We start from the raw sequence: 236,899 nt of genomic DNA on the forward strand, positions 1-236,899 counted from the left end.
CTCCGTAAGAGCAGTCAGACTGTTTCTCTCTGTGCACTTCTATTTCAGCACACGTTTCATAAGCACCTAACCCATAATTTCCCACTGATCCCACTGAATGTCAAACCTATGGCTTCAAGCGCTCCAGGCTGAAGCGTTGGCCTGTGCACAACTGCCTAGTGCTCCAGGTGACCTGAAGGGGCAGCAGCACCAAATATTTCTGGGGCGCAAAACTGGAAGGAGTTAACTGTCTCTAGTCATCAGGACTCTTCATTCTTATCACTGAACACCCTGCATGCTTGTCTTGAAAGGGACATATCGGTCACATTGCCAACACAGTGCTCATAGGTCTCACCTATTTCTCAACAAGACCATGGACATATCCAGAGGCACAAAATGGAGGTCTGCTTAACACCTTTCAGCTTATTTTAAGGCAACTAACAATAATAATATTTCATTTCCTATGAAATGCTAAACAGGGTACCAGGATATTACAGAGAAACCAGGTCTATCTCAGGCAAACAGGTATATACTTTCCCGAACTTAATGAGATTGAAGTCACTGGGGCAGACATTAAGTGCTGACTACACAAAAGCTGTTACTCTCTCCACTTCACCGCTGGGACACTAGAGCACCTTCTCATGCTCCCTGCACCTGTGGGCGGCATCATGACCCAGTTCTCGTCAACGATTCGTAAGCAGATGCTACTGGGTGGGACTTTGGAGAAAGCTTCTTGGAGCAAGCAGACTGGCATCCCCTTCAGCTCTTGGCCAGTCAGGCTTTCCCTTTCTATTTTCTTTTCTTTTTTTTATATTCAAAAATGATGGCTTGATATCCAATAGTCCTCTTCCAACAGTGAAGAATGAGGAAAGATGGCAATAAAGATGCCTAAATGTTTGATGTTTGATGGTATTGTTGACATTGTGGAGTAGTTTCAACAGTCTCTGAAAATCTGATCATATATATATAATCTTTCTCTGTTCAAGTAACAGGTTTACTTCTTCACTGAAATGCAGCCAAGTTCTTTCAGTATAGAATACCTAACACTCATTATACCTATAGAAGTGCTTCTCTCTCTACCAGTCTCTGTTAACTCTCACTAAGTTGCCCTAAAATAGAAATAGAATGGTAATGACTTAGGACTGGTATATGTCACATCTAAAGTTCCATTTGAATTCAGTAATTTAAAAAACAAAAACAAAAACAAAAAACCATTACCAGGACACCTTCGTGGTTCAGTCCATAGAGCGTCTGACTCTTGATATTGGCTCAGGTCATGATCTCGCGAGTTCGTGGGATTGAGCCCTGCATTGAGCTCCGTGCTGACAGCGTGAAGTGTGCTTGGGATTCTCTCTGTCCTCTCTTTCTGGCCCCTCACCCCGCTCTCTCTCACACGTGTGAATTCTCTCTGTCTCTCTCTGTCTCTCTCTCTCTTAGAACAAATAAATGAACATTTTTTAAAAAGATTCTCTCTCTCCCTCTTCCCCTCACCCCCATTCACATGCTCTCTCTATATATAAAAGCTTTTTTAATTTAAAAACACTACCAAGAAATCTTAATATATTTACTTTATTTTCCAATTATTGAGTATTTCTTAAAGGCTGCCTGATATTTAATCTTAATGCATGTAAGTCTGTATTGAAAACTGCTTGAAGGCAAATACAGGATCATATACTTTGGCTGACCTTATGAAATTTGTCAATAATTAAATGGAAGCACTTAGCACATCCTTTTAATTTTCCCAATATCAGGAACTGTTAGAAGTGTTTTCTTAAAGATTTATGTTTTAAATGTTTTTAAAAGTTCTAGGGGCGCCTGGGTGGCGCAGTCGGTTAAGCGTCCGACTTCAGCCAGGTCACAATCTCGCGGTCCGTGAGTTCGAGCCTCGCGTCGGGCTCTGGGCTGACGGCTCAGAGCCTGGAGCCTGTTTCCGATTCTGTGTCTCCCTCTCTCTCTGCCTCTCCCCCGTTCATGCTCTGTCTCTCTCTGTCCCAAAAAAATAAATAAACGTTGAAAAAAAAAATTTTTTTTTAAAAAAAAAGTTCTAAAAACTTTCTCTGATTCAACTTATTCCAAAAATTAGCTTGAAAAGTAGATTTCCTTCTTTCTTAGTTTAGGTAAACTGAGTTTTATATCCTTTAAATTTTTTTAAGTTGATTGGCAAGAAGCCAGCTTTCAAAACTTTCCAAATTAGCCACCTGACTTAGTTATAAAAAGAAAAAAAAAAAGCAAATAATTCACTTGAATCCCTCCCACAAAAAAAGCTGTTTTTTACTTTCCTTAGAGTAGATCTGCTTTTAAATGAGAAGATGATTGTAAATCCTGGTGAATTGCTCATAGACTGTGTTATATTGTTCCCTGGGATGAACTTTAAAAGGCATCTTGTGATTTATGTGTTTGTGATCAAAATAAAGACAGCCTTTTACTGTGGGAGCAATCTGAATCCTATTTTATGTGCTTAGTCAAATGCTAGGTATACGACTGAAGCAGAGGAATGAAGAAAAGAGCAACATTAGGTCTCGGCACTGGAATTTACCTGGATCTGTAAGATCTAAGCACGGATCACTTGATTGCTCACACACTATTCTGCTAGGATCCACTTGATAATTTCTACGCGTGGATCAGTCTCTTCCCCCAACCACACTGGGTTGCTGGCGGGCAGGAGATGTGCCTTTGATGCATCATTTTCTATCTTCCCTGCATGACGTGCTCCTGGGCACATAGTTGAAATGGAATGAATACCATTGAAATGATTGTCTGACACCTCATAAATTGATAGCTTTTTGGGGAGAGGAAGCCCTTCCAGTGATTACTAAAGGGAGGAGAATAGAGTGTCCTTGATTTCCAGTGTCTGTAAGCACATATTTAATAAGACAGCTTCTCAAGGGCATTTCTTTCCACTTTGAAAATTACTTGGAAAATATTTAGCACCTGTTCTTGGAATCAGTCTTGACTTGAAAGAAAATGCCCATGTATTCTTTCAGAATTATTTCTTCTGTATTCTTCCCTTTCCTTATTGTATTCTCATACTGCCAAAAACAAAAAAACACACAAAACTTCAATAATCTCGATCGTGCACTAAATTAAGCAATCCTTTCCCTTGACTTTAATGCCTCCAGTGTGCCCTTCTAACTTCATCAGCTACTACAATTATTTGTTCCAGCCATATAACCTGAAATAGTCCCTACACGTAATTCGTGCTTTCCTGCTTCTCACTGTCTTGCTACCTGAACACTTTCCTACAACCTTCGCCGGTCCTGATTCTACTCCTCTGTGATGACGTCATCCTCCATGCTCTTCTTAAAGGGATACGAGCTCTTTCATCCTTAAAACCTCCTTGGTCTTTTGTAAGGCTTCCTAGGGCTCTTGTTTGATTTTGTCATAGGAAGTGAGAAGATATCCTTTACGCAGTTTCCTCAGCCTATCCTACAGGACTAGAAAACCCCAGCTATTCCTTGGGCACTGGGCCTGGAACAGCAAGTTCTCTCCGTGTTGGCACTGAACCCTCACCACAACCTGTATTACCATCTCCCTTTTACAGATGAATTAAAGCTAAGTAGAGGGCGGGGACTCAGATTTAGGCTTACACATGGGGTGGCCGACAGCCCTGATTTGCCTGGCGTGAGGAATTTCCCGAGATGCTGGACTTTTCAGCACTAAAACTCAGACAGTCCTAAGCAAAACAGGATGGGTGGTCACTCTGCTGACAGAAGTTGTGTCCTCTCATGAACAGTCAGTGCATACCTCACACCCAAAGGCCCAGAGGTGGGAGAAAGTGGCCATTATGGTCCAACAGGCAGGAGCTTCCCCTTCCTCACACTCACCCCAGTCTGCCCCAGTCCTAGGCAGAGCTGGGTCACAGTGACCTGCGGCCAGGAAGGGAAGCCCAGACCGGGGTGTGGCTGGAGGAAGTCTCTCCCACATCTACGCTCCCCAGCTCCTCCCCCCTAAGCTTCAGTTGGTTTCTCTCAGAGACATGACTGCCAAATTTTGAGGACTTTGATGGCTTACTGGGTACTAGCTAGATACCTGCACTCTCACCCACTAAAGGGAGAAACACAACAAAATGCAGGTCCTTGCAGAGTTGCAAGAAGATGCTGGAGAAATACATTGTACCCAAACACTTGATGGACCAAGTCACTCAATCCTTTCAGACACACCAAAGCAAGGCGTAACTCCTCTGGAAACCCAGACTGCTCCAGAAGTACTGACAGACCCAAGGCTGACAATTCTGTACATCTACACAGGTGCAAACAGCAACCATTTGGCATAAACTGGTCATCTAACGCTACTCGCCCCAACGCATCCCAGATAGCCAAGGCATGCAGAAGCAGGCCAGACTGACATTTCCTGGAACTTCAAGTCTAGTGAAGTTCCCCATGGTTTATTTGGGCCTAATTACGATGTCGATCCTCAGACTCAAATGTTCCCAATCCTGTTTGCCCATTATAATCACCTGTGAAGGGGCACCTGCGTGGCTCAGTCGGTTAAAGCATCCGACTTCGGCTTAGGTCATGATTTCGCGGCTCGTGAGTTTGAGCCCCACGTCGGGCTGTGCGCTGACAGCTGATAGCCTGGAGCCTGCTTTGGATTGTGTCTCCCTTTCTCTCTCTTTCTCTCTCTGCCTCTCCCCCGCTCACACTTTGTCTCTCTTTCTCTCAAAAATAAATAAACATTACAAAAAATCTTTTTTAAGAATCACTTGTGAAGATTTTGGGGCGCCTGGGTGGCTCAGTCGGTTAAGCGTCCGACTTCGGCTCAGGTCATGATCTCACGGTCCGTGAGTTCTAGCCCCGCGTCGGGCTCTGTGCTGACAGCTCAGAGCCTGGAGCCCATTTCAGATTCTATGTCTCCCTCTCTCTCTGCCCCTCCCCTGTTCATGCTCTGTCTCTCTCTGTCTCAAAAATAAATAAATGTTAAAAAAAATTTTTTTTTAATTAAAAAAAAAAAAGAATCATTTGTGAAGATTTTAAGCCTACAGATGACCTGACCTTTCCCCAGGCCAATTAAATCAGAAGGTCCAGAGCATTGCACAAGTGAATGTAACATGCAGACAGGGTTAAAAGCCATTGCTCTAGCTCAGTGACTCTCAGTGTGCCATCCCGGGCTGGCATCACTGGCAGTTTGTTTTTATGCTAACAGGTAAAATTATGCTATAGGATAAAACGAACTCTGTGTTTCCCTTGACTCTCATTAGAGTAACAGAGGTGTCTCCACCCATGGGAAAATGACCCAAGAGGCAGAGTTTGGGCAAAAAAGATTTAATAAACTATGTATCAGAAGACGTTTACCATAGAAACACGGCTGTGTGATACTTAAGCCACAGGATTTCCTCTACCTGTCTGCATTTTCCTTCATTGGAGCCATCTCCATCGTTCTTGGTCTGCAAGCATTTTCCCTAAACTTGAAAGTCTACTGAATGAGCACTCCCACGTCTCAGATTTAGCTTCCCACCATGACCTGGAGAGTTGCCTCTCAAAGAGCTATAATGTTTCAACACCCTATCCTTAGATGCTTTTATCACATAGTCTAAGTCTTGCTGGAGCTCCCCAGCCTTGAGTTAAGTATCGGCCTCCTATTTACACTCATTAAATTGGACTCACAACGTTGGCAAAAGAATGTCAGGATGCTGTTTTGTTAATTTCAAATAATTTATAGAAAAAAATTTTATTGGAATGGATACTCTGAAAACGTTGTGGTCCGGATTTTCTAACATTTACTTTTTAAAATTATCTTAATCACAGTAATTATTTTTCTAATGTTACATTAAAAGTGGCAGTTTAAAATGTTGGACAGGAAGATGTAATTTAATGAAGGGCATCTTTCTCCACATTGACATGGATGTTAAATCTTTTTTTTTTTTAAGATTCTAATGTGGCCTAATTACTTTAATTTAAAATTCTGGGTATGCATGTTTTATTCATGACTTTCTAGATGATTGAGAAAGTTTTTGCAGCTCCTTTGAAGCTCTAACTTTGGAAATATAACAAATAATGAAGCCATCATATTTTCAAAATGCTCAGATAGAGGAGACTTTTGAAAGACAGAGTAATTGTGAATCAAAGCCTAATCAGCTGCTGTGAAATGAGTTTTTAATTATTACATTGCCCCTGATATGCTGGAGTTCAGCAAGGTTAGGAAAATGACCTCACACACATTTCCTCTGAAAGGGTAGAATGTTTTTTCCCTCGCAGCACATCACCTTGAATATTCAGAAACTAAGTTGTTCTGCTTCCCGTGAAGAACCTCTCAGAAACATTTTTTCACACCGACCTTTGACTAATCTCACACACAAAAAACGAAAAGTGTCACTCATTTCTTCTCTTACTAAAATGCATTATCTTTGCATGGACATAATGGCTTCTGAGTCAGAATACTCACCGACTCCCACTGGAAAATTCACATTTTCCAAAGTCGTTTGTAAGTTTATTAAAGAGGATATGAGAAAGGGTGCTCAAAGCCTAAATCTTTAGATTTCAGAGTTCTGGATCAAAATAACTGGTTTTATTTCAGGGGCCAAAGATAATACAGATTTTCTTTTTTTTTTTTTTTAATTTTTTTTTTTCAACGTTTATTTATTTTGGGGACAGAGAGAGACAGAGCATGAACGGGGGAGGGGCAGAGAGAGAGGGAGACACAGAATCGGAAGCAGGCTCCAGGCTCTGAGCCATCAGCCCAGAACCTGACGCGGGGCTCGAACTCACGGACCGCGAGATCGTGACCTGGCTGAAGTCGGACGCTTAACCGACTGCGCCACCCAGGCGCCCCCAGATTTTCCCTTCCAGAGAAGTGTGGGTTTACACAAGGGATCTCTCTGGACAGTCAGTACCTGACGTCTCTTGAAGTCAAGTTCAACTCAAATTTCCCATTTTTAGCAAGTAGTAATCTGCTTGAGTTGAGAGCAGAAGAGACATGATGTACACAACTTCTCAAACCTCCAGTCTCCAGTGTAGATATTTACACCTATATTCTAATTTCTGGTTACTAACTCAAACTGAGAGATCAGAGCTTAAACATTTACAGTTAGTTCCCTAAGAATCCAAAGAAAATGAGTATACCAGCACATGTCCAAAGGAAAATCAAAAGACTTGATTTCAATTCCATTGCCAGTTTTCCTTTAGATTGGGGGGGGGGGTGGTGTGCATAGGGGAACTCTAGCCAAATGAAAATCTAGGTTCTACAAAGAAATGAGCACTCACATCTCAACCTCTTCTAAAGCTCTCTCCAGATAACTGTGAACCATGTTACCAATGTGATTTTTAAGGAAAGGCATTTAACTCATTTATTTGAAAGTCAAAACCTCTCCAGTTCCTTAAATATATATATTCAATCAAATCAAAGAAACAGGTGTAGATGTTGCATGAAGCATGACTCAGAGCTGCTACTGACAGTTTTCCCTTCTGAGGAATGCAAACAACCACAGGCTTGTTTAATGAGAATAAGTAGGACCCTGAAATAAGTGTTACTTATAGAAGAGTCATCATTAACATGCTGCACCAGAGGTGTGATTTGCATGAGCTCTGATTGCATTTGCTGGCTGTTCACGTATCTGTGCTGAATCAATGCCACTACATCAACACACAGGTTATCTTTTCCCCTCACTTTAGAATGGACTCAAATTCTGATTGAGAAATACAGCCCACGTGTCCCTCTACCACATGCTTTGTGTGAGCTACTTCTTGGCTGAAAAGGGAGATCAGTCAAATCTTACGCAACATTTCTAACGCTGAACAAACCCATGTCGTTTATTTCTTGAAAATGCTATCTGTGAAATGATCTGATATCTCTGCCATTGGAGATGAGTGCCATAAGAGCCAGCAGATTTACTAGAAACAATAAAGGTTAGCATTTATTGAGCAGTTACTAAGTGCCAGATCCTAAGATAAGCATTTAATCTCTCATTGAACTTTCCGGCAGCTGCTGTTAATAACCTCAGGTTGATAGGTGAGCAAACCTAGGCTTAAAGGGTGAACTTGCCCAATATCACAGGCTCTTCATTTGTGCAGTCAAGACTTGAACTCTGAAGTCCATGCTCTTAAACATACATTTTCCAGAAGCTGAATAGTCAACGTTCTCAGATTATGCAGACCCAACTGAAGTTAAATTAAAGACCTGCTCTGCTGAAAAGTGAAACTTCAGAAGTAAGACCACCTCATGGAGACAAAAATCCTTCAGAGGTGTCCTCAGCATCCGCAAACCAAACTGACCTCTCCATGACACCAAGTCCAGAACAGGACCTGAATTCCCACGCCCACACAACTGCATCTTGGTTATTCACATCCCGGGCACCCCCTGCTCTAGCCCTTAACTTCCAACCACAAGAAAGGACAATTTACAAAAAGAAAAAAAAATGATGCTTTTCCCAATGCACTGAAGCTCTGTTTCTGTTCAGAATTTCTCCTGTAGACACTGAAAACAGAGTGAGGAGTTGGTGAGAACCTTGTAAGCTAGTAACAATAACAGAACTGAAGAATTCCCCCCAATTCTTATTAAGCCATATTGACCACCTATACAACTGTACGGATAGTGCTAAACGCAAACATGTCTTCCCATACACACAGATACACCTATGTACATTAACACTAAGCTGATGGGCAGCTGTGCAATTAGAAATCGACCAACGTGCACGTGGAGGGCTTCTGTTGCACATGGCTATGGTCCCAGCTCCACCCACCCTCTGTTGGAATACAAGCAAGGCATTTGTGTATAATCTACTTCTCTAAAAAAGATTTTTAAAACTCAACTACTGTGAGCCCTAGCCTTTGTCAGAATATGGAGGGATTCCCTTGCCACAGATACCAAATACGGCAGTAACTGCAATTGCTAGAAGCTGTTCTCTGCTGAAACACACCTGTTACAACTGCAAAAAAAATCCAGATTAAAATAAGGGATCATTGTATGTAATTAAGAGATATTTGTGTGGCTGAATTAGAAACATATTGGCTCATCAATAACATACACTACATTCCACAATGAAGACTATTGCTTCTGGATATATCTGCCAAGTCCCATCAATTCAATCCACAAATATTTACTGAGTACCTACTAGGAGTATGGCACAAGGACGAACACTAGGGGATATAACATCATGAAGACAGGTGCTGCAGCAGCCCCTGCCTTCCCGCCCACCAAAATCATCCGCGTAGATAAAGTGAGATACGAACAGTAAGCAGAGCAGGCGAACACGTCTAAGCCTGGTCAGGACTCTGTCTCCCCACCTCGGGTGGGCTTACAGGCTCTTACTTTGGAGCACTCTGTATGAAGCTACTTAGGGAGGCCAGGCAGTAGTGTGGTACGCGTCATGGATGGAAGGACTCTCCTCAATGGAGCGGAGACTATGTGGTCTGAATACAGGACGCACAGTGCTGTTAGCCCGGAAACAGTCTCTCTTTTTTTTGTAAGATATGCGAATGAAGTGCTGGTGTGTTCACCAAGAGGTGGCACCTAGGTTTGTTCTGAGGAAATAAATGTACAGAGTCTTATGCACAGACCCGCATATAAATGGCCCCTGCATCTACATACAGGAGAGCTTTTTTGAACTCACACAGCTGTATGCAAGTCGCGCCAATTAGTTAAGACTCTGTCAACAGCTTGGATTTTTTTTTCACTTGTACATTTGAGACTTTTTGTTTTGCAAGATTAAAGTATGAAAGCTGCATACGCTGAGTTGGGAATGGGGAAAAAGAGCTCGTAAAAGGCAGTTGCTATCTAGAGGATGGCCTGTCTAGAAAATCCTACTGGGCTTGCTCTTAAAAATAAACTGAATTGGGATGCCTGGATGGCTCAGTCAGTGAAGCATCCGACTTCGGCTCCTAACTTCGGCTCAGGCCATGATCTCGCGGTTCATGGGTTCGAGCCCTGCATCAGGCTCTGTGCTGACAGCTCAGAGCCTGGAACCTGCTTCGGATTCTGTGTCCCCCTCCCTCCCTGCCCCTCCCCTGCTTGCACACACTCTCTCTCTCTCTCTCTCTCAAAAGTAGACTTTAACAAAATATATAAAGAACAGAATATTTCCATTCACAGTCAAGAGTCTAATGAGCATCAGGTAGGTTGGCTATAAAGACTTCCTCCCTCTGCGCTGGGCCTGTTAGCTAAATGGCTCCTCTGTCTCACTGCCTCACTCCTCCCCTCATTAATGCCCCCAAATATGAAACACATCCCTCTCTCCCACCTCAAACAAATGCTGTAGGAGGGATGTGATGCAAACATAACCAACCCTCCCTCTCCACCTGCACATTCTAATAGAACTCTTGGCTTCTGTTTATACGGGTTTCTTGTAAAACCTTTTTTACCTGGTGCCTGGCCTCTAGCCTCTACCTCTGAAAGTCACCCTAAACCACCACCTGGTCAATCTTCCCTCAACAATGATTGCAGCCTCCATTTACTCATCACTGCTGGCAGAGTAAAATCCAAAACTTTAATACGGCGTCTAAGCCCCACCATGTCAAGGCCCCTGGGGAACTACATGACAGCGGTGCCCCCTATCAAGGTCATTGTGAAGGTCAAGGACACATGAAACATGCCCACATATAATTCCAAATACACCTAGGGAGACAGGGTGTCCCCAGGGACATACAGACAAGCCTCATGTCGCTCTGTACATGTACATGAGCAAGCCTGGGTCTGTTTCTAACCTTGTCTGCTCTTTTCTGGGGGGCATCTCCCCTAATGAAGGCACCGAAGACTCATCTCTTAATTTTTTTTCTCATGTCTCATAAATTAACAGGAAAAGACCCACAAGCATTAAACAATTTGAAAAATGTCAAGATGACGTAGGTTTCCCTAAATTGCTAAGAGTTGTATAGAAGAGAATTCTCATTTGAAATGTACATGACTAGTCCTACTTCCCCCGAAGCCACGCAGGAATCATTATTCTACAAAAATGTAAGTAGAGCAAATCCTGGCTCTGCCTTCCCCCAACTTCCGACATTGGCTTCCCTCTTTTCTATTCTACTCCTGTCTTTATTACCCAGGATTTTAGCAGAATTGCTAAAGCTTGAGAATATTTTAGCGTTGGCATTTTTGAAAAATAACCACGCAACTTCCTGGAGCGCAATGCGGTGTAACCCACCAAACTTGGAAGTCCTTGAGAGTAAACGCTGTTTTAATTATATCTGTAGCTTCACTTTCTAGCCAATTGCCTGGTCATTATTAGGGTAAGAACAGGATGGGGAAAGCATGCGGTGGAAGGCAGGGATTTCAGCCCTTAATCTGTCACCTGCTGACTGTGATTTGGAGCAAAGCCCTTAACCTAACTCAGCCTGAGTTTGCTCAACTGCTAAAGAGAGGTTGTGATACCAGCTGCTTCACAGGACGTTGTTCTGAGGACTAAATGCGATAATGTATTACAATGTGGTTTATAAATGATAAGCACTGCATGATATAAGTTATGATTGCTCCCGAGTACAGGCTTAAAGTCATAAAATGAGTAGAAAATAAGACAGAGCTGAGCTACTGCAAAACAAACATCTCAATCACGAGTGACAATGCCAAAACCTGAAAAACATCTTATCCATCCGAAAGTCTTCCGGGAGCCTATCTGCACAAGAGAAGGGGAAATAAAAGAAGAAAATGCCTTGCAACTGTGGCAAACTGGATTTGGCTCCTATTCCGCTAAGAGAATTGGCCAAATCCAACAATAAATGGAAACAAATACTTTTGTTTTAGAAGTATGCAGTCAATATGTCAAAGTCATTTGGATTAGACTAACCCTCTAAATGAAAACAAGTATAAAAGATGGATAAAATACACAAAAGAGATATTGGGAGTCCTTAGAGATCAAGTAGGTGAGCCAGAACTTGAAGGACTAAATCCCAGACAGCAAAGGAATGCGGTGCGTGTGTCATAGGTAATTTTGGCATTAGCCTCCACGTTTACCCCCATACCATTTTCTGACTCATTGCATGAGAAATGAGCCAAACGCAAAGCAGTGGCCTGGAACTTGCAGCAGTCTCACTGAAGACGACTGACTGACTGATTGACTGATTGATTGATAACCAAATTTAAAGATTCCACAGGCAAATTTAATAGCATATGAAAAAAGAACAAAAAGGATCATTGACAAAATGGAAGGTAGGTCTGCAGAAATGTCTGCTTGAATCATGAACAGAAAAATGGAAGGAAAATACAGAAAAGAGCATCAGATACCGAGGAACACATCTTTCAATGTTCTAACATACATATGATTAGACTCTCAGAAGGAACGAGGAAAGAATGGGACACGAGCAAATGGAAGGCACAAATTACCAATGTGGGAAATGAAATGGGAGATGTTCCTACAGATGTTACAGATCCTTAAAAAGATAAGAGGATAGTGTGAAATGACACAATATTCGTGGATTAGAGTCTCAGTGTTGGACAGATATCATTCGCCCCCACATTGATCTAATGATTCAATACAATCATAATCAAAATTTCAGAAAGACAGTGTGTGGAAACTTAAAAAGGTGTTTTAAGATGAATATAAAAAAAACAAAGGTGCGCACTTGGGTGTCTCAGTCGGTTAAGCGTCCAACTCTTGACTCCAGCTCAGGTCGTGATCTCATGGTTCTTGGGTTCGAGCCCCACATCGAGCTCTGTGCTGGCAATGTGGGAGACTGCTTGGTATTCTCTCTTTCTCCCCTTCTCTCTGCCCCTCCCCTGCTCTCTCTCTCAAAATAAATAAATACACATTTAAAAAAAAAGACTAGGGACAAGAGTAGCAAAGACAATTTTAGAGAAGAAAAACCGCATTGGAGGGTTTATAGCAGAAGATACAGGACGTATTAAGATAAGCTATAAAATTATAACAATTGGGACCCCTGGTTGGCTCAGTCAATCAGCATGTGACTCTTGATCTTGGTGTCCTGAGTTCGAGCCCACGTTGTTCATAGAGTTTACTTTAAAAAAAATTTTTTTAATTAAAAATAAGTGGTAAAATTATAAGTTAAAATAGTGCATTATTGGCCCAAAGACAACAGATCAACAAAACTGAGTCCAGAAACCAGCGTATACATATATGGTCCGATAAGTGCCATCACAATGCAATACAGTTAAACAATATTTAGAATAAATGATGTTGGATCTTTGGATGTCCACATAGGAAAAAAGTTACTATTGAAACCATAATACTACATATATCATAATACCAAATATATATATATATATATCAGTTCAGGTTAGATCATAGCTCTGAATATAAAAGACAAATAATAAAGCTTCTAGGGGCTAACACAGAATATATTTAGGATATTAGCGTAAATCAAGATTACTTATATAGGATATGGAAGGAACATAAAGAAAAACAGTAACAAATTTAATTTCATTACAAAAAAGAAAGTCAATACAGCAAAAAATACCATTATAAGAGTGAAAGAGGCAAGCCAACAAGTGGAAAAAGATATTTGCAATATTCATTTCCAAGAACTCACTTCCAGAATATATATTAAGAAATATTACAAATCCACCAGAAAAAGACAGGAAAGCCAAATTTCAAAAATTGAACAAAAACTCTCAAATAGGTATTTTGGGTGTGTGTGTGTGTGTGTGTGTGTGTGTGTGTGTGTGTGTGTATGTGCGTGCGTTTTGGGAGTGTGTGTATATATATATGCGTGTGTATGTATGTGTATAAATGTGCATGTATGTATATGTATATATTCTCCAGATTGCCTAATAAGTACATGAAAAGATGTTTAGCATAATTCATCATAAGGAAAATGAGATACTACTACAATATCACATTTTTTAAATGACAACACCAAACGTTAGTAAAAACTTCAATCAGCTGGAACACTAGCAATGGGAGTGTAAGCTAGTAAAACCACTTCAGAAAACATTCTGTCAGTACCTGCCAAAGCTAAACATATGAATCCCTATTATCTGACAACTTTTCAACATAAAAGCATATATATATATATGAAAGACATATATATAAGAATGTTTACAGCAGCCTATGCATAAGTTTTCAAAGCCAAAACCAATCCAAACATGCATTAACAATATAAATGGTGGAATAGTCCTTTTTTTAATATTTTAAATTTTTTTAAGTGTTTATTTCTTTTTGAGAGACAGAGAGAGACATGGCATGAGTGGGGGAGGGGCAGAGAGAGAGGGAGACACATAATCTGAAGCAGGCTCCAGGCTCTGAGCTGTCATCAGAGAGCCCAATGTGGGGCTTGAACTCACGAACTGTGAGATCACGACCTGTGCTGAAGTCGGAAGTTCGCTCAGCCGACTGAGCCACCCAGGTGCCCCTGAATAAAACACTGTGCCACAGGGATCAGCAAACTATAGCCCGTGGATCAAATCCACCCATGCCCGTTTATGGTATTGTCTAAGGCTGCAGAGTCCTACAGCTGCAACATACAACGTAGAGCCTACAAGGCTGAAAATACTTACTAACTAAACCTTTACAGAAGAAGTGTGCCAACCTCTGCTATACAGCATACTTCTACTACCACACAGAACAAACCCCAGGAGATGTCATACTGGTGGGGGAAAGCCAGACATGAAAGAACGCACGTTATGATTTAATTTATACAAAGTTCAAACACAACTAAAATTAACAGAAGTCAGCCAGAAGTGACAGAGGCCACAAGGCTGGTTACATTTCAGGAAACATAATAACTTGTAAGAGCAACAGTGGAACTCACCACTCTCTTGAAATGTGACCCTGTCATTTAAAGCAAGCAGAACTATAGAGAAGTACCCACACTTGACTAACCTTTCCCACCACACCGTGCAGGCCCCTAGTAAATCTCTCAGAGGGTCAGATCACTCGCCTCCCAAGTTGGAAAGACAAAATGAAGCAAAATCAATCATTCAATAGCTGCTGGGTAGTTTAGATAGAACCTTGTCACAAATTTCTTCTGATCCCTATAGGTTTTGACTTCTTTATATTTGAACAGTAGGAAAAAAAAAAAACAACCAGTAGGAACAAAGAAAAACAAACAAACAAAAAAACACAACAAAGAACTACAACAATCTAAACTAAATAGTATTTCAGGGGTACCTGGGTGGCTCAGCCGGTCAAGCGTCCAACTTGAGCTCAGGTCATAATCTCCCAGTTTGTGGGTTTGAGCCCTGCATCAGGCTCTGTGCTGACAGCTCAGAACCTAGAGCCTGCTTTGGATTCTGTGTGTCCCTCTCTCTCTGCCCCTCCCCTGCTCATTCTCTGTCTCTCTCTCTGTCTCTCTCTCTCTCTCTCTCAAAAATAAATAAACATTAAAAAAAATTTAACGTGCTTTCAGTATCAACTAAAAGAATATGTCCATCCCAAATCCACTCCCTTATTGAGATGAGTGAATGGAATATTCCCTGAAGCTCGGAAGAGTATTGATTTCGGAACAATAATTAAAATCTAATGGACTTAATCAGTTTCACATAGAACTATAAATTTCATCTCAAGACATGATAAATCGCTGAATAAGAATATCTGACTGCTCATCTACTCAATTTTTAAAAATTCAGATTCCATTTTCTGACAATGTTATTCACTTTAACTGAGAGAAATATTCATACCATCTGAAGTGCTGGACATTTTATTCTAAGAAGGGGAGGGAAAAAAGAATCATTTGGTTCTTTATGGGGGTCAAATTATACATCAAATAAAGTATGAAGTTCCTTCACCAGATACATTTCATAAAGTTAAATGGTTCTTTCAAGATTATGCTGACAATAGAGTCTTCAGTCTTTGTTATAATATAGCCTACGACCTCACTAATAAGGATAATAATGTATCATCAAAAAATGCTGTTAATTGAAAACTGCAAGTCTAATTAAGCAGGGATGTGACCATGCATAACATATTATTAATGGAATGATAAGATTGCATTACACCAACTGCTACAAGGAAAAAACTACAAGGACGGTCCACAGTTCAAAGAGTCTTCACATCCATTTTGGCAAAAGTTACTGATGATATTTTCCTTTCATTAAACTGTAGGCTTCATAGCAAAATGACTTAAAACCAGAAGAAGAAAGTAGAGCCAGATTTAAAAGATGGGTCACAGGGCAGCTGCTTGGGATTCAATCTATAAAGAGTCCCCACACACGGCTGGAAGACATCAGAAATACGGGGCCAATTAACTCGTGTTTCCACGTGAAACTCTTTACATAACGGGTAAAATGTAAATCGGCCCCACTCCCAAAGAATTAGTTCCCTCTAATGAAAAATATAAATACTCCATCCTAGTGCTCACCTCTTTCCACGGAGTATTTTGTGATACACGCAGGCACATTCAGGAAGCTTGGGGGTCACTACTAGGCCTGGAACCAAACCTGGAAACAGCCAGCCAATAGTTACCGGAAGTCAGCAGTTACAGGCAATTAAATTTCAACACTGAAAGAACATGTGGTACAGAACTGCCTCTAGAGAAAAACGGATTTATTTTATTACCTAAATTTTAAATTCCATGCCTCCTAGGACGCCCCCTTGTAACGGGAAAAGCCTTTTTAAAGATCTAACAAGTAAACTGCACTACAGGAAAATGGAACTCATTTTGCTGACATTAAAAGAAAGTATCCAGGCCAAGATAATATACTGACAGCATGTTAAGATCTCCCCCTTCCAGCAGCTAGTACTTAAAATGTTAGATTAAAGACAATGGATAAAGATACAGATATGTAAACATATTTATTTGTTGAAGCCACGAAAGGAAAGCCTCCAAGAGTTAGAAATAGAGAGGAACTCACTAATAGATACTAAAGACTCACAGCTCAAAGGAATTCGGATGTGAGTTTGGGATACTGAGACTAAGGCCAATCCTGGTCTCGCAGGATTGCTTACAAATATAACGCCATCCAGGACAGGTGGCGCAAGGGCACCTAGGTGGCTCAATCGATAAAGCCTCTGACTCTTGGATTCAGCTTCGGTCACGATCTAGAGGTTCATGAGTTCAAGCCCCCCGGGTGCGCCCTACGCTGGCAGCACAGAGCCTATGGGGGTCCTCTCTCTTCCCCTCTGCCCCTTCTCCACTCATGCACACATGTGTGTGCTCTCTCTCATTCTCACTCTCTCAAAATAAAGAAAGAAACTTTAAAAATACAGATATGCATAATGAATTTCCTTTTAGAAAATATGAATAATGAATTTGTGTATCAGAATATAGTCACAGAAAAGGATAAAAATCTTACTTGATACAGTACAAATTTTCTCATTTAGCAATATCAAGGCTCAATCGGCATTATTGTCCTACAATTCAAAATCTAAGACCACTGTTTAATCTATGTTAACCACTGTCCTCACATCTTAGCCTTCTTACTGAATTTACATTCTTACTAAACTTACTAAGCTTACTAAAGTTTTTCATTTCAAGATCAGAGTCTGATGATGAACTGCAGAAAACTGTATTACTATTCCCACATATGCACAGTCATACATAAGAATTCAAAGCACTTTTTTTACTTCTTTTTTAACATTTATTCATTTTTTGAGAGACAGAGAGAGACACAGCATGAGCGGAGAGGGGCAAAGAGAGAGGGAGACAAGAGAATCCGAAGCAGGCTCCAGGCTCTGAGCTGTCAGCACAGAGCCCGAAATAGGGCTCGAACCCACCAACCTTGAGATCATGACCTGAACCAAAGTCGGACACTTAACCAACTGAGCCACCCAGGCACTCCTAGAATATTCTAAATAAAACTAAATTTAAAACAAAATTTTTAAAAATGAAATAAACAGAAAAACAGCTTTTCCAATTTCTTATATAAAACATTGTTAACAGAACAGTTCAGCAAAGACAGTTTTTCACCTTGAAGAGAAAGCTTGTAGCTGTAATTTTTACTTCTGAATAAGTTCTTCTGCCTGTATTGTAGGTGCTTCAATCTAATTGAAAATGAAACATCTCCAAGTTGGAGAAACAAAGTGACATTCAGAGCCTAAGGCTTGACTCCCACGTAATTCCACCAGTAATATTTTTAAGGCTGCAGAAAGCAGAAAAACACAGATATTTTGGCTTGTAGTATTAAATTTAATTCATAAAGTTTAGTAGCAATACTTCTGAGGACAGAGAAAAGTCAGCTTCCAATATGGTTAGTCCAGAAAAAGAAAGATATATTGCTGGTGCAAAAATTGCCTACTCAAAATTTCAAAGTATAGGCTTTAGGGCTCTGAAACACGGGAAGATATAAATACTTTATTATACATCTCATATTGCAAAAGTATCAAAAAGATTTCCTTGGGTTAATACAGCTACCTAAAATCAAAGAACAAAATAACAGAACAAAGAACGAAGGGAGTTTTTTTATTTTTATTAGTTCTCTTGTCATTCATAATAAATTAATAGAATTCTGGTTTTTCTAGCTTTCCGAAGAGATTTTATGAAACATATGAAACAGCTTAGAAACTAGCTTATTTTACAAAGAAGTGACACATTTTTAAGAGAATAAAGAGAAGGAAAGGCTTGGTTTCTGAGTATACGCACATATATATCATTTGAGGGACTCCCCAAGTGTAATAGAAACCACTTAACAAAGATCAAACCACATTCTTTCGTTGTATTCTGTCCCTATATCATTGTGCTGACACATTGGAGACTGTTATCCCCATTGAGTGAGTATAAAAATGAAGAAAATTTCTCCCTAATAGTAAATGTACCATCTTGCTCATTTTAGCATTTTATCTAATATTAGGGGCAAAAATGGAAACAACTTCAAATACTCAAGTAAGAACTTCAGAGGGAGTACGCAGTTTGCATTATAATGTATACCTGTAATAAAATAGCAAAGTGCTTTAAAAAAAAACATTAAGAGAGGAAAACAATTATATTTAAATTTAAATGAAATTCTGCATCCTTCATTTTTTAATTAATTTAATTTTTTAAATTAATTACTCTGTTTATTTATGTTTAGAGAGACAGCACAAGCAGGGGAAGGGCAGGGGGAGAAGAAGAGAGAGTGGGGAGAGCCCCATGCGGGGCTCAATCTCATGACCGTGAGATCATGACCTGATCCAAAATTGAGACTTGGTCGTTTACCCAACTGAGCCACCCAGGCACCCCTGAAATTCTTCATTTTTTTTTCAACGTTTATTTATTTTTGGGACAGAGAGAGACAGAGCATGAACGGGGGAGGGGCAGAGAGAGAGGGAGACACAGAATCGGAAACAGGCTCCAGGCTCTGAGCCATCAGCCCAGAGCCTGACGCGGGGCTCGAACTCACGGAGCGCGAGATCGTGACCTGGCTGAAGTCGGATGCTTAACCGACTGCGCCACCCAGGCGCCCCTGAAATTCTTCATTTTTAAAGGAGTATAATTTTTCCATGATCTACCTGGGTCAAATCCTATTTGATCTTTATAAAGATAGAAAAAAAGACCATGTTCAATCTTTTCAGATGCCCAGCCAACTATTTTCTCTATTAATGGTCTCTAATTTTCAGCCAACAGAAATAGATTCTGCTACAACATTTTTCTTCACTGTCGCCATCCCCAAATTCCTTATTTTTTCTGGTGCCCTCAGTGAGCACAAGATTTGATTAACACTAATTACTAGCATTTTTTTTCTACCAGATTACCAATATTAAAAATATAATGTGGCTTCATCAAATATGTTTGCAATGGCATAAAGCTTATTATAGCATATTTCTACACAGACAGAAGTGTAAACATTAAAACTGAAAAAAATTATTATAACACTGTATGTTAACTACACTGGAATTAAAATTAAATTTAAAAAGAATATTCTACATTTTGGTATCAGTGGTGGTTACAAAGAAACAAATGCATAAAATTTTTTTCAAACTATACACACAAATTTTTGTTTAAATTTTTATTTATTTATTTTGACAGAGAGAGATAGAGAGAAGGGAAGGGGAAGAGAGAGAGAAAGAATCCCAAGCAGGCTCCACACTGCCAGCACAGAGCCCAATGTGGGGCTGAACTCCGGAACCATGAGATCAAGACCTGGGGCGAAAATCAAGAGTTGGACGCTTAACCGACTGAGCCACCCAGGCACCCCCACACAAGTATTTTAAACCACAATTAAGGGAACAAGTGTTTACAATGATTATCTGATTATAGACATGGGTGATTCTTCTTTTTTCTGTATCTCTTTCCAAATTTTATACAAAGAATAAATGTCTTTTCTGTAATGAAAAAAAAGTGATCAATATGAATAGAACATATCTCAGAAAAAGAAGCCATAAGAGGGATATTCAACAAGAGTTGGATCATGGATGAATTTTTTCAGACCTTTAATAAACAGATATTTTGATCCTATGTATACTTTCCCAGGCCATAAAGAAATTTTACAGAGCCATCATAAGAATGATACTAAACTTAATAAATACAGAATAAAAAATAAACTACTAGCCAATCTTTTTATGATTATATATATACAGGTGCTAAATTAAATATTAGCAGGGGAGCCTGGGTGGCTCAGTCGGTTAAGCGTCCGACTTCGGCTCAGGTCATGATCTCACAGCTCGTGGGTTCGAGCCCTGCGTCAGGCTCTGTGCTGATGGCTCAGAACCTGGAGCCTGCTTTGGATTCTGTGTCTCCCTCTCTCTCTGCCCCTCTCCTGCTCATGCTCTGTCTCTGTCTCTCTCAAAAGTAAATAAACATTGGGGCGCCTGGGTGGCGCAGTCGGTTAAGCGTCCGACTTCAGCCAGGTCACGATCTCGCGGTCCGTGAGTTCGAGCCCCGCGTCGGGCTCTGTGCTGACGGCTCAGAGCCTGGAGCCTGTTTCCGATTCTGTGTCTCCCTCTCTCTCTGCCCCTCCCCCGTTCATGCTTTGTCTCTCTCTGTCCCAAAAATAAATAAACGTTGAAAAAAAAAATTAAAAAAAAAAAAGTAAATAAACATTAAAAAAAATTTTGTAATATTAGCATATGGATTTAAGGAGTTTTATTAACAGATTATAATGCCACGACCAAATAAGATTCTTATCAGGAATAAAAGGAGAGTTGAACACTGAAAGGCTGTTGGATGTAATACCTAATTATTCATAAAATTCATGATTATAGATGTAAGAACTCAAAGATATTTTCCTTAAAAAGCCATTAAACTCGTGTGAAAAGATGTAAACTGTTTGACTAAAATCAACTGCACAAAAAGCAGATTTCCTATCTAAAAAGAAGGTATAAATTAAGCAATAAATGAGTAGAAACTACAATTTTTAAAAGTGTAAGTGGGGATAGAGGGAAATAAAAGAAATCTTAAATAGGAAGACCTATTTTTAGGGGTGATTAGGGAATTATGAAGCCTCTTGAAATTACTCTAAGATTCGAGGTAATAAAACCAAAATTCCTGCAGAATTTCTTTCCTTTTTTTCCTGCCTTTCTTTTTTCTTTTGCTTGTTTTCACCTTGACAAAAAAAGAAAAAATCATTCCGAAGTTTACTTGAAAGAATTAATGTTTTAAAATTTAGGCCAGGAAAAAAAAGTATTAACATAAAAGTCTAATGACAAGTATAAATATACACTTGATCTTGAACAACACAGGTTTGAACTGCACAGATCCACTCATACACACTTTTTTATATCAGTACAGTATAGTATTATAAACCTATATTCTCTTCCTTATGATTTTCTTAATAACATTTTCTTTTCTCTAGCCTACTTTATTGTAAGAATACAGTATAGAATACATATAACATACCAAATATGTGTTAATGTTATGTTGACGGTAAGGTTTCTGGTCAACAGAATATCAGTGTTAAGTTTTGGGTGAGCCAAAAGTTACAGGCAGATTTCAACCTCGCAGGGTATTGGCACCCCTAACCCTGACAATTGTCCATGAGTCAATTTTACATTATAAAACTGTAATAATTAAAACAACATGGCATTGCATGGAGGGAGAATTGGACCAATAGAACAGAATTTTTAAATCTATAGAAAACCCCAAGTATTATTGTTAGTTTATCATCTAATGAAGGAGGTATTTCCATGAGAAAATGCTAGACCAGAAAAAGCATGGGGACAACTTATTAGTTATTTAAAAGGTTGGGGCACATGGATGGCTCAGTCCATTAAGCGTCCAACTTCGGCTCAGGTCATGATCTCATGGGGTTTGAATCCCGCGTCAGGATCTGTGCTGACAGCTCAAAGCCTGGAGCCTGCTTCAGATTCTGTGTCTCCCTCTCTCTCTGCCCCTCCTCTGCTCTCTGTCTCTCTCTCTCAAAAATAAATATTTAAGAAAATAATAATAAAAAAACTAAAATAATAAAACATGTCCACAAATTCTTAGACATTCATTTTTTCCAAGATGGAGCCTAATTTCTGTCCCCTTGAGTGTGGGCTGGATTTGGTGATTCACTTCTAAAAAACTTAGGGTAGAAATGGCAATGACTTCCGAGACTAAGCCATAGAAGACATTGTGCCTTTCCTCTTGATCTTGGATCATGTTCTATACAAAACATCAGTTGCCATGTCAAGGACACTCAGTCAGCCCTCTGGAGAGGAAGCAAATCCTTTGTCAAAAGCCAGCACCAATGTGCCTGCTTGGATGTGGACACTTTAGCTCTAGTGAAGGCCAGCAGACCCATGAAAGAACAGGAGACCAACTATCCTGTAGAAGTTTCCCTAAGTTCCTGACTTGTGGAAACCACTCAAGATAGTAAATGTTACTGTGATTTTAAGCAGCTATATTCTCAGAAATTTTGTTACCTATGTATCTAAGTAATACATATCTATGTATCTATTGTATCTAGATAATAGATACAATCTATGTAATAGATAAGTAATAGATATCTATGTAATATCTATGTATCTATGTAACAGATAAGCAATATACTTCTTGATTTTTATTATTATAAATATCCCTATAAAGAAATGTGTGTGTGTTTATGTATTTATATATAATTGCACTCTTGTGTGAACATATCTGTGGGTTAAATTCCTGGATATGGAATTTTTTGAATCAAGAGGTTTGCATCCTAAACATTTTGGTATATATGACAAGTTATCTTCCAAAAAGTAAATAAATTTATACCTCCCTTTGTTCACAATATTGTTAACAAAGGGTATTAAGTATTTTTAATTTTTTGCCAAATTGATGGATATTTGTTTTAATTTGCATCTCTTTAAGTGACAGGTTGAATATTTATAAGACTATCTGGCCATTTGTAGATCAAATGTTTGCCTATTTTTCATTCTGGTTCTCAGCCTTTCATTGATTCGTAAGTGCTGTCTGTAGTTGAAAATTTGCTTTTTGTTATAGCTGCGAATCATTTTCCCAAGTTGTCTTTGCGTTTTGACTTTAAATCAAACTTAAAATCTACTAGGGGCGCCTGGGTGGCTCAGTCAGTTAAGCGTACGACTACGGCGTCTGATTCACAAACTGTGAGTTCGAGCCCTGCGTTGGGCTCTGTGCTGACATCTCAGAGCCTGGAGCCTGTTGTGGATTCTGTCTCCCTTTCTCTTTGCCCCTCCCCCACTCATACTCTGTCTCTGTCTCTCTGAAAAATAAACGTTAAAAAAAAGAATTAAAAAAATCTATTAAAAACTTTATTAAACAATTAGTCTATTAAAAGCTCTATTAAACTTTTTTTCTGTATAGATTTATTTTTACAAAATAGGTGACCAAATTTATTTATCTTTTTATTTATGGGTTCTGGAGTTGTGGCATTCTTTGAAAGGCCTTCTTCATTCCAATACTATATTGAATCCACGGATTTTTTCCGTATTTCTTTTCTTTTTTTCATTTTTTTTTTCATTTTTTAATTTTTTTAATTTATTTATTTTTGACCATGAGGTCATGACCTGAGCCAAAGCTGGAGACTTAACCAACTGAGCCACCCAGGCGCCCCTTGCGAATGTATTTTAAAATCACTAGTAAAAAACTTAAATATTTATGAATGAAAGGCTGATTAAATCAATCATAACCATTATCTCTAAATATTTTTACAGCCTATTCCTTCAGTAAAAAAAAAAAAAGAAAGATAATTTAAACACATAATCCTGATATGAAAACATGAATTATATTTATTTATAATAATTAAATATACATCATATTTATAAGTGTTACTTTTATATTATTGTTTTCTATTATATATAATTGCATATAATTATGCATAATATAATTAAATACAATTAAATATATAATTACATAATTAAATATAAATTATTATTTTTATTTTATCTTATATTTATATACATATACCCTTGATAACATAGTGTGTATGCTACAAAATAGACACAAAAAAATTTTCCTCTTCAATGAGATAAACCTGAGTGGAAGAGCTAATAATATTTTCTTCCCACTTCCCAGTGAATCATCTTGAGGTGAATGTATGTACTTAAGGGACCACTGAAATAAATGTAGTCATTGAAAAATGAAATGACTCTATGAATACAAATGAGAGAAAGCATCCAAATCAGAAAAGCAAAATGGTAAACATCAGGTATCAGTTGATTCCATCTTTGTGAATAAAGAGCACACACATAGATGCTTACACACACACATAAAATAAATGAAAAACTGTAAGAGGGGCACCTGAGTGGCTCAGTCGGTTACATGGCTGACTCTGGCTCAGATCATGATGTTGCAGTTCATGAGTCAGCGCAGAGCTTGCTTGGGATCCTCTGTCCCCCTCTCTCTCTGCACCTCCCCTGCTCACGCACCCTCTACACTCTCTCTCCCCAAAATAAACAAACATTAAAAAAAATTTTTTTTTAAGCCAGAAAAGAAACTTAAGAAAGGTTATCTCTGGAAATCAGATTTAATCAGAATAGAGATGAGGGAAAAAAGCTTCATTTATCTTTTGATTCACTTCTATAACTTTTGAACTTAATATGCACATGTTTTCATTTTGATAATTACTTTCATTCTTTAAAGAAAATATATGCAAATTCACATAAATAAAAGCAATGCAACAAAAAATGAGTGAAGAACATGAAAAAATAGTTCTCAGGGGAAAAAATGTATAAAAATGCCTCTTGAGGGGTGCCTGGGTGGCTCAGTAGGTTAAGAGTCTGACTTTGGTTCAGGTCATGATCTCACGGTTTGTGGGTTCGAGCCCACATCAGGCTCTGTGCTGACGGCTCGGAGCCTGGAGCCTGCTTCGGATTCTGTGTCTCCCTCTCTCGCTGCTCTCCCCCAATCATACTCTGTCTCTCTCTCCCTCTCCCTCTCTCAAAAACAAATTTTAAAAAAATTTTTAAAAATGTTTTAAAATGTCTCTTGAACATTTTTTTTTCATGTCCAGTTTCATGTAAAAGAAGTGAAATGTAAATCAAAACTACACAGAAATAGCACTTTTCATCGACCAGATTGGCAAATACCCTGAAGTTTGATAACATACCGACTTGGTAAGGGGGAAAGTCACTTTCATTCATTGTTGTGAAGACTATAAATGAATATAACCCCCCTGGAGGGCCTTTTGGCAACATCTACCAAAATTTAAAATGCACATACCCTTTAACCCAGCAAGGCTACTTCATGAAATTAATCCTACAGGCATATGCAAATAACATATGTCCAAGGTTATTTGTTGCAGGATGGTTAATAATAGCAAAAGATGAGGTTGTCGTCGTCGTTGTTGCTGTTTTTAAATTCCAGAAGCAAACTTTATTTACTGTAGAAGTATCTTCACCTCAGGTGGCTTCACAGAAGCACCCAACCAGGTTTCTGGCTTTCTCTTGAATTACACTTTAGTCAGCAGTGGCATGTGTAATATTTTATCTTGCTCAGTTTTGTCTCTCGTTAAAACAGTTCATGAATCACATTTTATGGTTTCCATATAGGTTAGAGAATGAGTTCATTTGCATAGAGATCGAGTCCCTGCCGAATTTAGGAGACCACCTTTAAAATGGATCTCAAAACTCCTATCTTCTTGCTAAAACCCCCTTTCTAATATCACCTCCATCCCTACCTCCTTTTTTTTCATTCTAATTTCTTTCCGTCATCAAAACCAACAGCTGACATTTTTCTCAAGGCCATTTTCACAAGTCAAACAGATTTTCATTACTATGAAAGCTATTGCCTGAAGAGCTGCAAACTGGAAAGCCACATTAGAGTATGTGTTGTGGGCCACGGGCTGAGCCCATTCATTAGCTGGGCAACTCAGTCCCCAGCCTCCATCTTGCCCCAGCAGAATCCCAGATTACTACAGCAATGGAATGTCTTCTGACAAACAGCTAACTCTGCAAACGGTAAGCTTACAAATGCCAAGGGTTTGCTCGCGGAAGATGAGTATGAACCTCAATGTCCATTAACAGGTGTCAAGTACGATAAATTACAGTAAATCCTTTCTATGAATTACAAGACAGCGATTGGAGTAAAATCCTCTTTACATATACGTATATAAGCTCAAAAATATTATTAATTAAAAAAAGAAAAAGCAAGGTCAGAACTGGGTGCTACCATTTGGAAAACAACGTGGGGAGGATATGTATTCACATGTGCTTATTTACATATAAAATCACTGGAAGGAGACAGAAGAAACTAAATGTCAGTGGGGAAAAAATCTGAATGGCAGGTAGGCAGAGGGGAGAGGCAGACATTTCACTCTTCACACTTTTCCGATCTTTGATCCATTAAAATTAATACAATAACAAAGTACAGGATAATGATATTGGCTAACACTTAATTAAGAGTCACTTGCCTTGGGGTGCCTGGGTGGCTCAGTCAGTTAAGTGTCTGACTCTTGATTTCAACTCAGGGCATGACCTCACCTCACCATTCATGGGTTCGAGCCCCACATCACGCTCTGCGCTGGGATTCTCTCTCTCCCTCTCTCCGCCCCTCCCCCGCATGTGCTGTCTCTGTCTCTCTCTCCAAAGCTTTATTTATTGTTTTGGAGAGAGAGACAGAGCATGAGCAGGGGAGGAACAGAGAGAGAGGGAGACACAGAATCCAAAGCAGGCTCCAGGCTCTGAGCCGTCAGCACAGAGCCTGACGCAGGGCTAGAACCAATGAACCACAAGATCATGACCTGAGCCGAAGTCGGACGCTTAACCGACTGAGCCACCCAGGCGCCCCCCAAAAAAATCTGTTTTAATACTCACTTGCCTCATGCTAGACACTCTATTGTTTTATATATTATTGGATTTAGTTCACACATTTCACAGACGAGGAAACTGAAGCCCAGAGAGACTAAAAAGGAGCCAAAGACCTGCCAGTGGTCAGGGGTGGGCCTACTCTATTCTCCTAGGATTTCTGGGCCAGATTCTATGCTACCTCCCAACTAGAAAGATGTTAACAGTAACACTTTGTTAGAAGACACTCAGTCTTCATACCAGTCAACAATCATCAATACAGAAGTGATTTTTTTTTTCAGGGACAGTATCTTAAAAGACTTCATGGATGATATTTGAAGGAGTCACCAGAAATGCACCAGAACTGCAATGAAGAGACTCTGCCATAACTTTGATTTCTCTTGGGCTTCATTTCTACATATAGAAGATGGACTAAGGAAATATCCAAGCTTCCTTTCAAAATCCAAACCCAAGATGGGACGCAAGTCACCTGGACGATGACAAGCCCTCCAGCATTTGAGGGGCCACCCTTTTCTGTAAAGCCAAGTCAAGTGGTTTACGGGCCTACCCCAACCCATAGTGGAGGCTAGCCTCCCCACCTCTTCCCCTTTCCAAAGGTCATATTTCATGTGTAAGGCAACAATTGTTCTTTTGCACCCAACCGTAGCCAGACCACAAGAAAGCCTTATTCTCTGCTGCTGCCACTGACCTGCATGTGCTACAGGGGGCACGTGCTACATGGTCACTGCTACGAGCCTGGACACTGCACGTCTCTTTATCCCACTACCACACCATTCAACAAGAAACATTTTCAGGCATTACTGAAAGAATATAAAACAAGACAGGAACGGCTATAAAGCAATATTGAGGCCTTACTGCCCATGTAGCAATTTGAATCCTTTGCAGCATGAGGGGCTGAGGCAATGCCTATTTCTTTCTTTCTTTCTTTTTTTAATGTTTACTTATTTTTGAGAGAGAGAGAGAGACAGCCGAGGAGATGCAGGGAGAGAGAGAACAAAGGATGCGAAGCAGGCTCCACACTGACAGCAGAGAACCTGATGTGGGGCTCGAACCCATGAACTGTGAGATCATGACCTGAGCCAAAGTCAGAAGGTTAAGGACTGAGCCACCCAGACGCCTCTGTTTAGAATAGGCAACACCTATTCCTAATGCAGAAACAGGAGAAGCTCTCCTCATTCTTAAAGGTACAGTAACTCGTAGTTAGAAGAGGGACTTTGAAGTCAGAGAAGATTGGTTTCAGTCTGTGTGTTTCCCCGTGGGCTCCACATAGTAGAATGCCCAAGGAAGTGTCTACCTGGGAGGGTTCATGAGCTTCCTTGTATTTAATCACCCATCCCCTGAAGGTCATAAACTCAATAAAGAAGGAGAAAACAGCTTCTCTTGTTTCTCCTGATTAAAACATCATCTCTGTAATAGGTGAAAGCAAAGCCTTCAAGTTTCCAAGTGATTTAAAATCCCTTCTATCAACAGTGTGACAGAAAGCAAGAAAATTTACACACCCTTGGGGCAAGATAGTGGAAATATATTACTGTCCTATGGAGGTAAATGCAAATTGCTACTGGTGATTTTTTTTTTTTTTTTTTTTTTAAGTACAGAGGTAGGAGTAAACGCACTGGTCAAATCTCATAACAAGTATTACAGGGCACATGGTAGATCTTTTCCAGAAATAAAACGATTTCAAATCTTGCATTAGGAAAGGTAGGAACGATTTCATCATATCAATGATGCAACCTAGAGTTAGTCTCTCAAAATCATTTAAAATGATCACATGGAGAAGCCAAAGGGCAAAATAGTTGCCTAAATGGCATCTTGAATGATATTGACGGTCTCTCAGATTACCTCCAGCGTTCCATATTATTTTGCATTAACTCTTCCAGATAAGTACCTAAATTATGGTAAACAGTGTAAATTCTAGCACTGTCCTCTTAGAACTTCCATCCACTGCTGTTTTAAATTACTCAAGTCCATTCTTATATGGCAGCTGGCATTCTCCTTGACTTTAACAGATGAAAAGATAATTAGGGAAACGAATGGCTGTTTTTCCTACCTCAAGGACCTATTTTTGTAGGCCCATCACCTCCCCCTCCAACCCCCAAATGAAGATATTCTATAATATTTCCTTCAGAATTTGCCGGGCTTTCCTGGTAAGTTTCAAGGGCATCTAATCTTGCATCTAGTAATTTTCCAAAGGAGAGCATGCTATATATAATATTCCATGCCCAGTGGATTCAAAGATGGGTGTGAAGTCCAGTGTCCTAGAAAGGATGAGCAAGCACAAGATTCCCTGAAGTCAAGCCTGCGGTTAAGCCACTTTCCTGCCCCTCACCTTGGGTCCCTGGCAAGACAGCAGTGACCCTGAAGCCATTGCTTTGTCACTGGTAGGAGGCAGCCAGTGGACCTTTCACTAGCTGGGGTCCAAGATGCTGTGACTGAACCTCTGTGGTAGCAGAGTGTAACGAGGCAATCAGAATGCTTTTAGCACAATAATAGGTAGAAAGGTGTCCAAATTGGGAGCTCAGCTGCCTACCAGCTGTATAATCTTAATAACGTGGAGATAATACTTAAATCATGACTTCTCTTTGAGCAATAAATGAGTTTGTACTTATGAAGGACTTGGAACAGTGCCTGGCACAAAGTCACTCAATAAATGCATTAAGTACAATTAGCTATCGATACATTATTTTTGGTTCTTCAAAGTCCGGAGGCCCTGCCATGGAACAAGCTTTCTGACTCACATTGACATTCTTTGGGGCCAAAGCCATGAACTCTCTTGGATTAGGTGGTATGGTCCTCATTTTGTGAATGTCCTTTAAAACAGGCAGCAGGTACGTGGGTATGGGGAGTGTAATTATCTACCCATATGAGCCAGGCATTTCTTCCTTAATCACTTGTCCAATTCAACGCTAGATGGTTTTCTAAGGATGGGGAAATTCGACCATTCCTCTAACTGCAGCTGCCATTCTTTCTTTGCTTCCATCATCCAGTTCAGACGGATGGGGAGGGAAAGCAGTACCCCACACGCCCAACGAAGTCAGCTCCTGATGCAAATAGATGCCTTCTTTCCATCAGTTCTAGTCTTCACTTCCAGAGCCTGGCTGCGCAGCAGAGTGGGAGCTCCTTCATGACCTGAGCCTAAGTCGGATGCTTAACCGACTGAGCCACCCAGGCACCCTGAGGGGTAGTTCCTTCTTAGTAAGTACTAAAAGGGATGGAGGTCTGTCTGTTCCGTGGAAGTCTCTGTGGAACATGAGGCCACCCAGTACCAAATGCTCTCAGTCTTGGGCTTTTAGATCAAAATAATGAGACAATAAGAAACTGTTACATTTATACCTGTTTTTTTCCCTGGCGACTTCTTTACCTCCAAAAGCATTTGGAAGTTCCGGGTCACCTGCAAAATGTCAGTAAAGCTATACACAATGAAAGAAAGAGCCCTGAAGAGTCCCTTTTGGGTCCGGACAATAGAGGAAATAACATAGCATTGAGCCTTAAGAATGGCTACTGATCAAATTTAACCAGAGACAAGTTCGCCTGTCTTCCCAGAAAGAGTAAATAAGAAATAAAGTTGACTCAATTCATTTTGGCAGCCAACACACAGAATTCAGTTTATTTCTTTCTGTCCTACAGAATGTTTGTTGTTTTTTTTTAAGCAAAGAAAAAAAAAAAAACTACATGAAAGGAATTTGGCAAATCCCAGATCAATTTTTCAATAAATTCTCTGCCTCGTCCAAAAGCAGAACCAAGTTCACATCAGGCATAAGAAAACGAGGATAAATGCTAGACAATTGAAAATGTAATCACTTATGAATGTCCTTGAAGGCTATGACGTACTGAGTAACAGCCAGCAGGACTTTGGGAAAATTTTGCAAGTCAAGTCAGAATGCAAACATCCAGTCCTCTAATGGGGACACTCCCAGGAAACAAGATGCATTTGCTCTTGATTTGCGGTAAGTTTTTTATTCCATCGCATACAAAGTGATATGGTAGTAATCAAGGTGGCCCCCAACCCTAGGGTTTAAAATACACCTAAGCTCACATAATACAATAAGAAATTGTTTATCAACCATTATTTGATATATAATGTCTTATGTCTCGGATGTGGGGTTTATACATTTATCATTTCCTACACCCAATACACTGACAACTCTCCCCTCTACTGATAATTAAAAGAAATTATAAATGTCTTATGTGTGCAGCATAATTATCACTTTTACCTTATAAAATACAATTTGCTGCCCACACATTACCATCTTATCTGGCCATTTAACTACAGATAATGATCCTTTTATGAATCTAGCCCACAACCTGGACATTTTCTATCTCATGTTCCTTTGGACCCTTGCAAAAACAATATAGAATGCCTGTGGTGTAAAATTAGGCCTAAACTTAATTATCTTGCAGCCTATTTCCTGAGTTTAATTAACTTTTCTGAGTGGTTTCTACTGCAATGAGAACTAGGCCCATTTGGTATTATTTAGTGTCATAATTTCTCTTCCCGCTCAGTTCCAAGGACACCACAAGCTCCCTCCAGTCCTAATTGCCATGGCAAATGCAGAGATAGGAGAACTGAAAAGCAGCTATAACCAAAATTAAGAATGCGCTGCTGTGCATACTAATATAAGGATGGAAATCTATGAGTGTGCTATCTATAATCCCTTCTAGCCTCTAAATGAACTGACTTTAAATATTTAATTATCTTGTTAAGTAAATTCAGATTATAGATTCAAATCCTCGTCATTACAGATCATCAGGCTATTTCAGAAGTAGAATAAATGGAAGCCAGACCAACAGCCTTTTGTAAACTAGAATATGACACACAGTTTACAGTGGAAGCTGTTCTCCTTCTCCATAGCTTATGTAGACTCCTTCTCTGGACTCTGAGAAGACCAGGCATGACAAGACATTCCGCCTCTAGAAAATGTGTGGACCCTGCCCCATGAGTAGTAGAGTGAATGTGGCCTTTGGAGCCCAACCCATTGAAAGCAACGTGGACTGTTCATCATTAACGCTGCAGCCACTGGCAAGTTATTAGGTCTTTCACAGCCTAGACTGCCCACTGTTGAATGCAAATAATAGTAAATGCCCCACTAGTGGGTTTCAATGATTAAAGAGATAACCAGTGAGCTTCCCCTCCCCCTCTCCCCGCGCCCCCCCCCCCATATAAAATGTTTCAGAGAAGAAACCGTTGTGGGTTGACTTTTTATGTGCCAGTATATTTTGTGAATGGCTGAGAGAAGATACAAATGGGAAAACAGACTTGAAGGAGGAGGGGGCCTCTGCTGAGACAGGTAAGAATGAAAAATAAATTACAAATTTTTTTTAATAAAAAAATAAAGGAGAGGTTGGAAAGACCTAAACGTTATTGGCAAAAATAATAACAATAAATAAATAAATAACAGACAGACAGACAGGCAAGGCAGTAGAGGGAGGAAGGAAGAGAAAGAGAACATAAAACCCAGAGGTGGCTCAGTTGGTTAAGCGACCGACTCTTGATTTCGGCTCAGGTCATGATCTCACGGTTCATGAGATCGAACCCTGCATCCGGTTCCACACTGACAATGCCCTCTGCCTCTCCCCAGCTTGCTCACCGTGCCCTCTCTCTCACAAAATAAATAAATACACATTTTTAAAAAACAGATATTCTGACGTAAAGTACAAGAAAGAGGGCCACTATTTCTAGGACAGTCTGTGACAAAAACCAAGGAGAATTCAGGAAGAACAGAGGAGCCCTCCTACATCACTGTCTAGCACCCATGTCACGCTTCCATACTTATCCAAGATGTTGGTGCCACTCTGCCCAGAGCCTATCTTCACCCGAGCTAGGGCTGAGGAGCTGGTGAAGGACAGAGCTGAGAGATGCTTTAAACCTTTCTGATGCCACCAGGTACTTTGTGCCATGAAGTAACTCCCCTTCTGCCACTCATTCCCTCATTCTTACTGCTGGTCTTGTGTCGTAATGGGGATTTTCCTTGTTTTATACACATTTTATATCCTTAGTTCTACAATGGGGAGAATGTCTCAGCACTGTCCTGGGTCAGAGGAATGCCTTGACCTGGCTCCATTCCGGGGCTCCTTGGTCCCCCCTTGCCTAGCCATGGGGAATTCCCCTTCCGCACCAACATCCATCCTTTAACTGTCCAATCTAGGTGCAAGGGCAGGTAAAATGAGGTACGCTTAACGTTATTCTGAGCCATGAAAGCAGGTACCTCTACTCAAGGAAGACAGAACACAGAATGACATCAATGGTGATGGGCAGGCACTGGCCACGGGAGACCCCCACATGAGAGCAAAGGAAAGGACAATCACTGTGGATCTTTGGCTCAGATGACACACAGTGTGACAACTTTGGCTAACACCGATGCTAACAGAGGATGCTTGTGATGACCCTCCCTAAACTTTCAAGGGTTTTAGTTCAGGCTCTCAAACACTAAGTGTCTCGGGAAACATTCTGCTCCCCTGTGCTAAATGTCCCATATCTGAGTTTGTCGGAGTTGAACTAGGCAATGACATGGACTGAGATCCTGGCGTTTTTGTTACTGCTGTTGTTGCCATTTTCACATCCCCTCACGACCAGGAAGAACTCCCCCCCACACACACACATTCATCTTCTTGCTGCATTCATTCAGAATTTTCACAAATTTTTAATGTTTACTTATTTTTTGAGAAAGACAGAGAGTGCAAGCAGGGGAGGGGCAGAGAGAGAGGAAGACATGGAATCCAAAGCAGGCTCCAGGCTCTGAGCTGTCAGCACACAGCCCGACACGGACTCGAACTCATAAACCATGAGATCGTGACCTGAGCCAAAGTCGGACGCTTAACAGAATGGGCCACCCAGGCGCCCCTCCTTCAGAATTTTCAAATCGACCTTGTAGAGGGAAACAATCCTGAAGAATTAGTCCATTATCTGATTCCATTCTCCAAAAACAGAGAGTCCTGGAGAATCGAGGACCTATATTTTTCTCACCTTCAGTCCGACTCCGTGGCTATCAAAGGCCCTCACAGTCTAGGAACTAGTTCCTACTTTACGGTTAAATCAAAATACTTCGTCTTGAGACTTCTGGACCGAAGCACAGAGGACTTTGTACCTCAAGCGCTCCCACCGCATCTCTTTCCCCAGCCGGCCACACACTCTACTGCACAGGCCTTAAATCATCCCGCACACCCTGCTCTTGTACCTGCCAACATCATCCACTGCCTAAATGCAGCCAGCAGCTGTTTATTTACAATTAGATCTGCCAGCTGGAAAGCAAACATTCCGCGTTACCGAATCAATCAATGTTACAGGGAGAGAAAAAATCAGGTACAGCATGAAATGGGGGACAGGAACATTACATTATATTGCAGCTGTCCTTGTCCAATGCCATTAGATGTTCTCGGCACCAAGAATTAATATAACCACAGTCTATGATCAGCTGTCTTCTAGTCACGGATTTGACACCTAAGAAATACGGCCCGCCAGAGGGAAAGATTTGGGCCTTGGAAGCCCATGACCTTCATCTGATGACGTGAGCAATACTGACCTCCAGGGTGGTTCTCTATCATGGAACGAGGGCACGTCCCCCCTACACAATGTTTATCAATTGTATTTCCTCTTTTATCCAAGTGGCAGGTAGAGCTGAATCACACACACTGAGATCAGGCTTTCAAAATAGGATCGTATCACCACGTAGAGTATTTGGGGACGCTCTCTCCTTTTGGAAATATCAAAGAATGACGAGTATCTCCTCTTCATCATAAAGTGGATCAGCACAAGGACTCCTCCCATTTTTACTGATTTACAGAGGTAGTGCTGTTCAAGACCTTGACTTGACTTTGGCTGTCAAGCCACCGACTGAGCCTTGGTGAATTAACACGCTTGCCTAGTGCAGTCCGCAAAATTAGTAAAGCAAAAGGCAGTAACACTCTAGTAGGAATACAGCAACAAAAGCTTAACAGTATGATGGATGAGGCTCTTCCCTTATCTGCCTTATCTGTAGGCTTTTTGTTTGGTTGGTGGTGCCTTTTTTTTTTTTTTTAAATAGCAGTGGATGGGAATCAAGATGGGGAAGGAAAGGATACTAGACATAAAGTTGGAAGGTCACTAAACATGCAATTCCAGGACACAACCCAGTATTTGTAACCCACCAAAATTCCTTACGGAGGCATTCACACCATGCCCCCTAAAAGCCACTGGAGTTTGTGCAGCATTTGAGATAAACCCTGTTAATGCCCTCCTCTGGTCCTGGTGTGCCAGGAACTTGACGGTTTCCCCTCTCTGTGTGCTGGCTCCTAATGGGAAACTCCACAGCACTTTGTGTAAATACACAAACATCTGCCGTAGCCACGAAGAGCTTACTGAAAAAGTACAGCCAAGCCTGCTACAGACCCCCTCTGCCCTCATTAGAAAATATGCTGGCCGTCAACAGAAGTACAATAAAACTCGGAGAGCTTAAGGCATCAGGAAAAGACAGGGAAGGCCTTCAGGACAGTAAATAAAACACTCCTAGCCAAGTAGGGGATTTGGAGGAGTGGGATTAGACATTAGTGGACGCAGCGCCTGGTTAAGAGTTTCCTATTTTCTGAGTCCAGGCTTGCTTACAACCAAGGACCCACGCTCCACCCTTTGCATTTAAATACCCCAACCCCAAGGGTAATGATCTCCTTTTATACAATCTGATTCACTTAATGCTGCAAAGTAGCCTTATGAACACTGGGCTTCCTACAGTACACAGCAGAGGACAGGGTTTCAAAGTCTTCTCAGCAAATTAGGTTGGAGGTGCATGTAGGTAAACTGTATGAAGGCTCGGGCTGAAGCGAAGGCACTCAGACCATTGCAGGGCCTCTCCAGGTATGAGGGGATAAGGACCCGACCTAAAATGAGATCAGCACAAATTAAGAGAATGGTCCCAGGGGTAGGGAGACTGTATCAGCCAAAGGGCGCAGAGTGTGTGACAGTCATTAGCCTCGCTCTTCCTGGGACCAAATACGAACGTTGCAGATCGAGATGAAGCCTTTTCCTCTCTCACCACACCTCCACACACATACAGATTTTTTCCGATCTACTCAAAGTCACCATGTGTTCTCATGGTTTCCTTCATTCTTGGTTTCTTTTGTTTTGCTCCTGGAAGAATCCTTCTTTTCCCTCTCACCCTATTATACCCATTTCCATCCCTCATGACATCCAAGTAACAACATCATATTCATCTGGGTTGTCTGGGTTAATGTAACAAAAATGGGTTCTGACGAATTTTATCAAAGAAAAAAATTAGGTTTTTGGAAGGAAACAGGGTAGTAGAAGAAACGGAAGAGAAGATGAGCAACGAGATCTCAGAAAAGGATGAAAAGCAGGGTAATGCTGGGAAAATGCTAGACGCTCTCTTCAGAAGCACCAAAAGGATGAGTCAGATCCGCATGTCACTTTGCTCAGGATGTGATTTCATAGGTTGAGATTCCGACAGAGACTGCATGGAAGGTCCCCAATGCTGGTACCAAAGGAGGGTAGACTGGATGCTGGACAGGCACTACCATTGTATGTCCTCCACAGCCATACATGGACGTACTTGTACAGGCAGCAACAGCGTGAAGCCTAGAGAAATGACTTACCAGGCTCAGTTCCTTTTTCTTTTTTTAACGTTTATTTATTTTTCAGAGACAGAGCATGAGCAGGGGCGGGGCAGAGAGAAAGGGAGACACAGAACCCGAAGCAGGCTCCAGGCTCTGAGCTGTCAGCACAGAGCCCGACAGCGAGACGGGACTGAGTTACCCAGGCACCCCCAGGCTCAGCTCTTTAAAGCTCAAGTCCATCCCATTGCTCTTCATTTTATGGCAAAATGCTCCATCATCTGCATTTGGCACATTTTCTTTCTTTCTTTAGCACAGAAATTTCTTATTTCAGTATCAAACTCTCACACTGAACATTCCCTAGTTTTAATTCTCCACTCTTGCCCACTAGGTAATTCTGATTAATTCTGTTTATCATAAAAAGCAAGATAAGGCTATAGAAAAGGTCTCAAAGAAGGAAAGGAAAGGAAGGAAAGGGAAAGGAAAGGAAAGGAAAGGAAAGGAAAGGAAAGGAAAGGAAAGGAAAAGAAAACTCATCTTTAGGTGTATCAATGCTGTACATAAGAACTTTCTACAATATTGGAAATGTTCTAAATCTAGGCTAACCAAAACAGTAGCCACTGGCCAAATGAACCTACTGAGCCCTTGAATGTGACCTGTGAGACTAAGAAACTGAATTGTATTTAATTTTTATTAAGCTAAATATAAATCTAAATAGCCAAATGTGGCTAGTAGCTACCATATTGGACAGTACAGAATAGACACATAATATCCAAGAAATTCCTTCTTCTATTTATTTGGAGACCAGATAGCTTTTATGTCATGACTGTGGGATGTTAAAAGCTAAATTAAGTATATTTCTGAGAAAGTTAAAAGCAATTCTATACCCTCTGTACAACTGCAGCAAGTAAGGCACCTTGTGGGTCAATAACTCACCTGAACTATAAGCCATCCCCAAGGAAATACACAGAGCTGCAGGAGGTCCCAGGCCTCTAGCTCTGGCTCTCCCTAAGTATGTGACCTTGGGCAAGTCAGGCTTTCTTTTTCATTTCTTGAAAAGAAAGGGATCAGACTAGATGATTTCAGGTCCCTTTTCCAGCACTAACAGCTTTAATTTTTATTTGCGCCCACTAAAATCTAGAAACAATAGGGCAGGGGCTACAAACATGAATGGCGACGGTGTCCAGGCTTGTAAATGAATGAAACTTGCCTAGCAGGACCTGGAGCCCAGGGAACAACATATATCCCAGCCAATCACACAAGTGGAGATTCTGACTTTCAAAAAGACCTCAGAAATCCTCTTTTATTGTTGAAGTCTAACGCAATTTTTAGGAAAATCTCTGTGGCCTATGCAAATCTCATCCATGGGCAAGGTGTGGCATCCATTGCCTCCAATGTGATAGCTAAATATCTCAGACTCTCTTCCTTTAAGTGACCCCTACCCACTTCAGAATTTTCTGACCTCCTCCATAACCCCATATCGTCCTCAGTTTAAATTTATAATTCCAAGCTCCCCTACAAAGCTCCAAGCACAAATTAATTAAAATGTTAGATCAAGCCATATCACCACACGATTGTGAAAGTTGCTTTGTTGCCAATAACTAGAACAGACAGAAAAGTGATCATAATGTACCAAACGTAACTGAGGGATGCCCCCATTTCTCACTTTTGTGGTGTTATGAGGGGAGTTCAAGGCTTTTCTGATGAAAATTTGTGTTTTTCAGGAAACTCATTCAACATATGCTCCGATAAAACTGCAAATGATGACTGCCTAGAAAATTCTAACCTTCCACTAAAACAGTACTTGTCAACTCCACAAATATTGTTGCAGTAAAAGAGCAGAACCACCAGATGGCAGCATTATATCATTAAAAATTCTCAGTACTTGAAATTGAGGTAATGTTCACAAAAATTGTCTTGGCACAATTCAAATCAAGCTATGTGCTTTCTAGCTCTCTCCTTAGCTGATTAATTTCTTTAGAATTTATTTTTAATCGGGTCACCTGGGTGGCTCAGTCGGTTAAGTGTCCGACTTCGGCTCAGGTCATGATCTCGCGCTTCATGGGTTCAAGCCTTGCATCAGGCTCTGTGCAGATAGCTCAGAGCCTGGAGCCTGCTTCAGATTCTGTGTCTCCCTCTCTCTCTGCCCCTCCCCCACTCACACTCTGTCTCTGTCTCTCAAAAATGAATAAACATCAAAAAAAATTACTTTTAATCAACTATTATTGCTCAAAGTCTATTATTATTGTGGCTTAAGTCATTCAACCCAAAATGGGCCTCAAATTTTTACAATGTTCACTTATCGATACCTTTGGGGTTAAATGATATAAAATTGTATGAGGGGATGTTTTAATGAAATTTTTAGTAGCATTCCTGCCTATTAATCTGTTTGTATTACAGGTTCCTGGAAGTGATGACTGCCACATTTTGTGGGGGTTTTCTTTTGTTTGTTTGCTTTTGTTTGGTTGGTTAGTTTTTTGAAGTTTTTTTTTTTTTACTTTATTTATTTTGAGAGAGAGACATCGAGAAAGAGAACGAATCCCAAAGAGGTTCCACACTGTCAGCACAAAGCCTGACTCGGGGCTCAAACTCACGAACCATGAGATCATGACCTGGGCTGAAACCAAGAGTCAGACGCTTAACCTACTGGGCCACCCAGGTGCCCCATGAATACCACATTTTGTAAGAGAAATCCTGGATGGCTAGTACTCATGTTTTGGAGTCCCAGAAGTACTAAAGAGTAGCACAGAAGAGAGTGTAGAAAAAAAGCCAAGAACCTGTTTTAAAGTCCAGGATTCATAGCTCTGCGTGATCTGGAAATGAATTGCATGTTCAGATCTCAACTGTAGTGCTTAAAAAAGTGGCCCCCAGCAGCGTGAGAATCAGGCTCTCCTCCCCCAGCTCACCTTCACCCACTCATCCTCACTCGTTTTCAGTTTGCCACTGAAAATGGCCATCTCCTTACCATTGAAAACACAACATATAGTTTACTATGACAATTGTGTGTGCACGTGTGTGTGTAGATAAATGGATATCCATAATATCACCAAATATCCAGAAAGGGTTCTAATAATTTTCAATTGTGTCATAAATGTCCTCAGTTCTTTAAAAAACAAAACAATTGTGCATACCTTTTGCGATCACAGGCCCCTCCCCCTTACACAATTACATCTGGCTGAAGTCTGGCATTTGGACCTGGGGTTCCACTGTTGGGAACAGCAATGCCAAGGTCAATAGGCAGGTTTTTGACCTGGGCTGTTTGACCCTGAGGTCTCACTCCCAAAGTAACGCCTCGCAAAATGGAGGACAAACCTGGCCCATATCCATGCATAGAGGAGGCACAGAAGCAAATTCCTGGCAATTTCAAAATAGCCATTTTTATCCCTGACCCCTGGAATCATGAGTTCCAAACTAATGAAGCAATTCTGATACAAGCTTACTAATATTTTAGTTGTAAAGGAAAAACATATCTCTCTGTCCGTCTTTTTTTCCTCTCTTCATTTCATGAGACAAGCAGCTAATATATTGAATCACTCCAGTCCTTAAGGACACCAGCCAGCCCTAGAGAACCTTCTGAAAACATGAAGGAAGTTATGGACACTCCCCCCGCACACACACACACAAAGTCTGTAGGTGCTGAACCTGAAAGTGCACATTTTTAGAAGAGCTGGGGACAAGGGACCCACACTTGGCCCTAGTGTGAAGAACCTTTGGTACTTTTGATCTTCAGTCGGAGAGAGCCGTGCCGTGCACAGAGGAGAGATGCCACAACACGCTAAGCCAGGCAGAATGTGACTGACAAATATCCACTTCCTTGTCATTTCATTCTGTATTGTTCTGCTTTCCCCACACAGAGCCTAGAGGGGATCTGTGGTGTGTCTGAGAACCCGAGCAGAAAACTGTACCCATAGAAGTCACAGGGATGAAAGGTACAGCCCAGGAAATACAGTCCATGGTACTGTAGTAGCGATATATGGTGAGAGATGGAAGCCACAGTGTGCTGAGCAACACGCAACGTGTACAGCTGTGGAATCACTATGTTGTATTCCTGAAACTAAGGGAACACTGTGTATCAACTACACTTCAACAAAAAAATGAAACTACACAAATGATGAATGAAAGCAAGCAAGCAAGCAAGCAAGCAAGTTGCGGGGGGAAAAAAAGAAAAGAAAATCATATCCGGAAAACCAAGTAAGAAAGCCAAGATCAAGTGCCAGGCTCTCAGATTTTGCTGGTGGGCGAATAAATTGGACCACACCTTCTCTACAGGGCAACTTGGCCATCTACCAAGGGATTTAAAATTCTGCCCATGCCTTGACCTGGCACTCCTACTCAGAGAAATTTAGCCGAAGGAAATAATTATGCCTGCGCAGGTGGTGCAGCCGAAAGGGTAGTCATTACAGTGTTGTTTATAATTGAAAAATTAGAAATAAACTGCCCGATAATGTTGGAAATGTTAAACCAGCTATGGTCCTTCCATTAAGCAAAATAAGATTCAGCCTTTCCTACTGGTTTGATAAAGGCGAGTGGTGATGTTGGAATATGTTTAATATATTAAGTGGGAAAAGCAGATTTTAAAATACTTTCTAAATGGTTCTATTTTGGGGCGCCTGGGTAGCTCGGTCGGTTGGGCGGCCGACTTCGGCTCGGGTCATGATCTCGTGGTCCGTGAGTTCGAGCCCCACGTTGGGCTCTGTGCTGACGGCTCAGAGCCTGGAGCCTGTTTCCGATTCTGTGTCTCCCTCTCTCTCTGCCCCTCCCCCGTTCATGCTCTGTCTCTCTCTGTCCCAAAAATAAATAAACGTTAAATGATTCTATTTTGATAGTATCTATTTTGATAATGTACCCTGAAATGCTATCTGCAAAGTGGCTAATAGTAATGCCTTAGATTATATAATTATGGTTGGTTTTATATTTTGTCCCTTTTCCCTTTGATTCTTATTATTTCTCATCTGTATTCTTTTATAATAAATTCTATAATAAACACACATTGCTTATGTAATGAAAAATAAGTATGTTTCAGGGCACCTGGGTGGCTCAGTCAGTTAAGCATCTGATTTTGGCTTGATTTCACAGTTTGTGGGTTGGAGCCCTGCACCAGGCTCTGTGCTGACAGCTCAGAGCCTGGAGCTTGCTTCAGATTCTGGGTCTCCCTCTCTCTCTGCCCCTCCCCTGCTCATTCTCCCTCTCTCTCTCTCTGTCTCTCTCTCTCTGTCTCTCTCTCTTTCTTCCTCTCTCTCTCTTTCTTCCTCTCTCTCTCTCTCTTCCTCTCTCTCTCTCTCTCAAAAACACATAAACATAAAAAAAAAAATTTTTTAATATGTTCCAGACATGAGTAGAGTCTGAGGATCCTTGATCATTAAGGTCAGTGGCCAAAAAGGAAATTTGGAAAGGAAGAGAGATAGGCACCTGTCAAATATAAGCATCAACAGGAAAACTAAAACCAAGACGGCAACTATTCCAACATAGCAAAGCTTCAAGGTAGCAGCCAACCCCTGAAAGGAGAAATTCCATGAGCCACAGGGTCCACAGCAGGGACCAGAGATGCTACAATAAACAGGTGAGGTGACACACCCACCCAACCCCCTCTTCTCCTCCGACTGAAGCGATTCTTGATATATAACCTCTTTGTATATAAAGCTGATAATGAAATAAATCCAAGTTTCTAGAGCTTTACTAAAAGTGGCCCCAGGAGCACCTGAGTGGTTCAGTCGGTTGAGCATCCGACTTCAGCTCAGGTCATGATCTCACGGTTCGTGGGTTTGAGCCCCGCATCGGGCTCTGTGCTGACAGCTCAGAGCCTGGAACCTGCATCGGACGCTGTGTCTCCCTCTCTCTCTGCCCCTAACCCACTCACATTCTGCTCTTTCTCTCTAAGAAATAAATAAACATTAAAAAAAATTTTTTTTAAGTTACTCTAAAAGTCTTAGCCTTGGCAAAAAATGTTGATATCCCCAAGCACATGCCTTCCCTAGTCCAGAGAAAAGTGTCCCGTGTGTAAAGGAGAAATCCATACCCTTTCCTACCTAACGAAAATTAACAGCAGGCTCCAGCTTCTCTGTCAATGGTGGTTTTTAAAAGGAGACTTTGTTTCACAGAATGTTTGAACTTGTTCCCTTGTAAGTGTGAGCACGTTTAACTCAGAAACATGTTAAAATCTCAAAACAGGTTCCTTAGATTTGTGGGCCTCCAATGATTTTTTTTTTGTCCTATAATCTATGGTTCCAGGTCTGTCTGCCTTTCCACAATGGGCTAAAGTGCTCTGTGGACCCCATCTCCAAAGCACGGAAGTCTTGAGGGATGATCCACAAATCCATCAATGACACTCTCTTTTTGTTTAAAAAAATTGCCAATTCCCTATTTGCATGACTTGAAGACTATCCTTTGAGACAATATTAGCTGGGACCAAAACCTCAATGTCAAAGTTACAGGTAATTTGACTCACATTTGGAGCTTCCAAGTGGCAAAAGTAATAAAAACCCAATTTTCATTTATCTGGAATCCCTTCCTTTTCATTGGTTGTATCTGAGTTCAGGGGGATTCACATAAAGCTGAGCCCTTGAGTGCTCGGCTGGTTCTTCGGTCATGATTCATAAAGGTTCCCTCCAGGCTGCACCCAGCTGCCCCAAGGGCTGAGAGGAGTCACACCTTTTTGTGTGTAGAAGTTCATCAACATTGTGCCAACGGTTGTTAAACCATACACCAAGGGGTCTATCCAGATGTGATGAGTTCAACGTGCGTTGCTGGTGTAGTGGTGAGCATGGCCGCCTCCCCAATGTGATGCATTCAGGGAGTGAATCTCTAGCCTCAATGAAAAAAAAAGAAATCAGTCCACGGATTCTACAACTGGAAACTATCATTTTCTTTACCCAAGTACTTTCCCTAGGCCTTTCTGTACCAAAAATGAAAACAAACAAAAAAAAAAGCTAGTTGCAACTCATCTTTAGTCAACTCTCTCCAAGTTTCCAATTGTTTTTACATTTTAATGATGCTAAAGTACACACTCTGGAGTATAATTAATTTAGACATAGTACGTACTTGTGTGGCTTTAGGTCATACTGGTGTATGGGTTATCCCAAGGTTAACGCTACGTTCTTCCAAGGACAATACGGTGCCTCTTTCTCCTGTCAACCCAAGCTGTAGCAGGTGGTTGGTAAACGCAGGCCATCCCCTCTTTTCCTTGTGATGATGGAGCATACTGTCCCGAGTGTGGGCCCTGAACTCTGAGTGCTGGTTGAATACTGGCCCTACTGCTTCCTAACAGGGTAATCTTAACCAAACAACTTGTGTCCGCTACATCTTGGTTCCCTCTTCTGTAGAATAGGGTAATGATAGCACCGGGCACATGGCCTTGTTTAAAGGATCAAATGACATGATGTATATCAAGCACACAGAAAAGTGTGTGATACAAACACAGGCTATTGGTAAGATTGCCATGAAATCAGATCATAAATCAGACCACCCTGAAGTGAATCGTATTTTTTCTCACACTACACTGCAAGAGTACTATGTATTTATGTAGTTTGCTTAGGTGTTTGGTGGGGAAGCGGGTCATGTTTGTTTACCATCAAACGCCCAGCAGCTAAACCAGCAAAATCTGTAGACACACACACACACACACAAGATTATGAAATGTTAAAGCCTTATAATTGGACTTGAATTCTATACTACATTCAAATTCGAGATGAGTATGCCAACCAAACCTCTAAAATTTCATCTTAAGAAATCTTAACACCAAAATACACTGTCACTAGATAGCAATACCCATACATACCAAGACTGTCTAAATACTAAAAAAAAAAAAAAAAAACTATAAGAAGGAAAAATCAAAAAATTGTACATGCTCTTATTTAACAGCACACTTCCAGAGAACAATCCTCATGTATTTTATAGAAAGTGTACCAGGAAGGTGAGGAGGGCTTACCCTTCCCACAAAGAATTATAATTTGCAAGATATATTCCATTGATACTATGGAGACTGACTCTTTCACAAAGGCAAGATACAATGTTGGGGTTTTATTCTTCTGATTCATCCCACGAAAAAGTCACTGATCAAGTACTCCTTAGCCAGGTAGCTAGATGCGTGTTGATTTAAAATCCTTCTAAAGATAACCCTCTGCACTGTGAAGAGGCCTTCTTAGCCCTGGGCATTTCATTCATCATCCTTAGCTTTTGCTGAAAAAACGTCGGCTGCTCACCTCTCTCTAAAGATCAAATCTACTGTGTTCAAGACAAACTGCTTCCTTCTTAGGGCTTTAAAAATATATGTTTACTTCTAAATCCTAATGAAGATATATGACTTCGAAAGCCACAAAGTAGAGGTCCCACATATGGCTTTTGAGTGCATCCCAAGAAAGGTTGTTAGGTTGTAGGCATAAGAGGCTTCTGCTGCCTTGAATCAATCCCTTAAAGTGTCCTCCAAGCTCTCTGCAGTCTGTGCTAACCAGCAGCCTCGGAGGGTCAAAGAAGGGCCATCCACTGGAAATGACTTGTACCCTGACACAGAACAATGAGACGATTCTTCTTCCCTTAAAGGAGAATAATCCTACACTCTTTTCATACAATATACTCAGAGGGGAAGACCAAAATGGCAGCAGAAAATGCTTCTCACAAAACGTCTAATAATAATTTTCTTTACTTGAGCCCTTCGAAAGCAAGTGGTTAAGAGTATTTTACCAGACTAGGAGATTCTCAGAGAGACATCAAGGTCCAGAAGAGTTCAAAGCTCCACCACTCAGGTGAGAACAAACACATCACTTTGAAGGACAGATGCCAGCTCCCTCTTTTCCCAGAACCTCAAAGTGAGGCACATTCCTGTCAGAGGTCTTTATGGAAAAACAAGGGGAAAAGGAGGTGTGAAGATCCCGAGCAATTTTCAAAAGACCACTCAGCAGATCATCAGAAAGACTGTTTCCTGCCTCTAACTGGCTACTTTTCATTTTCTCTAACACAAGAACTGATCCTGGTACCCAACTACTAGATAACCACAGTAGCAAAATTTCTCTTGTTAAGGAAACCAGCTGAAAATGTAATGTGGGAAAGCAAAATATCCTCCCCACACACATCTTTATTCTCAAGATACTTTGGGCCACAATAATCTCTCCTGACTCTGGAAAGCAGATTCAGTCAGGTCCAGTGGTTTTCAAACCTGGCTCCGTGGATGCCCTTTTCGGGGAATACTTGGGAGAGTTTTAGAAGAGCCAGGTGAACTCTGCCTTCCTCGACTTCAACCAGAAAAGCTCTAAACCTACTTAAAGGGTCCATGATTTTTAAATTTTTATTTAACAATCTAGGGGAACCCTATACCTTTAAAAATGAAGGAATCTAAGAGAAGTTAAATAAGTAGAGAGAAGTGTTGGCAAGAGAATGAGTGGTGGAGATCAATATGTAAATGAAGAAACCAATGTCTGAGGTCTAAACAAGAGAAGGAGGTGAAGTTACCTGATCATAGGACCCAGAAGGATGAGCGCTTTCAAGAGATGGTTCCTCATAAGCATGAATTACAAATCCAAAGTAGGTTTTGTTGACTGACCTAATATTCCTTCCTGGAAACCTCATTTCCTCATAACAGTGAAATAAAAAAATGGCAGCATGACTATTGGCCTCTTTCATCCCAAATGCAAATTACTTCAGTGATTCTATTCCTTTTCTTGTCTCTCCATTCTGCATCCCTCCTTCCCACAGCTACCTCTTCAAATGCCAACCCTTCCGTGAGGCTCCATTTTGAATCAGTCAAACCAATGTGGCCCCATACAACTGTGTGTAAGTTATCTTATCCAAAAGCATAAGTTCCATCTTGTACCTGTGGGCAATTTTGTTTTCTGGAAGACTCTGAAAAGAGTACTTAAAACAATACAAAAGGTAATATAAGGCCATTAGCCCCCTTCATATAGTGGTAACAGTGGAACCAGATGGCATGGAGGACCTACAGCTGGAAGGGTCCTTAAACAGGCCATTCAAATCACCACCCCCTTCACAGAACAACATCCTTAGGCTCTGACAACAAGAAACAATTCGGAAAGCAACCAGAGATCAACTTTAACACAAACGTTAAATAAAACTGTTCACCTGCCTTCTCTTGTCAGTTCAATAATCCCATTTCTACATTCTGTTCTTGTATTTTTTATATTCTATTTCTAATCGTTTTCTTTTGACCCTTTTATATACTGGATCTGCAAATGCCCCCTCTCATCCTGAAATGCCAGACTACCCACTAGGTTTCAATAGGGTCTGAATATGAAAAAGAACAGTTTTCTAAGCTCCTCCACATTGTATTCTTTTATGTTTTAAGTTTATTTATTTATTTTGAGAGAGAGAAAGCAAGCACATGGGTATGCAAGCAAGGGAGGGGCAAAGAGAGAGAGGAGAGAGAGAACGCCAAGCAGGCTCCACACTGTCACTGCAGAGCCTGGCACAGGGGCTCGATCTCACGAACCATGAGATCACGACCTGAGCTGAAATCAAGAGTTGGATGCTTAATCAACTGGGCCACCCAGGCAACCCAACCATACTATCTTCTTAATTGGGTATCTGAGTTACCCAAAGCCTACTGGCAAGTAAATACCTTTATTAACATCTTTGTATAGTATATTCTCTTTTTTTCTCTGCAGAGGTATGGATGGATCAAGAAGGGGAGACTGAGAGAGAGAGAGAGGGAGAGAGAGAGAGAGAGAGAGAGAAGGAAGGAGAGACAGATTGATTCAGAAACTCATTGCTCACGTTTTTGTAAGCTTTTCTGTTCAGCACTATTTTCTGGACATCGTTCAATATCTTTAAAATTGATCACCATTATTGTTTGCATGATCTGACAGTATTCCACCAACTGCACACCATAACTCGTTTAAATCCAAGATGAAGCCTGCCTTCCAAGAAATTGCTTCTTTAGTCTGGCCCAAAGTGTTGATTATTCCAAGAGTTCCTAGCTGGGGTCCTTGTCTGCTTTCCCCTCGACAACGCATTATCTACCCACTGTTGATCTTACCCTCCTAAAACACACGGACGATCACGCTACTGCCTTTGTTACAACCTTTCTACTGCTCTTCCAGTAAAATCCAAACTCCTGCTCAGGGCATCCAAGACTCTTCCAGAACCTAGCCTGGATTTCCTGCTCCATTCCTAATACCTCTCATTTCCTCCAGCCCCTCACATAACAGATTTCTCACCATTGTCTGCTCACTCCACGGAAACTCAAGCCTCTGTGCATTCCTGTAATGTCCTTCCCCACCTTGTCTCCGTGAAAAATTTCCACTCCTCTTTTAAGATCCTCCTCCAAAGCCTTCTGCGCCACCAACAGAGTTAGCTGATTTCTTTTCTCTGTGTCTGAAGCCACCTCTTTATTTCCATGCAAGGGCACTTATCATATTGTGTTATAATTTTTTATATACACGTTTATCTCTCCTACAGTTCTGGCTTCATCCATAATGTTTTGTACCGTAACTGTCACTCAGGAAATGTTTGTTGAGGTGAATTCAATCCCTCAACAAACAATCCCTCCCTCTCTCTGCCCCTCCCCTGCTCATGCTCTCTCTCTCTCATGCTCGCTCGCTCTCTCTCTCTCTCTCTCTCTCTCTCTCAGGCTTACAACTACATGGGATAAAACATTCAGTGAAGCCAAAATTCTGAGTCCCAAGGATGAAATGCATTTCCACCCACCAAGGTTGTATCCCCGGTACATGAGCAGCAATTGAAATGGCTAATCTATTTTTTCTCCACTAACTTCCAGCTTCTCTGCAAGGGACAGAGTCTTAAGGATGCTATCATTGGTAATATTTGAGCTGTTTCTACTGTAAGGAAGGAAGGATGAATTCAGGCATTATGTCCAACATGCTATAACAATAAAAAAAAAAAACCTCCTGGAAGAAGCACCCACTATGAGATAGCAGTCAGTACTGTTACAGGAAATAACAGAAGTCAGCCAACAACATATAAGTAACATTTAAATGTGATTATGGGCAAATGTGAAATATTTCATTAACTTTACCAGTCTTTATGACTTCCTGTTTCTTTCCCTTTCCAGAAAATAATACACAACTTCCTGCTGAACAGAATCAACCAAGAAATATCAAATGATAGGGGTGCCTGGGTGGCTCAGTCAGGTGAATGTTTGACTCCTGGTTTCAGCTCAGGTCATGATCTCACAGTTCGTGAGTTCGAGCCCCACGCCGGGCTCTGCGCTAATGATGAGGAGCCTGGTTGGGATTCTCTCTCTCTCCCTCTCTCTGCCCCTCCCCTGCTCATGCTCTCTCTCTCTCTCTTTCTCAAAATAAATAAATTAAACTTTTAAAAAATAAAAAAAAAAGAAATATCAAATGATAGATGACCTGGTCTTACATGGTATTAGGGAAGAAAATAAAAGAAAGAAAAAAAAAATAGAGAAGTTGTCTAGATATATTTGTTTCAATGATATTAATGTTTAGTTTCCAGCTTCCTCTTAGGGTTTCTAGCCTTAGTGGAGCGTGACTATTGTTCTTTCAATAAAATACAGTCCTGCAGCACTGCCATAGTGATCACCTAGAGTTTGGCTTTGCTTTGTATTGTTCTTGTGTTGTTTCTAATTGCCACTGATTTATAGGATGCTTGACCTCCTCCGTGTGGTTTATGTGGACACTGAAACCCAATAAAATCAAAATCAACACTGCAATAAAGCGGGTCTCAAAAAATATATAATGTTGCCAACTTAACAATTCTTTCCTTAAAAACCACCAGACGCACCCAAACGCAGATTTCCCTGAAGCCAAAGGAAAAAGCCATCCTTCCTCGACTGCTCCACTTTTTCAAGAAGTGTAACAAATGAAAAAATGCACAAATCCTAAGTGCACAGTGCGATAAAAGTTTGCAAAGCAAGCCTGCCACGGTACCCGATACCTAAATCCAGGCAGCGCCCCAACATTTCCACTTGCTTGCACTGTCCAGCCTACCTACCTAAGTAACCCATATCCTGGTCGAACTGTACATTAACTTTGCCTGTTTTGGAATTTTACATAAGTGACTTATACAGCATGTACTCTTGTGTCTGGTTTCTTTTGCTCCAAATTCTATTGTTGAGATGTATCTTCGTTTTCACCTGTGCCAGCAGCTTGGTTCACTGTCGTTGAGAGACAGAATCCCTCTTCCTCGGTTTCAGGAGCATCTAAACAAACAAGCCAGCCTTCCTGGGAAAACCCGTTGAGACACGTGGAGCCCAGCGTCAGAATATAAACACGGTAGTCAGAAGAGGAAACAGTGAATACGATGACCTTTTGAAACAGCTCAAAGTCAACTTTTCAGAAGCAGCTGTTTGAGGTGAGAAACGGAAGGGCAAAAAGCCGTGTGAGAGAAGCCAGAGGAAAAAAAAAAAAGGTCTTGGAAAGAAATGCCCAGAACTGAATCACAGATCTTGGTTCAAAAAAAAAAGAAAATCGGTCCTTCTGAAAAGATTTTGATGTAGGCTGCCTTTGCACTCATCTCTTTAGCAAAATCGTGCTTTTTTTTTTCCTGCCTCTGCAGTTCTGCAGTTGTTCTTAGGGCCACAGCTCTGTTAAGGGAGAAGATTTTCCCACAACTTTTCTCCCGCTGTATGGGATGTGACCAAATGATTCTTCACAGAAAAAAAAGCCATTTCCATTCTGTTTCTGACTCTTTTACTTTTCTCCAGTTCCTCTTCTTTTTAAGTAATCTCAGGGTACTTGGATGGCTCAGTACGTTAAGCTTTTGACTTCAGCTCAGGTCATGATCTCGCGGTTCGTGGGTTTGAGTTCGGCTTCTGGCTCCGCGCTAACGGCTGGGAGCCTGGAACCTGCTTCAGATTCTGTCTCCAGCTCTCCCACCTCCTCCTCCTCCTCTGCTCATTCTCTCTCTCTCTCTCTCTCTCTCTCTCTCTCTCTCCTGATGTAAATAAACATTACAATTAAAAAAAAAAAAAGCTTTAAATAATCTCTACACCCAGTGTGGGGCTCAAACCTACAACCCAGAGATCAAGAGTCACATACTTTACCGACTGAGCCAGCCAGGCACCCCCTATTTCTGCTTGTTTTATTTTTTTTAAGTTTATTTACTTTGAGAGAGAAAGAGAGAGCACGAGCGGGGTCAAGGCAGAGAGAAAGGGAGAGAGAATCCCAAGCAGGTTTCACACTATCCACATGGAGCCCAATGCAGGATTTGAACTCATGAACTTTGAGATCGTACCCTGAGCAAAATCAAGAGCCAGATGCTTAATCAACTGAGCCAACCAGGCATCCCTATTTCTGCTTCCTTTAAACAGGTTATCAAAATCTTTCTTTGTGTTTGATATTTCCATTACAGTGAGCAATCCTGTCATAAAAGTTTATAAAATTAATAAACTATTCTTACCAGGTAATTCTGAAATTTAAGATACTGAAATTTTTTCTAGTGTTTCATGAAATTGCATGCATTTAAAGCAAATTATTTTTATTCCATTATGAAGGTGTTTATTAGGGCAATTATGAAAATAATCTCATAAATATCAGTGCCATACTGTGAAAATAAAAACACCTTTTTCTTTTCCCTTACAAAAAAACTCAAATTCACACACACAAAAAAATTTCACTAGTTTAAACTAGAACTCACTTGGGGCACTTTGGTGGCTCGGTCAGCTGGGCATCTGACTTCGGCTCAGGTCATGGTCTCACAGTTCGTGAGTTCAAGCCTGCATCGGGCTCTGTGCTGACAGCTTGGAGCCTGGAGCCTGCTTCGGATTCTGTGTCTCCCTCTCTCTCCGCACCTCCCCCGTTCACTCTCTGTCTCTCTCTCTCTCTTAAAAATAAATTAAATTTAAAAATAATAATAAATAAAAATAAAATAGAACTCATTTGAAATATAATTACTATAGTTTTGAAAAGATATTGACTAAGTGAGTCCAGTGAATCTGGAAAAAAATTTTTTTTTTAATCCAAGCTTTTCCCTACACCCTTCCACTTAGGGAAGGTTAATTCAACTTGTCACAGATATAAAATATTTCTCAGGATATTTACCACATAAGAGAGAGAGGAGGTGTGACTGGTCAGCACATAAGTAGCCTGAATTCTGGTTTGGTTTTTTTTGTGTGTTTTATTTAATGTTTATTCATTTGTGGAGAGAGCATGAGTCGGGGGGTGGGGGGGAGTGCAGACAGAGGGGGAGAGAGGATCCAAAGCTGACTCGGAGCTGAAAGCAGAGAGCCCAACGAGAGGGTCGAGCTCACGAACCGTGAGATCATGACCTGAGCCAAAGTCGGACGCTCAACCCACTGAGCCACCCAGGCACCCCGAATTCCAGTTTTAAAACCAGTTCTAGGGGCGCCTGGGTGGCGCAGTCGGTTAAGCGTCCGACTTCAGCCAGGTCACGATCTCGCGGTCCGTGAGTTCGAGCCCCGCGTCAGGCTCTGGGCTGATGGCTCGGAGCCTGGAGCCTGTTTCCGATTCTGTGTCTCCCTCTCTCTCTGCCCCTCCCCCATTCATGCTCTGTCTCTCTCTGTCCCAAAAATAAATAAAAAACGTTGAAAAAAAAAAATTTAAAACCAGTTCCAGGTATATAAGAGGACATGGTTCATTTCGTTAGCTACTAAGATAGGCTGCAGTAGTAAATTAAAAGGGGTCTTAAATTCCTTGAGCTCTTTCCGTCAAGAGATGGGGTCCACTTCCCCACAGCTGAGTCACCTTGTGATTGCTTTGACCAAGAGAATGAGACAGATGTGCCAAACGTGACTCTGAGCTCAGGCTTCAAGAACCTCGTGACTTTGCTGCCCCACCACCCCGCCTCGTGCCCCAGACCTGTTGCCTCCAGAGGAAAAAGCGTGTGACTGTGGAGGACAGCGCACAGGGCAAAGACAAGCTGCCTGTGTCGCGGTCCCTGACAGTGACGGGTGGTTTTTTGTGTCAACCTGACGAGCCTCACAGCTGCCCAGAGAGCTGGTAAAACATGTCTTGGTGAGTCTTTACGAGTGTTTCTGGATGAGATTAGCATCTGATGCAGTAGATTGAGTGAAGAGACCTGAGGTCACCAATGTGGGCAGGCAGCATCCAATCTGTTGGAACAAAAAGGGGAAGAGTAGACGAACGTCTCTTTCTTCTTGAGCTGGGATGTCCATTTTCTCCTGCCTTCAGACATGGGAGCTCCTGGTTCTCAGCCTTCAGGCTTGGCCTGAATCATGCCACCAGCTCTGCGGCTTGCAGACAGCCTTCACAACTGCCTGAGCCAATTCCCACAACAAATCTCCTCATGTATATTGAGATACAGTGAAACCTTGGTTTGGGAGCCTAATTCGTTGCGGACACATGCTTGTAATCCAAAGCACTTGTCTATCAAAGCGAATTTCAAGGACCATTGGCTCAGGTGTGATCATGTGACACTCAGCGTCACGTTCTACTCATATCGCCAGACATCGCTCATTTTATCTAGTTAAAATATATTAGAGGGGCGCCTGGGTGGCGCAGTTGGTTAAGCGTCCGACTTCAGCCAGGTCACGATCTCGCGGTCTGGGAGTTCGAGCCCCGCATCGGGCTCTGGGCTGATGGCTCAGAGCCTGGAGCCTGTTTCCGATTCTGTGTCTCCCTCTCTCTCTGCCCCTCCCCCATTCATGCTCTGTCTCTCTCTGTCCCAAAAATAAATAAACGTTGGGAAAAAAAATTTAAAAAAAAAAAAAAAAGAAATGTTTGCTTATCTTGCAGAACACTCGCAGAACAAGTTTCTCGCAATCCATAGTTTCCCTGTCTATCGTATTGGTTCTGTTGCTCTGGAGAACCCTGACTACTACACTGACCAGCAGGCTTGCAAAGAGAACAACCAGCTGCATATCCCCAGGTAAGAGCAGCAAAAAGAAATGCCTAGGTGAGCCCAGCCCAACTTTATGAACAACAACAAAACAACAGGCCATTTCAGCCACTAAATTTGAGGGAGGTTTGCAACAGAGCAACACAAAACAAAGACAGGGACCCTGAGCCCAGTTCATGGGCTTTCATAAGCCCAATTCAATTCAGGAAGGAAAACAGACCAGTACACTTGGGGACAGAGAGCAAGAGGGAGAGCGAGAGGGAGAGGGGGTTACTATCACGTCTCCTACTTCAAATTTCTACTGCATTTTTCTGCCTAATTTAGTCCCAATTTATTTCAAATCAGAGCAACTATAATTAATGCCTAGTATCTGTCTCTGACCCCATTTACTTCCCAAACCAATCCCATCTCCATGGTACCACCAAAATATCTAGGTTCCTAATTAAAATTCTCCCTGCCACTACTCTTCCCTTCAAACACACTTCTGCCCATGGGGTAAAGTCCTGAGCCTACCATTCATACATAACCCTTCATGAGGCCCTTCCCCAAGCAGAAGAGGCAGGAGTATTGACCCAATAGCTCCCATCCCCCATGATCAAGGATTGCTCCCAGACGTGCTAACCTCCCCGTGCTTCCAAGCTGGGTATATGTCATAACCTAGAAAGTTCCTTATGGCGTGTGCAGCACCAACGGAAATCCTGGGGCATTAGGTGAGGACTTGAAGGGGGACCTTATCACCTTAAAATGAGTGGAAGCCTGAATGGAACTGTCCACTACATTCACAGCTGAAATCTGAGCACAGTCAAGCACATGTGAGTCAATGTGCCAGATTTTTAAATGTTTTTAAATGTTTATTTTTTGAGAGAGAGAGCATGAGCAGGAGTGGGGCGGAGGTGGGGGGGAGTGGGGGAGAGAATCCCAAGCAGGGTCCACTCTGACAGGCAGAGCCCAACAGGCGGCTTGATCTCAAGCACTGTGGATCATGACCTGATCTAAAATCAAGAGTCGGGTGACGTAACCAACTGAGCTCTGTAGATGCCCTGAGTACTTGTTATTATGAGTCTGAGGTCATATTTGAAGATTCATTTCCTTGAGAATCCCTCAGGAAGCCTTAAATAAAAGGTCTTCTGAGAGGCACCTGAGTGGCTCCGTTGTGTTGGACTCTTAATTTCAGCCAGGTCACAATCTCATAGTTGTGAAATTGAGCCCCACGTGGGATCAAGCCCCCTGTCGGGTTCCACACTGAGTGTGGTGCTTGTTTGAGATTCTTTCTCCCTCTCCTTCTGCCCCTCTCCCCAACCTGTGCTCTCTCTAAATAATAATAATAATAATAATAATAATAATAATAATAACAATAATAATAATCCAGTTACTTACTTAATTAATTTTTTTTTAATTCTCCTTTAAAAAGTTCACCTGGGAAATGCCTGGAGCCCCTGAGGTGGTTTTGCAAAGCCTGGACCTCCATGAATTACTGGAACTTCTCCTTTCAGACACTATTACCTCAATTAAACCTATCTGTGGCCAGGATGGTCTTTCTGGAACAAATTTACGGCAAGACAAGCAGAAACATCGCTAGAGCCACTTGATGTATGATTATTTTTTTAAAAAGCTAACTAAAAATTCTACAGTATCACCTGGGAAACCCGTTTTCCAGACTCTGTTTCCCAAGCCCCACATAAGAACTATAGGATTCTGAAATCTATAGCAATGGGTGGGAGGTGGGGGGGGGGGGTGGGAATTGCACAAGCTCACTGTATGATTCTAAGACATACCTGAAAGTTTGAGACAAACATTTAAGAAAAATGGCGGGTCTCTAAAACAGGATTCATTCACCACTAGGTGGCGCCAGAATTTCAAAGATGAAACTATCTACTGTATACCTTTCCTTTCGAGAATACAGGATATTTCCCATTTTTCTCTCTCCTCCACATCTCGCCAACTTTTAGAAAAGGGCTATACCACGCCAAAATAAATATTCCACTAATTATCAATGTGGCACTTCTTCGAATTTATTTTGGTTATAACAGACAGTCTCCTTCTGCAGGGACCTTAGAGGGGGCTATTTCAGTGCCACCCCACACCTTCCCTTAGCATCCCTCCTTTCGGAGTGCAATGTTTGGAAGAAGTTAATCCACTGGCCTCCATAGCAAGGAGTGATTGGACAAAAAAAGAATTACATGACAAGTTCCCAAAAGCCATGTTTAACCATTTGTAGTTTCGATCCCTGCCCTCTCCTGGAAACCATGACTTAAAAAATACACCAGAATCACCAGTTTATCCTTTCCAAACCTCCACTGCCTCAGTGCAGAAGTATCTGATGACTTCTTAACAGTGTTGTCCTTTCTTCTATCTGAGTTTTTACACATTAAAAAATCCCATGCACGCCAGTCAGAGTGGCCAAAATGAACAAATCACGAGACTATAGATGCTGGAGAGGATGTGGAGAAATGGGAACCCTCTTGCACTGTTGGTGGGAAATTGGTGCAGCCACTCTGGAAAACAGTGTGGAGGTTCCTCAAAAAATTAAAAATAGACCTACCCTATGACCCAGCAATAGCAATGCTAGGAATTACCCAAGAGATACAGGAGTACTGATGCATAGGGGCACTTGTACCGCAATGTTTATAGCAGCACTCTCAACAATAGCCAAATTATGGAAAGAGCCTAAATGTTCATCAACTGATGAATGGATAGAGAAACTGTGGTTTCTACACACAATGGAATACTACGTGGCAATGAGAAAGAACGAAATATGGCCCTTTGTAGCAACATGGATGGAACTGGAGAGTGTGACGCTAAGTGAAATAAGTCATACAGAGAAAGATAGATACAATATGTTTTCACTTTTATGTGGATCCTGAGAAACTTAACAGAAACCCATGGGGGAAGGGAAGGAAAAAAAAAAAAAAAAGAGGTTAGAGTAGAAGAGAGCCAAAGCATAAGAGACTCTTGAAAACTGAGAACAAACTGAGGGTAGATGGGGGGTGGGAGGGAGGGGAGGGTGGGTGACGGGTATTGAGGAGGGCACCTTTTGGAATGAGCACTGGGTGTTGTATGGAAACAAATTTGACAATAAATCTCATATATTGAATAAATAAAATAAAATAAAATAAACTGGGCCTTGTGGACCGAATAGCCAAAGTAATTTTGAAGAAGAAGACCAAAGCAGGAGGCATCACAATCCCAGACTTCAGCCTCTACTACAAAGCTGTCATCATCAAGACAGCATGGTATTGGCACAAAAACAGACACATAGACCAATGGAATAGAATAGAAACCCCAGAACTAGACCCACAAACGTATGGCCAACTCATCTTTGACAAAGCAGGAAAGAACATCCAATGGAAAAAAGACAGTCTCTTTAACAAATGGTGCTGGGAGAACTGGACAGCAACATGCAGAAGGTTGAAACTAGACCACTTTCTCACACCATTCACAAAAATAAACTCAAAATGGATAAAGGACCTGAATGTGAGACAGGAAACCATCAAAACCTTAGAGGAGAAAGCAGGAAAAGACCTCTCTGACCTCAGCTGTAGCAATCTCTTACTCGACACATCCCCAAAGGCAAGGGAATTAAAAGCAAAAGTGAATTACTGGGACCTTATGAAGATAAAAAGCTTCTGCACAGCAAAGGAAACAACCAACAAAACTAAAAGGCAACCAACGGAATGGGAAAAGATATTTGCAAATGACATATCGGACAAAGGGCTAGTATCCAAAATCTATAAAGAGCTCACCAAAGTCCACGCCCGAAAAACAAATAACCCAGTGAAGAAATGGGCAGAAAACATGAATAGACACTTCTCTCAAGAAGACATCCGGATGGCCAACAGGCACATGAAAAGATGCTCAACGTCGCTCCTCATCAGGGAAATACAAATCAAAACCACACTCAGATATCACCTCACACCAGTCAGAGTGGCCAAAATGAACAAACCAGGAGACTAGAGATGCTGGTGAGGATGTGGAGAAACGGGAACCCTCTTGCACTGTTGGTGGGAATGCAAATTGGTGCAGCCGCTCTGGAAAGCAATGTGGAGGTTCCTCAGAAAATTAAAAATAGACCTACCCTATGACCCAGCAATAGCACTGCTAGGAATTTATCCAAGGGATACAGGAGTACTGATGCATAGGGGCACTTGTACCCCAATGTTTATAGCAGCACTCTCAAAATAGCCAAATTATGGAAAGAGCCGAAATGTCCATCAACTGATGAATGGATAAAGAAATTGTGGTTTATATACACAATGGAATACTACGTGGCAATGAGAAAAAATGAAATATGGCCTTTTGTAGCAACGTGGATGGAACTGGAGAGTGTGATGCTAAGTGAAATAAGCCATACAGAGAAAGACAGATACCATATGGTTTCACTCTTATGTGGATCCTGAGAAACTTAACAGGAACCCATGGGGGAGGGGAAGGAAAAAAAAAAAAAAAAGAGGTTAGAGTGGGAGAGAGCCAAAGCATAGGAGACTGTTAAAAACTGAGAACAAACTGAGGGTTGATGGGGGGTGGGAGGGAGGGGAGGGTGGGTGATGGGTATTGAGGAGGGCACCTTTTGGGATGAGCACTGGGTGTTGTATGGAAACCAATTTGACAATAAATTTCATATATTGAAAAAATAAATAAATTTTTAAAAATCCCATGCAGATAATAATCTCATTTAAATTTTTTTCTGAATACAGGTGCCTGGATGGCTCAGTCAGTTGAACGAGTGACTCTTGGTTTCCACCCAGGGTGGTGATCTCATGTTGTGGGGTGAAGCCCCATATCCGCTTCCAAGTTGGCAGTGTAGAGCCTGCTTGGGATTCTCTCCCTCCCTCTCTGCCCTCCTCCTCTCACGTGTGCACATGTACTCCCTCTCTCTCTCCCTCTGTCTCTCTCTCTCTCTCTCTCTCTCAATTAATTAATTAATTCATTAACATTTGGGGCACCTGGGTGGCTCAGTTGGTTAAGCGCCCGACTTCGGCTCAGGTCATGATCTCACGGTTTGTGAGTTCGAGCCCCGCCTTGGGCTCTGTGCTGACAGCTCAGAGCCTGGAGCCTGCTTTGGATTCTGCCTCCTTCTCTCTCTCTCCACCCCTCCCCACTTGTGCTTTCTCTGCCTCTCAAAAATAAACACATGTAAAAATAAATAAATAAATAAATAAATAAATAAATAAATACACATTAAACATTTCTTTCCAAAAAGTACATTTGTTGGAAATCTGCTTGAAGACACTGTGTGTAGCCTTACATTTGTTTGATTATTTTTAAGTGTGCGCTGAACAGAAATGGCTGGGAAGATGAGCAAGACAGATAACATTTATTTTATTAAGCCTGCAAATATCTACTGAGCCACTGTATGTACGAGGCACTGTGAAACACACCAGCAGGGAGATGTGGGGTTGAACACAACAAAGAGAGGGAAGCTCTCATGCACTTACCTTCTAGTTGAGAGAAACAGGTGGGAGGGTAGCAAATAAACTAATAAAATAACAAGAGGGACAACTCCTTTGAAAAACAAAGCAGAATGATGTGATAGTTTCTGCAAAACGTGGGATCATTTCTGAAAAGGTGGTCAGGGAAGGCACCCCTAAGGAGACAACATTTGAACCAACAACAAATGAGGATGAGAAGAGCCATCCAGGCAGAGGGCAAAGCAAGCGAAGCAATCTGGGGTTGAACAAGCCTGGTACGTTGCAGATCGGGAAAGAAACCAACGTAGGGGAGGAAGCATCGGCCAAATGAGGTTGGAGACATGAGCAAGGCCAGAGACTGCAACTTAGATTTTTTTTTTTTTTTTTTTTTTTTTTAGCGAAATGGAAAATCATCAGAAGGTCTTAAGGAGCAAAGTAACATGGTCTAAATTTTTTCTTTCTTTATTTTATGTAACAGAACACTTAATTACATCAGCTTTCCATCAACACACTAGTCATTTAATGAGGATTATATTGGTCATTACCAGTGGTTGGCAGGAGCTCTTCCACTGAAGGCTCCCATGGTTTCCAATGTATCATTTTTCCTGCCAGACTTTTTTTCAGCCTGAAGAATCACCTCTTCTAGTTGGCCACCCTGAAGTGGGTCTTCTAATTTCTCAACATCTGGTTCCGCTTTAACCATACCCCACTTCTCATTTGTAATCCATTCTATATACTTGCTGTAAGCTGCATTTTTAGGAATTTGCTCAAGAACATCAAGAATCTTTGTGTACGATACTCTTAGACTCTCGTGTGGACCCTCACATACAGCCAATCCCACAAGGCTGGTGGTCTTCCTCAGCAAACCGGCCAAGACAGTGCCTATATTTATGTCTTAGATCATCTTGGCTCCTGATTGCAGACAGAACACAAGTAGAAACAAATGGAACAGTGCGGTAATTGTCCTCATAAGAGATGATGTAGCTTGACCAGAAATACCCATGGAAATGGAGAGAAGCAGTCACATTCTAGATGTGTCTTGCAAGAACAGACTGGTTGATACAGTGCACATGGTGAATGAAGGTATGAGAGAAATCAACATCTAAATTGCTGTCTGACATGGCAGACATGGAGGCCAATTACTAAGGGTTAACTGGGCAAGAAAATTTTAGAGGAAAGCTCTGAATTTAAAATGCTGGTTTGGTCACACTAAATTTGAGATGTTTATTTAATACAGGAACAGTCAAGAGAAAATTATGAGATTTCATAGTCATCAGTCATGACCACATCATAAGAATAGGATTAAAGCCCTAGGGCTGGATAATATCACCTAGAGAATGTGTAGAGAGAGAGTATCGGGGATTGCGCCCACTGACTCTACATTGTTGATGTACTGTTACTCTCTCAGTAAGACTACAGTAGTTATGAGAAAAAATGATGTAGTTAAGATCAGTATCAGTAAGGTGAGAATAATAATACTCCACATAGTATTGGAAGAAATAAATAAGGAATACATAGAATATCTAACACAGTGCCTGACACAAAGTAGACAACCAAGAAAATATGATTTTTTTTTAAAGATTTTATTTTTAAGGGGTGCCTGGCTGACTCAGTCAGTGAAACATGTGACCCTTGATCTCAGGGTTGTGAATTCAAGCCCCATGTTGGGTATAGAGATAACTTAAAAAGAAAATCTTAATGGGGCGCCTGGGTAGCTCAGTTGGATAAGTGTCTGACTCTTGATCTCAGCTCAGGTCATGACCTCACAGTTTGAGAGTTCTGAGTCCCACTGCACTCACCTTGTGGAGCCTGCTTAGGATTCTCCCTTTCTCCCTCTCTCTCTGCCCCTCCCCTGCTGTCATGTGTGCACTCTCTCTCTCTCTATCAAAATCAATAAACTTTTAAAAAGCAAATATTAAAATAATAATAATAATAAAGATTTTCTTTTGAAGTGACCTCTACAACCAACATGGGACTCAAACTTATAGCCCCGAAACCAAAGTAACACATTCCACCAACTGAGCCAGCCAGGTGCCCCAAAATATTATTTTTTCCCCGTTTCCTTCCTTGGTAGAAAGTGGAATCAATAACTGGTCACAGCACATTCATAATCACTGTATTTTTTGACCCTGATGAAAACAATTATTTGGATGGTGTTCTGGCACTGTGAATGGTGACTTGTACATTATTCAGTAACTTTTGTGTGTGGGGCAGGAAGAGAGGGATGGAATCCAGAGACACCGCACACATTACATCCTATCTTACCACCCCCCATTTTGTGACCCTTTTTATATACTTTTTTGTTAAAATAAAAGCATTGTTGGGGCGCCTGGGTGGCGCAGTCGGTTAAGCGTCCGACTTCAGCCAGGTCACGATCTCGCGGTCCGTGAGTTCGAGCCCCGCGTCAGGCTCTGGGCTGATGGCTCAGAGCCTGGAGCCTGTTTCCGATTCTGTGTCTCCCTCTCTCTCTGCCCCTCTCCCGTTCATGCTCTGTCTCTTTCTGTCCCAAAAAATAAATAAACGTTGAAAAAAAAATTAAAAAAATAAAATAAAATAAAATAAAATAAAAGCATTGTTACTGGAAGGAAGGAAGGAAGGAAGGAAGGAAGGAAGGAAGGAAACAAAGAAAATGGAATTAGCTGTAAATTGCAACAGAACGAAAGATCTATTAGCTCAGATGTCTTTATAGCCAAAGGAAATCGTAAGAGTCATCTGACTGTACATTTCCAAAATGGCATTCTTCCTCTAGGTTCTTAAGAGGTTTCCAGGATCGCTATGACAGACTTCTTGAATACAGACCTTCACAAAGGTCTCTAAGGGATGGATGGACCTTGTAGATAGCATTTCCCAACTGTCACATGGGCTAGGGAAATTGTCCACAGACCACAGTTCAGGAAAGCACTGATTGACTCCACACCCACATTTACAGATGAGGAAACTGAGCACAAGGGGGATTAAGTCACCCGGCTTGGAGCTTATTGTTATAAAAGGCACCATTACGAGGACAACACTTGCCCCCACTTTCCCACCAGGCTTCCCTGCTGAGTGGCCTCTTCCTGCTGTTTTCCCAAAAGCTGAGTTTATGAGGGGTCTACAATAGGCTTTCAGGTTGATAAGATGACTCTGGTAGGGCTCGAGTTCCTTCATGTGTCTGAAGGAGAATGCATGCGGTTCAGGAGGTACTGCCTAACTTGAAAGACGATGTTACATATCCATACTATGGAACGGGAGGCAGATTTTTAATTTTTTTTGAAAGTACAAATTAGACACTCCAACTATTACTACATTTATAGCTTTGCTATATTTATGGCTTTGCCTCTAATCACATGTGTGACTTTGGATCCATTCACATCATGTAAAAATCTCTGAACTATCATTTATCTGGCTGTTAATAATAAGGGCCATAAAATTAGAGTTAATATTTGCTAAAGCTTTGGCCCATATTCAAGGTTTCTAAATCAGCAGTAACTATCTTTACCAATGATCAAAAGAACGCTGGACTCGCTTTCTGAAAAGTCAAACCTTCTGTTTTTCCCTAACTTCTTTCTGTAACTGTGAAGTTGAGCAGGAGAGAGACAGAGAAAGCTTTGCTGCGGGCCTTTCCCCACCACCGTTTTGCAGAAAAGAAAACCAGAGTACATATATGTGAAACCCTTAGCACGTCTGAGGGTTCATCACGCATGAGGCAGGAGGCAGGAGGCAGGACTGGGGGTCACCTTTGACTGGTGCTAGCCCTTCAGTGCAAAACCCTGGAGCGCAGCTGATATAGGGGATGGAAGAAGGGCTTCTGTGAAAGACCCGAGAAGAGTGAGTCATGGGTAGTGCGGTCTGCTGTGCGGGGGGAGGCTAGCCTGGGGAGTGGGAATGCTGTGGGGGAGGTTGGGGAGCATGCGTGTGGGGACGTCATGGCAACAGTTTGTAGGTCTACCGGCTACAGCTTTGAGATCTCTAACTGATGCCACCCACCTGACCTTAAAACTATGTTTTCTTGTGTCTAGTAATAGCCTTCTGAAGTTCATGGGACTACGATCCCAGGAAGATTCCATTGCATGCCCTAAGTTTCCCATCTTCACTTACTGAAACCAAAGACACTCTCAAACTTATATTCGTTTAGCTCAAACAGCTGACAACAGTTAAAATATAATAGTCCCTGGGAGGACTTACTACTGACTTACACTATTAGTATTACCAATATAAGATGTGAAGTTGTTAGCTATTACTGCTTACCCGTCTCAAAACATACGTTTTATTGTATTTTAATTTTTATTTTTATTTTAGAGAGAGAGCAAGCAGGGGAGAGGGGCAGAGGGAGAGAGAGAGAGAATCTTAAGCAGGCTTCATGCCAACGCAGAGCCCGACACAGTGCTCCATCCTGCCACCCTAGGACCGTGACCTGAGCTGAAATTAAGAGTCAGATGCTCAACCGACTGAACCACCCAGGTTGGCCCCTCAAAACACAGGGGTTTTAAAAATCTATTTATTATTTCTTAGGAGGCTACCAGTTGGCAGGTAGTTCTACTAATCTAGACCCGTCAGATTTTATCTGGGCTCGGTCTGTGGTCAGATGGCAGGTCAACTGGGAGCTGAGGGCTCCATGATAGCTAAAATGACTCAGTTCTTCTCCATGTGGCCTCACATGGAGCATGCCCCAAATGCAGACTTGTTGTCATGGTGACCACAGAGAAGCCAGAGAGGGAGCAGAAACATGTAACATTTCTTGAGGTCTAGACTTAGAATTGTCACATCATCACTTCAGCCAGACTGTACTGGCCAAAGCAAGTGACAAGGCCAGCCCAAATTAGAGTGAGCAGGGACTACAAAGATATTGGGCAAAGGGTACGGATAAACAGAGGCCATTAATTTAATCGAGATCATCAACACCTTCGGACAAATTTTGATTCAAAGAGTAGAAAAGGGAAGATAGAGAATAAAAGTTGTTTGCATTCTTAATAATCACATGCCTAGAAATCTTGTTCTATTATCTAGCCTTGAACTCAAGTAAATTGTACTCTTCCTTCTCATTTGTAAATCTTCGTCTTAGTTTTTCCTATACAAGTAAATCACCTCCACACATACATTTTGTTTTGCAATGGTTATAGATTAAAATTTATTAAATACTTAAAAGTAGTTTATCATTTGAGTTCAGCCAATGTCTTTTTTTTTTTTTTTTTTTTTTTTTGAGAGACCGAGAGAGACAGAGGGTACAAGTGATCAAGGGGCAGAGAGAGAGAGAGAGACAGAATATCCCACATGGGGCAGGAAGAGAGAGGGAGAGGGGGGCTCACCCAGGGCTTGTGTTTTACCCAAAGCAGGGCTCACATTCACCCCAAGCAGGGCTCAAGCTTACCCGATATAGGACTTGAACTCACAAACTGCGAGATCGTGACCTGAGCCAGTCAGATGCTTCATGACTGAGCCACCCAGGTGCCCTCATTCTTTTTTTATTCTTCTAATTAAGGAGCAACTTTAGTGTTTGCATTAGTGATTTGATGGAACAGCTAAAAAGAAAGAAGAATAAAAAAGATCAACTTTTTTTACAACTACTTTGCTATAAAATAACCTTTTCTAGTATGACAAATTTATCAACAGGAAATATTTATTGAATCCCCACCATGAGAAAAGAACCATAATGAACACAGCACAAAACACATTTCTTTAAAAGTATATTCTGGAGGGCACCTGGGTGGCTCAGTTGGCTAAGTGTCTGACTCTTGGTTTCAGCTCAGGTCATGATCTCGCGGTCGTGAGATACAGCCCCACATCGGGCTCTGTGCTGACAGTGTAGAGCCTGCTTGGGATTCTCTCGCCCTCTCTCTCTGCCCCTCCCCCACGTGCACTCTTTCTCTCAAAATAAATAAGTAAACATTTTTTAAATAAAAATAAATAAAATAAAAGTATATTCTGATTATAGAAAGCATAGCTGAGGCAGCAGTGATAAAACATTGATAATATCATTTAACAATCAGTATCAAAGTTGTTGTGTTGGGCATGTTCAATGTAAACAATGTACAGTCATGGGGAGCCTGGGTGGCTCCATTGGTTAAGCATCTGCCTTTGGCTCAGGTCATGCTCTTACAGTTCGTGGGATCAAGCCTTGTGTCGAGCTCTGCACTGACAGCATACAGACTGCATGGGATTCTGTCTCCCACTCTCTCTGCCTCTCCCCTCTTTGTGCTCTGTCTCTCTGTCTCTCTCTCTCTCTCTCTCAAAATAAACAAAAACTTTAAAAAAAAAAAGGCACAGTCATACAAAGAGGAGGAAGTGAGAGGAGGGAGAATTGGGGTGCAATCTCTGAGGTAGCACATTCTCACTATCTTTTAAGGGAGGAAAGACATAAAGATTGGAATAAGACATAGGTCATCATGAGCAAGGGGTCAGTGTAAGTGACCTCACACCAGCATCAAGATAAGAAGAAGCTCTCGAGGTGAGAAGGAATATTATCTTAGGAGTCACACAGAATGTTGCTTTTTCATAGGTGTGTCAGGCAGGGGTAGACTTCAAACTCTGGTTTACCAGAAATCTCCAAATGACACCTGACCTGTCTGAGCTAACCACTCGCTGCGCCCATGGAGGAGATGGGAAAGCATCGGTATCTGCATTTGAGTCATTTGCTGACCCACACTTGCACGTCTCAGGCGTGGCTGTGGCCGATCACATCCCCCTGAGCAGAGTCTGAAAGAGAAACCTTCTGAGATAGCACCTTATACAGTGAGGGAAAAGCAGGCCACCCGGCTGAAAGGGCTGTCACTGGCCCGATCAGGAGTAAACTCAAAGTTCCTTCCTGGTACTCCCCAGAGTTTCTTGAAGATCAGCTGACCTCTAAAAGAGAAGATCAGCGGCCTCTAAAAGATGTGGAAAAGGCAGCAGGCCATTCAAGCAAAGAGGAACTTCCAACAGATCTTACAAGCCCAGCTCCTGCCCCATAAGAGCATGTTCAAGAGGAGGGAAGTGAAGCCAATGGACCCAGACCGACAACAGTAAGTGACAGGTCTCAGACCTGGAAAAAAAAATAGGTGAGAAGAGGGTATTGCCTCTTTGTTATATAAAAGGTCTCTCTTTAGCATCTCAAGGACAGAAAGCCTCCACTTGAGGGAGGTCTTTGGCTGCCCATTGAGAGCATTCTCCTTGTTTATCATCAAGGGCTTGAGAAAAAACAAGAGTGATCCCACATGCTTTAGGAACCTAGGACATATTAACCTACGACACAAGCGTATTTTGCTTCTAGGGTTATTGCGTCGAAGAACTGGCAAGGTTTGAGGGTTTTTGTATTATTCAAATCGAAAAAAGAGACCTCGAGTAGAGAAGGACAATGAGCAATGCTAGGAAAGGCTTGAAAAGTATGGTTGCAGTCCAGGACTCCATTTGTTCAAGAGAATTCAGTATTTTCCAGTGAAAGGAAAATGGGACAGAAAGAAAGGAGGAAGGAAGGAAGGAAGGAAGGAAGGAAGGAAGGAAGGCAGGCAGACAGACAGGAAGGAAGGAAAGGAAGGAGGGAGGGAGGGAGGGAGGGAAGGAGAGCACTGAATCCTAACCACTAGACTATCTGGGAGTATCTAAAGGAAAGGAAAAAAAAAGGAAGGAAGACAGGCAAGGAGGCAAGCAGAAAGACAGAGAGAAAAATACAACAAAAGAAAATGCAATTATGACACACTTGCACTTTCGCACTTGCATGTTTGAGTTTTAAGTTCCTTTTAATCTAGAAAGATAGGTTTGGTTTTAGGTGCAATTTCATCGACTTCCTTGTAAGCAGGCACTAAGGGTGAGGTTTTTGGTGTTCTGACTTTTGCTTTGTTCTCTAGTTTACATTTTGTAAAACCTCTGGGGGAGTACCAATTATATGTGGAGGAGTTTAATTTTTTTAAAAAATTCCTCGAGAATTCCAACTCTAATTGCTCTAAAATCCCTCAAAGAATGCTGTCTTAAAAAGAAAGAGAATTTTATGGGAAGGTTGTTAGGCTCAGCCCAGACCTAGGGCAATAATAGAGAAAGCCTCCAGAAACACATTTAAAGGAATCACCATGGGTACACACAACACTGGGAAGACAAACATTGTCCATGAGACGTGACGGGAACAGAAAACGTAACATAAAATGTAAATGGGCTGACGAGACAAGGAACTATGTGCTTTCTTTTACTTCCAGGAGACCATGTGTAATAAGGGAAAGATGTGTGCCTTTTGATTCTGCAAAGTTGCCCTTCAATCCTAGTTTTGTAGCTGTTTAACTGGAAGTGTGCACTAGGATAAGAGACCATGTCTCTGGAGTTTGGTTGTCTTATCTCCTTATCTTCTGGAGATAAGGAATGCTATTCCCTAGCATTATTAAGAGGATTAAATAAGTTTCTATACATAAAGTACCAGGCATATAGGAATTTAACAAGAATTAAGTTCCCTTGCAGTCTTTATCCTCTGTCCCTGAAAAATGAACAAACACTAGAACGGAGTTTCAGAGATAAACAGCCTATGTCCCCACAGCCCCCCATGATGGTCTGGTCCAAACACCAAACCCCACCTTAATTCACAGCATTTTCGTGGGTGTGTCAGGCAGGCATAGACTTCGAACTCTGGTTTACCAGAAATTTCAAAATGACATCTGAACCCGTCTGGCTAACAGCTCACCAAGTCTATGGAGATCGGGAAAGCATCTGGATCTGTACTCGAATCTCAGCTTGCTTCCTCACAAACTAGGAGACATGGACGAGTTCATTAAACGGTCTGAGCCTCCGGCTTCTCTGCAAAACGCGGGCGATAACTCCCGTACAGAGCCACTTCCAGCACTGCACACAGCATGGTAGCAAACCGACCGCCTTCACCACAACTGCGGTGACCTTTAAAAAACTCTGTCCATTTGTTACCCAATTAGGTCATCTTCTGCATTTGGGGGTAACTAGGAGAGAATATTTTGTATTTGTTGATTAGCCCTGTGCATTCTTTCCTCCACAAATTGCATGCTTATGACCCGGCTCACATCTTAAAAGGTCCTATGAGCTGAATTCTCAAGACCAGACTATCCTAGACAGCACCTGTTCTGAAGTCGGCCCAGCCTCGCTGCTCTTCACTGTTTTTTATTTTTTTTTAATTTTTTTTTTCAACATTTATTTATTTTTGGGACAGAGAGAGACAGAGCATGAACGGGGGAGGGGCAGAGAGAGAGGGAGACACAGAATCGGAAACAGGCTCCAGGCTCTGAGCCATCAGCCCAGAGCCCGACGCGGGGCTCGAACTCACGGACCGCGAGATTGTGACCTGGCTGAAGTCGGACGCTTAACCGACTGCGCCACCCAGGCGCCCCTCTTCACTGTTTTAAAACCCTGCAGGATGAATCTTAAACCGAAGACTGGTAATCACTGGCAATAGCTCGTGCTATTATAAATGCCTGATGATTCTGTAGAGAGTCATCATTTTTAGTGTTCTTGGTTATTACCATTGTCACAAACAGGTGAAATAAGTATCTAAACAACATGATGTCACAACTGTCAATCAGGATAGAGGGAAAAGAGCAAAAATGCTGGCTCTAGACTTACATAGTATACATAAAAAAGATAAAAGCCTGTGTCTCCGGGGCACCTGAGTGGCTCAGTCGGTTATGCACCCGACTTTGGCTCAGGTCAGGATCTCATGGTCCACTGGTTAGAGCCCCGTGTCAGGCTCTGTGCTGACAGCTCAGAGCCTGGAGCCTGCTTCAGATTCTGTGTCTCCTTCTCTCTGTCTCTTTGCCTCCCACCTCCCCCACCCACCACTCACGCTCTGTATCTCTCTCCCTCTCTCTCTCAAAAATTAATAAAACATTTAAAAAACGTTTTAGTAAGATAAAAATTTTTTAATAAAAATTTACAACATTTAAAAATTTAAAAACTTGGTACTTCAAAAGACACTGTCAAGAAAGTAGGGGCACCTGGGTGGTTCAGTCAGTTAAGCATCCAACTTGGTTCAGGTCATGATCTCACGATTTGTGGTTTCAAACCCCACATCAGGCCCTGTGCTGACAGCCTGGAGCCTACTTCGGATTCTGTGTCTCCAATCTCTCTGTCCCTCCCCTGCTCATGCTCTGTTCTGTCTCTCAAAAATAAATAAATGTTAAAAAGGAAAGTAATGAGACAACCTATAAAATGGGATAAAATATGTACAAATCACATATCTGATAAAGGACTTATATCCAGAATATATAAAGGACACAACCCAATAATAAAAAAACAACCCAATTTTTAAATGGGCAAAGGATTTGAATACATTTTTCTCCAAAACAGATATATGAATGGCCAAAAAGCACAGAAGAGATGCTCAACATCATTAGTCATTAGGAAAATGCAAATAAAGAAACATGAGATACCAGTTCACCAAAAAGAAAAAAAATAGTTAAATGTTGGCAAGTGTGTGGAGCGATCGGAACCTTCATCTATTGCTGGCTAGAAAGCAAAATGGCACAACCACTTTGGAAAACATGTTGGCATTTCCTCAAAAAGTTAAACATAGCAATTTTACTCCTATGTATTTAGCCAAGACCACTGAAAATACATGTGCACACAAAACTTGTATGCAAATTTCCATAGGAGCATCATTCATAATGTCCAAAAACCAGAAGCAATCCAAATATGTACCAATTGAAACATGGATCCATAAGGTGTGGTATATCCATAAAATGGAATATTACTGGCTCATAAAAGGGAAATTCTGATGCATACTACAACTTGGAGGAAACTTGAAAACATGTAGGTGAGGGAGGGGTGCCTGGCTGGCTCAACCAGTAGAGCATGCAACTCTTGATCTCAGGACCATGAGTTCAAGCCCCACATTGGGTGTGGAGTGTATTTAAAAACAACAACAACAACAACAACAACAACAACAACAACAACAACAAAGAGGTGAAAGAAGCCAGTTACAAAAGATTACATATAGTACCTCCCATTTATATGAAATATCCAGACTAGCTAGATACTTTCTATCTCTACGTGAAATGTTTCATCCATAGAGACAGAAAACAGTGGTTGCCCAGGGCAGAGAAGCAGGGAGGTAGGAGGATGGAGATTAACTGCCAATGGTTACAAGGTTTCTTTTTGACGAGGAAAACGTTCCAAAAGGAGATGAGGTGAAAAGACAGTATCTCTGTAAACATGCTAAAAATCACTAAGCTACATACTTTAAACAGGTGGACTTGATGTTATATAAACTATGCGTTAAGGTGTTTTTTTACTCTTCAAAAATAGTTCCTGTAACTAAGGCCCTATGATTTTACTATAAATGTTAGTAACAATAATTATAATAGCTTATCATAAAGCTGTTACATTATAAATTATAATTATAAATTATAAAAGCTTATTATGTTTCAGGCAATATTCAAAGTCTTTACAAGTACTAATTCACTTTCCTGACAAACCTGGTAGGCAAAGACCATTATTATTCCCATTTCACAGATTAGAAAACTAAGCTATTAAGAGGCATCATAAGAATTCAAACATAGAGGGGCACCTGGGTGCCTGAGTCGGTTGAGCAGTGGACTCTTGATTTTGGCTCAGGTCACGATCTCACGGTTCTTAGGATCGAGCCCTGTGTGAGGCTCTGTGCTGACAACATGCAGCCTACTTGAGATTCTCTCTCTCTCTCTCTCTCTCTTTCTCTCTCTCTCTCTCTGTAATTACACACAGGTACTCTCTCTCAACATAAATATTTACAAAAGAAAACAGAATTCAAACACAGAGAGTCTGTGTTTTTAAATAAAATATATACCTGCTCCTGTAATCCAACAGCAAAATATGGGGAGGAAATCCCTGAAATTCAGAGAACTGGGGAAATTTTAAAATATTGTAACAAACAGGGGCACCTGGCTGGCTCAGTCAGAAGAGCATGTGACTCTTGTCTCCGGGTTATGAGGTCAAGCCCTATGGTGGGTATAGAGATTACTTAAAACTAAAAAAAAAAAAAAAAAAAAAACGAAACTAAAAAAAAAAAATCTTTAACATAAAATAAAATATAATAAACGACAGAGCTTAAGAAAGTTAAAGCCTAAGAGCAAAATAATTTTTTTTAGTTACTTCACACAACAGCAGTAGAAAATGAAAGGCTGTAGATGACATGGCCATGTCCCTCTCTTGTCCTACATGAAAACAATATTAGTGGCTCAGTCGGTTAAGCGCCTGACTTCACCTCAGACCATGATCTCGCGGTTCGTGGGTTCGAGCCCCATGTCGCATCCTCTCTGAGAAGGGCTCATGACTTCAGAGGAGGAATTAACCTCCTCTCCAATTGTGATCACAGAAGCCACAGACCAAAGGGGCTTGAGAGGAAGGAACAAGGGACCTGAGATATGACCTATTTCATTAGTTAGACTGAGCATTCCAGGCTGCTTGGGTGGGGGGGGGGGGGCATTAGCACCAATGTCAATACCCCATGGGCACAAATTGGTAGTACTTGATCTCTCTCTCTCTCTCTCTGCGATTAGATTTTCCACAAGCCACATGCAGGCCCACAGCTGATGTCACATTCCAGAGAAGGAAATTATATCTTTGGATTGTATTATAATAAGACCACTCAACCATATCGCTAGTATCTTCTGCATGCTTACTGAGTACAGGCTTCATGCTTAAACTGTATGTTATTGTAACAAGTCCTCTCCAGAGCCTTTTGAGACTGATACTGTTATTGCCATTTTTCCAGATGTTTGGAGAGGTTAAGAACCTTTCTAAAGTAACACAGCAAGGAAACAATGGAGCTACCCTTCCAATGCAAATAACCTACCCTCCAAACACACATTATAAATCACTCTAGAAATGTGGATACATTCACAACATACTGAAACCGGTTTTCCATATACAGATATTCCAAGATGAAGTCTGAATTTCAGGGCAACTCCACCAGAATACACACTTTTTTGCCCAAAAGTTACTAACATACACTTAAGAGTATAAAATTAATTATATTAATAATAACATGAGGGGCACCTGGGTGGCTCAGTCAGTTAAGTGTCTGATTCTTTTTAATTTAATTTAATTTAATTTAATTTAATTTAATTTAATTTAATTTTTTTTTAATTTTAGAGAGAGCGTGCGCAAACAGGGGAGAGGGGCAAAGGGAAATAGAGAAAGGGAGAAGGAATCTCAAGCAGGCTCCACACTCAGCGTGAAGCTCCATGCAAGACTCAATCCCACGATACTGGGATTATTACCTGAGCTGAAATCAAGTCACACACTTAACCGACTGAGCCAACCAGGCGCCCTTTTTTTTTTTTTTAAGTTCATTTATTTATTTTGAGGGAGAGATAAAGCATGCACACACAGGTGGGGGAGGGACAGAGAGAGAGGGAGAGAGAATTCAAAGCAGGGTCCACACTGCCAGCACAGAGCCTAATGCAGGGCTCGGACACAGGGCTCGAACTCACAAAAGGTGAGATAATGACCTGAGCCAAAATCAAGAATCAGATACTTAAGGGGCCCCTGGCTGGCTTAGTGGGTTAACTGTTAAAGTCGTGGTTTCAGCTCATGATATCATGGTTAGTGAGTTCGAGCCCCAGGGCAGCTCTCTGCTGACAGCACGGACTCTCCTTGGAATTCTCTGTCTCCCTCTCTCTCTGCCCCTCTCTCTCTCTCTCTCTCTCTCTCTCAAAAATGAATAAATATTAAAAAAAAAAAATACTAACCTGAACACAGCATAATCCACCAGATAAATCTTAAAGCACAAATACCTGTAACACTGCTCAATTGTAGAGGAAATTTAGTGTATTTTTAAATGCATATTCACAATCCATGCCTCTGGAAAGTTCAGTTTTGAAGCTGTGATGTTTATCTGGTGTTTTCAGTTTGGTCTTGTGCCCCAGCATCCCATTCCTACACCTCAAGGAGGAAGGGCGGGGCGGACGGGGGGGCCGAGATATAGGCATGAGTTTCCCACCCCCCACCCAGCTGAGCACCAGTAAGCATATTAGGTCCCTATTTGTGGACTTCAGAATGGCTAGACATAATAACTAAAGATAGTCATCACTGAACAAGACTTAAATTCTTGGAACTACAGACCTTGTTTCATTGAAGAAAGGAAACTCGGGTTTAAGGAGAGAAAATTCTTACATGGTGTAAGAAAATTAGAGCTTACACCATGTAAGCTGGCAGTGTTAAACTCAAAAGCACGTTTTTGAGAACTCAGTGAATCAAAGCAGGCAGAATGAGCCATGGAGAGGGCTGAGGGCAGAGGCAGCCTGCAGAGATCAGCCCCGCCACAAGGGGGCACTACTACTTCATATCAGCCAACTATTACCACACTTTCGGATCCGATTTTCTAGGCAAGGTCAGATAAAAATGTTTTCTGTGAAATGTACAAGAAATTTCTACTTATGAAACATGGCAAAGGCCAAACAGCAGATGTCACCAGGCCAAATCTAGCCTAATATCTTTTCATTCAATAGGAAGGAAAAAAGTGCAGAGATGTTCATTGAACTTACCAAATGGGAGAGGTCAAATTCATTGTCCTCTTTTCTACCTCAGAACGTCTTTTACAGCCTCTGCTTATAAAGATGTAACATGTGACTGGGGCACCTGGGTCCGACCCTGGCTCAGGTCATGATCTCACCATTCGCGGGTTCGAGCCACACATGTGGGGGGAGCCTGCTTGGGATTCTCTCTCCCTCTCTCTCTCTGCCCCTCCCCCACTCGCGTTTTCTCTCTCGAAATAAACCTTTTTTTTTTTTTTTTAAAGAAAGATATAACGTGTGACTTACTGGAGAGCATCAGAAAAATGAGATATTTGAATCATCGGTGGTCTTGCTTCAGGCTCCCTGCTGTCAGCTTCTGTCTTGTTTGGTTTTCATAATCTCAGTTTCCATGGGAGGAGATAATAAGGTCTCTGCAATCTTTATTTTACATGTATTCTACCTACTACCATTTTTTTCCAGTGTGTGTGCTACTGTTATAGCTGTATTTATATAAATATCCTACTCCAGGTGTTTATCTTTGATTGCCTGATCTTTGTTTTAATTTTCACACACAAAAATGAAAGCTACGGCAAAGGCAAGCAGCACCCTGAGTAGCGGCCACGTCTAAACAGCTGAAGGGGTCAAACACGGCAGGTGGGTGCCTGCGGATGTGGATTCCTGCACAGTGGGCAACTGCCATTAATCTTAAAAATAAAGCGTCAGAATTCACGTTTTCTCTCTGTGGTCGTGTGCCTTTGGAACCTCATTCCTGCTTGACCATAAGGTCCAAACATAACGACTAGCAAATTTTGAAACATTTAGCATAGACAGCTCCTAACCAGAAGTGAAGTTCAGGGGGCACGCCACAGCGGGATCCCACACTGACGCGGGTTCACAATGTCCATGCCACCAGCATCTGGGCATTTAAAACCTGACTGCCCTTGACTAATGAGTGATGTTCAGCATCTTTTCATGCGACTGTTGGCCGTCTGGATGTCTTCTTTGGAGAAATGCTTGTTCATGTCTTTTGCCCATTTTTTAATTGGATTGTTCAGTGGTTTTTTTGTTTTTTTGTTTTTTGTTTTATGTTGACTTGTGTAAGTTCTTTATAATTGGTGGTTACCTGAGGGGAGGTAGGTGAGAGGATGGGTGAAGTAGGTGGTGTAGATTAAGAATACATTTATAGTGATGAGTACTGAGTAATGTATAGACCTGTTGAATTGCTATACTGTACACGTGAAAGTAACACAGCACTGTGTGTAAACTATACCAGGACTAAAAACAAAACAAAACAAGTGTGCCCGGGTGAGCATCCGACCTCAGGTCAAGTCAAGATCTCACGGTTCGTTGAGGTTGAGCCCTACGTCAGGCTCACTGCTATCAGATCAGAGCCTACTTCAGTCCTCTGTCCTCTCTCAGCCTCTCCCCCACCCATGCTTGCTCATGCTCTCTCTCTCGCTCTCTCTCTCAAAAAAATAAACATTTTTTAAATTTTTGTTTATTTTTTGAGAGAGACAGAGCACGAGCGGGCGAGGGGCAGAGAGAGAGGGAGACACAGAGTCTGAAGCAGGCTCCAGGCTCTGAGCTGTCAGCACAGACCCCAACACAGGGCTTGAACTGACAGACCACAAGATTACGACCGGAGCCGAAGTGAGATGCTTAACTGAGTCACCCAGGCGCCCCAAAAAAACACACACTAAAAAAACAAAAAAAAACTTGCAGGTCTCTAGGGAGAACATACACACTGCCCTTTTCTACCACTTTCTGCTGGCTTCTAGCCCCACCTCACAATTTTACTTGCTTTCCAGGCTCTTGACAGTACTTGAGTATGTGACCCCTGCTCTCCACTTTCAGCAAACCTCATCTTTGACACAATTTCTTCTGATAAGAAAAGAATTCGCATCTTACATAAGAGTTCAGTCAATACTGCTTCAACTACTTCAGAGTTGCTTCCCTAAGACTGATAGCTGCTGCCTGAATGAAGTAATTGTATCACCAAGATGCTTGAGTTCATTTTCTGCTTTCAAAGTATCATGTCCATGGCCTTCAAATTCAGTTTGCATCTTTGTATTCCTACTACCTACGAGATAAAGCTTGAACTAGCCACTGGCGTTCGGGGTCCTTCATCACTCAGCCTCCATGTAAGTGTTCGAAACTATTACCTTCCTCACCAGTCTCCACTCACACACACACCTGGTCAGAGTCTAATTATTTGCTCATGAACTCCCCTCCCTTCCCCTTCTGCCTTTCCAATCTCTCCTCATCCTTCAGAGTTTAACTCACACTCCACCTGTCCCTGTAGGCTTTTCTAAATCTTCCCAGATTCAAAGATCTTGCCTCCTCTTAAATGTAAATAAATAATCTCTCCTCCTTTTATATGCTTAATAAACATTTGTTGAATGAACAAATGAATTGCAGCAGGGCCGCATTCTTATGGCCACTTAATTATGGCCAAGTTGCTTAACCGTTTTTAAGATAAAGTTTCATCGTCTGTAAAAATGTGGTTTGGGCAAGGATTGACTGAGATGTTATTTTAAAATTACCTAGCAGAGATGCTACATAGACTCAAAAGATATTAGGTAGTCCACAGATGGGAGAAGTAATAGTCTGATTTACTGCCTTCCTTCCCCCTGTACTGTTAGTTAACTTTTCAGTTATGTACAGTGTCTCTTCCTAGCTTCATGATTGGAGAAGGACCCATGTTTAAAAAAAATTTTTGTATCATGCACTGTGGCTAGCAGGGAATTTTGCTAATAAAACTTTGTTGAGGAGTCAATAGCTTCTCTACTGAAAAATATATCCAAAGACTGCCTGCTGACACTGGAATTTCCTCCTTTAGAGACATCCTCTCCTAAGTTAAGCAGTGCCCCAGCTAAAATCCAACTGTGCCTGGGAGATGGTAAAGTCTGTTGCATTAGTTATTAATACATGTGCCGGTTAGACTTTTTTGTTTACAAGGAACAGAAACTAGCTCGCAGGTTGTTGCTCTTATATGAAGTATGATATTGGTTTATTTAATCCAACACCTTAGTAAAACTTAGTTTATCTAATGTCTTTCCAACATTAGCATAGAGATAAGGGGGAAAGGAGAAATACAGATATCGCACTATCAAAGAGGACAAAGAAAAGCTGGGCGAAGCGCACCATCAGAATCGCAGCCAGAAGGCACTAGGAACCAGTGTGAGCAGGGAAGCATGGTGGCTCAGTCAGGTGAGTGTTTGACTTGACTCAGGTCATGATCTTGTCTGGCGGTCCGGGAGTTCAAGCCCTGCATTGGGCTCCACGCTGAAAGTACAGAGCCTACTTGGGATTCTCATTCTCTCCCTCTCTCTCTGCCCCTTCACCACTTGCACACTCTCTCTCCTTATCTCAAAATAATAAATAAATAAAATTTTTTAAAAAGTGGGGGCGGGGGGGGTGGGCACCTGGGTGGCTCAGTCAGTTAAGCATTCGACATTGGCTCAGGTCATGATCTCGCCGTCCATGAGTTCGAGCCCTGCGTCTGGCTCTGTGCTGACAGCTCAGAGCCTGGAGCCTGCTTCAGGTTCTGTGTCCCCCTTCTCTCTCTGCTCCTCTCCCACTCATGCTCTGTCTCAGCCTCTCAAAAATAAACAAATGTTAAAAAAAAATTTAAAAAAAGAAAGAAAGAACCAGCATGACCAGCTGTAACGGTTTGCCCCACATTGAGTGGACACAGAAAGGCCTTCAGGGCTAAAACCAGAAACTCCTGGACAAACTGGGATAAGTTGGTCACCCTATTAGGAACCACTAAAATCCCAGCAAAAGACATACTTCCTTTAATTTCAAAAGTGTACTTAGAGTCAGTGCTGCACACAGAGCAGCACAAACCTGTCCCTGGCTGGTGACCAGCTGGTTCGAGAAAAAGGCTAACGAGGCCAAGGCTAAAGATTTGATCTCCCGGGGAAACTTTGCTCTCTTCCACAGTCTGTGACTCACTCAAACCACCATTCGCCAATGCCAGTGCGTGTGGCCACTCTGGACCAAACCCTTCACTGCTGCTAGGAACATGGGTGGTGGGACACAGATGTTTTCCTTGTGCGTGAACACAGACTGAGTGAATAACGTCACATAAAGAAACTCACCTGATGAACTTCCTGCTTAAATGGGTTCTAAATAACAATAACACATAGCAGTATGGCAAATTTCCACAGCATTTTCTCCTAGATTTCATTCCCTTTTTTTTTTTTAATGTTTTATTTATTTTTTGAGAGAGGGAATGTGAGTGGGGGTGGAGGGGCGGGGAGGGGGACACAGAGGATCCCAAGCAGGCTCTGTGCTGTCAGCTCAGAGCCCGATGCAGGGCTCGAACTCACAAGATCACGACCTGGGCTGAAGTTGGACGCTCAACTGACTGAGCCATCCCAGGTACCCGAGTACTGTGAGACAGGCATAGCAGACACCACGCTCAGCAGGCTGGGGATAACCGGAGGTTACACAGCCAGAAAGCAACACAGATGGAACTGGAACCCTCACCTCCTACGGATTATTTGTTTGTCTTTCTGGTGGTGGTGGGGGTGGCAGTGAAAGAGGTCACGGCTGCCCGTAACCCAGCAAAATACACAGCCTGAATCCTGAGCTTCTCTTTGTACGTTTCCCCTTCCATAAGAATTCCAGAACTCTTGGAGCGTCTGGGTGGCTCAGTCGGTTGGGTGTCCGACTTCGGCTCAGGTCATGATCTCGCGGTCTGTGGGTTCGAGCCCACATCGGGCTCTGTGCTGACAGCTCAGAGCCTGGAGCCTGCTTCAGACTCTGTGTCTCCCTCTCTCTCTGCCCCTCCCCTGCTCATGCTCTCTCTGTCAAAAATAAATAAACATTAGAAAAAAAAGGAATTCCAGAACCCTTCAGGTCCCAAGGACCATGAAGCACAGCCCCCGAGCTCTTGTGAGTCTTGCCAAACTTGCCCACAGTGTGGGCTGTGGCGTGCTGGTGGGCTGGTTATCTCCTGCACGCGTGAAGGCATAAAGCACGTCCACATTCTCCACCCCAGGGGTCAGGCCCAGGAGATACTGCTGACAGTTTCTGCACCCCACTTTTTATGTGTTCACTTTCCCGGACACTTTGCTGCCTAAACCCACAGAGTTGTGTGGTGTTCATATTAGTAAACCGAAAGCTGAATTTCCCAAACACGTTTATTTTTTCCTTCAGAGCAAATGTGGGCAGGATAAAAACCACTCTGTGTCATACTTCCATGTTACTCATTAACCGACTTCAAAAAAAAAAAAAAATAGCCTCAGCCAGATTAGGCGTCACGTGAAGAGTTTCCTGCCCTGGGGGAACGGAGCAAAGCCAAACGCAGGGATTTTCACATCATCGGAGGTGGGGGATTCAGAAATGAGCCTTTGAGCTTATTTCCTGACCTGCCGATCGGCACGGGCGCAATGGTGAAGAAAAGGCTGTCTTCCAGTGACACGGTGTTCCGGTTTGACATTCCGGGCAGCCCAAGAAAGGCAGGCACCGAGGCCCCACACAGCGCCGCAGACTGCCCCAGCTCTGTGCTTCTCAGGTGGGTACATCTCGCGTGTCACCTTGGTGGCCTCAGCCACCTGACAGGTGTTCTGGGGAGAGCTCCTTCCTCATCCTCTGCCAAGGGGAAGGACAAGGCACAAGCCGAGGCATCTGGGCCAGTGGACTGGAAGGGGGTACACAGCAAAGAATGTGCCTTGCTGAGCAAATAGAGCTATGACCATGATTAAGGGAAAATAATCGTTAGTGCCTTCTTTAGGACTTTTTTAGTACTAGACGACTAGCCAGCTCTGCCATTCTTTAATTCCCGATCACTTTCAGGTTCATAGGAACTGAAGCCCAAATAGTTGAGCCCAAAACCTTACTTTGGTGTCAGAATTACTGTGTCAATATCAAAAAAGTAAATGCAGGGGCTTTCTAAATTAATTATCAAAACAGTATTAGCTGTGCTGTGTGGTTCAACTACTTACTGTATAGTGATTTATAGCTGCTTTGGCCTGATTCAGAACATGCTCTTTTTAGCTATAAATATTAATGCCTCTATTAACGTCACTCTGATAATTACATTTTTTTAAATGTTTATTTATTTTGAAAGAGAGAGCATGCGTGCGTGCATGCACAGGGGAGGGGCAGGGAGAAAGAGAGAGAATCCCAAGTAGGCTCCTCATGTCAAGACACAGCCAGATGCGGGGCTGGAACTCACAAACTGCGAGATCAAACCAAGAGTCGGACACTTAACGGACCGAGCCACCCAGGCGCCCTTAATAATTACATATTTTTAATGAAAATTTGTGTCACTAACTCTTTATTCATTTTGGTCTCATAATAATTCTCTAGGAACTTATACTTTATAAGTTCCTAGAGATATAATTTGACATAAGATATCAAGTGCAAGTGGAAATCAATTACGAGAAAAAGTTTCTTACCCAACTTTCATGTTACTTCCATTAAACCTGTCAAGGGAAGGCAGAGAAGTGACTTCCAAACAGGAAGTTGACTTTTTACACAGCACCACAGCCAGAAAGGTGGTCGTTTGTTTTGTTTTTTAATCATTTTAAATCATTTATACAAAAAAGTGCTCAGGGCGCCTGGGTGGCTCAGTCATTAAGTATCTGACTTCAGCTCAGTTCATGATCTCACTGTTCGTGAGTTCAAGTCCCACATCTGGTAAGCCCACTTCTCTCTCTCTCTGTCCCTCACTCACTTGCACCCTCCCTCTCTCTCTCTAAAAAAGAAAAAGTGCTCAAAATTATAGCTTTTAAAAATTAAACAGAAACCAAGAAATCCCACTTCATTTAATGGTGTTTGGGTATCAGAATGTTGGGTTACAGAAACAAGTGAAGACATTTTTTTAAAGAAGTTTTAGGGACAAAGAGCCTGAATTTACGCAAAATGTTGCATGATGCACCTATTTTAAGTTAACTTAATTTTTCCATCCATCATTAACATCCATCTATCTGACGTGAATTGTCTGAGCATGAGCACAACTCCTATGACTGAGCATGTAAAATCTTTGTATTACTTTGTATTACTTCCACATTTGAAATGTTTCTCGAATCATTTTGTCTGCTTCATCCATCTCTTGTGTAGGCTGTAATGCAGACGTTTCTAGGAGTTCAAGGTCTAATCAGGCAAAATGAAATTAAAGTACATAAATAAATTTTTTAAATGCAAAAAATACAGAAAATATAATTTAAATAATATGCATATATTATTTAAATAAGTATAAATAAATAGGATAAAAATAAAAACCTGCATCAACCTAAATTCAAGCCCCTTTCAAAAACAGCCCAGGCCTATTTTACCTGCATATCAGAATATTCAACATCAGGGACGCCTGGGTGACTCAGTCAGTTAAGCATCCAACCTTGGCTCAGGTCATGATCTCATGGTTCATGGGTCTGAGGCGCCCACGGACTCTGCACTGACAGCTCAGAGCCTGGAGCCTGCTTCGGATTCTGTGTCTCCCTCTCTCTCTGCCCCTCCCTGGCTCATGATCTGTCTCTCAAAAACAAATAAATGTTTTAAAAAAAAAATTATTTTTAAAGAATAGTCAACATCAAACGTCTATATTAGTAGCTAGAAGCATTTTTTTTTTTTTAATGTGTATTAGAACCAATCTAAAAACATTACGTGTGTCTCCAAACAGTTTGGGCAATAAAGGACTTTCAGTCTAGGTGAAAAATCTACTTAATGTGTTATATATTAAATCATTCAAAATAATTCATGGAAACACATTGGTCAATTATTTCAGGTAAAAAACAAAAACAAAACCAAAAACAGGTAAACACTTCCCTTTAACTTCTAACTAAATACTAAGGATTTATGTGACTGATGTGGGATCCCATTACCCTTCCCATGAACTAGAGCTAAAAGGTATTCTGAGATCAACATACTGCTTCAAGTAGGCACAGATACAATTTATGCAGTTTTCTTATTCAATCATTCAACAAAGATGTAGTGTGTGACTATCATACGCTAGGCTATGTGGAATGCACAGTGGATACAGACATGAGCAAGATAGACCTAGTCTCTGCCCTCATAGAGGTTATTAGTTTAATGTCAAAGAGGATAAAAAATTATGAATGCATGAATGCATCCACACATGCATACATAATTCTTGTTTTAACATATATTATCATAGGAAACAATTACAGGGCTGATATAGAGAATAAAATAGGGAAAACTAACTTAGATGGGGTGGGAAATAAAGGACTCTTCAAGGAAGTGATAATTCAGCCATCCAAGAGGATGAAAAAAGAGCCAACCATGGAATGACTGAGAAGGAACACGTTGCCCTGAGGTGGGGAGGATCTTATGTCTTGAGGAACCAGGGGACAGTGGCATCCGATGAAATCGGAGGGAGAAGCATTGGATGTAGGGGTTTAGAATTCTATTTTAACTGCAGTGGGAAACCAATGGGAGGTTTAGAACATGGGAGTATCACGATGTGTTGTTTCCTTTAGAAGGGCATTCTGGCCCGTCTCTGGGTGCTTTCCAGTTTTTTGCTCTGTCAAGAAATACTGCATCCTGCCCATGCCTTGCCATGTGCTTGTGTAAGAGTGTCTGTAAAGTATGGACCCAGCGGAGGAATTGCTGGGTCACAGATTACAGGCACGACTAACCCTGCTCATGATGTCAACCTGTGTTCCAAGCTGGTGTCATTTACGCTCTCACCCACAGCTATTCTGCTGCCTCCACAACATTGGCATTGCCTGGCTTTTAAGTTTTTTCCAATATGGAAGCTGAGAAATGCCATCTCAATGAGGTTTTCATGTTCATTTCCCTGATCCTTTGGGTCAGGAGGCAGGGTTACTGCCTTTTTCTTTTTTTTCTTTTTTTTTTTTTTAGATATTTTTTAATGTTTATTTATTTATTTTGAGAGAAAGAGAATGTGTGTGCACCCACATGCGCATGAGCAGGAGAGGGGCAGAGAAGGAGAGAGAATCCCAAGCAGGCTCCAGGCTCAGTGTGGTACTTGACAACAGGGCTCGCTCTCACAGCGAGGTCATGACCTGAGATCATGACCTGAGTCAAAAGTCAGTCGCTCGACCAACTGGACCACCCAAGCACCTCTTATTTTTAGATAGTTTTAAAAACACTTCAGATACTAGATTTATGGTCAATTATATGTGGTGTAAATATTTTATTCCAGCATATGACCTGTCTCTTCACATTCTATACCATATCCACATTCTTGTTTCTAATTTATCAACGCATTATTTTCTTAATGATTTACACTTCTCATGACTTATGTAAGAAATCCCTCCCTACCCTGGGGTCATTAGAATGTTCTTACATATTTTCTGCTGAAAGTGTGTTTTCTTTCTTCTTTCTGTCATACATTGTTGTCTTAATTACTATGACTTTATAATTAAAAGTTTTGTTGTCTAATGAGACAAGAATCCTTACATAGTTCAGAAGTGATAGGCTACTCTTGACCCTTTTGCGTTTTCATTTACATTTAAGAATCAGTTTATCAAATGAAGATTTATTTTTAATTGAAATTGCATTAAGTCTATTACTCGATTTGATGAAATTGCTTTAAGTCTACTGCTCATTTTAGGGTGTTAAGTATACCTATTCATGCACGTGGTTTGTCCCTCCATTTATTTAGGACTTCTTTAATATCCTCTGATAAAGTTTTAGAATATTCTACACAAAGACCTTGTACGTTGTTAGATTTATTCTTAGGTACTTTACCCCTCTGTTGCTATTGGAAATATGTGTGTGTGTGTGTGTGTGTGTGTGTGTATATAATTTTTAATGTTTATTTATTTCTGAGAGACAGAGCACGAGCGGGGGAGAGGCAGAGAGAGAGGGAGACACAGAATCCGAAGAGGCTCCAGGCTCTGAGCTGTCAGTAAACAGCTAAACAAGGGGCTCAAACCGTGAGATCATGACCTGAGCCGAAGTCGGTTGCTTAACCTACTGAGCCACCCAGGCACCCCTGGAAATACATTTTTAATTGCACTTTCTTTTGATGATGTTACAAAGAAATGTAACTAAATTTCTGAGTTTATGTTATATTCAACATTCTTGCTAAATCTTATTAATTTTAATAATCAATCTGTAAAATCTAAGACATTTTCTTTATAGACAATAACATTATTTGAAATAATAAAAAAAATTTGTTTTCACGATTCCATTCTTTACTTCTTCTAAATCTTTATTTTATCACACAAGCAATGAACTCCATGATAATGTTGAGAGTGAGTAGTAATTCCAGACATTCTTGTTTTGTTTCCTACTTTAAATGGAATGCTTTTAACATTTCAGGTTTTATCAGTCCTTTTCTCTCAGGTTAAAAAAGGTCTACCCCTCCCAAAAAAAGATTTTTTTTAATTAAACAAAAAGGGGGGACTTAGTCGGTTAAGCATCTGACTTCAGTTTAGGTCATGATCTCACGGTTCATGAGTTCAAGCCCCACGTCAGGCTCTGTGCTGACGGCTCAGAGCCTGGAGCCTGCTTCAAATTCTGTGTCTTCCTCTCTCTCTGCCCCTCCCCACTCATACACTGTCTCTCTCAAAAAAAATAAATAAATAAACCCTAGAAAAAAAATTAAAAAAAAAAAAAGGTCCCTTCCAATGTTCCAAGATGTCATTGAAACTATTGAATACTTTCCTGGCCTCCACTGAGATGATCCTTGTTCGAAAATCTTTAACATCATTTCCCCACATATACAGAACATTGGGCAACCTTGAAAAACATGAATTACTCTAACCTCCTCTTTTTTTTCCTGAGAAAAGGTTATTCATTTATTTAGTTATTAATGAAGAATAACTGACATACAGTATTGTATTAGTTTCAGATATACAATGTAGTGCTATTTATATACATTGTGAAATGGTCACCTTAATAAGTCTAGTTACCACCTGTCACCATACAAAGTTGTTACAAGATGACTGACTATATTCCCTGTGCTGTACATTACATCCCCATGTATATCTTATTTATTTTGTAACTGGAAGTCTGTACCTCTTAATCCTTTTTACCTATTTCATCCATTCTCCCACTTCCGTCCCCTCTGGTAACTCTCAGTTTGTTCCCTGATCTCATAAGTCTGCTTTGTTTTCTTTGTTTTGTTTTTTAGAATGCACACATAAGCAAAATCATATGGTAATTTGTCTTTCTCTGTCAGACTTAATTCACTTAGCATAATACCCTCTGGCCTATCCATATTGCCACAAATGGCAATATTTCAATTTTTAATGGCTAATACTCCACTGTGTGTGTGTATGTGCCCGTGCGCGATATCTTCTTTATCCATTCATCTATGGATGGACATTGAGGCTGCTTCCATATCTTGGCTACTGTAAATAATGCTGCAATGAAAAGGGACATGTGTACAGCTTTTCAAATAGTGTTTCTGTTCTCTTTGGATAAATATGTAGAAGTGAAATTGCTGGATCCTAAAGTAGTTCCATTTTTAATTTTTTGAGGAAACTCCACATATTGTTTTCCATAGTGGCTGTAGCAGTTTACATTCCCACCAACAGTACATGAGAGTTCCCTTTTTTCTGCATCCTCAATAACACTTGTTATTTCTTGTCTTTTCGATACTAGCCATTCTAACAGACATGAGGTGCTATTTCATTGTGGTTTTGATGTACAATTCCCTGACGATCAGTGACGTTGAACATCTTTTCACGTGTCTGTCGGCCATCTGTACATATTCTTTGGAAAAATGTTTATTCAGGCCCTCTGCCCATTTTTTTAATGGGGTTGTGCGTTTTTCTGCTATTGAGTTATATGAGTTCTTTATGTATGTTGGATTTTATTTTTTTTAATTTTTTTTTTCAACGTTTATTTATTTTTGGGACAGAGAGAGACAGAGCATGAACGGGGGAGGGGCAGAGAGAGAGGGAGACACAGAATCGGAAACAGGCTCCAGGCTCTGAGCCATCAGCCCAGAGCCCGACGCGGGGCTCAAACTCATGGACCGCGAGATCGTGACCTGGCTGAAGTCGGACGCTTAACCGACTGCGCCACCCAGGCGCCCCATATGTATGTTGGATTTTAAACCCTTATCAGATATACCATTTGTGAATACTTTCTACTCAATAGATTGCCTTCTCATTTTGTTGGTTTCCTTTGCTGTGTGAAACGCTTTTTAGTATGATATAATCCCACTTTTTTAAGTTTGTTTATTTTGAGAGAGAAAGAAAAAGCTGAGGAGGGGCACAGAAACAGAGAAATAGGGAGAGAGAAGCTCAAGCAGACTCCACACTGTCAGCACAGAGCTCGACACGGGGTTCAAACTCATGAACCATCAGGTCACAAACTGAGCAGAAATCAAGAGTTGGACACTTAACCAACTGAGCCACCCGGGGGCGCCTATTTATTTTTCCTTTTGTTGTCTTTGCCTGAGAAGACAGATTAAAAACAAACAAACAAACAAACAAGATCCAAAACGATGAGGCAGCACTAAGCTGGAATGTGGGACCACAGTGGGACCAGCTGAGGCTGGCTCAGACTCTTTCTGGGTTCTGCTTTGGGGACTACTCCAGGTTGCAGTCAACAACAACCCTGTCAGGTCCAAAGTAGCCTTGGAGTCATATGCATCATGTCTCCACCTAGTGGCTCCAATGGTTCTATTTCTATTCTTCCAGCTGCCACCAGTAAGTGGCAGAGGAAGTGTTTGCCCTTCTTCTCTCCCTTCCCACCAGTCTTGATTTTTCTTAGCGACGCCCACTCCTCCTGCTATTAGGGAAAGAACAAGAGAACTTTTTGGTACCTAAAGAAGAAGAACACTGTACATGGCATATTATGACCCATTTTCACCAGATGAGCCCATTGTCTCAGCTCCTGCTTGCTGGAGTTGTAGACATAAAGGGTTATATTTAGAACCTGGAGGGAGTAGAGTTCTGGGAAATGGGCTTCCTTCTCCAGGAAGAGGGATGAGGAGATAACAGTCAAAGAAAGCAGGACTGTGTTAAGGGGATACAGTAGTAGCAGTGTCCTAAGTGTGGAGTAAGTATTTCAGTGAATGGAGTGTTCTTAGTGGGTAGGGTTCACAGGCAGGACCTGTGAACTCAGCTGAGCCTCAGAGGAGAGTGAAGGGCGGGTTGCCAGAAGGCAGAGAAATGATGGAATACATCAGGATGAATGGGGCTATAGAAGTTGGAGCAAGGAGGTAATAAAGGACACAGGAACAGTCCTCTCTGGGAGCAGGTTTAGAATTTTCCCTGCAGAAGAAAACAGAACTCCCCCCACAGCTACCCTAGCCAGGGGAGAAAGGACCTGCAGTCTCGTTTCCAAGCTTTGCCAGACACTTCCCCACAGTCTCCTCACACCAGGCACCCAATGTTCTCTCAAAACACACATTCTATCCTGGCCTCAGGTGTTGGAACATGCTGGAAACCCATGTGACTGCCTCAAAAATTCACACTCATCTTGCCTGATGCACTTCCGGAAGGGTCTAGGATAGCGTCTGGGGAGACTTCCTGCTTCCACCCCTCAGGAGTAGCAGTCTTTCTTATTTGTTGGCACCATATGCTATATTGGCCACATATCAGAATGGATGGTCAGGAGGGATGTATTTATTATAAAGCCAGTGAGGCTTAATCTTCACTCACTCACACAGGCCTCTCCCAAGGCCCTGGGAGTGTCTACAGCAAGCTCTGCACCTAGTCCTACATTTCTGTAAACTTCTCAGACAATCTCTTAACTACAATTACGACTCTCTCTCTCTCTTCACTCCAATTTTCTCTCTGTCACACTTGCCCACCAGTCGGGTGGGCAAGGGCATTTTTGGCATTATGAGCTAAGGGGAAGTTGTTTGGAGATACAGTGACTTTGGGATTAGTGGAATTGGTCTATGTGAGTTGCCTGTGTACATGAGTTGCTGTTAGCCAACCTGACTCTCCAGAACGTTCCACTACCCACTAAAGGCCAGAGATGGCATCATGATATGAATATGTCCTCCAGGTACCATTTATCAGCAGTATGAAGGCAGTGGAAGAAAAACAAGGCTGGAAATGTACAGAACCAGAAGGTAGTCCCTGGCAAACTCTTCTAGTAATCACATGTGTAAATTGTGATTGATTCTCATCAATGCCAATGACAAACACAAGTTCTCTCCTGTTAGGACTGTAATCTCCATAATGCAGCTGATATCATTATAAAAGTACACCAAACTTTCTTTTTTCTTTTCTTGTGGTAATTGCATGACTTATGAGAATTTCTGTGTTTACGGAGCAAAAACCCAAGGTAATACTAAAAAAAAAAAGAAAAGCTATTGTCTTTTTAAAGTTATTTTATTTTTTAATATTTAATTTTGAGAGACAGAGCATGAGCGGGGGAGGGGCAGAAAGAGGAGACACAGAATCCGAGGCAGGCTCCAGGCTCTGAGCTGTCAGCACAGAGCCAGACGCGGGGCTGGAACCCACGAACCGTGAGATCATGACCTGAGCCAAAGTCGGATGCTTAACTGATGGACCCACCCAGGCGCCCCATAACAGACTTAAAAAAAAAATTAATCAGCTTCACTTACATGCCTTCATCTCTCTCTCCTTCTCCCCTCCTTGTCTAAGGTAATGCTGGGCAAGCATACCTGAGCTACAAGTTCTAAGAGTTGCCTCCATGGGTCACTTGGTGGAGTTACAGGAGGGCAAGTTGTCCACCCCTGCTGAGAAGTACATGAAGGATGAATGAGTACCTGTCTAGAGCCAAGAGCAGTACTAATAACCTCTTCTATTTGCACAGTGGCTTTTACTCATGGGACCTTTTTACAGATGTGACTTTACAAACCTCAGTGGCTTTTCACTATGATTGATGGATTACGGTCGTTACTGTCTACATTGCTTAGATATGAAAGCAAGGAACAGAAAAAGGAAAAAAGGTTTTCTGTTGTGGCTGCGTGGCAAAATTAAGCTAATGACATTAGTTCAGGTAGTGAATGCACAGCCAGACAGGTGGCCAAATGGCATTATCCAAGTTCACCGATCAATTTGTTTGCCTGGCGTGACTTCAAATTATTTGGGCTATTTCAGAAAATCAAATCCATCATCAGGGGTCATTGAATTCAGTTTCTTCAGCCCACCCAGGGGCACTTTGATGACCTCAGAAGGGACACCGGTTTCAGAAGTAGGCATGTGACTCGCTTTGAAAGAACAAGGTTAAGGGAGCCACACTGGGATTCTCAGTTCTATACGGACCCATTATGTGGTTCTGTTGGTTCCCGTTAAATTCATTTGTAAAAAGACAAAGGTATTGGTCCTAGGTACTTTTCGGGAGTGGTGAAAGAACAAGTGTCATGGGTAATTTCATTTAACCAACAGTTCTGGAACACTGTTTCTGTAATCGCTGTAAGGGGACACGCTATACGGAGCCCTGTCTGGTGCGCATCTGGTTTCATCACTCACTGGCAGAGTAAACTCTCTGTGCCTCGCTTTCCTCAATGGTAAAAGGGAGACAATGGTAGGACTGTGGGGAATATGAAACAAGGTAACACATAAAGTGCCTGGCACACAGCAAATGTTCTAACGCTAGCCAGCCGTGGTTATTGTAAGGCAGTAGGGATGATCCATAGAGAGATAATGGTATATTTAGTCACCACCAAGCACTCTTAGAGGCTGGAAGTACATTCTTTGCTCCCTATCCCTAGCATCTGGCACGTAGGAGAAACTATAACGAGAAGGGAGCCTTGTGAAGTAAATTAATGGCTAAAGACCCAGCTCCCACTTCCAGAGGCTCCAAATTCTGTTGGTGATGGGCACGCACACACACACACACACACACACACACACACACACACACACAGGCTCCTGTACAAAGCAGGCAATGTGCATGCACTGTGAAGATTACATTATTACCCTAACTCTCTAATCTATAATTTCGCACAGCATGTTGATGGCTTATCCCCATGTTGCAAAACTTACATCTAGAAATGACTGCACATTTCGAATGCTAAGTGCCACAGAATAAACCTTACCTGGTGTAAAAAATACTAATAGCTGTCAGGACTACCCTGGAGAAAAAGAAGCCTGTTTTATTATTGCCAACAAACCCACAGGGGCAGAACAATATGCCATGAATAAACCTGACTCCAAACGTGCTCCTGTGAAAAGGAAAGAAACCCAGAAGCAGGAATGGTGAGGTCAGTCAGCTGTGTACCTTTATCCCACACACTTGTCCTCTGGACACTAGGAAATTCGTGTGTGACCTGGCCGCTTTCCCTGGTCCCACCTCCAGCTCCAGGAAGCCCCCACTCCAGCCACGGACACTAGTTCTGTCTTGGCACCTTCTGACCCGCCCACAACACTCTGGTAGGGTAAATTCTGTGCCATCCCTCAAACCTGGACCTTCAGAAAGCCTCCCCCGGCAGCCGACTCCGTGGTACATTCTATCTTTTGCTGTCCTTCCACAACAGCATTTACCACACACTGAATGTCTCCTGTTACCTTTGTCTTTCTTCCTCATCCTGCTGCCTTGTTTCTTTTTTTTTTAATTTTTTTTTATTTTTGGGACAGAGAGAGACAGAGCATGAACGGGGGAGGGTCAGAGAGAGGGAGACACAGAATCGGAAACAGGCTCCAGGCTCTGAGCCATCAGCCCAGAGCCTGACGCGGGGCTCGAACTCACGGACCGCGAGATCGTGACCTGGCTGAAGTCGGACGCTTAACCGACTGCGCCACCCACTGCTGCCTTGTTTCTAACCAACCATTCAGCACAGTTCCTGGCGCGAAACAGACAACGATCAGTGTCGCAAGGCTGAATAAATGGTGGTGGGTGTTACAACGATAAACCGCTCCCCTGAGTTAACAAGCAAGGCTGGTCCTTGCTGGGGTGCTGCTGACCTAGCCCCGGGAAGGCCGAAGGCTCAGCAGAACACTCAGGACACACAAGTCAGCCATCGGCTCAGTGTGGAAGAGTAGCTAGTGGCCAAGCCAAATGATGCATCAGACCTCTGACTCATAGTCCTGGACCCTTTCAGTGTTCCACAGTCATTTATTATTAGATCTGAACTGGCATTCGCCTCAGCTGTGGCCCCAAATGTTTCATCCCTGCAACTGGGAAAAGAGAAGGAAAAAATTACAAGGAGCAATAGAATGGCTGAGGTTTCTGTCTGCATAAATTTAAGCGCAAACTTAATTATTTTTATGTTTTTAATGTTTATTTATTTGTGAGAGAGAAAGAGAGAGAGAGAGAGAGAGAGAGAGAGAGAGCAAGCGGCAGAGGGGCGGAGACAGAGGGGGACACAGAACCTGAAGCAGGCTCCAGGCTCTTGAGCTGTCCGCACAGAGCCCGACGCACGGCTCGAACTCAAGAACTGAGACACCATGACCTGAGCCAAAGCTGGATGCCACCCAGGTGCCCCAGTGCAAACTTAATTTTAACTTACTTTCATGATGAATTAAGTTTAAAAATAAACCTAATTATTATAAAATTGAATTAAATTAGATATGAGAGAAAAAAGAATTTAATAAGGCATTCATTTTTAGTTTAATGAATAATCCCTCACACCCGCCACACGCTTTCATACCTTCCTGCCTCTGCACTTGTTTGCTCTCTGCCTGGAATGACATTTCCCTCCAAAAGTATTAAATCAGCAAATGTTTATTGTGTAATAAGGTACCAGCAATCCAATGGTGAATACAACAGGGGTGGTCCATGTTCCAACATTGCTTTCATGAGAGGAAGACACACATAAATAGGATTTTGAGCATAGTGCACAGGAGAGTACAGGGCACAGGTAAATGGAGCAAAGGGGCTGAACCTAGCCTCCGGGTCACAAAGCAGCACCTGGGGATACGCAGTTTGCAACATAAAAAAGAAACAGCAACTGTGGGTCATGATAAAGGTGTTAGCTAACCCTACTGTAGTAATCATAATGCAATATACAAATGCATCAGAGCACCGGATTGCACAGGTCCAACTTTCACAATGTTATGTGTCAATTATAGCTCAATAAAAATAATAACTAAAAAAAAGAAATTAAATATGAGAGCTGAATGTGGGGCAAGGAGACAACACAGAAAACAGCTAGAACCCAACACTGAAGAAATAGCATTTGCTATTCTCTGTGCAACAGAAGAATGCATTTCAAATTGCTGAAAGAACCCTGAGCCTCTGGAGCAAAGAGATGGAGAGGGGAAGTCAGAGAAAATGAGGCAGAGCTCAGACACACTTTCCTCAAAGAGTAAAAATGAGGGACACCCGGGTGGCTCAGTCGGTTAAGTGCCTGATTCTTGATTTCGGCTCAGGTCATGATCTCGTGGTTCGTGGGATCGAGCCCCGCATCGGGTTAAGTGCTGGCAGGGTGGAGCCTGCCTGGGATTTAGGGCTCCCCCCCTCTGTCTCTCTCTCTCTCTGTCTCTCTTTCTCTCTGCCCCTCCCCTGCATGTGCGCTCTCTCATGCCCTCTCTCTCAAGATAAATAAATTAACAAACTTTTTTAAGTTAAAAAAAAAAAAGAGTATAAATGAAACCCAAAGGCTTAATTTGGTCCCAAGATCCAAACAAAATAAAACACCCAAGAGAAATAATAACATCCCTATTTCTCTTCCGGTCGGAGATAGTATCCAGTTGATGTAGACTTTGAGTTAGCAGTGACTCTTTCAACATGCCACATTTGGGGAACAGAAGACATTCATTTCTCCTTTGTGGCTGTGTATCACATCACCACACAGGCTCTGCCCACTGGCCTTTGCCTGACTCCATGCTACCCAACACGCAAAAGCCAATGCAATTCCAGATCACTCATTTACCGGAACATGAAATCGACAAGGAGACTCACTCCAAACTGAGGAAGAACGGCCAACACAGGCTCTATGAGTTACCGACTGCTTCACAGCACGTTACACCAAAACGTTACCCCTTAAACACATAAGTGTTTATTATCTTACTCAGTCTCTGTGGGTTTTGAATCTGGAAGGGAAAAGCTGGGTAGTGCTAGCTTAGGGTCTCCCATGAGTTGCAATCAGCCATCAACCAAGGCTGCAGTCATCCAAAGGCTGGATTGGGGCTGCGGGGTGTGTTTGCAAGCGACTCGCTTGGTTAGTACTGGTGTCTGTAGGAGGCTTTCAGTTCCTCTCCAAGTGGATAGAGGGCTGTTTACAACATGGCAGCTGGCTTCCTCCAGAGCAGGTGATTCATGAAACAGAGGAGTGTGAAAGACACGACGTCTTTTATGACCCAGTTTCTGAAATACATCACCATTTTTGCAATATCCTGTTGATTAAACAGGTCAGCCCTGTGGATTCAGTATGCAAGGGGACAATACAGGGTGAGGGTACCAAGAGAGGGGGATCATCTGGGGCCATCTTAGAGGATGGTCACCACAAGAGAGCTATTGGATGACACCAAAGCTGCCACATGTTTCTAATCTGAAGGCAGTGAGAGCAGCCTTAGAATTGTGCAGGCCTGTATTTGATCACGATGCTGGTATTTGCCATTTCACCTTAATCCAGCGATCTGAACTTTCTAAACCTCAGCTTTCTCATTTGTGAGACGGAAAATATAACACCTACCTCTGAGGACTATTATGAGCATTAAGTATGGATAATATATTGTTGCTGGCAAGTAAGAGCACTCAAGAATCACTAACTATTATAGTAACAAAGTAGGCGAAATGTTACTATGGCAACACAGTTGGAAGTCATTATCCACACAACCCTGTGTCAAACTCTAAGGGTTTTTTTTGATTTGTTTCTTTGTCCCGATCCATTCTTTTATAACTTATAAACGCCTTAAAGCTAAACACAGGGTGGGGGCAGTACATAACGCTAAAAAATAAGTATTTCTATTAATATATTTGGAAAGACGTGGACACCATGAAAACTTTAACATCTAAACCTGAAGAACCCAGCAGCTGTCAGGCTAGTGCATTTTTCCCATGTGGCCCAAGTCCCCTATTATGATGACCTTAAAGGAACATGGAAATAAGGTAAGCAGGGGGGAAAGTATGGAGCTCGGTTGTTTTTTCAAAATCACAATTGTTCTGAAGGGGAAGATGTGATTATCTCTAGGAAAACAACCCAAGTTCAAGTGGTCAAGAAATATGTTCTTCACTCAGAAATTTGAGAGTTTGTGTTCTGGCTTTGTTGCAAACTTTTCCAACCTTTGCTTCTTCACCAGTAAAATACGAGTAAAGACACTGAGAAGAAGCTTCTTCATAGTTGTACTTAGAATATTACCTCTCTAGGGGCGCCTGGGTGGCTCAGTCAGTTGAGCGTCCGGCTTCGGCTCAGATCATGATCTCGGGGCTTGTGAGTTCGAGCCCCATGTTGGGCTCTGTGCTGACAGCTCAGAGCCTGGAACCTGTTTCAGATTCTGTCTCCCTCTCTCTCTGACCCTCCCCCGTTCATGCTCTGTCTCTCTCTGTCTCAAAAATAAATAAACGTTAAAAAAAAATTTTTTTTTTAAAGAATATTATCTCTTTAAATTCATACACCAAGAGTTTAAGTGGAAAGAGCCCAGGCCTGGCCCTGATAGGCCTCTGTGACCTGGAACAAATCAAAGACCCTCTCTTTTTCCTCATCTCACAAAATGGAGAAATCTACCATAGAGAGGATTTTTCCGGACAATGGAGAAATTAAAGGGAGGGGGGAGAAAAGAAATGAGGTGAAATATATACATACCTGTATTTTTTAAATTATAAGCTCCTTTTGGGGGAAAAAGTGCATAATTCTTTTCAGGGATTACTTTAGTCTTATGGTATTCAACATTTATTTTATTTAAAATAGAAAAATAAAAAATAAATGAATAAAATTTATTTTAGTGGCTATCTGATGTGGTAGATTTACCACAAAGCTGATGAAGCTGAAATTTCAGGGCTGATCACCTGAACGAACCCCTTCTAATTCAATACTCTTTGTCTGCAGCTAATTTTCGATTTCTTTTCTGAAAGAAGTCCCCCATATTGTCTAAGCTGCAGGTCCTACAAAACTGAATCTGCCCCAGTTGCTGTGGTTAACACACATTTTTCAACCAAGACAATTTTCTAATATTATCACAGTATCTCTTATCAATAAAAGAGATACTGTCCACTAACAAATCGATGCAAGAAAGGGTTTTTCCAAAATGACTGATTCCTGGAAAATATGGAAATAAAATTTATCCCCTACACATGTGTATTATATGACATTCATATTGTCATTTATACCAGATGATCATATTACATAAATTATATAATTCATGAGTCACATATACTGGAGTATATAACATATATTGAATGTAGAATTTAATTTTAGTCTAAAACATAAACATGGTAATATCTTGATTTTCCTTCCTAAGAGAGAGAAAAAATATTATTGAATCTTTTATTTATCTACATTAGTACATCCCACATTTTGGGGGGTTTCAAGAAATAGAGATTCCAGAAATTCGCCAAGTTGCCCTACCGATAATAATTCCTCTTTGAGCTGAGAGAGAAGTAGCCTCGAACGGTAGTTAAGAACAGCAGGTGCTGAGCAAGACTGAGCAGGGTCCCATCTCAATGAAGAGATTGGCAAGTCTACACTTCAGGGTCTGCTCCTGTTACAAAGGGGGAGTGACAGGTGCTATCTCACAAGGTGCTCGTGGGGAGTGAATGAGTGACCATGCTTGTGAAGTGCTGAGAAACCTACCTAGCGAATGCAAGCTCTGCCTCAGTGCAGTTTACAACACCTGAGACTACTTTTTACCCTAGACTGTCACCTCGCAAACTGCTTTATCAACCTGGGTAATTAATGACTGAAATTTTCTCATTTTACCCCAATGTCACTCTCCCACTAATGACAACATCTTGCTTCTAGATCACATATTAAACTGACATATTTCTACTGGAAAAGACTATGTAATTCATCTTTGTATCATATTGTTAGCCCTGTGTCCTTAGTAAGGACAGAAGTAATCCCTAACAGTTTCTTTTGATTGCAAGTTAGTCAAGAAATAGCTAAAATAGACAACCTCATTTAAATTAAATACGACTTCATTTAAATGCTTCGCAGTATAGATTATGTGTTTTTATTTCAAAAAGGTTCTTAATATTTGCTAAATTGTCCAGATTAGGAAATATAGTCATGCCATTACTGACCAAGAGTTTAACTTCTGATGATGAATAAACTGGCAAAATTTTAGGTTGAAATGCTTAAACAAAAGTTTTTTAAAAAAGAAAGAAGGAAGGAAGGAAAGAAGGAAGAGAAAAAGAAACAGAAAGAAAGAAAGAGAGAGAAAGAGAAAAAGAAAGGCTCTTTCTGTTAAGTATTAATAAGTTTATCTCTATTGGAGGGTGCCTGTGTGTCAGACTGCAGGAGCACTGGACTAAAGAGATGATTTGACTTTGAACTTTCAACAATATCTGGGTTTACAGTAATAAAACAAAGTGTGCTCTAATGTAGCCCTAAAGCACTCTGTACCTGTGAACACCAAATGATTGGATCATTAATATCGAAGTTCTGAGGTAATGCTATAAAGCACAGTAAATATTTAACGGAAATATCAAACCACTTTTCTTAAAGTCCTTCTATCTGAATGACAGGGAAGGAGTTTTGTTAATTTCCTTGTAATTCTATACATGGCCCTTAATTCATGAGAAATAAAAAGGAGTACACATTGTGATGAAACATCCAGTCACTGCAGATGCCAATTTTCTGCCCCTTCTTTTGATGTCGAAAAGCAAAAGCATTGTTTATTCTTGAATTCAAAAGAAATAAAATCTTCCTACTATAGACCTATCAGGTTTTTCCATGGTTCCAGAGGCTATATAACCATAAGCAAACCTAGTTTTATGTACCTTTTGCAGCCTTTCAAATATACATGGTTAAGAGCACAGTGATGACCATTGGGTAATTCTTGATATGGGCCAGCCGTGGTTCTAAAATCTTGTAATAAAAAGGACAACAACCTCACATTTATTATATGTCTCCTGTGTGCTAGGTACAGTACTAAGCCATTTTCACAAATTAGCTAATTCAAACTTCCCAATAACCTTATGAAACAGGAACTATTGTTACCCCAGTTTCCAGATAGAAAAGAGGATTAAAGGGGCGCCTGGGTGGCTCAGTTGGTTGAGCATCCAACTTCGGCTCAGGTCATTATCTCACAGCTCGTGAGTTCGATCCCCACATCAGGATCTGTGCTGAGAGCTCGGAGCCTGGAGCCTGCCTCAGATTCTGTGCCTCCCTCTCTCTGCCCCAACCCACTCACATTCTGACTCTGTCTCTGTCTCTCTCAAAATAAATAATAATAATAATAAAAACATTTTAAAAAAAGAAACCAGGATTTTTAAAAATGAAGTACTTAATTCCCATGATAAAAGCATTGACTCAATTTTTTTTAATTTTTTTAATGTTTATTTATTTTTGAGAGAGAGACAGAGGGTGAGTGGGAGAGGGGCAGAAAGAGAAGGAGACACGGAATCCGAAGTAGGCTGCAGTCTCCAAGCTGTCAGCGCAGAGCCCAACGCGGGGCTCGAACTCGCGGACAGCGATATCATGACCTGAGCCAAAGTCAGACACTCAACCAACTGAGCCACCCAGGTGCCCCTTAACTCAATTTGTTTTTAATTTTTTCAATGTTTCTTTACTTTTGAGAGAGAGAGAGAGAGAGAGAGAGAGAGAGAATGGGGGAGGGGCAGAGAGAGAGGGAGACATAGAATCCGAAGCAGGCTCCAGGCTCTGAGCCGTCAGCACAGAGCCTAATACAGGGCTCGAACCCCAAAGTGTGAGATCATGAACTGAGCTGAAGTTAGACACTTAACCAACTGACCTACCCAGGCACCCCTAGACTTGACTCAATCTTAAGACTCTAAATCCCATGTTATTTCTACTCCACTGGACGCTAGCTCTTGTAACTGTTAATCTCTTTTCATCTTGGAATAACAGAATTGGGCTAATGGATGTAGAACTTCTAAAGTAAGTGTAGTTCTTAAAATCTGATATGCGAGTTAGATGTGACACCAAAAGTATAACCTACAAAAGAAATAATAAATACATTTGACCTCATCAAAGTTAAATATAAAAGACACCACCAAGGGGCGCCTGGGTGACTCAGTCGGTTAAGCATCCAACTTTGGCTCAGTCATGATCTCAAGGTCTGTGAGTTCGAGCCCCGCGTAGGGCTCTGTGCTGACAGCTCAGAGCCTGGAGCCTGCTTCAGATTCTGTGCTTCCCCCTCTCTCTGCTCCTCCCCCACTCATGCTCTATCTCTCTATGTCTCTAAAAAATAAACATTAAAAAATTTTTTAATGTTTTTGACCACCAAGAAAGTCAAAGACAATCCACAGAATGGATGAAAATATTTACAAATCATTTATTTCATGAAGGTCTAATATCCGGAATATATAAAGATTTCTTACAACTTGGTAATGAAAGGACAACATATTTATTTTATTATTATATATAATTTTTTTTTTGAGAGAGAGAGAGAGAGAGAGAAAGGGAGAGAGTATGTAAGCAGAGGAGAGGGCCACAGGGAGAGAGAGAATCCTACACAGGCTCCACACTCAGTATGGAGACAAACACAGGGCTCGATCCCCCATTGCCGGGATTATGACCTGAGCCAAAATCAAGAGTCGAATGCTTAACCAACTGAGCCACCCAGGCGTCCCTCCTTTTTTTTTTTTTTAAACTCATCTTCTGTAAGTACAAACCATAAAAATAATGTTTGCATGACCAACAAATTGGCATCCTGATTTTCAAAAGAAATGACATTTTTATTAAGCGAGATCTTCTAGATCAGTATTTTCTTAATTTGCCATTTAACGTTTTGAAAGCATTTCCCTTTTATCCTTTCCCTGAAATTGTGCCAGGTTAAGGTAAGGATGTAGGAGAATAAGTACCGTAAGAAAGGGGTTGTTCCAGGGTCCAGATGATTACAGCACACCCAGGGATTCACCAGAAGCACTCACAGAACTCAGCATATAGTAGTACACAAGGCTAAGATTTAATAGCGTGATATAGTAAACTGGGCCATAATGGCAAAGATTCAGGTGGAGTCTGGAGGAATCCTTATATAGGCTCCCTTATGCCCTCTCCCTCCCATAATAGGTCCCAGAGAACACCCTCTTCCCCCATCAAGGAAAATGTAACAACAGGCATATGATGTTTTTGCCCGGAGAAGCCCTTTAGAGACAGGGGAACCAAGGTTTTTCTTGGAGGCTGGTCACATAGGAACCCTCTGCCTAGACATGCTCCAAATTTAAACTCCCAGAAGGAAAGCAGATGTTGAGCATAAGTCACACTGCTTGCATAGTCTAGGCCCCATGAGCCACTTTTACCAGCCTGGGAAAAGTGGGAACACCCCCAAAACCTAAGCTCCCAAGGGTCAGCTAAGAGCTGAGCTTGCAAACAAGCCCTTCTAAGAAGACCAGTCTCGGGCCTGCTACGGTGACTCTATTCTGCACAGGGGTGAAAAACAAAGCCCTCAGAACCACCATCCAATGACACACAGATTCTTGAGGGAAAGACAAAGAGGACTGAGACGCTCTGGAATAGACTTAGCAGGGTTTCAAGGCCAAGGGGACCCTGTAAGGTTTGGCTCCTTACAAAAGTCTACCTACATCCATGACCTGGGAAGTTGGACTGGTTCAAGGACTAGCCTAGAGTCAGTTAGGCCTGAGCACTTTGAAGTACTCCCGGGATTTTCCAGGGAAAATTACCACCTGGCTATTACCGCCATCAGGGTATTCCACTCCAGTCCTCCAGGTGAAGACACCTCCCCTAGTGCTTTCCTGGAATCAGCGTGTCCTTTGGAGAAGAGATAAAAAGGACAGGGAGATGAAGGGAAAATGTTCTCTGACCTTTACCTTTCGCCTGTGGCATTCAAGAAAGAATCCTCGCAGATGTACAGGTGTTGAAATGGTTATCGCCCAGAACAGAGTTCATGACTCACTGCTGAAATACTGACCAGTCCCGCTGTTCCTGTAGCCCAGATGCAAAAGTCTACGAGGCAACCCCGAGAAAGAAACCTCAAGCAGGAGGAACCCGATTTCATCCATGTCCCCACTGCAAATGCCTTGTAAGAATATCTCATGAAACCCTGGAAGGACCTACTTGCTGTCTCAACTGTTTCGAGAGTCAGTGACCACCACAAACTAACTAGAATAGACTGGGGAAATAAAGTGGAAGGGACATTTTTTTTTTTTTTTTTTTTTTTGCCCCTAGAACAATGACTTTCTATTACATAAGAACTGCTGCACTTTGAGCAGTGAGTTACAAAATGTACCGACGCAGGGCAGAACCCAAAATGCACGCCAAGCAAGAGAATAAGAGTTCAGGCTTCTGTGCCTGCTTGGCATTTCAGAAATGTCCTACCTTTTCTTTTATCACCTATTCCTAATTTCCTTCTACTTCTTTCGCCCGCAGTCTCTTCTTCTCCCTCCCCCTCACTCCCCCAACTCCCCCGAACAGTTAGAAACTGGCTGTAATTTCCAACGGTTCAAGCAACTGAAACCAAGCGTTTTCTTTTACAATTTGATTTCTCCGATTGCCCAAAGATGGTATCTCACGAACAGATGATTTCTAGTAAAAATTCCTGCATGTTTGCCTAAGCGTCTACTGCATCTTCCACATTAACAGTTTGATTTAAATATTAGCTTCAGGAGGGGTGCCCAGGTGGTTCAGTTGGTTGAGCATCCCACTTCAGCTCAGGTCATGATCTCTCGGTCCATGAGTTCAAGCCCCACGTTGGGCTCTGTATGGACAGCTCAGAGCCTGGAGTCTGCTTCAGATTCTGTGTCTCCCTCTCTCTCTGCCCCTCCCCCACTCACACTCTGTCTCTCAAAAATGAATAAATGTTGTAAATATTTTTTTAAAAAAAGAGTTTCTTAAAAAATAAAATAAATGTTAGCTTCAGCAAATATTAAAGGTCATGAAAATCAGTAAATTCTTTTTTACACTGAATTGCACTTCTGGCCCTATGAAAAAATAGACAGTAAATTCTTAGTTAGCAGCAGCCTTTCGAAGTCTTCCAAGCTCTGCCTTAACCATTGGACAGCCACATGGGGAAATCAGTTTTCCAGGATCAGACTTGGTAGCCCCATGACTCGCTTGACGGACAGGGAGGACACACTCTTGGCAGAGATCAATCACCCAGGGAGGGGCCCTGCACCAAACAATCCACATTTAATCTTCACAAGGAGTCAAAAGGTCTTGAATCCAAGAAAGTCACCTTAGGCACAAGACACAAGAGGTGAAGCATTAGCAAGTAAGCCTGTTTCCAAGATAGTAATAGCCTTCCATTTAACTTGTCTTCCACTGAGGCAAGGTTTTACTAAGACTAATGGAGAAGTTTTCTGTGAAGAGTTGAAAAAATTGCTTCCTCCAAAAAACTAAAAAGTTAAAGTTAATTTGATATCAAATAGGAAAAGTAGACTTCAGAATGAGTCACCATCCAATGCATGTCAGGCCTTCCCTGAACCATGGTCAGGCTATGGAAAGGTAACGTTCTGCAGCATGCTCAGAGATCTGAGAGCACGAGTGAACACGCAGATCTATGTCGGCCGTGCAAGAACTGGGGATATGAGTCTGCAGAAGTAAACCTCAGAAGCCAGGTGGGGAGAGTAGGGCAAGAGGGTCAGCTCAGATACTTAAAGCTTTATCACGTTGTAGAGTCGATCTACATGGCCTGAAGGAGAAGAGATGACAGTCCAATCATTACAAAGATTTTTTTTAATGTTTATTTAGTTTTGAGAGAGAGAAAGCATGAGCAGGGGAGGGGCAGAGAGAGAGAGAGGGAATACACCATCCAAAGCAGCCTCCAGGCTCTGAGCTGTCAGCACAGAGCCTGACATGGGGCTCAAACTCATGAACCTCGAGATCATGGCCTGAGCCGAAGTCGCATGCTTCACCGACTGAACCACCCAGGCGCCCCAAATCGAATCATTATAAAAGAGAAGGTGGAACAACCAGAATTCCCAAGGATGAGCTGGGCTGCTGTGAGTAGTAATGAGCTCCCTGTATCCAGAAGTATTCAAGTCTTGGATAGGTTCATTCAACATTCTGCATTCCTTTATCAAGGGTTTACTCCAGAGACTCCACACTGGCTACACACAGGTGACTGGAAAGGTTATGATTCCTGCTTTGATCCAACTTAGGGTCTGGTGAGGTGATCTGCTCAGAGGTAGACTCTGAGGGAATTGCTAGAGGGGACTCAAACATACAACCAGATAAGACCTGTCAAGTTCTCCCTAATCTCAACAAACATTCCATGAAATAAAGCCCTAGGTTTTTCTACATTTGGAGAGCCCCAAATGTTTTTCTTCTTGCCAAGAATGAGCCAGCCAGATTACCAACTCTTAACTATGAAACTGCTTACAGCTACCTTAAAGAACATTTGGGAGATTGTTGGGATCAGGGTTTTAAACCCATTTTCCTACAGTGAGCTATTAGAATCATTCTTCTGCTCTTGGTTACATTTCCCTTTTCTTCTTTATGCTGATTGATTTATTGAGTTTGGCTGTTTATTTTTTGAGAGAGCGGCTGAATGGGTAAGGGGCAAAGAGAGAGGGGATCGGAAGCGGGCTTTGTGTTGATACGCTGAGCACGACGTGGGGCTCCAACTCACAGAGCGTGGGATCATGACCTGAGCGGATCCCAGACACTCAACCAACTGAGCCACCCAGGCACCCCAGTTACAGTTCTTATAACTTAGAACTGTTATGAAAGTTCTTATAACTTAGAAAGTTATGAAGCATGCTTCATAACTTCATGGTTACAAGACACATTTCCTTGGGAATGACAGTGTTATATACTTAGGAAGGCAACACAAGTCTGGTATACATTGAGGAAACGTAGGAAAAGGATTCTTTTTAATGGCTCACATTTATTCTCAGAATTAATTCCTTAACACAAAGCTGATTCTCGTCTCTTAGTTATAATTAGTGAAGTTCATTTTCTAATCACTTGTAATATGCACATTTTAAGACAGGATGACTTTGCTTCAATCTCAATTTCACAACTATGATCTCAGGTTCGAATCACATGATGATATGGAAAAATTACCTCTTGTAGCTACAAGGCCCCTGCAAGTTTGCCTAGTTTGACCATGGGACACAGGTGAGAAGCTTTGGGAAAATTCCAGGAAGTTAGCCTCAGTGAACCTCCTAGTATGCCTTTAGGCAACAAAGAATTCATAAACATGTCTTGATGGAAAATAAACTGGCACTAACAAAAGCTCATTTCACTTCTCTTTTGAAGCGTTTTTTTTTTAAGTTTATTTTTGAGAGAGAGAGAGAGAGACAAAGAGAGCAGGGGAGGGGCAGAGAGAGAGGGAGAGATAGAGAACGTCAAGCAGGCTCTGGACTGTCAGCGCAGAGCCTGATGTGGGACTTGAACCCACAAACCATGACATCCTGACCTGAGCTGAAACCAAGAGTCAGACACTTAACCAACTGAGCCACCCAGGTGCCCCTGAAGTGTTTTTTAAATACTAAAACTAATACAAAAAAATCTACTAGGAAATTGTGTGTTAATTAATGCTAGAATGCCAGAAGTTTAAAAGACAAGAAAAAGAACAATGTTAGGGACTGCCAAGTCATAAGCAGCAGGAGAGAACCTGCTACTCGGTTTCCAGAACAAGAGGGAATGCTTTCTAGAAACTTCTAGATATAGACCTGTTTTACCTAGTCCTTCAACAGAAAGGTTTACTATCAAATAGAGCAATGGTACTTTCCATTAATGTACAGTTTTCTAACCATACTCTTGAGCAGATCTTATCTCTGCTGCTGGTTAAGCTCAGGCAATTAAATACTGAGATAACCCTTAGGACCCCCAGGCATACACAGGATCACAAATGTATAAATCATACAAGTAAGATAATAAGGACAATGGGGCTAAATGAACATTGGAAAGTTTCCAGTTCGTTGTTAGGCTTTCAAATTCTAACAACACACACTGGTCGGCTTACATAGCTGAGGGTCACTTATCTCATGACAGTGCAACCAGCCAGAGAGATTATCAAAAGTGTAGGAGGGGGTCCTTGAATCAGGTTTCAGGCCCAACCCTGTCCCAGTATTGGTCCTCTCCTCCAGCATCCTCAACAACATCTTGCCTTTTCCTCTATCTTTAGGGCTCCTCCCAACATCCCCAATGGGGCTCCAAACCATCCATGTACCTTCCTTCCTAGCACCAACAGTGGAAAAAAGTCTTCTCTCTAAGTAGGACAGTTCTTTCACCCAACTCAGAGAGCCTGGCTTGATGAGCAAGTAGACCTACTGATAAGAAATGTACAGCTATTGAACCTCCGAGTTGGCTAAACCAAGAAGCCCTGGTAAAAAACCACCTAGAAAGATATTCTCAGCCTTCTGGTCAAAGGAGATGATTCTCCTCTATCTCTAGGTAGGATCCCTGCTGCTCAAGAACCTGCCCAGGGTTCTGAGACTAGGACAACATTGTTTTCTTTGTTGAGCCATTATTTCTTTGGGATTCCTGGTCCACAGTCCCCTACCAGTAAATCTGAGGTAGGAAGAGCTTTGAAAACCACACCACCTTCATCACTTAGCTAGAAGAATCTGAAATGCGGTGATGTGAGGCTGTAAGCTGCCTCTCCTTAGAGGACTTAGCAGGAATAGTCACATATTTAGCTGAAGAAATATTGTTTGATTGAATTACAAGCTGGGGATATTTTGTAACAGGCAGCATATGCGTCATATTACTTTGCTAAAATCCAAAAATATCTCTGTATTCAAAACATATCTGGCCCCACGGGTTTTGGATCAATGCCTGCGGATCTGTAGTAGCTTCAAAATTAATTCCAGAATTTTCCTTCACTATTTCCCTCCAGGGCCTGCATTAATTATACTGGATTTTGTGGCTAAAAGGAAAAGGTCACATATGGAAATTGGAAGTCTTCATAATTTAGTGGGGAATTTAATGGGAGGGGAGTACTTTTATAGAGCCAGGGGTTAGGGTAGAGTCTCCCCCAAAGACCTGGAGAAGACAATATTTACCCTGAACAACAGGTTCCTCACCCCTTTGTATACCTTTGGCTAATATTCACCCAGGAAGGAGACTACAAAGAGGGAAATTTAGGGGCACCTGGGTGGCTCAGCTGGTTAAGCAACTTACTCTTGATTTCGGCTCAGGTCATGATCTCACAGTGTGTGAGTTTGAGCCCCACATCAGGCCCTGCGCTGACGGTGCAGAGCCTGCTTGGGATTGTCTCTCTCTCTCTATGCCCGTCCCCTGCTTGTGCTCTCTCTGTTTCTCTCAAAATAAATGAATAAAAAGGGAAATCCATTCCCTGATTCAGTTGGGGAGCTCATCATAAGGTAAGAACTGCCTTCACTATACAAACAGGCTTTAAAATGAGGATTTGATTCACTAACCAAGCCAGAAAAGTTTGCTTCTGGAGTAGCAAAAACAAGAGAATTGACACTATGGGATCAGATCACTTTTATAAGCCAAGCTTGGAATCTACATTCCTTTTACATTACTTTTTATATGAGAAAATGTATTCTGCATACAAAATGCCATGTAGAGCACAACGCATTTCTAAGTCGGACACTAGCTATAAATATGTAATATTCTTCTAAGTGTCATCATTTTATTGTCCAAGAAATATGTATTGGGCACTTATAACAGGTACTCAGAATAGAAGGTTCAGCAAGAGACAATGGACCAGACCTCACACTATTCAGACACTAGGCAGAGAGACAATGGGGAGAAAGTAAAACGCAGATTAAAGTAAACTCAAACTAACCAGCCGTGAGATCATGACCTGAGCAAAAGTCAGAAGCTTAACCGACACAGCCACCCAAGTGCCGCATAAGAAACTTTCTAAATACGTATATGTATCCTCCAAGTTCTGCTAGTAAGAAAGAGTTTATCTGGAAAAGAATCGCTTACAGAGTTCACAATAGAATAAAAGCGTAATTTTCCCAAAATTTAGATGTTGAACACTATTTGAATCTCAAAACAATAGTGCGGAAGTTTGTCACTAAAAAAAAAAAAAGTTCTCAACTTTGCCAAAAAGGAGGTGGAACGTTCGTGTCTGATCTGATAGCTGTCATCCACATTTTTAGAAAATGTGTCCCAATATTCTACATACCATCCTTTTGAAAACAACAGTCTAGTGCCATTGAAATGCCAAGATTAAATTTTCTAAGTGGAAACCAAAAAACAACTTCTACCTTCCCTGAAATCAGGAAATCCTAGAAAGTCCACAACACAACCCAAGGAAACAAAGCCTTGGATTCACACAAGTCCTTTTTCTAATGGCGGTTATTTGGTAGAGAGTGCATATAAAGGAAAGCAAGAAGACAAAAAGGGCTTACTTTTCCTCATGGCAGCTCGTAGCGCGGTTGAGGGTACCACCGTCAGCAGAAACGGGAAGCTGTAGGTTGAAAGCACACAGAAGAATTACATGCTTGTTCCCTTAGGCCAGTTTGCATCAACCACATAATACCAAGGACCGAAAGTCAGTCCATGCTTGATGTTAATCCCCTAAAGGAACAAAAAAGAAATAACCAAGTCCTGAACTGAGTCTTGGGCATAACACAACTACCCCTGTACTTTCAGATTTCTAAAAGGCATGAGAAATCCCGTGGGACAGAAATGCCCACCTGGAAATCAGTAATCAGGATCCTCAAGAATAAGGTCTGGGAGGTGTGGAGTACGTACTTGATGAAGTTATTAACTTGGGAAATTTGGACCATGGGGAAAATTTTGAAGGTCATTAACCAGGAAAGTGAAATCAGTCCAGGAGGCCTGTGTTCAGTGTCTAGAATTATGAAGCACTCATCTCGGCACTAAAGGGAGAATTACAAAGATGTGTAAGACATCACTTCCATCCCATTGAAGAGATAAGCCGGTACACATATAACCAAAAATTGAATATTGTGCACATAGTAACAACAGCTAATTATTTTTTTAACATTTATTTATTTTTTGAGAGACAGAGAGAGAGAGAGAGAGAGACAGAGAGAGAGAGAGTGGGGGAAGGGCAGAAAGAGAGACGGAGACACAGAATCCAAAGTAGGCTCCAGGTTCTGAGCTGTCTGCACCAAGCCTGATGCAGGGCTCAAACTCAAAAACTGTGAGATCATGAGCTGAGCCAAAGTCAGATGCTTAACCAATTGAGTCACCCAGGCGCCCCAGCAGCTAATTAGTAATACTCACAAGATACATATTACATGCCACATGTCATTCTAAAGGGTTTTCCATGTTTTATTATATATCACAACCACCCAATGAGACAGGTACCATTATTATGCTATTTTACAGTGAGAAAACTTAAGCTCAGAGAATCTGAGTAACTTACGTAAGGTCACACAGCTCCTAAGTGGTAACCAGGGATGTAAACCCAGGCTCCAGATGCCACTTACCTCTCTGCTCACCACACAACATAAGATGCAAAGGGTTCTAATTCTGGCTACAGTAAGTTATGGAGGCAGGATGAGGTGGGGAGGTAGGGAAAGGAGAAGAGGGAGCTTCCAGGAGGAAGTAGAAATTGAGAGGTATGTTGCCCAAATGGACACAATATAACCTCCAACAAAACAACTGGGTTCCCTAGATCTAGTTTCCTTATCTCTAAGCAAGACTGATGAGATTATCTCTCAAGTCCCTTTGGATATTTTATTTTTATTTTTTGTTTTTTTAATGTTTATTTATTTTTGAGAGAGAGACAGAGCATGTGCGAGCAAGGTAGGGGCAGAAAGGACAGACAGAATCCCAAGCAGGCTCCCCATTGTCAGTACAAAGCCCATTGCGGGGCTCAAACCCATGAACCATGAGATCATGACCTGAGCCATCCCCTCTTTTGACATGATCTTTTAAATCACTTCAGAATTCCCCTCTTGTGACATCATCAAAGAGTACAAAAAGAAGGAGCTTTGGGACAAAACAATTGAATAATAGCTATGTGACACTCGGAGAGTTGTCTACCTTTTCGGAACCTTAGTTTCTTCATTGATACAATGAGATCATCTTTATAAGGTTGTTGTACAGGTTAAGTAACCTATGCACAGTGCCTGGCACATAGGAGGGACTGGATTAATTTCAGTCTCTACTCCCCCTTCTTTTTTCTTTAACTGCAAAAAATTTCAGTTCTTGAACCGAGCTAAACTTTAGATGAGTGACTGGCCACACATTAGGAGAATTTGGAGGAAGATTGAAAAATAAAAGGATATTTTCTAAAATATCTCAGAGATTTTGGGGCACCTGGTGGCTGGGTCAGTTGAGCATCTGACTCTTGATTTTGGATCAGGTCATGATCCTAGCATCATGGGATCGAGCCCCACATTAGGCTCTACACTGAGCATGGAGTCTGCTTAGGATTCTCTCTCTCTCCCCCTGTGCTGCTCTTCCCGCTCATGTGCTGTCTCTCTACAAAATTAAAAAAAAAAAAAAAAAACAACTTTTTCCTTCTCTTGATCTTTTTTTTTTAATCTTTATTTATCTTTAAGAGAGAGACAGACAGACAGAGCACAAGTGGGGGAGGAACAAAGACAGAGGGAGACACAGAATCCGAAGCAGGCTCCAGGCTCTGAGCCCGACGCGGGGCTCGAACTCACAGACCACGAGATCGTGACCTGAGCCAAAGTCAGACTCTTAATTGAGTGAGCCACCCAGGCACCCCTTGATCTCTTTCATTATACAACTCAACTACCTTAATGAACAGTCACATGATAAACTGGAAATCAAGAGGTGAATGCACATACTATTTATAAGCCATGATTTATATGGCCTAGGAAGCTTTCAATATTCCATAAGTTACGGAAAAGTGCACAGTTAGAAGAATCAAAGTCTTTGTAATGTTACATACTGAAATGGACTAGTTTGTTTGAAAGTTTTCAAAGTTTCAAACTGGCATAGTTTGAAGTTTTATTAACAAAAATTAAGTAAAGATAGAGGTCATGAAACATATCTGTAGAAGAGAAATGACAAATATCATATTGAAATCCAAGAGAAAACAAGATTATGTAAGTAGATGTTTGGTTTCTTCTTTGACTAACTCAGAATACATTTTTTTTTAACCAGCACTAGCTCAGGAGATTTGAGGCTTTTCTTTCCTTCTTACTTCTTTTTAATTAAGGTTTAACTTAACATATATTAAAGTGACCAATCTTAACTGTACATTCAGTTCATTTTCACATATGCATACACCTATGTAATCATCACCCAGATCAATATAGAGAACATTTCGAGAATCCCTGAAAGTTTCCTATCCCCTTTTCAGTCCACACCCAAAAGGTAACCTCTCTCCACACTTTTAAATACAAAAATATGCAATGACCAGTGAAAAGGTAAAGGAGTCCTAAACGTAATTTTGTTGTGTTTCCTAGGGTGTGCTAGTTTTTCATTACAAACACTACTCATGGGCAGTTTAGTAACCAACAGATACCCAAGGTGCTAAGGAATTAGCCCACTGGATGATAAACTGAAACCCAGAGCCTAGAACGTTCTTACCCTACAAGAGTCCCATGACCCATTTCTTTCTTCTAGAGCAAAATGCTTAAAGAAAGAACTGCGAGAATTAAACCAGACTGTCAGCAAACCTAGTGTCAATAGAAAAGACTCATAAGTGACTCAATGAGGGCTCAGCAAAAATTCTGCCTTGGGGTTAGCAAAGTCAAGATAGGTAATAACAATGAGTCAGACCCCAACTCTTGCTTGGATCATGAAGCAGTCAACTGTGCATAGAGATGCCTCTGATTTGACACCAATGGAGCACGAACTTTGAGTTGTTTCCCACCTGTCATAGTTTGACATTCTTGCATACATTTCTTTTTTGCAACACATTTGTTCTGATAACTTTCAGGTCTTTTAGTAAAAGTTGGGAATACTATGAGTGACACAGGGGGTCTACCGGGCAGCAAGGCAATAAGATGGACAAGTTTGGTTCGTGCCTAATCTCAACACCTGAGCTAATACCATATTTTAGTTTAGTCAGACTATAGATTGTCTGTTAATAACTTTTCCAAACATGGATACCTGTTGAGAATAAAAGGGGACTCTCTTATAAATACGCCATAGTAGTGGGACTGAATCAGGACTCTCAAGGCAACCAGATTCTATAATCATCCTCTGTCAGACTTCATATTGATTACCTCCTAATTCCAATGACTTCTTTATCATTAAATTAAAGCTTTTAGAGTGGCAAAGACATTTGAGAGAGGAAAAAACCCAGGACATGTCAGAAATTACAGATGAGGCCTAGCAGGCTAATAATATCGACGTCACTGATCTAAGGATGGAGTCTTAGCTTGTGATATAAGGAAATCAGGTAGAAGAGGATTGAGGACTCAGAGGGGAATAGATGATACATCTTCTATAGTTAGTAATGCCTTCTAGCAGGTGACACAATGATTTAAGGGGCTGATGATCTAAGGGAGGGCAGGACATTCAATTTGTTAAAATGTTATTCTCATCAATAGCAACCTGATAATGACAATCAACAGTTTACTGTACTAATCCCTTTATATACATTAGCTTTTTAAATTCCCCAATGATCCTGTAACATAGATACTACTGCTATTCCCATTTTTTTCCCCACAGATGAGGAAACTGAGGCTTAGAGGAGGTAACTCACTAGTCAAAGGTAGTAAAATGCATATTAGGACTCTTAGATCAGTTTGAATCTCAATCATTCTGTATTTTACCTCACTTCATCCCCACCCCTCCCCTGGCTGAGACTCTTTTGCCACAGGACAATTCTCTCAAGTAACTCCAATAAGGGGAGTTATTTACCAAAGGACAGAGACAGAGGGGCAGAAAAGCCCCTGAGACAGAGGGGCACAAAAGCAAATACCCTAGGACTGCATGAGCAGTTCAGCTGAGAAGCCAGGAATCAAGACCATTCCCACCAGCTCTCACCTCCTGTTTCTTTGTAGTGTCTACTACTAATTTATACATTTTCTCAAAATCTGGAGACTTTGAGATTCTTCGGGATTCTATAGGACTAAGCATTTCCAGTGTCTGAATCTCCCCCTAATGTGTGTTTTACTAAAGCGATTATTATATGTTTTTTAATAAAAAGGAAAGATGAACTTTTAATTTTATTTCTTTTTTTAAAGTTTATTTATTTTATTCTGAGAGAGACAGAATGTGAGCAGAGGAGGGGCAGAGAGAGCAGGAGAGAGAAAATCCCCAGAAGGCTAGGTGCTGTCACCTTGTACTCACCAACTGTGTGATTATGACCCTAGCCAAAATCCAGAGTCGGATGCTTACCCAAGTGAACCACCCAGATGCCCCTAATTTTGTTTTCGACTACTACTAAAAGTAGAAATTAAATTCTGATTCTAGTCATCCTGTGATCATAACACACAAGGAAACATTCTGTTGTGATCTGGTATGCTTTTAGAGGTAGAAGCCAATACAAAGAAGCACAGGGCCCCAAAGGAAGGAGGCGAATGCACTTACTTTCCCAAGAGAATAGACTGTAATAATTACTCTCGCCTCAGGAGGCTGTTTCAGATTCTGTGTCTCCCTCTCTCTCTGACCCTCCCCCGTTCATGCTCTGTCTCTCTCTGTCTCAAAAATAAATAAACGTTAAAAAAAAAATTAAAATTAAAAAAAAAAGTTTTCCCCCCTTCATTCTTTTAGTTTCTATAAGACGGAAAGGGATACAGCTGTAACCACGAAGTCTAGAGCCCCTTCCTTGAGGCCAGCATTCTGTTACTTCAATGCTGTATTCCATTAATAGATGCACATTCCAGCACAAAGCACAGTGCCTGGACCAGACCCCAGTTCTCCTGACTTCCAGCCTAGAGTCTTTCCAACAAGTTGTGCGCATGTGGAGGGGGGGTGGGGCCACGTGGAGAGTGGGAGTGACTTGTGTGTGACCCGAAACAGAAGAATGTGAAGCATCCCATGGCCATCACCTGCCCCTTCCCACCATCTGACATCCAAGCGTCTGGTCCTGATATATAAACGTGATAGGTTTTGACTGAGGTTCTGTGTATGTATATATTGTAAATAACCATTTACTGAACTCTTTTCCAGTGGACTGTGAACTCACTCAGAGCACATAGGTGCTTATTTATTTTCAAATCTCTATCACGCAGAATATAGCTTGGCACATGAAAGGCACCAAAAAAAAAAAAAAGAAAGAAAGAAAAAAAATAAAGAAAATAGTGGTTAGAATAAAGGAAGGAAGGAAAGAAGGAAGGCCAGACTGCAAAATTTGCCTCAAATGATGGGTCTATTTATAAAACAAACTGAGGCACCTGGGTGTCTCAGTCGGTTGACTGTCGGACTTTAGCTTGGGTCATGATCTCACAGCTTGTGCTTTCGAGCCCCATCGGGCTCTGTGCTGACAGCTCAGAGCCTGGAACCTGCTTTGGATTCTGTGTCTCCCTCTCTGTCCCTCCCCCATTCACACTCTCTGTCTCTCTCTGAAGATAAATAAATAAATAAATAAAATATTAAAAAATAAAATAAGATATAAAACTGAAACAAAAAGTAAAAACAAAATAAATCCGTGGCTACTTGAGGGAAACAAAAAAACTTTCTTGTTTGTCTGAAGGGTTTTCTCCATTCGCTCCTCCCCTGTTCCTCCTGTGCTATCGTTTTTGTTAAGTAATTCTTAGAAAGGAATACCATCAGAAAACCAATTGGAAGAAAGGATAACAAAATGCTAACAGGAATTGTTGAAAAGGAGTAACATGAAAGCAGGTAAAAAGGAATGAAAATCCAAAGAAATAAAAAGTGTGCAACTGGTGATATAAAGAAAAAAATTTAACAACAGTAACTCCTTTGAATAATTCAGTATTAACTGCTTCAAAACAGTGTCCTAATTGCACTATGCAGACTGATTCCTCAGAACATTTCACAGGGAGCAAAACAGCACATGTGAAACCCAGGCACAAGGAAAGAGCACAGCCAGTGCTTATAAGGAGGGCATGATCATCAGTTCCCAGAACAAGGAAAGGAAGTTGCTGTATGAATGTTTCCCTAAGAAAAACTGAGAGATTCCCTAATTTACAATCGTTGCCTGTGGATTATAAACAGTGATTCTTGGACTTACTTTGGAGCCAGACCATCTGGGAGTCATGGGACCTCTCTGACCCATTTGAAATACGTGCCGTCCTAGCATATGCCAAAGGTTTTCTTTTTTAAGTTGGAGGTGCGGGGTGGGAGGATTTGATTTAAATTTCTTTTTCATGAACTCTCTTTTTCCCCTGCAAATTACACACACACACACACACACACACACACACACACACAACAAATGTGGGGTACCTGGTTGTCTCAGTAAGTGGAGTATGTGACTTTTCATCCCAGGATTGTGAGTTTGAGACACATGTTGGATGTAGAGATCCCTTTTAAAAATTAAAAATTCTTGGGGCGCCTGGGTGGCTCAGTTGGTTAAGCGTCTGACTTTGGCTCAGGTCATGATCTCACGGTCCGTGAGTTCGAGCTCCACGTCAGGCTCTGTGCTGACCGCTCAGAGCCTGGAGCCTGTTTTGGATTCTGTGTCTCCCTCTCTCTCTCTGACCCTCCCCCATTCATGCTCTGTCTCTCTCTGTCCCAAAAATAAATAAACCTTAAAAAAAAAATTGAAAATTCTTGAAAAGAAGGTCAGGGGTGCCTGGGTAGCTCAGTTGGTCGAGCATCCAACTCTTGGTTTTGGCTCACGTCATGATTTCATGATTTCGTGAGTTTGAGCCCTGCGTCAGGCTCTGCGCTGACAGCGTGGAGCCTGCTTGGGATTCTCTCTCTCCCACTCTCCCTCTGCTCCTACCCCATTCACGTTCTCTGTCAAAATAAATAAATAAACTTAAAAAAAAGGTCCAATGCTACTACTCAACATTAGAACATCTCAGGTCATCTGGAGTTCCAAAAGATTCTGGCTGAGAACCACTGGTTAGAAACAACCACCCAATGATTCCTTCATTCATTCAACACATATTTATTAAGCCCCTAACATTAACCAGGTACTGTGGATAGAATGGCAAACACAAGCCCCTTTTGGGGGGGGGGGGAGATTCCAATCTTATGGGAGGGGACAGATAAGAAACAAATGGACAGAGAAGGTAATATCTCTATGAGACCATCTCCCACCAACCTTCTCTTCCCTCCTTATACACCAGGCACAGTAGAGAACAGTGGCCTTTTTTGCTGTCCCTAGACTATGGCCAAGGTCAGACCTGCCTCAACACCTTTAGCCATGTTCTCCCCAATGGCTGCCCAGATTTGCATTCAGACTTCACATGGCTTCTTCCTTCCCCTCTTTCAGGTCTGACACGTCACACCTTAAAGAGGCTTCCCTGATCTTCCTGTGTAAAATAGCCCTCCCTCGTTCTCCGTTGTTTTCTGTTTTTGTTGTTTGTATCTCTCATCTGTTGAAATTGTGTTCTTGATGTGCTTATTGTTCTCATTTTCAATTGTCCCACTAGAATGCAAGACCCAACACACCATGGATAATTCCTGTTTTGTTCACTTGTATACCTCATGCACGTACAAAAGTGCTGTTAGAAATGCTCACTTATGGGAAGCCTGGGTGGCTCAGTCAGTTAAGCATCAGATTCTTGGTTTTTGCTCAAGACATTATCTCACAGTTCATTCAATGGAGTCCAGCGCTGGGCTCTGCGATGGCAGCATGGAGCCAGCTTAGGATTCTCTCTCTCATCCTCTGCCCCTCTCCCCTTCTTGTGTTCTCTCAAAATAAATAAACATTAAGAAAGAAAGAAACAAAGAAAGAAAGAAAGAAAGAAAGAAAGAAAGAAAGAAAGAAAGAGAAAGAGAGAAGGAGAAAGAAAGAAAGAAAGAAAGAAAGAAAGAAAGAAAGAAAGTAAGTAAAGGGGTTCCTGGGTGGCTCAGTCGGTTAAGCGTCAGATTCTTGGTTTCTGCTCAAGACATGATCTCACAGTTCATTCAATGAAGCCAGCTTGGGATTCTCTCTCTCATCCTCTGCCCCTCTCCCCTTCTTATGCTCTCTCTCAAAATAAATAAACATGAAGGAAGGAAGGAAGGAAGGAAGGAAGGAAGGAAGGAAGGAAGGAGGGAGGGAGGGAGGGAGGGAGGGAGGGAGGGAAGGAAGGAAGGAAGGAAGGAAGGAAGGAAGGAAGGAAAGAAAGAAAGAAAGAGAAAGAAAGAAAAGGGGCGCCTGAATTCAGGCTCAGTTGGTTAAGCGTCTGACTTCACTCAGGTCATGATCTCACGGTTCATGGGTTCGAGCCCCCCACTGGGCTCTGTGCTGACAGCTCAGAGCCTGGAGCCTGCTTCAGATTCTGTCTCGTGTCTCTGGCCCTCCCTTGCTCACGCTCTGTCTCTCTCTTTCTCTATCAAATACAAAATAAAACATAAAGCATTTAAAAAGAAAAAACAAATGCCCATTTATTCACATCCACATTGAAAAAGTATCCAGTCAGAGAGCCTCATCTATTACCTGCACTGTGGAAGGCACTCCCCAGACATGGTCCCTGGTAAACTACACTCCAGGTATTTACACCTTGATTGTGGGCTGGCTCTGGGGCTCACCTTTGACCAGTAGAAAGCAGAGCTGAAGCTGCCTGATATCCAAGGCTATCTCATAAAAAGCCTTGTGGATTCCCCTTTAGCATTACAGAACACGTGCTCTGGAGGAAGTCAGCCATCAGGTAAAAAGTGGAAGTATACAGAGATGGCCATGTTGTAAGGAAACCCACCTGGCCACGGGGCGGGCCATGCAGGGAGACAAAATGCTCCACTACTCTCCACCTGTTCCAGCTATCCCAGCTGAAGGACCAGACATAGGAGGTGCATGTCTAGCTCCATCGAGTCTTCAGATGACTCCAATGACAGTGACTGCCTGAGAGACCCCTATGGGAACTGTGCAGCTGAGCCCTGTCAACCCACCGTACCATGAGAGGAAATATTAAATTATTGTTTTAAGCCGCAAACTTTGAGGTAGTTATGCAGCAATATTTGACAACAAAATGCAGCCACCAAAGATAGCTCTAGACTCCAACAGTTCTTTGCTCACAAACATTATACACGTGTAGGGTCCTTGGGATCTCCCTCCCACACACTCTCTGGTAAGGTACGTTTCTCTGCCATTCTGCTCACTCTCCTACACCCCTACAACTACCCAGTGAAACTCAGGAAAGCTGAATCTTCATCCTCAAGGGATCACTGTCATCTTGGCCAAGTCCCTCAACCCTCTGAAGCTCAGGCTCTTCTCTGAAAAAGGACTGTAGATTTCATTTGAAATTTTTGTTCAGTGTGGCACAAGCAACACTTTTCCCCTTCTTCAAATAGAAACTAATACAGAACACAAATACATGAAAGAGGGGCCCCTGGGTAGCTAAGCTGGTTAGGCATCCAACTTCAGCTCAGGTCATGATCTCGCAGTTTGTGAGTTTGAGCCCCGCGTGGGGCTCTGTGCTGACAGCTCAGAGCCTGGAGCCTGCTTCAGATTCTGTGTCTCCCTCTCTCTCTGCCCTTCCCTGCTTGTGCTCTGTCTCTGTCTCTCTCTCTCTCAAAAATAAACATTAAAAAAACTTAAAAAAAAAAAAACAAATACATGAAAGAGATTTAAGAGGAAGAGGTCTAGCAGAAGCACGAGAGGCTGTGTATCTGAGTGGTGCTAAGAGGGAGGCTGTTGTCAGAAGACCTCAGTTGAAAGGCCGGCTCCTCAACTCTCTAGTTCAAAGAGTCCCGACTCTCGCAGAACCTGGTGTGAAAACCACATACCGGATGGTCTCAGGGGCTTCCTTACTTCACATGTGACCTGTAACATTAACCATACAGAAAACAGACATCTACTTTAAACCTCTGGGGTCGATTTCAATGTATTAATTATGTGGCATTGTGTATTTTATTTTTATTTTCATTTGACACAGAGAGTATGCATGCCTAAGCCAGGGAAAAGGGCAGAGGAAGAATACTAGGCAGGCTCCACACTCAGCACAGAGACCGATGTGGGGCTCAATCTCACAACCCTGGGATCATGACCTGAGCTGAAATCTAGAGTTGGACACTCAACTGACTGAGCTACCCAGGTTCCCCTGTGTATTTTAATTTTTAAAAAGAACATTGGACCGGCAGAGTTTTGTTTACTGCTGCTGCTTTCTCCCAGAACATGACTTAGACTAGTGTTTCCCAGCTACTGCTGGCCCCTACACCAGGAAGCCCTTACCATCTTGTCCACTTCTCTCAACATGGATGCTAAACTTGGTTCGTGCCTCATCCCTAGAGAGAGGAAGAGAATATTTCAAGTTTTCCCATTTGCAGTATAACCTGGCTTGGGAAATACTGGTTTAGAACCATTCTATTTGGCTTTTTTTAAATATTATTCTCAAAGATGTGCATAGTAGGAGATTCCATGCCTTACTATAGATTTCCATTCCAATGTTTAATGGCTGTGCTCATCAGGAAATTTCCCTTCCTATAAGTAAATGCTTCTCAACTTTCATTCTTAAAACTTTTTTTTCGAAGTCTTAAAATCAAACCCTTCAGTGTCACCATGGGGCTCTCTTCTGAACTCGTGCAGTGTTTTCCATTTTCTCCTTTGAACACTGAGCTTAAATTGAAAACGGGAATGGTCTGATGAGTGTTCATGAATTTCTTTGACTTATGACACTGATACATTGAATATTATGCATAGTTATGACAGCTTGTATCTTGGTAAGAGCATCAACAGCTTCTTAAACATGTCGTCAGACAATAGTTATGAAATTACAGGCATGTGATGATCCTTTAGCGTACCTCTATTGACTAATAAATACATTGCCTGCCATTTGTTATCAATTAGGCAATTACTTGACCACACCTTACACTATTATCTCCACTCAAATCTCTAAACTCATATTTGAACTCTGCCCCTGAGACTATGCATGCACAGTGTATCTGATCAATGTAAAAAAGACACTGACTTTGGTCGATATTCCAAGCCGTTAAGTAGGAGTCTTCTGCAACCTGAAAGGTGATGGATTAGGCATTTACTACTGGATCTGATTAAGTAACTGGAAAAAGTAACAGCTAGAACTCTTCTTTGATGTTAGAAACAAGAAATTAGGTGCCCAGAGGCTAGGAGGAAGAAAAGTAAAGCGTCTATTATTGGAGCAAAATCAAAGAGCCCTCTAAAATATATTTCAGACATAATCTTACGTTTCTATTTGTCACACTACAGTGAAATTTCCCCTATCATCTACTGCTGCTGCCTTTTAAATACCGCATTCCACTTTCCTGTATGATAGCCCCATGAATAAACAAATTATGAAGCTGTCTGACAAAGTCTTTTAAACCCAGACAAACATCACTAAGTAAAATAATAACATTTACTTGCTCCTTTGTAATTCTTCCCCGTTCTGGGGAAGGACTAGCTGCTATTTCCACCACCTGCCCCTAAACCCACCCCCCTCCCTTCCTTTCTCCCTTAAGATCACACTATTTTCAGTCCTCATCCTACACATTACAGAACAAGTTTGAGGGCACCCAAGTGCGCATTGATTGAGCTGTAAGCCCATGCTGAGGAAGCTTTCAACACTGGTTTATATTCATGCATCAAAAGAGGCCTAGCCAAGGTATCTCAAAAGGTTAAACATGTAACTACCATCTGACCAGATATTCCACTCCTAGATATATACCCAAAAGAAATGAAAGCAGGGATGTGAACAGGTATTTGTATGTCATTCACAGCACTATTATTCACAAGAGCCAAAAGGTAGAAACAGGTCAAGTGCCCATGAACAGGTCAACAGATAAACAAATGTGGGGTATACACACAATGGATTATTATTCAGCCATAAAAAAAGAATGAAGTGATGAGATACGCTATAACTTGGGTGGAACTTGAAAACATTATACGCAGTGAGACAAGCCAAACATAGCAAGAAAAATATCACATGACTGCACTTACATGAAGTATCCAGAACAGACAAATTCAAAGACACACAAAGTAGAATAAAGGTTACCAGGGACCCAGAGGAAGGGAGGAAGGCTTATTGTTGAATGCATACAGAGTTGATGTTGGATAGGACAAAAAGTTTTGGGCATAGAGAGTGGTAACTTTTACACACACTGTGAGTATATTTAATGTCACTGAATGTACGCTGGCCAATGGCGAAAATGATAAATATTATGTATACTTTACTGCAATAAAAAAATAGTTGGGGCAAAAACTGAGCTCTCCTCTGATCCATAGTGGGTGCTGTTAGGAAGGCACCTGAGATTTAAGGAGAGAGTACTACCCAGTTTAGGACGGTGATAACCTCCTATACTTCAGGCCCACACCTGTCATGAGTAGGAGAGGTGGCTAGAGAAGGGACCTGGCGGCTGAAGGTGTAATGTCCCCAGGAAAAGCCAGGAAGGGATGCCTAAGAGAGCTTGCAAACCTTCTGGTCACACAAAGCCTTCCCCACCACACCCAGCCTGGCTTCCACAGGAGTCAATGGTGAAGAGCAACCCCCCTTTGCAGCAAAATAGGTGAGAAAGAGAGAGCGCATGAGAGACGGGGCACGATCTGAGACGGGGCACGATCTGCCAGGCCCACTCTCGTAGATTTTACAAAAACGTTTTTATTTTATTTTCCAAGTGTTAGGACAATTTGGGAGCAAGCAGGCTACAAAAAGATGCTTTCGTTCTCTCAGCCTAATCACACAGCTAGTAAATGAAAAGGCAAAAAGAAATCTTTGGAAAGGCCTTGATCCCCCAACTGTGTGCAGTTATCCGAAAGGGTAGGTGTTTTCTTTGACACACACCCTATATACACACATATACAAACATAAACGAAAACACTATGGTTCCGTAGTCTCTGCCATTATTCTGAAATCTGAAAATTAAATTTAAAGAAACAGAAAGGTCTTGCAGCCACAGGCAGGGCCGAAAGTTCGCTTCCCGCCCCCCCCCCCAGCCATGTCATGAACTATTGTTGCCACTTGTAATTGTTTTAAAGTCAGTTTGGGCTTCCAACAATAACGTTTTACATTCCTCTTATTGTCAACGACTTAGAAAATCACCAACACATACTTTATTTGTTATAATAAGGGAATGTTTAGAAGGATGCCTGGCACCTAGAAGCTCTCAAAAATATGTGAAAGAAACGGATGATGTGGGGTGTTTTTTTTTAATATTTAAAAATATTTATTTACTTATTTACTTACTTATTTATTTATTTTGATGGGGTGGTAAGGGGCAGAGAGAGAGAGAGAGGGAGACACACAATCCAAAGCAGGCTCCAGGCTCTGAGCTGTCCACGCAGGGGCTCAAACCCACAAACCGTGAGATCATGACCTGAGCCCAAGTCGGATGTCCAACCAACTGGGCCACCCAGGCGCCCCTGGAGGATGTTTCAAATGCAAACCTTGAGACAGATTCAGCAAGCCAAAACCTCACCAAAAAGCGGGAAGAAGAGGCATTCCTTTTCCAGGTGGGGGGCACAGTCGACGCTAAGTTGCCAATGAGATTTTGAGGAACGCTCTCCCTGCACCCCCACCCCCACCCCTCTCCCCACCCCCATAAAGGGGAAGGGTTAACCAGACAACCTCTAGAGACAACCACGTCTCGCTACCTTTGTCACTGAACTGACCTATTGTTGGAGCCCCGACGGAGCAGTCCCCAATGAGGCAATATCCTGTCTGAATAATTTAGGCCGGGACACCGCGCAGCCCACAGCGCGCATCTGGGAGACCGAGCGCCTCGCTCAGTCCGAACCATTTCCTGTAGCCGCAGAAGGCCGCCCGTTTTTAAAACTCCCCGGTTACAGCTGGGGGGGGAGGGGGGGTGCTAGGGGGGCGGGAGGAAGCCCAACTTACCAGGAGGCTAAATATACGGAGCCTAGTTAGGCAATTGTTCCACCTGCGTGGCCAATTAGCTTCCTCCCCCAGCCAGACTAGTTCAACAGGTTTGTAGGCGCTCGGGCCGGGCCTCGCGGGTTGGGGCAGGAGGCTGTCACTTGCCTTCGGCCCTCCCCTTCCCTCCCCGGCCCGCACGCCGGCGCCGACCAATCGCGGCCGCCCGGACGTGTCCAGGTTGGCGGCCCCGCGGCTCCGGGCCGGCCTGGATGCGCTGAGCGGCCGGGAGCGCGCGAGGAGGGCGCACGGAGGGCGCGGGGAAAGGCGCGGCTCGCGGGGCCTGCGCCCGGGACGCTGGGAGCCGCGAGGGGACGTCTGAAGGTGCCCTCCACCCGCGGCCCCGATGACCGAACTACAGCAAGATGTGGAAGACGCAAAGCCTGCCAAAGTGCTCGCGAAGAGAGACAGCAAAGTTGGCTCAGCCCAGTAAGTAGCGTCCGGCCCCGGGCGGGCGGGAGCGCGCTGCCCAAACTTCTGTGCCGGGGACGGGTTTGGCTTGGAACTTGACCGTGGACGGACAGCCCCGTGGCTTGAACTCTTTCGGGGGGCGCCCGGGCGCTTCTTTCTCTCCGATGCTGTAGTGGGGAACGAGGCACAGCAGCGTTTGAGGAACGGACCGCAGCTTGCAGTCTGGTGGGGATGTGAAGGATTGGAGCGAAAGCACGATTGGCGTGGTATCTGTCCCGAGGGAGGTCTGGGGCAGGCATTCAGATGTCTAAGTCAGGTCAAGGAACAGCGCTGACCCTTCCTTCTGTTCCTTACTTCTTCATGACGTGTATGAAGACGAAGCTACCTCGTAGAGGCCATCTGGTTATTAGTTTCACAGCGATGTGTATTTTGTCATTTGATCCGGAACTAAAGGGTGTCTTTTCCCCATCTCCTTCGTTTCTGCTCAAGTGAGAGAAGTAGGAGAAAACATGAAATACCCTTTATCTTTCCCTTCAAGGACTGTCTGCCTTTGCTTGGGAACTTGACACAAACTCGCTACATACTTTTCTTTTTTCCTTTTTTTTCTTTTCTTTTCTTTCTTTTTTTTTTTTTTTTTTTTTGAGAGAGAGAGAGAGGGTGGGGGAGCGGCTGTAGGAGCACAATGAATATATAATAACATAAAACATTTCGAACATTGGGTTATGACAATCCTCTTAAAAGATTCATGTTCATAATAGGATTGGCACATTGCTGGGCCTAGAAACTCTTCTGGTTTCAGAAACGGAAAAGTCAGATACTTGGATCACAAGGATTACCTTCCTGTAACAAAACTTATTTATCTTCCCCTGTACTATTGTTTTTAAAATCCAGAAGTATTATTTCCATGCTTGTTCTTGCCAAACATTCTTCTTTCCAAAAGGAAAAGATCAGTATTTGGTTATTTTCTGTGTCGCTGTACTTTAAGTGTTACTAAGATAAATATATAAATAACCTGTTAAAGAAGCCAAATTTTTTTTTTTTTTTTTTGGTACCAACCTGTTGGAGGTACCTAAAAAACAGTGAAAGTGCGATCTCCATTGTTGCAACATTTACTCAATTTTTATAACACGGTGTGGTTCCACATAAAGAATGGTGTTTATAAAAGCATATTCCATCTGTGTATTGGAGTTTGGGCTGAAGTTTTGGAAGAAAAATAGCTTTTCCTAGCTGCTTTGATTTGTGTGTCAAAGGCTTTGGTCATAATCTCTCCCAGCGTCTGCTTTCCTTGGCTGCCCTTTCTTCTGCCCCTCAGCTTTGTCAAGTTCAGCTGATATTCTTTCCTGTTTAAATGAACGATAAAAAGATGATTGAGGGGGGAAAAATGCCATAGGTATAACCCTCACAAAATGTTTTTGTTTTCTCTCCCCAAAATAAAGTCCTAACTCTGTTCTAATAACTCAAGCCCAAGAAAGAGATAAAGTAGCAAAGGACATTTCTTTTGCAGTTCATCCTTCTTTTATATACTTCTCTTAAAAAAGAGGGATTGTGGCATTTTAAACAGCACTTCATAGAGGTGACAGGAGTGTTAAGTGGGCCAAGCAAGACTAGAAATCTGGACTGTAAACTCCTAGCCTAGAAGTCAGCCCAGGCAGTGCTAAGTTCCAGTTACACAAAGCAAAATGATTCAACTCCATGCGGCCGCTGGTAAGTCTTTACATCTTTGCATTCCCAGTAGTCTACTCAGTTGAGGAGAGTGTTTTAATAGATTGAGAAAGCCTGTTATCTGTTCAGATGAATTCTGTTAACTTCAAACTCTTCAGACGCTGGGGAAAATAATTTTATAGACAATAAACATAACCACCTTGGAGTGGAAGGCCCCAAACAGCCACACCTTCATTTGGAACAGCTAGTTTCACAAATTCATTTCAGTTCAACAAATACAGGAACGCCTACTGTTGGTTCCATCGTGGTGGGGAATACAGGAATGAGGGTTCAGAGGACATTGCTGGGGGCTGTGTCTACATTAAACTCAAACAAGATACTACTATAAAAAGTTTGGCCTATAACTGAATCTTCTCCACAGTTAAGGACGTTTGCCCTTTCAGCAGTCTTTGGTAAGTTTTTCTTGGTTTATGGAGATTTTTGTTTGTTTTTCCCTGTAAAATGGTCACTTCCAGCCCTGCTGAAGTCACTTCTGAATCACTCAAAGACTTGAGACACTCTATTTCCTGAGCTTTAAACTCTTGTTTTGGTACCAGAAGAAGACTAATTTTAAGACGGAGGTAGATACATTATCAGTGTCATATATATATTGTGATCACTCCATATTTGAAATCATTTGGGTAGGAAAATTTTGACGCTTAGGCACCCAGTCTTCTTTGTTCTGAACTTTGTAACTTAGATTAATTATGACAAAGTTCAGACTCGTTGGAATCTGGATATCCTGATGGGCGTTTTCTTCTTGGAGTATTAGAATGGCTTGCTCTTGGGGCGCCTCGGTGGCTCAGCCACTTAAGCATCCGACTTTGGCTCTCGTCATGATCTCACGGTTCATGAGTTCGAGCCCCACTTCGGGCTCTGTGCTGACAGCATGGAGCCTGCTTCAGATCCTCTGTCTGCACCCACCTGCCCACTCGCATGTGCGCTCTCTCACTGTCTCTCTCTCTCTCTCTCTCTCTGTCAAAAATAAATATTTTAAAAAAAGAAGAATGGCTTGCTCTTGCCACATAGTCCTCATCACCTACAACCTGGCCTCCTAGTTAATAATAGCTGGCATTTATTGAGAATGCTTGCTGTGTGACAGGCATTGTGCTCAACATTTTGCATTCATTTTCATACAGAATGAGACAGATGCTGTCGTTATCCACTCAACACATAAGAACATGGAAGGTCTGAGAAGTTAAGCACCTAGGTAGAGACACAGCTAAATTCAAGTCCAGAGCCTGCACTCTAACACTAGAGCCTGAACTTGAACACTTCTCTACTCTAGAATCTGTGATGGCCCGCATGACCTCGTCTCCTCTGCCAGGAATTTAAGGACATTGGAGTACATGTAGATCATGTCAACTTCATTCCTAATACTACGAGCATGACTATCTTTTCCATCCAAACAATCACAGTAACTAGCCGCTCCAGACTTAAGAGGTGATGATGCAGAAGAATAAGGAACAGGTGTGCCAAAGGGACTGCTGAAGGAAGTTACCTACATTCTTTCCCTCTCATCTCTATTCCTTTGCTCAAGCAGTCCCCTCTGTTCTTTTTCTCAATATACCTGTACAAATCAACTCACGATTTCCTTCCTTTAAAGTCCTTCCTTATCGCTGGCCATACTTACCTCTTGTTTTTCCATGTTCCCCTTGCATGTCTGTGATCAACCCCATACATTTTAGCTGCTGCTATTATTGCTGTTGATGAACAGTGAACATTTATTGAGCATTTATTATGTACAAAGTACTATTTCAAGCTGTTAACAGTTACTAGCTCACACACTAGTCCCATATATATTAGTGAACGTTAAATAGATTGCAAACTCTGATCACATTTTTTTCTTCCTGAATTTCTCAGGGGGCCCAGCGAATACTCACTTTCGATAACCATCTGTTAGTGAGCTAGGGAGGCTGAGACGCCATTCCCCCTAATTAAGGTGTATAATATACTTATAACTGAGGTTCAGCTTGACTATCTCAGGGGAAATTTTACTCTGTTAAAGTTGTTTAATCAAATTTTCTATCAGTAGCAGTTAGAATTTTTAGGTGCATTGACTTGCCTGAGAGCTGGGAGTTACTCATCTTTGTGTTAACAGTAAGGCTGCAGATTTACTCATCACCAAAATGCGTATTTGATTTAAAAATACCCCCTTTCTGGGCCGCATGGGAGGGTCAGTTGGTTAAGCATCTTCAGCTCAGGTCATGGTCTTGTGGTTCATGGGTTCGAGCCCCGCATTGGGCTCTGCGCTGACAGTATGGAGCCTGCTTAGTCTTCTCTTTTTCACTCTCCCCCTGCCCCTCCCCTGTTCACGCTCTCTCTCTCTCTCTCTCTCTCTCTCTCGCTCAAAATAAATACATAAACTTAAAAAAAATAAAAATAAACCAATAAATAAAAATAGCCCCCTTCTTACCAAGAACTGGTAATTTAGCTGCATATTTCCTTTTGAGACCCTACTTTCCTCCCTTTGAGTACTTTTTTCATTCTGAATGTTATGTTCCCAATATATAGACATTTCTAACCTAATGTTTTTCACACACATTTTCTGAGATACACTTTTATTTCTTAAAGTCTCTTGTGGATCTGATTTATTAACGGGCTAAGTTTTTTTTTCCTTCTTTCTCTCTTTCTTTCTCTCTTTCTTTCTCTCTTTTTTTCTTTCTCTCTCTTTCTTTCTTTCTTTCTTTCTTTCTTTCTTTCTTTCTTTCTTTCTTTTAATGTTTATATCAGGGAGAGAGAGACAGAACACGAACAAGAGAGGGGCAGAGAGAGAGGGAGACATAGAATCCGAAGCAGGCTCCAGGCTCTGAGCACACAGTCCAACCCGGGCTCACACTCACAAACCGTGAGATCATGACGCGAGCCAAAGTAGGACACAACCGACTAAGCCACCCAGGCTCCCCTTAATGGCTAAGTTACTTTCAAGGAGTTACAAAAACTGTCTAAAATGACTGATACATTTCTGAGCAAAAGTTTTCTTGATTCATATTTCAAATAATAAATTACATGACCCGTAACATATTTGTAATGCAATCTTAATTTTTAAAAATATTTTAATGTTTATTTATTTTTGAGAGAAAGAGAGCATGAGGGGGAGAGGGACCAGAGAGAGGGAGACACAGAATTAGAAGCAGGCTCCAGGCTCTGAGCTGTCAGCACAGAACCTGACATGGGCTCCAACCCACAAACAGTGAGATCATGACCTGAGCCGAAGTTGGATGCCTAACTGACTGTACCACCCAGACACCCCTTTAATTTTTTTTTAATATTTACTTATTTGGGAGGGAGAGAGAGTGAGCTGGAGAGGGGCAGAGAGAGAGGCAGACACAGAATCTGAAGTAGACTTCAGGCTCTGAGCTGTCAGCATAGAACCCGACGCAAGGCTCAAATTCAAAAGCTTCGAGATCATGACCTGAGCTGAAGTCAGACGCTTAACCAACTGAGCCACCCAGGCACCCCCACAGTTTTTTTAAAATTCTCATTTCCAGGTCACCAATTCTGGTAATTGGTAATTCTGGTTATCTGGTATACTCTTTAATATGAACTTTGGAATAGGAAGAAAGAATTATGACATTAGAAACTATTAAAATGTTATTAAAGCGAAACAGTTGAGTTTGAAAAGACAGAGAAAAATGAAACAGCGTTCTTGTCTAAAATGTTTTTGCAAAAGGGATTTAGTGAATCAAATCAGTCCTATGGCTAAAGGTTACTATCATCGGAAATTGCTGATCTATCGAGGCAGTTCATAAAGATGTTAAGAATTCAGGCTCTAGGGGCACCTGACTGGGTCACTGGGTGGAGCGTGCAAGTCTTGATCTTGGGGTCATGAGTTCGAGCCCCGTGTTGAGTGTAGAGATTACTTACATTTTTAAAAATTAAAAAAAGAAAGAAAGAAAGAATGCATGTTCTAGGAAAGTAGAATTTGAAATCTGACTTCTCTGTCTCCTGGAAGTGTGACCCTGGCCAGTTACTGAACGCCTCTAAGCCACCCCTTCATCATCTGTAAAGGGGACTACTTAAGTCACTGCTTCATAGATGCTTGCTATCAACTATAAATGAGAAGTGTAAGAAATTCACTTCACCCAGTGTCTGATGTTGTTAGCTCTCGATAACCATAGCTGTGTCAATCTTTCCCACTGAGCGTCTGGAACATGCTGTGGCGTTGGGGTGGGGGTGGGTGGGAGGATTACATAAAAGATAATTAGTCAAAATTCAACAGCCCTAACTCTGACAGTAGCAAGCCCAAGGGTTCTATTTTTTTTTTTTTTTAATGTTTACTTTTGAGAGAGAGTGAGAGCGAGTGAGCTAGCAGAGGAGGGAAACAGAGAGAGGGAGACAGAATCCCAAGCAGGCTCCATGCTATCAGCGCAAAGCCTGGTGAGGGGCTGGAACTCACAAACCATGTGAGATCATGACCTAAGCCGAAGTCAGACACTCAACGGACTGAGCCACCCAGGCGCCTCTTCCCCAGTATTCTGTTAAAAGTGAGCCTCTGTTGCAGCAGCTAGACCTCAAAGACACGTGGGGCAATACTTCCATGAAACCAACATGGCACCTTGGTTTTTACTTTATGTTAAAAACCTCTCCTACGAGAACTACTTAGTGACTTACCAGCTTATTTAAATATTGCTTACTGCTTTGGTGTTTTCCCATCTATTGTTCAGTACTTTTATCTACAAGCCAGTGATTTTCGAAATCCTGCTTCCTGGCATTGAGCTTTTATCTCGTGGCTCCGCATCTTTACATTGTTCATTGTTTTCCAATTGTTAAACTCTAAAAGAGCTCTCCTTCACCATCTTTCTAACTCTGTTAACGCTCACTTCTAGGCGTCTCACACGTTTTCAAAGGTCCTTGAGAGAGAGACTCTTCCAGAGCCATATGGTGACTGTTCTTAAAGGAAACGGTGGGAGGGAGCCTGGGTGGCTCATTGGTTGAGTGTCCGAATCTTGATTTCAGCTCAGGTCATGATCCCAGGGTTGTGGGTTTGAGCCCTGCGTCGGGCTCTGCATTGAGCTTAAGATTCTGTATCTCTCTCACTCTGCCCCTCTCCCCTGTTCACGAGCTCGGTCTCTAAAATAATTTAAAAAAAATTTTTTTTAAAGGAAAGAAGGGGCTTTATCTAAACTTAAATTTAATTATTTACCCCTAGAAGAGAAGCAAAAGCAACTTAACTGCATTCTGAAAGATAAACTGGTTTGTATGTTATCATCAGTCACTCTGTGTGCCAGATTCCCACATTCTTAATGGGACATGATGTCTCAAGAGGCAGATTATTCTTAACAGGGTTCTTGAGATATATCTTCCAGGTGATAAAATGTACCCATTTCCAGCTGTATACCTCAGTAACTTTACTGAGTGGTGCACCATTGTCATACCTGGTTTTCCAACATTTTCCCACACCCCACCCCAAAGATTACCTGCACCCATTTATGTTTAATCCCTATTCCCACCTTGCCCCAGGTAACCATTTGTCTACTTTCTGTTTCTATAAACTTGCCTTTTCTGGGCATTTCATATAAGTGGAATCATATAATCCGTGGTCTTTTGTATCTGCCTTCTTTCACTTAGCCTTGGGTTTTTGAGGTCCATTTGTAAAGTAGCGTATGTCATTAGCTGAGTCCTTTTTGTCACTGAATAGTATTCAGCGATACTATGTGAATATTACACATTTTGTCCATCTGTTGGCTTGTTCAGGAACATTTAGTTGGTCTCCAGTTGTTGGTTATTATGAATAATGCTATGAATATTTGTATGCAAGTCTTTGTGTGGACATATGCTCTCACTTCTTATATACGTAGAGGTGGAATTTCTGAGTCATATGGTCAATCTGTGTTCAACTTTTTGAAGAACTGGAAAAATTTCTCAAAGCAGCCATACTATGTTATGTTTCTACCGGCAATGCACGAGGGCGTATGGTATAGCTTTAAGAGAAATCCTTTCACAATCCTGGAAAACAAGACTGTAAGCGCTTTAAATTTTTTTTTTAATGTTTTTTTTTTTTTTTTGAGAGAGAGACCGTGCAAGCCAGGGAGGGGCGGGGGGTGGGGAGGGAGACACAGAATCCAAAGCAGGCTCCAGGCTCTGAGCTGACAGCACAGGGCCCGACACAGGGCTTGACTCACGAACTGTGAGATCATGACCTGAGCCAAAGTCGGACACTTAACTGACTGAGCCACCCAGGCATCCCAACACTGTAAGCACTTTAAACGCAGATCAGTACCTTACACTTCAGAAGATAGTAGGTGACATTCATACTTAGGATTTTGAAAATTCCCCCAAAGTGCAGTGTTATCAAAGATGTGAACAGATGTGACAGTGCTAACAAAGATAACTCAGGCTGGCATACTTGGGTACATTTTTTACAACCTCTTAAAATTTTGCTGGTGACATTTATCACTGTTTTTTTTTTTTTTTATGACAGAGTAATACAAAGAAGAGCCTAAGAAATTGGACCATAATCTCCCCTATCTGTGTTGACATAGTTTAAAGCAATATGCGTATAAGGCTCGAAAAATAGTGTAGCCTCTGTTCAAGATGAAAAGCGAGAGCCTTCTTCCTGCCTTCCACGTTACATTTCCTTGTCTCAAGGGTAACCGCTTGCTGAGGTTTTCGTTGTGTCCTCATGCTGTTGTCATTTAAGGCCAGAATCCAGCTTTTTGTAGGTTTGGTTTGTTTTAGAATATGCATCTCCCAATATGCATGTAAAAAGGTTGGCCTTGGTGAAATGAAGTGCTTTGTGAGTGTGATCATACAGTATTTGGACTGCAAACGGTAGGAGAGTTCGGTGAATGGCAAACACTATTCTCATAGAGCACAGTTTTCTCAAACCTCTTTGCAGAATAGTTATCTACCAATGAAGTGGCTTATTCGGTTTTAGCCCTGAAGGGTAAATAATTCCATCAGAACACAACTTTCTTAAGTGGATCTTAGCAAAATGGATCCATGGTATTAGAGGAACTGTTATCTGACTAAGACATCCTCAAGTTACGGATTCAGTTTCTTTTTTAAAATTTTTTAACGTTTATTTATTTTTGAAGGAGAGGGAGAGACAGAGCATGAGTGGGGGGAGGGGCAGGGAGAGAGGGAGACATGGAATCCGAAACAGGCTCCAGGTTCTGAGCTGTCAGCACAGAACCCGACGCAGGGCTCGAACTCATGAACGACAGGATCATGATCTGAGCCGAAGTGAGACGCTTAACTGACTGAACCACCCAGACGCCCTTGATTCAGTTTCTTATTTCTTCTGTTCCCCTCTCCTGAATGGATGATGCTAGACAGGCCCCTGATCAGATGAGGTAGCAGTATTTGGTCATATTAGCAGATAGGTATATTGGCCACCTCATCTGGTCAGGGGCCTATCTAGGACCAAATGAACATGAACACGCCAACACAGGTCACAGTAGTGATGAGACGTGTTTAAAAAAGAAGAGATCCAAGTGGAAAAGTGGAAATTTGAAGGTGGAGACAATGAGTAAGGAGATGGGGAAAGAAGAGAAAAAAGAAAAAACTGAGGAGAGATACCGAGTTACCTTGAAAAAGGAAAGAGAGGGGCGCCTGGGTGGCGCAGTCGGTTAAGCGTCCGACTTCAGCCAGGTCACGATCTCGCGGTCCGGGAGTTCGAGCCCCGCGTCAGGCTCTGGGCTGATGGCTCAGAGCCTGGAGCCTGTTTCCGATTCTGTGTCTCCCTCTCTCTCTGCCCCTCCCCCGTTCATGCTCTGTCTCTCTCTGTCCCAAAAATAAATAAACGTTGAAAAAGGAAAGAGAAAATGTTAATTTGCCATTAATGTGTGTGTCTCCCCCTTGCATCCTGGCCGCTTTCTCTCCTCTTTTTTCCAGATACTGTTCTGTGTGATGTTGGTGAAATCTCTGGCACCAACATGGGTAGCTGACATGCCTCTTCTCCACTCATGGAGATGCTGGTCTGTGTATAAATGTTGGTGTGTGTTTTTTTAAGTCCATATATATCAGGTTTGTGTTTATATCCATATTTGTTGCCTTCTAGATTTTTCAAATGATGTCTTCCATCTTGTGTGGTGATTTAAAAAATGTGAAGAACCTTAGAAACGGGCTAATTTTTGTCTTTTATTGTTAGTACTGAGGATTATCATGTGAAAACAATGATCTTGTGATCCTCCAAGTTACTTTGAAATCCCTAGTGTGTAGTCCTAAGCGTGTTTTGTGAATTAAGTTCCTGTATATCAACAAGGATGAAAAACTAATTCATCATGACGGCTTTCATTATTGCTGTATTGTTTCTGTAATTCACTGGAAAACAGCACCTCATTTGATCCTAACAACTTAAATATGGTGCTGGATGTGTTACATAACATATAGTGTGGTCTTCTGAGAGCCCACAGGAACTATCAAGAATATTTTCCTTTCCGGGGCGTCTGGGTGGCTCAGTTGGTTAAGCTTCTGACTCATGATCTCACGTTCGTCAGTTTGAGCACCACGTCCGGCTCTGTGCTGACAGCTCAAAGCCTGGAGCCTGCTTCAGATTCTGTGTCTCCCTCTCTCACTGCCCCTCCCCTGCTCACGCTCTGCCTCTCTCTCTCAAAAACAAACATTAAAAAAAAAAAACTTAAAGAATATTTTCCTTTCTTGTCATAATAAAATTCTGTAGTGTATGAAGTTGGCCTAGTTTGACATCAAATTGGTAGATTTCTACACTGGTCCTTGTTTTGATGCAAATCTTTGCTAAAAATTTTACAAGCAGTCACAGGCCCTTGGCTGAAATCAGATACTAAAATCACAAAACATCAGACCTTTCATCAGTACCTGAGAGGAGCTAATAGTAAATGGCCTATGAGCTAGGAGAAGGGCGATTATTGAACAGCTGATAATGACCAGAGAGATTTGCTCATGTTGTCAACTGACATTGAGTAAGTAGTTCTGTGTGTTGAACACCAGCCTGAGTGTCATGACAGTCACCAAGCTGAAGAACACAAGGCCTTTGCCCATAAGGAAAGTAAGAGTAGAGAACAGCAATATTTTGAAGTTTGATCTTTTTTTCAAAGAAGCTTCAGAAAATGTATCAAAGCTTACATGAGGTGAGGTGATACCATTATTATGTGCTAGACAGCATTTAGAGTGCTTTCACATATATGACACAGGTACAGTTGTCATCACATTCTATGCATAACAGAGACACAGCCACTTGCCCAAGATCATAACAGCTGTTGAAGCCAAAATTCCAATGTGCAGTCTAATCTGAACCAGCCCCCTAAAATAATTAATGACACAACCTCACTAGATTTGGAATGAGGAAAGATACAGAAGGCGCAGTGCCTCCCATTAAGTGTCTGTGCATCCCTGAGTAGATCTCTTAATTTTGTTTTTTTAATGTTTATTTTTAAGAGAGAGAGACACAGAAACAGTCTGCAAGCAGGGGAGGGACAGAGAGAGGGAGACACAGAATCCGCAGCAGGCTCCAGGCTCTGAGCTGTCAGCACAGAGCACGACATGGGGCTCAAACCCATGAACCGTAAGATCATGACCTGAGACAAAGTCTGATGCTTAACCGACAGAGCCACCCAGGCACCCCAGATCTCTTAATTTTAATAGGTTTGTTTTCTCAACTGTGAATCCAAGATTCATTTTCATTCAACAATTCTAACATTCAAAGGATTTCTGATGTTATGTAGAGGACAGGAAAGAGGGAGCACCTCTAGCTCTCTGTTGAGCATGGAGACTTCCTCTGTGTATTGTCAGACACAGGTACCCCTCTCTGGCTCCTTCTGCATTCATCTGCACTCAGACCTGGCCACAGGGAACTTTATCATGGCAATTGCAGCTTTACAATGTGATTTGCATGGCAGTCATTCATAGATTCCAGGTTTTGTTTATTTATTAAACATTTTTTTAAGTTTATTTATTTTTAGAGACAAAAAGCACACGCATGCATGCCCCGGGGAGGGGCCGAGAGAGAGGGAAAGAATCCCAGGCAAGGCTCTGTGCTGTCAGCCCAGAGTCCGACGCTGGTCTCCATCTCATGAACCGCAAGATCATGACCTTAGTTGAGATCAGAAGTGGGACACTTAACCGACTGAGTCACTCAGGCAGCCCCCCCACCACACACACACACCAGTTTTTAAAACCATGGTTGGATTCTTCTTTGCATAAGCACAGAATGTTTCTATAAAGTGATGTGACTGCTTTGTTTTAAAAACATGGGAATGTTGTCTCTTTAAAAGTAGTCACCAAAGGAACCCAAGAACTTTTCCAAAAATGCTGCAATTGCACAAAATCTTTTTGAAACTCTTCTTGCAGAGTTACTTTCAAAGCCTGGAGCCCATTCTTTGAATAGTCATAAGGTTGGCAAATCCTCATCCTTTGAGAATGAATTCAATTTCTGGAAATACCCTAAAGCCAAATGTGGTGAATTAGGTGGATAAGAATAATTTAAATACCTTTAAAGCATTCTTGGATAGGATCATTTTTGATCCCAAAACAGGATGTGACTCTAAAATGATAAGACTGAGTTTCTAGTGACACAAACCAGTTTATACTTTCAAATTCAGGCCATTACTTTGCAACCTTTGCATGAAAACAGTAAAATGTTACAATTATTTTTCCATCCTACAATCATTTTTCAGTGTTTGTAATATGCCCAGGTGGGTTTGGGCCAAATCCTAAGCATTAAAAAGTACATTGAGTATGCACATGTAACATGCAATATCTTCTCATTGAAGTGTATTCCCTATGTTTTAGGGAAGACAATTTTTTAAAAACTTGCCCTGAGTTCAGATGGTGAAGTAAGTGAGGTTCAGCAGTCAATATCTTGTATTATCTTCTCCTTCATTACACGTTAAAGGAATTTGTATGCCAGTTACATTTTTTAGGCCCTCTCCCAATATCACAGCTTTATACCAGATGGACTTTTTTCACATATGCAAGATGTCACTCCTGACTTTTCCACATGATGGCTATCAGTTGTCAGCATGTAGCTTTCCCTTTTGGTTCAAATGAATTTATTTGTTCAAATTGGATTTCCCAGTTTTGGGTCCAAATGGATTTATTAGCATAGCACTTTTATCTGAGATCTGATTTTAATGCTATGTGTTTGATAATTTGTATGTGCTATGCCTCTGCTCTTCCATAATTCCCTGGAATTCAACAAGCATTTCCCCACTGCTTACTCTCTGCTGGGATTACAAGGTAAATGGCATGTGTGCAGTGCCCTTAGGAGTCTGGGGAGAAGAGAGTGGGGTATGGGTGCACACACACAATTAATACCATGCGATAAAAATTCCACAGTGGTTATCAATTGCCCATGGGAACAGAGATGTAGGCAATTTGTTTTCCTTGAAGGGAGCTGAGGTAAGAGGTGATACTTGAAGTGAGGGTGAGGGGCAGGAAAGAATTTGGCCTCAGCAGAAGGTTGAAAATTATCCCAGGCATTAGGAAGGACAAGGATAGGTTGCTTGAGAGTTCATAATCGCATTTTTGATCAGTATGTAAAGGTCTCCTGCGGCTAGCATGGTGGGGGCTGGGGGAACTAGGAAGAACACAGTGGGGGAAGAGTTGGAGCCCCCATTTAGGACGCTCTTCTTCCTTTCTCTTTCTTCACTTCCGGCTTTGGCTCTGCTATGGATTCTTTGGAACTTTAGGGAATTCATTCACCCTGGTCTTCACTTTTCTCCTATGTAAAGAAAGAGGGCTGAATGACCTGATTTTTTAGATTCCTTCCAACCTGAAGAGTAAGAGTCTTTGAAGAAAAACTGCCCTACTTCTTTGCACTCTTCTGTAGCCTTTGTGTAAAGAATTCTATCAGAATGAACAAACCAAGGAAAGCCTTTTGAATGTGAATAGAATCCTTGCTCTCTCCCTTGGTTTTGGCTTCTCTTATTTTTTGCTTTTCCTTCCCTAGGTAAACGTATACCTGGTTAAGGCAGGATTGCCATTGGAACATACCTAAACCATTCTCTTACAAGTTTATAGATACTTATCAGCATTCATGTAGCATTCAGACCTCTCTGCTTTGCCCTTTGGCAGCAGCTGACAGGGTCACAATGCCTTCTGGACCAGTCATAGTAGAAATACCTAATCAATGGGGCGCCTGGGTGGCTCAGTTGGTTAAGCATCCGACTTCGGCTCAGGTCAGGATCTCGCGGTTTATGGGTTCAAGCCCCGCGTCGGGCTCTGTGCTAACAGCTCAGAGCCTGGAGCCTGCTTCAGATTCTGTGTGTCTGTCTCTCTCTCTGCCCCTCCCTGTTCATGCTCTGTCACACTCTCTCTCTCTCAAAAAGAAATAAACATTAAAAAAAATTTTTTTTAAACCCTAATCAAGTTATTTAATGTCAAACCTATAACACAAATGGAGACCAAACTTATTTTTTTTAATTAATATTTATTTAGGTAATTTCTACACTCAACATGGGGCTCAAACTTCGAACCCCTGAGATCTAGAGTCCTGTGCCCTTCCGACTGAGCCAGCCAGGTGCCCCTGGAGACCAAACTTCTTATCAGTCGAATTGGAAGCTTCTCAGCTATAGTTCAGGTCTGAAAATAATCATCTACTTCACTTGAATACAGAGGACACTTTGAGGTTTAAAAAGCCCTTTTCCTCAGAAATGAAGTCAGGAATATTTGCTTGGTACTTCAATTTAATAATTATTAAAGCATTTTAAAGCATTTTATATTCTTTAAAGTACTTTAAATAAAATAAAATATAAATATATAAATAAATATATAAATAATAAATAAATAAAATAATTAATAAATAAACAAAATAAAAATATAAAGTACTTTAAATATAAAGTACTTAAAATAAAATATAAATATATAAATAAATAAATAATAAATAAATAAAATAATAAATAAATAAATAAAATAAAAATATAAAGTACTTTTATTTACACCGGTAGTTGAATTTGACACACACAGACTGAGGACTTGCTGTTATTAGGGATTGTACTACCTATTTTAAGAGTGAAACAACCAGTTATTTTACCATCACAATCGGTTTATTAGGGAACAGCAGAAGAATTGCAGTCTGGGACAAGCAAGTCCAGGAAAAGCCACAGGCAAGTCCAGAGAACAAAGGAGAGGAATGCTCTTTTACAGAGGAAAAGGGGGAGTTGGGAGGGGCTGTTAAGAACAAAAGGCCATTGGTGCAAACTGGGAATTTGAAGTGTAGTGGCTTCTTATTGGCTGATTGGTGACAGTCTCTCATTGGCTGAGCTCTTGCTAGGCAAGGAGAAAAATCTTCCTCCTCCTGGAGTCCTAAAGTAGGCTTCTTCTTTGGGGGACTGCAAAGCCTGTCTCTTTCTGCTGGCTGGGCTAAGTGGGGCAACTAGGGGTGCAGCTTCAGCTCCCCTCTTTCCAGGCCTCTGACTCCATTTTAGCTGAGGTTTCCTGTATTCATTTTCACAGTACTATTTTGTAAGAATATTAGGTTGTATTAGACATGGACCCTGCCCTCTAGAGCAGATGTCACTGTAATTTGAGCAATGTCTTAATATGATATTAAATATGAATTTCAGTCTATTGTGACAAATAATAAGTACAGGTCAGGGGCGCCTGGGTGGCTCAGTTTTGAGTGTCCAGCTTTGGCTCAGGTCATGATCTCAAGGTTCACGAGTTCCAGCCCCGCGTCAGGCTCTGTGCTGACAGCTCAGAGCCTGGAGCCTGCTTTGGATTCTCTGTCTTCTCTCTCTGTCCCCTCCCCCGCTCATGTTCTGTCTCTCAAAAATAAAAAAAGGATATGTACAGGTTATTTTTTTTATTCTTCTTTTATATATAGAAAGAGCATGAGCTGGGGAGAGGAGCAGAGGGAGAGAAAGAGAGAGAATCTTTTTTAATGTTTATTTATTTTGAGGGAGAGAGAATCCCAAGCAGGCTTCACCTTGTCTGCGCTGAGCCAGACGCAGGGCTGGCTCTTACAACTATGAGATCATGACCTGAGCCCAAATCAAGGGTTGGATGCTCAACTAACTGAGCCACCCAGTTGCCCCTATACAGGCTATTTTTAGGAGAATAGTGTAGGAGAAAGTAGCCCAGTGTAAGGACTGAATAACAACTTCCTGGCAGGAAATAGTGACACTTAGTGAAACCTAAGTTTAAAAGGAAAAATAGGAATCAGTGTGAAACAGCTAGGTGAGAGTTTTTTAGAAATGACCCCATTAGCAACGTTTAAGGTAGATTTGATGGAGAACAAAACTGGAAGCAGGGATTCACCGGCTGTGAAACAATCCAGATGACATTGTTTTAGTAGGAGAAGTGGGGGAAGAATAGGTTTGAGAAATGTCAAAAGACTTAAAATTGGAAGAGCCTGGTGATGAGTTGGATTGATGGAGGGAAGAAGCTAGAATGACTGGTAATTTCTCTCTCCAGGAAGGCTCTATAGATCGCGATGCCATTAATAAAGCCATGGGAGGTAGAAGAAAAAGGAGTTTGGGGATACTAAAGTGATGAATTTCCTTTTATAAGAGTTGAGTTTGGGATAAAAGTCTGTGCTGTAATAAGAAATGTATTTTGGGGGGTGCCTGGGTGGCTCAGTCGGTTAAGCGGCTGACTTCGGCTCAGGTCATGATCTCGCGGTCCGTGAGTTCGAGCCCCGCGTTGGGCTCTGTGCTGACAGCTCAGAGCCTGGAGCCTGTTTCAGATTCTGTGTCTCCCTCTCTCTGACCCTCCCCGTTCATGCTGTCCCTGTCTCGAAAATAAATAAACGTTAAAAAAAATAAAAAAAGAAAAAAAAAGAAAATGTATTTTGGGGTGCCTGGGTGGCTCAGTCGGTTAAGCATCCGACTTCGGCTCAGGTCATGATCTCACAGTCTGTGAGTTCGAGTCCAACGTCCGGCTCTGTGCTGACAGCTCAGAGCCTGGAGCCTGCTTTGGATTCTGTGTCTCCTTCTCTTTCTGCCCCTCCCCCACTCATGCTCTGTCTCTGTCTCAAAAACAAACATTTTAAAAATTAAAAAAAAAACAACAACAACAAAGAAACGTATTTTGTCTTTGTCCTTAATTCCTGGCACAGAGCTCCTAAAATTAGTATTTCCTGAGTGATGGTGGAGTATCTTTTGTTACTCAAAATAAGCCCCTTTTGATCACACCTGAGTTTATGCTAAAAATGTGTTTTAGGGTAGGGCCTTTAGATGGAGTGAGGCTGGGGCTGATCAACAAAATGGCCAAGTGAGAATAGAATAGGAGCTTACAACCCTACCCTTAGCCTCCTAGGAGGGAAGGGGGCTTGAGATTAGGCACTGTAAAAACTCTTGAACAGGAGTTGGTGATCTTTCAGATTAGCGTACCCATCGAGTTACTGAGGGATTTAATGCACCCAGTGAACACAGGGGAGCCGCACTTGGACCCATACATTGCCTTAGGCATCGCTTCCATCTGATTGTTCCTGAATTGTTTTCTTGATAATAAACTCAGAAGTGAAGCATTTCCTTGAGTTCTGTAAGCCATCTAGCAAATTATCGAACCTGATGAGGGGGTCATGAGAACCCCTAATTTACAGCCACTCGGCCTGGGGCTTAGAGCTGGCATCTTGAAGTGGGTGCAGTCTTCGGGACTGATCCCTTAACCTGTAGAGTGTATGCTAACTCCAGGTAATTTGTGTCCGGATTGGATTGTTGGATCCCCATCTGGTGTCTGGAGAATCAGAGAATTGGTGGTGGTTGTCAGAAAACCCTAGAAGGTCAGAGCCAGGCGGCAGATTTGGGAAATGTCAGCATATAGGTGATAGTTAAAATCATGAGGGTGGACGGAATCTTCCAATGGAAAGAAGAGTCCCAAAGAGAGAACCTAGGAATGATTTTATGTCGGAATGAAGGTCAGAAGAGGCCGCAAAGGTGATGGAGAGTCAATGGCACAGCAGAAAACAAAACAATAATAAAATGAAACAAAATGGAATCGAGTCATGAAAAAACAATCCAAGGACTGAGACTCTCAAGAGTTAGCAGGGGCAGGCACTACCAAGAGCAGCATTAAGAGAACTCCTGAAGGGCCCGTGGCACTTAGCAATACAGAGATCACCAGCGAACTCTGCCAGAGAAATTTTAGTGGAGCATTGGAAAGGGAGGCCGGACTGTAGTGAATTGGGTTAATGAGAAATGAAGAGGGAGACACAGCATGGATAGGCTGTAGCTTCAAGAGACTCCCCTGAGAATTGAAGGAAAGGGAGGGAGGAAACTAGAGGAAGTGAGGTCAAAGGAAGGTTTTGATTGGGGGTTTTCAACGTTTATTTATTTTTGGAACAGAGAGAGACAGAGCATGAACGGGGGAGGGGCAGAGAGAGAGGGAGACACAGTATCGGAAACAGGCTCCAGGCTCTGAGCCATCAGCCCAGAGCCCGACGCGGGGCTCGAACTCCCGGACCTCGAGATCGTGACCTGGCTGAAGTCGGACGCTCAACCGACTGCACCACCCAGGCGCCCCATTGATTGGGGGTTTTAAATGAGAGAGCTTTGTGAGACTGTACATAAACTCTGAGCAAGCCAGCAGGGAGGGGAAAGATGACATACCCACAGATATGGACTACCCGATGGCACAAGCCCAGCGGTGTGGGAGAATGGGCTTGCACGTCAGTATGAGGGAGCCCTTGTCTTCGGAAACTGGAGAAGTACACGGATGCGACAGATGCACACCACACACCGTGGTGGGTCAGGGGAACACACGGGGCTACGTTCCTCTGAATGCTTCCACATTTCAGTTTTCTTAGCTGAGTTGTGACATGGCCGCTCTCATCCAGAGGGATGAGTTGTTGTGTTTGGCTTGGGCCTTGGAACGGGACGGGAGGGATGTCCACGGGCTGCTGAGTGTCCAGTGACAGCAGCACCAGTCCACAATAAGGGCTCATTTCCGCCCTTCCACAGTGGTCACCACCCAGGAATTAGGAGGTTAAAAGGGCTGGCTGGTTTTGAGCCCATCTTGGGATGTTGATGCTGGCAGAAGGTCTGGCATGGCTAGAAAGGCCATCAGACATGGAGGTGGTCTGAGCCGCTTCAGGAGATAAGCCAGAAGGGATTGATCAGCCAGGGAGAACATAGACTATCAAAGACAGTTATCTGTGTCTGAGGCTGAAAAGCATGTATGGCAGGACTGGTGAGGGTTGAGAACGGGAATGATAGAAGACTTCAGGCAGACAGCAGGAGAGAGGATTTCCGTAGGGAGCCGTCTGAGCAGTCAGTGATCTAATGCAGTTAGTGCCAAGTGGTTGGATGCCGTTCACGTGGACACTCAAGGAGCCAGGTTTCAAAGTTCTCAAGAAAGGGAAGTGGTCCTTCTCTTGGAGGATGAAGGCAATAAGGACCATGAGAGGCAGCTGTCAAGACTAACCCCCCGGGAGGTTGGACTTCCTGTATGCTGAGTATAGGTGAAAACTGATGTCCCTTTTTAACCTCAAACAGAAACAGAGAGTAGTCAATAGATTGATCATCAGGAAATATTTTAAAATCCATTGCCTTTCACATCGACAGTAACAAATTTAGAAAACAAGTTGGAGGAAAATGTACAGACAAGCAACAAGAAATATGAAGGAGCCAGAAAAAAAGTTTAAGAGGAGTTAGTACACCTACAATAGAAGACAACTTAATGGAGGTTTACCTCTTTGAAAGGAAAGGAAAACTTAACATTATAAGGATTGTCGTGTTCCTTAAATTTTAAGTTCAAACAGAATTTGAGCATCTCTCTCCCAACAGTAGAGAATGATTCTAAAATCCTTCTGAAAGAATAAGCATTTAAGAAGGTCTGGACCAGTGGTACCTCGGTGGCTCAGTCAGTTAAGCATCCGACTTTTTTTTTTTTTTAATTTTTTTAAAAGTGTTTGATTTATTTTTGAAAGAGAGAGATGGGGGAGTGGGCAGGGACAGAAGATTCAAAACAGGCTGTGTGCTGAGAGGAGGAAGCCCAATGCGGGGCTTGAACTCACGAACTGGAAGATCACGATCTGAGCCAAAGTCGGACACTCAACCAACCAAGCCACCCAGGCGCCCCAAGCATCTAACTCTTAATCTCAGCTTAGGTTTTTTGTTTTTTGTTTTGTTTTTAAATTTTTTTTTTCAACGTTTTTTATTTATTTTTGGGACAGAGCGAGACAGAGCATGAATGGGGGAGGGGCAGAGAGAGAGGGAGACACAGAATCGGAAACAGGCTCCAGGCTCTGGGCCATCAGCCCAGAGCCCGATGCGGGGCTCGAACCCACGGACCGTGAGATCATGACCTGGCTAAAGTCGGACGCTTAACCGACTGCGCCACCCAGGCGCCCCTCAGCTTAGGTTTTGATCTTGGGGTTGTGTGTTCAAGCCACACACTGGGCTCCTTGCTGGGTGTGAAGCCTACTTAAAAAAAAAAAAGAAAGAAAGAAAAGAAAAGAATGTCCAGATAAACCTAAATGATAGACTTGTGGCTTGTTGTGTTGGATTCTCATGTAAGTTTTAACTTGAGCACATCAAACCCTGTTAACCCTTAACCTCATTGCCAACTACCTTCTTTAACTGAATATTTACAGTACTCTTAATTTTGAAACAAACTCAGTCAACACTATCTAAAATGTATTTTCCAGGGGTGCCTGGGTGGCTCAGTCAGTTAAGCGTCCGACTTCAGCTCAGGTCATGATCTCACAGTTCATGACTTCGAGCCCCATGTCGGGTTCTGTGCCGTCAGCTCAGAGCTTGGAACCCGCTTGAGATTCTGTGTCTCCTTCTCTCTCTCTGCCCCTCCCCCGCTCGTACTTGCTCTCACGCTCTCTCTCTCTCTCTCTCTCTCTGTCAAAAATAAATAAACATTAAAATCAATTAAAATAACAATAAATGTATTTTCCAAGGTGTATTCACATTTATGCATTATAAAACTTAGAAATTTTCCTGTGCGCCTTGTGCTAAAAATTCCTCCCTAATTTGAAATTTGCTCTTGTTTACAAGACATTGAACATAACTAGTGTCTTGAAATCCAACCTTACCCCTATGCTTTCTTCTCTTTTTAATGTTTACTTTTTAATGTTTACTTTTTTTTTTTTAATTTTTTTTTTCAACTTTTTTTTTTTTATTTATTTTTGGGACAGAGAGAGACAGAGCATGAACGGGGGAGGGGCAGAGAGAGAGGGAGACACAGAATCGGAAACAGGCTCCAGGCTCTGAGCCATCAGCCCAGAGCCCGACGCGGGGCTCGAACTCACCGACCGCGAGATCGTGACCTGGCTGAAGTCGGACACCTAACGGACTGCGCCACCCAGGCGCCCCATTGTTTACTTATTTTTGAGAGAGACAGCAAGAGACAGAGTGCAAGCGGGGAGGGGCAGAGAGAGAGAGAGGGAGACAAAGAATCTGAAGCAGGCTCCAGGCTCTGAGCTATCAACACAGAGCCCGATGCAGGGCTCAAACCCATGAACCATGAGATCATGACCTGAGCCGAGGTCAGACACCCAACCGACTGAACCACCCAGGAGCCCGTTGTCTTTTTCAAAGAAGTTTCAAACACATTAACATCTGTGATTATGAGAGGCTACCTGTAGTAACCTTGACAATGATAGATCATAGCAAAAAATAAAACAAAAATCACGAGTAATTGTGTCTCCCAAAGAAAATTCAAACCATGGTTGGTGTTTAGACTCTGGATAGTGCATTTAACTAATACAGGAACTTCATTCCTGAGGTAGCATAACATATTCATCATCAATGGGGATTATTTTTCAGAAGTACTAGTTTATGCTGATAAATTGACCCCTCTTTCCCATCTCACACTATAAGATCGCTGGGTGAAAGAAACAAAAGTAATCCATTTGCTTCTCGCTTGGCCTAGTAATCTTTGGCTTGGCTTATATTCACGTCAGTAGTTCTAAGATTTTAGTGGGCATAAGACTTAAGTCTTGGGGCACCTGATTGGCTCAGTTGGAAGAGCATGCATCTCCTGATCTGGGTTTGTGAGTTCAAGCCCCACATTGAGTGTAGAGATTACTTTAAAAATCCTTAAAAAAAAAAAAAAAAAAAAAAAAGACTTAAGTCTTAAAAGGATGTGAAGTAGGGTTAAGAACATTCAGTGTTGGGGCACCTGGGTGGCTCATTCAGTTGTGCGTTGACTTTGGGTCAGGTCACGGTCTCGAGGTTCGTGAGTTTGAGCCCTGCCTCGGGCTCTTTGCTAACAGCCTCACTCCCCTACCCCCACCCCCACTCCTTGCACGCGTACACGCGCGCGCGCTCTCTCTCTCTCTCTCTCTCTCAAATAAATAAACATTAAAAAAAGGGGGACTGGGTGGCTCAGTTTGCTGAGCGTCTGACTTCGACTCAGGTCATGATCTTGTGATTCATGAGTTAGAGCCCCTCATCAGGCTCTGTGCTGACAGCTCAGAGCCTGGAGCCTGCTTCAGATTGTGTCTCCCTATCTCTCTGCCCCTACCCCGCTCATGCTCTGGCTCTCTCTGTCTCCCAAAAATGAATAAACTCAAAAAAAAAAAAAAAAGCTCAGTTTTACAACTCCCCAGCATCTCCCAGGTGGTTCTAACGTAGAAGGTGTTTACACCCCACTTTGGGAACCAGTAATTTATGGAGTTCGCAGACAGATTTTACTAGAAACCATATGGCTCACGCACCCCTAAAATGACCTGTCACAGAAGAAAGGAGAGTCCTTCAGCCTTATTTGTATTCTGTGTTCTGGTTTTGCTAAATATTGTTTCATTCCGAGCATTCTGGTCTTAGGCCAGGCTCCCATTAGTTAGTAAGAAAGTCGGGCCCTCCCGGCAAAAGCTTGAGGCCACATAGCCTGCTCACACCCTTTCACATCTTTCTCCTCTATCTCCAGAGATAGCCTTTATCTGGTCACCTGCTGCTGTGCCTCTGTAAAACCAGCTTTCTCTGAGCCCTTGGTGGGAAGATGCCACCAGAGACTTCACGTGTTGGTGGTATTATGTTCGAAACAGTAAAAGAGAGAGATGCCTTCCTCTCCCCTCCCCAATTCAGTCCTACCTTGTCAGAGATTACTCTAAAGAAGTATAGGGGGGCATAATGGAGTGGGGCTGGAAGAGCAAGCAGGGATGGTGGTGAGGGGATTCAGGGATACAGCAAAAGATGGGCCCTTCGCATTGTCTCTCATGATTGAGCCAACTACACCATGCAGGTAGCTGCCTTTAAAACAAGCTTGCCTTCAGCTGAGAAAAGACATTTCCTCAGCACTCTCTGTAAGGTAACCTGACAGTTTGGTATATGAAGCTGTTGAAGGAGAGGGTAGAAATTATTGTTACATAAAAGCTCTTTCTTCATGAGCAGGATTCTAGAGGTTTTTGTTGTAAGAATGGGCAGGAACTTCTCACAAAGGGCGAGGGGGGCAGTTATCATTTGTGGCATATATTTATGCTTGACAGTGTTTGAGAATCTAATACTTTAGGGAGATAGCTGATCTTTGCACCTAGAATGCCATATTTTGTTTCAAACCCACATGCTACTTGCTTTTCAAATGGGTACTTTCCATCACTTTACTGTGCCCAGGAGGGCTGACCTAACCCTGCAAATTCTCAGAAGCCAGTGAGCACATCTGTGGGAAAGCCCAGACAACCTCGAATACCAGCACAGCCCAAGGCCTCACTGACAAATAGTACTGATGGGCCAGAGGAAATGGGTGGTTGTGCTATCACACCACCATGTATGTCTGCCATGCGTAAGGTTTCTCTCAAGAATATCCCTTGGGTATTGAAAGGCAAGAGTTGGGAGGGGGTAGAGAGGAGCAGGTGCTACATGAGTTGCAGGCGAGATACGTGTGTGGCACTACCATCCCACCTACCGTCATGGCAGCTCATCCCGTTAGATCCGTTCTGTTCACAATGAGAACCAGCTTCTTGTTGACCCATGTAACTGCAAATCTCTCTTCCTTCAACCCCAAGAAGACCTCATTCGGCCCAGGTGTTGAGATTAGGTTCTCTTTCTGTTTCTTCTCCCCATTGTAGCCAAAGCAGCTAGGCCCCCAAGAGAAGACACTCCAGCACTTGGAGATATCAAAGGGTTACCTCCAATTGCCAAGCTGGTGCCAGCCATGTGGACTAGGGCAGGGAACATGAACCTTCCCAAGTCCCATACTAGATATTCCCGATATCCAGCACGTGCCTAGAGATGATTTTGTCCACTCAAAGCCTAAGTACTGGAGAGGGGGAAAATAATTTTCCCTCTACTCTCCCAAGTTCTTAGCCAAGACTCCTATAATAAAAGGCAGATTAACAAGCGAGGAATGTTATTAACATGTTGACCTTATGTGTATGTGGGAGATAGCCAGGAAAAAGTGAGTAACTCAGAGAGGTAGCTTTAGAATTCAGTATGAAATACCATCTTTATAGGGAAAGGGGAGGGAAGAGATGGGCCTCTCAGGGGACACTTAATGATTTTTAGGAAAGAAGAAGAATAGGCAGGAGGTATGATAATTTATGACAGTTTGTCTGGGTGGGTGTGGTGTGAGCTTCTAGTCTGCTCTTTTGTGATGAGTCAATCCTTCATAGTTGATGCAACTCTCCTGAGTTCCTTCTGGAGGATCCATCTTTAGGTGGGGAAAGGGAGTTCAGAGTAAGCCTCTCCATGCACCTGTTCTCCTTCAAATGCCTACAGCTTAAAATAGTCCACATACCGAAGCAGCATCTTTTGGGATGGCACATCCTGCTACTCGTCCGTAATAGTATGTGATGCTAATACCTTCCCTGAACAAGAGCTAGATTTCACATATTTTCTAAATCAGTTATTATTGTTAATCTTTTTGGGGTTTGGTTTCGGTATTGTGTTTATCCTTTTTTTTAATTCAACATCTAGCCTCCTACTGCACTAGTTACAGATGCAGTGATAATATGGGGATTTGCTTCAAAATGAATGGGAGTTGGGAGGAGAGGGTGGGATACAGATGAACCGCGATAGGCCAAGAGTAGATGATTCTTTTGTCTACTTTGTATATATCATAAAACTTTTCTAATAAGTAGTTGGAAATTTTTTCTAATAATTTATGAAAATGAGTGGGAGGTTTTAATTACCCAGTCAGTTATGATGTAAGTTAAATATTAATCCCCAAAAGTAGGCCGGCCTGAGTTTTTCCAATGAGATCTGTGACTAATGTTCAAACGCTGTCACTATTCTTTTTATAAACATCACCTACCTCCATTGGTCAAATAAAAAGTGCACGCACTACCCTAAGCTCCCTTACCCCAAACTTTTTAAAATGGGGTAAAAAAAAAGAATTTCTAAATTCCAGTGTGGTATGACAGAGAGCAGCTCTGGAACAGAGGCCGTGGGAGCAAGGACCTGGTGTGGGGGAGGCAAGAAAGCCAGGCTGTCATTAAGACACTGAAATATCATAACATCCCTTAGGAAGGTGCCACTCCCAGAAACCATGCATTGGGCTGCTCTTAGGAAGCCACAGGATGATGGAATAGATTACTCTTCTTGAGCCTTATCCACTTCAGAGGTGTAAAATGAAGGAAGGCAGTCCTGTTTTCTTCCAGCTTCTGGGCATCTGCACTATCTAAGCATTGCCCTTTAGACTCTTAAAAAAACAAAACCAACTAAGGTGTGATGGCTCCTCCCAGCAGCAGTGATGAGCTCATATGGGCTTAGTAAAGCTCTACCTTTCACCCAGTTTCCTGGGAAGAAACCATAAAGCTTCCTCAATGGAAATGTTCCTTCTTGACCCACAGTATTTGCTGTATCATTTTGTCAGATCTTTGCCTGGAAGAATTAGAAGGGCAGGCCACTGCCTCACCAAAACTACCCCTGGCCAGTTTCGTCTAAGTCTGCCACGAGGATATCCAACCCAGTAGGAAACTTCTCTGGTCTTTCTCACACCAGGCTTTGTAAAGTCCAGGAATCCCAAGTGAAGGGCATCCCTTCATGTTGCTATTTTTGCTGTCTGGTGTAGCCACAAAGGGCTCTGGACTAGAAATCAGAATGCCTGGCGTCTGGTGCTGATTTGATGAACCTAAGTAGAAATGAATGGAGCACTTTCCCCCTAGAGTCACAGAGACCCTGGATCCTGCCCCCCAGAGGCTTATGGTAGCCTTTCATAATTTTAAAGCAAACCTCACATTAATGCATGTAATTGCCATGGAAGTCATACCTTACAGGGTACTGGGAAGGAGCATTTTCATGGGGCGCCTGGGTGGCTCAGTGGGTTAAATGCTAGATTCTTGATTTTGGCTCTGGTCATGATCTCATGGTTCATGAGATGGAACCACACATCAGGCTCTGCGCTGTCAGCACAGAACCTGCTTGAGGTTTCTCTCTCTCTCTCTCTCTCTCTCTCTCTCTCTGTCTCTCCGTCTCTCCGTCTCTCCTCTCTCTCCCTCTCTGCCCCTCCCCCTCTCAAAAATAAATTAATTAATTAAAAAATAAATAAATTTTAAGAAGCAACACTTCTTAAAAATGAAAATTAAAAAATAAAAGGAGCCTAAGGGGCACCTGGGTGGCTCGGTTGAGCCATCTAACTCTTGATTTCGGCTCAGGTTATGATCTCCCAATTCATGGATTCGAGCCCCGCGCTGGGCTCTGTGCTGACAGTGTGGAGCCTGCTTGGGATTCTCTCTCTCTCTCTCTCTCTCTCTCTCTCTCTCTCTCTCTCTCTGTCTCTCTCTCTCTCAAAATAAATAAACTTTAAAAAAAGTTTTAAAAAGGAGACTCAGTCCTCAGGACATACAGGGACTGGGAAGCTTCCGTATAGGACAAAGTCCAGCCACAGCTAAATCTTGGAAGATAATCAGTGCTTGCCAGGGACCAGGAAAGACAGAAAGACGGCTTAAGCAGTACAAGTGTACGACTGGGGAGCAATATGACAGAAGGTTAAAAGCCAAGGAGGGAGGTTCCAAATTGCAGAGGGTCTCCTTAATTCATCCTTAGCAGCATCCTCTAGACAGTGGAGAACTGGAAATGTTTTCACTGGAGTAGTGGTGGGGAGATGATATGAGTATTGTATCATATTTGGGTTTTTCCAAGATCACAGGGTAAGGTGTGAGATGGAGGGAGTGTCTCTCATAGCTCACATGAAGTAGGGAAATACAGTAGCCCAGGCAGGAGACATTGAGGACCCCGGCAAAGCCAGCAGCACTGGGAAAGGACAGGAGGGGACATAACTGAAAAATATTAAGCAGATAAATTCCACAGGTCTTCGTGTCTAAATGGGTTTAGTGGGAAACAGATAGTGTATGGGAGTAACAGCTCTCAGATTGTTATGTAGTCCCTTAGTGCTCTTACTTAGTTTGCTTATTTATGAGATAGGGATAATACCTGTCTTACACACTCACCTCGTGAAGTCATCATGAGGCGTGGTATGGTGTCACGCTGTGGGTGTGAATGCTCTTTGAGAAAAGCGATGCCAGTTTAAAGTCCTCTGGAAAATCCAATACGAATGGGTGGCAAGGGAGAAGGAAGAGGCAGACAACAGATGTTTGGCAAAGCAATACATTTTCAGCGCAGGTAGTGAAAATGCATATTTGTGGTGGGAGAAATTAAGGACAGGAAGTAAGGCTGTCAGATGTAAGACTTAATAAAATCTATTTAAACTTCTTATTTTCTTGAAATAATTTTCATGTATAAATTACACTAATTCTAACTCTTCCATCCTGTGCAAGTTAGTTATCTTTAAAATACTGGGATAAACACTTCTTTTCACCAGCAGTGAGGAGTCACTATAATTATTACCTATTTTGATACATGAAATAACAATTATGTTATATAATTTATATGATATATCATGTTAGTAGCAATACTATATGTGCTACATTATTTATATCATATGATATATTATATAAATATCAAATATTTCTCTAACACTAATAAGTAAAAAACACGGCGATAGATTCCAGCGGGAAAAAAAAACAGGTAAGAGACAGTTCACGGCTTTACTTTCATAAGCAAGTCACATGAATACTTTTGAGTCTTACAACTTGAAACAACCAAAAATGTACACTTTGTAAATTTTTTTGCCTTTGGGTAGCATGAAATGTTCTTTGCTTAAGTAAGTACCTAGTTTGGAAGTGTTTTGGTTAAACCAAAGCTTCTTATAGAAAACTGTTTTCTCTAATGGCTGGGTATTGCATTTTTTAAAAGTGACAGTACCTTTCTTATCTGGTAGTTGAGTCCTCTTAATTTTCATTGGGGAAAAAAAAATCCTGGTTTTTGGAAATAGAAAGTGTTTAAACAAAGAGAATTTTCATGTGCACTCATGACGTCCAAAGGGTCTGTGCCCATTTTGATCACTGGGGGTGATGTGGCAGGGAGTCTGAAGCTGACTTTTCTGGAAATTCCTGTACAGCACAGCTCAGTGAACATCCTGAGCTGTCCTCACACACATGCAATTCTGAACCGTGAGAGCAGAGTACAGAAGACAGAGGAAGTAGTTCAAGTGGGGGGAAACAAAGGAGAGACAGTTTTCCGGAGCGCTCTCTGGTGCTATTTTGGACTCTTGTAGCAACTTTTAACTCTGCTGCAATGCCCACGTATCTGGGTTTTTCAGCTCGCTGGCTTTTGATCTCCCCCTGCGCGCACGCGCGCGCGCGCGCACACACACACACACACACACACACACACACACACACACACACCCCGCTACATAGAACAGAAAGAGTTCCAGGAAATGAAGGATGTAAGAGGAAAGAAAGCACTTCAGTCCTCACAGATGACAGCCACTGGGGGCAGAGGCGGTTTGGATCTCCCGTGCTTCCAGTCCAAATGTCTCTTCCAACAGCTGAGGGCCAAAGCAGCCCAGCCTGTCTCCACGGACACAGGTGGGGGTGGGGGGGAGGGCATCGAAACAAAAACACACATTTCTCTCTTTAAGCCAGCATCCAGTGGCTCTGGTTTGTTTTTTTAAACCTTTAAATGCTACTGTGCTATTAATAGGTAAACTATCCCCTTCTGGTTAAGTACATGTGTTTCTGGCATGATACGTTCTCTCTCTTTCCCGATTAAAAGTTACTATCATGTATGGTACCAAGAGAAAGGAAACTTAACTCAGGAGGCATTATTAACATAGAGACAGGTTCTGCCCGAGTACTGGACTAGTGACGACCTGCTTTGGGGATTTGTAGCTTTTCCCCTTTGTCTCCTAACATCTGGCCCTCTTCCTTCTCTTTCCTGGAAGACAAGCTATAAATCCAGGCCCCCTCCCCTTCCTTTCTTCCAGTACCCATCGATCAGAGAACAGACCGTGATTTTCTCAGGAGTATCATTTTAAGAAAGCTCTGCCTCATTTCAGGGCAGGACGCCCTGTTGCTTTCTCATAAACTTGAGTCTCCTCTGCTCAGTGACACCCTCACCCCTTCATCCGGCAGTACCATGCCTCAAGCCGCTTGATTTTTATGATTCTACCCACCTCTCAGGTTCGTACGCTACAGACTTTCTCTTTGGCACTCATGGTATACATTTAATTGTTCCTTTTGCTTTGTATTCTGTCATTTTTTATGACTTGGGCCTGAAACCCTTATCCTTCCAATTTTGTACTACCTTTTGGTCCTCTTTTCCTTTAAATTTTTTTTCAACGTTTTTTATTTATTTTTGGGACAGAGAGAGACAGAGCATGAACGGGGGAGGGGCAGAGAGAGAGGGAGACACAGAATCGGAAACAGGCTCCAGGCTCCGAGCCATCAGCCCAGAGCCCGACACGGGGCTGGAACTCACGGACCGCGAGATCGTGACCTGGCTGAAGTCGGACCCTTAACCGACTGCGCCACCCAGGCGCCCCCTCTTTTCCTTTAAAATGAAATTCCTGGGGCGCCTGGGTGGCGTAGTCCGTTAAACGTCCGACTCTTGATCTTGGCTCAGGTCATGATCTCATGGTCGTGAGTTTGAGCCCCATACCAGGCTCTGAGCTGGCAACGCAGAGTCTCCTTGGGATTCTGTCTCGCATTCTCTCTGTCCCTCCCCCTCTTGGGCTCTCTCTCTCTCTCTCCCTCTGGAAGTAAATAAATAAACTTAAAAGAAATTTTTAAAATGAGGTTCCAAATTCTGTGAAGGAACCCTACTGAATTCTGACACCTCCAAAATGGAGGCATTAACATTTACATTTTGGGTTTTAAGGGGGTTGATATGACAGTGAGTTTGGTTTTTTATGTGTGCTGTCTTCCTTTCAAATGTAAATCTACTGAGACAGAGACAGTCCTTAAATATTTGTCCTTCCCTTCTTCCTTATCATGTTCAGGATGTGGTAGTTTCAAAAACTAAGCACGTGGCTATTTATCTTTTTTTTTTAATTATTTAATTTAACTTATTTTTTAATTTACATCCAAGTTAGTTAGCATATAGTGCAACAATGATTTCAGGAGTAGATTCCTTAGTGCCCCTTACCCATTTAGCCCATCCCCCCTCCCACAGCTCCTCCAGTAACCCTCTGTTCTCCATATTTAAGAGTCTCTTCTGTTTTTGTCCCTCTCCCTGTTTTTATATTATTTTTACTTCCCTTCCCTTATATTCATCTGTTTTGTACCTTATATTCCTCATATGAGTGAAGTCATAGGATATTTGTCTTTCTCTGACTAATTTCACTTAGCATAAGACCCCCTAGTTCCATCCACGTAGCTGCACATGGCAAGGTTTCATTCTTTTTTATTTCTGAGTAATACTCCATTGTATAGATATACCACATCTTCTTTATCCATTCATCCGTTGATGGACATTTGGGCTTTTTCCCTATTTTGGCTATTGTTGATAGCGCTGCCATAAACATTGGGGTGCGTGTGTCCCTTCGAAACAGCATCCCTGTATCCCTTGGATAAATACCTAGTAGTGCAATTGCTGGGTCGTAGGGTAGTTCTATTTTTAATTTTTTGAGGAACCTCCCTACTGTTTTCCAGAGTGGCCGCACCAGTTTGCATTCCCACCAGCAATGCAAAAGAGATCCTCTTTCTCCGCATCCTCGCCAACATCTGTTGTTGCCTGAGTTGTTAATGTGAGCCATTCTGACAGGTGTGAGGTGGTATCTCATGGTGGTTCTGATTTGTATTTCCCTGATGATGAGTGATGTGGAGCATTTTTTCAGGTGTCGGTTTACAATCTGGATGTCTTCTTTGGAGAAGTGTCTATTCATGTCTTCTGCCCATTTCTTCACTGGATTGTTTGTTTTTTGGGTGTTGAGTTTTATAAGTTCTTTGTAGATTTTGGATTCTAAACCTTTATCTGATAATCATTTGCCAATATCTTCTCCCATTCTGTTGGTTGCCTTTTAGTTTTGCTGATTGTTTCCTTCGCTGTGCAGAAGCTTTTTATTTTGATGAGGTCCCAATAGTTCATTTTTGCTTTTGTTTCCCTTGCCTCCAGAGACGTGTTGAGTAAGAAGTTGCTGTGGCCAAGATCAAAGAGGTTTTTGCCTGCTTTCTCCTTGAGGATTTTGATGGCTTCCTGTCTTACATTGAGGTCTTTCATCCATTTTGAGTTTATTTTTGTGTATGGTGTAAGAAAGTGGTCCAGGTTCATTTTTCTGCGTGTCGCTGTCCAGTTTTCCCAGCACCACTGGCTGAAGATACTGTCTTTATTCCACTGGATATTCTTTGCTGCTTTGTCAAAGATTAGTTGGCCATACGTTTATGGGTCCATTTCTGGTTCTGTATTCTGTTCCACTGATCTGTCTGTTTTTGTTCCACTACCATATTATTGTCTTGATGATTACAGCTTTGTGATACAGCTTGAAGTCTGGGATTAGGATGCCTCCTGTTTTGGTTTTCTTTTTCAGGATTTCTTTGGCTATTCGGGGTCTTTTCTGGTTCCATACAAATTTTAGGATTGTTTGTTCTAGCTCTGTGAAGAATGCTGGTGTTATTTTGATAGGTATTGCATTGAATATGTAGATTGCTTTGGGTAGTATTGACATGTTAACGATATTTGTTCGTCCTATCCAGGAACATGGAATCTTTTTCCATTTTTTTGTGTGTGTCTCCTTCAATTTCTTTCATAAGATTTCTATAGTTTTCAGTGTATAGATTTTTCACTTCTTTGGTTAGATTTATTCCTAGGTATTTTATGGGTTTTGGTGCAGTTGTAAATGGGATCGATTCCTTGATTTCTTTCTGTTGCTTCATTATTGGTGTATAGGAATGCAGCTGATTTCCGTGCACTGATTTTATATCTGCCACTTTGCTGAATTCATAGATCAATTCTAGCAGTTTTTTGGTGGAATCTTTTGGGTTTTCCATATAGAGTATCATGTCATCTGCAAAGAGTGAAAGTTTGACCTCCTCCTGGCCGATTTGGATGCCTTTTATTTCTTTGTGTTGTCTGATTGCTGAGGCTAAGACTTCCAATACTATGTTGAATAACATTGGCGAGAGTGGACATCGCTGTCTTGTTCCTGACCTTAGGGGGACGGTCTCAGTTTTTCTCCATTGCGGATAATATTAATGGTGGGTCTTTCGTATATGGCTTTTATGATCTCAAGGTATGCTCCTTCTATCCCTACTTTCTTGAGGGTTTTTAACAAGAAAGGATGCTGTATTTTGTCATATGCTTTCTCTGCATCTATTTAGAGGATCATGTCCTCTATTTTATTGATGTGATGAATCACATTGATTGTTTTGCGGATATTGAACCATCTGTGGCTATTTACCTTGGATACAAGATCTCTTCTGGTGTAGAGGTGTTTAAAAATCATGGCTCTCTGCAAAGCTCATTGAAAGAACTTCTTAATTATCCTTAAATTCTAGCATTCCTGCTCTGGACGATAGGCACATTTATGAACTTGAACAGTTACATGTCCAGCTCATGTAAACAGCCTTGCTTTGATCATTCAGAATTGCCTTTAGTTGCATATGGCTATTTTGATTTATCACATGGCATATTCTTTTTCTCTCTTGCCTCCTGTAAATGTATTCCTAATGATCCAGCTGCTCTCCAAAATCTAAGTTTTAACTTATACTTATTTCTAAAGTACCTGAGGTACTTTCTGATCTTAATATTTTTGATATTTTGAATATTTCCCATAATAGCTAAAGATTTGTTAATACTGTACTTTCACTATTGTTTTTCTGGGTTTCATGCCCTATTTTTTTTTATTGTTTATTTTTTTATTTGGGGGCGGGGAGCACAGAGAGAGAGAGAATTCCAAGGAGGCTCTGCCCTGTCAGGGCTCGATCCCACAAACTGAGATCATGACCTGACCCAAAATCAAAAGTCAGATGCTTAACCAACTGAGCCACCCATTGTACCCTATTCTTTTGTATTCTATCTTTCTGTTTTGGTAAGTTTTTCATTCTGCTTTTAAAAGTTAGCTCCTTCCCCAAACACATCCTTCAGGCCAAAGCTTTAATAAATGTCCTCTAATATATCTTAGGTACATGAAAGGGGCGTATTCTGACACTTAGCAATTGCTGGTGTTTAAGTTTAAAGTCCTTGGCCCTGAGAAAATTATATTTTGTTTAAAGGAGCTGTATGAAACATATTTTTAGAAATTTTGTTAGCACGAAGCAATGCAGCATACAAAATACTGTTTACATGCTGAGGGTGTAAATAATAAAAGCGAACTATCAACAGCATCAATCTACTTTTCCTGGAAATTGGAGAAGTCAATTGCTGCCTCCTTGATATATTCTCTTGTCATTTTCTTTTGTGGTTTTCCATTTGTGCTTGGCCTCAAAATACCACTACTGAGGGGTGCCTGGGTGGCTCAGTCAGGTAAGCGTACGACTTCATCTCAGGTCATGATCTCGTGGTTCGTGGGTTCGAACCCCTCATTAGGCTCTGTGCTGACCGCTCAAAGCCTGGAGCCTGCTTCAGATTCCGTGTCCCTTGCTCTCTGCCCCTCCCCCACTCATGCTCTGTCTCTCTCTCTCTCTCTCTCAAAATAAATAAACATTAAAAAAAATTTTTTTTTAAATACCCCTACTGATAAGTTACTTATTTGATTATGATTCTGCTTGCAATCATGGTTTCTTCCAACAATGAAGACAGTCTGTTTGAGGTGCCATAGGGTTTAAATTATCACTCACCTAACTAATGACATTTACATACAATGCTGGTTCAGTGAAAGGGAGAGTGAAAAGACCACCTTTTTCTCCCCTCTCCCATCTTCCCCATGGCCCTCTTCCAGTACAAGCTGTAAATCACACCTGGGAAGGAGATGACCGTGTAGGTTGAGAGAGAACAAAGCCCAAGCCCTTTTTAAAATGCTGATTGTCGTCCTGTACTGCAAATATACTCAAAGTTGTGCAGTCAGCAAGTATTAATCACACAGTTTCTTATATCCAGACATCGGAAGGGAACAGATGGAGGCCAGTGTCAGAAAGGTATGTGATTCGACATGCCCTGGACATGGAACCGGGCGGTGGGGAGGTTGTGGGGAAAGAACACAGAGAATACTCCAGTGCACAGACGGAGGGCAGAACATGATACAACCAAGGCCACAGGGAGAAGACCAACATGGCTGGAACGGAGAACTCTTTCTGAAAAGCGAAGGAAGATGGCACAACTCTGGCAGGTTTTGGCTCATATCCAGATGCCGCAATCTGATGCCCAATAGAAAGCCGCTGTTGGTTCTGGAGCAGTGGCCTAACATAATGGAGGCCGTGTCTCAGGAGGATGAATTGGGCATTGATGTCCCAGGGGACTTGCAGAGGGAGACCCTGGAGATCACTGCTTTGTGTTCAGATGTCGAAGGGAAACGTGTGCAGCTGCAGCTCCCCAGAGCTGGTGACTTCATCCTGAAGCAGTGACAAAAGCCCTTTTGGGCGGCTTTTTTTTTTTTTTTTTTACACATAAGCTAGTTTGAGTTGGGTTTCTGTCCCTTCAGAATCAGAATCGTGACAATTAAATGCTTTTTGGGATTGAGTTGCCTTAAGCATTGAGAGAAGAGCGGGGATTGGGGCACACAGAATCAGAAGATAGAAAGGTAGCAGTGAGTCACGTGATTAGTCACCAGATGGGTACTTGTCCATTTTAATGCGAACGAGGGGAGCTCTGTGGGACCCATTTAAAGAGGTGTGGGGGCGCCTGGGTGGCTCAGTTGGTTAAGCGTCCGACTTCGGCTCAGGTCATGATCTCGCGGTCCGTGAGTTCGAGCCCCGCGTCAGGCTCTGGGCTGATGGCTCGGAGCCTGGAGCCTGTTTCCGATTCTGTGTCTCCCTCTCTCTCTGACCCTCCCCCGTTCATGCTCTGTCTCTCTCTGTTTCAAAAATAAAGAAACGTTAGAAAAAAAAATTTTTTTTTAATTAAAAAAAAAAAAAGGTGTGTTGGAGGGGTGCCTGGGTGGCTCAGTCGGTTAAGTGTCCCAACTTCGGCTCAGGTCATGATCTCCCAGTTTGTGAGTTCAAGTCCTGCGTTAGGCTCTGTGCTGACAGCTCAGAGCCTGGAGCCTGCTTCAGATTCTGTGTCTCCCTCTCTCTCTGTACCACCCCCATTCACATGCTGTCTCTCTGTCTCCCAAAAATAAGTAAACATTAAAAAAGAGAGAGAGAGGTGTGTTGGGGCCAGTTGGTGGCCTGGGGTAAGCCATTCTTCCCTGCCTGGTATAGCTGCTGAGTAGGAGCTAGCCCCTTGGCTATGGCAGTGTGCTTGGGACTCAGCAGAAGTAGTTTCCAGCCAGCAGAACCTTCCTTCTGCAGTAAGATAGCCTTTTTGCTCTTGTTCTCTTGGGCTCTGATGGTTTCTGAGATACTTTGCTAACGATGTGTTAGCCACCTATTGCTGACAATAGACACCTGTTACATCGAACCGTCACATCTAAATCTATGTTTGCAAAACCCCACTCACCCAACTCCATTCCCTCCTGTGGTCCCTGTAGTTTTTGGTGGCAGTTTTATTTTCCCCATCCCCCAGAACCTTGGGGTTATCTTGGATTTTGCTCTCCATTGCTTGTTCTCTGCTCCCTTTTGGTATTATCTCTGGATTTGTTCTCCAGTGCAGTCTCTGCTTCTTGCCTTAAACTCGTCCTCCTCTCTGCCTCCAGCACCCCCCACCCCACCCCTGTGCCTGGCCACAGATGGAGTATAATCCTCCAGAAGTACGTAGCTCATCAGGTCCTCACGATCGAAGTGTGGGAAATGGTGAGCACTTAACTTAATATCCTGTCTGCTTACAAATTCCTTCTGCTTACAAATGTTCACTTTATCCCTGCTGCACAGCAAATGAAGTCCAAACGCAGCCCGCTCTCATGGGACTCACACTTGACCACAACATAATTGACTCTTCTTTCTGCTGCCTATACTCCAGAGAAAACCAAACTGCTAGATTTCCTTGTGCATGTGTGACTCTACCTTGTCTGCGTGTTTTTGCTTCTGCCTTTCCTTGTATTTCTGCTGCCCTTTTGGAATCTCTACAAGTCTAAATTATATGTACCCAGCTCAAACATCCATCCTTCCTTCCCCCAATGACCATTGCACAAATACAGTGTCTCTTTGGATAGAAAAGGGGCAAAGGTGACCACATTGTGATACTGGGAGGTTTTGATTTTCTCCGTCCAACGGGATTGATTGATTTTTACTTACAGCGCAAATAGAAATACAATTTACACTTCCGGTTTCTTGTACTGAAATGTATTTCTGACAGCTTTAATATGTGTCTGCTAAGTGAGAAAAGACATATTGCTCCCATACACACACACAGTGATCATGCTTATTTCCTCCACAAATCTTCCCTGGTTTTCCTCTTGACAATTGGAAGAGATTTCTGAATTCCCAAGGCACTATCTTTGTGGTAGACATCCCTTGTAACCTATATTATGCTTTACTTAGGTGCTAAATTAAAATTCCCTGTAGAGGCTAAGTCCTGGAGAGGGCAGCATCTGGCAGTATATTTTACACTTAGTAGGAACTCAAACATTGGAGGGTAGTGGGGCGCCCGGGTGGCTTAGTCAGTTAAGCTGTCTGACTCTTGATTTCGGCTCAGGTCATGATCTCATAGCTGGTGAGTTTGAGTCCTGGGTTGGGCTATGCACTGACAGTGCAGGGCCTGCCTGGGATTCTCTCTCATTCTCTTTGTCTACCCCTCCCCCACTCATGATCGCTCTCACTCTCTCTCTTTGCCTCCTTCCCTCCCTCCCTCTCTCTCAAAATAAATAAAACATTAAAAAATAAAAACACTTAGAAACAAGGACTTGGATAGCAGACCCACCTACTTTTATGATTTATGCTATATTTTACAACTTCTTTATAAGGATACTAACATGTTTTTAAATGTTCACAAAATAATACGGTGCATTAAAATTTATCAAGAACTCAATTCCTGCCTCTCCCATTCTCCATCTGCCTCCCTGGTAGCTTCTTCTGACTGTACCTGATTTACCTCTTGTGGTTACTTCATTATCTACAAAAATGTTTATATTTTTTCTTACTAACTTTAAACCTTATCTCTTCACTTTCCTGTTTTGATGGAACATAAGTCACCTCAGACTAACTCCCTGCTTCCCTCTACCTACCCCCAATGTTAAGTAGGCATATCCCTCTAAGTCCTATTTTCTCTTTTATCCCTTCATTTTTTTAATGTTTATTTATTTGAGAGAGAGACAGCACGTGCAGTGGAGGGCCAGAGATAGGGAGACACAGAATCTGAAGCAGGCTCCAGCCTCTGAGCTGTCAGTCCAGAGCCCGACACGGCGCTTGAACCCACGAACAGTAAGATCATGATCTGAGCTGAAGGTGGATGCTTAATCGACCGAGCCACCCAGGTGCCCCTCGCTTTTATCTCTTTCAATAATATATCAACCTACGTCTGATGAACAGCCAGTGCACAGGTTTTCTCATGAGAGTTTGGGGGTGTGCTTGAAGGGAGGTGAGTGAGGGTGTCAGGAGCATAGGAGAGGTGGACAAGGCAGGTCACCAGGTGCCTTGTAAGCTATAATGGACTTGGACTCAGAATTGAAGAGTCGGGGCTCCTAGGTGGCTCTGCTGTGTCAATTAAGTGTCAGACTCTTGATGTCAGCTCAGGTCATGATCTCACAGTTCGTGAGTTTGAGCCCCATGTTGGGCTCTGCACTGACAATGTGGAACCCCATGGGGATTGTCTCCCCTGCCCCCCTGCCCCTCCCCTGCTCGCTCACTGTCTCTCAAAATAAATAAATAAACTTACCATGAAAAAAAAAAACAAAAAACAAAACAAAGAGAATTAAAGAGTCAAGGAAAGTTTCCCTTGCCCCATAATCTGTTTCATGGGTACCATCTTCTCTCTCAGAAGATATGCATTAGAAGACTATGGGTTTGTGCTTGTTTGGCTGTCTTAAGTTTTCTTCTGTGCTCTCAAGTCTGTTTCCTAAGGATTTTACTTCGCTGTTGGTACCAGAAATGTTGTCAACTAAAAGACTGAACATACTTAGGTGCAGGATACCCACTATAGAGTGTGGAGCCCCACAGTGCTGTTGGTTTATGTTGGTCTTTTCGTTAAGACTTCAGGCTTTCTTCAAGGGGCTGGCAGTCCTGTGTTGTCGTCTCCTATTTCAGAAAGAGGGACTAGAGAGCTGTTCTGGGATCTATGGAAGGACATGGGTAGTGGATTGGCGCCTAGCCTGGGGACTACTTGATTCCAAATGGGAGGATGAGAAGGATTCACTGTGGGGCTCCACACTCCATCCTGGGTGCCCTGCACCTAAGTATGTTCAGTCTTTGAGTTGACAACCTTTCTGGAATCTCACCCCCATGGCTAAGTATCTGCCAGCTTGATGGTAGGTCTGATGATGGGAGCGGGGGTCCAGAGGAGGTATTTAAAGAACTCTTATTCAGGGGCTCCTGGGTGGCTCAGTCAGTTGAGCGTCCGACTCTGGATTCTGGCTCAGGTCACGATCTCAGGGTCATGGGATTGAGCCCCACCTTGGGCTCCATGCTAAGCATGGAGCCTGCTTAAGATTCTCTTTCACTATATGGCCCTTTGTAGCAACATGGATGGAACTGGAGAGTGTGATGCTAAGTGAAATAAGCCATACAGAGAAAGACAGATACCATATGGTTTCACTCTTATGTGGATCCTGAGAAACTTAACAGAAACCCATAGGGGAGGGGAAGGAAAAAAAAGATGTTAGAGTGGGAGAGAGCCAAAGCATAAGAGACTCTTAAAAACTGAGAAAAAACTGAGGGTTGATGGGGGGTGGGGGAGAGGGGAAAGTGGGTGATGGGTATTGAGGAGGGCACCTGTTGGGATGAGCACTGGGTGTTGTATGGAAACCAATTTGACAATAAACTTCATATATTGAAAAAAACAAAAAAAAAAGATTCTCTTTCACTCTCTCTCTGCCCTTCTCCCCCATTCATGCTGTCTCAAAATAAAATAAAATAAAATAGCATAAAATAATAAAATCTCCTTGACACCTTTAATTTAATCTCATGTATTCATCCACTTCTTAGTCCTCCTCCTACAGCACCTCACGGGACTCTGATAGACCAGATCACTGTTCTCTTATCTTCTATTAACACCCATGTTCTAAGTACAGCTTCGTTACGTTGCTGCACAAGTTAATATTGTACTTTACTTTCCACTTTATATATTACAGAAATTTGGGGACTTAACGCTTCTGTTCATGGTTTCCCTCCATTATCAGCAGGAGTGTTACTTTTTTTAGTTATTTTAAAAGGCTCAGAAAGGAGAGACAAACATTTGTGCTCAATCTCTCCCTCTTGAACTAGAAAGCCTGTCAGGTTTCATTAAAGGTTTCACTGAAACCAAAGAATACTATGTTTTGGGCATTTTTTTCTATCTGCCAGGAAGCCCATCAGAAAAAAAAAAAAAAAAGTTAATTTGTCAGAGATACTTTATTATTATTTGTCAGAGATATTTATTTTGAAATTTTTAATGTTAATTATTTCTTTTTGACAGAGACACAGAGCACAAGACAGGGAGGGGCAGAGAGAGACAGAGAGGGAGACACAGAATCCAAAGCAGACTCCAGGCTCTGAGCTGTCAGCACAGAGCCCTATGCGAGGCTCGAACTCACAAACCGTGAGATCATGTCCTGAGCCGAAGTCGGATGCTTAACCAACTGAGCCACCCAGATACCCTGTTATTTATTTTGACAGAAAGAGAGAGGGAGAGGGAGAGGGAGAGGGAGAGGGAGAGGGAGAGGGAGAGGGAGAGAGAGAGAGAGAGAGAGAGAGAGAGAATGAATGAATGAATCCCAAGCAGGCTTGTGCTGACAGCACAGAGCCCGATGTGGGGCTCACTCTCACAAACCATGAGATCACCACCAGATCTGAAATCAAGAGTCTGATGCCTAACCGACTGAGCCACCCAGGTGCCCCAACATTTTATTTTAATGTATGCCAACCCCTAATATCAACTGAACTTCTAATTGTTTAACATCATTTATTCAAAAAGTCAATTCTAGAATATTGCAAGCATTGGATATGTAGTTGTGATAAGACTGTGTCTCCTAAATGTTTCAATCAATTGACCATTAGAAAAATTGGCAAAACGTACATGCAGGCAGCTAATTCACAATACAGGAGATTTAAAAATATATGAGAACATACTCAACCTTACTCATAAGAAGAGAACAGTAAATCAAAACGATAATGGGATTTTCTTTACCTCTCACATTTGCAAAGATCAAAAATTTAAAACAAGTCATTAAATTACTATTGTTATCCTGTGTACCAGGCACACAATTTTTTTTTTTTTTTTTTAGTTTCACACTTTACTAGTAAGAATGTATAAACACTGTTTTATATGGTGGGTGTGGCTTACAAAACCTCTACTGAGGGCAATTTGGCAACAACTATAAATGTTTTAAATTGTGTTTGTTTTGACCCAGGTGATCCATTTCCAGGAAATTATCCTATGGATATATTCACACACATAATAAACATACAAGGATATTTGTTGCGGTGTTATTTTTATTTGTCATTATACTGAAATCCACCTAAATGCCCATCAATAAGGAACTGATTAAATTATAATTCATCCTTTACAGTGGAACTCATGCAATCATTAAAAAGAATGAGGAAGCCCTGTATATTCTGATAGGGAAAGAGCACCAATATAAACAGAAAAAAAAAAAAAAAAAGAAAAGGAAACTATATGATAACACGGTATCATTTGTGCTTTAAAAATACACACTCAGATGTGCCCAGCCAATTCCTGGAAAGACACACAGTTGCCAGGAACAGTAGTGGGTGCCTCTTTGGAGAAAAACAGGGCCACCATGAAATAGGGATAGAAAGGAGATTTGGTTTTTGATTTGTAACTTTTTTTTTTTTAAGTTTATTTTTGAGAGAGCACGAGTAGGGGAGGGGCAGAGAGAGAGGAGGAAACAGGATCCAAAGCAGATTCCATGCTGGCACCAGTAAGCCCAGCGTGGCGCTTGAGCTCAAGAACAGTGAGATCGTTGAGGTTTGTGAGTTCAAGCCCCACGTCGGGCTCTGTCCTGACAGCTCAGAGCCTGGAGCCTGCTTCGGATTCTGTGTCTCCCTCTGTCTCTACCCCACCCCTGCTTGTGCTCTCTCTCTGTCTTTCAAAAATTAATAAACATAAAAAAAACCAAAGTAAATAAAAACGAACAGTGAGATCATGACCTGAATTGAAGTCAGAAGCTCAACCAACTAAGCCACCCAGGCGCCCCATTTTGTAACTTTTTTTTTCATTGAAGTCTAGTTGATACACAAAATGTGACAGTTGCAGGTGTACAACATAGTGATTCCACAGGTCTATACCTTATGCTGTGATCACCATGAGTGCAGTTACCGTACAGTATTAAATACCATCCAACTGTATTCCCTGTGCTCTACCCTTCATCCCCGACTTACTCATTCCATAACAGGAAGCCAGAATGTCCCCTTCACCCGTTTTCCCCATCCTCCTACTCCTACCCCTGTGGCAGCTGTCACTTTGTTCTCTGTATGTATGGGTCTCTTTCTGCTTTTAGATTGTATTTATTCATTTGTTTTTTAGACTCCCACTATAAATGAAATCGTAAGATACTTGTCTTTGCCATTCTGACTTCTTTCACTTAGCACAATACCCTCTGGGTCTATCCATGTCATGACAAATGGCAAGGTGTCATTCTTTTTAATGGCTGTGTGATATTCCATTGTGTATCTATACTGGATCTTCTTTATTCATCGATAGATGCTTGGGCTGCTTCCACAGCTTGGCTATTGTAAATAATGCTGCAGTAAACATAGGGGTGCATATATTTTCTCAAATCAGTATTTTTGTTTTCTTTGGGCAAATACCCAGAAGTGGGATTGTTGGGTTGTATGGTATTTCTATTTTTAATTTTTTGAGGAATTTCCATATTGTTTTCCACACTGGCTGCCCCAAGTGACATTCCCACCAACAGTGCACAAGGGTTCCATTTTCTTCACACCCTCACCAGCCCTTGTTAGTTCTTGTCTTTTTTTTAAAAAAATTTTTTTTCAACGTTTATTTATTTCTGGGACAGAGAGAGACAGAGCATGAACGGGGGAGGGGCAGAGAGAGAGGGAGACACAGAATCGGAACCAGGCTCCAGGCTCTGAGCCATCGGCCCAGAGCCCGACGCGGGGCTCGAACTGATGGACCGCGAGATCATGACCTGGCTGAAGTCGGACGCTCAACCGACTGCGCCACCCAGGCGCCCCAGTTCTTGTCTTTTTTAAGTCTGGCCATTCTGACGGGTGTGAGGTGATATCTCACCGTGGTTTTGATTTTCGTTTCCCTGATGACTGGCGAAGATTAGACACATCTTTTCATGTGTCTTTTGGCCTTATGGATAGCTTCTTTGGAAAAATGTCTATTCGGGTCCTCTGCCCATTTTCTTAGTGAGATTATTTATTTTTTGGTGTTGAGTTGTATAAGTTTTTTATATATTTTGAATACTAACCGCTTACCAGATAAATCATTTGCAAATAGCTTCTTGCATTCAGTAGGTTGACTTTTTATTTTGTTGATGGTTCCCTTCACTGTATAAAGACTTTTTATTTTGGTGTAGTCCCAATAGTTTATTTTTGCTTTTGTTTCCTTTGCCCAAGAAGACATATCTAGAAGAATGTTGCTAAGGTTAATGTCAAAGAGATTACTCACTCTGTTTTCTTCTAGGAGTGTAATGGTTTCAGGTCTCACACATAAGTCTTTAATCCATTTTGAGTTTATTTTTGTGTATGGTATAAGAAAGTGGTCCAGTTTCATTATTTTACATGTAGCTGTCCATTGTTCCCAGCACTATTTATTGAAGAGACTGTCTTTTCCCTATTGTGCATTTTTGTTTCCTTTGTCATAGATTAGTTGACCATATAAGTGTGGGTGTATTTCTGGGCTCTCTATTCTGTCCCATTGATCTATGTGTCTGTTTTTGTGCCGGTACCATACCGTTTTGAGTACTATAGCTTTGTATAGTATATCCTGAAATCTGGGATAGTGATGTCTCCAGGTTTGCTCTTCTTTGTCAAGATTGCTTTGGGTATTTGGGGTCTTTTGTGGCTCCAAACAAATTTTAGGATTATTTGTTCTAGTTCTGTGAAAAATGCTGTTGGTATTTTGATAGGGATTGTACTGACTGTGTAGATGGCTTTGGATAGGATAGACGTTTTAACCATATTCTTTCAATCCACGAACATGGGCTGTCTTTTCACTTGTGTCCTCTTCTCTTTCTTTCGTCAATGTTTTACAGTTTTCAGAGCTCCATTTGTAACTTTTGAATTATGCCTTCTGCTTCTAATACTCAGAAATGAATATGTAGATAGATAAATAAGATGTAAAGCTTCTAGACCAAGACAGACTGTATCTGAATTACAAGCGAAACTCTTTTTCCTGACTTACAAGAATCTAGTTTGGGAGATTTGGCATTTACTTTGTAATTGGAGACGCTGAGGGGTCTTAGAGGGGCCCTGGTCTCCATCACCAACTCCTGCACCTTTGCACCCCATTCTGTTCCCTTATGGTTCCTGTGAAGTCTCAGTTTGTACTGTGGCTGCTGCCCACCCACCCCCAGAGCCCTCCTCTGTCCTTATAGCCCATCTTTTGCTTCTCACAAATTGCCACCCTTGCCTGCCAGCCAGTCTTGAAGCCACTAAGCAAGCAGCACACCCAAATCAAGGGTTTGGTGCCCGAGGCCTTGGCTTGCCCAGGTGCACATGAGTGTTCAGTACAGCATTTCAGCACAACACTGTACTGTGACAGACCTGGCCTTCATCACAACAGTCCCATTTCCAGGATTTTATCTCATGGAGACTGTCTGGGGAAACGTATCCTATCCTCAGGTCACTTCCAAACTTTGTTGGTCAAGACTGTGGTTTCAGGATATGATGATCAGGGATTTTTTTGTTTAAGTGACAATGGATATAAACCTACCCTCACCCACACTACCATAAGGGAGTTTATGACATTTTTTATGCCTTCGCTTAGACCGACTTAACTTGAAGGTAGGTTCAAACACAGGAATTCACCACTGGAATTGGAAAGGAACACAGCTACCTGGACTGAACCACAGGGAGGCACCAGTTCTCATTTACCTGGAGACACAGCCCATTCACTCAGATGAGATGCAACTGAATCCTCATTCTGCCCAGTAGCTCCTTGGACAGCTTGTAACTTTTGAATTATGCCTTCTGCTTGGGACTTGCTTGGGATGATGGCTAAATTCAACTCATTCCCAGCATGAGGGACAAAAGGCCTGGGAGATGAATGTGACAGGAGAAAGGAGAGTGGAGTTTACCTTAAACTCAAAGAGACTCTTTCCAGGACGAATGGGACTTGGCTTCGTGTAAGAATTCTGATTCTGAAAAATGGTGAAAGGTTGATCATCTTATCATCAGATTAATGAGGTCTGGGAATTGACACATAATGTACTGTCGATAGGGATTGTCCAACCCGTGTTTTTATTTGTAGATTGCGTAACAGTGCGGGGCAGTGTCTCTTACTGAAAATAGCACTTCCTAGCCGGTGATGAGAACGCATTCTCCTAAACAGTACTATCCGGCTTGGTTAGCATGAGTATGACTCTGTCTCACTGCTCTGGAATCCCTACTGAAAGCTTTCAGGGCCTATAAGTGGCCCTTCAATTGGGTTGGAGATGGGAGAAGAAAGAACTTGCCAAGGCCGAGTACAGATTGATCCTCTGTCCCCAGCACCTGCTGCTGCTTCTAAGCATCCTTAAAACCACCAGCCACTTGTTTGTTCAGCTGCCCAGCCCTGAGCATCCTGCCCTGCCATCGGGAACCCTTCTGATAAGCATTTGTTGAAAGAGGAAGGTTGGAACGTGCCACTGCTGGGGCGTCCACTAGGGCCGCCTCCAATGATCTCTGAGAAGTTCCAGCAAGTACGTCTTGCAAGTACCCAACACCAGCAGCAATTATTTGGCAGAAAACAGCCTTTGCCATCACTGCAGTTAAGGGTGTGGGGCAGAGATCGGCTCATGGGGTGTTGGGGAGAGCAGACCTCACCCTCACCAGTAGGGCAGGAGAGCTCACTGAGGACGACATGGACCGTGTGTGTACCATGATGCGGAATCCATGCCAGTATAAGCTCCCAGACTAGTTCTGCAACAGACTGAAAGGACGTCAAGGATGGAAAAAATACAACCAGGTCCTGGCCAATGGTACAAACACCAAACTACGCGAAGGCCTGGAGCGACTGGTGAAGATTCAGGCCCAAAGAAGGTGACACCCCTTCTGGGGACTTCGTGTCCAAGGCCAGCACTCAAAGACCACAGGCTGCTGTGGCCATACTGTGGGTGGGTCCAAGGAATCTTTAGGCCTTGTCTGTGAATAAATAGTTTATACATGGAAGGAAGGAAGGAAGGAAGGAAGGAAGGAAGGAAGGAAGGAAGGAAGGAAGGAAGGAGAAAGAAAAAGAAAACAGAAAGGAAGGAAGGAACGAGGAAGGAAGGAAAAAGAAGGAAAGAAAGAAAGAAAAGGGAAAGAAAGATTATTCTTTTGGTTTTGGGGATTTTTTAGTTGACCCTCCTAGTCACTGTCCCTGAAAGGCCTTGTCTTGTTTAAAAAAAAAGAAAGAGGGGTGCCTGTGTAGCTCAGTCATTTAAGCGTTCGACTCTTGATTCCGCTCAGGTCGCTCAGGTCCCACGACCCTGGGATCGCGCCTCACATCTGGCTCTGTCCTGAGCATGGAGCCTCCTTAAGATCTCTGCCTCCTTCTGCCCCTCCCTGACTCATGTAGGTGTCTTCTCTTTCTCTCTAAGAAAAAAAAACAAAAACAAAAAAACCTGATTTCTTTATTTTCATGCTTTAAATGAGACCTGTTACTTCCTCTCCCTTGCTGGTGAATTCAGCTTTAGTGATGGTAACTTGAGAGCCACTGAGGGGCCTCAAGGAACCGTTCCAGTCCCCTCCCACACTCTGCTTACTCAGACACTGGCAGTCTCTGCTGTTGGGATTGTCCATAGTTTAGTCTGCTGCCACAGGACGTCAGAGGTAAGGGGTGCTTGCAGGAGTGATCTCGTCTGCATTAGGAATCAACTTGCTTGAGTTTTCTGTAGCATCTTCAAGTCAACAAAACTCTAAAACTGAAATCAGCCCATACAGCAGTGTCACTTTGTGTTTGAGACACTACCGGATGAATCCCATATCAGTCAACATGTATTAAGGACCACTATGAGCAGGGGCACCTCAGTGGCTCAGTTGATTGAGTGTCTGACTTCAGCTCAGGTCACAAACTCGCGGTTTGTGAGTTCGAGCCCCGCATCGGGCTCTGTGCTGACAGCTCAGAGCCTGGAGCCTGCTTCGGATTCTGTGTCTCCCTCTCTCTCTGCCCTTCCCCTGCTTATGCTCTGTCTCTCTCTGTCTCTCAAAAATAAGTAAAATGTTTAAAAAAAAAAATTTTTAAAAAGGACCACTATGAGCCAAATGCTGAGCTGAGTGCTGTGGAAAAAACACACGAGTTCCCCATTTTTAAGGAATTTAGTAATTGGATAAATAAGACATTTGCCCAGAGCTGAGGTCCCCTTAGGGCTACATCCAAACAGAGGGGCACATTTTTATGAGTGCTTCTTAGTGGGAAGGCTCTTTCTACGTACACAGAGGTGCTGGACAGGACGGCAGTGGCTCGGTTCTTGTATAAAATCAGTAAATATGTAAATAAATGCTGAGTGGATTATTGAGGGTCCACACAGATTTATTCTCCCTACTTCAAGAGGGGCTCTCAAGTGGATGGCTGTCTGATGCCTTTGAAGAATCAGAATGTGTGTGTCTTGGGGAGGGGAGTTAGGAGAGATATGCTCTAAAGCCCCTTAAGAGTTCCCAAATTCTCTGAGTCTGTGAATTAAACTGGATGCTAACATTAAATAAAATCCTCTAGTTTAAACCAGAGCGATGTTTTCCTATTAATATTTCAAAGCCTTCCCTTTACCTTTCATCACATAATGCAATTCATTTATGGACTGAATTCTTTTAATGTACTTAAGTGCTTTTGAGTGCTTTGAGAATTGAAGAAGTGGAAAGTTGGGCTCCTGTCCTTGCATATTTATGTACTTAGGAAGAGAGAAATACTAACCACAGTATAAGAATATCCACCATATGTAGGGATTGTCCATTGGATACCTTGTCAAATACCCTTGGTGTTGATGGTGACACTACAGCAGTGTTACTGGTATGGGCTGGCAATCTCAAATGCTGTGAAAAGTGTCTTAAGCAAGCAACCACAAAACTTCAACTAACTGGTGACATTTCCTGCCTGTGCGGTCATCTGCAGGTGAAGACACCAAGTAGGTGGTGAATGGGGATTAAAATTAGCCGAACGATCATAGCGACGCTATCTTAGTATTTTCCCTTTCTGTTCAGCCACCGTGGTGTTCTCACATTCTCAGAAATCTGTCTTGTGAATCCTGTGCTTTGCAGACTGACACCAAAGAAGGTCTGCTCCATGGAAATTAAAACACCGTGTGTGTGCCTTCCCGCCTTCCTTTCTCTCCTCTTGCTCGTATTGGAATTGGTGTCCCCAGTCCCTAACATTGAGGGAACTCAACTCCTGTATCCACCACACTCATTACCTCCATTGGTTTGTGGTTCAGCATGCAAACCATCCTGACTTGCTTTTGCCTCTAGTCCTTCTTTTACCAAGGTCAGCCCTAAAAGCCTAGTGATCGTGATTATATACCAGCACTCACCTAGACTCTGTGGTCAGTATAAAAGGCAATAAGATCCTCACCCCGCCCTGGAGCTCTCACACTAAAGAGCTAATAAGGGGGCTAGATGGTTGGACCAGTGACTGGGGGAGGGGGGTAGATGGCAGGGAGAAGAGTTAGAGAATAGGAGGGTGAGTGTGGACCCAGAGGCCTCCCAACTCAGAACCATTCTGATTCTGTGAACTTGGCCAAGTTGATAAGTGAGAGCCTCAGATTCCAGATCTGTAATCTGGGAGTAATAATTCCTACCCAGCCTGGGTGGCGGTGTAGATTAGACTGGAAATTGCTTAGAGAGGTCCTTGGTTAAAACATCGACAACCCAAACTGGGACCTATATAACTACAACACTGGGTGTTAAGGGAAATGCAGACAAAGGGGTGGGGGCTCCCAGCAGTGGCTCACAGCTGGCTGTGAGCCTGTATGCTGTGCACGTGTGTGCAGGGGCCCTCCCAGCCTCCAGGTGATCTGTCGCCTCAGCATGCTAGCCAGGCAGAGCTGGGCAGCGTGGGGCCCTCCTGCGCACGCCCGGCAGCCACCAAGTCCCCACAAAGTCGGATGTTTACCTGCAGCAGCAGGCAGGACCTGGAGCTCTTGCCCTTGAGGCACCAGCTGAGAGGCTTCAGAATGGAGATCTGGAAAGCGCACAGCTGTCCACGCTGACTTCAGCCTGTTGTGGGGCTTGAACATCATTCCCCTCTCCAGAAAGCAAGGTTTTCTCATCGTTTTTCCTTCCACGTGTCCCCCTTCCCTGGATGTCTAAGGTGAAGCGTTTTTCTCTCTTCTCCAGCTCAGAGGCTGAGAATGGTTTGGAGGAGAAAAAGAAGATCTGCAGGTCGCCAACAGCCCAGTCCCCTACCCCGTCCTGCGAGGCTGAGTCCCCAGACCAGAAGAGAATCATTTCCTTGCGGTGAGTGTCCTCACGTCGACGCTTGGTTCTTTGGGGCCTTTGGGGAGGAGGGGTGGCTGGGAGGAGCTGATGTTTCTAGTTCAATGGCCGTTGTCACAAGTGAGGATCCACTGTAACCAGATAACCCCTTGAGAAAGAAGTGGGGTGGTTTTCCTCAATCTCGGCACGGATGCGTGCCTTCCTTTCTCATCCCTTTCTGGCAGCTTACTTTCTCCTTCCTGCCCCAGCCTACTGCAGAACACCTGCCCCTCTCTTCAAGGACTGATCTTGCTAAGTGATAAAGCCAGGATAGCCCATTGCCTGGCATAGGTTGATACGGCACCTGGAAAGGCTGGCCGGGGTGCTGGTGCAGCCCGCCCAGGTTGGAGTATCTGCTCTGCCTGTGCGTGTGCACACCTGCTGTCTCGCTTTCCTGGCAGCCACGAAAAAGCGGAGGGGGAGCCCTGCCCGGGATCCCCAGACAGGGTGTGCATGTCTGTTTCTTGGGGCCGGTGCTGGTGGGTCCAGCGTCAGTTTGGTCGAGAGCCTAGAAGGGAACAGGCAGTTTTGAGATGAGGCGTGGTCCCTGTCACTCTCAGAGACTCTTTGTTATATGCTTTTTCTCACATGCAAGGAAGAAGTAGGAGCTCAGAGTTGTTTTTGTGCCCTCATCAGAGAATGATCATTTCAGTGGTCAGTTACGGTGCATGTAGCCAGGGGTCTGTACTGAGTGGTGGAGCGATTGCTCAGGTCCCTGTTACTGGAACTGTCAGAACTGTACCTTCTGGGTCTTCGGGCCTCTGCTAAAGGATAATTAAATAACTCCTGCCTCTCCCTTCCTTCCTGGCTACACAGCCCATTCCCTCTCTCCACATCCTTCCTTCACTCAAGACCAAGCCTAAGTCTTCTCTCTCCCCCACATTTTTCTTTCCAGCCCCTTCCACTTCTCTCTTCATCAGTTCTGCATGGCTGTTTGGACACATCTCACTTTCAGCGCTTCTTTCCATAGCTGTTTGCTTTCAGAGCACCTTGCCTCACTCAGCAAATGAGGCTCGGGCAAACGCACAAAGCATGTCGTTTCTTGTATCTTTCACCATTATTGACTGGCTCCAGCAGGCGCTTTAAAAACACTGTGGCTTTTTCTCTGCCTCCCCCAGGCTTTGGGTGAGAATAATACACTCATCATGAGAGCATGTTTGTCAAACGGTGTGGGTGTGTCATCTGTGCAGTTGCAAAGAGCCCCACGCTTGATGTAATGCTCTGCTCTCGCTGTCTGGAAATTCCTAATTCTTGAATAAGAGGCCCTACATTTTCATTCTGCACTCGACTTCTGGTCCTGCGCATAGTGACCTGTGAGATGAGAGAGTAACAGGGTAGACACAAAGATACCAATGCCATATAAATAAGCGCCCCTTCCACCCCTTCCCAGAGACCAGTGCTGTGCACACAAGCCCCTTCTGCTTGCGCCTCTTGAATCTGCCTTGCCTGTCAGAATTTGCTTACAGTCCTTCAAAAGGTCTGATCGTTGCCTTGATGGTTCCATTAACATTTACTAGTGTGAATCAGTCGAGGTAATTAATTCGGATTAGTGGATGGTATACTAATAGGTAAATTGCCATTTGTAAAAATTATTTTTGACTACAAAAGTTTACTCATAATTTCAAAAAAAAAAAAAAGTAATCCCTAGAATTCCAAAGTCATTTGTATCTGCAAATAGGTTCAGTGGCCAGTAGCTAAATCCAAATCTGACACCTGGAATCAATGAGAGGTATTTCACCTGTGGTTAGAGCATCATGGACCCAAACTGTTGTGGCTGGCAGCAGCTTGGAATATCATTTGGCCCATCTTTTCAGGGCTGAGAAACCCAGAGTCTGAAGTCTTAACTGCAGTCATTTCTGTCTCTCAGTCACACCCTTGTATCACCTGAATTACTCAAGATTCTTAACTGTGCTTTGAACCAAATACTCATTTTTAAAAAATTTTTTTTTAACGTTTATTTATTTTTGAGACAGAGAGAGACAGAGCATGAATGGGGGAGGGTCAGAGAGAGAGGGAGACACAGAATCTGAAACAGGCTCCAGGCTCTGAGCCATCAGCTCAGAGCCCGACGTGGGGTTGGAACTCACGGACCGTGAGATCCTGACCTGAGCCGAAGTCAGACGCTCAACCGACTGAGCCACCCAGGCGCCCCGAACCAAATACTCATTTTAACTGAGCCTCTTTCTAAGGAATCATACTGTAGGATCATGGATTTCATGTGCCATTTTTCCCCATAATGAAAAAAAATACATAATTGTATCATAAAAGTTGTTTGTATATACACCTCTGAAAACCATACATGCATTCCACTTGAGAATGATTCTGTTTGTCTGTCAGGTTGAAGATATGTGCAAATTCACACACCTACTCAAATGAAGAGCCAGGACTAGAATCACCTTAGAAACAAATACTGGAGCTCTGACCTCTGTCCCTAGTAGAACAAAGGAAAACTTGACTTTCCAACGTGGTCTTCATTTTTATCCTGATTTCACTTCTACTGTTTTCCCACTCTGGGATGTTTTGTTTCTCTTTTCCTTATACCCAACTCCTGCTTATCCTCTGAGGCCCAGTGTATTAAACCTACATTGTGCTGTCGATCTCCTCTTACCTCCTTTTGAACTTAGGGTCTCTATACCTCCTCCTAATAGCTGTGGTATGTATTATTATTGGGTGCTACGTCTTGTACTGCCTTATAAAAAAAGATGTTGGATGCATTCACAGGCTTCTTAAGGAAAAAGACCGTCTTGTGTCCCTCTAGGCCTTTAATACAATGCCCTACTCATTTAACCCATGTTAAATATTAATAGAATTCTGAAACGAAAATATTCTTTGATCGAATTATAGCTGCAGTTTTGTTTAATAATTTGCCTACAGTACTTTTACTGCTTAAAATCCTTTGAGATGGTATAATTACCTTCACAATTCAGTTTGTACTTCTCCCTTCTAGAAGTCTGCATTTCTGCAGATTGAGGTAGTGGCCCTGTGAAACCATCCCAGTCTCCCACACAGTATGCTGTGTAAATGCTCTTAGAGTATTAGGAGTGATCACTGGTGTCCAGAAAAACAAAACAAAACAAATGTCAGGTTTTCTTGTGAGATGGCATGCTAATCAAGATTTATTACAATAGGATTAATGAGTAGCATTAAACAATTCATCTTACAGACTCCCTGGGTTCTCTTTGCTCAGGTCAAAATCCAGTTTTGATGGTGCCTCTTTAGCAAGTGATAAGAACGACTGTAAAACAGAAAGCAAAAATGAATCTAAGATGGACAGGAAGAAGTCTTCGTCTTCCAGCCAGGTAACTTGGGAATGCAGACTGCACTGATCAGAGGATGGGGGGACCCCTAGAGCCAAGGGAAAGGAAGGACCCAAATGTGTATCTTCCTGCCATTCACGACTCTCATGAATAGTAGAGAATCTGGAACACAGAACAGGATGCAGATCCTTCAGCCGACTATTAATCAGTTTCATATTTCCCCACTGACCTTCCGGTATATCCTGGGTGGCAGTGAGTTGCATACCGTGACCCCTAACTCTGACAAGTGCCCCAAGAGCAGGGACCTATGTGGTCATGTGCTGGTCTAAAAACCAGCCAAGATAATTAGCTTGCCTAACGATTAAGAGAGTTGTGATGTCCTTGCATCAAAATGAGTGTGATACAGCACCTGTGTGAATGGAAGGCAACCCAGCTTCCCATTGAAGAGGAAAACCGTCACGATTCTCCTCCAGAAGCAGTTCAGTTCCGCTCTAAAACCCACACCGATAGGTAACTAAGCCCAGTCCTGTGTCATGGAGTGTGGCATACTTACTGGGACCAGTAGTTTGAGGTTGTTTTTTAACACTCCCCCCCCCCGCTAAATACTCGAATATGTGTTTCCTAAGAAGGAGAACAAAAAACCCATTGGCACACACAAGAAATTTAACTGAATAGTAAATACACAAAAATATTACTCCTATAAAATCCATTTCAGAATTCCACAATCTTCCAGTAGTCAATGCCTGCATCAATGTTTTTTGCCACCCCCCCCCCCCCGCAACGAATCCAGTCAGGAGCCAAATATTGGATTTATCTGTCTCTTTTATTTTTTTTTTTTTTATTTTTTTTTTTTTCTCAACGTTTTTTTTTATTATTTATTTTTGGGACAGAGAGAGACAGAGCATGAACCGGGGAGGGGCAGAGAGAGAGGGAGACACAGAATCGGAAACAGGCTCCAGGCTCTGAGCCATCAGCCCAGAGCCCGACGCGGGGCTCGAACTCACGGAGCGCGAGATCGTGACCTGGCTGAAGTCGGACGCTTAACCGACTGCGCCACCCAGGCGCCCCTATCTGTCTCTTTTAATGTACATCATTTCCACTGCCTTTTTTTCTTCTTTTTTTTTTTTTTTCCATTTATTACATTCACATTTGTGAAGACTTCGTGTTCCAGGTTGTTTTTTGGATTTTTTGGCTCAGGTTATTCTTCTTAAACGCTTTCATTTTTGAGAGAGACAGACAGATCGCGAGTAAGGGAGGGGCAGAAAGAGAGGGAGACACAGAATCCGAAGCAGGCTCCAGGCTCTGAGCTGTCAGCACAGAGCCCAACAGAGGGCTCAAATCCACGAACCAGGAGATAATGACCTTAGCAGAAGTCGAACAAATAACCACCTGAGCCACCCAGGCGCCCCTTGGCCCAGGTTACTTTTAAATCAACTCATGCCACCACTGCTCACTGTAGCCATTAAAAAAGAAAAAAAGAATCTCAGGAAAGCCTCCTTGGAATACGTCGCTTTAATCCGGGTAACTTTCTGGATGCAAAATGTACTTTTAGGAAGCAGCATGAGATAACCTACTTTACATGAGGCGTTTATAAAATAGCTGACTTGCAGGGCCCATCGATCGCCTGTAGGACCTTTGTAAAGCTCTTCCTTATGGCGATCTTGGGCCAATTCTGCGTGGTTTGACATGAAGGGCCTGCTTGTACTGTCTCTCTGTTCTGCTCCTAAGACTTTTTTTTTTATCAAAAGCATCCTGTCAGAGAGCGCCTGAGTGGCTCAGTCAGTTAAGTGTCCGACTTGATTTCGGCTCAGGTCATGATCTCAGAATTTGTGAGTTCAAGCCCCGCGCTGGGCTCTGTACTGACAACATAGAGCCTGCTTGGGATTCTCTCTCTCCCTGTGTCTCTGCCCCTCCCCTGCTCATGCTCTCTCTCTCTCTCTCTCTCTCAAAATAAATAAATACACATTAAAAAAAAAAAAAATCCTGTCAGCCAGAGGTCCTGTGGAAGGAGGACCAGTTCTGCCTCTTAGCTGAGTGGTGCCATTTAAATGACTCAGTTTCCCTGAGGCACACTGTCCAGACGAATGGAATGGGGACACCAGTTCCCCAGGTTATTTTGGGGATGCTATTTGGGAAGGCATGTGACCAAATGTAAATGGCTGGCTGTACATTGTTGTTGTCACAGTTGTGGAAACACATGCCTTGAACATGAAGCGATGTGCCATCTGTCAGACTCTTGGGGCTGCTACCGCCCTGGAGAGTTAAGTTTATTTTTACGAAGTCCTAATTTGGCTGGATGGTCGTGTCGCCCTGACACTGGCTAAGGATATGCCCTCACGACAAAAAGAGTGATAGGGACAATACCAGGTAGTGGGTCTTTTGGATGTATTGTCCATTTAAGCCTTATGGCAGTCCTCTGAGACAGGTAGTATATGTGCCTTCTGGCACAGAGGAGCAAACTGAGGCCCAGCAAAGCTAACTCACTAGGTCACAGTCACACACCAAAGGGGACATGTAGCCAAGACTTGAGCTAGGTTTATCTGAGCTCTTAACCACTGCTGTCCTCCAAGAGTACTTGGATCTTTAGTGTCCTAGGATCTACTACCTTCCCTGGTGAGATCCCTTCGTGTCATTTATTAGGAACGTCCTTGGCCAGCCACCTTGGCACAAGGCTGCAGCATGATTTCACGTGTCTTTCCAACCAGCAAGTCACTATCTTGTTGGAAAATGAAACCTTTGTGCCCTGCCTTCTTTGAGGGGTTGTGTCGAAGACTGTACGATCAGAGACAAGGAGTTCCTAAAGATACTCTGTGAAGGGAGGGGAAATCTGTTATGTAATTTACATTGAAGTTAAAATTGGTGATGTTATGCCAAGAAATGCCAGCGGTGACGCCTGTGTTGTGTTCTCCTTGTAGTATAAGGCAAACATGCACTTCCACAAGCTGTTTCTTGATGTCCCAACTGAAGAACCATTGAGGCAGAGTAAGTTCTGACCTGTTTGACTGTTTTGAAAATACGCTAGTTGGCTGGGGGAGAGAAAGCGGGCTCCGTCTGGGAACAGAATCACCAAGGGGAACGTGGGTTCGAAAGTTATGATGTAACGGTGATGGCAGCTTCATTCAGCTTTCATCAAGCATCCTGAAAGATGAGAGAGCAGAATGGGAAACTGAATCCCTCCACATGACAGGGAACCCTCCAAGATGATTCCGGAATGATCTCCTCACCTTCTGTATTCACTGCTGCAGTGCACTGCATTTGGGCTGTCCTGAGATTTCAGATAACAAGGCTGGAGGAAGAGAGGCCACTAGAAGAAGGCTGAAAGGAAACACAGATTCTCATGTGCAGACACGTGTCCGTCCCTGAGCTGTACTGGGTGTGATTATCACACCAGAACATCTTATCCAGCACGCCAGTTAGGACCTACTCAGCTCCTCTTAGGTCCATTAAGACCAAGGTTCCATTCTAGCTTCCAGGATACAGATGTTGAGGCAGGATGCCTCTCATGATGGCCAAACATGTGGGTCACATGTGCTTCCCACAGTGAGATCATCCACTTCAAAAGGAGTCGTTAGTGACAGTCCCAGGGAAGGAGGGGCAGGACTGCCGACATTAGCACAGGCCGACATACCTTCCTAAGTAGAGGACATTTTGAAACTCCGTTCTTGAACTCTTATTCGCAATGATAGCCTTGTCTTGCCATTTTGATTGTTGTACTCCTGTGGGTAAGGCTTTGGAATAAAACACAAACCCTCTTCCCCATATCTTTATTCCACTAAAGATGACTGACAACGAAGTGACAGATCTTTTGAGTACGAGTGTATTGCCTCTGCCAATCCTGAGTCCCCAACATACATACGCAATTTTTATTTTACATGGAAACTCTAAATGCTCTTATACCTGTATATATTTTCCCAGGTTTTACGTGTGCTCTACAGAAAGAGATATTATACCAGGGGAAGCTCTTCGTATCAGAAAACTGGATTTGTTTTCATTCCAAGGTGTTCGGAAAAGACACTAAGGTTAGTATAATTTTTTTAAAAGAAAGCTATGCACTTTATTATATATTGTGAATATCAGTCATTTTCAATGTAAGTGTTTATAAATATTTGTATTGTTATCATACCCTTATATGTTTATTTCCTTTATCATTGTTCCTAATATTATAGGTTCTAAATGCCTCTAAATGACACTAAGTTCCCTTTTCCCCTAAAGACCACTGATGTATTTCTCTATACACATATATCTCTCCCACAACCCTGTGCTAACACCTTTTTACCCAGATGTCACCAGAGACCTCTTACAGCTATTTATTTGGAGAGTGTGCCATAATTTGTTTCAAAGACATATATTACACCCAAGACCTTTTTTTAAATAAATAATGATTTTTGCACCGTGTACATATCAGTTACCAGTCAGAGACACGTAGAAAAACAAGCCTATCAATAAGCTAGTGATTAGAGCTCACTTTGTAGCATCACCAGCACCACATGAGCAGGAACTGAAACATTTACGGCCTGGTCTGGGAGAGTCAAACACCCACCATCCCCAGTGGACCACAACTGACAACTTGTCCTTCTCATAAAACAGATGTGGGGGAGGACAGGCCCAAGACATGTGAGCTGTTAAGGAGGATAGCTTGAAGGAACTGGCAGTTTTCCCAATGTGCTTCTAAGCAAAGACCTTGGGACTGTGTCATAAGAAGGAAAAAGATAATTCCATCCCACTGACATTCTGTCCCTTTGACCGGCGATGTCACACCATTCAGGCCACCACAGCGAGGAGTCAGAGAAACACCTTCTTAGGGTCGTGTGACCTAATGAGTTTTGAATCATTCTGATTCATGATTATAAATAAGCAGCTTTTATATCCATGAAGTCGCTGACTGAACACCTTTTGTTTTGAGTGGTAGATAGGTTTTATTTAAATAGTCTCCCTAAAGCCCCTGTCAGGCTTTTAGACAATGACCACATCACAACTACAATGGAAATTCTCCATTTTGCTGGTGTTGGGTCAACAGACTAGCACACCACTCTTCAGGTCAGACGTGTTATTTTAATGTTGTTCCCAAATCATAAAGAGTCGTGTTTAGATACACATACTTTGGTAAACACTATTACCCGAATCAGTATCACACAAAGCACGATTAAGCAGTGCTCCACTCTATTTCTAGATTTCTCATTTATAAGTACTTGTTCATGGAGTAGGGAAGGGATTGGGTAGCAGTGATCTCCTGTTCAGCATGATAGGCTAATTCTCAGGAATTCAGACAGAGCCAACCTCTCTGATGAAAGCAGCGCGTCTAGAGACATTAGTGAACAAAGACTTAGTCTTTGTTAAAGGATGGAAGGGATGGGGGAATTCTTGTTTGTTTTTAAGTTTACTTATTTATTTTGAGAGGGAGAGAGTGCGCATGAGCAGGGGAGCAGGGGAGGGGCAGAGAGAGAATCCCAATCAGGCTCCGCACTGTCATCACAGAGCCCAATGCAGCGCTCGAACTCACAAACCATGAATGAGTTCAAGTCCTGCTACACGTCTCCCTTGGCGTGTGATTGTGACCTAGTGAGTTAGCCTCGCTAGGCCTTAGCTTCCTCCTCTGAGCCAGAAGGCACATATACTACTTGCCTCAGAGGACCACCATAAGGCTTAAATGGACAATACATTCAATACTAGGGCCATTTCTGGGTAGTTTGGCATGAAAGGCCTGCTTGTACTGTCTCTCTGTTCTGCTCCTAAGACTTTTTTTTTTTTTTTTTTTTTTTTTTTATATCAAAAGCATCCTGTCAGGGGCACCTAGGTGGCTCAGTCAGTTAAGTGTCCGACTCTTGATTTTGGCTTAGGTCATGATCTCACAGTTCGTGAGTTCAAGCCCCGCACTGGGCTCTGTGCTGACAACATAGAGCCTGCTTGGGATTCTCTCTCTCCCTCTGTCTCTGCCCCTCCCCTGCTCACACTCTCTCTCTCTCTCTCTCTCTCTCAAAATAAATAAATACACATTAAAAAAAAAAATCGTGTCAGGCAGACGTCCTGTGAGAGGAGGACCAGTTCTGCCTCTTAGCTGAGTGGTGCCATTTAAATGACTCAGTTTCCCTGAGGCACACTGTCCAGACGAATGGAATGGGGACACCAGTTCCCCGGGTTATTTGGGGGATGCTATTTGGGAAGGCACGTGACCAAATGTAAATGGCTGGCTGTACATTGTTGTTGTCACAGTTGTGGAAACACATGCCTTGAACATGAAGCGATGTGCCATCTGTCAGACTCTTGGGGCTGCTACCGCCCTGGAGAGTTAAGTTTATTTTTACGAAGTCCTAATTTGGCTGGATGTCGTGTCGCCCTGACACTGGCTAAGGATATGCCCTCACGACAAAAAGAGTGATAGGGACAATACCAGGTAGTGGGTCTTTTGGATGTGCTACAGCTACTCTAAGAGACAAGAGACTGGAAATTACCAGGAGGTGGGAAATACGAACCATGAGAGTGATTTGTACGTTTCTTCCCCTCTGAGGATGGTGTCAGGGAGATTGGGTCATCAGATTTGGGGCAGACTTTCCTTACTGGCTCCAACACCTTCCAATATGAACTAAAGTCAACCAAACAGTGCACTCTAGGAAGAGACATTTTCTAGGCATCCTTCCCTGGAAAAATATTAATAAATGTAATCAGGACCTTTTGATCATTCTGGCAGTATTTTCAGATGCTGGTAACATTAAATGCACGTATAAGATTCCATCCAGGCCCAAACGGAAAAGTGATTGATGCTTTATTTCTCAAATGTGATCTGGCTGTCATTTTATACTTAAGAAGCTGTTGGTTGAAAACTCCTTCTTAAAGGTGTTCCATGCCTTAGGTTATGCAGATACCCAAATTTATAGCCCCTAGTTTCTGTGTGTTTGTGTCACTACTCAGAAACAAAATTAGATTCACTTTTATATCCTCATCCATCTTGGTATCTCAACTTAAAACTTAGGAGTCATCTCATTCTTCAAAATTTTAGAGGGTAGAGTTCTTTAGCAAAATACTTGTTAGCAAATGTCTCATTAAGATTAGCCCCTCGGGGCGCCCGGGTGGCTCAGTCAGTTAAGCATCCAACTCTTGATTTGGGCTCAGGTCATGATCTCACAATTTGTGAGCTTGAGCCCCGCATTGGGCTCTGCGCTGTGTGGAGCCTGCTTGGGATTCTCTCTGCCTCTTTCTCTCTCTCTGTTTCTCTCTCTCAAAATAAATAAATAAACTTAAAAAAGATTAGCCTCTCCTTCTTCCATAGTCTTCCTATCTGGAACTTTGAGGAATAGAACATTTCCATCTCATAAGCCTAAATATGGGAATGTAAGTATTCAGAATTAAAAGCTCTTTTTTCTTCCTTCAAGTTGGCAGTACTAACCTAAGGCCCTCCTCTCCCCCCACTGACTTTGTTCTCTTTTAGAATATGCAAAGCATTTTTACAAAATGTACATGTGAGTGTGTGTACCCGTGGAGGGAGTCAGGTCATTTTGCCATGGATGTGTGTTACTCTGTTTCCCAGGATCAAAGGGATATATATTATCCATTTCTCTGTGAATCCAAAGTGGGTTGGAGGGATATAACATAAAAGTATCAGGAACATCTGGTCTTTATAGTATCTGGTCCATGCATGTAGTACATTGTATGAAAAACAACGCACATCTTGGATCAGATTGGTTCATCTTTGTAACCTGTTATATTTATGGCCTTGGGCAAGTCACATACCTCTTGAAACACATTTCCTTATGTCTTAGAATATCTCCTTCTTGGGGTCCCTGGGTAGCTCAGTCGGTTAAGCATCTGACTCTTGATTTCAGCTCAAGTCATGATCTCACAGTTGGTGAGTTCGAGCCCCACATCGGACTCGCTGCTTCTGATGCTCTGTCCCCCTCTCTGTCCCTCCCCTGCTTGCTCTCTCGCTGTCTCTCAAAAATAAAAATAAACCTAAAAATTTTTTTTTAAAAAGATTAACTCCTTCCCAGGACTGTCATAATTTGATGACATTCTCATTTGGTGACTAGGAGGCAATAAATGGTAGCCACTTCATTTGTCATTGTTTTAATTCTCGATTGTTTGAACCAGAAAAGAAGTTAGAGTTCTTTTATTTTACCCAATCTTTTTTTAGGAGACAAATGAGGAAATGACTGACTTTTTTTTTTTTTTTTTTAATATGGACCACTTCATGAATTTTCACATCATCCATGTGCAGGGGCCATGCTAATCTTCTCTGTATTGTTCTAATTTTAGTCTATGCACAGGTTTCCTAAGCGAGTACAATGAGTGACTTTCTTAATGAGTGCTAGGCATTTTCCATATATTATCTCATTTAATCAACAGAAAATCCTGGGGAAAGGTAAGATTATCTCCATTTTACACGTCAGGAGACTGAGGCTTAGAAAGGGTAGCTTTTAAGGTTGAGTAGGTCACATAGATAGCGTGGACCTTAAAAGTAAAACAGCCAGTTGTTTTATCAGCAAAATGGGTTTATTCAGGAATAGCACTTTGAGACATGCTGGCTATGGCAAATCATAGGCAAGCCTGGAGATCAAAGGAGGGAAAGTTAAATTACAGAGAAAAGGAGGAAATTGGGAAGGGTTGCTCTGAACACAAGCCCGTTGGAGGGAAGTGAGAATTCAGGGCTTCTCACGGGATCAGATGTATTTTCTTATTGGCTGAGCTTGTTGTTGGGCAAGGAGAAATTCTTCCAGCTGGTGTGAGTAGTAAAGGGGGGGCTTCTTCCTGTTGGAGTCTGCAACTGAGGCCCAGAGGTGGGGCACAAGAGCTCCCCTTTCTGGCCTCCAGGTTCGTTTAAAACAAGGTTTTCTTTTTTCAGAACTGAGCTGAGAATTCACGTGCCAGGCTTTGTGTCTCCCAGTGCTATTCAGTGTTTCCCTACCCGCATGTGCCTCAGGATGTAGGAGAGCGGTGTGTGCGGAGATTAACCCCAAGTGGATGTCCACATAACTGCTTTAGAGCCTTGGGCCTGTCTTTAAAATGGCTGTGCTTCTTTGCATTCATTCCCTTGTTTCAAGATGAAGGTTTCCCACCAAGCCCTGAAGTAGAATTGATGATGTACATTTGCCCTCTGGCTGTGTAAACAGAACTTTGAGGAGACTGGTTTTTCTTCTTGGAGGCTGGAGAGCTTAGTGCTCGTTTTCATTTCTTAGTTAAACTTTAAAAATTTTTTCCCTTGAATATGACGATTTGAAGTCCTGTCCTATGAAGCCTGAACCCGTATTAACTCACTGACTCTGTTTCAGATCTCTATTCCGGCTTTCTCCGTCACCCTAATAAAGAAAACCAAAACTGCCCTTCTGGTGCCAAATGCCCTGATTATAGCGACAGTCACAGACCGGGTGAGTACGCCTCAGAGCAAGGTGCCTTTCCTTTGTCCTATTTCTGTAGTGTTGTTTCCCCTCAGAAGGAACTTTATTCTCACACACTTGTTGACAATTTTGAATTTTCTGCTGACTTCATTAGACTTGCTTGATCAAGGTAAAAAAAAAAAAAAAAAAATTCTTTCCCAGCTTCCCTTTCCCTTTCCCTAACATCTCTTAGAACAGGCTAAACTGATATATTCACTTTCTTTAATATTTAATATTTGAAACAGCCACCACCACCCCACTGTTGATGGGGTGAGGCAGGGTGATATTGAAGAGCCCCCCCACACTCTCCCTTGGTATTTCTCCAGAACCATCCCAAATACATAAACTGGGTTCTTGCTGTACACATGTGGCTTCAGGACCAGTTCCTAGGCCCACTTTGCTTCCAGGTTGCTTTAAGTCTTGTGTTCTTCTGTATAGAAATTCTAGAGCTGCTCGGTACTGCTGGGCTGCCCCAAACGTGTGCAACCAGAAATACCTACATGTAGAGTGGTGTTGATTTCACCTTGGCCAAATAGAGGGAGTAGAATTCTATGGTTACTCATTTGTCACTGGAAATGACTGTTTTAATGTTTATTTTTCAGAGACACAGAGTATGAGCAGGGGAGGGACAGAGAGAGAGGGAGACACACAATCCGAAGCAGGCTCCAGGCTCCTAACTGTCAGCACAAAGCCTGACGCGGGGCTCGAACCCACGAACCATGAGATCATGACCTGAGCCCAAGTCGGACGCTTAACTGACTGAGCCACCCAGGCGCCCCTTGAAATTAATTGTTTTAATATTTTACTGAATATTTCTATGAAAACATAAAAGCTACATTCCATTTCCAACCATACTGGATAAATTGAAAAGGGAAGCAGAGTGAAGGAAAGATATGAGAGGCTATTCTGACGTGGCAGGAAATACGTTAATATTTTGAAAAAAAAAAAATGTTAACATTAATGGCTAATAAGCATGTACTTCTCGCCACGCATATGTTAAACACTTTCCTTCTGTTTTCCCATTTGTCCCACACTGCTACCTGTTAGGGGTAGGTGTCACGAAAACTGAAGTCAAGTGGCATCTGGGTGGCTCAGTCAGTTGGGCATCCAACTCTTGATTTCAGCTCAGGTCATGATCCCAGGGTCACGGGATGGAGACCTGCCTCAGGTTCTGCGCTGACAACATGAACTCTGCTTGGAATTCTCTCTTTCCCTATCCCTCTGCCCCTTCCCTGCCAAAATAAAAATTTTTAAAAAAATTTGTGTAATTAAAAAAAGAAAACTGAAGCCAAGAGTGGTGGGGCTGTTAGCCCAATGTCACCTACTTCCTGAGTGTCAGAGCCAGACTCTGCAAGTAGGTCTAATGCAGAACCCATAGTGTTAACTACTTTGGAATACATGCTTGCTTGGAAGCATATCGAGGGGCGCCTGGGTGGCTCAGTCGGTTAAGCGTCCGACTTTGGCTTAGGTCATGATTTCGCAGTTTGTGAGTTCAAGCCCCACATCGGACTCTGTGCTGACAGCCCTGAGCCCGGAGCCTGCTTTGGATTCTTTGTCTCCCCCTATCCCTGCCCCTCCCTGCTCATGATCTGTGTCTCTCTGTCTCTCAATAATAAGAAAACATTAAAAAAAGAAATTAAAAAAAAAAAGCATATCGAGTGCTCTCTTTGATGAGTGAAAGGGATAATCACAGACTTCTGAAAAGGGGATGTGAAAAGATTTTGTGGCTCTAATAGGTGGAGAAAGAGGGAGTTTTAGTATTTTCTTCAATGTACCACTTAGTAAAATTACTTTTCCTTATGTCATTTGTCTCCAAATTACTTGTCTAATCTGATTTCACTTCTTTCCCATCGCTTGTGTGTAAGCATCCACTAGAAAAATCTCCATATTTGTACAAGGAAGAATCTGGAAGTGGCTTGAAAAAGAACGAGCCTGTGAGAGCCTCTGGGAAATTTTTAGTGGAAATCTAGGTCAGAACAGAGAAAGCAGACCCTTGGGAATTGTTAAATACCTTAAAAGAAAAGGGGTAGGCAGAGGGGAACAAGTTTTAAAGAGGATCTGGCAAATATCACTAGCCTTTTTTTTTTTTTTTTTTTTTTTTCTTAGTGTCCAGGTCTTGCCTGCCTGTTGGGGACATCAGTGTCAGGGTATGGAGCCTTCATACCATTTAGCATTTCTTTATTACTTAAAGGGGGCTTGAAGGTTTTGTTGCTGTTGTGGGGGAGTAGATTTTGTTCATTCCAGGAACAGAATAAAAACTGATAGAGGTGAATGAGATTGTAGACCAGGGGGAAAGAGGAGAAAACATGTATACAGATAAAGTTCTGCACTCTGAACTCTGACTTCTGGTCAGACAGTATCTGTTCCGTAATCACTCTGTTTTGTTTTGCAGTACATATTTGTCTCCTTACTCTCCAGAGATTCCACTTACAAACTACTAAAATCTGTGTGTGGACACTTAGAAGTGAGTACAACATCCCCGAGCCTTACCTGCTGTCTCTCTTCTGGATTTCCCGTGGTTTCGTAGTTGATCTGGTTTTCCTTTTTGTTTCACTAATTTCAGAATACAAGTGTTGGGAACAGTCCCAACCCGTCTTCTCTTGAGAACAGTTTCCGGGCAGACCGCCCTTCATCTCTGCCTCTGGTGAGTTGCCTACATAACTAGCTCAGTGCGAAAGAAAGGGGATGATGCGTCCCACAGTTACACTTCTCCTGACACCATGACCAGGGGACCTTAATATCTGAGGTAAAATTGAAGACACAGGGTGTTTCTGTCCTCAAGAACGGGGGGGCGGGGGGGGCCACAGAAGGCCATCAACTTTTTCCAAGTACTCGAAGAGCTGTCCTACCAAAGAAAAGCAGTATAGGGGCCCCTGCGGGTGGCTCAGTCGGTTAAGCATCCAACTTGGGCTCAGGTCATGATCTCATGGTGTGTGAGTTCGAGCCCCACGGGGGGCTCTGTGCTGACAGCTCAGAGCCTGGAGCCTCCTTCGGATTGTGTGTCTCCCTTCTCTCTCTCTCTCTCTGTCCCTCCCACACTTGTGCTCTCTCTCTCTCTCTCTGTGTCAAAAATAAAGTATAAAAAAATTTTTTTTAAAGAAACAGGATAATGGCTGTCTGGGCGAGTGGGTGGTCCATGGAGGTGATCCTAAAATCTTGCTCTGTTTGCTTGTCAGTGTTGTTTTAGAGGGATTCACCAATGGTTGGGGGAGGGGCATGGTCCATCCCCACAAATCACTGATTGTCTTCTCTGTTCAAAGCACTGTGCTAGTGTAAGGCTATAAGGACACCAAGAAAGCCCAAAACTAGTTCTTGCCTTCCAAGACTTTCTAGCTTAGTAGAAAAGATGAGGAACATCCAGAAATAATTATAAAAGAAGCACTCTATAGTGACCAAGTGAAAGAGATTTTTTGATTCCTTCAGATTCCGTTGACAGTACAGTAAATCTCCAGTGGAAAGTAGCTCTCCCTCATTTGTACACGTTTTCTACCTATGGTGGCATCATGTTGGCTCAAGCGAGTTCTAGCCGTATTTATTCAAGTCATTATTCCCAAACGAATCACTGTTACATGTTGAAATACCTTTGGTGTACTGGTATGAGCCCATGGTTTTAACATCTACAAATCTTTTTTTTAAGAGCTGTGAAAAAGTACAGGGATTGCAAACCTGTCCACATAAAAAGTTGTATAACAATGTTCACAGCTGCTTTGTTCATAATAGCCAAAAAATAGAAACAATCCTGATGTCCATCATCTTCTGAATGCATAAGTCAAATGTCATATGTCCATACAACAGAATATTATTTGACCCTGAGAAGGAAGGAGAACTGATAGATACAACATGGAGGAACTTCGAAAACATGATGCTAAGTCAAAGAAGCCAGACACAAAAGGCCACATACTAGATGATTCCATTTACATGACAAATTGATAGGGAGGGAAAGTGGATTAGTGGTTGCCAAGGGATGGGGGAAGACAGAGAAATTAGGGTGACTGCTAATACATAAAGCGTTTCACTTTGGGGGTGACGGAAATGTTCTGAAATAAGACAGAGGTGATGGCGGCATGACATTGTGATTGTGCTAAACACCACTGAATTGTATGCTTTCAATGATGACTTTTGTATTACGTGAATTTTTATCTCAGTTTAAAAAAAAAAAACACACCTTGAAAGAAAGTAGGGGAGAGCAAGACAAAAGAAAATGAAACACAATATGATTTGCAACCAACAAACTTGGTTTCAAATCTGGGCTCCACCCAGCTGAGTTATGCCATCAGACAAGCTCTTGAACTGCTGTGGCTCAGTTTCTTCATCCAGTAAAATGCCAACCTCACAATGTGGCTGTGCAGATTGAGTGCAGTCGTCTATGCAAGGAGGTGTGCCTACTATCTAATAGATGATAGGCATTCAATTACTAATTGTTACACCCAAGAGACTTGAATTTTTCAACTTTCTGCCTCCTATAAATTCGTGCCTGAAATGGAAATGAGTTATTGAAACGATCAAAAGATAGCTAGTATCAGCTGAAAGCATGGTCATTTGCTTACCAGATAAGTCTCTTCATTTAGCAGCGACCTAAATCGTGAAAAGCTCAGCCTAACAGGACCTTCCCCAGGACATTTTAATGACACCTGTTGTGACTCCAGTTCTTAAGCACTGACTGGGTTTTAAGGGAGTCAGAGAGGGAAGAAAAATAGCCAAAACTATCCTTTCAGTGTGTAACTTGTTAAAGCCCTTTTCCATTTTGTTTTCCATACCTTTTTTAAACTGTGTTTTAACTAGTACCTTTGCATTTAACACATGTATTTTAGAAAACTTGACATCTTATTTTTTCTCGTATATATGTCCATGTCAATCACTTTTTCTCATTACAACATGCTAAAGAGACTTTATCCTGGAAGCTTTTCAATCATTAGTTCAGCTCTTTTTTATTCCCCCTAGACATTTGTTGTTTGAAACAAGTTGGCCACTGTTGACAGGATTCTAACTCCCCAGAAAAAATGTGTTTCAGTAACCAGATCCTCTGACCTGTTGGGGGAAATCCCAGTGGTACGGGGTAATCTTCCCTTCTTTTCAGTATTTTATAGGTTAGGCCTAAGTGGAAAGGCCTGGGGGTTCCAGAGGCCTGCCTGTGTAATGAGGGGAATTGGATTTTGTACACTGCCTTGTTTCCCTTCAGGATTTCAACGATGAATTCTCAGATCTGGATGGAGTAGTTCGACAAAGAAGGCAAGACATGGAAGGATACAGCAGTTCTGGTTCCCAGACTCCTGAATCCGAGAACTCTCGAGGTCCGAGAAATTTCTAAAATGTCATGCTCCACAAAACATCTCATGTCACCCCTTAAAAACAAAGACAAAACCAACAGAAATCAATACCTTGTCAATTAATCAGCAATTAAGAAGGGACTAATTAACAATGGAGAAAGGGGTGCCTGGGTGGCTCAGTCAGTTAAGTGACCAACTCTTGATTTAGGCCCAGGTCATGATCTCATGGTTCATGCGTTTGAGCCCTACATCAGGCTCTGAGCTATCAGGGCGGAGCCTGTTTCGGATTCTCTCCCTCCCTGCCCTTCCTCTCAAAAATAAATAAACTTTTAGGAAAAAAAAAAAATTGACAAGGGACTTTGGAGAAAGGGTAGTCTGAAAGTTTTAGGGGAAAAGAATGGTCTACATGATAAAAATCCATTTCTCTTTATACACAATAAATGTCTCTTTTTTTAATTTTTTTTGTTTTTTTTAATTTATTTTTGAGACAGAAACAGAGCATGAGCAGGGGACGGGCAGAGAGAGGGGGAGACACAGAATCTGAAGCAGGCTCCAGACTCTGAGCTGTCAGCACAGAGCCCAACATGGGGCTCAAACTCAAAGAGTATGAGAGCATTACCTGAGCTGAAGTCGGACGCTCAGCTGACTGAGCCACCCAGGCACCCCAATAAATATCTCTTAAATCGACATAATATGAGGGTGGTTGAAAGAGAAAAACATAGAATGTTTTCTTCTTATCTCAGTAATACTATTCACTGTTAGAGCTGAATGGTCCCCATGAGTCACTGGGCTAAGGACAGACTGTCTTTATATCATTTTCTTACTTGCTTAAGTATTGGATTTCAATACCTAACCACTGAACCAACTTGTGAGAAGATCAATTTATATTCTTGGCCATTCCACATGTTGTGAGACTGATTTGCTTTGTGGTTGCTCCTGTGTTTTTTAAATGCATTGGGAAGAAAACTCAGCCAGCTCCATTTTGGTTTGATAGATTTCCATGTGACAGAATCCCAGACAGTTCTGAATGTCTCCAAGGGAGAAACAAAACCAACCCGGGCAGATGCCCATGTGAATAGAGTGCCTGAAGGAAAAGCCAAGAGTCTCCCTACACATGGTAAGGAATCAATGTCTTGGGTAAATGGGATAGTGACAGACATCTGCCTGTAACTTTTAAAGGCCCTCTTATTTCACTTTATGACTGCCTTTCATATTCCCTCCTCCCCTTCCTACTGAACATCTATTTCCTTTGCATATTAATTCCTTTATTCATTCAACAAACAGTACCCAGTTCTGTGTCTTACTATGGAGGATACAAAGGTAAATGGCCTTCATGGAGGTCCCTTTGTTATTGTGAATACTTTGAGATTATGATTCCAAAATGGCTGGTAAAACTCAAATTACTGGATTACTTTTTATTTACTAATTATTCTCCTAACTGGTTACCAATTATACTGGTATGAGGGCAAGGACGGTGTCTGTTTTGTTTACCATTCACTCCAATGCAGCGCTTGACAGAGTGAAGGCTCTCAGTAAGTATATACTGGATGAAACGAGTTGGAAGGAGTTAGAACTACTGGTTAAAAAGACACCTGGAAAGGGGCCCCTGGGTGGCTCAGTCGGTTAAGCATTCGACTCTGGCTCAGGTCATGATCTCACGGTTAGTGAGTTCGAGCCCCACATCCGGCTCTGTGTTGTCAGCATGGAGCCTAATTGGGATCCTCTGTCCCCACTCTCTCTCTCTGCCCCTGCCCCGCTCGTGACTGTCTGTCTGTCTCTCTCACTCTCTCAAAAGTAAGCATTTAAAAAAATAAAAATTAAAAAAAAATTCAAAAGATACCCGGAAGGTTTTACTTCATGTTTTCTCCTATTTCTGTTACCCAGGAATAATTATCTCTTTCAACTATCCCTTCCCCATAGGGATTTTGCTGGATGAAGGAGGTGTGTTATAGTTTTAAAACTGTTCCCTTTTTTTTCTTCCCAACAGGTCAGTCAGAAACCATTGGAATCTTACACAGAGTAAAGCCTCAGACATGTACGACTCTCCACCATATTCTTATTTTTTACGCAATCGTGTAAGTAGATGAATTTATTAGGAATGACTTTAGAAAATGATTCCGCTCTCTAAAAAAAATAATTTCATGTTTGCAAGAACCTTTATAAATCTCAGTTGTCTCTAATGTGATCCAGAGCTTTTCTTTGATAATTTTTGTGTCTTCTTCCAACATTTTCCCCCCTTAGGCTTAGGTTACATTTTCATATTCATGTCCTTATTTAAATAAATAGAAGGGAGGAAGGAAAACCAAAATGTGCCAGATCCAGCAGAGAACTAAGTTCTGAGTGGATGCCATTCGTTAGAAAATTGTTCTGTGAATTATGAAGCATCGTTGGCCTTAGTGTTTATTTTCCCATCTATCCCATGTCCTCTGGATAGAAGCCAAAACAGCTTTAAAATACCATCATCCCCTTCAACGAAAACTCAGGCATTGACTTTTAAAAATTCCCCCTCAGCTTCCAGTTTGTAATCAGTTGTTTTTCTGAAAATAGCCTGACCTAGTTCTAGGCTGTTCCTGACAACCAAGGAGGATGTGCCCAGTTTGGTTTCCAGATAAAGAAGGGAATTTATGAGTCACCAGATAACAAGACTAGGCACTCATTGCCAGGCCCTTCTGGTGAGGGCCACAGCACTGGGAGTAGGACCATGGGCTTGGTAATCCACCTTGGGCATGGCCTTGAGAGATCCTAGTAGGATGGCCATTGTTTGTCAATTGAGGAAGCTGGGCCAGGGAATTTTAAATCTCTTTCTAGCTCTCAAGTTTTCTGACCAGCATCAGCCTGTTGGAAAAAAGACCTTTTTCAAGTCTCTTTGGCAAGTTCATTTTGGAGAATATCTTGCCTCAAATGTCCAACACTGGCTCTGAGTTGATTGCTTTATGGACATCAAGTTCATTAACCTATTGAGAATTTCTCTTTTATCCCTTTCCAGTGTCTGTGCACTAATCATCTCGACCTTCTACATGAGATACAGAATTAATACTCTGGAGGAGAGGCTGGGGTCACTAACCTCCACTGTGGACATTCATCATAATGAGTAAGACAATCCCCTCTGGTGCTATCACCTGCTTGCTCTTGAGACTAGCATAATGTTTGACTGGCGTTTACCATCCTTAGCAAACACGAATTAAGTCTACATTCTGTATGCGACATTTTCTGAAATGTGTATGTGGGAAGCAAAGACGTAGGTGGGAGGGTCCCCAAAATGAATGCTGTGCCTCTGAACCATTCTTAGGTTGATAAGGCAAGAAACAAGCCTGATTTTATATTATCTTGTTCTATTATCCTAAGACTCACTTGTGACCTTGGCCTGTTGATTAACCTATACCAGCAAAACTTACCTTAGTAAAATGGCAGTGGGTGAAGACATTGATAGGAAAGAAGCAGTTCAAGTACCTCAGCTCACTTTTCATGTATTAATTCTTTATATGAACTCCTATAGTTAAGAAACTTTTGACCACTATGAAGATCCATGTGACTAGTAATTAGCCGAATGCATCTGTGAAGATTTTCCTTCACAGTGTTTTTTTGGGGTTTTTTGTTTTTTTGACTGGACTAACTGGCCTTATTGGGGAAAGCCAGGACTACAGTGGACTTAAGAACTGGCATTGGGGCCCTTCTTTTTGCCAAAGGTGGGCACAACGTTGACAAAGTGCCTGTTGTATACTGCATTCACCGCTTGGCTTGGCCTGTCCTCTTTTTCTCCTCTTTTTCTCCCCTTTGGCCAACCTGGGAGTGTGCCCTCTTACTTTCCCAGCATGGGTCCGGGAACCATGGACTTTATCTCCAAGCATGTGGCCAGCTACATCCAAGGTGGTCGGAGCCTCTTCTCCATACTGACCCAGGGTACCTCATCCTCTAGGGGCGTGCCTGCCAGGGGCACAACTTGATCTTCTGGAGCGATGCCCTCTAGCCAGCCTACGTGAGGCTTGCTTTGAGCGACTGTCTCCTAGCCCTCACCTCAAGGGGGGTGTAGCTCCTGGGCATGGACAAAGAGGTGCATGTCAGTGACTCAACCACAGCCATCGCAGCCACTACCATGAAGACGGTATCCCCATCAGTCATTTTTGACAGGTCTGACCTAATTAAACCTATTTAGACCTAGAGCTCTTTCCTTTACATCCATTCATGTAAGGATTTTGATGCATTACCTAAAAAAGTAAAATAAACTACTCTGTATTAGAAAGCATACTTTTAGCCCAAGTTCTGGAAGTAGAGATACTCGTTTACAGAGTTTGTACCATGCGCTAGAGACTCTACTGTGTCTTACAGTTTGTTTTACAGTTTGTAGTAAAATCACGATTCAAATGCAAGTCTGTATGACTACACAGAGGATAGGCTTTCCAGCCCACCGATGGCTTGGTTGTGAGGTACAGCGTAGGACCTGGGTCAGGCTATTTTGACTGTGCTTCAGAATCATCTGGATGGCTTGTTACAACAGATGTCAGGGCCCATCTCCAGAGTTTCTGAGGCACTAGATAGGAGAGCCTGAGAACTTGCATTTCTGTCATTTCCCAGCTGATGCTGATGGTGCCAGCCTGGGTCTATAATTGGAGGACTATTATGCTGTACCATTCTGGGTACAAACAACTTTGTGCTCAAACAACTACCTAAAGTCTGAGTAGTAGTTGACACAGACGCTGGCGTATAGATTCTTTTGGACATGTGTGTATGTAGTGTATGTGTGTGTGTATATATATGTATATATATATATATATACTATATATATATATAGTATATATACTATATATATAGTATATAAGTATATATATGTATATATATATACTATATACTATATATATATACATTATATACTATATATATATACATTATATACTATATATATATACATATATATATTATTTATATGTATATATATATTCTTTAGGTTCTGCATTACTGATTATATATATATATTTAAACAGGTAATGCAGAACCTAAAGAATAAATAAGTAAAAAAAAAAAAAAAATATATATATATATATATATATATATATATATATATAAAAACCAGTAATGCAGAACCTAAAGAATAGTCTGAAATAGTGCATACCCTTACTCAAATTGTTAACATACTTAGTCTGCAAAAATCTAGTGTTACTTCCTAGTTCACTGTCATATACAAGGTTGTTTTTTTGTTTGTTTTTTTAGGAAAGTGTTACCTCATGTCCTATTATCATTTCACTGACTTGGTGATGATGAGGGGGAAATGCCACTAACAAGGGCAAATGGAATATTTCATTCCACTATTTAAATAATCAAGTCAGGAAGAAGTACAATCTGAAAAATAATCACTTACAGGAAAAATCACAACGATTATTCATGACATGAGACCAGGAATACCCATGACGGGAAAAATTTGTTCATAAAGTACTTTTACAGGACCTGAGCTTCCCCCGTATCTTTCTTACTCCAAGGTGCTCCAGCCACGCTGCCCGATAGCTAAATCCCTATTTGTACTTGAATTGTTTAGTTGGACCATTCCTTTTACCAGCTTCACTAGTATATTAATAGCCTGTACACTGTCAGAATTTCATGTTGATGGGTCAGTCTTCTGGATCGCAGTTCCCTCATCTAAACACTGAAACATTCTAATTCAGCCTCCTTTTTTGAGATATAAGATTTTGATGGTAGGGATCAAGGGTAAAGAAAAAACTGCTTTAGTACTAGTAAACACAAAAACATCTGATGGCTCTGTTAATATTTACATGATCATAATTTACCAAGTAAATCACCATCTGAAATTTGCCATATGAAAAACTGATCCTGTGTAAAATAGACCCATCATTGCCATCTAAAAACTTAGTATCTAAAAGTAAATTACAATCAAGCAACACGGAGAAGTTCTAGACCCCTGTTCTAAACCTTAATGCAAAAATCCAATAAACGCCTTCAGAGCATAATGTACATACATCTCCAGGATAATGTACATATCTCTTAATTTCCTACAGTTTTAGCTGGTAGATGACCCCAGTGGACCCTGGGGAAGAGAAGAGCCCACGCCATAAATGGTTCGAGTGGTAAACACTGACTCCATCTGTTACAAGACCACAGCGGTTACATTGGCACAGCAAGTCTCAAAAACAGAATTGCTAAAGTCTCACGCTTCAAAAGCAATCAATTTGATTAAGGACATTCCTAAACATTCTGCAAGTTCTAGTGTAAATGGCTCCTCCTCCCATAAAAAAAAAAAAAAAAAATGCCTGTGACTGAGGAGAGCAATAATTCTTGCAAATTTCTGCAGTAGTGGGGATGGAGAGGACATTAGAGGTTAACAAAAGAGGTCTTAGAAGCCATGTGCTTGAGCAGAATTGCCTGATTTTTGTCTGGAAGCCAAGGCACAACACAGCCACCTCAACAAAAACAGCTTAAGAGACTTCCAGCTGAGCTTTTAAGATACAGTCCCCTCAACACCCAGTCTGGACTTAACATCAGAAAGGCCCTGCAGTAATCTTCACAAGTTAAAGGCTCACTGTCTACTACTGTAACCTGATTTTCTGTTCAAATAAATTTGTGTTCACTCCACTTCTTCCCTTGCCACCCCCACCTGCCCACAGCGTTTTTCTTTTTGTTCTTACAGAGAGACAGCACCATCCGGCCTGGGGTCACAAGTCCAATTAAACGTGGAGGTCCTCTGCCAAGAGCTTACAGCTAACATAATGAAATTAGAAAAGGTGACTCATTTATTTCCTGTGTTGGGGTGGTAGCGGTGGTGACTGTTGATGGCCACAGAGCAGGGGCGACGCGCTTAAAACACTTCCAGGGTGCAGCAAGCAGCCTAAATGGCCAAACCCAGCCAGGGGACTGCATGGTAAATGTGAAAGAATATTTTTTATTTCCACAAAGACCTAGGTCTCAATCTCATTTTCCCTGTTGGTCTATCTTTTGCTTTTCCCCCCTAGAAATATTTCATCCTAGGGGTGCCTGGGTGGCTCAACCCGTTAAGTGTCCGACCCTTGGTTTTGGCTCAGGTCATGATCTCACGGTTCGTGGGTTCAAGCCCCATGTCGGGCTGTGCGCTGACAGTGCAGAGCCTACTTGGGATTCTCTGTTTCCCTCTCTCTCTCTCTGCCCGTCCCCTGCTCTCCCTCTCTCAAAATAAATTAACTTTCGAGAGTAAATCAATAAAACATTAGTTGCTGAGAAGCGGAGGTAGTTTTTTGGTTTTGTGATGAAATGCTTACAAGTGTTTGGCTTCCATGCTGACCTAGAGGATGGGATGGTGTGAATTCTCTGGTTTGTTCACTCTGGCATACAGTGGTATTCTTGGACCAGAAGCGCACACCAAATCCCGCTGCCCCCTTCTTGTGCCAGGCCTGGCTAGGGCACCACATGCTGTAAGAAGGGACACAGAAACAGGAGAGCCTGTCCACAACAGGCAGACCAGTGGCCATGTCTCATGCATGGCTTCCGCTAGAGCGATGCAGCACAGCCTGGCGGTGAAATAGCAGCTATCCCCCTGGTTTGAGTTTCTTTGTAGGTGTGTTTTATATATTTTGGTTATAACTCCTTTGTTTCATTTCTTTTTCTACCTTCCCACTCTTGCTTTTCTGTTTACCTTGGGTCCTGCGGGGTAGGTAGGAAAGATAGGGAGTAGGAATGAGAGAATGAAGGCAATGCCTTTCATCAGTAATGAAATAAATATATTTTTTTTAATATTTATTTTTGAGAGAGCGAGAGAGAGACTGAGCATGAGAAAGGGAGGGGCAGAGAGAGGGGGAGACACAGAATCCGAAGCAGGCTCCAGCTCTGAGCTGTCAGCACAGAGCCCGATGTGGGGCTCGAACTCACGAGCTGTGAGATCATGACCTGAGCCAGAGTTGGATCCTTAACCGACGGAGCCACACAGGTGCACCAGTACGTACCTTCTTAGTGCTGCCAATGGCATTAGTGATGGAGCAGTGAAGAGACAGACCCGTGTTCTTATCCGTCCTCTGCTACTTCCTGTCTGTGTAGCTGGTCTTGTTTCGTGGTGTCTCCACATCATACGTGAAATTTTCTCTGTGTGGTTAAGGTGAGCACACATGAAGTTCGGGGCACACGCATTCTACATCCTTCCCTCTGTGCCTACAGGACGTTGCAGACTGTTCCACAAAAACATACACATATCCTCTTTCTTTTGTCCCATGGGGTTCCCCACTGCCATCACACTGTTGCTCTTTGAGAACTCCTTGCTCAGAAATCTTCCAAGTTCGCCTACTCAGTAGACCTCTACCAAGCACATTTTTAATGCCCAACACTGAACTGTAGTCTCGAGATCCAAAGACTGTCATGGACCCTTCATCTGTGGCATTCAGTCATCTGGGAAATGTGTAATATCTGGTAGGAGTATTAAACATTGATGATTTGAATCAGACACCACATGATACACAGGCTCTTTAAGGATCAGTTTCCCACTCTCTCTGCATTTAGGTCACACTTGGTGTGTCCTGTGCTTTGGTTCTTTTTCTTCCATCAGACTTGTCTTGGTCATTCCTGACATTTTATTGCAGTGCCATTCTTTCTTTTTTTAGCACTTTTTTTTTTCACGTTAAAGTGGATTATCAACAGAGTTTTATTCCACTTAAAAGCATTTGCCTGATTTAAATTGAACCCATGGGTAGCTTTTTATTCCAGGTAGAATTGATTCCTCTCAGAATTATGTACGCCATGGCAGATAGGCCCTTGATATATTCCATTCTGGGTTTTATTTTATGTTTATTTTTGAAAGAGAGACAGAGAATGAGCGGGGGAGGGGCAGAGAGAGAGAGGGAGACACAGAGTCTGAAGCAGGCTCCAGGCTCTGAGCTGTCAGCACAGAGCCCGACTTGGGGCCTGAACCCAAGAACTGTGAGATCACGACCTGAGCCGAAGTCAGATGCTTACCCAACTGAGCCACCCAGGCGCCCCTCCATTCTCTTTAATAACAGGAACTTCTCTCTTACTATTTTAAGATACAAAACAACCTACAGAAGCTGCTTGAGAATGGTGACTGAAGGACCACATTGTTCGGGCCAACATGATACCTCGTGCTTCCCTTTGAAGAAAGTGTTCGTTCCCCCAGTCATTGTGGTGGAGCGCTCCCTGCTGGCCAGAGGAGCGAGCTGATGGGCATCCGTAGCCATGTGTGCACTTGGAGGTCTCCAGCTCAGGAAAGGGGGGAACAGAAATAATTTTGGTTCCTGTGCAATAAACATGGACCCTGTCTGAGGAAGTTTTCAGTGCTTCTTCCTCAAGAAAACAGACCCATCTCTGGAGGTCTCAGGAAGGGCCTTGGTGGACACCCTCTCTGATGATTGTGGTTCCACAGTTAACTTGACTGTCAGCAAACACACTCCACTCCATGCCTTTTCGGTCCTTTCCCTGCCCCTTTTCTCTCCTGTACACCCCTCTGAACCAACCTTCAAAGTAAGGAATAGATCATGTGCCAATAAACTTGATACGATCCTTACAAGAATTAGCCAGAACTCTCCAAAACAGCAAGAAATAGCTCTAATGGACAGACTCGCCTCAAGCAACACCAACATGTTTTTCTTTTCCCCCCTCCTGCTGTTCTGTTCTGCTTTAAATCACCTGTGTATCTTCTCAATCGAGTACTGGCAAGAATATCACAGAACAGATTAAACTATCCCACGTGTGTTGTGTTTTGTTCAACTAACACTTAACTGGACTGGTCAGCACCCACCCCAGATCCAGAAACTGTGACACATGCGACTCAAGTACTAAATTAAGCTTACTCTGCAAACAAAACTAATCTTTAAACCAAAAAGTACCATAGTGCTTTGATACTGGATGAAAAACACTGAACTTTTAAATGGACAGGTGAACTATGTTACTTTTGAAACAGGATGTCCATAGTGAACGCTGAAGCCCATTTGAGCATGACAAGTGCATGCTTCTCCCTCTTGCTGACGAAAATAAAGAAGTAACTGGTGGTTTACTAACTTCTGTTTCCCATATGAGTTGGCTGGTTTTTATTAATAATTATTTAGGTACCATAAGATCTGTAATATAAATGATACTCTGTTTCTATCGGCAATGCGTTTTATAATCATTTCTATGAAATGTATTTTGTTTGATCAGATAAGCTAATAAATGAATTAGTTACAACATTTGGATTTGTTAGCCTCCTGTACAACTGTGCCTGGTGCACCCCGGCTTTTAATAAAAACTCGTTGGTTAAACTGCCCTGCTAATAACACTGTGTTCTGTCAGTTCGTAAACTCTTGTAACATAAGCATAACGTAACATAAGCATAAGACAATATGCTTTTTTTTTTTTTTAACTGCTTCTCCCCTCTTCTTTACTGCTTCCAACTCAGTGGTACTTCGTGCCTCCCAAGCATTCAGTCCACAACTCAAAAAGGATTTAAATTCTGGGGTTGCAATGATACAGCGGGAAGAAGATGAAATCAGGAAAATAATGCCTGATGTCTGGGTCCACATTTTATGAGTTGTGTGACCTTAAGTTTTTTGGCCATTTCCCCCCATTTTATTTATGTGACCAAAACTACCAACAAAACGTGTGTCACTGTGAGGATTCAATGTGATGATTGTTTCTACAGCACATCACAGTGTCACGCAAGTAGTACAGTCTCAGACCAGGTGCCATATTCGTTATTTTCAGCAGTGTTTTCATGTCTGACATTCCAGTCATATAAAAGTTCTAGGTCCATAGTTTATAGTCAAGGGGTGCCTGGCCAGCTCAGTCGGTAAAGCACGTGACTCTGGATCTGAGGGTTGTGGCTTGGAGCCCCACATTGGGTGTAGAGGTTACACAAAAGTAAAATCTTAAAAAAAAAAAGTTTATAATGAAAACCCACTAGGGATTCAAGAATGAGTAAGCCACCTATACAGAGAAATTTTACGGGTATGAAAAGCCCTTAAAAGGTTCAAATTTCACAGTGAAGCAAACCATCAAAACTAAAAAAGCAACCTATTGAATGGGAAAAGATATTTGCAAATGACATAAATGATAAAGCGTATCCAAAATATATATAGAACTGCTACAACTCAATACCCAAAAAACTAATAATCCAGTTGAAAAATGGGCAGAAGACATGAACAGGTGTTTCTCCAGAGAAGACCTACAGGTGGCCAACAGACACATGAAAAGATGCTCAACATGACTCACCAGGGAAAAGCAGATCAAAACCACAATAAGAAAATACCTCACAGGGGCGCCTGGGTGGCGCAGTCGGTTAAGCGTCCGACTTCAGCCAGGTCACGATCTCGCGGTCCGTGAGTTCGAGCCCCGCGTCGGGCTCTGGGCTGATGGCTCAGAGCCTGGAGCCTGTTTCCGATTCTGTGTCTCCCTCTCTCTCTGCCCCTCCCCCATTCATGCTCTGTCTCTCTCTGTCCCAAAAATAAGTAAACGTTGAAAAAAAAAAAAAAAAAAAAAAAAAAAAAAAAAAAAAAGAAAATACCTCACAGGGCACCTGGGTGGCTCAGTCCATTAACCATGTTCGACCCTTGATTTCAACTCAAGTCATGATGTCACGGTTCGAGCTGCGCATGGAGCTCTGTGCTGTCAGCTTGGGATTCTCTCTCTCCCTCTCTCTCTGCCCCTCCCCTGCTCATTCTGTCTCTCTCTCTCTCTCTCTGTGTCTCTCAAAAATAAACTTTAAAAAGTTCTTTAGAAAACACCTCACATCTGTCAGAATGGCTAAAATCAAACACATAGGAAACAAAAGTTGGCAAGGATGGGGAGAAAGAGGAACGCTTGTGCACTGTTGAGGGGAACGCAAACTGATGCAGCCACTCTGGAAAACGTTAACAGGTTCCGTAAGTTAAAAATACAACTAGCCTACAATCCAGGAATCACACTACTAGGTATTCTCTCCCAAAATACAGAAACACTAATTCAAAGGAATACACGCACCCCTGTTTATAGCAGCATTATTTACAATAGCCAAATTATGGAAGCAGCCCAAGTGTCCATTGATAGATGGATGGATGGTATATATACACAATAGAATATTATTTAGTCATAAAATGAAATCTTGTCATTTGCAAAGACATGGGTGGAGCTACAAAGTATAATCTGAGTGAAATAAGTCAGATATAAAGAACTCACCAAACTCCACACCCAAAAAACAAATAATCCAGTGAAGAAATGGGCAGAAAACATGAATAGACACTTCTCTAAAGATGACATCCAGATGGCCAACAGGCACATGAAAAGATGCTCAACGTTGCTCCTCATCCAGAAAATACAAATCAAAACCACACTCAGATACCACCTCACGCCAGTCAGAGTGGCTAAAATGAACAAATCAGGAGACTACAGATGCTGGAGAGGATGTGGAGAAACGGGAACCCTCTTGCACTGTTGGTGGGAATGCAAACTGGTGCAGCCACTCTGGAAAACAGTGTGGAGGTTCCTCAAAACATTAAAAATAGACCTACCCTATGACCCAGCAATAGCACTGCTAGGAATTCACCCAAGGGATACAGGAGTACTGATGCATAGGGGCACTTGTACCCCAATGTTTATAGCAGCACTCTCAACAATAGCCAAATTGTGGGAAAAGCCTAAATGTCCACCAACTGATGAACGGATAAGGAAGATGTGGTTTATATAAACAATGGAATAGTACTTGGCAATGAGAAAGAATAAAATATGGCCTTTTGTAGCAACGTGGATGGAACTGGAGACTGTTATGCTAAGTGAAATAAGTCATACAGAGAAAGACAGATACCACATATTTTCACTCTTATGTGGATCCTGAGAAACTTAACAGAAGACCATGGGGGAGGGGAAGGAAAAAAAACTTAGGGAGGGAGCCAAACCATAAGAGACTCTTAAAAACTGAGAACAAACTGAGGGTTGATGGGGGGTGGAAGGAGGGGAGGGTGGGGGATGGGCATTGAGGAGGGCACCTGTAGGGATGAGCACTGGGTGTTGTATGGAAACCAAGTGGATAATAAATTTCATGTTAAAAAAAAAAGACAAATACCATATGATTTCACTCATGTTGAAAGATGAAAGAACAAAGGGGGATAAAAAAAGAGACAAACTAAGAAACAGACTCTTAACTACAGAGAACAAACTGATTGTTACCAGGGGGAAGATGGGCGGGGGGGGGGGGGGGGGGGGGGGAGGGGTGAAATAGGTGATAATGATTAAAGAGTACACCTCCTGGGGCACCTGGGTGGCTCAGTCAGTTAAGCGTCCAACTTCAGCTCTGGTAATGATCTCATGGTTCACAGGTCTGAGCCCTGTAACAGGCTCTGTGCTGACAAGCTCAGAGCCTAGAGCCTGCTTCAAATTCTGTGTCTCCCTCTCTCTCTGCCCCTCCCCTGCTTGTGCACACTCTCGCGTGCTCTCTCCCTCTCTCAAAAAAAAAAAAAAAAAAAATTAAAGTTTTGAAGAAAAGAGTATACTTATCAAAAAAATAAAAAAGGTTACAAATACAGGAATTAGTAATCTGCTCTCTAAATGTCTCCTGAAGCAATAAGCAGAGAGCTAGTCTGAGATTTAGATATCAGAACATTCTTTGAAGCATCATCACAGCAAAATATTAGAGATTCCATTCAATAGCAGAATATTTAAATGATATAGCTATTTAGAGTTGTATTGTCAAAGAATGGCATAGAAAACTCCATTAAAAAGGGAAGCACAAAACTATGGTATGATCCCAATTTTATGAAGAAACTCAAACATTTCCTACGTATATATGTGTATACACCTACATATGTATATATAGAAGCACACGCACAGTGACCTTTTCCATATTCTCTCAAGTTTGTACAATGAGCAGTTACTGCCTCTTTTTAATCAGATAAGTTGATTAAAAACAGGAAGTGGCTCTCAGTAGGGAATCAGATCTTATCATTCCACCCACCTCACCCAATAACCATGCCCCTAGTTCTGTACCAGGAGCAACTTTTTTTAGTGGTTTTTCCAACAACCACTACATTGAGTTTTCCAGAGAAAGCACCTCATCATTTCTAAATTTAGTTGCCATTTTTTGCTTTGGGTATGCTGTTACTTGTTTTATTTTTTGTTAGTGGCTCCTAAGTCTAAGTCTGGTATGATCATCTGAATGATGATATCCAAGTCATATGTCTGCACATTAACTCTAAAGAAGCAATGGAAAGCAAGTATCTGGGATTTTTCAGCCTCTACCACCGAGATACTAAAGTGGGGAATTCTAAATTAGGAAGGGGTTTCAGATGTTAAGTGGCCAAGATAACAGCAAATGTCTACCATATTCCTCACCCTTTAAAACCTTAGCATTACCTTTCTAGAATGAAAGAAAAAGAAAAAAGTTAAAAATAGATTAGCTGGTTGGGGCCCCTGGGTGGCTCAGTTAAGTGTCCAACTCTTAATTTCAACTGAGGTCATGATCTTGAGGTAAGATCAATCCCCAAACTGGGCTCTGCCCCGACAGTGTGGAGCCTGCTTGGGATTCTCTCTCTCCGTTTCTCTCTCTGCCCGTCCCCTGCTTGTGCACAATCGTGCACTCTCTCTCTCTCTCAAAATAAATCAACTTAAAAAAAAAATGGGCAGAAGAACTAAGCACATTTTCCCAAAGACATACAGATGACCAAGAGGCACATGAAAAGATCCACAACATCATTAATCATTAGGTAAATGCACATCAATATCACAATGAGGTATCACCTCCACATATTAGAATGGCTATTACCAAAAGGACAAGAAAGAGCAAACACTGGCTCCCTCTTACACTGGTGGTGGGAATGTAAATCGGTGCAACCACTGTAGCAAACATATGGAGGTTCCTCAAAAACTTAAAAATAGGTGCAACTGGGGGGTTCAGTTGGTTAAGCGTCTGACTTTTGATTTTGGCTCAGGTCATGATCTCACAGTTTTGAGTTTGAGCCCCACATCAGGCTCTGTGCTGCTTGGGATTCTCTCTCTCTGCCTTTCCCCCACTCATTCTCTCTCTCTCAAATAAATAAACTTAAAAAAAATTAAAAACAGAGCTATCATAGGATCCAGCAATTCCATTTCTGTATATTTACCCAAAGAAACACGCCAAAAAAAACATGGACTCAAAATGATATTGCAGCATTATTTATAATAGACAAGATATGGAAACAACCTAAGTGCATATTGAAGGATGAATGGATAAAGAAAATGTAGTGGATATATACAATGGAGTATATTATTCTATAAAATATGTACATTATCCCATAAAATAAGAATGAACTCTTGGCACTTCCAATCCAAGACAGTAATATGGGAACACCCTGAACTCACCTCCACCATGCACGCACCAAATCTACACAAATTTATAGACCAACTTCACCTAAAGAACAAAGGGCTGACTGAACAGCTTCCACACCCCAAAAGATGAAGAAACCACACAGAAGATGGCGAGAGGGATGGAGACATAGTTACAAAGGGAACCCGCTCTTGATGCAAAGTGCGGTGGGGAGGGATTGTGCTGAGGGAACCCGAATAGATTCATCTGCCCTGGGGCATAGAAAAAAAAGTCATAGTTTATAAAAGCAACTATAAATGATCCCACCCTAGAGTCGTGCCAAACAGCAGGGAGGCTGCTGGACTGCTCTTTGGGTGGGAGGGGCTGGTGAGCACCACAGTTTAGGTTTCTTCTCCACCTTGATAGCGTGCATAAGAGCAGAGTATGGGCACCCTAGTCAGCCTGCTGCCTCACTGAGCCCCTGGCTCCTAACCACACCAGCCTCAGCATCCCACCAAGGAGGCCCCAGCAAGGTACACTCCTGATCAGTGCTCACCACAGCTCCAGCCATCTCACTGAGGTGAGACAGGCACAAAGAATGCCAGAACACTCCAGACCCACCCTACTTTGGCTCCAGACAACTCGCAGGGGGCATGGAGCACCCAGGACACCCTGGCTTGTACTGAGTGCAACTTCAGCCAGCCTCCCAGGGTGCCCTCGAAGCAGACAGCTGCAGGACCCCAGAGTTTGCACCCACTTCAGCTTTAATCACGCCATCAAGGCAACCCTAGTACAAAGTGTCCCAGAACTCCCAGCCGACACTAATCACAGCGAAGTTAGTGGGCACACACAGTTTCTACATGGGATGACTGTACACAAGGTCATTACTTCAAGTTTAGGGAAGTAGCTGTTCAACGTAATTCATAGAAACAAAGTCAAACAAAATGAAGACAGAGAGGAATGTGCTCCAAATGAAAGAATAAGACAAAACCTCAGAAAAAGAACCAATCTGCATGATAAAGAGTTCAAGTAATGGTAATAAAAAAACTCACCAGACTGGAGAGGAGAGGATGAATTCAGTGAGAGCTGCAACAAACAGAAAACACAAAAAAGCCCCAATCAGAATTGAAGAATACAATAACCAAAATGAAAAATACACCAGAGGGAATCAACAGTAGATTAGAGGATACAGAAAAAAAGATCAGCAAATTGGGGCACCTGGGTGGCTCATTCGGTTGAGCCTCTGACTTCAGCTCAGGTCATGATCTCACGGTTCATGGGTTCGAACCCCACGTTAGGCTCTGTGCTCACAGCTCAGAGCCTGGAGCCTGCTTGGATTCTGTGTCTCCCTCTCTCTCTATTCCTCCCCTGCTCTCACTCTGTTTCTCACTCTCTCAAAAGTAAATAAAGATTTAAAGAAAACAAAAACAGCAAAGGGAAGACAGGGTAATGGAAAGTACCCAAGCTGAAAAGCACAAGGGAAAAAGAATTTTTCAAAAATGAGGACAGGTATAGTATATCTTTGATAATATCAAGTGAACAAACATTTGCATTATAAGGATCCCACAAGGAGAAGAGAGAGAAAAGAAGGGGGGCAGAAAACTTATTTGAAGAAATCATAGCTAAAAACTTCCCTAACCAGAGGAAGTAAAACAGTCATTCAGGTTCAGGAGGCGCATAGAGTTCCAAACAAGATGAACTCGAGGACATTCACACCACAACACATAATAATTAAAATGTCAAAGATCAAGGATAAAAAGAGAATTATAAAAGCAGAAAGTGAGAAGCAACTAGATCTGTACAAGGGAAACCCCATAAAGCTATCAGGTGATGATTGCAAAAAAAAAACTCTGGGAATGAGAAGAGAGTGACATGATATATTCAAAGTGCTAAAAGGAAAAATGCTACAACCAAGAATTCTCTACCCTGCAAGATTATCACCCGCAACAATTGAGTTTCCCAGAAAATAGCAGTTAAAGCTCATCACCACTAAAATGGCCTTAAAATAAAGTTAAAGGAACGTATTTAGGTGGAAAAGGCCATATTTGGGAGAAAATTATGAAAGGAAAAAATGTCATAGGCAAAAGCCAACATAAACACCTAATTAAAGGTACTAGAGCAATCACTAATAAAGCTGGTATGACTGTTAAAAGACAAAAACAGTAAAATCAATTATATCTAAAAAATTCCTTAAAGGGACTCACAAAATGAAAACATGTAAAATATGATAGCACATACATAAAACATGGGAGGGAAATAAAAATGAAGTTCTTTTACAATGGGGTTGAATTTAAGTGAGCATCAACTAAATATGGACTGCTATAAACTTAGGATGTTATATATAAATTTCAGGGTAAACATAAACCAAAGACCTATAATATATACACAAAAGAATAAGAGAAAGAAAGCCAAGTATAACACTAGAGAAAGTCATCGCTCATAAGAAAAGAGAGCAAGAGAAGAAAAGAATATATAAGAACTACAAAAGCAACCAGAAAACAATTATCAAAATGGCAATATACCTATCAATAATTACTTTAAATGTAAATGGCCTAAATGCTCCAATCAAAAGGCCTAGGGCAATGAAATGGCTTAAAAAAACAAACCAAAAAACAAGACCCATCTATATGCTGCCTACAAGAAATTCATTTCAGACCTAAAGACACAGACAAGCTGAAAGTAAAGGGATGAAAGATATTCCATACAAATGGAAGCAAAAAAAAAAAAAAAGTGAGGGTGGGTAGCAAAACTTATATCAAACAAGATAGATTTTAAACTAACATTGTATCAGAGTGCCTGGGTTGCTCAGTCAGTTAAAGGTCCCACTCTTGGTATCAGCTCAGGTCATGATCTCATAGTTCATGAGATGGAGACCCACTCCATCAGGCTTCACATTTTTAAAAAACCCACTCTATCAAAAGACAAAGAAGGGCATTACATAAATATAAAGGGATCATTTCAACAAGAAGATATAAGAATTGTAAATATCTATGGACCCAACATTGGAACACCTATATACATAAAGCTAATAACAAAAGACATAAAGGGAGACATTGACAGTAACACAATAATAGTCAGGGACTTTAACACCCTACTTACATCAATGGATAGATCTTCCAGGCAGAAAATCAGAAAGGAAATGGTGTCTGTGAACAACACATTATAACAGATAAACTTAACAGATAAATACGTAACATCCATCCTGACACAACAGAACACCCATTCTTTGCAAGTGCATATAGAACATTCTCCAGGATAGATCACATGTTAGACCACAAAACAAGTCTCAGTACCTTTATTAAGAGTGAAACCATAGGGGCGCCTGGGTGGCGCAGGCGGTTAAGCGTCCGACTTCAGCCAGGTCACGATCTCGCGGTCCGTGAGTTCGAGCCCCGCGTCGGGCTCTGGGCTGATGGCTCAGAGCCTGGAGCCTGTTTCCGATTCTGTGTCTCCCTCTCTCTCTGCCCCTCCCCCGTTCATGCTCTGTCTCTCTCTGTCCCAAAAATAAAAAAACGTTGAAAAAAAAAAAAATTAAAAAAAAAAAAAAAAAAAAAAGAGTGAAACCATATCAGGAATCTTTTCTGAATTCAACATCATGAAAGTAGGAATCAATTACAAGAAAAATTGGAAGCTGGGGGAAAAAAACCCATAAACACATGCAGGCTAAATAATATTCTGTTAAACAACCAATGGGCCAATAAAGAAATTAAAGAGGAGATAAAATACATGGACAGAAAGGAAAACATAAATGTCCGAAATCTTTGGGACACAGCAAAAGCAGCTCTAAGAGGGAAATTTATAGCAATAGAGGCCTTACTCAAGAAAAAAGAAAAATCTCAAACAATCTAACCTCACACATAAAGGAACTAGAAAAAGAACAACAACAACGACAAAAAGCCCAAATCAGAAAAAAGAGGAAACAATAAAGATTAGAATAGAAATAAATGACATAAAGACTAAAAAAAAAAGAAAAAAAAACAATAGAAAATATCAATGAAACCAAGACTGGCTTTTTGAAAAAATAAACAAAATTGATAAACCTTTAGCCAGACTATCAAGAAAAAATGAGAGGACCCAAATACATAAAATCAGATAAAAGAGAAGTAATAACCAACACCAAAGAAATACAAAAAAGTTATGAGTGTATTATGAAAAATTATGACAACAAACTAAAATAAATGGATAAATTTCTTTTAAAACTGAATATGGAAGAAATATTAAAACTGAACAGAACAATTTCTAGTAATGAAATTGTAACCGTAATCAAAAAAGTCCCAACAAACAAAAGTCCAGGACCAGATGGATCCACATGTCAATTCTACCAAACATTTAAAGTAGAGTTAACACCTATTCTTCTCAAACTATTCAAAAACATAGAAGATGAAGGAAAGCTTCCAAATACACTATATGAGTCCAGCATTATCCTCAGGCTGAAACCAGACAGAGACACTACAAAAAAAAAAAAAAAAAAAAAAAGGAAAACTACAAGCCAAAATCCCTGATGAACATGGATGTAAAAATTGCTACATGGATGTAAAAATTGCTGGGGCGCCTGGGTGGCGCAGTCGGTTAAGGGTCCGACTTCAGCCAGGTCACGATCTCGCGGTCCGTGAGTTCGAGCCCCGCGTCAGGCTCTGGGCTGATGGCTCGGAGCCTGGAGTCTGTTTCCAATTCTGTGTCTCCCTCTCTCTCTGCCCCTCCCCCGTTCATGCTCTGTCTCTCTCTGTCCCAAAATAAATAAATAAAAAAAATAAATAAATAAATAAAAAACACGTTGAAAATTGCTAACAAAATATTAGCAAACTACAGAAAACAATACATTAAAAGTATCATTTACCACAATCAAATGGGATTTATTCTGGAGATGCAAGGACAGTTCAATTCAACAAATCAATCAATACAACATGCCACATTAACAAAATGGATAGAAATCACATGGTCATCTCAATAGATGCAGAAAAAGCATTTGACGAAATCTGACATCATTCATGGGGCGTATTCATTGATTTCAGCTCAGGTCATGATCTCATGGTTTATGAGATTGAGCCCTGCATCAGGCTCCACGCTGTCCGCACAGAACCTTCTTGTGATTCTCTCTCTCTCCCTCCCTCTCTGCCCCTCCCATGCTCATGCTCTATCTCTCAAAATAAATAAACTTTAAAAATATCTGACATCAGGGGTGCCTGGGTGGCTCAGTCGGTTGAGCGTGTGACTTCACCTCAGGTCATGATCTCACTGTTCATGGGTTCGAACCCCATGTCAGGCTCTGTGCAGACAGCTCAAATCCTGGAACCTGCTTCAGATTCTTTGTCAGTCTCTCTCTCTCTCTGTCTCTTCCTCTCTCAAGAATGTCAAGAAGAATCTGACATCATTCACGAAAAAAACTCTCAACGAAGTGGGTTTTGAGGAAATACATCACAACATAATAAAAGCCATATATGGAAAACCCACAGCTAACATACTTAATGGTGAAAAACTGGGAACTTTTCCCCTTACAGTCAGTAACAAGACAAGGATGTTCACTGTCACCACTTTCATTCAACATAGTATTGGAAGTCCTAGCCACAGTAACTAGACATGATAAAGAAACAAAAGGCATCTAAACTGGTAAGGAAGAAGTAAAATAGTCACTACTGTCGATGACCTGATACTATACATATAAAACCCTAAAAACTCCACCAAAAAACTATCAGGGACAATAAATGAATTCAGTAAAGTTGCAGAATAGAAAATCAATAGACAGAAATCTGTTGAGTGTCTGTACACTCAAAGTGATGCAGCAGAAAGAGAAATTAAGAAAATAATTACATTTACAATTGCACCAACAAGAATATAATACCTAGGAATAAGCTTAACCAAGCAGTTCAAAGACTTGTACAGTGAAAATTATAAAACATGAATGAGAGAAATGAAAGATAACACAAACTAATGGAAAGTCAATCCATGCTCATGGATTGGAAGATTTACTACTGTTAAAAAGTCAGTAGTACCTAAAGCAATGTACAGATTCAATGCAATACCTATCAAAATACTAACAGCATTTTTCACAGAACTACAACAAACCCAAAATTTGTATGGAACCACAAAAGAACCTAAAGAGCCAAAGCAATCTTGAGAAACAACAAAACTGGTGGTATCACAGTCCCAAATTTCAAGATTGTTACAATACTCTAAAAATCAAAACAGTATGGCACTGGCACAAAAAACAGACACACAGGTCAATGGAACAGAATAGAGAACCTAGAAATAAACCCACACTTACATGGTTACTTCATCTACAACAAAGGAGGCAAGAACGTACAATGGGAAAAAGACAGTCTCTTCAACAAATGGTGTTGGGAAAATTAGCTGCATGCAGAAGAAAGAAACTGGACCACTTTCTAATACCATATGCAAAAATAAACTCAAAATGGACTAGAGAAATAAATGTGATATCTGAAATGATAAAACTCCTAGAAGAAAACATAATAATCTTTTTGACATTGATCTTAGCAACATTTTTTAGATATGCCTCACCAGGCAAGGGAAACAAAAGCAAAACAAACAACTGTGACTACAGCAAAATAAAAAGCATTTGCACAGTGAAGGAAACCATCAACAAAACAAGAAAAAAAACCAACCTACTGAATGGGAGAAGTTATTTGCAAATGAATATTTAATAAAGAATCAAAATACAAACTATATAAAGAACTTAACACCAAAAACCCTCAAATAACCCAATTAAAAATGAGCAGAGAACCTGAAAAGACGTTTTTCTAAAGAACACACACAACAAACAGAAACATGAAAAAATGTGTCTGATCATAATTAATCATCAAGGAATTACAAATCAAAACCACAATAAGGTATCACTTGTCACCTGTGAAAATGGCTACTATCAAAATCACAAGAAATAACAAGTGTTGGTGAGGATATGGAGAAAAGGGAACCCTCTTATGCACTGTTGGTGGGATCATAAACTGGTATAGCCACTGTGGAATAGTATGGAAGCTCCCTAACAAATTAAAAATAGAAAGACCATATGATACAGTAATTCCACTAGTGAGTATTTACCCAAGGAAAATTAAAACACTAATTTGAAAAGCTACATGCACCTCTATGTTTATTGCAGCATTATTTACAATAGCCAAGCTATGGAAACAATCCAAGTGATGGTCAACAGACGAATGGATAAAAAAGAAGTGGTTATATACACAATGGAATATTAAGCAGCCACAAAAAAAGAATGAGATATTGCCATTTACCTCAACATGGATGGACCTAGATGGGATTATGCTAAATGAAGTAAGTCAGAGAGACACAAACACCATGATTTTACTCACATGTGGAAACTAAAAAAAAAAAAAACAAAGTAAACGAAAAAAAAAAAAAGGAGAAAGAGATTTAGATGACAAACTGGTGGTTGCCAAAGGGGAGGAGTGTGGGTAGATGAGCAAAAAGGGGTAAAGGGAAGTGGGAGGTACAGACCTCCAGTTACGGAATGAGTAAATCACAGGGCTGAAAGGTACATCACAGGGAATATAGTCGCTGATATTGCGATAGCATTTCATGGTAACAGATGGTAGCTACATTTGTGGTGAGCAATGCATAATTTACAGAGTTGTCAAATCACTATGGTGTATTCTTGAAACTAATGTAACACTGTGTGTCAACCATACTTCAACAAAAAAAAAAACCCTACCATTTACAACAATATAGGTGAAACTTGAAATTATTACACCAAGTGACAAAGGTCACAGAATGACAAATACTTTATAATCTGAGTTATGTGGCGGAGGCGGGGAAGTTTTACATAGACAATAGATTGGTGGTTTTCAGAGGCAGAGGGTGGAGGAGTGGGGAAAAAATGGGTGAAGAGGGTCAAAAGGTACAAACTTTCAATTATAAAATAAATAAGTCATCAAGGCACAAAAACAGACACTCAGATCAATGGAAGAGAATAGAGAACCCAGAAATGGACCCACAAACGTATGGCCAACTAATCTTTGACAAAGCAGGAAAGAATATCCAATGGAATAAAGACAGTCTCTTCAGCAAGTGGTGCTGGGAAACTGGACAGTGACACGCAGAAAAATGAACGTGGACCACTTTCTTACACCATACACAAAAATAAACTCAAAATGGATTAAAGACCTCAATGTAAGACAGGAAGCCATCAAAATCCTCGAGGAGAAAGCAGGCGAAAAACCTCTTTGACCTCGGTGGCAGCAACTTGTTACTCAATACATCTCCAGAGGCAAGGGAAACAAAAGCAAACATGAACTATTGGGACCTCATCAAAATAAAAAGCTTCTGCACAGTGAAGGAAACAAATCAGCAAAACTCAAAGGAAACTGACGGAATAGGAGAAGATATTTGCAAATGACATATCAGATAAAGGGTTGGTATCCAAAATCTATAAAGAACTTATCAAACTCAACACCCAAAAAACAAATAATCCAGAGAAGAAATGGGCAAAAGACATGAATAGACACTTCTCTAAAGACATCCAGATGGCCAACCGACACATGAAAAAATGCTCAACATCACTCATCATCAGGGAAATACAAATCAAAACCACAACGAGATACCACTTTACACCTGTCAGAATGGCTCACATTAACAACTCAGGCAACAACAGATGTTGGCGAGGATGCAGAGAAAAAGGATCTCTTTTGCACTGCTGGGGGGAATGCAAACTGGTGCAGCCACTCTGGAAAACAGGATGGAGGGTCCTCAAAAAATTAAAAATAGAACTACCCTGCGACCCAGCAATTGCACTACTAGGTATTTATCCAAGGGATACAGGGATGCTGTTTTGAAGGGACACATGCACCCCAATATTTATAGCAGCACTATCAACAATAGCCAAAGTATGGAAAGAGCCCAAATGTCCATCAATGGATGAATGGATAAACATGTGGTATATATATATACAATGGAGTATTACTCGGCAATCAAAAAGAATGAAATCTTGCCATTTTCAACTATGTAGATGGAACTAGACGGTATTATGCAAAGCGAAATTAGTCAGAGAAAGACAAATATCATATGATTTCACTCATATGAGGGCTTTAAGACACAGAACAAGTGAACATAAGGGAAGAGAAGCAAAAATAATATAAAAACGGAGGGCAAAACAGAAGAGACTCTTAAATATGGAGAACAGAGGGTTACTGGAGGGGTTGTAGGAGGGGGGCGGGCTAAATGGGTAAGGGGCATTAAGGAATCTACTCCTGAAATCACTGTTGCACTATATGCTAACTAATTTGGATGTAAATTTTTAAAAAACAATTAAAAAATAAACAAATAAATAATAAAAATTTAAAACTTAAAATTTAAATAAATAAAATACGTCATCAGAATATAATGTACAGCATGGTGGCTAAATAATAGCATATCGCATGTTTGAAAGTTGCTAAGAGAAAAAATCTTAAAAGTTCTGATCAACAAGAAACAAAATTTTTTAACTATGTAAGGTGACCAATGTTAACTAGATGTATTGTGATCATTTCACAATATATACAAATATCAAATCATTACATTGTATGGGCACCTGGGTGGCTCAGTCAGTTGGGCACCCGACTTTGGCTCACGTCATGATCTCACATTGTGTGGGTTCGAGCCTGAGTCAGGCTCTGTGCTAACAGCTCAGAGCCTGGAGCCTGCTTCGGATTCTGTGTCTCCCTCTCTCTCTGTCCCTCCACTACTCACACTCTGTCTTTCTCTGTCTCTCAAAAATGAATAAACATTAAAAAATTTTTTTTAAATCATTACGTTGTACACTTGAATGAATACGTTACATGTCAATAATACCTCAATTTAAGAAAAAATAGGGGCGCCTGGGTGGCTCAGTCGGTTAAGCGTCCGACTTCGACTCAGGTCACCATCTCGCGGTCCGTGAGTTCGAGCCCCACGTCAGGCTCTGGGCTGATGGCTCAGAGCCTGGAGCCTGCTTCCAGTTCTGTGTCTCCCTCTCTCTCTGCCCCTCCCCCGTTCATGCTCTGTCTCTCTGTGTGTCAAAAATAGGTAAACATTAGGAAAAAAAATTAAAAAAAAATAATTTCTGTTTTTAGCTACTCTTATTAATGCAAAATTCTTTTCAGTGTCTGCTTTTAATCTCTTAAAGGGCTATTATATGTCTAATTCTAGGGAATTGTATTTCCTTAGGGAAATTGTACTTCTAGGGAAGTGGATTTTCTCAAACATTTTATTTTTTTATGTCAGAGAAAGCTCACAAGCAGGGGAGAAGGGGAGAGAGAGAGAGAGAGAGGATCTTAAGCAGGTTCCATGCCTAGCACAGAGACCAACACAGGGCTCAATGCCATGACCCTGGGATCATGACACAAGCTGAAATCAAGAGTTGGAAACTCAACGGACTGAGCCAGCCAGGCTCCCCTCATCAAAGAACATTAAAAAAAATTTTTTAATGTTTCTTTTTGAGAGAGAGTGTGAGCAGGGGAGGGCCAGTGATAAAGGGGGATAGAGGATCTGAAGCAGCCTCTCTCTCAAAAAAAATTTTTTAAAAATTTTTTCAATGTGTATTCATTTTTGAGAGAGAGAGAGAGAGAGAGAGAGAGCACAAGCCACAAGCAGAGGAAGGGCAGAGAGGGAGACAAAGAATCGGAAGCAGGCTCCAGGCTCTGAGCTGTCGGCAGAGAGCCTGACGCTGGGCTTGAACCCACAAACTGAAATTATGACCTGAGCTGAAGCCGGACGCTCAGCCGACGAAGCCACCCAGGTGCCCCTCAAAAGAAAAATTTTAAAACAAAGATAATTTTTTAAATGCTAAGACTTCCTAACTTGAAAAAAAAAAAAAAGAGACCTGACTGTTCTAATTCTTGTAGTTTCCTATTTATGTTTCCAACCACTTTATATAGTCTGTCTTCACACACACACACACACACACACACACACACACACTGTCCAGTGTAACAATAATCCAAGTATGTGGTAATGAAAAGTGGGAAGGGAAGATAGCCCTGCTTCCCATAGTTAAAACTACCTCAGGGGGTCTTGGGGAACCATGCAGCCCATTCGTCTTTTGTCTTAAAAATTCCTCTAGGGGCGCCTGGGTGGCGCAGTCGGTTGAGCGTCCGACTTCAGCCAGGTCACGATCTCGCGGTCCGTGAGTTCGAGCCCCGCGTCAGGCTCTGGGCTGATGGCTCGGAGCCTGGAGCCTGTTTCCGATTCTGCGTCTCCCTCTCTCTCTGCCCCTCCCCCGTTCATGCTCTGTCTCTCTCTGTCCCAAAAATAAATAAACGTTGAAAAAAAAAAAAAAAAAAGAAAAATTCCTCTAGAGGGGCGCCTGGATGGATCAGTCCGTTGAGTGTCTGACTTTAGCTCGGGTCATGATCTCACGGTCTGTGAGTTCAAGCCCCGCGTAGGGCTCTGTGCTGACAGCCCAGAGCCTGGAGCCTGCTTTGGATTCTGTGTCTCCCTCTCTCTCTACCCCTCCCCCGCTCATGCTCTGTCTCTCTCTGTCAAAAATAAATAAACATTAAAAAAATTTTAAAAAATTCCTCTAGAAAGTCTCACTGTGACTGCTCTGAAATGACCTTGACTATAAAAAGCCTGCTGATACACAAAAGTGAGAGAGGACGTCATACAGGGAATCATGCCTAACCGTCTGTCCTGCTACCACTGTCATGATTTGGGGACACGTTAGCTTGCCTCCTCCTGTCTCTAGAAAGCTACAGTTAGGCATTTTCAGAATGATCCTTATTCTGTTTCTAATGGTCCCTAAGCTACATGTGAATAAATAAATTCAGTCACACATTTTTTTTCACTTTCCCTCCCCAGATGATAATGGGAGGACAGAACAGCCAGTAATCTCTCGACCTCAACAGTGTAGGCTCTGGCTTTTCCCCATTCTTGTGCCCTGGCCAGGCAGTGATCCCATGACCGCTTTGCTATTTTTCCATTTAAAGATTATGACTGTGAACTCTATTCCTTGTTGTCTGCACATACATGGGCCAGGCAGACGCAAACAACAAAAATCTTCCCCAGGACCTAGAGCTGGGGGCTGTTTGCCCCAGGGTGAGCTACCCCAGGGAGTGCGGAGTCTAAGGCAGCAGAAGTAGGAGAGAAATAGGTTTGTTAGCTGCCGAAAGGAATGTGTGTGCACTTTTATCTAACCAGAATCACCACCAAAGCTTTCTAATTTGTTTTATTTCTGACTTTTAATACTTCTATTGAGGTAGAATTTATATACAGTAAACCATGCCTGTTTAAACTGTAGAATTTAAGTTGTGACCTAAGTATATACACGAAAAACCATCACCACGATCGGGATAATAAACACATGCAACACGCCCAAAAGTAATTCGTCTGCAATCCCTCTGTTGCGCCCCTCCTTACAAGGTCCATCCCCAAGCAACCACAGATCTGTTTTCTGTCTCTATGTATTAGTTTGTGTTTTCTAGAATTTTATATTAAAACCAGTCCATACTGTTTGTCTGTAATCTTCCATTGAAGATTTTAACATTTATCAACTTTCTGCATGTTTCAAGAATTCATTCCCTTCTTTGCTGAATAATACGTATGTATGTATGCACCACATATTATTTATTTATCAGCCTGTGGGTGGCTATTTTAGTTGTTTCTGGTTTTCAATTATCACAGACAAAGCTGCTATGAGTATTCCTGTAGAAGTCTCTGTATGGACATACACTTTATTTGCTTTGGCTAAGGACCTAGCAGTGGAATGGCTGGTTCATATAGAAAGTATATCCTTAACTTGTTAAGAAACTGCCAGACTCTTCCCCAAGGATATTAGTGAACATACCCACCAGTACATGAAACTGGCAGTTTCTCTGGCATCCTCACCAACACCTGACACTTGATATGATCTGTCTTCAAAACTGTAGACTTTCTAGTATCGGTGTATTGTGGCATCTCGTTGCAGTTCAAATTTGCATTTCCCTAAGGACTACAGATGTGGTCCATCTTTTCATGTGTTATCCGACATCGTCTGTGTATCTTCCTTGGTGAAGAGTCCGTTCACACCTTTTGTCCATTTTTATAGGACTGTTTTCTTACTCTTGAGCTGTGAGGGTTCATTATATATTTTGGATAAAAGTCCTTTATGAGATATGAGATTTGCAAATATTTTCTTCCAGATGGTGGCTTGCCTTTCCATTCTCTTAGGTCTTTTTTTTTTTTTTTAATGTTTTACTTACTTTTGAGAGAGCACAAGCAGGGGAGGGGCAGAGAGAGGGGGACAGAGGATCTGAAGCAGGCTCTGAGCCGACAGGATGACGGCAGTGAGCCCAATGTGGGGCTCCAACTCACCAACCGTGAGATCATGACCTGAGCCGAAGCCTGACATGCAATCCTCTGACCGCCCAGGTGCCCCTCTTAATGCCTTTCAAAGAGAGGTTCTCTCCCCTCCAGGACTCTGCTCTGCAAACTCAAGCTGCCTGGACTTAATCCTAGACCCATTCCTACAGCGGCTCCGCCCAGGTTCCCTTCCCTCCACCACAGCCTGAAAACTCCCTCCAGGCAGTCAGCTGGGACAATAGCAGGGCTCACTTCCATTGTTTCCCTTCTCTCAGGCATGAATGCCCTTCCTTACCTGATTTCCAGAGTCCCGAAATCATTGCTCATATAATTTGTCAGCGGCATTTGGGTGTTGCAGGTGTTCAAACCAAACACAAATGGAGACCAGCCTTGAAAATTCCCTGAGTCAACAAAACCAATGTAGCCCTACGAGCACAGCTTCGCTGAGCTTATTTTGCAGGACTGACCTCACCTGGGTCCTTTCTTGTTTAGGCCTCTGGAATTCATAAGCAAAACCTGAACTGTTGCCCCACGTTGAGTAAGAGGTAACCACTGACCAATTCCCTATCGCTTAAGGCAAGTCTAAAATTATAACCAGTCGCTGTTAAGAATAAACAGTCACTGCCTTCTCACTATATAACTTCATATGCTTTCTAACAATATACCTCTGAGCCTCATTCACTATTTGGCAACCAGATAAGCAAACTGTCCTTCTGGTGTGTGCACAATAAACTTATACTTATTACTACTTTAGTGATACCCTGGGAGTACTTCAACTATTGCTAAACTTTTCATAGGGACGAGAGGTCAAATCTAGTCCCTGGTAACTCCATCCTGGAAAGACATGGAATCCCCACACCAGAGAACGTCTTATCCCAAGGACTACCAAGCAGGTAGAAAGAATTGTCAACTTGGTGACAGAAAAGGGAAACAGAACACTAACACAGCACACAGGTAGCAAACCTAGGTTGGGGGGAACAAGAGAGAGGTGGCTGACACTATTATAAAGCTTGGTCGCCCCCTGAGGGGCTCCAGGCAGCGGAAGCCCAGCGATCTGCGCCAGGGGCGCCCAGGGGGCGCTCATGTCTCAGGGAAGCTGGTTCTGCAAATGCGGTGAGAACTGCAACCTGGATTCTGCGGCTGCAGCAGAAATAAACCGCCACAGTCAGGGTGAAGAAGCGAGAGTAAGGGGACAACACTCACTGGCACAGAAAGATGTCGGGAAGCTCTCGGGAGCAGACAGGAAGGCGCAGTCCCGCTTTCGGTCCCAGCCTCACGGGCTCTCGCTGGCGCCCCCTAGCAGAGTCTAACGCGCAGCGGCGGGCGCAACAGAAACGCGGTTGGAAGAGTTTCAACACCGGCATCACAAAGCTGAATCTAGAAGGGAGGCCTTCGAGCTGAGCTTAGTAACAGGCTGACGTCCACCCCTCTGGCCGAGCCGTGCACGCTCGTCTAGGCATTTGGGAGCTCTCAAACAAGAAACTCAACTCCAGGGGCGCCTGGGTGGCGCAGTCGGTTAAGCGTCCGACTTCAGCCAGGTCACGATCTCACGGTCCGTGAGTTCGAGCCCCGCGTCAGGCTCTGGGCGGATGGCTCGGAGCCTGGAGCCTGTTTCGATTCTGTGTCTCCCTCTCTCTCTGCCCCTCCCCCGTTCATGCTCTGTCTCTCTCTGTCCCAAAAATAAATAAAAACGTTGAAAAAAAAAATTTTTAAAAAAGAAACTCAACTCCAGGTTTCTGGCCAACAAGACGCAACTGTACCTCACGTACAGGAAGATGTCCTTGCACTTACCTGAAAATGATGAGCTGCGAAGTCCCAGCCTGCGCGGGTCAGCGTCTGTGGTTCTGAGACTTCCGGGTGCTGCGTGCGGACCGGGCCTCCCGCCACCTCCACCTCTCCTGCCTCTGCCACCACCGCCGCCCGAGCCTCCTGCTTCCCGGTGCCCTGGTATTGGCGGTTCCAAGCATCAGTGATGAAGGAGCAGAAAGGGGGGGCCTGGATCTCTTCTTTGTGGGAGCAGAGAGACACCCGATTCCCCTGCCCGACGCCCCCTGCGCCGAGGCCGAGTTTGCCCTTTGACCCCTTCTCCAAGAAAGGTGGTGCAGGCTCCAGTCGTAGCCCATACAGATGAGCTGGCAGCAGCCGGCGGAGCCCGACAAGCTGGAGCAGGCACCTCAGGAGCCAGGAAGGCAGGAGGAGAAAGAGGAAACAGGGCCCGCTCTTGGGTATCCGTGCCAAGCCTCAGAGCCTCATCACGCAGGCCCTCCAGGACCAGAAGGCACACCGGGACAGGTGGCGCGTGCATCCTGGTTCAGCGAATTCCCAGTGACACAGCCTCTGCCTGCCAGGAGGATGGGAAAACAGAAGCCCTGTGCCTGAAGCGGGCAGAGGAAATCCCACACGTGCGCCTCCCCTTGAGAGGGACTGAACCCTTCCCCAGGACTCCAGCTCCAGCACTGTCTGCCCCCCCTTCTCCTCTCTCTCCCTGGTGCTTGGCCCTAGCTCCTGGTCCTAGAACTCCAGGGGCCATTTCTGTAGTAACTGGACCAAGACTGGGGGAAAAAAAAAAAAAACAAGGAATTGAAAGCACCCTTTACATAATGAATTTTTCATATTTAACAAGTGTCGTTATTAACTCTTCCTCCCCACCAGAATGGTCTCTTCCCTAATGACTAAGTTGTAAAGTCAGCCTCCAACGAAACTTGTATAAAGTACTAACGGGAGGGACAAAAGGAGACAACTGTTACTCTACACACATTTATTATGATAATATGCCCTACAAATTCACTTGCACACGCATACACACACAAAGCAAAGAAGGACATACGCATAGTGGCTAGTCTTCATTTCTGCAAGTAATCACAAAGATATTTTTATAACCTTCTTTCACTACCCATTTCATCCTCACACTCAGAACCACAGCTGTTCACGCTTCTTTAGGTGCTCAGGTGATCCAAATCTTTATCCTCCTGAAGGCTTTGAGTTCTGAGCTTTTTTTTTTTTTTTTTTTTTTTTTTTTTTTTTTTTGTGGTTTGTTGTTGCTGCTGTGTTGGTTGCCTGCTGACTCCATGGCATTAGGAGACGAAAATGGATCTTCGGCAGTGTTCTCTTCCAGCTCGATGGAAACACTTGTCCACTGGGAACTACAGTCCCCAGACTGGCAGGCTCAAAATTGCAGGGCAAAAAAGCAAGCGGGTTGTTCATTGTCGTAGTGAAAGCAGCCACTCCTGCCTCCAATGTTGGTTGGGAGACTATAGGAGAGATGCACACATCTTGACTTCTGCTCCACAGCACCTGCTGCATCCTGTTAGAATAAAGCAAAACAAACAAACAAACAAAAAACATGCTTTCTGGGTATCTGTCCCCACTGGGAGCTTAACAGCGTCTTCAGTAGGCCATGCCATAGTCTTCTTAAGCCAGCAGCTGCTGACAGAGTAGGAGACAAAAACCAGTGGATCCAATGAACACTAGCCCTCTGCTGAAAGTCTTTTGCTGTGGAATGGGCTTCTCGATCAGAAGCAATACGGTGTGCAGTCACCACAACGGTAAGTCAGAAACGTGATGGGCAAGGAAGCCAGGCCAATATTGAGAACACCTATCTATTCCAAGGAAGACAAATCTCTTTCCCCTCTGTGCTGGAAGAGAGATCCAAACGAATAGGCTTGCCACCCAGTGGCTGGCTGGTCTGCAGAGGAGTGAGGCTATACCCAAGCTTAGGCACTTAGGTCAGGCACTCAGCTGTGTCCACCCTGGTGAAGGGAAGTTTGTGTGGTTGAACCCACAACAAAACTTAATGATAATCAATCTTTATTCTCTAATTTTTTTTAATGTTGAGGACTTTTAAATTTTTATTTATTTTTAAATGTTTATTTATTTTGAGAGAGAGAGAGAGCACACACGTAAGTGGGGGGGGGGGCAGAGAGAGAGAGGGGGAGAGAGAACCTCAAGCAGGCTCCCAGCTGTCAGCACAGAGCTCCATGAGGGGGCTCCCATCCCATGAAGTGTGAGATCATGACCTAAGCCAAGATCAAGAGTCAGATGCTCAACCAACTGAGCCACCTAGATGCCCCTATTCTCTATTTTTTTAAGATTAAAATTTGGATGGGTTATTTTAGATTGAACCCAGGCCAAGGATTCTAGCCCTTAGAGCCATACTTCCAAAAAAAAGAAAAAGTGAGATATTTACAGGTTCCAGTCGACCTCCCCATCAGCGCAGACCTTGTTAAAATGCTATTTATTAAGTGAATGCTCAGTTAGGAAGTCAGTCAGAGCCAGTCAGCTGTCGGGGTTGGGGGGGGGGGGTGAAGAAATTTCTAGATTGCATGCAATTAAATGGTTCTGCTGACTCCTTCAGGAGGAAACAGCAGTGAATGAGCAATTGCTTTTCTTCCACAGGCTGTGGCCAATTTCCGTTCAAGGGTTAAACTCGCCCCCGGGAAATTAAGCCATTTCTTGCTAAACTAAGAAATAAGAACAACAGTCACATGACAACGCTGGGGCTCTGACACGGTTGATCTGTGTAACGCGGTGTGGAGGATGTGATGTGCTGTCGGCCTTACAGACAAGCAGACTGTGACCCAATTTGTTTGCCAGGCAGTTGTTCCACGGAGGTAGTTTACTGACAGAAGAAAATTGAAGGCAGAGTACTGATTGTACAATCAAAGCCGAGTGGCTGCTGAACTGAACGAAATGCTGTATAAATCCAGAAGTCACCCTGGAGTAAAGGAAATTAAATAACAAGGGGGAAGACGGATTAACTCACAGTGAAACACTAGGTGATTCCTACCTGCATCTTCCTGTCCAACACTGATCTAGTGGCTAAACTCAGTCAAGTTATCTCCATCCAAGCGTTCGGATTCCTCCCTATGAGCAGAAACCTACTGGTAATCTTGGTAGAAGAAGTGAATAAGCTCAACACATCCATGGGCTGTCATTTTTTAACTCTTGAAAAACCATAAGGGAGATTTCCAGTTGTATTTTACGTCCTTTCGCATGATCCGCGAGGAGTGTATAATTTTCGTGCTTTCCTCTAACACTATTTTCTGTGATGCTACAACACAAAATTTAGCTTGGGACCGGTCTGTCTTGCAGGCTTGGCGACTGGATTGACCCCACTGCACAAATGGACTTGTGAACGAAGTTTTGTAAGAAAATAACATCACGTATGGACTTTTTTATTTTTTATTTTTTTTTAACGTTTTATTTATTTTTGAGACAGAGAGAGACCGAGCATGAACGGGGGAGGGGCAGAGAGAGAGGGAGACACAGAATCGGAAGCAGGCTCCAGGCCCTGAGCCATCAGCCCAGAGCCCGACGCGGGGCTCGAATTCACGGACTATGAGATCGTGACCTGAGCTGAAGTCGGACGCCCAACCGACTGAGCCACCCAGGCGCCCCAATGTATGGACTTTCTAAGGGGCTTGAGACCCCTCAAGTCTCCTGATTTTTTTCCTCGTACTTTCACTGTCAGGAATAATCATTAATTTCAAAGAATAAGTGATCATGAAAACGGGTCTCCAAAAGTGAGATGAGTTTGGTGGTCATTTGGAACAACTGTAAACCTTCCCAAGCAATTCAGTCATTTCTCCTTTTGAGGGCCACAGTATTAAATTAGGTGGGAATCCAAATGTTATGTCAAGTTGTCACTTCCAGAAGATGATTCTTCGAAATACACCCTCTACTGACTTAGCTGGGGAAGGAAAGAACATGACTGGGTCCAATCAGAACTAGAGTCTCCCATTTTATTTTTAATTTTTTTTAACGTTTATTCATTTTTGAGAGACAGAGAGAGCGTGAGCAGGGGAGGGGCAGAGAGAGAGGGAAACACAGACTCCGAAGCAGGCTCCAGGCTCTGAGCTGTCAGCAAAGAGCTCAATGTGGGGCTCGAACTCACAGACCGCGAGTTCATCACCAGGGCCGAAGTCGGCCATTTAACTGACCTAGCCACCCAGGTGCCCCTAGAGTCTCCCATTTTTACATAGTGAAGCCTAAGGGAAGGCTAAAAGTTTGCTAAATAATGAAGCACCTGGGTGGCTCAGTTGGTTAACCATGTGACTCTGGATTTCAGTCAAATCATGATCTCAATTTGTGAGATCAAACCCTATGTTGGGCTCTGCCCTGACAGCACAGAACCTGCTTGGGATTCTCTCTCTCTCTCTCTCTCTCTCTCTCTCTCTCTGCCCCTACCTGCTGTCAAAATAAACAGATAACCATTAAAAAAAAAAGTTTGCTAAATATCATCTGCGGAAGGGGTGATAAACAGGAAATATGGACACCTATAAAGCCCTTGAAGCTATAGAATGACATATAACCACAGTATGATGAAGATGTTAAGAGACCTGCATCAGCTCGGTGATGAGTAACCATATGGCTTGAATAGATTTGTGTTAAAGGTTGCCAGTTATCTATTCCCATGTTACCACACCTGCTACTGAGGTGAATGCATAGAACCAGGAACATGGTCTTCCTGGAAAAATAGGAGGTGTATCTATATCTAAATCAATATTTTTACAGTCTTTTGTTTGGGTACCATCAGGCTTCTTACATGTGAAAGGCTTCCTGACATGTGGGTAAATATTAATAAATCAACCCATGATGTTTACAGAGGACAAAACGTATCACTCCCATCCTCAGCTTTGCAAACAGTACCTGAGACAGCAAGGTTAAATGATTTTCAGGAGGCCAAGAAGCCAGAACCAACTAAAGGGGGGCTTCCTGTAGGTGGTTCCACTTCCTTTCAAATCTGGGAGCTCATCATGTAGATATTTTTATCCATATAAACCTGTACTGATCTGAGGAAATGAATGAGCATGGAACTGAGTTCTTCCTCCCATGAATTTCGTTTATAGGAAGTAGAAGGATCCCATAAACACTTTCTTATTTCATGCTTGATATTATTCATTATTCATTTTTGGTATTTGACACTAATAATGAACACACCCCAAACAGTATAACGAGACACTGAAATTCCTGATGAGACCCTCATTTAATCAGTTAGGACACAAACAGTGCCCAAAGTTGAAACATTTGAAGCTTTAGCTGTTCATTTTCCTACGTATTAAGTTTCGCTACCTTTCGAGCTGTCACAGGCACCCTGCTCTTCTAACTTGCTCTGGTCCTGGAGAAAACACAGGCCTGCCTCGACACATCTTTCTCAATTCAATGACTCCTAGACCAGGGACCCACTCTAAGGAGGAAGTCCTTGATTCAGCAGTTCCATTCAGCAACCACACACATCCCCAGGGATTAACTCATAGTGAGATCAAAGACATTGGCCCTCCCCCAAAACACTGTCCCAGGAATGCCTACTGCAGAACCTTGAGGAAGTAGATGTTAGTTAAAACTGATCCCGAGATGTTTATCAAATCTCCTGAAATAATATCTCTGGTGGTGGGTGCGGGAACCTAGTCCCACTCGCTTACTCCAGAGTGATATGTTAAATCCAAATTGACCCTGGTTGTACACCATGAAGTCCTTTCAGAACATAAAGGAGAATTCACTGCAAGCAAAATCCAAGTCCAAGTGCTCAAAGAAGGAGTAAGAAGCAGCCAACATTGCACACAGCTCAGGTTAGGCCCTGAATTCCTTTAGGCCATCCCGCATTTCTTTTTAGCACTGAGGATGTGACCTAGGGCTTGCCTTCATGGTTACACGATACATGGTTATGCCTGTTCTGGATTTCTTAATGTCAGAGACCTAAACCACCATCAGTACGAACATGAATAAAAATGTTCACTGAGGGATGCCAGAGGACATTTCAAACCACAAATTTCCACTGATGTAAACTGAGCCACCCAGGTACCCACTGTACCACTTCTGAGAAGGGTTTCACCAGGACAGCAGCTGTAAATGGGAAGTGTCCCAGGAGATCCAGGACTTAGAGTCACCCAAGTGATAATATGCCAAAAAACATACCCTTCAAGAAAAACGTGGGAATTCAAAGTATCTAGGTGTGTAAAAACTTTGTAAACTTTGCAACATTATTGGTGGTAAAATGCGGAAAGCAGGGCTTCGGAATCTCTTGCAATAGGCGGATTTCAGTGCCTAAACACTCATGAGAGTTTTGGCCTTCTTGTGCCTCAGAGATCTGTCAACCTAACTTCAGTCCATGAGGATCCATTATCCTTAGCTATCTCAGCTCTCATGTCACTTGGTTCCAAATATTTCTTAATTCTGATTTTTTTTTAATTTGAGTTCTTTTTAAGTCTAAGATTTAGGGGCGCCTGGGTGGCGCAGTCGGTTAAGCCTCCGACTTCAGCCAGGTCACGATCTCGCGGTCCGTGAGTTCGAGCCCCGCGTCAGGCTCTGGGCGGATGGCTCGGAGCCTGGAGCCTGTTTCCGATTCTGTGTCTCCCTCTCTCTCTGCCCCTCGCCCGTTCATGCTCTGTCTCTCTCTGTCCCAAAAATAAATAAACTTTGAAAAAAAAAAATTAAGTCTAAGATTTATTTAGTGATGTTATTTGGTTTCCAACACGAGATGTTTAAGCTATTCTTCTGTTACTGATTTCTAATATTATTGACAAGTAAGGTCAGGTAACAGTCTGGATGGTATTATTCCTTTCGGAATTTCTTAAGGCATCCTATATGGCATAGTGCATTATACTAGTCAGAATTTTCCAGAGAAGCAGAACCAATAGGATATGTAGAGATATATAAGTGGAGATTTATAATGGGAATTGGCTCATGCAATTATGGAGGTTGTGAAGTCTCATAATATGCCATCTGCAAGCAGCAAAACCAGAAAAGCCCATGATAGCCTTCAGTCTGAGTTCAAAGGCCCGGGAACATGGAGCTCTGATATTCATGGGCAGAAGATAACTGTTACAGCTCAGAAAGAGATAACAAATTGCCCCTTCTCTACCTTTTTGTTCTATTTGCACCCACAGGGCTGGATGTCCACCCACACTGATGAGGGTGATTTTTATTTAAATCCACTAATTCAAATGCTGACCTTGTCCCAAGACACCGGCACAGACACACCCAGGTGTCTGGGCAGCTCTTAGCCCGTTCAAATTGACAGATAAAAGTAACCATTATATGTGTAGTTTGTTGTATTTTTATTTAGTATTAGTTTTATTTTTCCTAAAAGAATGTACTTTTTGGTCTCATACGTTTATGTCTCCATTTTTCACTTCTTTGTGGTACTTGTGTTGCCTATTCTGTGTCTGCGGGTGCTGGTGACCACCACTGTCTTCATCAGTTTCCTTCATCATTTTCCAGTACGAGTTCCTAAACGTGTAGACTTGCCTGTGATGTGAGAGGTCCAGGGGAGAGCATTTATCATGTACTATCCGGCCTGTGCTATCATCATGCCCTCGCTCCTGTCCCCCTCAAGTGTCTCAGAGTCTGCCTGTTGCCAAGGTCCTTGCTCACACCAGGTGACTTCCCTGAGTGTGCACCACAGGCATGCTCCAAACAGCCTCCCCAACCCGAAGGCTTCCCGTCTGTCCCCAAGGGACAAAGATGAAGCCCTCCCTACAAAGGATTTGCTTCCCAGCAGCAAAGGGAGTAAGACTGTCTTCAAAGATTGGACCAAGTGATAGTAACTCTAAATATCACATTTATTTGATAACTTGAGAACTCATTTCGCAAACATACTAAAAGAGATCACAATATGCCATCTCCAAACACGTCATTTGCACAAAAGAATCATTGTGGGCTGCAGGCATGTGGGTCCCTGCAACCCCTTATCTTCCTAAAGGCAGGGCCTCCCAGAAGAACTGTTGTCATAAATACCCTCCCTGAGAACTCTAATCATACCCCAAAAGACACTGTCACAAGACTAGCACATACATATCCATATAGTTCCCTAAGGGCCCCTTTATCTTTCCAAAAAGTCATTTGTTTTCTCATAAACGTCCTTTCTCGCACTCCTTTTTTCCTACTAAGTTAGGTATATAAGACTCCAGTCTCACTGCTTCTTTGGGGTTTTCATTGCTTTTCTATGCAGTCTCTCATACATGTAAAATTATTAACATCGTTAAAATCTGTATCTTTTCTCCTGTTAATCTGCTGTTTGTCAATCTAATTCACATGCCACAGTAACTGGACCTGAAAGGGTAGAGGAAAAATTGTCCCTCTTTTTTAGTATCAAGTAAAGTCCATAAAAAAATTGTGCTGTTCAAAGAATGAAAATACAAATTTTCCATTTTTATTTATTTATTTGTTGGTTGGTTTGTTGGTTTGTTTATTTTTTGGAGACAGAAAGTAGATGCATGTGAGCAGGGAGGGGGAAAGGGAGAGAGAAAAAATCCTAAGCAGGCTCCACGCCTAGCCCGGAGCCCAATGCAGGGCTCAGTCTCACAACCATGAGATCATGACTTGAGCTGAAATCAAGAGTCAGATGCTTAACAAACTGAGCCACCTAGGTGCTCCAGAATCTTAACATTTTTACATCAGACCTGACCCAACCAAAGGACCTCAATGTTCTTGATAATCCCAGAAGTTCTGGAAGAAGAGATAGACCAATGAAGATAACATTCCTAAACCCAATGACTTGTGAGCTCAAAGGCAAAATTATCAACTATTGAGAGCATGGATTCTAGAACCCAAATCTCTTGACTCAAATTTTTCTTTTGGTTACTAATGAGGTTTGGCAAGGTTCCCTATCTTTCGAAGCATCAGTCACATCACTTGCAATGGGGATAATGACTCAGAATTCTGCAGATTCATTGGGAGGATTCATTGAGATAATGAGCACAGTGATGCATTAACAGTGTCACCAAGTGCTTAGGGCTGCTGTGTTGATGGCATGATAGGAAGACAGCCTGAGTCTCACCTACCAGGAATGTTGTGCACATACTTCTCCCTTTATTTTTTAAAACTTGTTTAAGTATCACTTGTGTTGGAGACGAGCACCTCATAATTTTTTATTTATTTATTTATTTTTTTTTTAATTTTTTTTTTCAACGTTTATTTATTTTTGGGACAGAGAGAGACAGAGCATGAACGGGGGAGGGGCAGAGAGAGAGGGAGACACAGAATCGGAAACAGGCTCCAGGCTCTGAGCCATCAGCCCAGAGCCCGACGCGGGGCTCGAACTCCCGGACCGCGAGATCGTGACCTGGCTGAAGTCGGACGCTTAACCGACTGCGCCACCCAGGCGCCCCGAGCACCTCATAATTGAATGAAATTAACAACAAACCTGCAGTTTCTTCCTATGAGACAAATTATATGAACTTCCTTATACAATAGAAATAGGAACTTGTTACAAAGCCCTTCTTTATACAATCTACCTTCAAGCCTTCAAGCCACACACACACTTACTCTCTCTCTCTCTCTCTCTCTCTCTCTCTCACACACACACACACACACACACACACACACAACTGGTTAAAAAAATTAAGGCACATATTAGTATTACCATCGTACAGATGAGAAAGCTGAAGTCCAAGCTAAGGGACTTGCCCAAGGGATTAAATGGCAGGGAAAAGCACTTGAATCCAGGTGATGAATTCAAAATGCTAGCCTCTTCATACCATACTCTGTGCTTCATCAACTTGTCCTAAATCCAGAGTATAATACTTTGAAAAACCTTATAACTAGTAGGAAAAAAAAACTAATTCCAAAGATACCCCAAATTAACATTATTGTAGACTCCATGTTATATCACATGTTATTAACCAGCAAACACATCACAAACTATTATACGGACAAGATAAATTCAACCATTCTGAAAATAACTCAGTTTCCATTTTTTGTGAAATATAACAAAAGCCCAAGAATTTACATTTTGCCTCAGGTTATGCAAACTTTCTCCAGAAACTTTAATAAATATTTGATTTTGATCTTTTTGGGACAATTTGCCTTTGCTTAAGAGCAGAATGTTGTGCTCAATTGCCTATCAAAACCCATTTAGCAGTATGATCCTAAGACTTCAAGGAGGTATGAAGTTTAGGTTCAATTTTAAGGCCTGTATTCATGATTGTAAGGGCCAAAGGCAGGCTGCCCCCAAAAGGTGCTACTTTGGCATATTGACTATTTTACATACAAGTTATACAAGAAGGACACTCAGAACCTCCTTTGCCCCCTGAAAGCAGGAAATAAATCTCCCAAGTGAAAGGTACCTTCCTATACCAGGAGGAAGAGACATGCTTTTCACCAGAGATGGGAAATTTAAAGCCAAGAAGTCAGTTTAAACCACCCCTTGTTTGTTTTTGGTTTTGGTTTTGGGTTTTTTTTTGCTGCCTTTACAACCATAGCCCAAATTCCATTTAGAATTTCTCTGTCTTGTCAGTTCATCAGGGATTTATTGTCTCTTTGTCTAAAAAGTATAAAGGGGAACCTGGGTGACTCAGTCAGTTAAACATCCAACTTGTGATGTTGGCTCAGATCATGATCTCACAGTTTGTGGGTTCCAGCCCAGCATCAGGCTCTGTGCTTATGGTGCAGAGCTTGCTTGGGATTCTCTCTCACTCCCTCTCTCTCTGCCCTGTATGCTCTGTCTCCCAAAATAAATAAACTTTTAAAAGTCTATCTTTAAAAATAAATAAATAAGTAAATAAATAAATAAATATAAAGAAACAAGCAAATACATAAATGAAGTGTAAAAAAGTGCCCGCCTGCCTTGGTCATTTCTTTAGGTCTCAGTTTCATTACTGGTCTTCTGTGAGCATGTAATAAAACTTTGGCTTTTTCTTCTATTGATCTGTCTCATGTCAATTTAATTCTTAGTAAGTCAGAAGACCTTGAAGGGGAGAGAGTGACTTTTCCTTTGCTTCAGATTATATTTTTACCACTGATAATTTGTGTTGGGGAGGAAAATTTTTCCTCTACCTTCAATGTTCTTCTGGCTGGTCTATGAATTAAATTGACATAAAATGGATTAACAGGATAAACTCAAATTTAATTACATGTACACAGGGAATCCACGTAAACATGAGAGATTTCAAAGACAGTCAGGCAAGAGGAGATTTATAGGACATTCTGGACTAAGGAGGAGGGGTTCTGGGTCTGGTGCTATAAAGAGAAGGCAGGCAATTCATAGGAATAACGTAAAGAGTCAATGTTTGGTAAACAAACATTTGCTGGGCCATCCAAAAACAATGGGACAGAGAGAGAACTTTGATTGAATAGGCACTGATAGGTTCCTTCTGTCTACCATACCTAGTTCATATTATACTATAGTTTCTATGGTGGTAGCTCCTTTCCTGGTGAAGTTTATCTAGGTCCTTTCAGGCAGTTAAGGGAAAGGTCAAAGGTTCTTTCTGAGCCTTCTGTTTCTTGAAAACAGTCTAAAATAACCCACGTGCCAAAGAGACACATTTTTTTTTAATTTTTTTTTAATTTTTTTTTTCAATGTTTATTTATTTTTCTTGGGACAGAGAGAGACAGAGCATGAACGGGGGAGGGGCAGAGAGAGAGGGAGACACAGAATCGGAAACAGGCTCCAGGCTCTGAGCCATCAGCCCAGAGCCCGACGCGGGGCTCGAACTCACGGACCGCGAGATCGTGACCTGGCTGAAGTCGGACGCTTAACCGACTGCGCCACCCAGGCGCCCCTAATTTTTTTTTTTTTTTTAACGTTTTATTTTTATTTTTGAGACAGAGAGAGACAGAGCATGAACGGGGGAGGGGCATAGAGAGGGAGACACAGAATCTGAAACAGGCTCCAGGCTCTGAGCCATCAGCCCAGAGCCCGACGCAGGGCTCGAACTCACGGACCGCGAGATCGTGACCTGAACTGAAGTCGGATGCTTAACCGACTGAGCCACCCAGGCGCCCAAGAGACACATTTTGAAGAGGCAAATTTTGCCCCCCTACAGTTGCATCAATATGAGGAAGTTTAATTCACGTGGAAGGTTGCCATTATTAATAGGGGAACAAATTCATTACCAAGCTATCTTTGCTAAGAATTAATTGATGTTCACAAAGTCTTTTGAAACTAATATCTTCTGGACCTTAGGAAAATGTAAATCAATGTATTACTGCTACTGAATACCTCCTAGGACTCTGGTCCTACCACATAAGATTTAAACATCATCCAGATTCTATTCCAAGTGTCTAAGGCATTTTGTTTTGATCTTAAAAATTCTTTCCTCCCCAGTAACAATTAAAATCCTCATTTGTTCCATTAGTTTCTATTGCTACATAACTCGTTTATATCACCTCCATTATCCAGGTTGCAAACCTCCAGAATTCTCAAGCAACCAGACTACCTCAGAACCTAATAGTTCAAAGGAAAAGAAAGCAAGAATTGGTGACTTAAAAAGCACAGGAAAACCAATTAAAAAGAGAAACATCTCTAAGAATAACTAAAAACACAATTTTTGGAGGCTTGCCAGAAGGAAAAGAACATTCTGGTCATCTTCTTCCGCTTCTTCTTCTTCTTTTTTTTTTTTAAGTTTGTTAGTTTGTTTATTTTGAGAGAGACAACAGAGAAAGCAGGACCAGGAGGGGACAGAGAGAGGGAGAGAGAGAAAATCCCAAGCAGGTTCTGTTGTCAGCACAGAGCCCAAGGCAGGGCTCAAACTCATGAAATCATGAGATCATGACCTCAGCCCACACCGAGAGTGGGACACTTAACCAACTGAGCCAACCAGGCATCCCGAGCATTCTGGTTTTCTGGTGACCAGGTCTGACTCTTTGTATGAGGCCATAATGCAATGGGGAAACAGAAGACGATAAGAAATAAAGCAGAAGAAAGGAGAAACAGGCAGTAAAGAGGAAAGAGTGGTGAGCAGGGAGCCCAGCATCCACTCAGGCAGAAGACAGCCAGCCTCTCTGCTGACAGGGTCACCCTCTCTGTTTGAGTCACTCATGCTTCACCACCCTGCAAGTGCCAACCCCAGACCACTGTGTGTCAGAGATGACCTCCACCTGGCACATAGTCTGGAGCCCAACCTGTCCTTGCAGTCACCATGAGAACAAGTAAAGCACATTCAGTACTGATCATACCGTCTAACTTTTTTTAAGCTTATTAATTTATTTATTTGAGGAAGAGAGAGTGCAAGAGAGACAGAGAGGGAGAGCAACAGAGCCCAACACAAGGCTTGAACTCATGAACCATGAGATCATGACCTGAGCTGAAATCAAGAGTCGGATGCTTAACCAACTGAGCCACCCAGGCACCACCCCACAACTGAATTTTTCTAAAGAAGACTGTCAAGTGTATTCGGCATTGCTTCTAAGTTATCCCCACTAAATAGAGTCTCCCATGCTTTGAGAGGCCATTCAGGGAAGAATAGCCATACCTGGCTTCCATCCATCCATTCAAATGCTGCATCCAAAGGACCCAGATGGGAATCTTACAGCTCCCCTACTTCCTCAAGGAAACCTGCCCTCTTTCTGGGCCTCAGACTTGCTTAATAAAACACATTTCAAGGGGCACCTGGGTGGTTCAGTCATTTAAGCATATGACTCTTGATTTCAGCTCAGGTCATGATCTCACAATTCGTGGGTTCAAGCCCCACATTAGGCTCTGTGCTGACAGCTCTGAACCTGCTTGGGATTCTCTCTCTCCCTCTAAATAAACAAACATTTAAAAGGAAACACATTTCACATGTCTTCCTCCCTTCACAGGTGACAGATGACCAAGAAACAGGTTGGATTTGAAGAAAATCCATTAACAGCAATAACCTAATTGTATTAGATTTTTCTCCCTTCGTGATAATTCGGGAAAACAACTGCCCAGTACAATGATCCCCAATCTCTTAAGCATCAGACTGGTCTGAATTTGCAGTGTATTTTGCCCCCCGATACACACACACCAACGCTAATCATGGAATGTTCTGGTTCATGGGACGAGAGCTGGAGCCACCCGTCACATCTCATATTTCAGTTTTGCCAAAGAGTGGATTGAGTGGGGAATTCCAGTTGGGTGGAGATTGCAGGCGGTGTTTCCCTCAGAGCGGGTGTGTGAGGATGTGGAGGTGTTTTGTTTTTTTTAATCAGTCTCACCAAGTCAAGTTTTCCAGGGCACAGACCTGAAAAGAAATTTCTCTTCTCTGAGGCCAGTGCAAACCCTGGGAAATTACCCAAGTATAAAAATGGTCCCTGGCTTCTTTCTGTGCTTTGTCTTGGGTAAGCTTGTCATTAAGTACCACCCAAAATATGCCAACCATTTTTGTCGTACTTTCCTCTCAAAACATAGTCTTTCACACTTGAGCCTGTGACAGTGGATTTGTCAGGACCAGATACTGTGATTTTCAGTGTTGTCAGGAGAAACAATCACATCCCAGCACTGGCACGTGCCATTTTCCCTGTGGCCATTCAGTGACGATCAACGGAAAACACTGATGGTGACCAACAAGAGCACAGTGATTCAAAGCGAACAAACTATCTTCCCAAATGCCCCACAGAAGGGCAGAGGGGACATATGAATTTCCTGGAAAAGGCAGAGTATGGCTCTGATTAAATACCGAGTTATGGCAGATTTGGAAGAAAATAAGAGGAGGTAGATAATGTGATTTTAAGGTGCTAGAATTTAATGATATTAACACCGTACACATTTGATTTTTGTCCTCTGCCTAAGCTTTCAAAGAGGGTAGGAGAGGGGCGCCTGGGTGGCGCAGTCGGTTAAGCGTCCGACTTCGGCCAGGTCACGATCTCGCGGTCCGTGAGTTCGAGCCCCGCGTCAGGCTCTGGGCTGATGGCTCAGAGCCTGGAGCCTGTTTCCGATTCTGTGTCTCCCTCTCTCTCTGCCCCTCCCCCATTCATGCTCTGTCTCTCTCTGTCCCAAAAATAAAATAAACGTTGAAAAAAAAAAAAAAATTAAAAAAAATAAAAAAAAAAAAAAAACAAAGAGGGTAGGAGATAGGCCAGTAACAAAAAATATTTTCCAGGAAGGAAAATGTCCATGTGTGGGTTTTACTCAGTCCCGGGGACCTACTTTCATAGCTCTGTGTACAAGAAAGCAGCAGTTTTTCTTTTTCCCAATTTATATTATGTCAGCAGAAATAGGTCGCCTAGTTTTTTCTCTCACAAAGGCAGTGGGAGAGCAAAGAACAGGCAGGGTTACCCATGGAAGGACATTCATGCACAGAGACTAAGCACTCACCATCTATGTATTGATAATGAAAAAACTAACAAACAAACAAAAACAAGTGACAGTAATCATGCACACAATTTTCCCATTTTTTTTTGTTTCTAAAATTACATGTATAATTAATGTCCCCATGGGACACAACTCTCTCTCTCTTCTGCGTCCTATGAAAATGTGCGACACAGGTTCTAGCCTGTGTGCCCTGCCTCACTCCAGACCAGCCATCTTGGTCTCCTGTTCCTCCTTTTGGAAAGCCTGTCAAATGTGCCAGCCTCCTTCCTGCTGAAGGGGAGGAGAGACTTTTCCTTGACCCTCTCAGGTTGTTTGGCTGGGGCCCAGGAATTGAACTGACTCAGTCAGTTAAGCCTCTGACTTTTGGTTTCGGCTCGGGTCATGATCTCACTGCTCATGGGAGCCTGCTTGGCTTTCTCTCTCCCTCTCTCTCTGCCCCTCCCCTACTCATACTCTCTTCCAAAATACATAAAAATAAAAAATGTTATAAGAAAAATACATGGGTGTTTTCCTAGACAGAAGTGAAAACCCCGAAGAAGCAATTACACCTGGGGGCTTGGGTACCAGTACAGCAAAGAGCAATAAATTGCAGAGAGGTGACAAGACAAAGGAAAAGTGGTTTGGGGCTAAAAGCAGTAAAGTGTGAAAAAGCGCCTAGGAAATACAAGGAGGAAGTTAGCACCAAAAAAAAAATGTTGTTTTCATAAGGCTTGTTTGTGCAGACTCATCTTGTGTTGACGCCCTGTGTAAAACGGTAAGAAAGCGCTCCTCTTCCTGGCACAGGGAGGGCACCTTGCTTCCAGGAGAGCTACGCTCCACTTTTAGGCACCAATGGAGAAGTCAGAGAGCTCTTCCCGCATCTGCTGTTTCTCAACCACCTTCAGCTCTCAATGTGCAGTATGCCAAAGGAGACCTTTTTGGGGGTGGCCTGTTCTGATCCCCCTCGCTGCCCTGACTGTACCCTGGCCAGACATTCAGCAGTTTGTATCATGACTACTTAACCATTCTTATCTCTGCTGAAATGCCTTCCCCTCAGCAAGGTCGTTCCTTACCTTCCGGTCTAAATCAGCATATTCTTCATTCCTCTCTCACTCCAGAATTCCTTATCACAGCTCCCCTCTTTTTTTAATGGCATTTTGTTTCCAATATCTCAACGTGTAGTCAATGTATTTGTTGGTTTACTTGTTGATTGACTTTGGCCTCCTCTAGACTGAGGGCAAAGACTATGTCTGCTTGTTCTCCAAACTACCCCGGCACTTAGTACAGTATATGGCACAGAGTGGGTGCTCCATAAATATCTGTTAAATAAATGAGCACAGAGAGATCAGGACAAACATCCCACTGTTGACAGTGCTAGTCTGCAGGTGGTGAGATCACGGCTGCCACATTTTGTCTCTTCGGCCGACATATACTTTCTGGTTTGTTGGTTTTTCCAAATGCCTTGCTTCCCTAATAAGAAAATAATTTATTTGTACATTTAAAAAAGATGGTTTTTAATGCTAACAACATACTGAAATGCTTTTTTAATTTCAAGCAACCACATAATTGTAGAGAAGCTCAAGGCTTTCCAATAGCTCCAGTGAATGCTCACTTCTAAACTTGACCAAGGAGGTTACTAGACTGAATACAAATCAAGGGACAGTGAGACTTCATGAAAAGTTCATGGGTTTCAGATTTAGCCAGATGTAGGTTCCCTTAATTATCTATTTCCCAGCTCCGTGCACGTGGACAAATGATCTCTATTTCTCTGAGGTTATTTTCCTTATTTATAAATTATTCACTGAAACTTTCAGCCATTGCTTCATATCTAATATTTTGCTTCTCATAATATTCATGATACCAATTCCTTTTTTAAAAAGTTTATTTATTTTGAGAGAGACAAACAGGGGGAGGGGCAGAGAAAGAAAATCCCAAGCAGGCGCCGCATGGGGCTCAATCCCATGAGCCGTGAGATCATGACCTGAGCTAAAATCAAGAGTTGAACACGTAACCCACTGAGCCACCCAGACGCCTCCTAAATTAACTCTTAGAAATTAACTCTTCTCGAAAAAAAAAGCATGAAAACTAAAACCTCATGTGTAGTTTGGCCCAAATAAACTGCTAACATTTAACCATTTTTTCAACTTAAAAACAAACTGGTGATTTGACAGGATTCAATGTAAAGGGTGTTTTTGAACCTGAGTGTTCAGGAGGACACCTAACACTGGACTGTGGAGTCAGCTGAGGCAATGCCCAAACGGCTCAAGTTCCCCCAAGTGGCCCAACCTGAAGGGACCTTCTGCTAGTTCAAAGTCCAGAAGCCATCCAAGAGCAAAACTTCTTATTTTAATGTCCCATGATTTTTGCTGTTGTTGTTGTTTATTCATTTTGAGAGAAAGGGAGAGGGAGAGAGACAGAGAAAGAGAATGAATCCCAAGCACGCTCTGTACCATCAGCACAAAGCCTGATGTCGGGCTTGAACCCATGAACCATGAGATCAGAACCTAAGCCAAAGTCAGATGCTTAACTGAAAGAGCCACCCAGGAGGCCCAATGTCCCTTTATTTCAATTAGAATTTTATTAAGTTCCAGAGGCATCTGGGTGGCTCAGGCGGTTAAGCAACCAACTCTTGATTCTGGCTCGGGTCATGATCTTGTTGTCATGAGATGGAGCAGGGCTCTGCACTGAGTCGGGGAACCTGCCTAAGATTCTCCTTCTGCCCCTCCATACTCTCTCTCTCTCTCTCAAAAGCAAAACAAAACAGGGGTACCTGGGTGGCTCAGCTGGTTAAGCATCCAACTCTGGCTCAGGTCATGATCTTACGGTTTGGGAGTTTGAGCCCCATGTCGGGCTCTGTGCTAACAGGTTGGAGCCTGGAGCCTGCTTCAGATTCTGTGTCTCCCTCTCTCTGCCCCTCCCCCACTCACGCTATCTCAAAAATAATAAACATTAAGAAAAAAGATTAAAAATTTTTTTAATGTTTATTTTTGAGAGAGACAGAGGGTGAGCAGGGCAGGGGCAGGGAGACAGGGAAACGCAGAATCTGAAGCAGGCTCCAGGCTCTAAGCTGTCAGCACAGAGCCTGACGTGAGGCTCAAACCCACAAACCATGAGATCATGACCTGAGCTGAAGTCAGATGCTTAACCAACTGAGCCACCCAGGTGCTCATTTAAAAACGATCATTTAAAAACAAAACAAAAAGAACTTTATTAAGTTCCCAATTTCACAAGTGTCTAAACTTAATGAGAATTCCTATAGAAAAATTTAAAAAGTTCTTAAAAATGAAGGAGAAGAACTTTCTTATGGCTCACAAACTTGCTCAACTTGAGTCACAGCTCATAGACTGCTCCTGCCCCACCATCTGCATGTCACCCACAATCAACACTCCCTTGAAAAAGACACCATTTACCTGTTCCTTTATGGTTAAGAGGGTAAGTGAAATGAGGTTTGACAACCAGTGTGTATAGGAAAGAACTAGTTTAAGAAATAAACATGTCACTGTGAAGGAAGTATTTAATTCACAGGTCCCAGTTAACGAACCTAAGAGGGTAGAATAAAATGTTTTTCTTTCCCTATACATACACAAAGAAGCCAAAACTTCGACAAAGCATCCATTAATTTGCTTACTCAGAAAACATGTACTGATTCCACACTAGGTGCCATGCACCTCGTTAGATGCGGGAGAGACAACTAAACAAAATCTTGAATCAACTAGACAAGGTCTTGACCTCAGAGAGCTTTCATTTACTGAGGGAAACAGCTGAAAATAAGGGCACATCCTAACTGCTGGGGGCAAAAGGAGAGAGAAGTCAATTTGACTTTGGGGGTGAAGATGCTCGTAAAAAGCTTTCTGTAACCTTCCTTGTTAGGGGACCCACACAGAAAAAAGAAATAACAATGAACCAGAAGTAGACCTTGTAAGTCCAAGAAGCATCCTAAAGCAAACTTCCTGTAGTGATTATTTGAGTATGAGTCACAGTGCGGATGGCACTATGAACCTTGATGGTACACAAGTCAGCCAGAGAGTCTTTGCTGGAGGAAATAGTTAAAAGCCCCCTTTCTTTCTGAAAGCTACTAAAAATTCAAGCTCCTCAAGTCATTTAGGCAACTCTAAGGGAGCAAACAGGCTTTTGCCCACTTCAGAGAAAGCATGTTACAGAGAAGCATCCTGTAGGAGGACGGAGGAAATGACACAGGGACTAGGTTATTTATAAAAGCCCAAGACTGTGATGAGTCCAGCCACTTAGCCTGAGAGGCATGCAGCCCATGAAATCTCTACAGTGGGGCACGCACCCTCTGTGGTGTGGACGTTCTGGAAGGCCACGGTGGAGACAGTTCTGGTGAAGTCCAAACCACCTGCAGCCAACATGGCTGTGCTTTCTGTGAGCAAGAATAAAACGAAATCCCTCAAGGAGGAAAGGAGGCAGTACGATCATGAGAAAGGCATCATTAAACGTGTAGAGGTCAAAAAATACAAATGGGCAAGGAGGCTGGGAGGCCCTCAGCTTACCTGAACTCACAGAAAATACTAGAATGATTTGTCATTTACTTGGCAGCTAAGGGGAATGGCAGAGGGAGGCCGAGGCGAGAAAACGTCCTATCTTTGTCTGGCTCTTTGCATGGAGCAAACTGTGAGAATAAAAATTCACGGAGTCACCAGATGAAGAGTCTACAGCCCAGAAGCTGTAGAAAATGTCCTGAAACTTTTCCTTTAAAGGTTCTTTTCCATCTCAAGAGGTTAAAATCATTTGATCACTCTGCTTTGGGTATCTGGAGTTACAATTTAAAGCACCGGGGAGGGCACCTGGTGGCTCAGTAGTTAAGCATCTGACTTCTGCTCAGGTCAGGATCTCACAGTTGGTGAGCTGGAGCCCTGCCTGGGGCGAGTTCAAGCCCCACTTCAGGTGAACATGAGCCCCCACCCCCACCCCCACCGAGTAAAACACGAGCCCCAGGTGAGCCCCACTTCTCTTTCTCTCTGTCCCTTGTGGGCTTCTCTCTCTGCCCCTTGCTCACTGTGACTCTCTCAATC

General features: G+C 42.4%; 1 protein-coding gene, 2 long non-coding RNA genes, 1 other non-coding gene and 1 pseudogene across 7 annotated transcripts; 1 reads left to right on the top strand and 4 right to left on the bottom strand.

Moving 5' to 3' along the window:
* Positions 1 to 65,266: 65,266 nt before the first annotated feature.
* On the top strand, positions 65,267 to 196,661 carry GRAMD2B (GRAM domain containing 2B). Of its 2 annotated transcripts, none has more exons than XM_047083963.1 (14): positions 65,267 to 65,555; positions 168,403 to 168,522; positions 171,728 to 171,839; positions 174,713 to 174,779; positions 175,713 to 175,816; positions 181,058 to 181,153; positions 183,555 to 183,626; positions 183,726 to 183,806; positions 186,342 to 186,453; positions 187,424 to 187,546; positions 188,417 to 188,504; positions 189,416 to 189,520; positions 193,064 to 193,157; positions 195,417 to 196,661. In XM_047083963.1, the coding sequence occupies exons 1-14, from the start codon at positions 65,428 to 65,430 to the stop codon at positions 195,456 to 195,458; spliced, it is 1,344 nt and encodes a 447-aa protein (XP_046939919.1). In that variant the 5' UTR covers positions 65,267 to 65,427; the 3' UTR covers positions 195,459 to 196,661. The 2 variants fall into 2 exon arrangements, with proteins under 2 accessions (XP_046939919.1, XP_046939927.1); XM_047083971.1 differs by lacking the exon at positions 65,267 to 65,555 and adding an exon at positions 119,626 to 120,020.
* Positions 179,962 to 180,066, bottom strand: LOC124523124 (U6 spliceosomal RNA). Its single transcript, XR_006964921.1, has one exon. It is a non-coding gene; the product is annotated as a U6 spliceosomal RNA (small nuclear RNA).
* On the bottom strand, positions 181,295 to 184,105 carry LOC124515270 (uncharacterized). The gene is made up of 2 exons (XR_006962777.1): positions 183,653 to 184,105; positions 181,295 to 181,685 (listed from the first exon to the last, which is right to left on the bottom strand). It is a non-coding gene; the product is annotated as an uncharacterized LOC124515270 (long non-coding RNA).
* LOC124515265 (uncharacterized) lies at positions 186,075 to 216,328 on the bottom strand. Of its 3 annotated transcripts, none has more exons than XR_006962775.1 (3): positions 216,098 to 216,328; positions 194,349 to 194,484; positions 186,075 to 186,504 (listed from the first exon to the last, which is right to left on the bottom strand). It is a non-coding gene; the product is annotated as an uncharacterized LOC124515265 (long non-coding RNA). The 3 variants fall into 3 exon arrangements; XR_006962776.1 differs by lacking the exon at positions 216,098 to 216,328 and adding an exon at positions 202,687 to 202,795; XR_006962773.1 differs by lacking the exon at positions 216,098 to 216,328 and having other exon boundaries at positions 194,349 to 195,042.
* On the bottom strand, positions 189,964 to 190,605 carry LOC124515259 (FAU ubiquitin-like and ribosomal protein S30; annotated as a pseudogene).
* Positions 216,329 to 236,899: the final 20,571 nt, after the last annotated feature.

Source organism: Lynx rufus, unplaced genomic scaffold (assembly GCF_022079265.1).
Source record: "Lynx rufus isolate CCGP_SWC_20201006 ecotype Redwood Valley unplaced genomic scaffold, mLynRuf1.p SCAF_1, whole genome shotgun sequence".
Classification (NCBI taxonomy): Eukaryota; Metazoa; Chordata; class Mammalia; order Carnivora; family Felidae; genus Lynx; species Lynx rufus.

What these genes read in the sequence shown, in the direction of transcription:
- GRAMD2B (XM_047083963.1), top strand. Translation starts at nt 65,428, where the DNA reads ATGTGGAAAAGGCAGCAGGCCATTCAAGCAAAGAGGAACTTCCAACAG. An exon ending in AAGAGAATCATTTCCTTGCG is followed by an intron (nt 168,523 to 171,727) that starts GTGAGTGTCCTC and finishes CTCTTTGCTCAG; the next exon opens with GTCAAAATCCAGTTTTGATG. An exon ending in CAAGAGTCTCCCTACACATG is followed by an intron (nt 187,547 to 188,416) that starts GTAAGGAATCAA and finishes TCTTCCCAACAG; the next exon opens with GTCAGTCAGAAACCATTGGA.